General features: G+C 48.0%; 3 protein-coding genes, 2 long non-coding RNA genes, 3 other non-coding genes and 2 pseudogenes across 15 annotated transcripts; 3 read left to right on the forward strand and 7 right to left on the reverse strand.

Annotated features, from left to right (window-relative positions):
* Window positions 1–511: 511 nt before the first annotated feature.
* On the reverse strand, window positions 512–1,147 carry LOC128311891 (40S ribosomal protein S20-like; annotated as a pseudogene).
* A 5,095-nt stretch (window positions 1,148–6,242) lies between these two features.
* On the reverse strand, window positions 6,243–18,150 carry LOC113596112 (uncharacterized). The gene is made up of 3 exons (XR_008295608.1): window positions 17,472–18,150; window positions 8,025–8,156; window positions 6,243–7,457 (listed from the first exon to the last, which is right to left on the reverse strand). It is a non-coding gene; the product is annotated as an uncharacterized LOC113596112 (long non-coding RNA).
* ARMC9 (armadillo repeat containing 9) lies at window positions 18,149–165,819 on the forward strand. 8 transcript variants are annotated; one of them, XM_027048067.2, is made up of 25 exons: window positions 18,149–18,287; window positions 25,277–25,367; window positions 27,015–27,140; window positions 32,368–32,538; window positions 34,329–34,484; window positions 40,358–40,450; window positions 42,136–42,160; window positions 49,390–49,547; window positions 56,277–56,375; window positions 67,200–67,234; window positions 70,701–70,815; window positions 73,638–73,730; window positions 76,921–77,011; window positions 78,264–78,387; window positions 81,054–81,193; window positions 82,640–82,716; window positions 85,383–85,457; window positions 89,227–89,317; window positions 93,658–93,713; window positions 133,982–134,086; window positions 145,465–145,580; window positions 150,103–150,227; window positions 154,828–154,942; window positions 163,631–163,803; window positions 165,196–165,819. In XM_027048067.2, the coding sequence occupies exons 2-25, from the start codon at window positions 25,317–25,319 to the stop codon at window positions 165,216–165,218; spliced, it is 2,433 nt and encodes an 810-aa protein (XP_026903868.1). In that variant the 5' UTR covers window positions 18,149–18,287; window positions 25,277–25,316; the 3' UTR covers window positions 165,219–165,819. The 8 variants fall into 8 exon arrangements, with proteins under 8 accessions (XP_026903868.1, XP_026903851.1, XP_026903860.1 ...); XM_027048050.2 differs by lacking the exon at window positions 165,196–165,819 and having other exon boundaries at window positions 163,631–163,832; XM_027048059.2 differs by lacking the exon at window positions 165,196–165,819 and having other exon boundaries at window positions 70,704–70,815; window positions 163,631–163,832.
* LOC128314146 (uncharacterized) lies at window positions 105,526–110,214 on the reverse strand. The gene is made up of 3 exons (XR_008295609.1): window positions 109,854–110,214; window positions 107,232–107,449; window positions 105,526–106,222 (listed from the first exon to the last, which is right to left on the reverse strand). It is a non-coding gene; the product is annotated as an uncharacterized LOC128314146 (long non-coding RNA).
* A 23,697-nt stretch (window positions 165,820–189,516) lies between the features above and the next one.
* Window positions 189,517–193,572, forward strand: B3GNT7 (UDP-GlcNAc:betaGal beta-1,3-N-acetylglucosaminyltransferase 7). Its single transcript, XM_027048030.2, has 2 exons — window positions 189,517–189,654; window positions 191,745–193,572. The coding sequence occupies exons 1-2, from the start codon at window positions 189,644–189,646 to the stop codon at window positions 192,937–192,939; spliced, it is 1,206 nt and encodes a 401-aa protein (XP_026903831.1). The 5' UTR covers window positions 189,517–189,643; the 3' UTR covers window positions 192,940–193,572.
* Window positions 193,573–201,703: 8,131 nt separating this feature from the next.
* On the forward strand, window positions 201,704–215,348 carry LOC128311894 (protein SET-like; annotated as a pseudogene).
* Window positions 215,349–223,088: 7,740 nt separating this feature from the next.
* NCL (nucleolin) lies at window positions 223,089–232,440 on the reverse strand. Its single transcript, XM_015079090.3, has 14 exons — window positions 232,236–232,440; window positions 231,068–231,184; window positions 229,285–229,771; window positions 228,694–228,903; window positions 228,484–228,570; window positions 228,147–228,288; window positions 227,317–227,441; window positions 226,589–226,712; window positions 225,941–226,098; window positions 225,341–225,464; window positions 225,030–225,163; window positions 224,339–224,465; window positions 223,750–223,973; window positions 223,089–223,570 (listed from the first exon to the last, which is right to left on the reverse strand). The coding sequence occupies exons 1-14, from the start codon at window positions 232,251–232,253 to the stop codon at window positions 223,494–223,496; spliced, it is 2,154 nt and encodes a 717-aa protein (XP_014934576.1). The 5' UTR covers window positions 232,254–232,440; the 3' UTR covers window positions 223,089–223,493.
* On the reverse strand, window positions 224,155–224,286 carry LOC113598362 (small nucleolar RNA SNORA75). Its single transcript, XR_003419028.1, has one exon. It is a non-coding gene; the product is annotated as a small nucleolar RNA SNORA75 (small nucleolar RNA).
* LOC113598369 (small nucleolar RNA SNORD20) lies at window positions 224,830–224,910 on the reverse strand. Its single transcript, XR_003419032.1, has one exon. It is a non-coding gene; the product is annotated as a small nucleolar RNA SNORD20 (small nucleolar RNA).
* LOC113598368 (small nucleolar RNA SNORD82) lies at window positions 228,371–228,439 on the reverse strand. The gene has a single exon (XR_003419031.1). It is a non-coding gene; the product is annotated as a small nucleolar RNA SNORD82 (small nucleolar RNA).
* Window positions 232,441–249,389: the final 16,949 nt, after the last annotated feature.

Below are 249,389 nucleotides of genomic sequence, written 5' to 3' on the forward strand. Positions count from 1 at the left end.
TCTCTGAAATCTATAATTGGCATGAGATGAGAAGAAATGAGCTTGGGCAAAGAAGCTTTTGTGGCTTTGTCCCATACCCCTCCCCAACCTCCTTATCTTCATTATTAATGAGACAACACTTCCACTTTCCACGAAAAATTCCTTAGAAGGTGGTTAGCTTGATTGTTTCTAAAGTTCAAATTCCTTTTCTACCCTTTCCTTTTTTACGATTAAAAGCCACAGGGGCCCTTCCAAGCCAAACTACGTAATGGGAAAATCGTGGACTCTGGCCTCAGACTGGTTCATATCCTGATCTTGTCCCTTGGTGGTTTTCTCATTTGTACAAAAGAAATAATGTTCACCTCAAGGTTGTTACAGGGATTAAATGATAATGGCTAATTATTACATCCTTAGTATGTGCCCGACACTACTGGGAATCACATGTGTTTCATATACTCATTCCTCATGACCCCCTAGGATATAGACGCATTTACCTTGAGATCTTTTTTTTTTTCAAACTGATAATCAATTTATTAAAAAGGCTGACTTAAGCATCTGCAGTGGTAACCTCAACGTTAACTCCTGGCTCAATACTGATGCAAGTAATCTGTTTAACAATCTCAGAAGGATGGTGCAAATCAATGACTCGCTAATGGATCCTCATCTGAAAACGATCCCAAGTCTTAGAACCTTCACCGCAAGGAGTTTTTCTTGTAGTGATTCTCAGAGTCTTGGTAGGCATCTGAACTGGTCCTTTCACTTTGAGATTCTTTTCCTTGGTGCCTCTGATCAGGTCAGCACATACCTTCTCCAAAGATTGTACGTTGCGGCTGGTTAGAGTAATTCTAATTTGCTGAATCGCCACCTCCGGTTCCACAGGTGTCTTCCCGGTGGCTTTAAAAGCCACGGCTGCCTCGCGGCTTCCTGACCGACTTGTTCCTCGGCGACAGCCAACAGCAGTGAGACAGGAGCAGGAGCCGGGCCTCCAAAGCTCCGCTGTGGCTGCGAGCACGTTTTCCTCAAAAAGCAAGATCTTCTTTATTAAAGAGCCTAGTACTTAAGTAGGCCTTAACTAAATTTTAGCTGAATAACGGTATGGTCTCACCCTTCATTTTACACATGAGGACGCTCATAACAGTGACGGGACCTGTTCAACATCAAGAGCCATTTGTACAGTTGTGTCTCCAGTTCATCTTTCCATTAAGCTGGTCGGTCTCTGGCCTGTTAATTTTCTGGCCTTGTTTGATCCAAAGGGGCAACAGACAAATGGCAAATAGCTACTTCTTTGCTTATCCTATGTCCAGACTCTGCTCCTAGTTTGTGTCTGCCACACTCCTAAGCCAGGACACCTTTCTAGAAAGGGGTTGTCAACAAAAGCAGTATTTTATTTCATTGTTCTCTCTTTCTTTAAGTTTTTATTTAAATTCCAGTTAACATACAGTGTAATATTAGTTTCAGGTGTACAATGTAGTGATTCAACACTTCCCTACAACATCCGGTAATGATCACAAGTGCCCTCCTAATCCCCATTCCCCCACCCACCTCCCCTCTAGTAAGCATCAGTTTGTTTTCTATAGTTAAGAGTCTGTTTCTTGGTCTGCCCCTCTCTTTTCTCCCTTTGCTTGTTTGTTTTGTTTCTGAAATTCTACATATAAGTGAAATCATGGTATTTGATGGTATCTTTGACGGACTTATTTCGCTTAGCACAATACTCTCTAGCCCCATCTACATCGTCGCAAATGGCAAGATTTCATTCTTTTTAATGGCTGTGATATTCCATTATATATATACATATATATAATGTGTGTGTGTGTGTTTGTGTGTGTGTGTGTGTGTGTGTGTGTGTGTCTATCTTACATCATTTCATCAGTCAGTGAACACTTGGGCTGTTTCCGTAATTTGGCTATGGTAGATAACGCTGCCCTAAACATCAGCGTGCATATATCCCTTTGAATCAGTATTTCTGTATCCTTTGGTTAAATAGTAGTGCATTTGCTGGATTGTAGGGTAGTTCTATTTTTAACTTTTTGAGGAAACTCCATACTATTTCTCTGGAGTGGCTGCAACAGTTCGCACTCCCACCAGTGCACGAGGGTTCCCCTTTCACATCCTTGCCAACACCTGTTGTTTCTTGCGTTGATTTTAGCCATTCTGACACGTGGGAGGTGATAGCTCACTGTAGTTTTGATTGTATTTCCTCGGTGATCAGTGATGTTGAGCATCTTTTCGTGTGTCTGTTGGCCATCTGTGGGTCTTCCAAAAGTAGTATTTTTCTAATCCCCAGAGCCTCTACAACACAGCCCACTACTGATGGGCATTTCCCATCTGTTTGCTGGGGTCTGGGCAGCTCCTTTGGTGCATGCACTCAGTGTTTTCCAAATCAGTGGGTTATTTATTTGCATCCGGGAGATAATTACTTTCCAAGATCTCAGGCATTACATACAGCTGGGACTTGGCGAAGAGTTGAAGAGACAGAGTTTCCCATTAAGTCATATTCCCAGGACCTGGTGTGAGCAGCCTCTGACTCCTGTGCCATGATCTCTCAGAAGCCCTGATTCATGTTCTAAAGATTAAGAGGTTCGCAAGCATCAAAGGCTTTCGCTTATGAGGGGTATAAACTAGCCTGTCCAAAATAAGGGGGGCGGAGGGGGGGGTGACGGGTCCCTAAGCAAATTCCTTTCTTTGTTCTTAGATTAGAAGCCTTCAGGGTGAGAGGAAGGGCTATTCACTTACCTCACTGCCAGCCCCAGGAATCAGTCTCTCCTCCAAGCCCCTCTCGGGCATGTACGACACACGGTTAGCAAGGCGATTCATTGTTCTTCCATGGTTTCCTGTGTAGGATGTCTGTTAACAAGCCAGTCTATAAATAAGCTCCTGAAGGGCAAGCATCAAAGTATCCCCCAAAGTCCCTGTCACAATGTTTGATAAATAAAGCCTATTGGTTTCAGATTAAATAATTGCGTTAGCTTGGGGAGTCTGGTGATTCTGACTTACACGTGATTAGCATATAAACTTCATGAGGACAAGGAGCTTGTTTGAGATGGTTTTGCCGTATTCTTGGCGCCTAGAGCGGTTCCTGGTTCACTGCAGACACTCAGTAAGTATTACATAGAGGAACGGATGGACAGACGGATGGAGGGACAGATAGCGACAAGCCTGTATTTTGCTCCCGTGTGTGCTTATTTATTTTGAGAGAGAGCATGCAGGAGTGAGAAAGGAGCAGAGAGAGAAGGAGAGAGAGAGAATCCCAAGCGAGCTCTGTGCTGTCGGTGCAGACCCCGACTTGGGGCTTGATCTCACAAACCATGAGATCATGACCTGAACATCAGGAGTCAGACACTGAGCCACCCAGGTGCCCCTCGCATTGACATTTTTAATCCTCCCAATTCTATCGTGAGGTAAATAGTTCTACCCCAGGAAACGGGGCTCAGAGAGGGTAAGGGCGCGTCGTAAGTTGTGAGACGGGAGCTCAGAGCCAGATCTGTGTGACTACAAAATCTTTTTTATTGCTTTTGCTTTTGCGTATATTTTAGTCACGATGGCAGTGACTCAGCATATCTGGAGTCCAACTCGGAAATCCAGCAAGTTTAGCTCCCGCTCAGATGATCGTGACGCAGATGGACCCGAGGCCACGCCGGGAAACGCCGTCCTATACAAAACCGCCTCCACAAGACCAGTGTCCCCTTGCCACCTCGATGGGGTGTGGATCTGGGGAGAGCGGGGAGCCCTCCAACAGCGTGGCCTTCAGCAAAGGCCCACCCGAGGAGAGGGGTGTCTCCGGGGGTAATGCAGGACCTCACGACTGAGACAGTGTGAGCGCACCTGGAGACAGGATGTCCTCACCAAAGGAAAGGTCCTCAGAAACCAAACTGACGGCCAAGCGGCAGGAGTGGGAGTGCCGTCCTGCAGCGGTCCCTTGGAGGAGTCTGTCTTTGTGGTACAAGCGATACGCGGCCCGGGCCCACCGGCCTCCGTCTCCAGGCTCTCCTAGACACGCCCCTGCGATTGCGACTCGCCATCAAAAAGGACTTGGGATTTGTCTAACTCTGGCAGCACCCCACTTTACGAGATGCCTCTTTGCCGTCTTTCCTAGCGCCCTGTGATGGGCATGCTGAGGAGCCCAGAGGCCACGATGCCCACTTTCCCTGGGAGGTGCCCCGCTGTGGCCCCAGCCTGAGACTGCGGCTCGTCGTGACGCGGCATTCCCCGATGGCGCCCGGGAGTAGACGCCATCCGGGGGGTCCTGGCCCCGGATTCCCCAGGCCTCGGGCCGGCCCCACAGTGGCCTGAACACAGCCTCCCCTCTCTCGAGTGCTCTAAAAGGAACCGTGAGCAGTCAGCGCGGTCACACCTCGGCCAGCAGCCAGGGGAAGGCAAGAGGGTCACGCTCAGGGGCGGGGGAGGACGGCAGCACCAGATCTGCCATCAGCAGGCCACACGCATGCTGGAGCCAGCATCGCAGGGCCCAGGACGAAATAATTCCATTCTTCTGAAAATAATTTGATCAACATATATTTGTAGTCGAAACGGTCTTGATGGGAAAAATTAACAAGTTGCTAGACTTCCTTACATTTATTTTGTGCCTTAGAAATGTTTTATTTTGGGGCGCCTGGGTGGCTCAGTCGGTTGGGCGTCCGACTCCGGCTCAGGTCACGATCTCGCAGTTGGTGGGTTCGAGCCCCGCGTCGGGCCCTGTGCCGACAGCTCGGAGCCCGGAGCCCGCTTCGGATTCTGTGTCTCCTCCTCTGTCTGCCCCTCCCCTGCTCGTGCTCTGTCTCGCTCTGTCTCTCAATAATAAATAAACATTAAAAAATTTAAGAAAAGAAATGTGTTTATTTTTAATGGGAGCAAGGAAGGGCGTTAAGTGGAAGCACCATCATCTTTTTAGTGCCTGGAGTCTTCAAGGGCCCTGATCTAGGCCCGCATGGGGACAGGTAAGCCATGCCGGGTCCCTTCGTATTCCCAAGCCTCTGCTTCAACACAGCCAGGCTGTGGTGGTGGAGCCGCCACAAACAAGGAATATGGAAGAGCACTGCGTCTGAGCAGAAGCTAGCGGGAACAAACCAAACTGCGGAGGTCAGGTCCATAAACGACTGGGTTCAGCCCCTACTTCTGTACCACTTTGGAGAGGACCCAGGAAGCTCATTCACTCACACATCGCCCTTTCTCCAGAGAACTGCTATAACCTGTGCAGTCCAGCCACCAGGTCCATTCCCTCTGCTAACTGGCATCTGTATCTTCATTTCTCCCCGAGGAAAGGGGCCGCTTGCTGGCTCCGCTCAGGCACCGGTCAGCACCCTCCAGCCACAGGTCTTGGGTATTGCATCAGCGAGGAACCAACGACTCCCGTCAGGCCGACCCCGGCCGATAAGCCCCCACCCCGGGACACCTGTTCCGGCTACTGGGAACCACCCCCTCTCTTCCGTTTCCGATGTGGCCTGGATGTGATGCCAACCCAGAGGACGCCGAGCCAAGAGGCAGCTCTGTGCCTCGACTTCCAGACTTTGAAACGCCGTGAGCAGCAAAATGCTGCGCTTAAGCAAAACGCCAGCCGCTTGGAGTTGAATTGGGGGCATCTGATACCAAAAGAGTACTTCCAGAGGCGACTTGCTCTTGCCACGGCCATGTCTTTAGCTGGACTTGGTCAATTCACATTCCTATGCCCACCACTCCCAGGGCCCGAAGCAGTGGTTTTCAGACAAGGGGCGCAGCTGCCCCGAGGAGGGAGGCATTTCACACATTGGTGGGGGCATTTTGGGGTGACTGGGGGCATTTCCACGATGTCTGGGGAACGCAAGCGGCACGCCTGGGGGGGAGCCTGGCACACCGGACTGTTGAAGAGCGTGGCTGCGGTGACACTGGTCTTGGTTCGCTTCAGACCTTTACCGAGAGCTGCTCATCATGTTGAAAACTCGCGTCGAAAATGGCCACAGCACCGGGGACCCAAGTTGCTACCACGGCACATGTGCGCCAGCCACAGGGCGCTGGCTGCCTGAAGGCCACAAGCATCAGACTGGTGTAACCGGCCCAAGTGCTTACATGCGGAAATAGGTTTGGTTTTTACAAATCGCTTTCCTTTGATTTCTTCTTTTTATTACAGTTAGGGCATTATAATGATTATTTTAAAGCCATGTGGGCAAACAGGTTAAATTACCTGGGAATTTCAGGGCACCTGGGTGGCTCAGTCGGTTGAATGTCCGACTTCAGCTCAGGTCACAATCTCACGGTCCGTGAGTTCCAGCCCCGCGTCGGGCTCGGGGCTGATGGCCCAGAGCCTGGAGCCTGCTTCCGATTCTGTGTCTCCCTCTCTCTCTGCTCCTCCCCCGTTCATGCTCTGTCTCTCTCTGTCTCAAAAATAAATAAACGTTAAAAAAAAAATTTAAAAAAAAACTACCTGGGAATTTCATTTTAGGATAGGAAGGAGGACGTTACAAAACTTGAGGCTAACAAGGACGTCTGGGAAGTTGGAGACTCACCACCCAGGGCAGCTAGGCATCCTCCGTGGGGAGCCCCTCTGAGGCCTCCCCGTCTGTTCCTCCCAGCAGCCTGGCCTCCGCTGGCTGCGTCGTCGGCAGGCTCTACCCTAAAAGGACATGTGAAGGCTGAGCAGGCAGAGAAAATGAATGGGCTCTTCTGGCTGGCGCCCGTGGCTCTCACAGCTTCCCGGAGGGAGGGAGTGGGGGCTATGGAGGGCCGGGGGCCAGGCAGCCTCCCAGGACAGGGCCTCACCCGGAGCTTGGGCTCCACTGTGGTTCCGGCCCCAGGAGCCCCCGATTAGAGAATCCAGAGCAAGGCAGACCTCCAAGTGCAAGTAAAGAACATTGCCAGAGAGGCGCACACACATTTCTATGACACAGATGTTCTAGAAAATGTGAGTCAGGACAGACCAGAATCCTGAGGGCTCTTGGGGCCAAGATGGTGGGGGGGGGTGGGGGTGGGGGTTGGGGGGAAGGAAATCTGTCCCCATCTTGGCTCCTTCCCCGGACCTGTGTTCTGGGTTTGGTGCCGTGAGTGGACATGGCAAAAGGCCTGCTCAGGAAGTTGTGTGGTCGCAGCTGGCCTGGCCTGAGACCTGGCCTCCCAAAGGCCTGGACAGCATAGACTCGAGGGGCTTTGGGGTCCAGACCAAGGCCTAGACACTGCAGGGCAGTGACACCATACTACACCGCCATTCCAGAGTACCCCTGGATTCAGTGGTGGGTCAGCCAGCACCCCCGCCTTCCCAGAGGGAGGGCCACCCCCCCAGACCCCAGCCCCCCCCTCGGCACTTCCAGGCTCGCTCCAGGGAGAAGGCTGAGAAGGAGCTACCCTTGCACCTCCCTCCCCAGCTGTTCTTGGAACCAAAAATGTTTATTTACCAGCCTTTTGGTAGGTTCCTCCAGGAAGGGATCTCGTGGGAAGGCTCAAGGGGGAGACAGAGGCACAGGACAGGGTGATGATTCATCGCAGCTCATTCTGTGCCTCCCTGCCCAGTCCTACTGTGTGTGGAAGCCCAAGTCCAGATCATGTCAAAGTGAGTCTCTGTTCCAGCAGTCAGCCGGGCCACCCTTCCCTCCACCTCCTGCTAAGCTCCCCCAAAGATGCTGCCCTAAGCCTAGTCCTGTGGCCACCAGAGATATAGGGATCTGTGGGTCTTTGCTGGACCACCTCTAGGTATGCCTTGACCTTAGGTCAAGACAGACAAGACAGGCAGGGTCAGAGTTCCATTCTTCTAGCTCAGGTACAGAGCTGGCCCGGGACAATGCTCTGGCACCTGCTCGAGGTAGAGTGCAGTGGATGGGCTGCGTGGGCCCACTCACGTCCAGGCAAGCTGGTCTGTGCGACCAGACAGGCAGGGAAGCACCAGCTGCCCACTGGCTCTCAGGACAGGGCCTTGAATCTATGTCTCCCCCAGGGTTACGTATGGAGAAGGTCAAGGAACATTGTGGGGCCGTGTGGACTGGGGTGGGCAGCAGAGACAGAGCTGGGTCCTTGAGCAGTGACAGCCTCCTGATGCTCCCAGCTCCCAAGACAACCCCTCCCCAGATGCCACCCCCTGGACCTACCCCCTGGATGCTTGTCTCCCTCCTCAGTGCTCCCAAATCAGAGTGCTCAGCGCAGGAAGTGCTTCTCGGTAGACACATCATCCGGGCGGATGTCAGCTGCCTCTCCTCCTCAGGCTGTCTCGGGTTTTCACCCTGTGCCCAATTATAAAGAGAACTCAGCTTCCTTTCAAGCGCCCCACTCATGAATGCCCCCAAGAGAAATGTGTAGATGGCATGAGGGGTTCTGAGGGGCTATATTCGCATGAGTTAGAAGTGACCACAGATCTCCCTGGACAATCAAAGTGATAGCAGCTTAAATAAGGTAGAGGTTTGCTTCCCTCTGTTCATCACGTCTGTAGGCATTTAGAGCAGCCTGGCCTGGTGTGCCTCAGTGTCAGGGATGCAAGCGCCCTCCACCTTGTGGTGCTGTGTACTGGGCAGAATAGAGTCCCCACAGGGTTCACGTCCACCCAGAACCTCAGAATGTAACCTTATTTGCAAATACGATCCTTGCAGGTAACCAGGAGGAAGTCAGACAGGAATAGGGGGAGGCCTTCAACCCAGCGGCGTCCTTATGGGAAGAGAGGAGGACACACAGAGACACAGAAGCAGAGGGAAGGCCACGTGATGAGACGCAGCCAGGGAAGCATCTACAAGCGGAGGATGGCCCACAACCACCAAAGGCTGGGAGAAAGTTTCCAGAAGGAACCGACCCCGCCTGCACCTTGATTTCAGACTTCTGGCTTCCGGAACTGTGAGAGAACACGCTTCCGAGAGAAAGAATATGCTTCCGTCGCTTTAAGCCGCCCAGTTTGCGATCATTTGTTCTGGTGGCCCCACCAAACCAATAGGGCTACCATGTATGGACTCCTTCCCCAAGGTCACCTTGAGGTCCCACGTGGTACCTGCACTTCAAACAACCCATCTGCGTTTCCAGCGGCAGGAAGGAGAAAGGAGGAAGAAAACAAAGAAGACACAACTTTCCCCTGACGGACGCATCCCGGATGTTGGATGCAGTCTCTGCTTTCATCCCCTTGGCCACCGTTGAATCACCCAGCAGCATGTGGCCGGTTAAAAATGGTTGCTTTTATTACTGTGGAGAAAGGGGAGAAGGGTAATTGGGCCCAATATTGCTCATGCTACTCCCTCCATTAGATGTTTCTGGCCCCCAAACCCCCTGCTGACGGATCTAGCCCCACCGTGGTTTCCCAGAGTGGCTCCCCACTGGCTCTACCCCCCCCCATCCCCCCCCCAGCTCCAATCCCCTTCTTTGTCAGGGCACTTCAGGTCAGTGCCAGCTCCCCCTCGTCTGGCACAGCCCACAGCCACCTCAGCGCTCAGAGGCAAAGGCCCTGGGGCCAGCACCCGGACTCCTGGGAAGGCGGAACACGAAGACCCCGGACTCCCGTCTGCTCCTCACCCCACCCTCAGCCCGAAGGACTTAGCCAAGTATTTCTTCCAAACAAGTCCAGGGCGCAGCCTATCAGAATATCTGGAGAAATTTCCTGCCTCTCCATACAAACGAGACTGTGTCATCTTTCCAGCCTGGCCGTGGTTGGTCGGAAGTCACCACTTCACGGCCCAGCAAGGGAAGCGTCCAGACTCAGAGCATCCCCCCCCCCCCCCCCCGCCCCATCACCAGCCAGTAGGCCACGGGGAAGGAAGCAGCTGCGTCCAAGGGGCACAGCCTTCCCCAGCCCATCCGGGTGTACAAAGGCGATGGATTGCAGGGTCCCTTGGCAGCAGGAGGTCCCCCCACCCCCACCATGGACTTCTTTCACTCTCTGTGTGTTTTTCATGTGGTCCTGTTGACTCCAGAGCCCCTGTTCAGCAGTCCCAGAGAGCTCTGGGACTCTGCTTTAACAGCACCTGTCGGAGCTGGGGCCCACCGTATCCTGCAGCTGGTGGAACTGGAAGGCGGCCGCCAAGTGTCACCAAGCGGGGAGCACAGTCTTGACGTGTTAGTGTCGACGGCTGGGACGCCGAGGGGCCCAGAGAGCGGCCGTCCAGGCCTCAGGCTGTTGCAGTATTTGACGACGACGCCCCTTCTGTTTGCACCAGTGTCCCTGGAGCTTCCCCTGTTGGCTCTGCCCAGGCCCTCAGTTGGGCCATATTTGCCTGAGCCCGAAGGGATGGACACAGTTCCTATCACTTTTCCTGGACAGCTATTTCGCCCCTAGAGGCTGCAAATACTCAGGGCAAGGGGTGACTTAACTCTGTTTAGCAGAAACCTCTGAGCCCAGACAAGATGCTGCTACCAAGCTCGTTACTCCAAATCTCTGCCGACTTTGGCACCTCCCCCCAGGATCTTGGCAGGTCCTCCTGGAACCTGGTCCAGCCTGGAGTCAGAGAACCAGGCCGCTGCCCTGACTTACAGTAAGAGGGGGGAGGGGGTCCCAGAGCTGGAGGCCGGGGCATGTGTCTGTGCCCCCCAACCCCACCTCTCCTCCTTGATGGGGATTTCCAAGGCCCCAGGGATGGAGCCACCACTGCCCAGCCTGTGTGAGCCTGTGTGAGCCCAGAGTCGTCCTTGCAAGTCAAGCGATCAGCATGAACACGCTCAGCAAAGGAGCCCTTACCCGATACACACAGAGATGTTTTAGAAAGCCAAGGGCCGCGCGTAGCCACCCTGGAAGGACTGGAATCAGACACTCAGGGCCCCCAGACTCCAGGGAGAGCCCTGCCCTGGGGCTTAGCTCTGTGCAGGCCACCCATTTGGGGCCTAGCCATAGACAGAACTGACTTCCAGTCACTCCCACGCAGAGCCAAAGGCAGAGTCCAGAGAAGAGCGTCAAGCGCAGAGCTAAAGGCGGGGCGGGAGTCCTCCTTCCAGCTTTGAGCGAGGGGGGCTCCTCCTCTGACTTCCCGCTGACGGGAGCCAGCAAAGATCCTTTGGCTTAAGCTGGGTTTATACATATATATATATATATATATATTTTTTTTTTTTTAACTTATTTTTTAAAGTAAGGCCACCCAACATGGGGCTCAAACTCATGACCCCAAGAAGTGTCGCATTGCTCTACCGACTGCGCCAGCCTGGTGCCGCTGGCTTAAGCTGTTTTGAGAGGGGTTCCTCAAGTTGAGGCAGGAGGGAAAGCGAGGCGGTCCCGCCAAAGGGGGAGAGCTTGCAGCGAGCGGGGAGCCCGCATGGGGGCCCGGGGCCGGGGCGGGGGAGGGGGCGGCGACGGGAGGGCGGCCCGGGCGACTGATGGGAGGAAAGCAGCGATGCCCGGGCGGCCCGGTCCCCACTCCAGAGCGCGCGCGATTTCTGGGAACCTCTGCGCGCCCGACCGCTGCGCTGGCACAGCCGGAGTCCGGGTTCCTGGAAGTGACCGCCCGAGGGTGGGGCGGAGGGGCTGCGCCTGGGGCCTGGCAGGAGCCAGATTTCCGCCCCGCCCAGGCCCAGGTCGGGGTGGGACGGCCGCTGCCCTGCTGCTCTACCCCAGGGCCCCGGCTGACCCCATCCTTCCCTGAGCTGACCGTCGGCTGGGGGTCTACCCCCCGCAGCCCCGGCTCCCGCACCCCCCCCCCCAGCCCGCTCTGTCCGCGGGGCTGGCCTCGCGCGCTCTCCCCGCTGCCCCTGCGCTCCAGCGCCGTCCCAGCCCCTTCGCGGCGCCCACCGCCCGCAGCTCCGCAGTCAGCAGGTGTGGGTGGGGCCAGAGAAGGTGCACGTCCAACAGGTTCCCAGGTGACGCTGCTGAGGCCACTCTGGGGACCGCGCTTCGAAAGCCAGTGGCCAGTCCATACACATTCTCCCCTCACCGCCCGTAGTTTCACTTTTGGCTTCGTATGTCTGTTAGCAGCGAAAGGCTTTTGGTCCCAGGGCCAGACAGAAGTTCTACCTCCTGCCCTTGACCTCAGGTTCAGCTGAGCTCATGGATCATTCGCTAATGATGAGGAGAAGGGTAAAAAGGGAGATTTAATGTGACTGTGTGCACTTTCCATCATCAGGAATTATGCCTTTTATGAAGATGAATCAACTATTTTTTCTTGTAGCTCAGTTATCGCCGTCTCACACTCCTTTCTGGTCTGTATGGAGGTCTCACCAGGAGAGCAACAGTCACAAGGGAAAGCACTGGTGTTTAGGCTAAGGCAAGAGGAGGTCAGGGCGTGCTTAGTGGCTCACAAGAACTCCTGCACATCCCATCCAAACGCCAGGGACAGCCACAAGACTAAAGACATTCTGTGTGTGCCTTGTCTTGCTGGTTCTCGAGATGTGTCAACAGCCGGGAAACCACCCAGATGCGGTCACTTTAGCATTTACTGCTCTGTGCTCACATCACATGCCGTGCAGCGTGCATTTTTAAGCTTGCTTAGAAGCTGGCGATATTCCTGAGAACCTTAAGCGTCTGTATCTATGAACACCAGCTGCTGTGAGTCCCACCAGCCTCTTGCAGATGTACACTTGCTTTGAAAAGATCTTGCTTCCATGGGGCACCTGACTGGCTCAGTTGGTAGAGCATATGACTCTTGATCTCGGGGTTGTGAGTTCAAGACCCGTGTTGGGTATAGAGCCTACTCAAAAAAAAAAAAAAAAAAAAAGATCTTGTCCCAGATTTGCTCTTCTGCAAGTCCATTAAAAAAAATTTTTTTTATGTTTATTTTTGACAAAGAGAGACAGAGTGTGAGTGGGCAAGGGGTAGAGAAGAGAGGGAGACATAGAATCCAAAGCAGGCCCCAGGCTCCAAGCCGTCAGCACAGAGCCCAATGCGGGGCTCGAACCCACCAACCATGACGTCGTGACCTGAGCCAAAGTGGGACGCTTCACCAACTGAGCCACCCAGATGCCCCTCTGGAAGTCCAAATAGCCTGCGTCTTTTTGCCAGCTTCATCAAGTCCACATGACAGTTGGGGACTATGATGTAACTCACACCTCTGGGATAGGGCAAGGAAACCTGGCACTCGGGACTCCAAGACTCCGGCCTCACCCACTGTCAGGACTCCCCTGCTTTCCTGCTCACTGATAACTCCCTTAGGGGATGGGGATGTGTATTCCCACTTGGGTATGCTCTCTTTCCACGAAATCAAGCAACCCTTGCGGACCAAAATCCAGTGCCTCCACCTCTGCATGGACTCTGAGCTAGGAAGACAGATGTATCTGAATCCCCCATACATCATGACTTTTGGACAGTGACAAAACCCAACTTTCCTGGAAGGACTTTTTTTTTTTTTTTTTTTTTTTTTTTTTTTTTTTTTGCCCAGGCAGTGGGTTGGCAGTAGTCCATCTTTTGATTTGCGCTTGGTATTTCAGTACGTTCCTCCTCCAACCTGCTGATTAGATCCAGGCCCTGTGCTTTCTCAGAAACATGCTCTTGGTCTGAACTCCCCCTGTTGGAGCTCCGAGATAAACTCAATCCAGCTGATTGCCAGGTTTGTCTGAGTGGGTCAGCCTGAAGGGCTTAATTTAGGTGGCTTCACCCTCTCATCCAATTCATTCTCTTCGGGGGTTTTGACACAGTTCCTCTGTGTGTGGTTTCAGCTATTTGCCCTTCAGTAGAGAGAGAGGCCAGGAAGTTGCCTGCGACAGCTGCAAAGATGACTTCATTTTAGAGCTGTGTCACTTTTGGATCTGCTTTCTCCAGCAACGGCAACAAAAGAAAAAGAAAATAAACAAATGGGACTACATCAAGCTAAAAAGCTTTTGCACAGCAAAAGAAAATACTAATAAAACCAAAAAGCAACTTACTGAATGGGAGAAGATACTTACAAACTTGATAAGGGGTGGATATCCAAGATATGTAAAGGACTCAGACAACGGAATAACAAAAAGGCAAACCCTATTAAAAAATGGGCAGAGGACCTGAAGAGGCATTTTTCCAAAGAAGACATACAAGATGGTCAACAGGCACGGGAAAAGATGCTCCACATCACTAAACATCAGGGAAATGCGAATCAAAACCGCAATGAGATACCACCTCACACCTATCAGAATGGTTATTATCAAAGAGATAAGAAATAACAAGTGTTGGCAAGGAAAAAAGGGAACCCAAGTGCACTGTTGGTGGGAATGTACATTCGTGCAGCCATCATGGAAAACCATATGTTGGAGGTTCCCCCCAAAATTGGAAACAGAACTATCATGTGATTCAGCAATTCTACTTTTGGGTATCTATCTGAAGAAATGAAAACACTAATTCAAAAAGATATATGTACCCGTACGTAATTGCCAAGATATGGGAGCAACCTAAGTGTTCACAGACAAATGAATGGATAAGATGTGGTATATACATATATTCAATGGAATATTACTCAGCTATAAAAAGGAATGAAATCTTGACATTTGCGACAACATGGATGGACCTGGAGGGTATTATGCAAAATAAAATAAGTCAGACAAAGGAAGACAAATGCCACATGATTTCACTTATATGTGAAATCTAAAAAGCAAAAACAAATGAAGAAACAGAACAAAACAGAAACAAACTCAGAGATACAGAGAACAAACTGGTGGTTTCCAGAGGGGAGGGAAGTGGGGGGATGGGCCAAATAAATGAAGGGAATTAAGAGGTGCAAACTTCCAGTTATAAAATAAATAACAGGGATGCAATGTACATCATAGAGAATATAATCAATAATATTGTAATAATTTGGGGGCTCTTGGCTGGTTCAGTTGGTAGAACATGCAACTGTTTATCTCAGCGTCGTGAGTTCAAGCCCCATGTTGGATATAGAGAGTACTTAAAAAAATTTTTTTTAATATTGTGATAACTTTGTATAATGACAGATGGTAACTAGACCTATTGTGATGAGCATTTTGTAATGTATAAAAATATCGAATCACTCTCTTGTGCACTGAAACTAATATAATATTGTATGCCAATTATAATTCAATAAAAAATTAAAATGTTTGAAACTGGAAAAAAAAAAGAACTGTGTAGCATGGCACAGAGATGCATGGCCTCCCACCCCCAAGGTGTTCAAGGGCTAAGGTCCATAGAAGGGCTGCAGATGGCTCAGATTTGTCCCTTGAATGCAGAACTCAGCCAGTCCCTTTTATTTTCAGGGAAAGCTTGGTTAGCTCCCCTGAAGTATTGTGCATATTCCAAGAATTGAATTTGGGGTTGAGTTTTTCCCAGCAGCAACATTTTGATAATCCTAGAATTGGAGTGATGGGTTTATACAGATTCATTTCATTTCATTTCATTTCATTTATTTTGAAAGAGAGCATGAGCAGGGGAGAGGCAGAGAGATAGGGAGAGAGGGAATCCCAAGCAGGCTCCATACTGTCAGCACAGAGCCCAACGTAGGGCTCAGTCCTACGAACTGTGAGATCATAACTGGAGCCAAGATCAAGAGTCAGACACTTAGTCAACTGAGCCATCCAGGCACCAGAAAGTCATTGTGGGATGTATTGGTAGGCCTAAGAACTGGGAAGGGGAGGCACTGGTTTACTGTACTGCTCTGAACTCATGGATATACAGAGTCAACATGGGCACTGCCCAGATGACACTTCAGATGGAAGCAGTTTGCCTTTGTGACAAAAATATCCTTTGTACTCATACCAGGACATATCACATTGACATTTTTTTTTCCAATTTAGTGCTTGTATCACACAAGTGTTCAAGGGATTGAAGGAATTCTTAAAGTATAAAGAATGATAGCAATTTATCTACTGTTTCAAGTCATATCTGCTTGTTCTGGTATCACCCACAATCACAAAGGTACAAGTCAGAAACCAACCTAGATCCTTGACAACTTGAGATGATGGTAAGAAGCTACCTCTGGTTTTATTGTAAGAAAATTAACCTGACATTTTTAATTAATAACAAATCCCCTTGTTGAAGGCACTTTGAGTTGATATGACATATACAGAAATTATGTCTACAATAGGATTCTTTGGGTTGCAAGTGACAGAAACCCAACTTGAATCCGTCTGAATAGAAGACTATTTGGTTGACTGGAGGGCTGCTGGAGCTGCTGTAAGAACGAGAACAGCTCTATGGAACTCAGAGTCTGGACCCAGGGATTTGACAACCCCAGCATCTTCTCTTTGCATCTCTCTGGGTGACAGCTTCATTTTCTCAGACTTTTTTATGTGACAAAGGACATGGTTATAAGGCTACCCTGGAATCTCATTTTACAATAACCTGAACACAATTCAACAGAAAAATGCCTCGGAAAGACTCTCATTGGCTTAGCTTGAATCACATGCCCATCCTGGGCCAATCACCATGGTCAGAGATGCAGGGTAAGATTAGTCCATTCCCAGCTGTGTGACCAACCCCGTGGTCAGGTGTATTACCAGGAGGGACAGAGGTGATGGGCAGACAGAGATAATAGCCACCACAATGACCATAATCCTGAAGTCAGGCAAATGCACCCAGAAGGCAAATGCAAAACAGGAGTGGTATTTATTGTAGCTAAGAGCCGAGGGTTCAAAGGCACAAGGACCTAGATTTGGTCCGGTTCCACCACTCCCCTGCTGTGCGAACTCTGAGTTCTTAACCTCTCTGTACCTCCTGTTATTTATCTTGTCAAAGACAAAACTTGGACAAAGAGACTGATATGATTTAGCTTACTGCAATAGAAAGCACCCCAGATCAGACATCGTTAACTTAGGTATAAGTACAACATTAATCTATAAAATTCTGAAAATATCCATCTCATGGATGTGGTGTGAATTAATTTATGTAATTCACTTAGCACAATGCTGGGCACACATGGGGTTGTCATATTTAGCAAATAAAAATACAGGCCAATATAATGTCCTGTATATACAATAAAATAAACCAACAGTTGGGATATACTTATATTAAAAACTTACCTGAAATCCAAATTTAAAATTTAAGTGTTCTAGGGGCGCCTGGGTGGGTCGGTCAGTTGAGTGTCCAACTTTGGCTCAGGTCATGATCTCACAGTTCGTGAGTTCGAGCCCCGCGTCGGGCTCTGTGCTGACAGCTCAGAGCCTGGAGCCTGCCTCAGATTCTGTCCCCCTCTCTCTCTGCCCCTCCCCTGCTCATGCTCTGCCTCTCTCTGTCTCAAAAATAAAAATAAAAATAAAAATAAAAAACGTCTAAAAAAATTTTAAGTGTTCCGTATTTTGTCTGACGACCTTTGGCACACAGTGAACTGACAAATGTTAACTTATTGTGAATGGGAGATTTTTTTTTTTCATTAAAAAAAATTTTTTTTAATGTTTATTGAGAGACAGAGACAGCATGAGCAAGGGAGAGGCACAGAGAGAGGGAGACACAGAATCCGAAGCAAACTCCAGGCTCTGAGCTGTCAGCACAGCCCAACTCAGCTGGAACTTACAAGCCGTGAGATCATGACCTGAGCCGATGTCAGAAGCTTAACCCACTGAACCACCCAGGCATCCTGACATTTATTTTCAATACATACTACATGGACAGGATTTTTCTTCCTGCCAAATATAGCTTTTCTTTGAAGGCAATCTCAGATCCCAGAAGAGCAGATCCCAGAGCCACAGACCATCTTAGGGCTTCTTTAAAATAAAGCTCACCTAACCTTCTCCATGACTCTTCCCTGACTCTGGCCTTGACCGTCTTTTTGGAAGCATGAGGTGGAAACACGAAGACTCCCACTACAGAGCCTCAGTGCCTGGAAGGTCATGTCTCCAGCCACCTCCCCACCCTCCAGCTGAGCTGGAGACTGGCAGGTGCTCTTTCAGTGCTGTTTAACTTGAGCTCCGAAGCACCACGTGCAAGGAGAGGGAGGATTTGCGCTGTTCTATTTTTGAAAACCAAAATTTCACACGGGGCGGGGGAAGTTTCTTAAAATTCCCAGAAAGTGCTGCAGCGGGGTGGAAGGGTGAAGCGTAGGCAGATTTGGGGCGACATTTTTGGTTCCAAGGTAACTCTGAGTCGCTCCTGCGAACGGGAGTAACACCTGTTTTTCCACGAACACCACTCTGTATTGTATTCTCTGGCCGGTTTTGTTTTTCCCGGGATACAACGAGCTCCTTGAAGTTAGGTATTGAGCCCAGTCGGTTCATCCCCAGAGCCGGGCAGAGCGCCAAGCATCGTGGACATGAACGAACGGGAAGTCGTGGAGAGGAGGACAGGGGAAGCCACCCCACAGCGAGCCTCACGCAGCGGCCACCGCGCCGCGAAATCCCGCTTCACTTCCGCTGCCGGGAGGCCTCAGAGCCCCAGCTCCCGAATCGCCCGCCTTTCCTCCCAGGATGCTCCGCGCCGGCTGCGTCCCGTGATTGGCTGCACCGTCCCCACGTGACGTCGAACTGGCGGCGCCGGTTGCCTGGGCGACAGCTGGAGAAGTGGCGGCGGAGCGGGTTTGGCGCGGGCGGCAGCGGCCGTGCAGCAGGTAAGCGCCTCCTCCGACGCGGCCGGGCCGCCCTGGAGGCTGCCATCCCCGGGCGGAAAGGAGCAGTGGCGGGGCCCGAGGGCCGAAGCTCTGCGGAGCCCTCGCCCCAGAGGAAAGCCAGCTTGGCAGCCGCTGCCGAACGCCCCCACTTCTGGTCGGCCGTCCTGGGCTCTTACTCTGGCGTGGGCCCGAGGCGGCCTCCTGGACAAACCGAGGACGGGCCCAGCCGCTTCCCGCAAGTAGTCTCTGATCTGTGCTGCAGTGGACCGAACTTGGAAGGGGCCGCCAGTCGTCCAGCTGGGTAGTGGCGGCACGAGCGGGTAGCCTGGGGCTTTTAGATCCATCCGCTCTGTTATCTGCCTCAGCTAACCTCCTCTCCAGACTTCATCCAGTCTAAGCCAAACTAGGATGCTAACACTGCAATTTCGTCTTCCAGACAAATCCCATAGCCTTCCCCTTATTCGATCAGCTTGTAGGTCCTAGAGCCCTATTCTATGGAAATTAAGAAGCAATCCTCAAGAATGGCTGAAGTTTTGTCTAGTTTCTGCATAAAGTAGAGCAGTGGTTCTTAAACTCGAGTGTGCATAAAAGTCATCCGGGGAGTTTGTTTAAATCAGTTTCTGGGCATCGTGCTGCCATGGTGTTCAGTAAGATCAGGGTGGCGCTAGGAATTTTCATTTCCAGAAGCATCCCAGGCGATCCTGATTGAGGTGGTCCCAGCGTTTTGGGTAGTACTTGTGTAGTGGTTAATATCGGTCTGGACTTAAATTCGTACTTTTGTCACTTACTGGCTGGATTATTGGGAGCATCTCAACCTGTTTGAGCCTCAGTTACCTCATCTGTAAAATAATATAAATTATATTCATCTCTCAGTTTTGTTGTGACAATTAAATGTGAAGCATCTTGCATGTTGCCTGGCATACAGTAAACCCTTAAAGTGAACTTTTTTTTTTTAATTTTTTTAACGTTTGTTTATTTTTGAGACAGAGAGAGACAGAGCATGAACGAGGGAGGGTCAAAAAGAGGGAGACACAGAATCTGAAACAGGCTCCAGGCTCTGAGCTGTCAGCACAGAGCCCGACGCGGGGCTCGAACTCACGGTCTGTGAGATCATGACCTGAGCCGAAGTCGGCCACCCAACCGACTGAGCCACCCAGGTGCCCCTAAAGTGAACTTTTTATGATATAAAGGTTTAGATGAAATTCTCATTTCCAAGATGTCAGAGTAATAGAATATCCAACAGTGGCTCACATTCACTGAGAGATCATCACAGCAGAATCCCATTCAAATAGTGGTCTTGAAGAACTTCTCTAAGTGATGTTTATAAGCACAGGGATTAGCCAGGTGAAGAAAGAGGAGGAAAGTGTTGTAAGCAGCGAGAAGAGGATGTGCAAAGGCCCTGAGGTAGGAAGAGCTTGCGTTCTCAAAAACAACAACGTTCTCTTGTTCTCTGGTCTTCAAAATTCTGTTCTCTCTGCTTGGACATCATTTGTTTGTAAATATCTTGGGTGTCTGTGATGCCTACCAGGCTCTGTTAGGTTCTGGAGACATCAAATTTAAATCCACCTCCCTGCCTTTGTAGACAGGGTGATAAGTATAGCAGTAGAGGTAAATGTAGAGTTCAGAGGAGAGAGCATTTCCTTGATAGGGAAGGAAGGGGAGGGGTTCATGGCAGACCTCCTGAAAGAGGTCAGTTCTGGGTTAAGTTACCCTGATGAGTCAGGTTTGTGGTGGGGCGAGTGCATCAGACAGACGGTTTGGAGTTGTGGAAGAGCATGTGGTGTGGGGGATATCGGAGGTTTGCCGCTGGTGGGCCTGCTGTGGGGCAGAGGTGGTGGGGGTCCAGAGAAGGGCTGAGGACGTGGTGGTCCTCAAACCGTAGCAGTCTTTCCTCAGGTCCCTGGCAGGCCTGCAGGTGCCAGGAAGGATAGGTGCGCTCCCTGCTACATCCACGTCACTGTCCCCCTTCGTCAAAACCCCCAGCTCCTTCGAAGCACGTGCCAGCCTTTCCTCCCTGCCACCAACCTACTGGGGGCGCAGCTGCCCCTCAAAGGCTGTAGCGCCTGGCTCACTGTCTGCCCCTCCACCTCCTCTCCTTCTGTTTTGGAGATTTCCCCATTCTGGCCACTCACTCCACTTTCTCCATCTTTTTTTTTTTTCTTTTTAATGTTTATTTATTTGTTTTGAGAGAGAGAGAGAGACAGACAGACAGACACTCCCAAGCAGGCTCTGCACTGTCAGTGCAGAGCCCGACTCGGGCTCGGTCTCACAGTGAGATCGTGACCTGAGCCGGATTCAAGAGTCAAATGCTTAACTGATTGAGCCAGCCAAGTGCCCCTCTGCTTTCTTCGTCTTTCAGGCGTCTTCTTCCTCCGTTCCCTCTCTCCACTCCCTGCTGTGGCCACGAATGTCCTAATATGGCATCGCCTCCCAGATCAAGCACCTGTTCCATTCTGGTCACACTTTTTCTCTTTCAAGCTCACGTGAATGTGTCTCTGCCGCTGATCTCAGGCCCCGGGCCTCTTAAGCAGGTGTTTGACCCTGTTATGTTCTCACTGCTCTACGATCCCCTGTGCACCTCCCCCCTCCTCCAGCCTCAGTGCTCCATCACTGTTACACTGGCTTTCTCTTTTCCCTCTCTTCCAGAAAAAAACTCACCCTGGCTCACCTAACTCAGACGGCTGAAAGTGGCTGAAAAAACTGCAAAATTGTGCAGACTGGTTCCAGGTTTCGGATTCAAGTCCATGTGTCTTTTTTTTTTTTTTAAATATTTATTTTTGAGAGAAAGAGCCCTTGTGCATGAGAGTGTGAGTGGGGAGGGGAAGAGAGAGAGGGGGACAGAAGATCCGAAGCAGGCTCTGTGCTGACAGCAGAGAGCCTGACGTGGGGCTGGAACCCATGAACCTCGAGATCGTGACCTGAGCTAAACTCAGACACTTAACTGACTGAGCCACCAGGCGCCCCTCAAGTCCATGTGTCTTAAGCGGATTCTCAGCACTGGAAATCCTGCCACATTTCCATAGTCTGCTTGGTTCCCACCTTCTCTTCCAGCCGTCAATGAGTTTCTTTACCTTAAAACACCTCCCATCTCTTTGAGACACCACTCCCTCCCTCCTTTCTGTGACAGATCTCCCTGTCTCTCCTTTGTGACTTCTCTCTTTAAGCCTTTCCTTTCAGGTGCCTGTCCTCACTGTTCTTGTCCACGTCACTGTCAAACCCGTGTTGTCAAATCCAAGGATTGAGTCTTCTCCCCACGTGTTCCTCGACCGTGCAGAGTGGCAGTTGACGTGGGGAACACCTTCCCTGGCTCCCAGGTGCCACAGTCTCCCGCTTGTGTCGCACCAACAAGTCACTGCTTTGGCCGCTTCTGTCTCCCTGAGCCCCTGGTACCCGAGTGCTCCAGGGTTCAGGCATGGGCCTGAGCTCTTCTCTGCTATGCCTCCTCCCTAGGAGTCCCATCCGTGTAGGACCCTTGTCTCCTGAGATGCCATCTTTATGCTGACAGTTTCCACATGCTGATCTCCAGCTCCCACCTTCCCCTTTACTCGGGCTCCCACACACCCACCTTCTCCACACCCCGCCGGGATGCCTCGTGGGCCTGCGAGACTATGGCCGGAACAGAACTCTTGATGACCTGTCAGACGGCCCCTGTCCCCTTCCTCCCCACTTCGGCAGATGGCATCTGCTCAGGCCCGCGTGTCTTCCTTCCCTTCTTACCCTCACCCCCGACCTCCAGCCCATCAGCAGGTTGTGCACCTCTCGCTTTCACGTCTGGAACCCGAACACTTCACGAGGTTCCCCTCGGCTCGTCCAGACTTCCCTCGTCACTAGCTTGGGCTCGGCCATGACCCCCTTTCCGCCCACGGTCCGCTCAGCCTCTCCCCACGCAGCAGACACTGCTGTTGGGAGACGTAAATCGGGGTTGGCAGTCCCTCCTCAGGGCCCTCTCGGGGCTTCCCATCACGCTCAGGCCGCTCGCCCACACGAGGCCTGTCTGACCTGGCCCGCGCCTCGAGGCCTCCTGTGTCTGCCTCGCTTCTCCCCACCCCGGTCCTCAGCGCTCTGTGGCCTCCACGCTTGCAGACCCCTCTCCCCGGATCCGGGAGTGCTCACGTCCTCGCGTCTCCACCCAGACGTTCCCAGGGAGGCCTTCTCTGCCCACACTGTCTAAAAGAGCCCCACACCCCTCTTCTCCAGGCTCTGTCCCCTTCTTGCTGTCTTTTCTTCATATCTGAAATTACTTCCATTCGTTGTTTTTGAGCAACTACAGCGTGCCAGGCAGTGCCTGGGCCCCAGGCACGCCGAGGGATGCAGCTCCTGAATCCACAGCGAGCGGTACTTAAGCAGATGGGTGTTCGAGTCAGATGGTGGTTAGTGCTGTTGAGAAAAATAAAGCAGGATGGAAGACTTAGAAGTGATGGGGCTCACCCCTTAGAAAGGGTAGTCAGGGCAAGCTCTCTGAGGAGGTGACATTTCGAAGAGACCTGAATGAGATGGGGGTGCCTGGAGGGTGTCTGCGGGAAGTGCATAGAGAAGGCAGGCGTGGGCTGTGGACGTCCGGTGGGTGCGGCCACTCGGTGGCCCTTGTACCTCACGTTCACAGAGCAAAGGGGAGTGTGGGAGGCCAAGCTGTGTAGCCTTTGAGAGGTGGGCGTAAGGAGCATGGCCTTGGTCCAGAGGGTGGTGGAACCCCAGGAGGGGTTCCTCTCCTCTAAGCAGGAGAGGAAAGATCACTTGTCAATAGGCTAGCAACTGAAGTAGGGAGAGAGGGAACGGGAGATTGCGTCCCCATACATTGGGAAAGATGGGGCCACAAGATGATGGTGAGACAGAGGATGAAAACGGGGCAAGTTACTAAATTTAATCTACCCGACTTACGCTCAAATAATTCAAATCAAATGCACTGTAATGGGCAGATGTAATGTTACAGAATTGTGTGTTCTTAGTATTAGAAGAGATCTGGTCAATTCCCCACTTTATTTCACAGATGAAAGAGGCTCCGAGTTTCGGTGATTGCCCCAGATCAGGTGCCAGTGAGTGGGTAGTTAGTATTAGTGCACACGCTTTTTCATTCCCCTGGTTATGGGCACCCAGTGTGGGTGAAGAGCCTGGGGGTGCGGTTCAGGGAGTGGCTGCTTTGGGCACACCTGGGGACAGAAAAAGTAGAAAGTACTTCTTCAAAACGTTTGCAGTGTTTTGTTTATTTAAACATTTGGACATGTACGTAGGCATTGTGCATCCTTACATGTAACTAAAAGAAAACAAAAACCAAAAACAAACTGACCTAATAAATTCTCTAGTGCGTGAACCTTAACACTTGTGAAAATATGTATCACTTCCTCCTCCATTACTGTGAGGCTAAATGATTATGGTCTTCCGGAAACATTACAGATTTCTTTCTTTCTTTCTTTCTTTCTTTCTTTCTTCCTTCCTTCCTTCCTTCCTTCCTTCCTTCCTTCCTTCCTTCCTTTCCTTTCCTTCCTTCCTTCCTTCCTTCCTTCCTTCCTTTTTTCCTTTCTTTCTTTCTTTCTTTCTTTCTTTCTTCCTTCCTTCCTTCCTTCCTTCCTTCCTTCCTTCCTTCCTTCCTTCCTTCCTTTCTTTCTTTCTAAGAGAATGGGTGTGCATGTGCAGTGGGGGGGCAGAGGGAGAGGGAGAGAAAAGGAGAGGGATCATCTTGAGCAGGCTTCTTCACACCCAGCATGGAGCCCAATGCAAGGCTCGATCGATCTCACAACCACGAGCTCATGACTTGAGCCGAAATCAAGAATTGGACACCTAGGGGCGCCTGGGTGGCTCAGTCGGTTGAGCGTCCGACTTCGGCTCAGGTCATGATCTTGCAGTCCGTCCCGCGTCAGGCTCTGCGCTGACAGCTCGGAGCCTGGAGCCTGCTTCGGATTCTGTGTCTCTCTCTCTTTCTCTGCCTCTCCTCTACTCATGCTCTGTCTCTCTCTGTCTCAAAAATAAATAAAAAAATTAAAAAAAAAAAAAAGAATTGGACACCTAACCAACTAAGCCACCCAGGTGCCCCCGATTACTATTTTTTACTTGGAGGCTGTGTGAGGAATTGGTGACTCTGTGTTTATTTATATTAGATTAATTTTAATGCATGTCCTTCTTAAGTGAATGAATCTTATCAAATTTTGTTTTGTTCTAAAATGTACTTTGTGGTCTTGATCGTTTGAATTACATATACCACACTATGGCACATTAGAAAAATAATCGTCCCCAATCCCATTAGCAAGCCTTGATCCTCATTTACACTGCCTTCTAGCCCATGTTCACACTCATTTTAAGTAGTTGTCATAGAAGAAGGAATTACGTCGGACTTTAGCCTCTGTATTTCCTAGTGCTGCTGTAATAAGTTACCATAAAATTAGTGACCTGGAGGTCAGAAGCCCAAAATGGGTCTCCCTGGGCTAGAATCCAGGTGTTCACAGGGCTTGTTCATTTTTTTTTTTTTTAATGTTTATTTTTGAGAGAGGGAGACAGAGGATCTAAAGCGGGTTCCGTGCTAACGGCACAGAGCCCGATGTGGGGCTTGAACTTGCAAACTGGGAGTTCGTGACCGGAGCCCAAGTCGGACGCTCGAGTGACTGAGCCACTGGGCGGCCCAGGGCTTGTTCATTTCTGAAGGCTCCGGAGGAGAGTCTGTTCCTTGCCTTTTCGAGCTTCTAGAGGCTGCCTGCACTCACTCCTTGGTGTGGGGTCCCTTCTCCATCTTCAGGGCCAGCAGTGCATCACTCTGACATTGACCCTCTTGTCTCCTTATAAGGATCATGGTGCTTACACTGGGCCCACCAGGTAATCATAGATACTCTCCTTATTTTAAGGTCAGCTGATTAGCAACCTTAATTCCATGTGCAACTCGACATAGTCAGGGGCTCTGGGGGTTAGGATGGGGGACCATTATTCTGCCCACCACAGCCACCTTTTTATGACTTCACAGATGATTGTAGTGAAAGCTTTTATCTTCTGCTTTTGCCTTGTAGAGATTTTTGCTGCCGTGAGAATTAACAGTAACCGTTCAATATGGGGGATGTTCTGGCTCACGAATCAGAATTACTTGCACTAGTGAAAGAGGTATGTTTTACCACACACAGGTCACAGAAAAAAAGATCTTGAAAACTCATGTTTTATAATGCAACACATTTTATAGTGTCTTATAATAAATGTGTTTTCTATCCTTACATTAGAGTTATCTGTTTTCCATTATATATGTATTTTTTGTTTTCATAACTAAATTGAAATCTTAAAGTCACTTGAAAAGATTTCTTTAAAGAAAATTATAATAGTAACGTGCTCATGGTAAAGATGCAAACAATGTGGAAATATAAAAAGTTCATTACCCTGTTCCACTCCTGCAGCGACCACTGTTAATGGGTTAGTATATTTTTCCAGACTTTTTTTCAGTGAATATGCAAAACACATGTACATGTCTATAGTTTGCTTTACAAAATGGAATATGCTGTCGTACATGTTGTTCTGAAGCTTGGCTTTTCTCCACCCACAGTAGTGTAGTGTGACTGCCTTCCTGTGATCTGCCTCATACTTTTTAATGCTGTCGAATATTTCAAATTGAGTGGCCGCGTCTACTTAACTTGTTACCTATGAATGGACATTTAGGTTTCCTACAATGAAAGCTTTTGAAGGACAGGACCCACACCCTGTGCTTTTATATATTCTCTACTGCTTTTAGCACGGGGCTAGCACGTCGATGGTGCTAAAGAAACCGCAGCTGCTGTTTTATTCTGTGATTAACTGTCCAGTAGGCACCGCGAGCCACGGCAGGGGAGCAAGGCATCTCTCCCGGAAATGAAGCTTAGTCATTTTTTGGTGTGCTCGTGAATAAATTATTTTTTCAAAAAATTTTTTATTATTAAAAAAAATTTTTTTAACATTTATTTGTGAGACAGAGACCGAGTATGAGCGGGGGGAGGGGCAGAGAGAGAGGGAGACACAGAATCCGAAGCAGGCTCCAGGCTCTGAGCTGTCTGCACAGAGCCCGACGCGGGGCTTGAACCCGTGAATCGTGAGATCATGACCTGAGCCGAAGTCAGACGCTCAACCGACTGAGCCATCCAGGCGCCCCATCTCATGAATAAATTCTTAAAGCCATCACAGCAATGGGTTGTGGACAGGGCCTGGGGCAGTAGCCTACCCCGAGGAGGTGGCAGGAGGTGACCGCCACAAACTGAGAAGGAGGGCAGAGGGGTGTGGAGAAAGACGGTAGAGTACATGGTGGGGAAGGCGTCTCTAGACAGGCAGTGAGCTTTAGTGCCGTGCTCCAAGGTCACTGCCGACATTGCCCATCTTTTATCTTCTGTTCTTAAGGACAGGCATTTCTAGTGCCTGTTTCAAGTAGCAGATTCCCAGAGACCTACTAGACCCAGAGCCATCAGGCCTTCTGAAGATCACCTTTGCCTTTTTCAGGCTGCTGCACACATCATTTTGTTTCTATTAATAATGGTAATGAATCATGCAGCTCACTTTTTTTTCCCTGAAAACAAATTTATTTTCTGTAAATAAGCATGTTCTGTGATACTATCTTTCTAGGCTCTTGGCACGTGTGTCAACCAAGTAAATTGTAAGCTGGATCCCAAATTCTCCCAAAGATTAGCCCCGTTATGAATTGGTGATAACACGGAGCTGGTACAGTTACTTCAAAGGCAGTTACTTTGTTGATGTTAAAATAGAGAAATGTATATACACTTATGTTCTTTTTTATAGTATTTAGATTTTGCTGAATTTGAAGACACCTTGAAAACATTTTCAAAAGAATGCAAAATAAAAGGAAAGCCATTATCTAAAACAGAAGGTGGCTCTTTAAGGGATTCCAAATCACTGGTCATCCAGGTAACATTTTGCTTTTCTTTGATCTCTGTCAATAATCAAGATGCTCCCTACTTGTAAAACATGCCATTATTAGAGAATATTGGCATTGTTCTGGGAACTTGGTCTGAGTGACTTTTAGTTTGTTTGTTTATTTGTTGATTGATTGGTTGATTGTTTGGAGTAAGCTCTATGCCCAACGCGGGGCTTGAATTCACAACTTGGAGATCAAGAGTTGCATGCTTTAGGGGTGCCTGGGTGGTTCAGTTGGTTAAGTGTCCAACTCTTGATTTTGGCTCGGATCATGATCTCATGTATCATGGGATTGAGCCCTGTGTTGGACTCTGTGCTGATAGTGCAAAGCCTGCTTGGGATATTCTCTCTCTCTCTTTCTCTCCCCCCCCCCCCCCGCAATAAATAAATAAACTTTATTTTAAAAAAAGAGTTGCATGCTCTACTGACTGAGCCAGCCAGATGCCCCCAAGCGACCCCAGAGTGACTTTTAGATGCTTAGGTGTTTTCATATGAATTAGTAATGTCATCTTTAAATCTGTATACCTTCTCTAGGAAGTGGGTTGTGATGTAATATCTTTCACATAAGTACATTTCTTGGGAAGAAGAAAAAGAAGAAACCATGCAATGCTTAGGAACAGAAACAAATGTGATCTCCATCCTGAGCAGCATAGGTTGTGAATTTTAGGCTCTGGGGACACGGTGGTGAACCAGACCAAAACAAACCTCAGCCCTCCAGGTGCTCTCATTCTCTCTTGGGGAGATTGGAGGGGGCAGGGAACGAGAGTCATACTGAAAGGCAGTGTCCTGAAAGGAAGGCCAAGCAGTTCTGTGAATGCCAGGGGCTGTGGAGGACAGACGTTATACAGGCTTCAGCTCTCAGGATTAGAAGGGACCTTAAAGGTCCTCGTTCAATCTGTTATTCGATGCCTCCATCTCATTTGTAACATTCCAAGTAAGTGATTGGTTCACCTTGAATCCTTCAGTGTCAGGAGAGCATGCTGCTTCCTGAGACGGTGTATTTCAGCTTTGCATGATTTTATTATTTTAATAACTTTATTTGTTCTGATACGCCTACTTCCAGGAAAAAATTGACACTTAATTTGAGAGTCCTATCGACAAGCTGGAAGTAAGGCTGCAGCCACGATCCCTTTGTTCCTGATCCCCAACTCCCTTGGATGGGGCACTGTTGAAGTGGCCCTTGGGGCTGTGCCCTCTGCCCAGTGTCCCTCCAGACCTGAGGCACCTGGACACTGAGCTGCCGCCATGTCAAACACAGACTCTTCTGTTGATGCTGCTACAGTGGGCGGCCTGGCGGGGCACCTCCCATCCCCAGAGCACATTTTTCAGAACGTGAAACCAGAATCGAGCCATTGTTAGACTTGGACACAGAGGCTGTACCTAACCAGAGTGGAGCTTCTTCCTCAAAATCTCAGCCTCAGTCCTGGGCGCTCAGCACCTAGTTTCCCCACGTTCCTTCAGAAGGAAGAAGGGCCACCCACCGTTACCCCCGCAAGTTGGAAAACTATGTGCACATCTCTTAATTGAAGGTACCGTTGAGAGGAATCTAACAAATCCTTGATAGCTAACTAGCAAAATGCTCAGAATCTTCTGTGAAACTCACACATAAGCAGGATAAGCTCTGTGTCTGGAAACTTCTCTGTGTAGCTGGTATCTCCAGAAATGGCTGCTGTGCACTTTTTGCAACCGGTTTGACATCACACGCAGCGCCAGCCGCACACACTTCAGTGTTTCCGGGGCCTTTTTTTAAAATTGTGATTTAAAAAGCACATGACATAAATTTACCGTCTTACCTATTTTTAAGTATACAGTTCAGTAGTGTTAAATATATTTATGTTGTGCTGAAACAGATGTCCAGAACTTTTTCATCTTGCAAATCTGAAACTCTGTCCGTTGAACAATACTACCCACATTCCCTCCCCCCAGCCCCTAATAACCATCATTCTACTTCTGTTTCTATGACTTTCGCTGCTTAAAGATACCTCATATAAGTAGAATCATACTGTATTTTTCTTTTTGTGGCTGGCTTATTTCACGTAACATAATGTCCTCAAGGTTCACCCATGTTGTAGCATGTGACAGTATTTCCTTCCTTTTTAAAGCCGAAGGATATTCTGTTACGTGTCTGTACCACATTTTGTTTATCCATTCATACATCAGCGGGCGCTTGAGTTGCTTCCTCCTCTTGGCTGTTGTGAATAGTGCTGCTACGAATATAGGTGTGCTTTCAGTTATTTTGAATTTATACCCGAAGTAGGTTACTGATCACATGGTTGTTCGTTTTTTAATTTTTTGAGGAACCTTCATACAGTTTTCCATTGTAATTGCATCATACATTCCCATCAAGAGTACACAGGGGTTATAATTTCTCCACATCCTCACCAACACCTGTTTTATTTTTTGTTTTGTTTTGTTTTTGATAGTAGTCATCCTGATGGATGTGAAGTGATATCTTGTGGTTTTGGTTTGTATCTCTCAGATGCATTCAGGTCCATTTTTCTGTAACTTGAAAAACCTTCAAACTTTCTGATTGCCACAAGCATATCTTTTCTGCTCCTCCAATGTACAGCCATACCCACCATGATGGCTATCCCAAACAAAAGTAAACAGCAAAGATATTGCACAATTTCAGTGACACTCAATAAATGGAGAATTTCCCTAAGCACTGTTCTTTAAGCAGTGCGCGCGCGCGTGCGTGTGTGTGTGTGTGTGTGTGTGTGTGTTGTGTTTAAAAGTTACTATTGATGGTGTGTAAATATTCTGATCTTGGTGGTTCTGGCTGGGATCATGGTTTATATAAGAGAAGATCATTAATATTTGTGACTCTATGAGTTATAACACTGGATTGCTTTGTATGTAGATATTATTTTAAATGCAGGGACTGTTTCCAGGTACAGATCTATAAATCTGGTCACAGGTCTACAAATGTAGAATTAAAAAATTTTTTTAATGTTTATTTTTGAGAGAGAGAGAGAGTATGAGCAGGGGAGGGGCAGAGAAAGAAGGGGAGACAGAATCCAAAGCAGTCTGCAGGCTCTGAGCTGTCAGCACAGAGCCCGACGTGGGGCTCGAACTCATGAACTGTGAGATCATGATCTGAGCTGAAGTCGGACATTTAACTAACGGGCCCACCCAGGCGCCCCTACAAATGTAGAATTTAGAACAGACTATACATGGCCCATTTGACATGTGGACTCTGCCAAGGCACCTGACAAAATACCTTGACTCAAAGCCTTCAACGTTTATTTTTATTTTTGGGAACTCAAAGCCTTAAAATACTCCCAAATCTACAGTAAACTCATTCACATGAAGAGCTCTCGGTCACTAGACCTGTCATGGGAGAATGCTTCCTCCAGAGCAGCTCGCAGGGATGGCAGGGTTTGCTTAGAGCTCAACAGAGGCGAGCCTGGCGTGGGGTCGGGCCCCCACAGCACTGCCACTTGGGAAGATCCCCTCCACCCCTGCGGCGGCCAGTAATGGGCTTCCTCGTTCTTTCAGAGGAGGCAGAGCTCGGCTGCTCCCATTTTGTTGGGCACCGCTCTTCCTCTGGTTGCTGACAGGCTGTCCTTCGCTGTTACCAAGGCTGAGTAACAGCAAGAGGATGGTTCTGAGGAGGCAGACACTTCTTATAGGACTTACTTTGAAAAATTCTGAGTTTCATTCAAATATATGCCAAGACCTTCCAGAGTAAGGTAATACTCAGATGTTCTTTTTTTTTTTTAAACAGCATTTCTCTGATTTTTTTTTTTAAGTTTATTTTTGAGAGAGAGAGAGAGAGAGAGAGAGAGAGCGCGCAAGCAAGGGAGGGGCAGAGAGCGAGAGGGAGACACAGAATCCCAAGCAGGCTTCCCTCTGTCAGCACAGAGCTACTAGGCGGGGCTGAAACCCACGAACCGTGAGATCATGATCTCAGCCAAAATCAAGAGTCAGACGCTAAACCGACTGAGCCACCCAGGCGCCCCAATATTCAGATGTTCTTGATCACATGACATAGAGAACATTTCTATACTAATTGTAGTTGAAGATTCTTTACTAATGAATATCTTCAAGTATAACCAGACACTGCAACATTGTTCAGTCTATTTCCATTTTATGATATTAACAAGCTCATTTATAAACAACCTTAACCAAAGAGGCAGTTATAGAGGAATACTATAAAGCCATTTTTCAAAAGTGTGAAAGAAAAAACAAAGTATAAAAATACAATGACCAAATAATAGTGATGAATAATGGTGTTGGGTGGGGGGACCTGGAGTTTCCACAGAAAATCCAATCCAAGAAAAACTTTTGTAAATGAGCACAAAATGTAGGTCTGAGTATCTTGGGCATTTGATATCATAAGGAAAATAATATGAATCACATTCACTTCACAGAATGGAAGTTCTTTCCATTCTGCCTTATACTTAAATCCACAAAATTATGCAGCAGGTATTTGCGATGGGACACTTAACATTCTTCTTGTGAGGCAGGCGGCGTGATAATCGCCACCTCCTTTCTCCAGAATTCTCTATCTCAGCTATTGCACTGTAAGTCCAGAAACCGTCTGCCCTGCATAGTCAGACTCGCACAGCCCCGAGGTCGGAATGGTACCAGGCCTGTGCCCCCTCCTCTAGCTGTAGCCTGTGCTTCCCTGCTTCTGTAATCGGTGGACACTGTATGGATGTGTTGGGATCTGTAGTCACTTCCCGAGTGCCATCTCAGTGGGACATGCGTTAGCATCCCAGGCCTGGGATTGAACGGGTCAGCGTAGATGAGCTCTGGTTCACAGCTGTGCTGTTGGCAAGCTGCTTTGTGGGCGGGGTGAGCCCCGCTGAGGCCTGACTGGGCTCTGGGTCTGGCCTGGTTTTTATCGATTGCGCGCTGCGGGTCAGCGAGTCCACAGGGTATGTGTGTGCCTGTGAGTTTTCTGGCCTCAAGTCCTTGGCCTGGGAGTGGTTCCTCCCCCTTCAGGGACTTCACTGTTCCAACTGATCCTTTCAAAGCCCAGACTTGATATCGCAACCAGGGTTGGTTTGCAGAAATCTCAGCCTCAGATGCTTGAAACCTTCTAGCTCTCTATCTTTCTGTCCTTTATCTTGGAAAGGAGACTGAGTTTTATCACGTTGAAACCCTGGAGCATGTGGAGTATCCGGGGTATTGGGTGGGTTGGGATAATCTGGGGTGTTGGGAGAATGGCCATCCCTTGTGACTGGGGTTCGGTCTCCTGTCTTCTCCACAGAAGGACCTCATTGCTGCATTTGACAGCGGAGACCAGAAGGTGTTCTTCGATCTGTGGGAGGAGCACGTTCCCAGTTCCATCCGTGATGGTGACCCCCTTGCCCAGAAGTTGGAATTCTATCTTCACATCCATTTTGCCATCTATCTTCTGAAACACTCCGTGGGGAGACCTGTAGGTTCCTCTTGTGACTTGCGTGGGTCTGAGTGCTGTGTTCAAGGAGGATGTGCGCTGTTTGTTTTGCAGTTGAGCATTAATTTAGTTTTTGTAGCCGTTTTATCGTATTGCTTCCAAGGAGTAGGTGTCTTGTGTCCTGTGAATGATTTTCTTTCTTTCTTTTTTTTTTTAAACGTTTATTTATTTTTGAGAAGGAGAGAGAGAGACAGAGTATGAGCAGGAGAGGGACAAAGAGAGAGGGAGACACAGAATCCGAAGCAGGTTCTAGGCTCTGAGCTGTCAGCACAGAGCCCGACGCGGGGCCCAAACTCACAAACTGTGAGATCATGACCTGAGCCAAAGTCTGACCATTAACCGGCTGAGCCACCCAGGCACCCCTGTGAATGATTTTCTGATTCCCAGCAGTTTATTTTCTAGTTTACATGGAGAGTTAATAATTTCTGTCTTACAAGCTGCGTGGTTTTCCCCAATGCCTCAAATTTTTGAAAACTCAGCAAAATAAAGTTTCCTTATTTGGCAATTTGAAATATATACATGTATGTCTAAGAAAACAGCTACTGAGACCACATATTAGACTGTCATAAGAGAAGTTTAAGTTTAAGCCGCGGAAAGACGCCAGTTGACGAAGGTCCATTTGAGCACTGGCTGAATGGCCGCCGCAGGCCATGCGCAGGTGTGCGGAGGGCAGGGCCCGAGTGTCTCCGAGTGTAGAATGCGTGACACAAGGGAGCAGGGCCATGCTGACATTTGACCGCGTGCATTTCTTTAGTGGCTTCTCCTTGTATTAGCTACTGCCCCAGCACCTGTGTTCACTCATTAAAATGTCAGGGGGGCCAGAGGAGGGGTGAGTGGTGGAGGGAGCAGCTCCACAGTACATCGTGGTAGCTTTAGAGTACATCAGGACAGTGCTCACGGGGGGTGAGATCATGGGAGATTTTCACTTTCTTTATACTTATTCCTGTTCTATAAAGAAAATCAATCAATGTTGCATCTTCTTTTAAGCCCGGTGGCCAGAAGAGGGCTTCACAGTGGAGCTGCTACACTTGATCTTAGCCAAAAGGCCGAGAAGCGATTCACGGTGTAGACGAAATGAGATGCATTGATTGGAAACAGACACACACAGGGCACACGTAACTGGGGCGGCCAGGTGGTCAGGGAAGGAGAGCACCCAGTTCCAGGCTGAGCGGCTCAAAGAGGCGCAGGAGGAAATCGAAGCCTGAGGGGGACTTGAGTTGCCTTGGATCTCACAGAACCGGCGAAGCCCGCAGGATCAGTCCTTAGCTTCAAAAGGAAAGGAGGAATGCTGTGGAAGCTTCTGTTTCAAAAAACTGTAAAGGTCCACCTGTTCACCTTTAGACGTCTCACCTGAGGGAATCCTGGGGATGCAGACAAATGTTTATGATAATCTGAAGAGGGAAAACAGTGCAGATACCTAATAATGGGGGACTTGGTTAAGGAAGTTGTAATAGACCCACAAAGTGAGGTTTTGTCCTGCCAGTAGAAATGATGTCTAGAATTTTAAGGACATGAGAAAATAGCAATAATAAAGTAAAAGGGCCATATATTGAACTAGATACCTAGTTCTCTTTAATCCCTGACAAAGTTTGATCAAGGAGTGAAATTGGGGGTGGTGTTAGAATGGCTGGAGAGAGCCCGCTTCCTGGGCCTCGTGGGGAGGATGCCACCAACATGGCTGGAACTGAAGGAGCCTCGGAGAAAGGGTGGGATGAACAGGGGGCTGGATGTCCAGCAGGAGACCCCGGGCGAGCATCTTCCCTTCTTTGCAGGACAAAGAGGACCTGGATGAGAGGATTTCTTATTTCAAAACCTACCTGGAGACCAAAGGGGCAGCGCTGAGCCAGACCACAGAGTTTCTCCCTTTCTATGCTCTGCCTTTTGTTCCCAACCCCATGGTACACCCCTCGTTTAAAGAGCTCTTCCAGGTGAGTGACAGCCTCTGAATCTTGAATCAGATCCCAGGCCACATTGTGGTTTCATCTTGTATATGCTAGTGGTTTCTGAATGATGCTGTAAAAACACTCTAAAACTTGCTTGTTTTCAGATCATTTCTTTGACAAACTTCCCTTATGCCATAGAGTGTGATTTTTGGTTGTACTGAGACTTGTTAACCCAGCCTGACATAAATATTCTTAAGTGTACGCACTTCCTAAATCATTCTGTGCATCCTTTTTTTGGTATTGAAAGGACAAGTCTTCCAATTACATTGAAAAATAGTAGCGTGAAAAGAACTAGGTTATTTTACATAACTGCCGGCCATGTATGTTTTAATTTGTATTCAGAGTCTCACTTGCTTGGCGTATGTCCGATTACCTGGCTGTTACTATTATTTCCTTCAGACTACTTGCCTGTAGCTGTTTTAGTTGTTATATTTCACATTAGTTGACATTTCAGCATACTACTTACTATCAGTGTTTGTTTATCCATTGTAGTAATTTTTATTGACCTAATAAAATTAAGATGTCCCCTGAGAGACTTATTAAAGTGTGTTTAAGAGACAGAAACAATAGTGATGCAGTTTGCTTTTCCTAAAGAAAGATCTCACAGTGTTTCCAAGAATCTCTTTGGAGAGTCCTCTGTGCCACTGAACAACCAGATACATTTCTCTTTCCAAAGCCAGCATATCTCCGTTTCCTATCCTGTTATAATTTAGTCGCACGACTTCCATCACTCCTAAAAAGTAGCTGCTAAATTTAGAAGGCCAGGTAGCTGACTGATTCCATCAAAGCCGGCTCGTTGTAGAGTAGCCGAAGTTGAATTCTGTGTTTGTGTTTCTTTGTCTGTCCAAATTTAGTTTTACCCCCTTCCTCTCCCAGGAGGTTGAAGATATAAAATGGTCAGGAAGGTGATGGAACTTGAAAAGAAATGTTAGATTTTCTCAGAGTGAAGACTTCGGTTTATGAAAATGATGGTGCGGTAATGTGGCCCCAGCTTAGGTCCAGGCAGGGGTGCAGCTGGCAGTCAGGGACAGGTCCAGCTGAGGCTGCCGTGGGCACCTGGCCTGCTCTCGCATGGCATTCTGAGGCAGAGTTCAGTATTCACGGGGAGTCATTTTATTCCATTGTTTTTACTTTTGTTACTCTCTACATGTTCTTTCAATGGCCATCCTACATGCTTTAGTATGTTTCTGTAATAAAATCTAAAGCTAATATCTGCGTCCTCTTCCTGCAAGGACCTTGGGATGCATTAGCCTCATTCACCCCTTTCCCAGTTTACTTGCTCTTGTTGTCCAGTATTTGAGTTATATATTTTAACCCCACACGTTACAGGTATTACTATTTTATTCCATCTGTGTGTGTATAGATTTGCCCTTATATTTGCCAGCATTTGTTCCGTCTTGCATGAAGGACCTTCCATCAGAAATCATTTTCTCGTCTGCCTTATGTACATTCCTTTAGAATCAACTGTACTTGAAGATCTCTTTCAGTTCTCATTTGTCTGAAATGTCTTGGTCGCTTTCTCAGATGGGGTGCAGACTGGTAGGTTTACAACTGGTTTCCTTTATTACAGTGAAGGTATGATTGTCCCCTCTCCTCGCCCCATTGCTGCTGTTGGAAGTTGGCCATCAGTCTACTTGCTGCTCCTGTGTGGGCGCTCTGTCTCGCTTCTCTGGCCGTTAAGATTGTGTAATTTCACTATGATGTGTCTGGGGATAGATTTCTATTTTTACTTGGGCTTTGTTGGGCTTCCTGGATGTGATGTTTTGTGTCTTTCAACAACTCTGGAAAATCGTTTTCTCTTCATACATTGCCTCTTCCCCGTTCTCTTTATGATCTTCTTCTGGGTATCTGATTAATCTACATTTAATCTACAGATCTGATGAAATCTGCATTAGACTTGCTCATTCTGTCTTCTGTGTCTATTTTTTCTTCATTAAAAAAATTGTGACAGAATACACATAAAATTTGTCATCTCTGCCATCGTGAAGTGTACAGTTCAGTAAGTGTCAAGTACGTTCACATGTTGTGCCCTCCTTGTCCCTTAACATCTCATATGTCCCATCTTGTGATCTCTATCTGGGCTGTATTCTGGGTGATTTATTCACACCTATTTTCTCGTTCCCAGATTTACCCATCAAACTGTGTCCAATCTGTTCTTAATCTCTTCATTGAATTTGTAATTTCAATTATTTTTAGAGTCTTTTATTCTTTGCTCATATTTTCAAGTCTCTCTCATTTCTTTACCATATTAAACATTTGTTTTATATTCTTTATCTGTTAATTTTAATATCAGGAGCCTTTGTAGATTTGATCCTGCTGTGTTTTGTGTCTTCTGGTTCTCATTCATGGGTCTTATTTCTTTTAAAAAAAAAATTTTTTTTTAGGTTTATTTATTCTCAGAGAGAAAGAGAGCACGAACAGGGGAGGGGCAGAGAGAGAGAGAGAATCCCAAGCAGGCCCTGCACTGTCAGCATGGAGCCCAATGTAGGACTTGATCTCAGGAACCACGAGATCATGACCCAAGCCAAAATCAAGAGTCGGGTGCTTAACCGACCAAACCACCCAGGTGCCCATCCTTGTTTAAAAAAAAAAAAAAATCAGTTATTTTGAGTTTTGATAATGAGTTTATTTTATGTGGGACTTGTAGGGATTTTTTTTGAGGCCTGAGTGCAGTTTGATTCTTTCAGAGAAGATCTGTGTTTGCATCTCAATCATCTAGGGCATTACCAACCCAGAATCATTTTAAATCAAATTCTTTGTTCAAGGCTTTGGGAACCACACAGACAGTGTCAGTTTAGGCTGCAATTTTTAATGGGACTGGTTTGGGTTATGAACTTTCACATGAAGTTTTTCCTCCCTTCTACCTAATGTCAAGGTCAAGACAGGTAGACTTCCTTGCTGTCCCCTTCTAGGCAGTGGATTGATTCATCCTTGAATTTTTCCTGATGGCATAGCCCTTTGGGATCCCAATTAAAAAAATTTTTTTAACATTTATTTATTTTTGAGAGACAGAGACAGAGCACAAGTGGGGGAGGAGCAGAGAAAGAGAGACACACACACAGAATCCGAAGCAGGCTCCAGGCTCTGAGCTGTCAGCACAGAGCCCAACGCGGGGCTTGAACTCACAAACTGTAAGATCATGAACTGCACTGAAGTTGGACGCTTAACCAGCTGAGCCATCCAGGTGCCCTGGGATCCCAATTTTATGCAAGGGTCTTTTAGATTGTTTACTGTGAGCATCTGGATCCTATTGTCTTCCGTCTTGTGACAGCTCTTAGAACTGAAGTTTAAGGTCTTCAAGACTCTGGGTTATCCTTACAGTGAAAACTCATTTTTAGCCTCTGCCTTTCCTTTCATGCCACTTAGGGATGCATTTTATAAGATGGTTTATTTATCCAACTTTTTTAGTTGTTTTCATTGCTTTTTCAGGTTATCATTTCTGCTGAGCTGCCAGAAAAGGAAATTCCTTTGTAGCGATTGTAGTGAGCTCTTTTCAGCAAACTCAGTTTGTCAGTGAGCATCTCCATGCAGAAATACTTGGGTATTCCTCTAATGATTACTTCCAGAAAAACTTTTGGGTGCTTATATAGCAAGAGCCAAGTTAAGCTTAATTAGTGAAGACCGAAAGAAATGGAAGGAATTCTTGTGCGCCCTGCGAGGGGGGAGAAGGCAGCGGGTAAGCAGGGAGAGTCCAGCATTGAGCTCTGCCCCCTGCCCCCCAGGAATAGCCCCACTCTTACTCATTTCATATATTAGGGTTCTGGGCAAGATTTTGAGTGATCAGATGGCTTTGCTGTTGGGAAAAAACAAGTCAGACAATCACTCTAGTGTAAAGTCCACATTCTACAAGTGAAGAAACTATGACACGAAGAGGGTGAGTGGCTTTGTGCAGGTGGTACAGCAGAACCAGCCCCGTGCTTCCCTCGTCCCATGGGAGCTGGGGAGGCAGGTGCCCACTGGACTTGGGAAACGTCCTTGTTCTCAAACAGAAGAATAAGAGCAGTCAAGAAAAAAAAAATAAGGGATTTATTGCCCAAAGAGGTTCTATCGCAATGTTATTTATCCCTGTCATTAGCAGAGCATCATAAGGTCAGTAGTTAAGTTGGAAATACAGATTTGTTGGTTATGCAAAATAGTAGTCAGCAACAGAGCAATTTAGCTGCAAGTCTACATGTCCCAAAGGTTTTGTTTTGTTTTGTTTTTTAAGATGTCTTGATTTATGTTGACCAACATAGCAGTCCTTTCCCGCGATTCTCTCCTGTGCATTGAACACAGAAACCTCGAGCTGAGGCACGCTCTGTCAGCTTCCCGCGGCTGCTGTGACAAAGGGCCACAGAGTGGGGGCTTCAATGGCAGAAACTTCCTGTCACAGGTCAGGAGGCCAGAGGTCTGAAATCAAGGTGTTGGCAGGGTCGCGCTCCCTGTGAAGCCTGTAGGGGGGAGGCGCCTTCCTTGCCTCTTCTGGCTTCTAGTAGCTTCTAGTAGTTTCAGGTGTCCCTTGGCTCATGGCAGCATACTCCAGTCCCCAGTCTTTGCAGGCCCATCTTCTCTCTGTGTCTGTGTCTAAATTTCCTTCTTGTAAGGACACTGGTTATGTTGGATGAAGGACCACCCTAGTCCAGTACAACTCATCTTAGCTAATTACATCTACAGCAGCCCTGTCAGTGACCTCACATTCTGAGGAGGTTGGGACTTAAGCGTATCTTTTTAAGGGGATGCAATTCAACCCATAACACACATTATAAATAAAGAGATTGTGCCATGTCAGGGATTTACACAATCTTAATTTTTAATTTTTATTTATTTATTTTTAATGTTTATTTGTTTTTGAGAGAGAGAGAGAGACAGAGCGTAACAGGGGAGGGACAGAGAGAGAGGGAGACACAGAACTCGAAGTGGGCTCCACGCTCCGTGCTGTCAGCACAAAGCCTGATTCGGGGCTTGAACTCAAGAACTGTGATTATGACCTGAGCCGAAGTCGGATGCTCAACCTACTGAGCCACCCAGGTGCCCCTACACAATCTTTTTAAAATATAAGACAGTATTTTTTCAAAAAGCCAGATGATGTCCTGGGTAGAATGGGTGGGGTGGGAGGTGTGGACAAGGACGATGAGCTGGGGGTGGGGCAGGACCTAAGAGGTAAGTAAATACGAAGTTTTAAAGATATTGCTTCTTTTTTGTGGAGCTTCTTGGTTTGGGTGGTAGGTATTCTTGCATAAAGGTTGTAAGGAAAATTGTCCTGAGAAAGATAATTGCTTGTCACACTTTTACTACTTAAGTCCTTTCCTTTTCAGTGAGCATTATTTGAGATAAATAATTAAGGGACAAGTCAAACTAAAAGTATATCATAATTCTTGACGTGATGCGGTATTTAAGGCAGATAACAGCTTCTGTCCTTTTTTTTTCTTATCTAGATGAAATTTATGGAAATGAGTCTTTTTCTTTGGGAAACTTTTAGTAACTTAGTGATAACTGGGTGTGCCTGCCAGCGCCTTATACACTTAAACTATACTGAATTCTTCTTGGCATTCAACCTAATAAGGTTATTTGTCATGCCTGTGTTTAAATCACATGAAATATTCAAATCATGTACAGGGTTCTTTTTTCCTTGTTTATGAAAGAACTCTGTTCTTTCTTCCTGCTGTGGGTATTTGAATCTTTTATAAAGAATTGGTCAGATGTCCTAAAACCTATTTTTCGCAGCATCACACAACAGCCAAGGCATCTGCTTTTGATTTCAGTAACTGTGTTGGGTAGGGTTATTTAAACCAAAGGCCACACACAATTTGACAACACTGTTGGCATTTAATGATGTAGTACTTTATTATTTTTCTTTGTGTGTGTTTTTTTTTCTTCAGGATTCTTGGACTCCAGAATTAAAGTTGAAGTTGGAAAAGTTTCTGGCCTTAATTTTTAAAGCCAGTAACACGCCAAAGCTTTTAACATTATACGTATCCTTTTGAAGCAGATGGAGACCCCCCCCACCCCCCACCCAGGGCCCTGGAGTAGCGCACTGGCTTAGGTTGCCTCATGAATAGGGATAATTGATACTGTTGCTTTCATATTTATGAGTTGTGTGAAGCATTAATGGGAGAGTGTGTCAAGGCACATAAAGGGAATTCCAGGTAGAGGGAACAGCACGTGCAAAAGGACTGAGAGTATATTTAGGAAACGACACAGAATTCAGTATTGCTGGAACGGGAGGGAGAAAGACACTAGGCAGGGCCGGCACAGAGATTTGCATGAGGTCTTGTAAGTAATGAGGAGCCTTTGAAGCATTTTAAGCAGGAGGATACCATGCTCATACTCACATTAAAAAAAAAAAAAATCAATCCTTGTATTCCTGATTATAAAATTGACCATAATTTTTATAGAAAATTTGGAAAGCACAGAAATGCATTTGTATACATACATATACCCAGAAGTACGTAATGTTTAAGCATACATACCTGTCACGTGTGTATTCTTAAATATTTTTATCAAACGAAGAGAGCATTTCCGCATTTCATTAAATATCCTTCGAAAACAGGTTGTTTCCTCAAAAGTTTAAACACAGAGTTACTATATGACCCAGCAATTCCACTCCTAGCTGTGTACCCCAGGGAGCTGAAAACATGTCTACACGGCACCTTGTATACTAATGTTCACAGCAGCGTTATTCAGAACAGCCAAGAAGTGAAGACAACCCAAGTGTCCATCAAGGGAAGAATGGATAAATAAGATGAATGGATAGTATTCAGGCTTGTAACAGAATGAAGTACTGACGTGCTGCAACGTGGACAGACCTCGAAAACATTCTGCTGAATGAGCGAAGCCACACATGACAGGTTGCATGTTATATGATTCTATCTGTATGAAGGGTCCAGAAAGGGCAAAGCAATAGAGACAGCAGATGAGCGGTTGCCTGGGGCCAGGGAGGGTAGGTAAACTGGGGATGACTCCTCATGGGTACAGGGTTTCTTTTGGGGGGTGATGAGAATTTTCTAGAATTGATTGCGTTGATGGTCGCACAACTCTATGAATAGACTGAAAACCATTGAAATATATACTTGAAATGAGTGAGTTATACATGGATTATGTCTCAGTGAAGCTGTTACCAAAAAAATTAAGAAAACCCAAACCAAACAAATACTTTGCCCTCAGTCATGTGGCCGGGTGTGTGTGAGCTGAGATTTGAACTCAGGCAGTCTGGCTTCAGAATCTGTGATCTCAGCTACTATGCTCTGTGGCTGTCTTCCCAGTCTCAGTGTCCTTAGGGTAAAGCTTTAGAATGAAGGGGCAGAGTTGAAGGGTACGAGTTCAGTTTCCTTTTTAGTAGAATGGTCAGTAGCAGTGGGGAACGTCTTTTGAAGGGGGTCAGGAGGCCACTTAGGGGGCTACCGAATAGGGTAAGACTTGCATGCATGCAGCAGTAATTGAGCTGGAAAAAGGTGATTCACTTGAGAGTGAGCCTCCAAGTACTGAGAAGTTAGTACCTGTCTCAGCTATATATATAGCAACATTAGGAAACGGCCTTTACTCTCCTGAGAATTGCTTTTCACCTTGCTAAGGCTTTCTCAGCTTGGCCACGCAACGTGAAATACCGTGAGTACTTTATCTTCATTGCTTGTTTTCCTCAACTTCTTTCTCATCCCAGAAGGAAAATGGACAGAGTAACAAAGGTAAATCATGTAGATTAACATTTTTTTAATATTAACATTTTTAATGTTTATTTTTAAGAGAAAGGCAGAGACAGCATGAGCTGGGCAGGGGCAGAGAGAGGGAGACACAGAATCCGAAGCAGGCTCCAGGCTCTGAGCTGTCAGCACAGAGCCCAACACAGGGCTCGAACTCACAGGCTGCAAGATCATGACCTGAGCCAAAGTCGGACGCTCAACCGACTGAGCCACCCAGGCGCCCCTAGATTAACATTTTTTAAAGAACAACTTGGCCAACTCAAGTTTTGAGCAGTAGGCTAGGGACAGAGATGGTGAGAATTTGTGCATTTGGCAAACATGGGCTTTAAAAGTCTACATTATTTTTTAATTTAAAAGATGAAAGTCTAAATATCTAGGAAGTATTTTGTGATCAAGTTTGTGATTCCTTGAGGCCCACTTTGCAGGACGGCTGGCCTTAGCTACGTCTTGTGTATCAGGTGACTAAGACCCAGAGAGATGAAGAGAAGAGAACCCAAGCAATATCCCGAAGGAATGGGGCTGCAGCCCAGCCAGAGACCCAGTGCAGCATGGGTGCCAGAAGTATCATTTTAGGAACTTCCACTTTTACCTGGAACTAGTCTAGTGGGGTCTTATTTACGTAGCAATGGAACACCCATCTTAGAAGCATTTCCATTTTTTTGCATTCAGTTTAGGAATTCCAGGCTTAAGGTTTTAGCATAAAAAGATGATTTTCCATTATTAGTCTTTTTTTTTTTTTTTGCTAGAACTATCCCATTTTTCAGTAAGGCAAGAAAAATTCAGTTAATATGAAGTCAGTGGCCACAATTGTGGTGCTTTGCCTAAGTTTTGTCTTTGATCGTACGTTACAAAAAGTGCTTAAATTAACATTGGGAAGGGTGGATGATGATGTGTTTCATGCCTTTGTGAGTTTTGGTGGCATAGTCCTCAGTCCCCAGCAGGTGGAGTGTTACCACAGGAAACAGCACATTTGCCCTTCTCACAGCAGGGCAATGTTAGAGAGGATCTCAGAACTTCCTGTCTTTGTTTTTCCACGGTCTTTTTTAAAGTTTTGTAAAACAAAAAAAGCTGGGGGTGGGGTGGGGTGTAGGGTTAGTAAATTATTTATCTCTTTGCTTTCCAACACAAGGAAGGCGGGTTCAGCTTCAGATGAGGAAAGTCTGAGTGCTTCCTTTTGCCTTGTACAGCCTTGCATCTCCCCCACCCAGCAGTCCTGCTCAGGTGAATGGTCCTGCCAGCTGCCCCCTCCCACTCCTCCCACCCCCCCCCCACCCCCCCCCGGTAGCTCAGAGGGACAAGCCCCACGATCCTTCACTGGGAAGCATCAGTCTATGCCTGAGCACAGAAGAGCTGGGCCACAGATGTGGCCTCATCGGGTCAACATGGAATCCTCTAAGGGTCACCAGGCTGTGGCCTTGGAGCTCGCTGAGGCTGCTCTGTCCCCAGTAAAGTTGTGCCCGAGTCTGAGTTCCAGCAGCTCTCTTCAGGTCCTCAGGCCTGCTCCCTGAAGAGTTAGTATGGTTCCCAGGCCAGTTTTCTCATGTTCAGAACAGTGGGTATTCTTTTTTTTTTTTTTAATGTTTATTTATTTTGAGAGAGGGAGCAGGAGAAGGGCTGAGAGAGAGAGAATCCCAAGCAGGGTCCACATGGAGCCCGACATTGGACTCGATCCCATGAGCTGTGAGGTCATGACCTGAGCTGAAACAGAGAGTCAGACACTCAACCGACTGAGCCACTCAGGCAGGTGCCCCAGAACAGTGGGAATTCTTAAATTGTGCCGGGCATTGGGCCCCGCCCTGCAACTCCTGGAAATGTACCCTTGCCCCCCCTGTTTCTGTTTCTGTTTCGACCTAGCAAACCATCTCAGGCTTAGTGGCATAAAACAACAATGTCCCCTTATTATCAGCATCACCTTGCCTGGCCTGGAACCGTGTGCTTAGGCATTTCTCCCTGGCTGTCTCATGGGTTCAGGGGAGCCATCCTCAAGGCTTCCTCACCCATGTGCACCTGGTGGCCAGTGCTGAGGTGCCCGACTGGAACACCTCTGTGACCTGGGCTTTCTGGTGGCATGGTGGCTGGGTTCCCAGGATGAATGTCCCCAGAGAGAGCCCGTAGAAGCTGTGTCACCTTTTCTAAACCAACCTCTCGAGGAACTCTGTGTCATTTCTGCTGCAGTCTCTTCATCAGAAGCAAATTCCTAAAGCCAACTCACATTCAAAGGAAGGAGAATGACGTTCCACCTCTTGATGGGAAGGAGTGTCAAAGATGTGGCCATCATATTTTAAAACCACTACCCCACCGGCATCCTTTGAGTTTCAGAAAATCGCCCTAGTTCTCCAGTAATCCTCGTTCAGACTCGGTCTTTGGACCCCTAGGCACTGGTGGAGGGAAAGTGGTGGGAAACCTCCCTCATTCCTGAGTCTCAGCCAGCCCTTGTCACCCCAACGTACCCCGAAGCTTTTGAGGACAACTTTCTGCCAGGAACCAGTCCTGTCTTTCAGAAGTGGCCCAGTTTTATGGATAAAATAAACCTGGGAGGGAGGGGGAGTGTAAAGGGAAGAGCCTGTGTTTTTCTACAGATCTTCCCTTCGGATTTCAGCAAGGAGACCAGGGTGTGTGAGCCCTCTTTAGGTTTGATTTTAATTGAGTTTTCTGAGGCTAGCCAAGCAGAATGTCGGTGGAATTGAGCCTGGCAGGCGCAGCGTGTGTCCGTGGCTGAATAAGCCCCATGATGCAGTATTGCCATGGAGATCAGAGGTGAGCTCCACAGGGCACTGGTACCAGGGGCTCAGACCCAGGCCCCATGTCGTGACAGCCCCTTGTCACCAGTTTGTCCCCTCCTCCCACAGTTACTGCTGCAGTGACCACAAGGCGCAGGCATGCTCCCAGTTTATTTGAATTCTAGACTTAGGTGTTGTTTTTTACATTGAATGGTTGGCTAATATCATTATTCTGCGTATCTTGAGAGGAAGGTTTCATGAGTAAGATTTCCACAAGCTTTTGAAGAAGGCAAGAAGAGTGCTTGGAGTAGAAAATTCTCTCAAAAGGAATTACATTTTAAAATGGTACTTAGAATAAAAACTCAGGTTGGAAATACAGCATATTGTCTTACTATTTTACCTAGCCATCCAAAAAAGATACAGAGGGGTGCCTGGGTGGCTCAGTCAGTTAAGCATCTGACTCCTGGTTTCAGCTCAGGTCGTGATCACCAGGTCCATGGGTTTGAGTCCCTCGGTGGGCTCTATGCTGATGGCACAGAGCCTGCTTGGGATTCTCTTTCCCTCTCTCTCTGCCCTTCCCCTGCTCGCATGCGCTCTCTCTCAATAAATAAATAAATAAATAAATAAATAAATAAATAAAATAAAAAAATAATAAAAAGGTATAGAAATGGTATCTTTTAGCATTTCTGCCATCCATTGATCTGACCTCTTCAGAAAATGAGCAACTGACTGTTTTTCTAGAGTTTAGAGCCCTAAATGGTATTTTTAAAATGATGATCTATATTCACAGTACTCGTGGATTAGCAAAATAGCAAAGCTGATTTATATCTGAATACAAAGAAGAAAGAGTATGTCATATTATAAAGTTAGAGTGATTGATTTCAGATTTTTAGATGTTAGAAAAATAGTTCCATGTATTTAAAATATATCATTTTGTCTTGAGCAACAAAGGGGTCTCTAAAGTTAAATCTCATCCACTCTTTAAAAAAAAAAAAAAAAGGCAACGTATTTAAAGTAGAAGTGTTGAGAGACAACTTGATGGCTTGGCCATGGAGGGAGAACTCTATCACTTTTGTTAGTGTTTCATCGGATGCTGGAATTACCAGAAAACTTTCTTTGACCTTAACTGACATTCTTTTAATTGTATATATCTCTTTGTTTAAAACTAGGGAAGTACTTCTTTGGACTTTTGTACAAATTATGTAAGTAGTTGTGAAATATGAAATAACTCAGACAGTTTCATTAATATAAGCTGGGATTTCTAGTAACACCTCTCCACTCAAAGTTGAGCTCTTGCACGGCAAGGGATCTTGGCTTAGTGGTCCTTGTCTCATGAAACTTTTGAGAAGGAAAAAAGAGTGAAAGTTCTTTTTACCCTCAGACATAAAGTTGAGATCTTGGAGCTGGAGCCGAATCGCTTAACAGTAATGGCCAGGTCCTGTTTGTAGCCAGTTAAGGTGTCCTCTGGGTGACATCTCTGTACCACAGGCTGTTCTGTCCAATGGTGTATTTGAACTGGTCACAGATATTTCAGCCCAACTGCCCACTTCTCTCCTTTCTGTGGCTGCTGGCAGTTAGGTATTTTTCCTCAGGTGTGCCATATTTTGACACTGTCATAAATTCCAATTCTGAGTTCCTAAGGCAAAAGTGCCACAAGTAGTCCCTTACGTTTAGTTAATTGCACAGTGACTTTCTGAGGAGAATTCCTTTGTGCAGTCCTCTTTTGAGGGGACAACTTTGGATACTTTTTTTCTTTCTTTCTCTTTCTTTCTTTTTTCTCTTTCTTTCTTTCTTTCGAGAGCACAGCAGGGGAGAGTGGGAGGAGGCAGAAGGGGGAGAGACAGAATTTTAAGCAGGCTCCGTGCTTAGTGCCGAGCCTGACGTGGGGCTCGATCCCACGACCCTGGGATCACAACCCAAGCCAAAATCAGAAGTTGGATGCCCAGCTGACTGCACCACCCAGGTGCCCCAGTTTGGGGACTTTTACATTGATGATTTGTGAGGTTATTTGCCCCGGTTAATGGGTTTTGGTACTTCATCATCTGCTACTTGGTACATGTTAAGAAAGATTGCACAGGTACTCTAATAGTCATTGCCATGAAGTAGAATTATGACTATCCTGTAGAATTTTTATAGTTGGATGTTCCGGTTTATGTAATTTGGAATTTTGTACGTATGAAAAAGCCTTAATACTATTTAGCATAGGAAGATGGTAGTGACTCCTTCCTTCTCCCTAATAACATTTAAGAAAAAACTTGACAAATGATTTCCATAGATGTTTTCCAAAGTTTCAAGTGCTAGATGTAAACTCATGCCAGATGACTTTTTTTTTTTTTTGAGAGAGCAGACGGGGTGGGGGGGCCATGATTGAGTAAGGGGCAGAGTGAGAAGGAGACAGAGAATCCCACACAGGCTCCATACTGTCAGCACGGAGTGCCCCCCGAAGTGGGGTTCAAGCTCACCCAGTGCGGGCCTTGAACTCATGAACCATGAGATCATGACCTGAGCCAAAGTCAGATGCTTAACCAACTGAGCCACCTAGGCACCCCATGGCCTGAGAACTTTTTAAAGTTATCTTTTAATACTGAGATTTGAAGGATGCTAAATAATAGTAGTAATATTAGTTCATTTTTATGTGATATTTGAGGTTTTAATAGTTAAAATATTTGACTTCTACACATAATTGTAATTGAGATACAGTTCACGCGTGATCCTCATAGCTATTTAGAACACAAATTAAGAGGAATAGATAATTTAGGACAGTGGGGCTCAAACTTGTGATATGCATCAGAGCCATTTGGAGAGTTTGTTGACAATATAGTTTCTCAATCCCCACCCCGTATCCATAAAATCAGTCTCTGAAGGTGAGGCTTGATTATCTTTACTTTTGGATGATTCTGACATGTTTCAAATTTTGCATACTGCGGCTTTAGGGTTTAACCCCTGGTTTTTTCAAGTTGTCTACTTGTATGGAAACATATTTAGGAAATCTTTGACCCCTTTCCATAATAGCTATTACTTATTGATTGCCTCTTGTGGGCCAGAATTGTGCTAGGCACTTTGAGTATATCTGTTTGTTTAATTCTCATACTAACTTGTTTTTTGTATGTATGCTTTTTTCTTAAGTTGAAGTATAGTTGAAATACAGTGTTGTATTAGTTTCAGTAGTGATTCGACAGTTCTGTACATTACTCAGTGCTCGTCAGGATAAGTGTAGTCCCCATCTGTCACCATATAATGTTATCACAGTATTATTGATTGTTTCCCCTATGCTGTACAATCCTCACAATAACTCTTCAGGGTCATTATCATCATCCCCGTTTTATAGGTTAAGAAATGAGATGAGAGAAGTTAAGCGTCTTGCACAAGATTATCCAGCAGAAAGTGGTAGAGTAGCCACTTGAGCCCAGGTCTTTAGGGTTTTCAAATCTCTCAGTGCATGGATGAAATGTGTTCTAAAATGATGACAGTGCCCAATTAGGACAAGAGTAGTTAACTTGGGTTTGGGGGCATCATCATTTCCTTCCATCCAAACTTAGCCTTCTGGGAGAGGGAAAAGGAAGATGGGCCAAAGGAGTGCTGACACTGGATAAGATTTGCTATTCTGGCTGTGTCCAGGGTGGCTTGGCCTTCAAGTGCTGTCCCTGGTGCAGAGTCCCAGAAGAGAACCCTGGAACCTTCCAAGGCTGCCTGCTCTAGGGCCCAGTGGGGTGGTTTGTGCTTTATCAAGCTGGCAGACCGAGCACCTTGAATCTTGCCTAATTCTGGATTCTAGCTTCCTCAGCATTAGGCAAGTAGCCTAACCTTTACCGAAAATGAAGAGCTGGCCTGCAGATACAGATTACCTCCAGACAACCTCACGGGGCAAACACAGAGGAAAAGCTGTAGGTTTGCTTCACCCAGTGTGTGAGCTGGAAGAAATACTGAGTTTGTGTCTTTTACACAGAGAGAGCAACTACAAGAAATTGCATGGGGCTCAGTCAAGGAAATAGATTGTGTGAGGAAAACCAGTGACGATTCAGTTGAACTACCAGAGACCAGAAATTGAAAATCAGTGGTCACAAAGCACTTTGTAATTAAATGTGTCAGGAAATAGAAGTAAAGTGTTGTGTTTTTTTTAATATTTATTTATTTTTGAAGGAGAGAGAGACAGAGAGTGAGCAGGAGAGGGGCAGAGAGAGAGGGAGACACAGAATCCGAAGCAGGCTCCAGGCTCTGAGCTGCCAGCACAGAGCCCGATGTGGGGCTCGAACTCACAGCCGTGAGATCATGACCTGGGTCGAAGTCAGATACCCAACTGATGGAGCCACCCAAGTGCCCCAGAAGGAAAGTGTTAAACACGAATAATATCAAGTTCATTGTGACTGCAGAACATTCTGAAAGCAGGCACAATACTGCCTTGAGAAGAGTATATTTTTTATTTTGTGGGTTTTTTTTGTTTTGTTTTTACTGTTGTTTTGGTTTGTTTTGCTTTAATGTAAATCGTCTTCCTAGAAATGTCGCAGCAGCTCCACCAGCAGCTGATAGAAGCCGAGCGTAGGTCAATGACGTACCTGAAGCGGTACAATAAGATCCAGGCAGACTACCACAATCTCATCGGGGTCACGGCAGAGCTGGTGGATTCCCTGGAGGCCACGGTCAGTGGCAAGATGGTAAGGAAGATCCGCACCTGCTTGCGTGTCTGTTTGGAGCTAAAGCAGTGTTGAGGGCCTGGGCTGTGTTAATGGGATTCCTGGCCTCTTCCGGCCAGTGACACCTGCCCCCGTGCTTCACAAAGCCAGACGTACAAAGGAGACCACGCCAACGTTCCATGCCCATGATTGTGCTGCCCATAGTATTTTGTCCGTCTTTCCTGACATCTTTATTTCTCTACCTTACTCTTCACGTTGGCAAACGGTAAATTGTCTGGCAACAGAAAAAAATAATACGGAGTGGCATAAAAACGAGGGGGAAATATACTGCTGCTATAAAAGAAAGTTACAGATTTTCACATATTGATTTTATATCTAGCCACCTTTCTGAACTCTATTAATCTGATAGATTCTGTTGATTGATACCTCTGTATTCTAGACTGGCAGTCATATCATCTTCAGATACTGATTGTTTTGTTTTATATTATGTTTTCATTATTTGTAATGACTTTTTTTCCTTCGCATAGTGGCATTGTTGACTACGGGACATTATCGAATAATGGGCCTCCTTGTCTTATTCCTGACTTTAATAGGAATGACTCTAGTGTTTCACTTACTAAAAAATTAGAAGTGTAATAAAATCCCTTTGTAGAAATGTACATTTTCTTTAAAAGTGGAATAATTTGGGGCACCTGGGTGGCTCAGTCGGTTAAGCGTCCGACTTCTGCTCAGGTCATGATCTCGCGGTCCGTGACTTCGAGCCCCACGTCGGGCTCTGTGCTGACAGCTCAGAGCCTGGAGCCTGTTTCGGATTCTGTGTCTCCCTCTCTCTCTGACCCTCCCCCATTCATGCTGTCTCTCCCTGTCTCAAAAATAAATAAACATTAAAAAAAATTAAAAAAAAAATAAAAGTGGAATAATTAGCACATGCAATTTTAAGAAATAATGCAGAGAGGCTTGGCACGCTTTGCCCAGTTTCCCCCAAGAGTAACATTTTGCATAACTAGGTTGCAGTACCACAACCAGAACATTGACATTGATCCAGTCTATTGATCTTATTCTGATTTCTCCAGTTTTGTGCTCTTGTGTGTATGTTAGGTTCTGTATAATTTTATTGCCGGTGTAAGGTCGTGTATTAAAAGGACACCTGGCTGGCTCAGTTGGTAGAGCATGTGACTCTTGATCTCAGGGTCATGAGTTTAAGCCCCAGGTTCAGTGTAGACATTACTTAAAAAATAAAATAAAAATTTTTTAGTGACTTAGAAATATGACTATAAAATAATATGTATTATAGAAAATTTTAAAAACAGAGAACTGTGCAAAAATACGATTAAAATTACCTGCAATCGTGTCACTTAGTAACAACACTTGTTAACATTCCACATTTGTCGCAGTGCTTGGCTGCACTAGACGGACTCTGGTTCAGGCAAAGTTTTCTATTTTCCTTAATACCGCATCGTGCATTCTTGAAGACATGAGGTGTTCGACAAGCCTCACCGTTAGCGGCTCAAGTCCATCGTGTAGCAGTGCTGCGCTTCGTATTAATGTCCAGGTTGGACATCGAGGTTGTTTCCAGCTTTTCACTTTCATAAATTATAAACATAGTGGGAGGAGGTGAGCCTCTGCTATGTTTTATATTTTTAAATTTTATTTATTTATTTATTTTTTAAGATTTCATTTTAAGTAATCTCTACACCCAACATGGGCTGAAACTCACAACTCCAGGATCAAGAGTCATATGCTCCACTGACTGAGCCAGCCAGATGCCCCTGTTATATTTTTTTAAAGTTGATTTTCGAGGTTGCAATCTGTGCTAAGGTGCTCCAGGAAGGTTTTGCTGGTCTGGTTCCACTGGGAGTCCTTATCTTTATATCCTTGCCAGTCCTGTCTTTGTGTATTAAAAGGACACCTGTATTTGTTGCAACATTTGTATTTGTATTTGTAAATTTGTCCTTGAGAAGTAGTGTCTCAGGATTGAAATGTACCTCACATTGTTTCCACATGACAGTGAACGTTTTTTATATGCTTCTCTCATTCATTGAATGCAGATTTATTGCAAGCTTACTATGTGCCAGGCCTTCCCCGTTCTAGGCCTGTGGGATACATCAGACAACAAAACAAAGATCCCTGACCTCAGGGAGCATACGTTCCAGTAGGGGCGAGAATAATAAGTAGTAAATATAAGCAGTAGATAATAAATGACATCGTCGTGTGTTAGAAAATGACAAGCGTTGTGAGGAAAAAAAGGAACGGGGCGGAGGGGATCAGAGTACGTATGTCTATGGACAGGGGACAATTTTAACTAGGCAGGCAGGGGGAGCTGCACTGGAAGAGGTAAGGGAATTCGTTTCGCAGCCCTCTGGGATTCTCCCAGAATTCTAGGCCAAAGGAAGAGGATGCAAAGGACCAAAAGCAGAAGTGTGCCTCTCGTGTGCCTCTCCCAGTGAAGGACAGGGAGCGGCACCCAGCAGGTCAGGGCCCCGAGGACCATCGTTAGGATGTGGCTCTACTATGAGTAAACTGGGGAGCGGAATAGGGGGGTGGCGTGGTCTGGCATGCTGTGGAAGGATTACCTGCCTTTGTTTTACAACGGTCCTCGGAGGCCTGGAGGAACCAGGGAGACCGGCAGGAGGGGCTTGCGGTCACTAGGGGAGACCTGGTGGTGGTGGTGGTGATGGCAGCCAGAGCCAGAGAGGTGCCCCTCTGGGTGTGTTATGAGATAGAGCCGATAGTGTTTTGTGCTGGATTGGACCTGGGCGGGGGTTTGGGGGTCAAGCATGACTCCAGGTTTTTGGCCTAAGCTGTGGGAGGGCAGTGGTGCCTCCGGCCACGATGGGGAAGGCCTGGGGTAGAACAGGTTTGGGGGAAATCAGGACTACAGCTGTGGGCATCCCTGTTAAGACACAGGCCATTCAGAATTCATCTTTGGTAAATGTTTTCCTTAGTTTGCTTTTTGGTTTTTAAATTAGTGTTTCTTAAGTTAGTAAAATTGACATGTTTATATCGTCAAATCATTTTATCAGTTTTTCCCTTCGTTCATCCTGCCTTTTCAAAGTGTTAATAAAGGAGCTTTTCCCACTAAAGGAGCTGGAATATTCACATTAATTTTTTTCTGTTGGTTGTTTTGTTTTGTTTTGTTTTAATTTTACTTTTAAATCTTTAATCCACAAGGAATTTATTTTGATAGATGATTTAAGAAAGAAATTTATCCCCCCCACCAGAAAAAAAGATAACCATTTGAGCCAGAACTATTTACTTCTTTCCTCACTAATTTGAATGGCTACCTTTATCATGTAATGGGATTTTAATTTTTTCCATTGATCTGGCTATTCTTAAGCTACTAATGCATTGTGTTTTTTACTATAGTAGCTTTTTAGTATGTTTTAGTATCCTGCGCTGAAAACCTCTCTGTTCGTGTGAAATCATAGCCCGCACACTGCTGAAAGTTGCCTGGTACGGCCATTAGCTGGGGTGGTGGCCACATGCTGAAAGAGGATGCAGAGAGGATAGGCCAGTAAAGATCATGGGGAGGTTTGTAGATCATGCTTAGGAGCCCTTGATTTGTCCTGTAGTTAGTGAGGGGCTTTTGAAATATATACCTTAAAAAATGGACTTTTTAAATTAACTGGTTTTTTTTCAGGTTTAATAATAGCATGTGTTGACATTAATACAGAAAAGTATCAGAAAGAAAACAAACATGGCTTCTATAACCTCTGTTGACAAAGACATGCCCGTGATTAGGAGGTTCAAACAATACAGAAATAAATAAAAAGAAAAGTATTTGCCTTCCTTTGCCTTCTCTCCTATTAAAACATAGCTACCAGAATCCTGGTGTGCCTCTTACAGCCAGAGTTGATGTGACATCAGGGGTGGCATGGTGACCAGAGATGGGCACGTGAGCTCCTGCTGGAGTGCGCGAGAGGCCCGCAGACCACCAGGCAGGGAGAGATGGGGCGGGGCGGCAGGGGCGGGGACTAGACTTGTAACTGGCTTGTTTTTGTTTGTTTGTTTGTTTTTAATGTTTATTTTTGAGAGAGAGAAAGAGAGAGAGACAGAACGTGAGCAGGGGAGGGGCAGAGAGGGAGGGAGACACAGAATCGGAAGCAGGAAGCAGGCTCCAGGCTCCCAGCTGTCAGCACAGAGCCTGACGCGGGTCTCGAACCCATGAACCGCAAGATCATGACCTGAGTGGAAGTCAGATGCATAGCCAACTGAGCCACCCAGGCCCCCCTATAACTGGCTTGTTTTTAATGTAAAAAAAAATACACGTTTGTGGTAACAAATTGGAACAAGTCAGAGTAGTCTATAGTAAGGAGCAAAAGCCCCCTCCCACACGGTTTCTTAGTGTCACTTCTTTATTGGTATTCAAGATTAACATTTGCTTGTGTCTTATTTTAGAACATTTCTAGGCATAGGCGTGTGTGTGTGTGCATGTCTGCATGCGGCCTACGTATACTTGGGATCATATGACCCATTATTCTTCTGAAACTCGCTATTTTACTTTCGGTATATCTTGGAGATCTTTCCACATGGCCACATAGCCCTCATTCCTTTCTAGGCTTGTACATTATGCCATTGTAAGAGTGAATTATAATCCGTCAGATATCTGATGGTGAACGTATAGATTTTGTTTGCTATAACAAAAAAATGTGCCAATGAACATTCTTCTATATACTGTATACCTTTGAAAACAGGTAAGGTAAGATCCTAAGTGTGGAATAGTTAGGTCAAAGGTTATGGGCATTAACATTTTGATAAATGTTGCCAAATGATTTCTCCTGAGACTTCAGCGACGTCTACCCAAATCCCTGGGGGTTTATCTGTATCTGTGTTTATGTCTCCACACACTTGCCAACACTAGACATGATTATACTTTGAACTCTTTCCCAGTTTGGGAAGTAAAACTTGGTGTTCTGAATGTTTCAATTTGCGTTTCTTTAATTATGCATGAGGCTGAATATATTTTCATATATTTGTTGGCCCTTTATACTTAGTCTACTGTCTATTTGTGTCCTTTCCTCATTCACCTGTTTTAAGCAAGAAAGTGACATAGTCAAATTTGCTTGTTAAAGAATTGGTTCTGGTAGCAATTCCAGAAGTCAAAGGAGAAAACAGTTTCAGGAGTAAAGAGTTTATGCAAAGTCTCGGAAGCCACCGAATACTTTAGAAGACTAGAACTGAAAAGTGCCCAATGATTTTGACATAATAGAAGGTCAGTGGTGATGGCCTTTGCCACGTAAGTTTCCACAGAATGATGCGTCTAGAAGCCTAATTGCAGCGTTTTGGGAGGGCCAGGGGAAGTGAGACAGGAAATGTGGGCTGTTCTCTCGAGCACCTTGGCTGTGAAGGAAGAATACTGGGAGGGTGGTTGATAGGTGGAGACCTAGGGTGGAGGAAGGGGAAGGTACTTTTTAAATATGAAATATATTTGGATGTGTTTTTAGGTTGTAGATAATGAAAAGTCGTAAAAGGAAAGGTTAAAAATACAGGATGAAAAAGGAACCTTTACTTTTCGATACTGTGGACATTCAGAGGAAACGGACGTGGGCTGATGGGGGATGTGCCCCCTGGAGATGGGGTGCTGCTTTGTCTGAGTCGCTTCGCACAGAGCTGAGTGTCAAGGGATGAGCAGAGACATCTGCCATGGATGGACAGGGCCTTTGGTGTGTCTGAAGCAGACCAGAAGTTTCCAGTGGGTAGACGGAGTCCCCCAAGGAGAGGAGAGGATGCGGTCCACGTTCCCGGTGCTTTCTAACCCATGAATGGGTGGAGGGGGCCTCACGTGGGGACAGAGTAAGGGTGGGGTAGCGGCCAGTCACGTGACCGTGTGGGGGGTCACCACTCGGCATCAGGAGGCTGAGGAAAGGGAGGTTTCCCTCCCACTGTCAGGCATAGAAAAAAGCCTGGAAGAGAGCAAAGCGGTTAATAGTTACCTCCAGGGATTGGTTTGTAGGGAAGGATGGGACTGGGGAGAGGTTGGGACACTTGTGCATTTGGAAGGTGCATTCTTTTTATAAAAAGAAAAGATGTAAAATGAAAAAGAACAGATCCTGAGATTACTACCTGAGAGGCTGTAAGCCAGTCCTGAGTCACAGTAGCTAATGAGCCGGTGAGAGAAGCAGCCAGAAAGGCCAGAATAGAGTGGCATTGACGGGACGGCAGCAGACTCCCGCCCACAGGCACTCGATACAAGTGCCTCCGTCATTCATTCAGTAAGCACGTACCCAGCCACCTGGCATGTGCCAGGCATACGTGTCATCTCGTTCACCCTGTCACCATGACCCACAGAGGCAGACATAGTTCATTTCACTCGACAGGTCACAAGGCAAGGGGCGGAGCTGCTGGTTTTCCCAAGTCCGGGACTTGAGCCCAGATCTTTAGATTTGAAGGCTAGCATTCTTTCTACCACCCTGTTGGCCCCCTGATTGACTTGATTGCTTGAATTCATACACGCCCGCACAAACGGTTTAAAGTCCGTTCCTTTTGCGTGACAGTGGGAGTACCTCTACTGGAATTAGGTAATTTAAAATATGACAGGCCGTGATCATACCTGTAGCACGTTAGCAGTTTTTTTCTGTCAGGCTCAGGGCTTTAGTGCCCAAGAACCCCTGGGTTAACGCAAAATTCCATCTCTGTACCTTCCAGAAAGCCCAACAAGGGACAGCTCTGATCATTGCTGGGGCCCCTGCTGTCCCTGGGGGAGGGGGGAGTTCGTGCCTCTCACCAGCCGCCCTCCTGTCCTCTTTGCAGATCACGCCGGAGTACCTGCAGAGCGTATGCGTCCGCCTCTTCAGTAACCAGATGCGACAGAGCCTGGCCCACAGCGTGGACTTCACGCGGCCTGGGACGGTAAGGCTCTGTGCCCCGGGTCTGCGCCCCGAATTTAAAACTAGCCTAGGCGCGCCTGGGTGGCTCAGTCGTTGGGCATCCAACTTCAGCTCAGATCATGATCTAATAGACTTTAGCCTAACAAAAACAACAACAAAAAATGAAAGGGCGACGGAAAATAACATTCAGGAATCTGCATTTCAGCTGGCTTCAGGGATCCGTAAACTCCCAGAAGGAAAAGGACGCTGTGTTTGAAGAGGGAGCAGCTGGGAGCTGGCCTCCTAGGCGTGGTGGGAGAGAGGCACGGTCTGCTCTTCCATTTGGAGCCCTTTGGTGCCAAGGGCTGGTAACAGTTATCAAATCAATAGGAAAGGAAGGAAACGTCTTTCTTTTTTTAAGAAATTACTGCCATATTGGAAGCTATACAGTCGAAGCAGGCACTCTCTTCTTTTTCTCATTTAACTTTTTCCTTGGAATAACTACAAACTTAGAGGAAATCGCAAAAATAGCACAAAGGACGCTCGTATACCCTTTACCCAGATTCGGTGACTGTTGGCATTTTACCCATTTGTCTACTTTCTCTACACACACACGGACACACACAGGCACACTCACACACACACACACACACACACACACACACACACACACACAGTTTGCTTTCTGAGCCATTTGAGAATAAATTACATATACCATGGCCTTTTACTCCTAAATACTTCAGTGTAGAGTTAATTTCTTACTAGAAGTATTCTCATGTACAAGGATCCACTTCAGTAAGTTTAATATTTTATGATACTCTTACCTAATCTGTGCATTTTCCAATTTTGTCAGTTGTTCCCCCGTTTAAAAAAACAGGACATTTCTCTTTTAGTGTTTCATATTTTCTCACTATTCGATTCAGGGTTTGCATCCCAAGGCAAAATATTACATAGGTGATATCATGTCCTTAAGATATAGCTCATCTGGAGGCAGATGGTGTTGAGTTGGGGTTCTTAACCATGAGTATACCCATGTCTCCTCAGGATGTTTTCAAAGGTCTCGAACCCGTGTTCCTGGGGCTCACCCCAGCCTGTTGCCTGGGCCCCAGGCTGAATGGTAGAGCCAGATCTGTACAATTGGGAAGAAAGCACCAGGGGATCCTGAGCCGCCTCCCCCCCCCCCCCCCCCCCGGCCACCATGGGTCAGAGCCACAGCTTTTAATTAAGGGGAAGAAGGGTCTGCACATTAATATTAGGGTCTTCATAAACAGAGACATTTTTTAGTTATTAAGAAAAAATTTCTAAGCTACCTCATTCTCAAGTCGGTTTGAAGCAGCCTATTGAGAAAACACAAATATGAGAAATTGGAAAGAAATAAATTGTGGTTAGAACTCACGGAAACAGAAAGTAAAGTAGTGGTTGCCAGGGGCTGGGAGGTGGGGGAGGTGGGAGATGTTGGTCAAAGGGTGTAACTTTTGGTTATCAGATGAATAAGTTCTGGGGATGTAATGGATAGCATGGTGGCTATAGTTAACAGTGTTATATACTGGAAAGTTACTAAGAAAGTAGATCTTAACATTCTCACCACACACAAAAAAGTATGTGAAATGATGGATGTGTTAACTAACCTTGTTGTGGAAATCATTTCACAATGTATACATGTATCAATTCATCACTTTGTACACCTTAAAAGTACACAGTATTATATGTCAACTACATCTCAGTAATGCTGGGGTCGGGGTGGCAGGGAGAGGGGCAGAAATGGTGGTTAAGAGAAAATGAGGGTAGGACAACACAAGTAAGCCATGGCTACGGCTAGTACAAAACAGAAGCTGCTGTATGGCCGCAGAAGCAGGCACACACCCAGCTCTGAGCTTCCTAGCGGCCCGTGCAACAGGGGCATGTGAGCAGTTACATGATATACTTAGGAGGAAAGAGAGATGCTTATGTAATGTTTATTGCATATATTTGTGTATTTCACTGCATCTAAGACAACATACGGCCTGCACACGCAACCTAGGAAGCCCAGCAGTGAAGTGAGTCCCCGCGAGTCATGTTCCCCAAACAGACCATTCCTGTGCCACTGATGCGCTCTCTGTGCCCTTTAGACTGTCAGCTTTGTTGTGGATCTTCACAGAAAGGACACAGTAACATGGTGGAGAGCGAGTGTCCTTGATCCCATCGCCCAGCTGCTCACAGAAGTCTTGTAGAGCTGTTGGTTGTGGTGGCTGCACCACACATGGGCACGTGGTTATAGAAGCTGCACAGTCTGTGCTTTAGGATGCGGCCCCGGGGATTGTAGCCTGCAGAGAACTTCGGGAACCAGCCATTTGTGAGTGTGTGGCGGTGGGGAATCCACCATTTTTAAATGTCAGTAAAGCACGCAGAGACATCGGAGTTTCAGAAAATTAACTGCCCCGGGTGCCTGGGTGGCTCCGCTGGTTAAAGGTCCAACTTTGGCTCAGGTCATGATCTCACGGTTCATGAGTTCGAGCCCCGCCTAGGGCTGTCTGCTTTCGGCACAGAGCCCACTTCGGATCCTCTGTCCCCCCTCTCTCTCTACCTCTCCCCCACTCACACACACATATACACAGAGTCTCTCTCTCTCTCTCAAAAATAAATAACCATTTAAAAAATTTTACTTCCCTTAGGGCCCTCCAGGATGAGGAGCTTCAAGCCACATCCCTGAGGACTGGCTGAGTTGACCCTGTGTGTACCCTGTATGCTTAGCTGTAAGTCAGCTAAGAGCAGAGCTTACCAAAAATGATGGCTTTCTGGCAGTAATTAGCATAGCAGGGTCTGTGTCTAATAGAGCCATTCCTTTCCTCCCTGCCTTACACTTATTAGTTCAGCAAATACTTTGTGTTTTTCAGGTCTGTGTTATAAAATCCCATCCTATCTACACATACAGGTATCCTTATATTTCCATTTTCTGTTGTCAGAGTGATGCATCCGGCTTATTTAAAATGGATATCATGTTAATAAGGAGCAGTTTAAAAAAGGGAGGGAGGCACACCATAGCTGATATTTTGTCCCATGAGACATTAATTTTTTGTCAACAGACTACTGCTACCGTCCTTCCTGCTTACAGTTGTATTAAGGTAGAGATTCCAGGCCTTAGAAACCAGAGGAGAGATCATGAGCTCTGCTTGTCTTACTTCCTAACCATTTTTTTCCTCTGAGTCACTGACTTAGGAACAGACAATAAAAGCTACAAACAGTCTTTTATTATTCCCATAGATTTCTCTAGACGATAAAGAGTGGATATGAGTCATTGCAAAAGTAGAACATTGTTGGAAAAGTATAACAGTGGTGGACTAAGATGTCTGCAGTCCATACATAATATCAGATTTATAAGGGATGGAGAGGAAATGAGGGTGCAGTTTAGAGGGGTGCCTCGTGGTCGAACAGTAGGATTGAGAAGAGACGCATTGCTTTCTTACTTGCCAGGACCATAAGTTCTATGCTAGGTCCGAACAGAATGCCATCAGTTTCAAGATAAAGAGGTAGGCATGAATCAGCTTCCTTTTTAGCGTGATCCTTGATCAGCTCCTCCTCAGTGTCGGTCGACCTTGAGTGTTTGAATTCACTGTCCTCTGTAAAGGAGCTGGGCCAGGCCCATCACAGCACTGCTGGTATCCATAAAGTTTAGTACATTTGATACTGGTTTTTAAATCTGGCTGTTAAGAATCTGGCCTCTGCAACCTGTCTCGCTGTTGAAAGTTCAGGACTCAGTAAATAACACTCTTCTGACCCCTGAGTTCTGAACCACTTGAAAAGTAGGACAAAAGAACAAAGGAAAGAGGAGCTGACAATATTGCCGTCAACTCTGATGAAGCTTATACGGGAGAATGTGGATTTTATTTGTAGACAGATGGGCGTCCTGCATTTAAATCCTGGAATTCGAGAAATGTGACTACCCAGTCACGTCCAGCTCTGGCCAAGCCCCTCTCCTCCACCAGCACCACAGGCGGCGGGGACCTGCAGGACTGACCTCTGCTCCCTGGGGGGATGGGGGGCGCTTATTCCCTCTGGGGAAGCAGGGAGCAGGTCGGTGCATGCCCAGTCCACTCCCAAACCCACCAATCCAGGAAGTCAGCCCTGCAGCAGGGGGATTATGCTGGTGCAGGACCCTGCAGAGGAGATGCCGAGAGTGGGGCCTAGTTCATGCCCAGAGAACTGTGTCTGAACCTCCACTCACATTAGCGGAGCTGGCGGTCAAATCCAGATGTTCCCAGGACTAATAATGACGGGATTGATTTTTTGGAAAGAGAACTCTCCCAGGTGACCTCTTCTAGCTTGATTGCCTGTCGCCACCCCAACCCCAGGTGCGTCATTCTTCAGTCCTCACCAACTCCGGCTCCAAACTATGGGGCTGAGTATCCGCCGGGATACAAGATAAATCTGATTCTATATTCTCAGTCATCTGATAATCGCAAGAAGAGAAGCTTCTCCCTCAGGGCACAAGTGGTAGGGATTTTTTGTTTTCTTTTTTTTCTTTTTTAGTGTATTTATTTTTTGAGAGAGAGAAAGAGAGCAGGGGAGGGGCAGAGAGAGAGAGAGAGAGAGAGCGGGCGAACCTCAAGCAGGCTCTGCACTGTTAGCACAGAGCCAACGCAGGGCTCGAACTCAAACCACGAGATCATGACCTGAGCTGAAATCAAGAGCCGGATGCTTAACCGACTTAGCCACCCAGGTGCCCCTGTTTTCTAAGACTGCACAACCGATACACAAATGTGTTCACTGGAAAATACATAACAATCTAATAGTAAAGTAAACATAAACCCCACGTCTCCCTCACACTCACCCCATCTCCTCTCCCTCCATAGGTAACCCTGTTGACTGCTTCCTCTTCTTCCTTCCAGACCTTTAAAAGTTCTGTAGAATTAAGGTGTTTATTTTACAGTTCACTCTGCAACTGTCTCTTTGAACTTGGTACATTTTAAAGAATTTTCTGCGTCCTTCTGGGTTTACTCATCTTTTCCTTATCTTTTAGAGTTTTAACACGATACATTTGACCGTTCCTCTGGTAAACCTCAAAGTGGCTTTTCCATTTTTTGCTGCTTCCAGTAGTGAGGCAGCACACGCCTTTGTATGGCACAGAACAGCCTGTGAAAGCGCCATGGTTTGTCTCTCTCCTTACTCCTCTGTGTGTGCTGGGCAGGCATGAATGCAGAGACACCCCAGGAAAGGAGCACCGGGGCTGATGCGGGAGAGGCAGCGTCCAGCCCAGGGCAAGAGTGGGGCTGGGGATGAGCTGACCATGATACAGAGTCCGGGGCATAGCCCCGTGAGCGAATCCCAAGCCCCTCCTAGTGGTACCTGTGCATTTTGGGGTTCATTGGCTGGGGAGGTTTCCCTTTAAATGCATCCTTATTTGGAAAAACGGCCCACTTGGGAATTAACCCTTTTCTCAAAACTCCCAAGGAAACCGCATTGGGAGAATAAGTTAAAATACCACCAGGTGTGATTGCATTCTATATATTCAAGACCCCAGACACGTGAATCTTAGAAAGCATTTACTTCAAAATCAGCCATCTTTCTTAGTGCTAAAACCCTACAAGGCGCCGGGACGTGGCGGTGACCCTTTCTCGGGGTGGCCTCGTGCAGTTGCTCAGGAAACGTTGCCGTGGCATGCTCCTGCCGAGGAGGGTGCTTCCTACAGCTTCCTGTCGTGCGGACGATGGCTCTGGCTTGAAGTTCGGCACCTTCAGCCCTTACGTTCTCCATTCCATAGCTTTCTGAAGTCTTGGCGAGATGCCTGCCCTTTGTCGGCGTCGCCACTGCATCTCAGGCAGGCTTTCTGGGTCTAGTGCTCACTGTCTTGAGGAGGAGTTGCCGTCCTCGCTCACCTCTCCCTGCCACACCTCGTGCCCAGTGCCCATCGTGTACCTGAACTGACCCTGGTGATGTGAGGATGGACCACCTCTGATCTCAGCCACTTGCTGGGACCATGATTGGCAGAGAACGTACCGTTAGCTCAGATTTTTCTTCTGACTTCCAGACCCAGACTCACGAGCCTTTTCTCTGTGAATGTGTGACCAGCACATCATTTCCGTGTCCAAAAGCAGGCTCGTCCTTTCCTCCAAACAGGTGGTCTCCCCTCCTGTGCTTCCTGTCTCGGTGAATGACACTCCAGAGAACACCTGGGAATCATCGAAACCTCTTCCCTCTCTTTTGCCCCATGGTCAGGCTGTCCTTGGGATCTGAGTGGCTTCCTCCCTCCTGCCCCACCTCTTCGTTGATTTGGGTTTGTTGAGGCTCTTCCTCTTTCTGTCCTGGCTAAAGCAACGTTTCCTAACCGGTCTCAGTCTCTGAGCTCTTGCCTGGCTGATACTCCACACAAGTGCAGGGGTGACCTTTCTGGTTGTGTTTTATTTATTTATGCCCTCAAGTTTCGGGAAGGATTTAGGTACATCCAGTCATCGATCATGTTACTGTCTTGCTTAATACCTGTCATTGACCCAGGTCCCAAGTGCTCAGCGTGGGGTGCACAGCCTTCTGTGACCCAAGGCCCATCCCTCTCCATGTTCAGCTGTGCTCACAGAAAGCCCAAGAGGCCCCAGCACCGTCCCCGGCACCTCCCCACGGGGGCGTGTTGCCGTGCACCTTGCCTAGCCACCCCGCCCCCCCCCCCCCCACCTCAGATGCCCACAGGCTACAGGGTGCTGAGGCAGGGCCAAGGATGAGGCCCTCAGTGGCCCGGAGAGGCTCCTGCCCGAGAAGTTTTGGAGGACGTGACTGGCACTTTCAGAAACCGGGGCACTCCCACTCCACATACATACCTAGCACCATTCCCAAATGGGCACTGTGTTCCAGCTCAGCCTCCCCTCCTGCGTTTCCCCCTGCAGTCCCGTGTTGTGCAAGCACCCCTTCCTGTTCCACAGCTGGTTGTGGCGGCCTCCCGCCTCCTGTGGCCTCTTCTGTCCCGTGGCTAAGGCGTTTCCTCATGCCTCCCACTGTGGTTGTTTGACCTCTTCCAGGTCACCTCTCCCTGAGGCCGCTCGCCAGAGGGGCCTGCCTTCACCATTCAGCTGTCCAGCTGTCCGGCTGTTGTCCCAGGGCCTGGGAGGGAGGCTGGGGGCAAGTGGGCCTGGCCTTAGGTTTCCAGCCCCAAACGGTGCCTTCCACGAAGTCAGGGCTCGGCGGCTGCTGTGGGCTTCAAGCCACGGCCCCTTCTCTCCCACCCTCCGGGGCTGCACGCGCCTGCCTGTGGAACAGCCTTTTCCAGAGCAAGTGCCTAGAAGCACTAATCCCACAGCCTTTCCCCGTCCCCAGAGCCAGCCGCTGATGTATTAAGTTTGAGATGTGCTGTGTTCTGAGACGCTGAAGACCCTTGAAGAGTCCGGCCGGCACGTCTGCAGACGCTTTTGACCAAGGGACGCTTCGTCACGTTACACCTCATACTGCATTCTCGAAACACTGTCTGACGTCACATGTCCTGGCAGAGCTCCTCATCCTGCTGTTGTACGTCCTCGCCCCCACCGCGTGACCCCTGGCTTCGAGAGCAGTCACAGCTGAGAGGTCCGGGCGCAGGTGCCTCGCCCGCAGCGGAGCAGCGATGGAGGCATGACGCTGCCGTGTTATCTCTGCGTGGGCAGAAATTCCTTTCTCGCATATTCAGGGAGTCCCGAGAGCCTTGCCCTGAGCCTGGCACAATGTAGGTGCTCAGTGAAGAATTGATGGCTCAGGATATTCGTTCTGCGGGCTTACACCTGCACTTTGAAGGGTTCATACTGTGCTTCCTCAGATGGGAGACCACCCCCTGTCCATTCACCTGTCTGCCATGGAGCACATGGCTTCCCTCTGGTGCTCCCCGCCCACAGAGGCCTTTCCGGAAGCTCCCAACAGAAGGTCTGGAAATCACACAGTGCCCAGTGGGGCTGCATCAGGGCCTCTTTGGCAACTCCTTGGCAAGGGGATCCATTCTGGCGCTTGTCCATCGATGTCCACAATCCATTGTTAGCTCGTGAGAGAAATTATTATTATTCCGACTGTGACTGATGACCCTGGAGCTTCTCCCGTCTTTCTCCTCCTGAGTTTTTCTTTGCCGTCCACACTGGCTACACACAGAGCAGCACCCACGGTTGGTGGCAATGACTTTTAGAAATCTAGTCCAAAGTAAGGTTTGGTCAGAAGATTGGAGCACAGCCCCTTTGGTGCTTGAGTGTTACTATTAATACCTCCGTACAGCGGGTAGGAAGCAGCAGCTATATATAGATAGATCTATATAGGTAGATATATATATCTATATAGAGATAGATATATCCTATTGTGAGTTCTCCATTCCCTGGGCAAGTTTATCCTCAGGTATCACTGTTAAGGTCAATACCAACTTCATAACTTAAAACAGAGCTCAGTACTTCCCAGCTCTGCCAGCCCTGTGGGGGGGGGGGGGGGGAGGGGAGGGTCTGCATCGATAGGCAGAAAGGAAGGGGGAGCAGTGCTCTTTCTGTGTGCTCTCTTGGGGGTCCACATCCAATGGGGCCGTTACTGCCACCACTTGCCAATAAGGCACTGAGAATTATTGATCATTGACTCTCCCCATTGGATTGTAAGCTCTCTGAGAAGGGGGCTTTGCTTTTTTCACTGGGGTATCTCTGTGCCTCACCGAGACCCAGCAGGTGGGAGGGAATCAGTAAGGACTCACTGAATGAATGAAATAGCACAAAGTCCTCTCTCTTTAAGAGCATGCAGGGCCTTTCTTCCCCCAGCTCATCTTTTCGGGGTTTTTTTGTTTTTTGTTTTTACTTGATTGGATAATAAAATCTCAGTAATGTTTAACACACTGCCTTTTTAGTTATTAGTGTTTTTCAATTAATTTCTTCACAGGGCAAATAGAATGCTACAGAGTTTAGCAAAAGAGAAACGCTGTTTTAAAAGATAGAAAGGGGGTGCCTAGCTGGCTCAGTCAGAAAAGCATGTGACGCTTGATCTCGGGGTTGTTTGTTTGAGTCCCATGTTGGGTGTAGAGATTACTTAAAATCTTTTTAAAATAAATGATAGAAAACATTTTCTTAACTGAAGAAAGGGGTGGTGTTGATGAATTTTATTTGTGGATATATGATTAGTCGACAACACTGATTTAAAAATATCTTTATTTTGTGTATACATTAGCCTGATATTTTAACATGGTTATGCCCTTATTTGACTCACTGTTTTGGCTTCTTAGTCTTCTTAATGTGTTGGATGAGTAATTTAGATGACATTTCAAACTTATTTTCTGAGCTACTTGCTATTTAAGCCAATGACAGAAATAGGCATTTCCGTTAATTACCAAAAAAAGTCAAGGGTTAAAAAATATAAAACATGGTCATGAGCCATTTAAAAATGAGGTTTGCTGTCTCCAAGATGGGGATCTGTGTGGCCTGTAAATACTACACAGTAGAAGCAGTAGAGACCGGAGTTCTCAGCCAGGGCCAGTTTATTAAATTTATTAAATTAGTCAAGGATTCTGGAGAGCCCATTTGGGGAGATCAGTCTTCATTCATTCATTCATTAAATTTGATCACGTGCCTCTGTATGTCCAGGCACTGTAGCAGGTGCTGGGTACATATATTGAGGGTTACAGAACTCCATGTCTACTGAAGGAGAAAGGCACAGAAATAATTGTAAAATTGTCACAGTTCAGTGTGCTAAGTGTGGATAATGACCATTTGAGAGCTGTTGTGACACAGAGAGGATTGAGTGCCACCACCTGCCCCTTCAAGAATGGCTCTATGGAGGGCTGAGATTTCTTGTCTTCTCCTCTACTTAACTTTTTTTCCTGGAGTTCCTTAAAACCTAGTCCAGGGGCGCATGGGTGGCTCAGTTGGTTGAGCGTCCGACTTTGGTTCAGGTCATGATCTCACGGTTCATAGGTTCAAGCCCCTCATCAGACTCTGTGCTCTGAGCCTGCTTCGGATTTTGTGTCCCTTTGTCTTTCGGCCACTCCCCAGCTCACGCTCTGACTCTCTCTCTCTCTCTCTCTCTCTCTCTCTCTCTCAAAAATAAACACTAAAAAAACAAAACAAAACAAACCTAGTCCAAACGTTATGTCACTTTACCTGCAAATAATTCAATGTATATATCCAACGGCTAAGGGCTTCACAAAACAAAAACCAAACATAATTATGATGCCAAATACAATTGGCACTAATTCTTCAGTATCACACAGTATCAGCGAGTCCATATTCATATTGCCCTTATTTGCTCAAAATGTTTTTTTACAGTTGGTTTGAGTTGGTCCAAGTAAACGCCACACACAGCATTTGGTTTTTTGTTTCTCAAGTCTGTTTCAGTACATGTTTAATACAGCATTGTTTGTAGTGGCAAAAACAAAACAAAACAAGCCATGAATGGAACAATGTTGAATGTCCATAAAGTAGGCAGTGATCTGGCCTATAAATGAGACGAAAGGGGAATGGAGTGGGAGGGGGATTTTTCTATAAACACCTCTATAGTGTTTGACTTGGTACAAAGTGCATGTTATTTTTATACTCAAAGAGAAAACCTTAGTAAAGAAAAAATCAGGATAATAAAATGACTTTCATTGCTTTTGTTCTCTATGATATCCGACTAGGCAGCTTTAAGTGCCTCTTGAATTTGGTCCGGGGGGACCCACTCATGTTTTTATGGAGTATTCCTTGGAGCAGAGCCACAATGAACCAAGTGTTGTAGGCGGCTTGGGAAATACATCAGTAGTGTGTTGCTTAACTTCAGTTTGGGCTAATTTTTAAATCATGTATGATTATGGCTGGAGAATCCTCAGGGATCAAAAACTTTGCAAATCTGTTGATTTTATGTGAGTAAAGTGATTTAGGATTAATGCATTGCTCTCCCTGTTTAACACAGCCTCTCTTCTTTTGTTTCCACACCCCACCCCCAGGCTTCAACCATGTTAAGAGCCTCCTTGGCACCAGGGTAAGTCATTGCCCTTAGGAGCTGTTATTATGGAGAACAGCCCTGGGTAAAACTAGAATTCAAAGTAACTTTAGTAAACATTCATCTTAACAGCGTAGCTTAGAGGAGTGCCTTTGATTAGCTAGACCTCCAGTCTAGCTGGATATTAAAGGAAGTGCCAGTAATTATAAGCAAGATTATTAAACTAGAGGTATTTTTTAGTATTAATTCTACTTATTTTGGAGAGGTAGCATCAAATGGAAAAATTCATTGAATTGTTCCCATGATATTGTATAGAATCTTCTGTCATAGGGCAGTCAGCAGAGTGGTGCAATGTCTGAATTTCATGATCTCTGCTGGCTCACACTATGACCAGGGCCACAGGATAGCTTTGTCTAGGCCTGAGCATTCCTACCCACATCAGTTAGGTTGTCACCCGTGTGGGGGTCGGATGCAAGGGAGCTTCACCGGGCATGTATGTTGCAGTAAAAGGAAGTTGAGAACCTTTAGCAAAGGCGCGAGGAGTAAAGTGGCTTCTGTTGGCCCCCTGAGCCCCCCTCGTTATGGGAGTTCGGGGGATACTCTCAGATGACTCAAACACCTGAGAGAGACACAGCCTGCCTCCTCCCTCAGTCCTGCCTGAGTCTGACACTGACCCTGCACTTTGTTCCCTTCAGGTGGTGGCTGTATAATGTGATGCTTATGAGCACAGACTGCCGGGGCTAAAATCCCACCTCTGCCACTGGCTCTGTGACCTTGGACCACTTATGTAACTTCCCCATGCCTCAGTCTCCTCACTTGTAAAATGACACTAATAATAACTTTCTTATAGGATTATTGTGAGGATAAAAATGAGTCAATATGTATAAAGCACTTAGTACAGTGCTGGGGATTTAATAAACTCCTTGGGTGTTTGTTAATGTTATTCCCAACGGTATAAGAAGCAAGGTCACCTGCAGAGAGTAAAGGGGGGTGGTTGGTGGAGGGGCTTAAGAGGACAAAGGAGAAGGTAGGACACAGTTTTCTTGGACAGTGGGAGAGTGGCTGGACTGTAGAAATGTGGGGTTTCTCAGCAACTTAGTTGGCAATAAATTCAGCCGGTAATATTGCCGTGATGGGCGAGTAACTGTGGCCCGCATGTGACAGGGAAGTGCTATTTCCAGCCATAGGAAGTACCCCAGCTATAGGACAATTTCAGACTTGGCTTTACAGATGGCACTTTTTTGTCTAGAACAAGTTCTGGTTTAAATTTCAAATTAAAAAATCTTTTTTTCATTTTGAAATAATTTCAAGAGCTACAGATATTGTACAAAGAATTCTCCTATACCCTTCACCCAGATTCCCCATGTTAATATTTGACACAAGCCCAGGGCAGTTATCAAAATCAGAGAATTAACGCTGGTACCATACCATCTAATCTACAGGCTTCGCTCACGTTTTACCAGTTGTTCCGTTATGTCCTCTGTCTGGTCCAGCATTCAGTCCAGGATCATATGTTGATGTGGTTGTTGTGTCTGATTCCTTTACTGGAAATCATTCCTTAGTCTCTGTTTTTCATGGCCTTGACACTTTTGAAGAATACTGGCCAGTCATTTGTCATCGAAATTTTTAAAGTAGTCTGTGTTCATTTTTAAACACAGTAGTATCTGTCTCAGGAAAATAAGTGTCAAAATAGTGTGAACATGTGCGTGGCTCAACTGTTTGATGTACAAAATAGGACACACTCCTCCCAGGAGTGTTTACTGAGATCTCATTTGTGGCCCTGTTTTCTGGCCTTTTTCCCTGGGCCCTTGAAGAGGATTCCATTTTGGCTTTAAAAATTTTACATTTAAAAAAACTAGCACGGGGGCACTTTGGTGACTCAGTCGGTTAAGTGTCCGACTTCGGCTCAGGTCATCATCTCGAGGTTTGTGAGTTCGAACCCCGCATCAGGGTCTGTGCTGACATCTCGGAGCCTGGAGCCCGCTTTGGATTCTGTGTCTCCTCCTCTCTCTGCCCCTCCCCTGCTCATGCTCTGTCTCTCAATAATAAATAAACATTAAAAAAAAAAATTTTTTTTTAAACTAGCAGTTAGGGGTGCCCGACTGGCTCAGTCAGTAGAGCATGAAGAAAACTGACAGGGTCCTGAACACTGTCTCCCAGAGGTATTCCCTCAGTTTCTATCCCACCCTTCCAAACTAAGGAAACGAGTGAAATAGGTGAAGGAGACCGAGAGATACAAACTTCCACTTACAAAATAAAAAGTCCTGGGATGTAATGGACGGCACAGGAACTATAGTCAATAATATTGTATTGCCAATTTACAAGTTGCTAAGTAACTTCAAAGTTCTCATCACAAGAAAAGGCGTGGGAACTTGGTATGGTGACAGAGGGCAGAGAGACTCAGTGCGGTGACCATCTCGCACTGTGCGTGAGTCATCATGCTGTTTACCTGCAAGTAATATAACGTGTCCCCGTTACACTTCAGTGAAAAGCAAAAAGAACTCTTCGTTTTTGCGTCTTTTCACCCAAGTCCTCCTGAGCCCCCAGTCAGTGTTGTGCAGTTAGTGTTGATAATAGTATTAATGTTCCGTGCACAGGATCGGGAGAACCATATTTTTGTTTTGCTTTTGGTTTTTACTTGTTTTATGGTAAACTAATTATAACTCCCCAGGGAGTTGAATCCCCAGGCCCCCAGTGGTGGCCTCTGTGACGAGTGTGAGATGAAAGCGAGGAGGTGAATGTTGCTCCAGTCCCGTAAACCAGACCATAAGCCTCGCTCCCTTGTCACTCGTCCTCCCTTCTGTCTAGTCCCCTCCTGTTCAGCCAGGCAGACAGTCAAGACCCTGGGAAACCTGGCTTCCCCCCGGGGCTTGCCTGGAGTGCTCTCAGCCAGGGTCTGCCAACTGTCCTGCTTGCTGCCCGTCTCACAGGCGGGAACCCGCGCTACCTCCTGGCACACCCCTGCGCCTGCTCAGGGGTCAACCATGACTCTTCACAGGTGTTTCTGAACCCCGGTCCGTCCTTCCCCCGGTTCGGTTCCTCGGGTTCGAGAGGCACAGTGACCTCGGGTTTTTAGGAAGAACGCTCGGCCCTGCTGACGCTAATAGTTTTTGGGCTTTGCTCCAGATTCTAAGGAGGACATTGAGCGCTGCAGCAAGTGCTGGGGCCTCCGAGGAGATTTCATCCCTGTCGGTTGGAGCCCAGGCCTAAAGGGAATGTAGTGGTTTCTAAACCTGGTTAGGCAGGGACTCCTCGTTTTGGGGAAGATGTTAAAACCCCAGTACGTACCACAGGAGAGACAGAGCCGGGCTCGTTGACGCCGGGGGGGGGGGGTCGGAGCCTAGAACCAGCCCTGTCTGTGGAAGCCTGGACCTAGTTCCGGGAGCACAGAAAACAGCCGGGCCACCGCTAGCCTGTGCAGCTCGAGACGGGGTCCCGATACTCAGGAGGTATAATGAACATGCCCTTTTGCCCTTTTCTTTCTCTTTGAACTTGTGTTGCCCAGTAGGAAGCTGAAGGATGTCCCATTGCTGCCCTCCTTGGATTATGAGAAACTGAAGAAGGATTTGATTTGGGGGAGTGACCGCTTGAAAGCCTTCTTGTTGCAGGCTCTGCGCTGGGTACGTACCTTAAGGGGGAAAAAGGCCATGCTAGTTTTCTTGGCTGGCTAGCTAGCTCAGGTGTATCTTGTAACCCATCTACTAAAAATCTGTCTTCACGCTGCCTGCTGCCACCAACAACCTCTCAGGATCACCTTGCCTCTTTGTAAAACCCCTGTGTTGACATCACAGTTGCCATTGCCTTCCCTCGGTCATTTGACATAGGAACCGTCTTTCTTTTTCTTTCTTTCTTTCTTTCTTTCTTTCTTTCTTTCTTTCTTTCTTTCTTTCTTTCTTTCTTTCTTTCTTTCTCTTTCTTTTTAATGTTTATTTATTTATTTTGAGAGAGAGAGAGAGCCCCCAAAATATGCAGTTTCAAGACTGCCCCTGCTGCCTGGTCTCGAGCCACACTCCTGGCCAGCGCGGTCGGCGTGTGAGCGCCCAGAGTCATTCTGACGTGACAGCTTCACCAAGACTTCTGCATTCAGGCATTGCCGCGTGGCCATTGGGGCAGACAGCAAGGGTGGATGCTGATGAACCAGTCTTTAAGGGAAGCAAAGCCCAGTCTTCACACTGGTCCCAGTTAAGCCAGTGGTTCGGGCTTTTTGGTCTCAGACCCCTTTACGCTCTCAGAAATTACTGAGGACCTAAAAGCCTTCAGTTTATGTGAACTTTATCTACAAACATTTATAATATTAGAAATGAAAACTGAAAATGTTAAATATTACTCCATTTAAGATGAACAATGAACCCAGAACATAACATAAATGACACCTTTTTTATAAAAAACTATTTTCCGAGCAAAAAAATTAATAGGAAAAGCAGCATCCTTATACATTTTTGCAAATTTCTTTAACGTCTGGTCTGATGGAGGACAGCTGGATTCTTACATCTGCTCCCCCATTCGATTTGTCACAGTGTCACCCTTCATACAGCCTCTGAGACATTTACTATGAAAAAGATAAACCGTATGTTAGTATTATGAAAACAATCATGACCTTGTAAGCTCCCTGAAAGGGCTTTGAGGACCCGTAGGGTTCCCAAGATGACACTTTGAGAACTACAGGTCTAGGCCAGTGCTGGTTGGCTCTTTAAATGATCCGTTCTAACTTATCCTGTAATCGTGTCGGACTCCTCATGGATCCCTGAATCTCAGGTTATGTTGCCATCAAAATGCCTTTGAGCAATTTCCCGGTCTCTGGGTGGAAAAAGGCCGCCTCACTTGCTCTTCTGATGGTTGGTGGTGCTTCCTGGAATGTGGTCTCGAGGCGTGCTCTGAGGATGACTCTAGCCTCAGCGGGAAGAGTCCTGCGATCAGTGGTGATGCCTGCCTCAGCTGACGAGGTGGGCAGCGGGAGTAATCTCGGGGGGCCATCCGTGCCCCAGATGTCGCCTCTCTCTGCTCAAGTCAGCAAGCCCTTTCCTTGGCTGCTAGATTGTCTGCCCGGCACGTCCTCACAGTTCGTGCTGCTGGGCTCTTGGTGAGACAGGGTAGTCCTTGGCTGAATGAATGACGTTGTCACAGAATAGTCAGGAAAAGTAAACCTGTGTCTTATGATTTTGTCTGTGTCCCACTCCAGCCCAGCAGCCCTGCATGTGACACTCTTGGCACACCCGCCTTTAATAGAGTGCCCTCTCCCCTCAGGGCCTCCTGCTTGGCCACAGTGGGTCCAGCCTGTCAGCGACACCTGCCTCCGGAGGCCTCCACCTTTCGGTTCTGGGGGGGGTCTGCCGCTCTTGTCTCCTCACCATGTGGTCCTTTACACACCCAGCGCCTCCTCGGCCAGAAGTAAGGCCTGCGGTCTCAGGGATTGTTAGGAGGATCTTCCTGGAAAAGCAAGGACATTTGCTCACTTTAGTTATGTGATGTTCTCGTGTTGTAATTCATACCTGTACACACCCATATGTGCACACGCACACACATTGCACACATGACATTTTCTTTCCTTCTTTCTTTCTTTCTCTTTAATGTTTATTTATTTTTGAGAGAGAGAGAGAGAGAGAGAGACGCAGTGTGAGCAGGGGAGGGGCAGAGAGAGAGGGAGACACAGAATCCGAAGTAGGCTCCAGGCTCTGAGCTGTCAGCCCAGAGCCCGACGCGGGGGCTCGAACTCACCGCAAAATCATGACCCGAGTCGAAGTCAGAGGCTTAACTGACTGAGCCACCCAGGTGCCCCACAACATTTTTTTTCTAGCCCTATGGACATGAAGTAAATTCCTCCTTAACCCGAGACTTACGGCTCTCAAGATATACAAAATTCTACGCATCTACACCCTACACACACGCACACACACACAATATTGCTGCAGTGGTCTGTATAGTAGAAAGTCTAATTTGTTGGCAACACATTTGCTCCAAGCCCTCTTCCACCCGCCCTTTGTCCACCCCCCCATCACTGAGCTCCACTCACCTGCACCCTGCATTTTCACGCCTCCCTGACCTTTACCACACTTCCTCCCCCATCCGCCATGCTCACATTCCCATGTGGTGGCTAATGGTCTGCTCATCCTTTATGGGCCAGCTCTTGAGGCCCTTCCTGGCAAAACCCTCTCTAGATATTGGTGAGCTCTCCCTTATCTGTACACTTGCAGTCCGGGCATTTTACCACTTCACTTCTCTGGAGATTCCACGTGTGCAGGCTGATGCCTACGTCACCCATGAGGAAATACGACATTGTAACTCGTTAGTTGACTGGTTGGCTGGGTAACTAACCCTCCCCACCCAGATATTATTTACTTTGGTTAAATGTGTGGTTACCGGTACTGCCATTTAAAAGATGCCCGGTATGGGAACATTTTTCTCCATATTAAGACTTAGATCTGTTACTTTTTCTTTATTCTAGCGCTTGACCACATCCCATCCTGGAGAGCAGAGGGAGACCGTCCTGGAAGCCTACATTGGCAACGACCTCCTGGACTGTCACAGCCACGGCCAGGTCTCTAAGGGGAGGGCCAGAGCCCAGCCAGGGCCTTTATTTCGAGGGGATGATCTTAGCAAAAGGAGGAGGCTTTACTTTTTATGAGATTTTCAGTCTAGTGACTGTATGTCAGCCTTGAGCTCCTGTTAGCTGGTGAGATCTGCTATTCACCCCACACATTGGCCCACTTTTCACCTCTGGTAGAGTCCTAGACAGGTTGAACTGCCTGATTCAACTCTGGAGCTCTTGCCTGTCATTTTTCCTTTTCCCCAAATCCCAACTCTTTTCGTGACCCTGCCGCTTAACCGTGAGTCCTGCAAGCCCAGCATGATTTACGGCCGGCAAGGCGGGTAAGCCAAGCCAGTTGTTTTCATCTGGGCCCGACTTGAAATGTGTTAACACTATGTTTGTATATAGCTTCGGACCAGACAGGTCTGACGATGCAGTGGGGAAAGTATGGGATTCAGAATGAGATTAACTGGTTTCAGACTTCTGCCCTGCTGCCTCTGAGCCAGATTAGCTTAAGTACATTACTCTTAACCACCTCTGAGAAGGAGCCTCACCTGCCTTGTGAGGTTGGGAGGATGATTGCGTTTGGTCACGTGTGGGAAGTACTTGACCCGGTGGCCAGCCCAGAGTAGCCAAGGCATGGCAGTTCCCCTCCCCACTCCTCACCCCCTTACCTTTTGCCAGCACCCGGCTTCGCTGGACAGGAGGAAGAACGAGCTCTTGAACATGGCATATATAAAGACGCCGCATTTCATTGTCCCACTGAATGTTTATCTAAAATGACGTAAATACTTTATCTTCCTATTGTTAAGCTCACAGCGTGTGCGCTGAGTGGAATATTGATACCCCTTAGGCTCGCCGATGAGACGGCACCCTGCAGAAACTAATCATGTTAGTTGTGCCTGTTGTGCACATAGGCGGTAGCGTTTGAGAATTCTGAGTTGCCAGTTTATTCTTTGAATGTAGTTTTCTTACTGCTCCCATGAAAGAGTTATGTTAAGTTTAAAAATAGTCTCTCAGATTCGTGACTTATTTTATTTTTATTTCTTTAAAAAATTTTTTTTAATGTTTATTTACTCCCTTTTGAGAGAGAGAGAGCGCGCGTGCCAGTGGGGGAGGGGCAGAGAGAGAGGGAGACGCAGAATCCAAAGCAGGCTCCAGGCTCCGAGCTGCCACTGCAGAGCCCAGAGCGGGGCTCGAACTCACAAACCGCGAGATCATGACCTGCGCTCAAGTCCGACACTGGACGCTTAACTGATTGAGCCACCCACGTGCCCCTTTTTACTTCTGCTTATATTTAGAATGGCATTGAAACCAACTTATCAGACATGAAGCAGTTGAAAAATACACTGTTGTGACTTTATAAACTCAAATGCAAAGAGTAAATTCAGTTGGATCTTTCTGAAACTATCTTATTTCATTGAATCTGAGATGCATTTTCCCCCCATGTTAGCATCTGGGAAATTGGAATGTATCTAATACTTGATGGCCTGTTGTAGTTTAATTGGCTGCTTTTCTTTCTTGGTTGTACATATAAAAAAAACAATGTATCCTCTAATGAAAGATGCCTTAGGTTTTCCTCTCTCTGTTTTCTCTGTTCTTTTTCTGAATGTGGCACCTCTTGAACTGCTTCTCTAATTTTACCTTGTCTCTCATGTTTTCCATATTTTTCTTTTTGCTTTACTTTCCGGGAGATCTCCTCATCTTTATTTTCTAACCTTTTAGTTGAGTTTTTCATTCTCCCTTTTTGCGACATTCTGTTTTTTCATGGACATAATACAACTTCTTGTATCTCTGAGGGCATTAGTGACACATTCGCGCTTATTTCTAGTTTTCTTCTCCCTTCACCGTCTCGTTTCCTTCAGGTTGTTCCCCCATCTGTTTTGACCTTATCTATCGCCCATATTGGAAACTTATCTTGAGTTTCTGATAGACCTTGTTTAACTCATAATGTTTTGAGTGGGGGGAGTGAAAGCCGATTGGAAGTTGTGAATGCGAGGGTAGGACCTGTAGACACAGTGCTCCACTGGAGGGTGAGCCAGGTGGGCTCTCTATTAGGAACCTCTGATTTTAGGATCTCTGGTTCTTTTCTCTTGGGCTGGTCATTTTCTTCTAGGAAGAGTCTTCTGTTCTTCTGCCTAGAGGGTGAGGATCTGGGTGCAGTGTTCCGGGACTCAGGTAGGAGAAGAGGACAGGGTGCTCCCTGTTCAGCATTCTTTCTGCATTTAGGCACTGCCCCTTACCCCCTTCTGGTGTAGAAGTCCTGCTTACCTGGGCCAGGTGCCCCCCCCCCACTGAGACCCTTTGTGCTACCCTTGCAAGAGACCAATGGGGGGAAGTATGCGGTAGGACAGTAGTGTGGGAGCAGCAAAGTGGGATCTAGCTCCTGCTTTAACAGCTTTCATCCATTCTTCTTTATTTTTTTCCCTTTTGAGGGTTAAGTGCTGTAAATTGGGTAATTCCTCATTGTCCATTGCTGCCTTTGAGACTTGACATTCTTGGGTCTGCTAAGTCTGTTACTGCCCTGCATTCCTGATTCTGAAATTGTGTTACATTTCTTGTGCTGTCTCCCTGTCCTTCAGAATTTATGTCTTTAAAAAAAAAAAAAATTCCGTTCACTGTAGTTTTACTGTGGTTTGCAGGGAGCAAAAATAATGATGTGTGCGTTGGAGCTATCATTAACCTGGAAAAACATTAGCAACAGCAATAGCCAACAGTATTGCCTCCCTTGTGCCAGTCACTGTCTAAGTGCTCTGTATAATTGGTTCTTTTTTTTTTTTTAATGTTTATTTATTTTTGAGAAGGGTGGGGAGAGAGGCAGAGAGAGAAGGAGACACAATCCAAAGCAGGCTCCAGGCCCTGAGCTGTCAGCACAGAGCCCAACACGGGGCTCGAACCCACGAACTGCGAGATCGTGATCTGAGCTGAAGTGGACGGTTAAGCGATAGAGCCACCCAGGCGCCCGTATAATTCGTTCTTTTAATTTAGAAGGCTGAATAACTTATTTTTTGTCAACTCTCATAAAAAATCAGTTGGAAATGGAGATTTCCAGATGAAGCGTTGGCTTCAGTCCCTTTCTTAAACCTCTAATAAATTGACACGGAGGAAGAGAAGAGCAGACCCAGAGAAGGGACGTGTGTTTACCTGTCACTTTTCCTTAACCTCATCATTTTCCTCTTTTGCTGTGTTTCCCCCACAGAGGAGTGTGCTTCAGCTGCTGCACTCCAAGAGCGAGGTGGTGCGACAGTACATGGCCCGGCTCATCAATGCCTTCGCGTCCCTGGCGGAAGGTAGAGCGTCAACTTTTCCTCCCAGAGAGCAGCTAGGTCTTATTAATGCTTTTTATTCCTTTGAAAATCGACGTTCTTCTTCACGTTTCTTAAAGATGCTGTACGTCCCCTCCATTTATTCCTGTTTAGTGCATCTAAGGTGTTTTGTGCAAATTGACTGTTGTCCTTTTGCTTAGTTTATGTCAGAGCAAATTTTGATGGTTTTAGAGTTTACTTTATAAGCCTTCTGGTTTTATTTTGTGAGATTTCTGGTTTCGTAACCATAGTATTTCACTAGCTTTCAAGTATATAACAGGTAATGCATTTTCTATAGTTTTCTGCAAAATAAGGTTAGTGAAATAATCAAAGCTGATTCCAATAAGCACTGCACCATTTCCTTCAAAGGAATGTAACCTCTAGGGGCTCCCGGCTGGCTCAGTCGGTGGAGCGTGTAACTCTTGATCTTGGGGTTGTGAGTCTGAGCCCTATGTTGGGTGTAGAGATTACTTAAAAATAAACTCTTTTTTTTTTAAGCCTATAATCTCTTAAACCAAGAGGATTTGAAAATTCCAAAGATACTACATACCAAAGCTGAATTCAAGATGATTTTACAGGGTGCCATTATCTTCCATTAAGTTCTACTTTGTTTCAGCTTTTTAAAATGTGAATAAAGGGAGTTTTCAAATGATGACTAGATGATACTCCAAAAGCTGGGTCAGTCATTCATTCGCTTGTTCTTCCGTCTGTTCTTACAAGGGAGGGTACATGCATTAATGTCATCTGTATCAAGACACAAGTCTACAACAGGCTAGTGGTAGCTCAAGGCTTATTGTAGGGTGCCAGGTATGGTTCCCATCTCCTTCCCCAGGCCACGGGTGTGTCTCAAAGGAGCAAGGAATATGCCAGAAATCATTACTGCTTGGTTGCCCCTATTATAAAGACTAGGGGCCCCATAACATATAGATTCCTTACCCTCTTTGTCCTTGTAGATCTGACTTTTGGGTTCAAGATTACAGGTAAATAAAAGAGCTCCCCACAAAAACATAGTGATGACTTAATTATGTTTAGATTACAAAAGGAGTCGTTTTTTCTTCATTAGTTGATTGGATAAAACCAACTTTGCAGAAAAAATATGTTTTAAGTTTTTTAGAACCTAAAATTACCCAAACTCTACATAACGTTACGTGCAAAGTGTTCATCGAAAGTGGTTTTGGAGCATGAACTTAGCACAAGATAAATTCTTCTGCTTGTGCATCTCTGGTTATATTATTAGGTCGTCTCTACCTGGCCCAGACCACAAGGGTGCTGCGGATGCTGGAGGAAAGGCTGAAGGAGGAAGACGAGGATGTTGTCACCCGGGAGAACATTCTCGGGGCCTTGCAGAAGTTCAGCCTCAGGTGCTGACCGCGCAGTAGGTCATGGTAGCTCCTAACAGTAAGGTTTAGCCACTGTTTAGTCCCAATAGCAGCCCAAGGGGCACGTGATATTTTCAGTTAACATTTAGGAGAGGTTGGGTGACTTTCCAAGATAGGGCTGGAAAGCCTATCTCTAATCCTCGAGACCATCCAGCTCAGGAAGTGCCGTTGTGGTGTCCTCATGAGCGCCACAGCTGGGGCCGGCCAGGGGCTGGATTGTGTCTCAGGCCACGTGCTGGGGGTAGAGATGCACACGTGACTAAAACCTGATGGAGCTCAGCTCAGCAAGTCGCTCGCAGCCTCTGTGGGAGATGTGCACGTGGATGAGGAGTCACAGTGGGTGTGGTGGGATTTCCATGGAAGGTGGGCGGAGCCTCCCGCTCCCCAGTCCCTATGTCCCAGCGGCCCACCCTGACGTCTCCATCTGGACCCTGTTATGACTTGGATCTTGTAGCCACCTAGAGCTTTTGTTTGTTTTTCGTTGACAGCTTTATTAAGGTATACTTTCATAGCACAAAATTCACCCCTTTTAAATGCACCATTCAGTGAGTCTTAGTAGATTTACAGAGTTGTACAGCCACCACCACAAGCTAATTTTAGAACACTTCCATCACCACACAAAGAAACCTCATGCCCACCTCCAAGCCTCATTCTTACCCCCGGCCCCTGGTAACCACTAATTTGCTTTCTGTAGAGTTACCCATGCTAGACATTTTAGATAAATGGAATCCTATAATGTGTGTTCTGTCGTGACCGGCTTCATTCACTCAGCATCATGGTTTTAAGTTCCTCAGTGGTGTAACGTGTCAGGACTTGGTTCGTTCGTCATGCTGAGTAACGTGTCGTTTTATGGACACAACACATTTTGCTTATCTATTCAGCAGTTGACAGATACCTGGATTGTTTCTACTATTTGTCTGTTATGCATAAGCCTCTTAGGAACATCTGCATACAAGTCTTTGTGTGGACACATGTCTTCCTGTCTCCTGACTCGGTGTCTAAGAGTGGAATCGCTGAGTCGTTCAGAATTCTTGCAGCATGGCGTTCCCTCCTGACCACCTCACTTTCTCTCGGCCTTAGTAAGAAATCTCAGCTCTTTCTGACCATCAGCCCCCTTCTGGACATGCTTTCTTCCTGTCAAATGTGGTTAACTTTTTTTTTTTTATTTTTATTAGAAAGAGTGGGGGGGGAGGGGCGGAGGGAGAGAGAGAGAGAAATGTGGTTAACATTTGATTGATACGCTCTCGCTAGTAGCCCAAAGCCTGCAAAGTGACTTATTCTTTTTCTTTTTCTTTTTTTCCCCCAAGGTGACTCATTCTAAGTGTGTATGTTTCATGAGGGAAAGTGGTAGGTAGTTAGCTCCTACTATTTGTCAGGTCCCTGCCAATGCTTCTTGTTCTAACTATGTGAATTGAGAAGATCTGTAAGTGGTAATATCCAGTTATTATATTCCTCAGATCATATGAACACTTTGTCTCTGTTTGTTTATAAATTTAGCCTAGTGTCGACTGCATTTGGAAAATTTTTAGAAATTCAGTGACTATAGTTAAGTAACAGAGATAAGATACAAGGAAGAAATACTTCTTTCTGGGAATACAGATATTTATTGCCAGTTTTTTCTTGCCCTGCAAACAGTAATTTAAGTTTCTCTGTTCTGGAAATATGCTTCATGTTTTTGCAGTTTTCTGGAGTCTGTACAGTGAATGTAGAGAGTTAGGATTACCAAAAGAGTGTAGCCTTCATTGTATTCCAGTAAATTTCACCGAGGTGGTGAGTGTGGTGTGTAAGACTAGCACAGATGGGCACCCGGCTGGCTCAGTTGGTAGAGCGTGTGAATCTTGTTCTTGAGGTTGTGAGTTCGAGCCTTACATTGGGTGTAGAGTTTACTTAAAAATAAAACCTTGAAGAACAGCGCAAGTAGATACTGTCCAGGTAGGAGTTTTACCATAACCTGTTCATTAGGAGATGTGCAGTGGTGGTTCCTCCGTGGTGTTTTGATTTTCAAAGAATTTACGTGACTTCATAGTGATACCATTATGCCTGATCTCATCAGTTCTTAAGGCCGGCATGAAGACATTCACCATAACACATTTTGATGAGGTGTTGGATTTTGTAAGGTTTTATACCTAGACTCTGGGTGGAAAACAATTCTGTATCAATTATACGACCCACATCATTCAACTACCCTTAGTTTCTAGAGACCTGACTCAAAATGGGATTGGGCTGGTTGTTTGCTTTTCTTGTTTTTCACACAGCTCAAGTGCCTAGCTGGACTAGAGTTTACTAAAAACCCATTTATTGGTGTTGAACTATTCCTATGGCTATCTCCCGGGTCAAGTAGACCAAAAGCTATCAATAAATATTTATGAAATATTGGAAGTAATACTCTGCTAATTGTAAATGTTGAAAAAGAAACTTTCAAAGTAGGAGGCCTCCTGACTGCCTTCTCTCTGTCTGAACCCTTAGTAGTACCCTCGAAAGGTAAAGGCATCTGTTGTTTCAGCTGTGCAGGTCTAACAACAAAATATCCTTCAGAGTCTGTATCTCCTGCACAGTTTGCCTATTCTGACAGGTGTGCACATCACCCCGTAGTCTTGCAGGAAGGTTTCTCGACAGCTTTAGTTGACCTATAGGCTTTTGCATCCTAGGCGCCCGCTGCAGACAGCGATGATTCGAGACGGCCTCATCTTCTGGCTGATTGATATTCTGAAGGACCCCGACTGCCTGTCTGACTATACGCTGGAGTACTCGGTGGCTTTGCTCATGAACCTCTGCCTCCGGAGCGCAGGTCCGATGCACCCCTCCCCCACCCTGTCCCTTAGCCCTCTGGCTCCCCCAACAACCTGTCCTCCATCTCCCCCCCCCCCCCCCCCCCGCCTCCCGGCCCCTAACTACCCCCCCTACACCATCCCCCAGCCCTCTGGCTCCCCCCCACCCTGTCCCCCATCCCCCCCATCCCCCAGCCCTCTGGCTCCCCCCCCACCCTGCCCCCCATCCCCCCTATCCCCCAGCCCTCTGATTCCCCCCCACCCTGTCCCCCATCACCCCTATCCCCCAGCCCTCTGGCTCGGGTGTGAACCCGGACCACCACCCAGCCTGCTGTGGTTTGCCTTTAGTCTCCCTCATAGAGAACTGAAACAGAAGTAGGGTGTAAAACATTTCCAGCTAATTATACAGTTGGTGAATCCCTGAAGCCAAATACCTTGCTGCCCTTGGAAATACCATTTTATGTGGTTACAGCACCTGCAGTAAGAGGAAATTAAAATACTTTATATTTTTCTTCATCTTCATTGCACTATTCAAAGGCAGGAAGTTAAGAATTCTGATCCATTCTGTCCCAAGACAGAGAACTATGTTTCCAGGATTCTACAGGGTTAAGTCGGTGGCAGAGCAAGGATACCCGACCAGGCTCCCTGCTCCTCACCACAGCAGTCTGCCCACTTCACACACCGCCCCCCCGGAGAGGGGATTTTCACGCGCACATCTCAGCTCATCTGATCAGTAAAGGCAGTGATCGCAGCTTTTCTGCAGGTTCCATCCATGAAATGATCCGTTATGGGGATAGAAGAAGCTTCTTTAGAAGAAGTGCCAAGTCCGACCTGTGGCTGCCCTCAGTCTGAGCAGCCCCAGTTTGTGGAGAAGAAGTTACGTGGCTAAATAGCTCCGGGGTATTCGTTAGAAGCTTCTTTGCCCTCGGATGCTTTGTAATCTGCACGGCCTGTGTCTTGTTGACTGACTAAATGACTGTTACTTCAGTCTTCTCTTAAAAAACAACGTATGCAGATATCCCAGCTTTAAAGCATTCGTCAGATTCTAATCAGCTTCTCTTACTATCATCAGTTTATTTGCAGTGATTGTTACAATGCTATTTGGACTTGCTAAAGCACCTGTGTGAGTTTTGTGACGCTGGCGTGTGCACTTGGGAGGTAGAACGTTGCCCTGTAATGTATCGTGTGTTCACTGACACGACTAGCTCTGTGCCACCGTCTCCTGAGCACTCGGAGTGCACGGCCTATACCGAGTTCCTTCATTCTGCATCACCCTTCGGTAGATGTTAATAATCGCTAGGGAACCCCAGGAGGAAGAAACCGAGGCCCGGATTGCTTAAGTGACTCACCCAGGGTCACACGGTTCATTAGCAGAGGGCCCAAGATTTGTGCTCAAGTTTGCCTGACTTGAAACTGTACTTCTGAGTTTAGACACGTCATGTTTTGTTCCGTTGTCTTTTCTGAAGGGAAGAACATGTGTGCCAAGGTGGCAGGCCTGGTGCTGAAAGTTCTTTCGGATCTGCTCGGCCATGAGAACCACGAGGTACGGGGCAGCGCCGCTAGCCTGGGCTTGGGGGAGGGCTGGCCGGGTTAGTGCATGCGCTCTGCCCCCCCACATTCTGCAACCGGGAAGCCGGAAATCGATCCCCCACTCCTCGTTTCCTGTCGCCCTGCCATCACTGGTCCTTGCCAGGTCCCCCTCGGGACTTAATCTCCTCCTTGTCACCCGCCCTGCTTCATTCCACCCCACGCTGATTCTCCCCGGGGTGTGTTTATTTAACATACGTCTGTGGACACGTACGTGGCCTGAAAATGTAGTTAATGTTATGTGTTGCGTGCGTCATCGTGTAAATCGTATTGTGCTCTAGATCTCACTCTTTTCAGACTTTTTCACTGTGTTTTGAGGACTTCACTGTGTTGCTTTGTATACATCTCATTCCTTAACTCCCGCTACTGCAAAACAGCCCCTGTTTGCAGCGCCCCCATCCAGTCCCCCGGGCTTGTCGGCCTCCATTACCTCCAGTTCTCAGCCGCCACAGGGTCCTCAGTGCCATCGCCACACTCACCCCCCCCGGGGCCCCTGGGGTGCAGACACTTCGTCACTGCTGGCTCGCCCCACATGGCAGCCTCGGGTCAGAGTCCCGCCATGCTGTCCCACAGAATGGCCTTACCAGCTCCTGCTCTCCCCCGTGGCCTCCCCAATACTGGGGTGATTTTCTGTCGTCCAACCTGTGTGCCACAAGCCCTTTTTAAATAAAGTGGAGGTCTCGATAAACTAATTAACAGAAACTTATAAACAGTATGAGGATTCTCTCTCCTGCTTTCTACAGATGCCTGTGCAGAAACCACGACATCACTCTGCCCCTGAGGCCAAAGCCTCAGCAAAAACCTGGCCTCTTTAGCCAGATCAAGTACAGGGGTGTCTTAGCAGGACAGGACAGAGTACCGTTGGGTCAGAGTGAGGCACTTGGTTTCCCTGTCTCCATTCCCGTTGCAGACAGCTCCCCTCTGTTCATTTCTCTCATACCCTAGGTCCCCTGGCCCACCAGCTGAGCGACCCCGCTGCCTCAGCTAGCGAGGGTTCCATGGTGGTGACAGTGCTTGCTGTGCTTGAGGGCTTCAGATCAGGAGCCCTCAACTCCTTCTAGACTCTGTTCTCCATTTTATTCAACTACGGCGGTTGAAGCCTGTGGGAAATTTGTCTCTGATAGTAAATGTTGGTTTCAGGTGTTGGCACCAGTATGCTTGCTACCTCCGAGAACAGAATAGACCGACAGATGTAAATCTTGTAATTGTCACAAATGCATTTGCCTTGAAGATGAACTGGAAAGTCTCCCTGTACACATGTTAGAGCCTAGAAGTGTGTTTGCCACACAAATAAATGCTCCGTGCATGGGTCCTGTGTGAGGCAGTCATAGTCTTGGAAGACGAAACCCAAAAGCCATGAAGAAAAAGATACGCATGTTTGACTTTGTAAATAGTAGACTTTTTGGATATGGAAAAAGATGCCATGATAAGAGTCCTACCCGGAGGAAAAATTGGCCTCACATAGGACAAAAGCTCCCTTATACATGAAGATCTCCTATGAATTGATAAATACAAGTCAGAAGAAGAAGATAAAGTACACACGGGGGCAAGTTACAGAACAGGAAATCTTGATGACCAGTTTGGCCAGTGGTCAGGAAAATGAAAGAACAGCCATAGGACGCCTTTTATTATTTTTTTTACCCATTAGATTGGCAAAGATTAAGGGACAATAAAGTCCAGCGCCAGAAAAGACGGGTGGGACATGAGCCCTTCTCCACTGCTGTGGAGAGTGTAGCACAAAATCTGCTCAGAAGGGAGCTGCCATTTATCAAGCACCTGCCATGTACCATGTCCTGTGTGGCTTGATGTTGGGGTTACCTGTGTGAGTAAAACATGAGTCCTGTCCTCGAAGAGCTCACAATAGGGGAGACAGAAGTATAAATATGAACCCAGTATGGTAGTGGGGGGATGTGCAGGAAACAGAGCTGGGGGGGGGGGAGGGGCCCGTAAGTAACGTGGGATGTGTGCAGGAAGGGAGGGGCAGGGGGACACGATATTGAGGCCACACCTCGAAGGCTCCTGTGTGCCGTACTGAGGAGTGAGGACTTTCCAGGTAGGCTCTAGAGAAGGTTTACGAGGTAGGAAGAGGGACGATTTGGCCCACGTTGTAGAATTTTGGCAATGATGGGATTATTGGGCTAACGTGTGAACATCAAAGGCAGAGACCTTTTGGGAGGATCGATGTCGCCTAGGTCATGGAGGATGTCCGAACAAGGACCGTGGTAGTGTGTGTGGAAAAGAAGGGTTCCTATCAAAGGCAGCTTGGAGACTCAACACTGAAGAGCAGAAGCGAGAGCATTCGATGATGACTCCAGCGGTTCTAGCCTGAATGAGCAGGCCGACAGTTAAGCAATGGCATATGGCAGGAGTGAGCTTTGGGAGCCAGTAATGAACTTGGGTTTGAACTCTTCGTTGTAGCTGTCACTGGGACATGCAAATATGGAGATATCTCCATATTTGGACATGGAGATATCTGTCCTTTGGAAACATGTGTCCTGGAGCTGAAGAAGGTGGTAGTGCTCTCTCTCCTCATGAGCCACACTGTTCACAAGCGGGGTGTTTGATCACTGGGTTGTACGGTATGTGACAACTTGTAAATGGCTGTTTTTTCTCCCCTTAAAGATACAGCCGTATGTGAACGGAGCTCTGTACAGCATCCTTTCTATTCCGTCCATTCGTGAGGAAGCAAGGGCAATGGTAAGACAATGTGCTTGAGGGACACCCGGGTGGCTCAGTTGGTGAAGCGTCTGACTCTTGACTACGACCCGGGTCATGATCTCATAGGTTTGTGAGTTTGAGCCCCACATCGGGCTCTGCGCTGACAGCACGGAGCCTGCTTAGGATTCCCTGCCCCACTCTCTCTCTGTCCCCCCCCCTGCTCGTGCTGTCTCTGTCTCTCTCAAAAATAAATAAACATTTACAAAAAAAAAAAAAAAAAAGAAAGCAAATATGCTTGAGAAATTCGTAAGCTTCAATCAGTGCCACGGTTCAGAAGCTGTTAGAGCAAGGAGATCTGAGACTGGGCCCCGTGGCTTGCACGTAGCTTATGAACTCCCTGGAATTGTATGCCAGATATGTATTTGCAGTTTTCTGGAGAGAGAATCTGGAGCTTTTATCATATTCTCGAGGGATCCCTAACTCCTAAGAACTACCATGTTAGAAAGTTCCCAACAGGCTTATTTTTGGAAAGTTAGTAGACTTTTTTTTAAATGATTCATTTTAATTTGGGGCGTTGGGAATGCCTATGGATTTCATAGTAGAAGCTTAGCAGGAAAACAGTGAAATGGAGAAAGTATCACTGAAATTCACCTGCAGGAGTCCTAGGGGACTTGCGGCAGGAGTGAGCAGTGGTGTGGTCCAAACACTCGGAGGCTGCAGACGTCCTCACAGCAACCAAGTGGGACAGACACTCTGGTAAAGACGATAAAGCTGTCTGGTTCCTGGTGTGGTTGGTAAATAGTGAATTCAATACTTGATGTGTTTCCATTAGTGCTTCTGTTGGATTAAGTATAAAACAAGCTTCAGGTGATTAGCATCGTATGCGATGACAAGTGTTTCTGGATCTAATCAGCAAAACCACTGGAGTTTTGTCCCTTTTCTCATAACATGCGGAACCAGCTCAACTGTGTGCATATTAAATGCTATGATGAAGGGATTAAATATATTTCCACAGTCAAAAGACAGGCCAAATTCAGTTTGAGACCAGTGAAACATGTTCTTCCACTTGATTTTGCTTACTTAGAAGAATTGCTAAATCTCCTAATTAGTCATCTAAAATTACATCAACAGTTATGCCAGAGATAAAAACTCAGTTAGGAACTATTCTGTGTGGTCACACTGAACAATGGAACTTAATTGCCTATCGCTTTGGGGAGAGGGGAATCATTTCAGTACGGAACAAGGGAAAATGGACTTGGTTAAATTCTGCATTATGGTCCTTCTGGTGAGAGGAATTCTCAACCAAAGGAGAGACCAAGGAAGAAAACACGTAGGCTAAGAAAAAAAGAAGGGAGGTGATATGGATCAGACAGTAGGAAAGGCAGCTTGGAGGAAGGACATCCAGGGCAAGGGGCAGGGAAGGCAGGACAAAACAGAAGTAAAGGGACAGGGACCAAGTGGGGAGGAGAGATTCGTGTTATAGGACATTAGAGCATGACCCTTAGAGATCAGCCAGGCCAGAGAGAAAAAGTGTGGAGGAAAGGGACAGTGTCTCAGAGACCTGGGGGACAATACCCAGAGGTCTCACACATGTGTAACTGGACTCCCAAAAGGAGAGGAGAATATGACATCATAAGAACTCTGTTTTTGCAACCAGGTAAAACATTCGTATGCTTGTGGAAAACGACAAAGAAAACATAGAAATTATATCAGTACCAAATGCTATGATGGTTGGTGGTCTTAAAATAATACCCCCCACCCCCCAAACAGAGAAGAAGATAAACGAGTGCACTGAGGCCATTTGAACTTTAAGAGACTGCCAAGGTCTGGGACGGGAGAGCGGTTCAGATCAATAGGGCTGCGCCGATGCCTGCTCCAAAGCCTCCCGCCCCCGGTGCTGGTGCAGTTGTCGGCCATGAAGCTCTTCCCCAGGATTGAAATCCCAGCCAGACAGTCTGGCCTGGGCTGGAGCAGATTCCTGCCCGCTTGATACCCTCTTCCCTTGACTCAAAGACTATCCAGAGTTGTTCCTCCCTTCCAGACCACTCCTTCATGCTCTCCTCTGTGCGCTTGCCTGTCTCTGCCTGCCTCTCTGCTAAATGTTTCCTTTCTCAAAGGTGCTGTCCTAAGCCTCTCACTCTGCTGTCACCCGGAACCTTGTTTATTCCCTTGGCCTCGGCTGCCAGATCTCTCTTCTGAGCCACAAATCCCTTCCAAACACAGCAGGAACGATCTTAACCATTTCAGTAGGCTTTACACCCAGCATGGAACCCCACTCAGGGCTTGAACTCACAACCCTGAGATCAAGACCTGAGCTGAGATTAAGAGTTGGACCCTTAACCAACTGAGCCACCCCGACTCCCCTTAACCATTTATTGAGCATCTATTATGTACCAGCACTTGGACTGGATGCTGTTTTTTTAGGTATAATTTATATAGTTCAATGCAGTGGACAAACATATGTATCTACCTAACCAACACCCAATTACATGCTTTACCTTTTAAAGATTTCATGTTAACCAGCGTTGCCATCCTTATTTTATAGTTGAGGACACAGGTTGGGAGGAACTAAGTAATTTGATCAAGGTCACACTGTTAATTCATGAGGGAACTCAGATTCTAATCCAGACTTAGCCTTCTGGAAGGTAATGCTCTTCTCTACACGATGGGAATTCACCATGTTCAAAACTGCACTTGACATTTCTTTGATTCACTTACAGCCATTGACTCCAAACAGGCCTGCATTAAAAGAGGGAAATATTGGCTCATTTAACTGAAAAGTCCAGGCGTAAGCATCAGGCAGACCTTGATCAGGGTTCATGTGTTACTGGATCCATTTCTCTCCTGGGACCTCTGGAGTCTGCTTCCTCTATTTTAGGGTCATTATTAGATACACTTTCCTCTTGTGGCAAGAAGGTCTCATCAGCTCCAGCCACACGTGCTCATTCAGATCCCTCAAGGAAAGAGGAAGGCGGGGAAACAGATACCTGTGGTTAAGTTAGTATCTTACATTCCCTGCAATTCTGTTAGCTAGTATTGAGAGTTCTGATGTCAGTGTTTTGTAACAAAGTAAATATTATGCAATATGGTGCCTTTATAATTCTTTTGGTAGAAGAAGAACAATAGCTGTTTAAAAAGAGGTTCTGTTTGTTCATTTATTTCTCTAAACATATGGCTTTACTCTTCATTTTGTTTCTAAAATCCAGAAGGAAGTGTATAAACGTAAAGAAATCACAGGACAGAAATTACCTCCCAAAACAACATATTGCCCAAACTAAAGGGAATACTTATGCAGTTAAATTTTACAATAGTTTTTTTTCACTTTTTATGAGAATATAGTTGATATACAGTGTTCTTTTAGTTTCAGATGTACATCCATTGCTCATCAAGACAAGCACAGTCACCATCTGTCACCATACATTACAGCATTATTGACTGTAGTCCTGATGTACTTTTTATCTCTGTGACGACTTATTGACTTTATAACAGGAAGTTTGTGTCTCTTAATCCCCTTCACCTATTTCACCTATCACCCCACCTCCCTCTGGCAACCCCCAGTTCTCTGTACAATAGGTTTTTGTTGTTGTCTGCCAAACGTTTTATAATTAGGTCAGATAGCCAACCAAGAAGAAAGCAGTTTCACTGTGAGTTGTGAAAAATAACAAGAAGAATGTTTAGTACTGAGCAGAGGTATCTTTATTGTGTATATCCCTACTCTCCTGCCAAAGGTTTTTTTTTTAATTGGGTAGAGCTGTTCTCCCCCACAAAACAACTAAAATACTAACTCTTACTCTGTCTACTGCCCCAGGGAATGGAGTACGTCCTCCGCTGCTTCATCAAAGAAGGCAATGCTGAAATGGTTCGCCAGATCGAATTCATCATCAAGCAGCTTAATTCAGGTCCGTTCAAAGCAGGAAGCTATAATCTGTCTGTGCATCTTTCATGTGTGCTGGAAGGATACACAGGCTTTCTTAGGAAGGCTTGTCATATCTTGGAATCCATTCAGGGGCTTTAAGGGAGGTGGGGAGACCCAACTGAACCCACCAACAAGGCGGTCCAGATTGTCCCAGGATCAACGATCTTTCACCACACTTCAGGCTTAGAGTCAACAAAAAGAATTCAAAAGCAACCGCAGAAACTCTGCTCTACCCTTACGTTCTCTTTATGTGGACCTCCCCCTCCTCGTTCTCTCCCCGCTTCACAGGGCTTCTCTGGGGGTCCCAGGGCCAGATAAGGAAAACAATGCCGACCTCCGTGGCACCACCACAGAAAATGTCACTCTCCCGCGTGCATTCACGCTTTCAAAACAAACTTATGTTGCCCGCTGGTGCCATGGAGGAGATGATCCTCGTTCTCTCGGGCTTTCTCCGTTACCGTGACAATCGACATCCCATAGTAAGCAGGAAAGGAAGGTGCAGGAAGCCTTGGATGGGACCAGGATGGAGGGGAAGCTCTAGCTCTTTCTGTGGACTCCTGACATCTTGATCCTGACTCGTACCCGTGCCAGAGGCACCCAGCAGCCCACATCACTCAAAGTCCAAGTGCACAGATCCTACTTAGCACGTGAGCGAAGGTGAAAAAATGAATCTCCTGATCTCTACTCCTGAGTCAGCAGCTTGACCAAGGCCAAGAAACAGTTGCCCGAAGCCATTCACTGGAGGAAGCCCATAGGTGGCTCATGGTTTGCGGCCTGAGCTGCACATGGCAGTCACCTGAGGAGATTTAAAGTCCCCAAAGCAGCACCCCATGCTAGTGAAATCAGAAGCTCCAGGGGGGCCCAGGTGTGAATAGTGTTTACATTTATTTCTTTTTGAGAGACAGAGCACAAGTTGGGGAGGGGGGTAGTGTTTAAAGCTCCCAGGTGATCCCCACATGCAGCCGGGGTGGTGGGTCCCTGCCTCGGACGAGCACAGAAATGGAGAGGCTGAAAGAGGACGTTAGAGGCTCCTGATCAACAGGAAGCAGCAGGGAGAGCAGCTAGTGAAACCTTCACTCCCTCAGGCTGGGGCACATTTCCATGTGAACATCCTCCCCTTGGCTATTCATCCCAGATTCAGGTGAGCAAGGAATAGAATTTTGCTTTCTGCAACAGCTGCATTTCTGATCTGGAACCCCCACTCTGCTGGGCGGATGGATCGACAAAACACAGCGAAATAAAATGCGGCTGTTCCATGACAGCAGTCGGGACTCAGCTCGCTCCCTCACCGGCTGTGGGTAGAAGAGAGGCCACTGCTGGGGAAGGAGGGAGATGCAGGGAACAGCTGAGAACTCCGTCCCTAGCGAGTGGGGGTCCTCTGTGACTTTGGGGTCACGTTTGGGCCCGGAATCTTCTTCAAGGCTGGCTTTGTGTTCCAGTCTATCAAGACCCATGCGCCTCCATTTTCTTGTCGGTCTCTCCTCCTTCCTGGCAGCCAAGCCACAGGGGCGGTCCCCCTTGCGCTCTGGCCCCAAACCGTCTCTTTGTCGTCTGTAAAACTGGCCCTTAAGCTAACATGCTGAAGAATGTGAAGAGGGAGGGTCAGTTAGACATTTCCGTGAGGGATGTGCTTTGTCAGGAAATTATCGTGGGTGGAGTTCTGGTATATTCAGAAGGGGCTTGACATACACCTGCTTTGCTCAGTAAGTTCCAGTTTCAATAATGAGTGTCAAAAGTATTTCTTTTTTTTAGGAAGCACTTCAGTTATTCTGTATCCATGGGACAGTGGCAGGTCCCCAGAGACCCTATTACTTAGGAGTCTGATCCTTTGAAACAAAATGAGGAAGTCATTGAACGTTTGAATGGAGGACGAGGCACACACACACAGCTGCCTTAGGATATGTGTCGTGAGCATGGAGTCAGAATGAATGGGTGTACCAGCATCACTGTGAAAGCCACAGAGGGGAGAGCTGGAGTTTCCACCCCGTTTGGGCTTCATCCTCAAGTAGACATTAACAGTAGAGTATGAATTAGTAGTAGCTTACTAGTTTAAGATAAGTCGGATGGCATTGCCACAATCTCTATTTAGCGTATTGGCTTTATTGTTCTATTTTAGTAAACATGTGAAACGTGCGTATGGGTTTTCATACATTCGGGCCCATCTCAGTTCTCTAGTACTGTTTTTCCTATAAAGTTTTAAGGTTTCCAAGTATAGAAATTCCAGAGTATTTTAGGAACCTAACCCCACAGGTAGGGAAGGACTGCCCTGGGGAAGCTTAAGGGACGTGGCAGACAGAGGTGACCGCCACCAGCAGCAGCAGAGAGGTTCATCTATGACTCCAGCCCTCAAGGGGGGGGCCTGGCAGGTACTGGCCAGTCCCTGAGGAGAGGACGGGAGCAGGGCAGAGCCAGCATCGCCAGCTGGGCCGCAGGAAAGGAAGGACACTGATGGCTCCGAGCACTACTCACTGTTAGTTACTGGAGTGAGGGCAGCTGGCCGTGCCACAACCCAGGAGACAGTGCGGGAAGCAGGGCTGATGTCCCTGTCACCCCCAAGAGGAGGAACTGACATTTATAAGGTACTTAATTAAGTTCACAGGACTGGATTGTTCTGGGGAATAGGATGAGTCTGAGCCAACAGGTTCAGGGGAGGGGTTGTGGCTGGACCAGCCTGTGGCTTCACGAAACGTCTAAGATTCTTTTTTAAAAAGTGGGAGGGGGCATTTGCATATTGGAAAAAGAAATGTCCACAGCTGATGAATACAGCAGCACCCCCATTTCGAAAGCCACCTGCTTGATAGGCATTTACCTACAGGTGGTGCGGAGCAGAGCTCTACGTGCGCTGGGAGGGCACAGAAGTTAGGTGAGGGAGCTTCAGCTCAAGTGCAGAATGGCGTAATTTCCCCATCTGCAAGGTAGTTTTCTTGACGTAAACAGCGTTCCGTGACAGGGGTGGGGCCGTGATGGGCGTGGAGCTGTGCAAGCCCCCTGAGGTGGGGACAGAAGTTGGTGTCCTACAGGCCTTGGTCTAGCCAAGTCAGTGAGAGTCCTTCCCTTTAGAATGAGGGTTGTGTCAAGGACAGTGGGTGTCCTGGGGCTTCTACATATTCCTTCTATGAAATGGTTTTGGGGTTTAAGTTTAATCTGCCCCCTTTCTAAGTATGCTGAGCAGTCTCTTCAAGAATAGCCTTTGGCTCCTTGCCTCCTACTTCCTACTTGACTTCCTCTCCTCTCAGGCTCTCTTTACTTTCATGTCATCTGTTCAAGAAACAAATGATCATTAAGGAAGATGCATTAGGGATAGAGGGATGAGTAAGCCTGGTGCTCTGTTCTCAGGGACTCACAATTCAGTACAATGGGTGAGGAAGATGCCCAGACAAGTCCATAGCCATTCATACATGAGTAAACTGATCCTCCCAAAGTGGCAAGTACTATCAGACTGCTGTCCAGTATGGTACTGTCTAGTACTACTCTCCAGGACAATGCTGTCTAGAGAAAATGCTGAGTGTTCAGCAGACTGAGGGGTGACTGCCCAGTGAGGGGTCAGGGAAGGCTTCGTGGAGGAGAAAGTAACCAAACTTCTCTAATAGCCACTGTGTACCTGGCCCTGGGCCAGGTGGCTTAGTTTGGTATACTGTGAAGTTCCCCCCACCTACCCACCCACCCAACAACCCTAGGAAGTAAGTGGTCTGATCCCCATTTCACAGATGAAAACACAGAGGCTCGTCCTTTCTCAGATTCCATTTTGCTATTATCCCTCCTTTATATATAAACTCTTAAGATCTAGCAGTGAACCATGGGAGCCTTCAGGAACCCTACCTGCCACGGCTGCTACCCCAGCCTCTGTGGGAAAATCATGGGATTTAAAAAACAGGCTTGAGTTGAATCTCAGCTCTGTCACTTACGGGAGTGTGACCATAGACAAATCTCTTATCCTCTGTATGCCTCCTTTTGCTGTTTGCTATAAAGTGGGGAGAAGAGTCAACCAAATCTTTGTACGGAGGAAATAACACGTGTACAGCATCTAGCTCGATGCCTAGCAACACTAGTTTAATTTCTTTTTTTCTAAATTCCTCTCAAATTGTATGCTGGCTTTTAACTTTGCTCGCGCCACCACCAATGTGTTCTGGTCAAACTGGGGGAGAGATTTAATTTGCTGAGGATGATCGCAACCTGTGGCCACAATGGCCCCAGAAACCAAATTGTTCCGAGATGACCCGATTCTCATTAGTGCATTTACACGCCTCTACAGCCGCTGAATGATTTTGTTGGCCAAGACTCCCAACTGTGTTTGCAGTTATTCATTTATTTTTTTCTTTATAGAGGAGCTACAGGATGGTGTTCTTGAATCTGATGATGATGAAGAGGAAGATGATGAAGTAAGTTGGTGGCCCTTGACACCACCTAGAAAACTCATGCCAAATTTTTGAGTCTCTTTCTTGCCTCGAAGAGTTAGTCCAGAAATGGAGGTTTGATCCCTGCAGCATTATTCCTCACAGTGCTGGAGCTTGGCTAAGCTCAGCTGCGGGGGGTCTTGCTCATCTCAGTTGAGGTGTCGTGTGGCTGCTTTCCGCGTCCAAGCTGGCCTCCCACCCTCCCCGGCCCCTCCGCGTGGCCTCCGATCGCCCAGCGGTCAGGCTTACGGTTCCTCACCGGTTGGTGGCTGGGCTCCAAGAGGGAGGAAGTGAAAGCTTCCAGTCCTCTTCCAGGCTCAGCAGTCTAGAACATCCCTTCTGCTGTGTTCTGCTCGGGGCACATCACAAGAGAGGCCCAGACTGGGGAACGGAGGTTAGACATAACCGACCGGAGGGTTCGAGGCAGGAGGATTGGGGGTGGCCATGTCTGAAGGACACGTGCCGCCCCTGGGATGGGTTTTCTGCAGCCACAGCACACAGGTGTCACACTCCACAGCACTCGGGGCTTATGGGAGGTTGAAAGGCAGCACTTCTGCGACATGAGTCTTTTGCTTTGAAGGGGCCCGAGCCTGCCCTGGTCTTCCTCATGTTTGGGGGCGTCAGGCCTGGAGGCTCCCGTGAGACTCTCTAGGCTGAGAGGCTGGGTTCAGAGCGGGCGGAACCAACCACCTTGCTCTTTTATTTGCGCTGTTTCAATATGGGTTTCCTCGGCTCTGCAAAATCTGCTTACCTGGTTTTTTAAAACCAGAAGGTTCAGAACTAACGTCGGTGAGTCTCATGAAGCGCAGATAGAGAATGGCGACTCGTGGGCGGGAGATGGGTTTTTCAGACGACGAGCTTTTTCCTCGTTCTTCCTCCAGGCCTAGAAAACCCATACACGTTACTCTCTCCACTTCTCGGTACTAATTCCTGGTTTGCATTCCTTCTATTTTGTGGGGAGCAAGTACTCCTGAAGTGAATGCTGGAGGAGAGGTTTCCCCTTGGAGTTGTGGTCTCTCGGGTTAAAAGGTCTGTAAAGTCAGGGTTTTGTCCACTGATGGCACCAGCTGGGGGAGATCTTCCAGCGAGTTCATTTAAGAGCCTTCATTTAAGAGCCTTCCGGCGAAGAAGGCTGTGCTGAGGTCGCCCAGTGATTGTCCTTCCCACAGGCCGCCTCCCGCCTGCCGTTTTCTTCCTGAGCTGTAGGTGGCGCTAGAGGGTGCAGACCGCTCGGCCTTGTCCGACAAGCGCAGTTCTGGACCTCGGCTGGGGATCCTGGCCCCTTCCTTTGCAAAGGTGGATCCAGAGAGGGGAGGAGACCAGCCTAAGGTCACACAAAGTCGATGGCAGTAAAATCTGGTTTAGAACAGGGATTGGCAGGCTTTTTCTGTAAAGAGAAAAGTAGTAAATATTTTAGGCTTTGGAGGCAATGTGGTCTCTGTTTCAACTACTCAAATCTGCCGTTGTGAGGCAAAGTAGCTATCAGCAATACATAAAAGGATGAATGCGGCTCTGTTCCCATAAAATTGTATTTATGGACACTAAAATTTGGATTTCATTTGATTTTTGTGGGTCACTAAACTTTTTTTTTTTTTCAAATATTTAAAGATGTAAAATCATTCTCAGCTTGCTGGCCTTTCAAAAGCAGGCATCTTGTCCTGTAGGCTATTGTTGGCCAGCCACAGGAGAGAACCCAGCTCCCTGACCCAGTCTTCTCAGGACTGTGATAAGAGACCATCTTTGTTCCCTGTCCCATCAGTATTGTTTTAAATTATATTTTGAATTAATATCTTAATTAATTAATTCCATTGAGTTTTTGTCATTATATCCAGAAGTTCTCCTCAGCAACTATGTGTCCTCTTCCTGAGTTATCTCTTTGGAATTTTTTTGTTTGCTTTGAATTTTTTGTTTTGTTACTGTCAACCCCTTTGTCTTTGAATTGCAAGGGAAAATTCATTTGGCTCAACTGTTCTGTTAATGATGGGAATTCAACTTTGGAAAATATCCCTATGGAAGCAATTATAGTCTACTAAAAATTAAGGAATATACAGATCTTTTATTTTATTTTTTTAAGATTTTATTTTTAAGTAATCTCTATACCCAATGTGGAGCTCATCCACAACCCGAGATCAAGAGTCACATGCTCCACCAACTGAGCCAGCCAGGCGCCCCTATAGAGATCTTTTAATTTTCTGGACTTTTGGCTACCCTGATTTTTATTTTAAGAGGGTAGGGTTTGAAAATATTTGTTGTGATAACTAGAATTTTCAGAAGACTCCTAGAAGGTGTTTAGTTGGGAAATTGTAAGGAAAGGATCTGGCCTTTGGGGCCGGAACATGGCTCTGCGATGCACTCCAGTCACAGATCCTGGACTTTCCCTCTCTCTTCACCCCTACAGCACACCACAGAGTGTTAGCAAGGGCGACCCAGGGAGGGCCCCAGCTATCTGTGTTTTACTCAGCTGGTAAACCAAGAGTGGGTGTTACTTTTTAAATTCGAAAGAAAAAGGAAAGTGAAAGGTGCTTAGACTCAAGGAAAATTTCCACAGAGCATTTGAGCATGTGGCACTGTCATTGGAACATAGCTACTACCTCCCAAGGTGACAGCTTTGAAGGAGACAGCACAAGTGTTTTCAGGACCTTTGAGTCAAATGTCATCTTGCTTAGCATTGTAAAAAAAATTTTTAATTTCCTATTGAAACCCAAAACACAGATAATGGAGCCAGTGTTTTCACAGAGCTACTCAATGCTTCTAAAGATAACATGGCTCTATCGGGGTGGGGCTGGAAGCCAAGGGGAATTAGGCTCCGTTTACCTTACATCCAGTTAAAATCTGTGCACTTGCAACTGTGGCCACTGGTCCTGCTGCCCAGGAAGCTCAAGAAAACCCCCAGGTGCACAATCTGATCTAATTTTTAAGAATGTAATGACTTGTCCTGGTGTGCTAAAAGTTCTGTCTGATATACACACATTTATATGCCAAAATAAAAAGATGTAAAGGTAGCGTTAGGGATGTTTTTTTCTGACTTACAGGCTGTCTAGTGTATAACGTCAAATAGGAGAAGGAAATCACAAAGCGATGTGAACACTATGATTCAATTTCAGAAAGAAAACAAACATAAATACACAGCCTGATGAATGATGTATGTACTTCTGTGTACGCGCAGCAGAAAGGCGTGGCAAGTTACGCCCTCTTTGTTGACCCTGGAAACTACCTGGAGACCAGGAGGAGGAAATGGGGGGAGGCAGCGAGGTCTTGGTCAGCGGGGAGGGCCGCAGAGTCACCTGTGTAGTGAGAAGTGAGAGAGAGCGTGCACCAGATTCAGTGGGCGGAGGGCGGAGGGCGGGTGCTGAGCACCTTGAAGACTAATGGGGCAAAAAGTCAAACCGAGTTGGGGAGCAGGTGGGAAGTAAGAGAGTGGAGCCGGTAAGATATGCAGCTCTTCCCACGAATCTGGCTGTGAGCGAGAGAGCAAGTGCGAGAGCCCGCAAGCAGGGCAGTTGTGTTCGGTTCTAATTTGGGAGACACCGAAGCTTATTAAAATGCTGCTGGGAAGGATCCAGCTGAGAGGGAGAGGTGGAGCATTCAGGGCAGGAGGAGAGAGGAAGGATGGCCTCGGAAAGACAGGTGTTTTCATCATTTTCTAAATTGCTTCTGATGCTCTCTTGGCCCACAAGCCCCCAGACCCATTTAAACCTCCAGAGAAATAAAACCTTCATTAGATGGGCTTGGCCAGCGCACACACAGGAACGGGCAGGTAACGGCTACAGTTTGTAAGGGCGCGAACGCATCTCACCAGGTGGTTCAAAGAAATGTATCATCTAATACAATTTAGTCTTGTTTCTAACATTTATTCATTTTTGAGAGACAGAGCATGAGCGGAGAAGGGGCAGAGAGAGAGAGGGAGACACAGAATCCAAAGCAGGTTCCAGGCTCTGAGCTGTCAGCACAGGGCCTGATGTGGGGCTGGAACTCACTAGCTATGAGATCATGATCTGACCCAAAGTCTGTCGCTTAACCAACCGAGCCACCCAGGTGCCCCTAGTACAATTTAGTTTTATGTTAAACATTTGTCTTATGTTCCCAGAAAGCTGATGGTAAATCACAGGGCTCAGGAACCCTGATTCCAGTGTTCCCACCACAAATGGCTCATTTCCTGATTACAGTTTAAGGTGAGGTGTCTAGCTCATAAGTGGAGAAGAAAAGCCTTCTTGTGCTATTTGAGAAGACTGATTTTAAGACAAATATTCTCCCCTCTTAACAAAACAGGCTTAAGTGCCAGGTGAGATCAGCATGGACATTGACTTGCTGGTTGCCATGGAAGTGACAGTCCTATGCTTAGCAATCTCCTTCTCTAGAGATTTCTCGAGGCTAAGAGTCATTTATTTATTCAACAAATATTTGAGCGCCTTGACATAACATCATTCTAGGAAATAATGAGGAAGGGATACAAAACAAATCTGAAAGAGTATCTGGGCTTAAAATACCTCCAAGTAAGATTTGGATAAGTGAGAGAATAATGATGCTGATCATCGCCACTCACGGTTGTGGCATCACCAGGTGCCGGGCGCTGTTTAGGCACCGTGCATGCATTCGCTCATCTCCTCACAACAACCCTGCGACGGGTGCCATCGTTGTGCCCGTTTCACAGATGAGAAAACAGAAAATACGGCACTTACCGAGTTCACACAACCACAGTGACGGAGCTTGGAATCAAACCCAGGGGGTCTGACTCGCAAGTCCACGCCGTTAACCACTACACGATTTTGTCTCTTGTGAGACGTGTGAACACGTGTAGACAAAAAGTAATAGAAAATAAATATATAATAATAGGTTCATGAATGTGATAGAAACAAGAAATGCTGTAGAAATTCCAAAGGCTGCAAAAGTACTGGAACATGGCCGTCCCGACAGGACTTCCCTAGCCTAGGTTGACAGATAAGAGGAATGGATTGAGGACGAGAAAAATGTGGTCAGGAAAGCAGGAGAGGCATCTTCCACGGGAGACAGCATAAGCTTATCCCTTGCTGCCCCTGTGACCCACATCAGTATGTGTTTGTGCTTTCATATTGTTCTTGTAAGATACACACATACAGTATTAGACATACACATATCCATGTATGTTTTCATCAATACTGGTTTTACAAAATGAGATGGCATAGATTATAGATACAAGCACACACATACACTGTGTTGTCTTTGCTCTTGTTAATATTTCCTGGCAGTCCCTCTAGGTCAGCCAGCAGGGCAAATTGATTCTGTTTAATGCCATAGATGTACAGTTTTCCGGATCTTTGCTTTGTCAAACAATGCCGCAGTAAATATATGCTTTGTAAATATATGCTTATTTACTGGTACTTTTATTTACGTGGGCTTTTGTTGCTGGGTTGAAGTGTATGTGTGTTTTTAATTGTAATAGACTTCTCCAGATTGTTTTTCAAAAAGGCGGTGGCAATTCGGATTTCACTGGCAGAGCAGGAGAGTAGACTTCCCTCCATCTCCACCAGCGTTAGGCGCAATCATTATTTTTGCCAATCTCATATTGATAAAGTGCTATCTTGTTGTTATCTTAATTTGCATCCCCATTGTATAGTGTGAGCGTCTTTTATGTTTATTTTATTGGATATTTGGGTTTGCCGTGCTGTAATTTCCTATTCGTGTCCTTTCCTCATTTTTAACATTGTTTGTCTTTCCGTGTCACTTCATTTGAATTCTCAGTATGTTACAGATAGTGCCCCTTTTTCACCTTCAATGCACAACATTCAAAGATACATCTTTTATTCATTGACTTATTTTTATAAATTTGCCACAACTCTTTTAAAATTTTTAAGAAGATACATATATTGACTTTTCTTTTACAGCTTCTGTGTTTCTGTCCCAATTAAGGTCCCCTGAACCATAAATTTTACATTAGTCTCCTAGGTTTTCTCTTCAGACTTTATTTTTTTCATTTAAATTTTAATTATTAAATATATATTTTTTAAGAGTGAGCAAGAGAGCATGTGCACACATGGGGGAGGGGCAGAGAGAAGGGGAGAGAGAATATCCCAAGAAATCTCCACACAGAGCATGAGGCTCAATCTCACAAACCACAAGATCATGACCTGAGCTGAAATCAAGAGTTGGGTAGGCGCTTAACTGACTGAGCCACTCAGGTGCCCTTGTTTTGTTTTTTAAGTAAACTAACTCGACCTCGAACGTGAGGCTCGAGCTCTTGACCCTGAGATCAAGAATGGCATGTTCCTCCGACTGAGCCAGCCAGGTGCCCCAATTCTTACATATACATAGAAAAATACATATCATATTTATATAAGGTTTGAAGTAACTTCTCAGATTTTTGGTTTCAGGATATTTTTTCACTCCTAAAAATTATTGAAGATTCCAAAGAGCTTTTGTTTATGTGTATTTGGCCTATCAATATTTGCTAAATTAGGAAGAATTTAAAACTGATAGAATGTGTTTATTACCTTTTATTTTTATTCTTTTTAAGTTTATTTCTTTTGAGAAAGAGAGAGAATGGGGGAGGGAGGGAGGGAGGGAGAGAGAGAGAGAGAGAGAGAGAGAGAGAATCCCAAGCAGGTTCTGTGCCATGAGCACAGAGCCAGAAGCAGGGCTGACCTGAGCCAAAATCAAGACTCAGATGCTTAACCAACTGAACCACCCAGGTGCCCCAAGCGTCCAACTCTTGATTTTGGCTCAGGTCATGATCCCAAGGTTGTGGCATTGAGGCCTGCATTGGGTTCCACGCTGAGTGTGGAGCCTGCTTAAGATTCTCTCTCTCTCTCTCTCTCTCTCTCTCTCTCTCTCTCTCTCCCCCCCAACCCCCCACTCATGTTCTCTCCTTAAATAAACAAAACAAAACAAAACATTAAAAGCAAAACAAAAAAAGGTTAGTTGCAACATAAATTCAAACACCATACCAACAAATCTTTTTTATTCTGTTAAAATCTGCTAGTCTCTTTTGCATTCTGTTAATCTTACTTTCTGATTGTTCATTGCTAGTGTATAGAAATACAACTGTTTTTAGTGTATTGATCTTGTATCCTGAAACCTTACTGAACTTGTTTATTAGCTGTAAGAGTTTTTGTTTCTTTGTTTTGTTTTGTGATGGGTTCCTTAGGATTTTCTGTACACAATGCCATATCCTCTGTAAATATAGATAATTTTTCCTCTCTAGTTTAGATGTCTTTTATATTCTTTTCTTGCCTAAATTGCCCTGGCTACAACTTCCAGTACAACATTGAATAGAAGTGGCTAGCTGGACATGTTTGTCATTTTCCTGATCTTAGGGGGAAAGATTTCTGTCTTTTACTGTCCGTTGTGATGTTGGCTGTGGGTTCCTTATAAAGGCTCATTATCAGGTTGAACTTCCCTTCTTTTCAGAGGTTGTTAAGTATTGGATTTTGCTGAATGCTTTTTCCACATTAATGAAGATGATCATGTGAAATTTTTTCCCTTCATTCTGTTCATAGTGTATTACATTGATTGATGTATGTTAAACCACCCAATAACCACCCAATAACATATAAAAGGGATTTGTAATCCCTTTTATATGTTACTGGATTTGGTTTGCTGGTATTTTGTTGAGGATTTTTGTATGTATATTTATAATAGATATCACAGTGTAGTTTGACTTCTCTTATGATGTCTTTTTCTAGTTTTTCAAAAATTTTCACTTCAAGTCTGGTTGACATACAAGATTATATTAGTTTCAGGTGTATAACATAGTGATCAACAATTATATACACCTCTTTTTCTAGTTTTGTACCAGGGTGAGCTGGAATATGTTCCCCCTTCTGTTTTTGGGAGAGTTTGTGAAGAGTTGATGTTGTTAATTCTTCTGTAAATGTTTGTTGGCCTTCGCCAGTGCAGCCTTCTGGACCTGCGTTTTTCTTTGCAGGAAGTTTTTATTTTTTATTTTTTATTTTCTGGTTTGATCTATTTACTTGTTATAGGTCTATCTGTTCAGAGTTTTGATTTCTTCTTGAGCCAGTTTCTATAATTTGTGTCTTTCTGAGAATTTGTCCATTCTATCCAAGACATCTAATTTGTTGATTTGTGTGCAGTTTTTTGTAGTATCGCCTTATGATCTTTCCTTCTATAAGGTCAGTAGTGTCCCACCTTTCATTCCTGATTTTAGTAACTTGAGTCTTATCTCTTTTTCTTGGACAGTGCTATGGACTGAATTGTGCCCTCTCACATTCATATGTTGAAGCCCTGACCCCCCGTGTGGGTGTATTTGGAGACAGGGCCTCTAAGGAAGTAATTAAGATTAAAGGAAGTCATAGGGGTGGGGCCCTAATCTGGTGGGATTAGTACCCTTAAGAAAAGAGACACTACAAGATACTCTCACCACCATGGGGGAGGGCACAGAGAAGGTGGCTCTCTGCATCCAGAGAGCTCTCATCAGGAAGTGAAACAGCCCACACATCTTGGCGTTGGACTTCCCAGCCTCCAGAACTGTGAGAAATACATTTCTGTTGGTTAAGCCCCCCCCGGTCTGTGGTATTTTACTATAGCAGCCCGAGCTGACTAAGACAGTCAATCTAGCTAAAGATTCATCAATTCTGTAGATCTTTCCAAAAACCAACTTTTCATTTTATTGATTTTCTCTATTGTTTTTCTGTTCTCTATTTCACTTATCTCTACTCTAATCTTTATTATTCCCTTCCTTCTGCTTTTCTTTTTCTGTTTCTTTAAGGTGTAAACTTAGGTTACTGATTTGAAAGCCTTTTTTTCTAATGTAGGCATTAAATGCATACATTAAATATATATCACTATAGTTTGCAAGGATATGGTGGATTTGCCCTGTTGGTGGAAAATAGTATGGAGTTCCCTCAAAAAATTAAAAATAGAACTACCCTACAATCCAGCAATCACAGTACTGGGTATTTACCCAAAGAATACAAAAACACTCATTCAGAGGAATACATGTACCCCTGTTTATGTTTATTGCAGCATTATTTACTATAGCCAAACGATGGAAGCAGCCCAAATGTCCATCAATGGATTAATGGATAAAGAAGATGTGGAACACACACACACACACACACACACACACACACACACACAGGAATATTATTCAGCCATAAAAAGAGTGAAATCTTGGGGTGTCTGGGTGGCCCCGTCGGTTAAGCATCTGACTCTTGGTTTTGGCTCAGGTCCTGATCTCACGGTTTGTGGGTTCGAGCCCCATGTTGGGTTCCATGCTGATAGTGCGGAGCCTGCTTGAGATTCTCTCTTTGCCCCTCCCCCTCTCACTTTCTCTGTCTCTCAAAAATAAATAAACTTAAAAAAACTTATTAAAAAAAGGTGATATCTTGCCATTTGCAATGACATGGATGAAGCTAGAGAGTATTATGCTAAGCGAAATAAGTCAGAGAATTCAAGAAACAAACAAGCAAAGGGGGAAAGAAGAGAGAGAGGCAAACCAAGAAACAGACTTGGGTCGCCTGGCTGGCTCAGTTGGAAGAGCATGTGACTCTTGATCTTAGGGTTGTGAGTTTAAGCCCCATGTTGGGTGTATAGATTACTTACAAATAAAATCTTTTTAAAAAATAAAGTAAAGTCTTAAAAAACTAAAAAAAAAAAAAAACCAGACTCAGGTATAGAGAACAAACTAACGGTACTAGAAGGGAAGGGTGGGGGATGGGTGAAATAGCTGATGGGAATTTAGGAGGGCACTTGTGATGAGCACCAGGTGATGTATGGAAGTGTTGAATCACTATATTGTACACCTGAAGCTAATATTACACTGTATGTTCACTAACTAGAATTTAAATTAAAACCGAGAGAGAGAGAGAGACATCTGACAGAGGTACATACCCAGCTCACCTAGCATGGGATGTCTGTCACACCCTCAACCAATGTAAAGTGTATATGTATATACATTTATGTGTGTGTGTGTGTGTATATGTATGTATATACATATGTATATATGTATATATGTGTATATATGTGTGTGTATATATGTATATATATGTGTACATATGTGTGTACATATATATATGTGTGTATATATGTGTGTGTGTGTGTATATATATATATATATATATATATATATATATATATATATTCCCACTATAAATTTCCCTCAGAGTACTGATTTTGCTATATCCCATAAGTTTTGGAAAGTTCTGTTTCCATTTCCACTTACCTCGAAATATTTTCTACTTTTCCTTGTGATTTCTTCTTTGGCCCATTGGCCATTTGTGAGTGTGTTTTCAACGAGCCCTTGAGACAAGGCTGTTGACACTAAACAGGCTCTCAGATCAAATAAAGATAAGCCCTGGGAGGTGTTCCCAAGGACTTGCCTGACAGGTCAAATAATGATGGTTCTCTTGGAACGGGGCTTTTGGGAAGCTCAAAGCCCACCTGCTCCTCCCAGTGACCGCTTGGTTGCTGGTTTTCACTTTGATTGCAGGGCTGGGGGTTTTCAAGGAGATGGGGAGAGAGAGGAATACCACAACATTTGCTATTCTTACTGACAATTAGCCCTTTTTTTTTTCCTTGAATAAGCACCCTCAGATGACAGTTTTTGCCAGTGTTTTCCTTGCTTTTGTGGAGGAGTGGATTTTTGGAAGTTCTTACATCACAATTCCTGCTGGCATCCTGCCCAGTTTATACCCATGCATGATTTTGTATTTTCATGCATTGATCATTTGGGAAATAACGCTTTCTCATTTTTGCAGTTTTTCCAAATGTGGCCGTACTTCATTACAAAACATCCAGAAACTGCATTAGTTAATATTGCCTCTGATCTCATCAGAAAAGTCTTTAGAAGGGCGCCTGGGTGGCTCAGTCGGTTAAGTGTCTGACTTCGGCTCAGGTCATGATCTCACGGTTTGTGAGTTTGAGCCCTGCGTCGGGCTCTGTGCTGATAGCTCAGAACGTGGATCCTGCTTCAGATTCTGTGTCTCCCTTTCTCTCTGCCCCTCCCCTGCTTGTGCTCCATCTCTCTCTGAAAAATAAATAAATGTAAAAAACAAAAAATTAAAGAAAAGAAAGGTCCTTAGGTACTGGGAAGCTATTAAGTTTGCAGTGGCAGGAGCAAGTGTTTTCAAATGTTAGTTTTCTCTGGAGAGTTCAAATTTCATCATTGATAATAGATCCTACCCGTTGTTTTCCTTGATGTGAGGGGCTCACCTCATTAACCTCTGAGAAAATGTCTGTCTGACACCTAAGTCTGAAACAACATAGTTTGTCTATCATTCTTTCAAGTAAAAACGGTGTTCCTTAAAAAAAAAAAAACTGCCTAGTTAGGCTCGCAGCTCAGATAATCTCACAAATGTTTTTCGAGATAACCATCACGTACATCCCATTTTGTTACACAGAATGTTAGAAAGACGGTCCACTGGAGTCGAGACTTCGTCAAACTCCTGCTGCTTCATCAAGGACATTCTTCAGTGAAACTCTAACAGCTTTCTGTCACTGATCTATAATTTTTCTGTCTGTCCATGTGCTCATCCATCTATCTGTCCATCTGTCTATTAACCTGTGGTGGCAGTGGCGACGGCTACTCGAGTTTGGTGGCCCCGCCTGATGAAGGCACCGGTGGTTTTACCCTCTGTTGCGTCTGTTCCATCAGCACAAATGTCAGCACAGTTGTCCAGGGATAAACCATGCAAGTCAATACATTAAATATTTCTTCTGGCAACACTTGTGTTTGTTGTCAAGCAACAAAAAAGATCTCTATGCAAAAGTCTTTGGTGGCTAGTTACTGTTGATACTGGATGAGTATAAGCGAAATAGCAAGTCCAGGCATACTTCTGCAGCTGAGATATAAATTAACACAGCGTTCATGTTTGCAGCTTAATCTTTGATTCGACGAGCTACTGTTTCATTGGAAAGTAGCATACTGTAATTTCTTTTGTTAACTGCCCATTCAGCAGTGTAAGCTCTACAAGGCTATTGGGTATGTTTCTTCAACAAAGACAATAATTACCCTTCATTGTTCTTCAGTGGTTTTGTTGTTTCTTTTTGAAAATAATTGGGGGTGGGGGGTGGTTTTAGATGCACAGAAAAAAACAATACAGAGTGCCCATATACCCATCACACAGCTTCGGTGGCTTTTTAATTTCTAGTTTGAAAAAAAATGAAAATGAAAACAAATTTTCAATTATTGACTTTTAAAGAAGTCATCACATCTATGTTTAAAATATTCAAATCCATTTTCTTTAAACTCTCAATGATTTGTCTCAAAATGATACTTCAATTATACTTATCTGTCATTATAATATTATCCAAATATGTTTTGTTACATAAGACACAATAAGGCATCTGTTGACATCTACAAAATTGAGGGAAAGATAGCTTCCGTGTAATTCCGTTTTTTATTTGAAGTCTGTCCAGCTTCTTTGGAAGACATCCTTCCCTTCCATGAGTCAGAGAACTTCCTGATAAGTATTTTTCTCGGCATCTTTTCATATAAATGGTGCAGCTGTGGGTTGAGAAAGTGGGGCCTCCGGTCTCCCTTTTTAAGCCAATGATCCATCCTTAAATATAAGAAAATATAAGAAAAAATACTGTATAAATACGTTTTCTTTTATTTTAGAATAAATGATTCTTAAATTTTAAAATAACAGTTTTAGTGAAAATCTTACAAATTAGAAAATTTCTTGAAAAAATTATAAAAATACTATTCCAAAAGAAAACAATAAGTCTACTTATAGTCTGTTTCCACATAAGAGCAAGGAAAGATTTGATTTTGAAATAATGACATATTGAATGATAATGAAGTTATATCATTTATAGTAGATGTGACCAAGATAGCTAGTGAAGACACAAGGGAAGAACTGAGCACATGTTTATAGCCCGAACCTTAGAAGCTTGTAGAAAGTACAAGAATACTCAAACATACATTCTGTTAGCTATCAGAGTGATATCATCACATGTCATGTAGCTCTAGAAAACTTCAGTGTATCATAAGAGAATGAAAGTAAAAAAGGCAAGTATTATTACTATTAAAATAATTATATATTATTTTATATTTTATAAATTATAATATAGAAGTGTATTTTAGCTGTGAACATAGTTTAGACTTCATGGACCCCCTGAGATCTTAAGGGCTCCAAAGTTTCCCCAGACCACACTTTGAGAACCACTGGTTTACCGTTTTGTTTTGTACAATCTTTATGAGTTTGAGTATTACAATTTAATGAAAAGGGGCGTCTGGGTGGCTCAGTCAGTTAAGAGTCCGACTTTGGCTCAGGTCATGATCTCACGGTTCGTGGGTTCGAGTCCCGTGTCAGGCTCTGTGCTGACAGCTTGGAGCCTGGAGCCTTCCAATTCTGTGTCTCCCTCTCTCTGCCCCTCCCCTGCTGACACTCTGTCTGTCTGTCTCGAAAATAAATAAACATTAAAAAAAAAATTTACAGTTTACACTGACTTTGTAAAGTGGATAATAGGGTTTCTTCATCTTTTCCTAAGGACTGGAATTAGTCTTGTTTTATTTTGCCCTCTCAGTTCTTCTGCCCCCACCCCATCCACCTGGCCCAGTGATACCTGCGCGGTCTCTCCTGAGGAAATGAATCTGGTCAGGTACAAGTAGGAAGATGGCCGGTGGGTGGGTCTGCGGCTGACCTCCCCAGGTGGCTGCAGTGAACTCAGACCCAGTGACCATTTCCTGTGGTTGACTGTGACACAGAAGGGCTAGATTTTTTTTTTTTTAAATCTTATTCCCTGCAGCATCAGTGCAGAAGGCAGAAAACCGGGTCTTATTCCTTTAAAATACAAATTCATGTCATTTTCAACATACAACTCAGCATGATACTCTCTTAGATGTATTTCACCAAAACAAGGCCCTGCGTGGAAAGGCGGCAGGTAGTAGAGCCGCATCGGTAGCTTTCATAACATCCCCGTGGGTTCTGGCATCGCTAAGGGATAACTAGCATCAAATCACTTTTTGCGGTTTCCGGGACATTGTCAGCCCTTGCTGAATGTTAGCTCTCGTTACTATTGGCGTGACGATGATGATTGTCATGATCATCAATATCCCCTCCGGCGTCAGCTCCAGGCCCACCGTGCCCGGCTATGGAGAACCACGTATGCTGGTGTTTCCGCACTTGGCATTCCGTCGCTGGCTCTGGTGGCAGCGTGGGTGCCACAGAGGAGCCCTCGATAAGAACGTGGCCTCAGGTGTTTTAAAATACAGTGTATTTGTAGAAAATTTGAGGCTCAGTAAGGCTAAGAGATCAGAAGACAAGTGCCTTTGAAAAGATAGTTTGTTACAGTTCCCAAAAGTCAGGGGCATGCTGCATCCGGGGGGGGGGGGGGGGGTGGGCGGGGGCGATGCCGGGAAGCCCCAGGGTCAGTCACGAGGCAGAGGGAGAGAAGGGACATGTAGCCAAGAGCTTGATTGTGGTTTGTGCAGGAAGGAGTGAGGGAGGCAGGGTAAGCAGGTTCAGGATCCGCTAGTTTGAATAGTTTCAGTGGGCTCTGGCCTGAGGGGCTGCCCCTGGTTGTCTCGCACGTGGCCCTGGGGTCATTAGGGCAGGTGGATAATGGCCAAGAGTGTGAGAGCCTGATAACAGGACGTAGTTGGGGTGCGGGCCCTGGATCGGTCGGCTTGCCCTTGAAAGGTGCGCTCCCGACTGAGTTTTCCACCGTCTCTGGGAACTGGCTTCTAGCCTCATCTCCCTCGAGAAGAAATGGACTCTCCCAAGTGTGAAGGAGCTCCAGGGACCTTACGTGGTCTCAAACCTTGCCTCCAAGTTAACCACTTCCTTCAGCCCACCATTGCTGCCACCCGCACTCCAGGGCCGGGATAGTTACTGCCATCATCCTGCCCGGTTGTAAGATTCACACGGACCCCCTTGGTATTGACGAACGGATAAAGGCCAGAGCCTTTTGAAAGGAGCTTTTGTTTAAAAACCAGAGGAAGGAACTTAGCAAATGAGAGAGCTGCTAGAGCCGTTCGGGTCCAGAGCTGTGTCGCAGAGAGGTGGGCCTCAGGCCGAGGAGCGGCATGAGCCCAGAGCACAGGTCCGACCCAGCCAAGGATGCTTCACTGTGGCCTGGGCATGGGCTGTGCAAAGCGGGAGGCGGGACACAGCTGCAGCAGTGTCGGAGCCAGACTGCAGAGAACGGAGAGCCACTGAACTGTTGTGTGCCCGGGAGGGGTGTGAACAGAGCTGGGTCCTAGGAAGATTACTCTGGCACGAGCGTTCACGTTAACTGGAGATCCATAACGCTTAGAATTACCTGACGGGCAGTATTTTCTGAGCAGTTACTACGTGTGGGACTGGGCCAAGAGCTCTACAAGCTGTTTTCCGTTTATTCTTCGTACGCCTGCTGTCAAGAAGGTTCTGTTACCAGCACTATGTACTGGACGAGAAAACCGAAGTTTAGAGAGATTCAGGCACGTGCTCGCAGTTACACGGGCAGTAACTAGCTGAAGCGAGGTTTGAACCCAAGCCCACGGACCGCCCCACGCCCCACGCCCCACCTCCCCGCGGCTGTGCACTTTGAGCTTGGGTGGGGAGTGACGCTAAGCTGGCCGACGGCAGGGAGACGTTGCGCAGGGAGTCCCCGTGGACAGAACCCTCAGGAGTGCCGGCTACCGCGGTGTGCTATTAGGAGCCGAAGGCTGGGGTGACCTTGGGAGGATGATGGTGCCTTGAACAAAAGTGGGGCACACAGGCGGGAGGTGCATATCACGTGCAGGGTAAAGCTGGATTTTAGACGGGGAGGTCCAGGGGCGCCTGGGTGCCTCAGTCCATTAAATGTCCAACTCGGTATCTGCTCAGGTTGTGATCTTGTGGTCATGAGATCGAGCCCCGCGTCAGGCCCTATGCCGAGCGTGGAGCCTGGTTGGAATTCTCTCTATCCCCTCTCTCTCTCTCTCTCTCTCTCCCCTGCCCCTCCCCTGCTTGTGCGCGTGCTCTCTCTCTCTCTCTCTCTCTCTCTCTGAAAATAAATAAACATTTTTTTAATAGATAAATGGGGAAGTGCCTACCATGATCTGGCTAGAACAGAAAGCAGAGGGGCGTAGAACCAGTCAGTTTCTACCCAGGCTTCCCTCATGACCTTGCATTCCACAGACAAAGACATACTGTGGAGTGCTTGGGCCATGACCTCCTTTTCTTCTGCCACCCTCGTATATAACCTGTAAGACGGCTGACCCACCTGAAGCTGTACATGTCCAAAGAGCCAACGGCAGGCTGCTCTCCATGAATCATCTCTGATGGGTCGCCCGCTGTGGTCAGCATGGTTGGCATGGTGCAGATAGGCTTGTGATTCCCTGTTACCTAATTAGCAAAGAAATGTCTGTCTGTGTCTGTATTACTTGCAGGACCTTTCCATTATTTAACCAAGTCAATAAAGAAACCAGTGTTTCCCAATTAAGGCTTTCGCTTTTTTCTGGTTCTAAATCCGTTTATTTCTATAACGGCCCCTGTGCTCCCAGACCTTGGCTGGGATGAACCACCCGTCAGGCTGACTCACGGCTGCTGCCCTCATTTCCACTCTGGTTTCTATGGAAATAGACATCAGAAGCCTCAAAACAAGGTGAGGGCTCTGAGACACCTCATGATTCTGAGGCTTTTGCAAACCCTATTTGTCCGACATCTGTTTCCATGGAAACAGATGCAGAAAAGGTCAACCAGTGCTCTACAATAAGCTTCTCTTTCTCTTATCTAGTTTTGTTTTTTTTCAAATAATGAAACAGTGCATGTCTTTTTCACATTATCACAGAGGTTTTTATTTTTATTTATCTTGAGAGAGATAGAGACATCAAGGTAGGGAGGGGCAGAGAGAGAGAGAGAGAGAGAGAGAGAGAGAGAGAGAATAGCAAGCAGGCTCCGCACTGTCAGCACAGAGCCTAATGCAGGGCTCAGTCTCACAGTTCATGAGATCATGACCTGAGTGGAAATCGAAGGCCCCTAGAAATAGTGCCTTAGGGATGCCTGGCTGATTCAGTTGGTAGAACATGTGACTCTTGAACTCAGGGTTGTGAGTTCAAGCCCCACGTTGGGTGTAGAGCCTACTTTAAAAAAGACAAAAAAAAAAAAAAAAAAAAGAAAAAACGCTTAGTGTCTTAGGTCTGGGAATATGGAGAAAAATTGGTACATGACCCACCATTGCTTCCAGCTTCAGAATTCAATTCAGGTGGTGACTGAGCCCCCCTCACGTGCATCACTGTGGCTTGGCTGTAAGGGCCCAGGGTCTATTTGACTCCAGTTTGAGCCCATTTGTATCTAAATTCTATCTACCACCTATGGTATATAAAGTACTGAACTGTCGACTGACTAGAACTTAAATAAAAACTTGGAATCAAAAAAAGTAGTGAATACATCTGCTCTAGCGGGAAAAGCTGAGCAAGCTTACTGGAAATAGAAAAAAGCGAAAAATAGTGAAAGTCATCATTGTTCTGTGGGAGCCACACTACAGAGCATGAGTTACGCAATTCACTTAGCAGCAATTTTTTTTTTTTTTAAGACTTTATTTTTAGGTAATCTCTACACCCAGTGTGGGGCTCGAACTCACCTGAGATCAAGAGTCACAGGCTCCACTGACTGGCCAGCCGGGCACCCCAGTGTTCTACTTTGTGGCATTTATTTTGATGCTATCTTTCATGATTGATTCATCTTTTTTTTTTTTTTTAAGTTTATTTATTTTGAGACAGAGAGCGCGAGAGAGACAAGCACACAAGCCAGGGAGGAGCAAAGAGGGAGAGAATCCCAAGCAGCCTCTGCACTGTCAGCACAGATCCCAGCGCAGGGCTGGAACTCACAAACCATGAGATCATGACCTGAGCTGAGACCAGAGAGTCAGACACTTAACCAACTGAGCCACCCAGGTGCCCTTTTTTTTTTTTTCTTTTGATTCGTCTCTTTTTAGCTGCTGTTTATTTGCACTGCCTTTTATCTCCCAGTAATGAATTAACTGTAAGTGCCACCAGGGCAGGGACAGTGTTAGCTTAGCTTTGTTCTCCAGGGCACCCCTACCACCTAGCACGACACATGGCCCACAACATGTTGGTGGACAGGGATCCACTGGGGGAGTAAGTGCTCACAGCAGACAGTTGTGCACGAATGCTGGTGGTTTTCTCTCTGCAGGGAGGTCCTCCAGGGCAGGCAGAGGCTTCTGCTTCAGGCCTTGGAGAATTTTCACAAAGTGCATATGCCTTTTAGAACCACCCAGCTCATTAGAACCCACATCTTAGCAGCCCTCCCTTCCCTCTGCTTCTGACTCTGGTTTTGAAATATATCTCAGTGGAATCACACAGTATGATATACTCTGAGTCTGGCCCATTTACTCAATGTTGTGTTTGTGGGTGCAGAAGTTAGGCTTTGCTGACTGATACAAAGCACCCCAAATCTTAGTGGCTTAAGAAAGCAACAGCCTTTCGCTCCCGATCCTGTGTCGGCTGGGCAGGTCCTGGGCTGCTTTCACTGGGCTCACTCCCCATGGCTTTTTCTGGCCGGAGGTCAGCTGGGCGGGAAGGTCCTCGGTGGTCTCACAGTCTGGCAGTCGGTGCTGGCAGAAGGGCGTGTCCTCCTCGTGGCCTCCCCTCCCATGAGCTCGCTGGGCATGTTCACAGCACAGTGTCGCCAACTTCCAAGAGGCTGAAGGCAAAGCCGCCAGGCCTCATGAGGCCTTGGAACTGTCTGGGCCTCACTTTGGCCACACCCTTCTGGTTAGAGTCACAGCCAGCCCCACCTGGGGGGGTTGGGGATGCACACCCACCTCCGCCACGGAGGGCTCGCAAGGCACTGTTGCAAAGGGGAGCTTGCTGGAGTTGGGGGGTGCTGTGTGCTCAACAGTCCACCTCGGTGAGAGTCACCTCAGAAGATACCAGTAGCCTCTGTGTACTAAGCAAAATAACCTTCTATAACGAAAGGAAAAAAGACACAATAAACCAAGGAGTTGTGTCCAATTGAAGTTAAGAGTTTTAGCCACCTAAATTCACTTGTATTACCATCTAAACCTTACCCAACATGGGAAAATCCAACTGCCCGTTGCAATCTGAATCTCCTACTCTGAGTTTTTAATTTCAGAAACTGAAGTTTTTCCTAACAACCAGAGAGCAGTGTTGCAAGGACTAAATGGGTACCTGTGTGTGTGAGCAGCGTGCTTGGCCCATATCGTCAGCGGTAGCCCTCTGTTTTCTCCTGCGTCCTCCAAGTTGATCACGCTCTGGGAACCACACAGAAACAGACTTAGCGAGAATTCATCCGCTTAACACATGTTTGTCGAGTGCCTTTTGTGTGCCTGGGCCTATTCTAGATCCTTACTGATTTTTCTCTCCGTCCTAACAGAGAGAGAGGAATATAGAAATCTCGGATGATAATTCTAGATTTGCCTATGTGTCCTTTCAATTCCATCATTTTTGTGTCATCTGTTTTAGAGTTCTTACGTTTTAGGCATATATGTTTGTGATTATTATGTCATCCCACAGGGTTCACCCCTTTATCGTTGTGAAATATCTTCTTTGTCTCTCTGAATGTCCCTAGACTGTCTTGTCTGTCTGATATTAATATAGCCACACCAGTTCTCTCCTGCTCACTGCTTGCATGGTGTCTAGCTTTTTCCATTCTTCGGCCTCCAGCTGTGTCTTTGAATTTAAAGCACTTCTCATAAGTCATAGGAATGAAAAGTACAGCATAGGGATATTGTCCATAATACTGTAATGCAGTTACCATGGCGGGCATTTCATAATGTGCATAATTGTTGAGTTACTGTGCTGCACACCTAAAACGAATTTAATATTAATACATCAATTAAAAATCTTTAGGGGCGCCTAGAGCATGTGGCTCTTGATCTCAGGGTCGTGAGTTCAAGCCCCACATTGGGTGTAGGGATTACTTAAATATATGTTTAAAAAAAATGTTTAGGGGCGCCTGGGTGGCTCAGTCAGTTAAGCATCCAACTCTTGGTTTTGGCTCGGGTCATGAGCTCATGGTTCGTGGGTTTGAGTTCCACCTTGGGCTCCACACTGACAGTATAGAGCCTGCTTGGATTCTCTCTCTCTCTCCTCTCTGCCCCTCCCCCCCTCTCAGAATGGATGAATAAATTAAAAAAAAAAACCTGTTTTAATGTTTATTTAAGAGCATGAGGGAGGGAGGGGCAGAGAGAGAGGGAGGCACAGAATCTGAAGCAGGCTCCAGGCTCTAAGCTTGCCAGCAAAGAGCCTGACGTGGGGCTCAAACTCACAAACTGTGAGATCGGGAGGGACCTGAGCCAAAGTCAGATGCTTAACCAGCTGAGCCACCCAGGTGCCCTTAAACTTTAAAAAACGTTTACTAAAAATTTTTTTCTTTAATAATAAAGTGCTTCCCTGTAGACAGGATATAGCTGTATTCTGCTTCTTTATCCAGTCTGACAATCTGCTTTGGATTGGATTGTTTATTTAGCGCATCCATGAACACTTAAAACAGTTTTATTGAGGTATAATTTACGTACCATAAAATTCATCTTGGGGCGCCTGGGTGGCACAGTCAGTTGACTCTTGATTTTGTCAAGAGATCAGGTCATGATCTCACATTTTCTGAGTTTGAGCCCCACATCAGGCTCTGCACTGACAGCACAGTGCCTGCTTAGGATTCTCTCTCTCCTTCTCTCTCTGCCCCTCCCCTGCTCATTCACGCACGTGCCCCCCCCCCCATCTCTGTCTCTCTCTCTCAAAATAAACTTTAAAAAATCCATCTCTTCTAAGTGTACAACTGAATGATTTTTAGTAAATTTACAGAGTTGCACTACTGTCACCACAATTCAATTCTAGAACGTTTCCATCACCCCCAAAGGAATTCCTGTCCACCTTCCCCTTCCCCCCAAGCCCCAAGTAATTACTGATCTGCTTTCTGTCTGTATAGATTTGCCTTTTCTTTTCCTTTCTTTTTTTTTTTTTTTTTGAGAGAGAGAGAGAGAGAGCGAACTGGGGAGGGGCAGAAGGAGAGAAGAAGAGAATCTTAAGCAGGCTTCATGCCCAGCATAGAGCCTGACATGGGGCTCAATCCCATGACCCTGGTATTATGACCCAAAGTCAAGAGTTGGACACTCAACCAACTGAGCCCCCAGACACCCCTAGATTTGCCTTTTCTGGACATTTCAATAGCAGGTCGTCTTTTGCATCTGGTGGCCTTCATGGAAAATGCTTTTGAGGTTTAACCCTGGTATAGAGCACAGCGGCACCTCACTCCTTTCTGTGGCTGACTAGAATTCCATCAGATGGAGACACCACCTTTGTCGTTTGTCCATTCACTGGTTGATAGACATTTGCATTGTCTCCACTTTTTTAGCTCTGGTAAGTAACGTCGCAACGGACATTCGTGTACCAGTCTTCGTGTGGGCTGATGTTTTCACTTCTCATGGGTAACCACTCAGGAGTGGAATCCCTGCGTCATATGGCAAATTTATGTTCACCCTTTGAGGCAATGGACAGACTGGCTTTCCAAAGTGGCTGTACCCACTGTTACGTTCCCCCCACCCCCCGCCCCCCAGCGGTGTTCAGGGTTCCAGTCTCTCCGCATCCTGCCCGATAGCATTGTCTGTTGTTTTAGTCATGGCCATCCTACTGGCTGTGAACTGATATTACAGTGTGTTTTTAATGTGTGTTTTCCTAACAACGAATGACGTTGAGCATCTTTGCGTGTCCTTGCCAGCTACATTAGTTGGCTAGGGCTACTGTAACAAAGTACCACTAACTAGGTGATATGTATTGTCTCATAGTTCTGGAGCCTGGGAGTCCCGAGCTAAGGTGTCAGCAGGGCTGTGCTCCCTCAGGGCTCTAGGGGAGATTCTGTTCCGTGCCTTTGTCTCGGCTCCTGGTGCTTCTGGAAGTCCTGGGCGGTCCTCGGCTTGAAGCTGCGCACCTCCAATCACTGCTCCCCTTGTCGTGTGGCCTTCGTATCTACTGTGTCTCTTAGTATCTACTGTGTCTCTGCATCATCATATAGGATTAAGGGCCCACCCTACTCCAGTATGACGTCATCTTGACTAATTACATCTGCAGCCACCCTATTTCGAATTAAGATCACCTTCCGAGTGTCTTGAGAAGCCGGAACTGGTGTACTGAATGAAGGATCTACAGACTGGCCTTCTGAATGAGGGGACACGAGCCACACACAGGTAGCTCCCTCAGCATCCGAGCTCCCACTTTGGGGAGGTGAGACCACAGGGTTGTTTTGCTTGAAGGCACAGTTTTTTGTTTGTTTGTTTGTTTGTTTGTTTTAATTTTTTTTTCAACGTTTATTTATTTTTGGGACAGAGAGAGACAGAGCATGAACGGGGGAGGGGCAGAGAGAGAGGGAGACACAGAATCGGAAACAGGCTCCAGGCTCTGAGCCATCAGCCCAGAGCCCCACGCGGGGCTCAAACTCACGGACCGCGAGATCGTGACCTGGCTGAAGTTCGACGCTTAACCGACTGCGCCACCCAGGCGCCCCAAGGCACAGTTTTAATACACCCACACCAAGGAAGTAGAGTGACAAGATTTATTCCTTACAGATCCCAGAAATTGAGGGGGTTGGACAGTGAGCCAGGGGAACAGCTCCCCTTCCCAGGTTGTAAGCAGACGGGATAGAGAGCAGGCTGGTCAGCACCTGCTACTTGCAAGGTGGTTGGAGCAGAGGTCACTAACTTTCCTCCGACTTCACTCTCAGTGGTTGAGTGGTCATTTTAAAAGGTTCCTGGGAGGGGTGCCTGGGTGGTTCAGTAGGTTAAGTGTCTGACTTAGGCTCAGGTCACGATCTCACAGCTCATGGACCCGAGCCCCGTGTCAGGCTCTGTGCTGACAGCTCAATCTGCTTCAGATTCTGTCTCCCTCTCTCTCTGCCCCTTCTCCACTCACGCACTTTCTCTCTCTCTCTCTCTCTCTCTCTCTCTCTCAAATATAAATAAACATTTAAAAAAAATTTTTAAAGTACCTGGTAAAAGCGAAGCAGGAATTTATGGCAAGAATCCTAAACTCGAGTCCTTAACTAAATGTCCAGACTCTGGGTGTGAGTAAGGTTATTATACTATAAGATGTTCAGGCAACAGCTCACTAAAACAAACGTTTTTCTCATCACACTGAGGTAGTGGGGGTTAGGACTTCCACATATCTTTTGGGGATACGCAATTCAACCCGTAATAGTAGACATTTGTATGTTATCATAAGTGAAGTATCTATTCAAATATTTTGCCCATTTTTAAAAACTGGGTCGTTTGTCTTATTATTGAGCTGTGAGATTCTTTATATATTCTAGATACAAGTCCTTTTTCTGATACATGATTTACAAATATTTTCTCCCAACACGTGGCTTGTCTTTTCATTTTATTAAGTTTTTTATTTTAATTCCAGTATTGTTAACATACAGTGTTCTGTTAAGACCGGTGTCCTGTCTTTTCTTTTTATCTTAATAAAGTTGAATTTATCTTTTTTTTTTTTTTTTTTTTTTTTTTTTTTATGGTCTGTGCTTTTATAGTTGCATCTAGGGCCTCTGCCCCACCCAGAGTTTATCAACCTTGGTACTATTGACATAGGGAGAGGTAGCTTTGTTGTGGAGACCATCCTGTGTTATGTGGGACATTTCACAGCATCCCTGGCCTCTACCCCTTGGATGCCAGTATTATCTACCCCACTCCAGAGTTACGACAACCAAGAATGTTTCCAGACATTGCTAAATGTCCCCTGGGAGGGAACAAGCTCACACCTAGGTGAAAACCATTGGCCTAAACCAACACTGTAAAGATTTTCTCCTGTGTTTCCCTCTAAGAGTTTTGTAACTTTAGCTCAGCTCGTACATTTATTTTTTTTAAATTTTTTTTTTTAACGTTTATTTATTTTTGAGACAGAGAGAGACAGAGCATGAATGGGGGAGGGTCAGAGAGAGGGAGACACAGAATCCGAAACAGGCTCCAGGCTCTGAGCTGTCAGCACAGAGCCCGACGCGGGGCTCGAACTCACGGACCGTGAGATCATGACCTGAGCCGAAGTCGGCCGCCTAACCGACTGAGCCACCCAGGCACCCCTAGCTCGTACATTTAGACCCAGGACCGTTCTTGGTTCATTGTTATGTTTGGTGTGAGGTAAAGATCTAAATTTCTCTTTTTGCCCATGAGTACTCAGTTGGCCCAGTACCATTTGTTGAAAAGGCTATGCTTTGACCCATTGAAGTACTTTGTCAAAATTGTACCTCTGTAAAAAAGAATTGATTGGCATAAATGTAAGCAATTTATTTCTGGACTCCCGTTTCTGTTGGCTTGATGTATATGTCTGTCTCTGTTGCTGGTACCACATGATTTTAGTTGCTGGGGCTTTATAGTAGGTTTTGAAATATGAGTCCTCCAACTTTGTTCATTTTCAAAAAAAACTTTTAAATAAATTTGTTTGGTGTTCATTCATATTTCATGTAATTATCTAATTGGGTTTAATCCTGCTATCTGCAGTTTTCTATTTATGTCATCCTTTTATTCCTCTGTTCTCACTTTCTTTACATGCATTGCCTTTTTTTTTTAATTTTTTCTAATGTGTTTATTTATTTTTGAGACAGAGAGAGACAGAGCATGAGCGGGGAAGGGGCAGAGAGAGAGAGGGAGACACAGAATCTGAAGCAGGCTCCAGGCTCTGAGCCATCAGCACAGAGCCTGATGCGGGGCTTGAACTCACAGACTATGAGATCATGACCTGAGCTGAAGTCGGACGCTTAACCAACTGAGCCACCCAGGCGCCCCTGCATTGCCTTTTGTACTAAACAAATATTTGGGGGGCACCTGGGTGGCTCGGTTGAGCGTCTGACTTCGGCTCAGGTCATGATCTCATGGTTCGTGGGTTCCAGCCCCGCGTCAGACTCTGTGCTGACAGCTCGGAGCCTGGAGCCTGCTTCGGATTCCGGGTCTCCCCTCTCTCTGCCCCTCCCCTGGTCATGCTCTGTCTCTCTCACTCTCAAAAATAAAGAAACATTAAAAAAATTTTTTTTAAACAGGTATTTCTTAGTATACCATTTTAATGACTCTCTTGGCTTTTCGGCTGTATTTGCCTTTTTCCTTTTAAGTTGGTTCTAGGAATTGCAGTGTGCATATGTTACTTACCACAGTTGACTTCTGGTCAATACTGATCTGTTTCTGGTAAAAGAGGAGAATTCGCACTAGTATGGCTCCATTTCTGTTCCTCTTTTGTGCTCTGTTGCCATATATACTACATCTATATTTATTATTGACCCTGTGTTGTAACTCTTCGCTTTAAATAGTCATACGTCTTTGAAAGAAATACGGGGAAAGAATGTATCTGTGTCTCCACCCACATGTTTACCATTTCCAGAGCTCTTCATTTTCTCCTGTGTGAAGTTACCATCTCATGTTAGTTCCCTTTCGCGGGAAGCACTGCCTTTAAGCGTTTCCGGTAATTCAGGCCTGTGGACGACAAATTCTCTGTTTTTTAATATCTGGAATTGTCTTTATGTCACCTTCATCTTTGAAGGCCCATTTCCCTGGATATAGATCTCTTGGCCAACAGGCTTTTCTCTGTCACTTGGAATATGCCAGTGCTTTGTCTTCCGCCTTCCAGTGTCGCTGAGGAAAAGCCGGCTGTTTTTTCATCTTGTCACTTTTCATCGTTTCCCTCCACCTGATGAGTTCTTTTTTCCCCTGTTCCTTGAGATTTTGTTTTCAATTTTGGCTCCCGGCAATTTGATTGTGATGTGTCTAGGTGTGCTTTTCCTTGCACATATCCTTGTTCGGGTCCACTGAGCTTCTTGGGTCCATAAATCATCGCCTTCCGCCAAATTTGGGGAGTGTTCGGCCATTATTTATTCAAGTATTTTTTCTGCCCCTTTCTCTCCTCTCCTTCTGGAAATCCGATTACACATACAGTGGAATATGTGATATTATCTGACAGATCCCTGAGGCTTTCTTCATTTTTCTTCAGTGTCTTTTCTCTCTGTTCTTTGAGCCAGATAGTTCTATTGATCCATCTTCCAGTTAAGGGATTTTTCTGCCGTCTCCTATCTGATGCTGAGCCCATCCACTGCGTTTTTCATTTCAGTTACCGTATTTTCAATTCTAGGATTCTATTTGGTCCATTCCCCAGTCAAGATTTTCTGGGTTTTTTCACTCATTTTCAGTATATTTGCCTTTTTACTCTTGGGCATGTTTTTCTTTAATTCTTTAAACGTTTTCATGATAGCTGCTTTAGAGTCCTTGTCCGCAAAGTCCAACATCTGAGCCTACTCAAAGTTAGTTCTGTTGGCTACTTTATTTGTCCTGAGAACTGGCCACACTTTCCTCTCTCTTCACCATGTCTAGTAATGCCCTTGGCTGAAAACGAGACATTCTAGATAATATGTGCTGGTGATTGCAGATTATGTTTTGTTCTCCTGAGTATTGTTGTCTTGCTTGTTTTAGTAAACAGTTAACCTGCCTGGTCTCTGGCTGTGCAGTCTCTCTGCCCGGTGGTCTGCAACCAGTGGCCTCTCCGTGTATTATGTCCCCACTCTGGAGGGCTCCCTGCGTAGTCTGTCAGCCAGTCAGAGATGATGTTTATGTGCCTGAAGTCAGGAGGATTTCCACCTGCTGCCACTTGAACTATGTATAGGTTGAGGAACACATTTAAAAGCGCAGAAAATTTGTAACTTCACCCAAGCTTTTAATTTTCACTGCCCCGCTGCCCCTGGGGCTTTCTGCCTGTATTTGTAGTTTAGCAGTGAGTCGGAGATGCATGGAGATTTTATTATCTCAGTCTTTCTGCAGCTTCCTTGCTTCGAGATATCCCCCCTTAGCTTCTTGGCTGCTCTGTTACTTGTTACCGAGTCCACACCTTCAGCTGGTAAAGCTGTGGGTTTTCACTGCCTGAAATAGATGGGAACTCCCCAGGCCAGTGGACCATAGATGCGCCTTTCTCGCCGGGCTGCAGGAGTGCCTCCCCAAGGAGCAAACACTTCTCGGGTTGCTGTCTGCCACTGGTCATCTTCCAGAGTTCTGAAATGAGGGCTTTTAATAAATTTGTCACATTTTGCACTTGGTTTCTGTAGAGGGGAGTTGCCTGGCCTACTCGCTCCTATTACCAGATGCCGTCAGGCACTATTGTGGGCCCTGGGGATACAGCAGTGAGCAAAATAGATACTCCGTCGGGAGAAAGCAGACCTTCAACAGATGAGCAGCCAGAACTATAATATGTCGCATGACAGTGCCTTGAAGAACAGTCAAGTGGAAGGGCACCAGGGAGCAAGCCCCATGACCGTAGGGACAGCAGAGGTCAAGGTCCTGAGATAGAAGCATACTTGGGTGTTCTAGGAACCAGGAGAAACGGAGAGGGAATAGGCTTTGGGGCAGAGAAGATAGCAGTGGTCCGATCACCACGGGCTTTGAGAAGGACATAAGCTTAATTTATTCTGAGAGGAAGGAAGCTGTTGGAAGATATTTTGTGAGAAGTCCCATTATCACTCCTCTTGCATTAAGTGCAAAGAGTGCCCATTTACTGCTTCGAAGTGAGAAATAAAACTGCCGAGTGAATTCAGTAAGTCATTGATGGGGCTTGACTTTCGTGCACTTGGACTCAGCTTTGAGGCACTGAGTTCTGGGCCGAGGAGGCATTCTGGCTTAAAAAATCATCACCCGTCTTGGAACCAGGGACCCTTGTTGGGTCCTGACTCCGCCACGTACGAGAGTCGGTTTCTCTAAGTGGGCCAGTTGCTGGCTGTCCTAAACAAGAGCCGCGCTCAAGCCAGGGTCTAACCCATGTGACACATAGTCGGTAAGACGGTCTACGTCGTATGTGAGCGCTGACAAACCGTGAGGGTAGCAAACCGCCTGCTTGTCCAGGCACCCAGACTCTTCGAACTGCGAGGTGACCTGTGGTTGCTCCTTTTCACTCATACTCTGTCATCATCTTCCAGAAACTGTAGCTCATCGTTCTGAAAGTCACTTTCATCTTCCTGTTCATTTCCTCTTGTCCACATCCTTGCTTAAACCTCATCCCTGTGCCTTGCTGATTGCTCAGCCCCGTCTCTTTCCTTCCCAGCCTGCATGTGGCCGCCAGACCATCTTCCTACAGCAGGGCTTGGGGCATGCAGGGACACGAGCACTTGATTTCAAATCGGGGAACATTTTAATCTTTCCAGAAAGTACAGAAAATAATATAACAGACAGCTGTGGCTCTATCCCTTCATCCGGCCCCACCCCCACCCTGCCCTCCCTTTCTCCCAAGAATCAACCACTGGCCTGAAGTTGGCGTATACAATTCCACGGAGGATTCTGTGCTTTTATAATATTGTTCTGTTTCCGTAAACAAATACGCCGTTGTTTCACGGGTTTTAATTTCACGTAAATGGCTTGGTACTCTATGAATCATTTACCAACTTGCTTTTTCCACGTAATGTTATGTGTTAAGAGATTTATCCGTCCCAATACGTGCTGCCCTGGTTCATCGATTTAACTGCTGGGTGGCATTCCATTGGATGCTTTTATCCATTCTTTTCTGAGAGACAGCACGTTGTTCCTGTGTTTTCCACAGTGCAGCGAGGAGCTTCTTCACACATGCCAATGCTTCTCTGAAGCACGCACCTGGGCCTCGGCTTGCTGCGTCACAGGGTGTAAGAGTCTCACCTTCACCAGACCCCACCACACTGCTCTCCAGAATGGCTGAACCCATTTACACGTTTACATGCTCCCTTTTAAAAAATACTTCTGGGGGCGCCTGGCTGGCTTGGTCAGTGGAGCATGTGACTCTTGACCTCTGGGTTGTAAGTTTGAGCCCCATGTTGAGTATAAAGATGATCTTAAAAAAATAAAATCTTGGGGCACCTGGGTGGCCCAGTTGGTTAAGTGTCTGACTCTTAATATTGGCTCAGGTCATGATCTCATGGTTCGTGGGTTCAAGCCCTGCTGTCAGCGTGGAACCTGCTTGAGATTCTCTGTCTCCCCCTCTCTCTGTGCCTCTCCCACACATGCACACTGTGCTGTCTCTCTCTCTCTATCTCTCTCCCTCTCTCTCTCAATAAATAAACTTAAAAAATTTAATAAAATCTTAAAAAAAAAAAACCATTTCTATGTTCCCCATTACCTAATAAAATGCTAACAGTGGCATTCAAAGCCCTACTCAATGAGACCCCAGTCTACCTTTATCTTTTCTTTCACTACTAGGTTTATTTCTTCACCTATAAAAATAAGGATAAATCGTCATTATGGAACTGTTGTGAGATTAATGAGTTAATCTGTGGCACATAATGGACACACACAAAACTGATAGTGTCCTTTTCTTCTTTTCTGTCCAGACAGAATCCTCGTGTTCCTCCTTCTGGAGCTATGCAGAGTAAATCTAATCCAGAAAAGCCGGGGGGCGGCAGGTGGGGGTTGTTAACGTCAAGGCTAGGACACCATCTTGCTCCCTGATAGATAGCTCTTTGGCAGGTCACTTTATTGTTGCAGCTCACTGGGGTCTTGGGTCAGATTCTTGTCTCGTGTCATTGTGCTACCCGTATCCTCATTGCAAGTCCAAGGTGACAGGGAACTGGCAGGGCCAGGCACAGAAGCCTCTCCGTACTCCCCCAGACGCCCTAGGAAATGACAGATGCTTACTGACTATGGGACAGTGACTGGCTAAATCTGAATAAGAAGGAAGTGGTTCAAGAATCAGACTGCCTGGGTTTGAGTCCTACCCCACCACTTACCAGCTGTGTGGCCTTGGGCAAGTTGGTTAACCTCTCTAGGCTTGGGGCACCTGGGCGGCTCAGTCGGGTTATGATCTCTCTCTCAGCTTATCTCACAGCTCATTGTCCTTATCTATAAAGTAGGAATATAAATACCCACTTCATCAGGTGGTTGCAAGGATCCAATGACATAATCCCAGCAAGACGCTAGTACAGACTCGATGCGTGTTAGCTGGTTTTAACATTAACATCGTAATCCAGAGGCAGGCTGGATTGGAGCGGTCCAGAATCTTCCAGGGCAGGGGCTCCTCACATGTAGCCCGGCCAGAGCTAGAACTGAGGCCACTGAATGGGTGGCCCCGGGTGGAGCTGGGGGTGGAGAGCAAGGAGGAGAGAAGTTGGGCCCCCTCGGTGGGTAGACAGGGGAAGGAGCCTGTTGCCAGTGCAGACTTCCAGTAACAGCGGGCCTGGGAGGTTTTTCCTGAAAAACGGAATGAGTTCAGATTCCTACCTTGCCCTCTGTCCCCACCCCACCCTGGGCACTTGAGAAACACTGACGGAGTCTTCTTTTCAAATCTCCTTCGTCTAGATTCTACGAGGACTTTGAGGTTCATCTAAATGTCCAGAACATGTGTAGTTTCTTGAATAATAGTTTTTCCTTTTGACATTCTTGCTGACACATGAGAAAATATCTTCATTATGTCAGGGGCGTGGTTTTCACTTCTGGGGTGGGGGTGTCTTGTTGCTGAGCCCTACCCCTGCTCACTCCCATTCGGGGGCACACCCAGGCTTGGTCCCAGGGTCTGTTGCTCCCCTGAGCCCCCCACCTCCTGAGCATACTCATGGAACCCCTGTTCAGAAGGAACTACGATTCGGGTTGCCCGAGTCCACTTGTCTGTATAAGGCATGGTCTCTGGACCCTGCTGTGCTGTCGGCTCCTGTCTTTGACTTCCAGGCCTGCGAAGCCTCCCAGTCTGTTCCGATGCTGCGTGCTACGTATTGTAATAAGCTCCCTTTTCACAGAGCAGCTATGCCCCCTTCTCCGTGTATCTTGCTATTTTCACTTAGACTTCAGAGAAAGTTTAAGCAAGCAACTTGAGCAGCTAAAGCAATGGATTAAAAGAATCAGGGAGGGGCACCTGGTGGCTCAGTGGGTTGAGCATCCGATTCTTGGTTTCGGCTCAGGTCATGATCTCGCTTGGGAGATCAAGCTCCACATTGGGCTCTGTGCTAACAATGCAGAGCCTGCTTGGGATTCTTTCTGTCTGTTCCCCCCCTCCCTCTCTCAAAATAAATAAACTTCAAAAAAAAAATATATATATATATATGTGTATATGTATATGTATATACATGAATCAGGGAAGTAAAGGGTGTTGGGTTTTCTCTGGTTTCTATCATGTGGTCACTTGTGAACTGAGCTGGTGGTTAGACCAGCTGTCTGCACCCCGGGATGCGTTCATTCTGTGAATGAGGAAGTTGCTTCTAGAACAACTTCTCAGCATCACGATGAGTCCTCCAGGATCCAGGGCCCACCTGCATCCACAGTCCCGGGCACACACTCAGAGCTGCAGAAATGGGAAGGATCCATGGCGTTGGGGAAAATATGTTCATTATACTGCCCGCCAGCTCACCTCGATCCACCCTTTCTCTCCCACGTGGAGTGATTTTCCCTTATTTTCACAAAGAATGAGATTTGCAATTCAGTGTTTTGAGAAGGTGTCTCAAATTTAAACTGCTGGTAGAAGTCTTGTAATTATTTCAAGTGGAAAACACACTTGATACTTTCACTTGTCATACATAAAACCACTTGAATACATTCTGCTCTCCGCATTATATCTGGAAGAATCTGAGTTTTCAAATGCATTTAGTGGTCCACCTTAGTTTTGTTTTCAGGCCAGTTGCTCAGAATCTGGTTTGTCTGGAGTATTATGTATCAAAAGCCTCCAGTTAAGAATCTGGTAGTGTCATAAGATCACCAAGCTGCTACGGGGAAGCTTCGTATTAGAACATCTAAATTCATCTCAGCTCAAGTGCCTTTTTTATGAGGCATTCTTCATTTCTGGAAGTAATCAGTTATCCCTGATCTGCACCTTTAGTAATCTGATGCATTCCGCTCAAGTACATAAAGACCAGTAATTTTAGTAAAATTCCTCCCAACAATGGTATTTAAAACCCATCCTCATGAGGCATCTATTCTTGAAGCATTTCCTTATCCATCAGCTCCTTGCTTCGCAAAGTAGATTTCAAAATATGTTTAATTTGGAATTCACAAGCAGCTGGGAAAAGTTAGCAGCGCGGCTGGTGCCGTTTTCACGGGGTGCCTTCCGGCCCCGGGGCGCCGCCACGCTCAGCCCCTCGCGCCGGATCGCGGAGAATAAAATTCTTCCCATCTAAACTGGGGGAAGCTAATGGAAAGGAGTTGCTTCCCTCCCCGGTAGACCACATACACTCTAATTATCACGGAACGTCTCCCGGGTTTGTCCGTTGCAGAAAGTGCTTAGACATCCTCAGTGGTTCCAATCTGCTTGGCACCCACTGAGAAAGTAGAGCAAGGGCCCCGCTATCAGCAAGCATCGTTTCTGGCAGGCTCTCTGCTTACATTTCCCACCGCATCCAGTGCTTCCCTCTGCCTCCCCAAATCTCCCTCTGCACATAGTTTCCCAAGTGCTGCCACAAACGGATTGAATAGCACTGAATTAAGCTCTTGCTTCTCTTTGTTAACTTGCATTTTCCAACCCAACTGGTACAGCTCATTTTACGTGCGCTCTTTACATTTCAGAAGTCCTAACGTGCCTCTGCTTCCTTTTCACTGATGGTAGTGTTTCTTAGGAAAACCAGGGCTGTTACTTGTCTCTATCTGTACAGTACATGGCTTTTCAAAACCGGAGAACTTAAGAAATGTCCTCAGTCTGTAAGTCGTGATTTTCAGGGAGGCAGCCAGATGATCTCATCTGACGAATGGAGAAACAGACACGCCGACAAGAATCGTGTCTTTACGAATTACAGCCTCAGTACGCTTTCTTAACCAAGAACTATCAATTTAGTCATGATTGCCATGTCCGTTTTCCTGCCTTTGTGCATTTTACACTAACCTAATATTCTTGGTGCTTCCCTACCACATGCACCGAGGAAGCAAATTCTCCAGGCCGACTCTGGAGCCCAGGTTCTCTCTCTGGCCCCGCACTCACATATCACACTGTGGTTCGAGTTAACTTCTATTGAACAGTTTTATATATTAGAGACCAAATGCAGAAATTGCCCTGTGTTTCTAGAGATTGGGGAGGGCCTATCAGTTGTCAATGAATTTAACTATAAAGTAGTTGTGATGAAAAAAAATAATAATAACCCAGCTTCAACTTGTTTTAACTAAAAAAAGAAAATTGAATACATATTTCAATGTATTTTTTTTAAGTTTTTTAAATTTATTTCTGACAGAGACAGTGTGCAAGCATGAGCTGAGGAGGGTCAGAGAGAGGGGGAGACACAGAATCTGAAACAGGCTCCAGACTCCAGGCTCCATGCTGTCAGCACAGAGCCTGATGCAGGGCTCGAACTCATGAACTGTGAGATCATGACCTGGGCCGAAGTCGGACGCTCCACCGACTGAGCCACCCAGGCACCCTTTGGTGACTCTCTTACTAGCAAGTTTAACTTGTGCTGAGAGTGTGTGTGCTCGTGTGTGTGTGTGTGTGTGTGTGTGTGCGCGTGCGCGCGCGTGCGCGCATGGCGCACGCAGGTTGATTTGCAAGGGAGTGTCTTACATAGGTACTTGTCCAGGGGAAAGAAACACCCTTGCTTGCACGGGCTGAGGTTAGCCATCGACCACTGATTTTTCATCGAAATGGAATGTGGACGTTTGTGTTGTTTCCTAACGTTTCATATTCCGCCCTGGCAGGGGAGCAGTGTATCACCCGTACCTCCGTGAAACTGTGATTCATATGACCTCTTCCAGCCAGTGCCTGCAAGGCTTCGGTCCCTGGAAACGGGATGAAATACTACTCCACTGCCCGGAGCTCCCTGCCACTCGACCCTGACCACAGGGCCATTTTCCTGAAATAATCCTGTAATGTACACACTGTTCGATCGCTAAGATGTTGGCATTTTAGTAAACCAAACTCTAAGCCACGGCGGCACTGTAACTCTCACCTCGCTGTCCCAGAGCTGACCTCAGGCAGGGCCTCACAGATAGCATTTCCTTTAAGGACGCCGAGTGAAATTTCAGGATAGTGGGTGTACTAGCGCTGGGCCGAGGTGCCAACTCAGGCGAGGCAGCAGGAGGAGCAGGCAGTTGCCCCATGGAGAGGAGTCGGGACTGGGGGTGAGGTTGCTCTTGAAGGTGGTGGTTCTAGGGAGGACAGGAGTGCACTTTCTGTTTGGGATTAGACGGGACAGGAAGGAGAAGGATGGGACCGAGGGCTCCGGAATGCCGCTGCGCCCTGCCCTTCGCTCTCTGCCCCGTTGAGCTCCCTTTCAGCCAGGCGTGGGGACCCTCGGGCCTCAGAAGACCCGGGCAATCCAGCCTCAGCTTCCTCAGAAACAGGCTTCTCTGCAGGGCCCCAGGGGGCGGAGTCCCAAAGATCTGGGCAGAAAGGGGCTGCCCCCAGCTTAAAGTTGAGACTCCTGGCCTCCAGGCCAGCCTGTCACTGCGGACTGGTCACTTCTCTCAGGCTCAGGGTCCACACTAGACACAATAGGTGTAGTAAAAGTAATCCAGACAGAGTCACTGTGAGAGCTTCAGATGTGAAGTGCCATGGAAATAAATGCAAGGTGGGTTCTTCAATGGTGCTGCGGTACGAGGGCATCACAGAGATGCTGTCGTATGTAAGCTGGCGGGGGAGTGTCTGCTCAGCTGCCCAGGCCACAAGTAAGACAATGCTGATTGTTAGAGAAGGCTCTGTGTCTTTAGGGACCACCTAGAATAAGTCAAACCCCCTTTTCTTAAGACAGCCTGCCCTAGGTGACGTTATCTAGTGATGGCAGACGGCCCTGTCCATCTGTGTGCTAAAGAGAACTGAGAGAGATGGCCTATCCCCCCAGCAACAGCCCTGCCTGGAGGCTGCCCTCACAGGAAGGTGAGCCCTCAGATCCCTTGAAACCTGACTCAGATAAATCAAATTCACAAGAGACCAGGGCACCCAGAATGACCAGATATTGGTTTGAAAATAAGGACCGGCCACACATGTTTGCAGAATGGAGCTCTTTCTTCTTATTGGCAAGTTCAGAGGAGCCAAATTACAGGTTGTTGAGTGGGCAAGGAATCGGGGGAAGGATTGATTAGAGATGATCTCAGGGACCGTTGTCACCAGGCCTGGGGCATCCCTACGCCCCAAGGCTGGACCAGCACTTGACTGCCAGCTTCCTCAGGGTCCCATCCTCCCTTTTCTCACTTCCATCGCCACCCAGCCCCCTTCATAGACACATTCCTTCCTTAGTCCCTGCCAGGTGAAGGTCTGGTCTGTTTTGGGTTGATCTCATTGCTGGTCCCCCCACTACCCAGTTCCATCCAGTGGTAACATCTGGCAAAACCATAGTATATCACCACAGCCAGGATTTTACCACTGAGACACTCAAGACCCAGAGGATCTCCATGACCACCAAGGTCCCTTTTACAGCCACCCCTACTTCCCTCCCACCCCCTGTCCTCCATGACCCCTGGCAACCAGTAATCTGTTCTCCAGTCCCACAGTTTTGTCATTTCAAGAATGTCACATAGACGGAGTCATATAGTTTATAACCACGAGGACTGGTTTGTTTCACACGACGTAGCTCACTGGAGAGTCATCCAGGTTTGTGTGTGTCAGTAATTCCTGGTGTGGGTGTGCTGTGGTTTGTCTCATCGTCCTCCTATGGGGACATCTGTCATTCTGTTCTGAGTTATTACAAGAAAGCTGTTACGCGCATTCATGTAGAGTATTGTATGACCATGAGTTTCCCTTTCTCTGGGATAAATGCCCGAGAGCGTAATTGCTTGGTCGTATGTAGTTGTGTGTTTAGCTTTTAAAGAGATCTTCCCAGAGTGGCTGGACAAGTTTGTGTTCCCACCAGCAGTGTATGAGGGATCCAGTTTCTCTGCATCCTCTCCAGCATTTTTTTTTTAATACGTTTATTTATTTCGAGAGAGAAAGAGAGCAGGGGAGGGGCGGAGAGAGGGAGAGAGAATCCCAAGCAGGCTCCACGCTCTTAGTGCAGAGCCAGAAGCGGAGATCCAACCCATAAACCATGAGATCATGACCTGAGCCGAAATTAAGAGTCAGAAGCTTAACCGACTGAGCCGCCCAGGCGCCCCCTCACCAGCATTTCTCATGTTAGCCATTCTGACAGATGAAGAGTGCCATCTCATTGAGGTTTTAATTTACGTTTTCCTGATGCCTAATGATGTTGAATATTTGTAGGTGCTTATCTGCCACCCATAGATCCTCTTTGGTCTCTTCATGTCTTTTGCCCATTTTCTAATTGGATTGTTTGGGTTTTTCCTGTTGAGTGTTGGGAGTTTCTGGTATGTTCTATAATCAGATACTAGTCCTTTATCAGATATGTGGTTTCCAAATCTCTTCTCCCAGTCTGTAGCTTTTTATTCTCTTCGCAGGGTCTTGCAGCAAAAGATTTTTTAACTTTGAATTAAACCCAGTTGATCAAATGTTTCCTTTTATGGAATGTGCTTTTGGTGTCAGGTACCAGAACTCTTTGCCTCATGGATCTTTAAGACTTCCTTCTATGTTTTTCTAACAATTGGATAGTATTACATTTAAGTCCATGATCCATTTTAAAATAATTTTTAGATAAGTCACGAGAGTTCGATTGAGGTCCATTTTTTTCCTATGCATGTCTAGTTGTTCCAGCGCTATTTATTGGAAAGGCAGTCCTTCCTCCATTGAACTGCTTTTACACCTTTGTCAAAAATCAGTTGGGCAGGGGTGCCCGGGTGGCTCAGTCAGTTAAGCGCCTGACTCTTGATTTTGGCTCAGGCTGTGATCTCATGGTTCGTGAGTTTGAGCCCTGCGTCCGGCTCTGCAGAGCCTGCTTGAGATTCTCTGTCTCCCTCTCTCCCTGCCCCTCTCCTGTTCGTGCTCTCTCTCTCAAAAATAAATAAATATTTTCAAAACATCAGTTGTACATGTTTGTGTACATCTGTTTTAAGGTTCTCTATTCTGCTCTGTTGATCTCTATGTCTGTCCCTCTACCGCATAGTCTTGAAACCTGTACCTATAGAAGTCTTGACACTGGGTATACTGATTCTTCCCACCTTATTCTTATTTTTCAAAATTTTCTTAGCTGTTCTAGTCCCTTTGCCCTTTCCATATAAATTTTAGAATAATTTTGTATATATCTGCAGAAAAATCCTTCTGGGATTTTGATAGAAATTACATTAAATTTATGTACCAATTTGGGCAGAACTAACAACTATGTTGAGTCTTTCAGTTCGTGAACAAGGTAGGTCTTTCCATTTATTTAGATCTTCAGTTTCTTTCATTAGCACTTTATAATTCTCAGCCTACAAGTCCTATACATGTTTTGCTGGATTTACACCTAAGAATTTTTATTTTGTGTGAATTATAAATGATACTGTATCTTTAACTTCAGTGTTTTAAGTTCATCACTAGTATATAGAAATTGATTTTCATATATTTATCTTGTATCCTGTGACCTTCCTGAACTCACTTATTAGTTCTAGGATTTTTGAGGGGTTGATTCCTTGGGATTTTCTACATAGACAATCATGGCATCTCCAAGTAGAGACAGTTTTGTTTTTTTTTTTTTAATGTTCATTTATTTATTTTGAGAGAGAGTGAGTGAGCAGGGGAGGGGCAAATAGAGGCAGTTCTGTTTCTTCCTCTCTGATCTATATGTTTTTTATTTCCTTTTTTTTTTTTTTCTTGCCTTATTGCTCTGGCTAGAACTTCTAGCACTAAGAATGAATAAGAATGAATAGAAGCAGGAATCCTTGCCTTGTCCCCAGTCTTAAGGGGGAAAGCCTCCAGTCTTTGATCATTAAGTGTAATGTCAGCTATACATTATTTATCGAGTACTCCTCTTTTCCTATTTTTCTGAGAATTTTTGTCATGTTGAGTTTTTTCATGCCTTTTTTCCATCCATTACTATGATCATATGATTTTTTTTCTTCACAAACCCCTCAATATTATGGATTACAATGTTTAAATTTTAAATATTGAACCGGACTCGCACTGCTGGAACAAATTGCACTTGGTCATGGCGTATAATTCTTTTAACATAATTGATCTGTTGCTCCATTCTGTTTGTTAAGATTTTGCTGTTTGTTAAATTTTAAATATTGAACCGGACTCGCACTGCTGGAACAAATTGCACTTGGTCATGGCATATAATTCTTTTAACATAATTGATCTGTTGCTCCATTCTGTTTGTTAAGATTTTGCTGAGGATTTTTTTTACCTTTCTCTTAGCTTGGTTGTTAAGGATTTTTGCATTTTTATTGATGAAGGACTTTGGTTTATATTTTTCTTTTTATGGTACTGGCTTTCTCTGGCTTTGGTAACACAAAACCTTCATGAAATGAAATAAGAAGTATTCCTTCCTGTTTTGTTTTCTTGAAAACATATAGAATTGGTGGTATTTTTTTAAAAGTTTGATAGAATTCTCCAGTGAGACCATGTAGGCCTAGAGATTTCTTTCAGGGGAATTTTTAAACTATGAAGGAATTTCCTTAGTAGTAATAGGACTTTTCAAGTTATTTTAAAATTATATCAAAATTTCATATTGAGAGGCTTGTGATAGTTTGTGTTTTTATCTGTGTTGTCAACCCCATGTGTGCAGAATTACTCATAGTGATCCCTCTTCCTTTTGATATCTCCCGGATCTGTAGTAATATCTTCTGTTTCATTCCTGACATTGGTCAGGATAATTTTATTAATCTTTTCCAAGAACAGCTTTTTTCTTTGACTCATTTTCTCCCTTGTTATTCTCTCTTCCTTTTCATTGATATCTGTTCTTTATATTATTTTCTTGCTCGTGCTTGCTTTGGGTTTATTTTATTCTTTTTCTATGTTCTTGAGACTTCCTAATTTTTCATTTGTCTCAAGAATGTAATTGCTCACTGAAGCATTTTTGTGATAACTGCTTTAAAATCTATGTCAGATCATTCTAGTAGCATCTCCGTTACCTTGATTTTGGCATCTATTGATCGTCTCTTTTTGTTCAGTTTGAGAGAGCTTCCTGGTTCCCGGTATGATGAGTGATTTTTTATTTAAGCCCAGATATTTTGAGGATTATAAGACTTTTGATCTAATTGAAACCTTCTGTTTTAGCTGGCTGCTTCTGATACTGCTCTGGCGGGGGGTGGGGGGGTGGTGGGGGGCACGGTGAGTCTCCTCCTCATTGCCGCCAGGTGTGAATAGAAGACCAGGATTTACACTCAGCCTCTGTTGACACCCAGGGGTGGTAGGGGATGGGAGGAGACTCCTTGTTACTGCAAGACAGGGGTGGGAGTTCCGGATCCCTACACAGCCTCGACTAGTATCTCTCTAACTAGAACAGGAAGGAGTGCCTCATTAGTGCTGCCCACAGAGCCTCCCCTGGCACCACAGAAACATGTGGGCAGTGGTAAAAGCATGAATCTCCACCAGGCCTCCTCCGACGGCATCAGCATGGAGAGGGGGTAGCTCGTCACTGTCGGCTGGAAGGCTGGGCTCTCCACGTGGTCTCCACTCTCTCCTGGGGATGGGGGAACCTCATTACTGCCCAGAAGGGATGAAATTCCCCCTCCCTACTCGTGTCACCCCAGCTGAGGATGTGGGGGTGCCTGATGACAGCCCAGTGAGGGCAGAAGCCTGGACTCCCGAAGGCCCTGGCAGGTGTGGTTGGGACGGGGCCACAATATTTTCTGTGGTGTTTGGTTATTTTCTAAAACTTCTGTCATTGCTAGGCCCTCCCTTTCCCGGTACTTCAGCTAGAGGAGCAGGCTCTGGGGAGACTTTTTTGTCTTCGCCACTCAAACGTTGCTGGGCTGCTGGCTTCTTCAGCTCCCGAGTGTGGAATCTGTAAGGAACCAAGGAACCCCGGGGAACTCAGCACTTTCGCTCCTTGTGTCTTTGGGGACCCAGCCAGTCTGCCTCCTTCTCTCTGTCTTTCAGGGCCTCTTGTGTTTATTTTATGTTTAACGTCCAGTGTTTTGAGGCTGTGTTTGGTGGGAGGAATAGGGAAAAGTATATCCACTCCATCTTCCCAAAAGCAAAACAGCTCTTCTCTTTTTGATGAGTCTTCTTACTTATTGACTGTAAACTGCTTGAGAACAACAAGCCTATAACGTACCGTTGCTGAAGGCCTGTGCCTGTGAAGGTGCTTCATAGTTCTTGGTGGACTGGCCTGGCTATTCATATGGTCCCTTGACCTCCCAGAGAAATTCTGAGAGCTGTGACTGAGGGAGACTGTTAAGTGTCTCATTGAACCTCTTCACACCTGTGGCCGTGGAGGTGTCCATAGGTGCCCAGCTTCCGAAAGAGGTGGGCTGGTATTTTCCCTTTTGGCTTCATGGTTCAGGTTATGAGCAGAGGACAGACTGCCCCTGAAGCCGTTTGAAATGCAAACCCACCAGTTGCTGTGGTTGGGCAGACGCCTTCTCGTTCCGTTGGCAGGTGCCCACTTGGGGACCCAGCTGTCTGGGAATGTGCAGCAGGGGGATCCAGAGCACTGACCCCCGTGTGTCCTTTGAAACAGGAGGACTATGACACTATGGAAGCTGATCTGGACAAAGACGAGCTGATCCAGCCCCAGCTTGGAGAGCTCTCGGGCGAGAAGCTTCTGACCACGGAGTACTTGGGAGTAAGTACCACATGAGGGGGTGGGGGAGAAGTAGAAAGGAGAGATGGGCCATTGATGCATTTAGCCTTTGCAATGACACATGACTGTGTGGTTTGGTCGATACTACGATACTATGTTTATGAGAGTGTTGGCCAGTCTGCTTCCAGCGGTCCTGAAGAGCACTGTGGCCCTAGCTACCTGTCACAGATAGAGCTGTCGGTGAACAGAAAAGAGATCAGGATATAACACAAGGGCACATGTCAGGAGCCTTCCTAACATCCAAAGGTGTGCCCGCCTCAGTAGTAATCACCCACCTGTCCAGCTTCTTAATTTTCGTGTGCCTTATCTAGTAGAAGGGAAGACTGGCGGGTTTGCAAGTCATCGGCACACCGGTGATGGCTGAAACCATCAGAGCAGGTGAAGAGATGCCTAACAAAGCAAAGGGTGGAAAGAGAGAGAGAGAGAGTGAGGGGCTGAGGACAGAGGGGCAGACCAGCATGTCAGGAGTGGGAGCAAGAAGCGGGGCCTCTGAGAAGGACAGAAAGTGACCAGAGAGGCTTGAGGAGAACCAGGATAATGTAGCGCCATGGGAATCGGAACGGAGGAGTATTTCAGGATGGATTGGGTGGCCAGTCCAGGCATCCAAGAGGCCTGTGGAGTCACACATCTGAGATGGGGCCGTCATCTGAGCTCAGAGAGCTCCCCGCTGACTCTGATGCCCATCCAGCTCTAGGAGCCCCTGGTTACCACCCGCCAGTTAAACAGGGGAGGGCGTGAGGAGGGAGCTGCCGATTGGCCAGGAGAGGATGGCAGTGTCGGGGGCCCGCCCGCAGGTGTCTCACGAAACCTTGATCAGAAAGCACATCAATGAACAGGTGGAATGTTGGAGTGTGAGGTTTCTGAAGGGAGGAACAAGAGATGGGGGCCTGTCCGCTCTCCTGGGACAGACAGCAGAGCACACAGGAGTGAAGGCCATTGGCATTAAAAGGAGCTCCTGGAATTTTGAAGCTGCTGTTTGACTGGGTCAGTCCTGTGGACTGTGACATCTCGCATTAGTCAAGTAATTGCTGGAGCAGGAGGCCAGGAGCCAGTCTTTCAACAATCCTTGAACAACTTGCTCAACAAACAAGTCAGGGACAGTGACTTGAGAAGGAAAAGAATGTGGGTGCAGGTGGCATGAGCCTTGTAGGAGTAGACAGAAGCAGAAAGTGCCTTCCCATCACTGCCCCCATCCTGGCCCTCCTCATCTCACCCTGGGTACTGTTCTCCCTGGACACCTGCCCCAGTTTTCCTCACCTGTCAAGGAATTTCCGGGGCCCCAGGCTGGGGTACAGAATCTGCTGGTGGAACTTGACGTTAGAGGACAGCCAGAAGCCCATCTGTGGGAGCTTTGTAGGCAAGGGTTTTGGATTTTCTCCCAGCCTGAGCTGGGAGAGTACTGGAGCAGGGGAGTGACTCAGTTTGACTTGTTTTAATGTATGAACTTGTATTTTCATTCTGGTTGCATGATGGAAAATGGACTATAGGGGGCAGGAGTGAATGGAGATGACCCGAGGAGGCTCGGCCGGGGTTCCACCCTTACCCCCCCGTACCACCACCACCCACCACCTTGGCTCTGGTCATGGTCAAGGCCTATAGCCCATCACAGCCCTTTGAATGTCTCAAGGATCAAAGGAATCTAACTGACTGTGGAGGCTCTGTTTACTTTCAGTCAAGTGGGGAGGTGCTCCAGAAACGTTGGAAATGAGGCAGGTGGGTTCCAAGTTGTTGATGGAAGTCTGAAGCCCTAACTAGGCTTTGTTTCCCTTTGGAAGAGCACTGACTTTGGCAGGGAGGGACTGGGCTCCATTTGATAAGATGTGCGTTTTTGAAAGCAAGGCTCTCCTGGAGCACCCGGGTGGCTCAGTCGGTTAAGGGTCTGACTTTGGCTCAGGTCATGATCTCATGGTTCCTGGATTTGAGCCCCACATCGGGCTCTGTGCTGACAGCTCGGAGCTTGGAACCTACTTTGGATTCTGTGTCTCCTCTTTCTGCCCCTCCCCTGCTCACGCACTCGCCCTGTCTCTCTCTCTCTCTCTCTCTCTCAAAAATAAATAAAATATTGAATGAACGAATGCAAGACTCTTTTGCTACATAGGCAGAAATTGAGAATGGAACAGGCAAGTGGGTGGGGCATCTTCAGAGGTGGAAGCCACGGCCGGGAACCCAGCCCTGCAGTGTTGGGACTTTCCCACAGACACAACCACGCAGGCATGTGATGGTCAGCAAGGACAGTCACAGAACTTGGCGAACCGAAACCAAGTGTGAATGCAGAGCGATTTACAGCCCCTCTCCCAGGTGAAGTAAATGCTTATGCGATCTTAGGTTGAGGATGGTGAAGGTTTTTAAACAGCAACAAAAACCAAGGCACAGAACGTCTGGGACTCCCAGCTTAACCCTGCCGCTTGTTGGGGCACAAAGGGCAGAGCTCTCAGACCAACCAGTAACCCGGTAACCCAGGGCAATGGCATCTGGAAATGGCGTCATTTTACCCTAGTGTGCAGTTCTAAATCTCCCTCACGTATCTTCACTATCCTTTTACCAGGAGGACATCTTTGAATCCAGCAGGAAAGTTCCCTGCACGTTTGTCACTTTTTGGTGAAGATATGAGTAACACGAGTACAAAGTACAGAAAGAATTCATTATATAAACGTGAAGACCCAGTGTCTTAGCTTCCTGGTGCCGGAGGGACAAAGTAGTATAAAACACCGGAAGTTTATCCTCTCACAGTTCTGGAGGCCAGAAGTCCAAAATCAAGAGGCCCACACAGCCACACCCCCTCTGAAGGCCCTGGGGGAGAGGCTCCCATGCTCCTCCAGCTTCCGGTGGCTCCAGGGGTTCCCTGGCTGGTGGCTGCACCCCTCCAGACTCCGCCTCTATCTCCACAGGGCCTTCTCCCCTTCTCTCTTTTGTGTCTCATAGGGACACTTGTCGTGAATCTAGGATAATCTAGGATGACGGCTTCATCTCGAGATCACTAACTTAATTACATCTGCAGAGACTGCTTTTTGCCAAATGTCACATTCACCACATCCACAGGTTCGTGGGGTTAGAACATGAGCGTATCTACTTGGGGCCACCTTTCAACCCTCCACACCAGGTCACCGTAGGATCTCGTCATGGAAGCAATTTTAAAGTTAGAAAACAATGTGGGGCAGCCGCTGGTTACTGGACACTCCCAGTTTTGCCGTCTCTGCCCATCAATCTTGCTAAGCTGCCCTCAGTCCCCCGATCTTGATTTGAAATCAACAGCCCGCCAGCCTCTGTGTGGGGCTCATTGATTTCAAAGAGCCGTGCCTTTGGCTCCGGTACCCACAAGGCTTTGAGTTCGTATCTCCGCAACTGCTCGTGCCCAACGAGGGAACCCGCTAAAAACAGAAGACATTTCACCAGGGACTGTGTGCCCAAAAGCATTCACGCCTCTTCTTCTGATGTACGAGGTAGACTGTAGATTTTTCAAGATGACTTGAAAGATACTGACTTTTTGAAACATTGTATCAGAATATTATATTCAAAAAGTTTTCACCGAATTCATGCCATTTGCCTAACACATAGCAGAATGCCAAAAAGTTTAAGACCTAGCTGTCACCTTTGAGAAGTTTATGAAAGACACAGAGCAGACGAAACTGTGCTCTTGGTAGGGATGCAGGTAACAGCAAGGAGCGGCAAGTGGGGCAGCAGATACTGTCGTGCAGGACAGAACTAGCCCAGGCTCTCTCAAAGCCCCAGACCCTCAATGTGGCTTAACGATAGAGCCTAGGACCCTCCTCAGGCCTCCTTACCATAATCCCAGGAACTGGGTATGGGACACACCAATGATTTAGAAACTACTGGCTTGGGGGTGAGGGTGGAGGTATGGCAGGGGCAGCCCATCGGTATTGGGGGATGGAAGGAAACCATTCCCAGGATTCCTGGACCCAGTGGCTCACCCCCTCCTAGGCATTTGGAGCCACGCCCTTCCCAGAAGGGTCCCACTGCCATCCTGACCCTCCCGAGTGCAAGCAAACAGCTCCTGTGCACAGCAGAGCCCAGGCCACAAACAGTGCCGCCAACCACTGAGAACTCAGAAAGCTGGGACGAGAGAACAAGTCACTTCCTAAGCTTGCCTGAGCGTGGCCATGGTCACGAGAAATGTGCTGCTTACTCGTAATTCTGGTAGAAAGCAGCACGCCTTGTTTCTTCTTTAGGCCGTGACTGTCAGCAGGTCAAGACTGATGATTTGCCAACTTCTCCTTGCTTATTTCTGAATTTTTTTTTTTTTTTTGTATCATCCATACTATGCTGAACAATCATTTAATCCTTCCTGAAAAGAATGCCCTGATCTAAATAGCTTTGTCACCTCGGTTAAAAGGGGTGTGGATACGTATCACAGAATCTCAGCTTTTTGTTTTTATTTCACAGTTTAAACCTATTATGAATTACCTTTAACAACAGTAATGGGCACATCTTAAATCAGTTCAGCACACGTCATGAGCCAAGCCCTGTGCAGACCACTTCGTACATCTGACTCCATTTAATTTGGTCCACAAACTACGGGGGAAATCCTGCTAGTGTCGCATTTTCTAGAAAGGAGAGCTGAGGCTGAGAAAGGGTAAGGGACACTCTCAGGTTTATTTGAAGCTGCTTGCCCTTGCCCTTTCCCGCTAAGCTGTGCCACCTTCTGGAAGAGCTGTCGATTTTCCAGTTAATTGCCTGCTGCGTCTGAAAATTCAGAGAACTCCAGCTGTGGCATATTCACAGTTTTCTGTCTGGTCTAAGTTTCCTGCATAAACTCATTTTGCGGGGGATGCCTGCTGTAAAAGCTGATCACTCCCTTCCCACCGTTTCCTCCCTCTGTCAAATGGAGACCCAAATTCGTTTAGTTTTCCAGAGATTGCCTGAAGGACGGGTTAGCCCTGCCTCTGAAGAATGTGTGTATGGAGGCGGGCCTGGGAATCCGCATCTTTATTACTGCCACCCCCCACCCCGCCCCAGTGGTCCTGAAGCCCGAGTCTGGGCCACGGAAACTTTGCCACTTGGGCGGCGGGCGCAGCTGGCCAGGGTGCAGGGCCGAGCCCGTCGGAGACAGGGCAGGGCCCCGGGCCCCTGCCATCCCACTGCCCGCCGTGGAAGCACACGGAAGGGCCTCGGTTTGCAGTTTTTGCTTTTAGATTTCTTTTTTCAAATGTGTCTCCACTTTGGAGCTTATTCTGATCACTTTCCAGTTATTCCTGCCCTGCCTGACTGATAGTTGAAGTCTCAGTGCTCTCTACACATTGGGAGATGAGTTGGAACCAAAAGTCCATATTCTTGTGTGTGAAAACACAACCAAACAAGCAGGCGAGAAAATCCCAAGCCGCAAATATTCCAAATCCATTTCTTTTTCAGTTTGTTTCTTGTATTTTTTTTTAAGTTTGTTTGTTTGTTTTTAACTAATCCCTATACCAAATGTGGGTCCTGAACTCACAACCCCAAGATTAAGAGTCGCATGCTCCTGCTACTGAGCCAGCCAGGTGTCCTGTGTATGCTTCCATCTAATTATAAAAGAAATAGGGGTGCCTGGATGGCTCAGTTGAGGCTCCGACTTCAGCTCAGGTCACAATCTCGCGGTTCGTGAGTTCAAGCCCCACATCGGGCTCGCTGCTGTCGGCACACAGCCTGCTTCGGATCCTTTGTCCCTCTCTCTTCCCCTTCCCTGCTTGTACTCTCTCAAAAATAAATAACACGTTGAAAAGAATAAATTAAAAACATTAAAAAAAAAAGATGGGGGGGTGGGAGGGAGGGGAGGATGGGTGATGGGCATTGAGAAGGGCACCTGTTGGGATGAGCACTGGGTGTTATATGGAAACCAATTTGACAATAAATTTCATATTAAAAAAAAAAGTCCCTCTAAAGCCTTTTCCAAAATAAAAAATGAATAAAATAAAACAATAAAAAAGAAAGAAATACATGCTTATTATGGGAAAGTCCAAATAAACAGTCTAAACAACCATAATAAAACTCCACCCATCCAGAGGTAATACCACTGTTCCTTCTGTTATTCTTCCATTTCTCTCTGCACCTTCTCTTTCCTTTATTAGTTAGGACTGGCCCAGCTGCCAAACGTGGAGAACCTATCCATCCCGCTGATAATACTGAAGGATGTGGACTCCAGGCTCTTTGCATGTCTTTCTACACTCTGCCTGTCAGTATGAAGGGAAGACCCAGGTTTTGTGGGACCTCTGGTTTACAGGGCTTGGGAAGCCTTCTTTCAATAAAGGAATACAGAGTTAGTTATGAAGTGGATACTTAATCCGAATGGGAATGAGAAAATAAATCACAGTAAAATTCAAATTTTAAGAATTGACAGAAAAGTGATGTTTTTATTAATTAGCTGCCTTGCATACCTTATGGGGGTTTTTGTTTGTTGGTTTTTGTTTTATGCCTTTTAATTGCCTCTACCTATATAATAATGAGTCTGTAATGTTTTCCACGGAGAGAAAAGGAAATTTGTCCTTCCTGTAACATATTTGATCAAATTTTGTTTCTCATTATTGATAGACTGGAAAAATCTTTTGGCCTCACATTTAGTTTTTGGTAATGCTGTTGTATATATTTTTAGGATTGTCGCTAAATTTGAGAACTCCCTCCTCAAATGTCTTCCACAAATAAGCTGTAAGATTTGGGGATATTTCAAGTTTTCTTGCACACTGATTATTCATAAATACCCTGACAACGCAGGGAATTTCTAGAAGCCATTCCTACCCCAGGACAGCTAGCGAAGGTTTGACTGTGCACCATGATTGGGAATCATATGAATCTATTCGAAACCTGAATTAAATGTCATCGAGACTCAGCGCCCCCTTAGCTAAGTCCCAAATTGTCCCCCCTTAGCCAAATCCCAACACCACACCACCAACGTGAAGGGAAGTATGACAAGGGAAGTCAGAGGAGGAAGAAACAGCAGAAGGGAAGTCAGAGTAGAAAGAAACAGCAGTATTAAGTGCTTGCAGTTAAAATATCCTACTTTTGCAAATGTTACAAAAACATTGGACCATGTGAACACATTGCTAGGGCTTCTTCTGGGTCTTGAAGCTTCAGCTTCATCCACTCCATGGTAGTTCTGCCTCAGTGAGGGAGCCCCTCATTCACACGCTTGTGGCCTCTTGGTCACGAGATGGCAGAGGGAGCTCCCGGCACAAACCCATGATAAAGTCAGGAAGAAGGCCCAACAGGCAGACCAGCCAAATCTACCCCTTCTGTGGTGCTCCTTCCCAGGGTTCCAGCTGGCGACCTCCACTGGATTCTTACTGGTCAGAACTGGGTCACGTGACCCCTAGCTGCAAGGGAGTCTGCAAAAGGGGGTATGTTTTTATTTAAAAAAAATTTTTTTTTGATGTTCATTTATTTTTGAGAGAAAGAGTGTGAACGAGGGGAGAGTCAGAGAGAGAGGGAGACACAGAATCGGGAGCAGGCTCCAGGCTCTGAGCTGTCAGCACAGAGCTTGACATGGGGCTCCGACTCCCAAACCGGGAGATCGTGACCTGAGCCGGAGTCGAGCACTCGACCGACCGAGCCACCCAGGCGCCCCAGGGGGGAGTATTTTTAAGTAGAAGCATTTGCGTGCCAGTAGAATCAGAGTACTGTTGGTCAGGAGAGAATGAATACTGGGTGGACCGCAAAGAGTGTCTGCTTCAGCCTCCATGTCATCTTCTGCGCGGTGGGTGGATTGATGGGTGGATAGAGAGAGAGAGAGAGAACTTGTGTTTCCTTACAAAAATTCGTACTGCTTTATTAACATGTCACAACTTACGTGATTCGCCGATTCTCGAAAATTAGTCAATGGGAAATAACATTTTTTACCTCGATTGACATGTGTTGACCATCTTTTGCTATTAAATAAATTACATTCGGCTGAATCATATGCGGCACTTTTTTATTGTGGCTCAATAAGCTGCATTTTTTTAGGAGCAGAACCTTCTTTCAAGTGAAATCTCCATCTGTCACACAGATGAAGGCTGAGTCCTCTGGACGAATAAGGTGGCTGCCAGGGACCTGTTCCATTCTCTCTCCCAACAGCCGCCGGAGCATTTCTGCAGAACTCGGTATCGTCCACAGGTTGTTGGACTAGGTATCGTTTCAGATCTTCCCGGCCTAAAAGGGCCGCACTGAAAGTGAGGGGCCCAGAGAGGGGCCTGGGGACCTGTGGGCTACCGTGTGGCTCACGCTACAAGCACAGCACGTTGTCGGGTGAGAAGGAAACGGACCCTTCTGCAAGGCAGCTGCTCTGACACGCTGGGTCCTGCACACTTAACCCTCTTCCCCAAGGGCCTTTCCTCAGGCATTTGAGTAACAGCCCAGACAGTTCTGGCCCACAGGCCAGACTCCGTTTCTTCATCCCCTGGAAACCAAGACAGATACCATCCACCTCAAGTTATTTCTTAGGCCTGTGTGCCTTTGAAGAGATGGTATGGCTGGGGAGCCTGGCTGGCGCAGTCCGTAGAGCGAGCGACTCTTGATCTCAGGGTTGTGAGTTTGAGGCCCCCTGTTGGGTGTAGAGATTAGTTGAAAATAAAATCTTAAAAAAAAGGGTGGGGGGAGATGGTGTGGCCGACGGTTTTCCAAAGGCTGAAACACTCTCCAATGTACGTGATACGTTCCCTCTCCTCTAGGAAGGAGTTGGGAGGGTGAGCCCAGAAGGACCGTGGAGTGGAGGGGCCGGGGGAGGGTGGGGCTGGAAGGCACCTATTCACCATCTCCCCTTTTCCAGTAGCTAAGGACTTCACCTTCTGAGCCTTCTTTGGAAAGACCCAGGCGTTCTGTCGGGAAGTATGGAGAGGGAAAGAGAAACACGAGTGTTCCTGGGGTGCCTTTGAGAATCGGACCTGAGGGGCCTGCTTCCCTGATGGGTCGTGCAGCCTGTAAAGTTACCCCGCCTACTAGATGGGGCAGCACGACCGTGAGCCGAAGGGAAGTCCGAGTAAAAGCAGCCGGCAGAGTGAAGTGATTGCGGTTAAAATAGCCTCTTTTTGCAGATCACACAGGAGATACAAAGGGTACTGCCTGCTAGTTCTTACTTGGAAAGCTTAATTATGTTCCGTTTCCGGGGTGCCTGGTGGCTCAGGTCATGATCTCGCGGTTTGTGAGTTCAAGCCCCACATCAGGCTCTGTCCTGACAGCTCCGAGCCTGGAGCCTGCTTCCAATTCTGTGTCTCCCTCTCTCTGCCCCTCCCCCACTTATACTTGCTCTCTCTCTCTCTCTGTCTCTCAAAAATAAACATTTAAAAAAAAACTAATTATGTTCCATTTCCTCCCCAGAAGCTCACACTTTCTCTTTCCTCTTGTCCTGCTCCCCTTTACACTCCCACCTGTCCGGCCCTATCTTCACCAGCCCAGGTGCGGCCCACCCTGCCCACCCTCCCTCGCTGGTGCTGGCCCCACAGCACAGTGAGGCCCTTTTTTTCTCCCTACCTCAAACACCAGATAGACCCTAATAACTTCTCAGCAAAAATCAAGAAATCAAAGATGTAATTCCAATTTTTAAAAAAGTGTCTGCTTTGTTGTTGTTGTTGTTTTTACTTTTTATTTTCAAATAATTCTAGGTTCACAGGAATTTGAAAAAGTGTAGAGAGGTCCCATGTGCCCTTCCCCCCAGTTTTCCCAGGGATCCCATCTTATAGGACTGTAGCATCATATCATGCGGGCAATCCACACTGGCACAATCCACAGACTTTATTCAGATTTCACTAGCTCTACAGTAATTTCTCTTTTAAACAAATTTTCTGAAGTGTTAATATAATCATATTAGAGAACACTTGGAAAGTAAAGAGGAGAAACATTCCTCTTGGTTCTACTATCCTATCTATCACTGTATTCATTTCAGTGTATATTTCCTTCCAGCCTTTTGTGTAATTTTAGCATAATTGAAGGCATCATTTATGTACAGCTTTATAATCTTTTAGTAAATGTTTTAAATAAGCATATTTTTCATAACCTAGTCTTTATCATTGTAAAAGGCCACTTACTATTTCGGATGAATATGTTGTATTTCACTTAATTCTTCCCCTATTACTGGACACCTAGATTATTCCAGTTTTACTCTATGACAGTTTTGTAGCAAACAACCTTGTTTATTTGATGTTTCCCGTATTTGGGGTTCTTCCACTAGGGTTTACACCCAAAGATGTGAACATCGTTACGACTACTTAAAACACCAGATTACTTCCCAAAGTAATTGAACATTACTCAGCTTTCCCTGCCACTGAGGCTTTTGATTCCTGCCAGCAGCGGGTGGGATCCTTTCTTTAATTGTCACTCATTTAAGAGTTGAAAAATGATACTTTTTTGTGTGAAATTGTATTTCTAATTACTTGTAAAGTTGATCATTTTTTTCCTTCCTTTACTGGCGATCTATTCTATTTTGTGACTTGACTATTTGAATTCTTTGATCACTAATGGACTGTTTCACCTACTGATTTGTACGAGCTACTTACCTAATGAAAGTCTTAACCTTTCATCTGTTAAATATGTGCAAATATTTCTTCCCAGTGTGTTGTTTACCCGTTCATTTGGCTTATCTCTAATATATAGGCGGAAAGGTTACTTTTTTTTAATTAAAAAAAAAATTTTTAAGGGCACCTGGGTGGCTCAGTCAGTTAAGCGTCCAACTTCGGCTCAGGTCAGGATCTCACGGTTTGTGGGTTCGAACGCCACGTCAGGCTCTGTGCTGACAGCTCAGAGCCTGGAACCTGCTTTGGATTCTGTGTCCCCCTCTCTCACTACCCCTCCCCCACTTGTGTGCTCTATCTCTCTATTGCTCTCTCTCTCAAAAATAAAACATTAAAAAAAATATAATTGTTTTAAAGCTTTTTCATTTCTTGAGAGAGACAGTGTGAGCAGGGGAGGGGCAGAGAGAGAGGGGGAGACAGAATCCCGAGCCGGCTCCACACTATGAGTGCAAAGCCCGACACGAACCATGAGATTATGACCTGAGCCAGGATCAAGAATTGGATATTTAATGGACTGAGCCACCCAGGCACCACTGGAAAGTTCACCTTTTTATGAAACCAAATCTGCCCATCTTTTTTTTCTTCTCACTTTCAAAACTCAGTCTTCCCAGAGATGTAATTGTTACTGTATTCAACTGCTTTCTTTCCTTTTCCATGGTCTGGGTTTTTTTTTTGTTTGTTTTTTTAATTTATACTGCTAAATGGCATAACACGCAAACCTAAAGGAATTTTTCCCCAAATTTCTGTGTATCTGAATACTGTGTGATCCTTCCTCGCTTATTTGCGAAGCCTCTTACTCCTATAGGTTACTTTATTGCGTGTAGTATCTGCTACCTCTAGGTCAGCTTTCAAGTAGGTGATTTCTCCAGCCCATCTCCCCTTTCCTTCCACCAGATCATGACCAACGCGGGGAAGATGAGGCGGAAGGGCCTGGCCGGTGTGCAACGCGGTGCCGACGAGCCCCTGTGCCGGCCCGTCACCCCTGGCGGCCACAGGACGGGGTACCCAGTGTAAGTCCGGGCTAAAGGAGGCGGGGATTTCTTAAGCTTTGTTTTACCTGCAGTGTAAGATGTGTGTATTGAAAACTCCGAAATAAAACGCTCACGTTGGAAAGCATTTATCTCTTCATTATCTATCTCTTGGGTACTTTCGAGGGGAAAGATGTTACCTCCTTCACTTGAGGCTTCTTCTTCCAGAAAATGAGTGGTGGGGTTGCAGGATCCGCAGGCACTTTGCCCTGAAGAGGCCAGGTGTTGGCCAAACGTAATTTCAAAGGAAAGGACCAGAAGGAGCAGCGGGTCCACCCAGACGCGACTCTAGTCCTTCTTTTCTCAGCCGCCACCCCAGGCCTTTTGCTCTTTTGTTCGGGTGGAGCATCACAGGCTCAGACACCAGATCAACTTGGCTTAAATAAACACACTCACTTCTTAAAGCAACCCTATGTGTGCTTAGCGGCCCAGCTTTCTTCATTCTTCAGAGCCTTGCTCCTACCCCGCTTATGTCAACGAAACTACAGTGTGGTCACCCAAGAGCCTCTGATCTCCCTGGGAACCCCGTGGGCTCTGGGGGAACCCCAGCCCAAGCAGTCCAGCTGTCTAGAGAAACGGGCGCAAACCAGGGGGTTACAGAGAGCAGGCAGAAAACTGGCATTTCTTGATTCCTTCAACAAACACCGGCCATAAAATAGTTCAAGGGAACATGACACATTTTACTTAGTTATTCCCCGCAGCTGGGCAGTTTGGCTGTTTCCAGCTTTACTCTGTAGTAATTTGTAACCAACCACCAGGCCCTGGGGATGCAGCCACAGGCACAATGCGGAAAGGCCTGCCCTCTCGGAGCTCGGTGGGTAGATGCTGGCATGCCGGAGCCCCGCAGCCAGACCCCGCTCGTGCGGGACTCAGCCTAGAATTTCCAGGCCCACCCTGTGGATCGGTGATCCGTGTGATTTGGTCTCAAAACTAGCCGCCATGCGCTTCACATTTCAGGGTTATTTTAAGTTACTAGCACCATGGTTTTTTTTTTCTTAAACTTACTATCAGTGTTTTTTAACTCAGCTTCCAACTATTAACATATCACCACCTTGACATCTTCTCTCGGGCTCCTTCCGTGTGCATAGCATATAACTTACACACGCATACTCGCTTGGCTGAACTGTTTGAAAGAAGGCTGCAGACTTGCAACACGTCCCCTAAGAATAAGAGCATCCCTGTGCTTAACCACATTATCTATCATACCTAAGAAAGCCCACATTCGCATGATATTGTGTAGTGTATCAGTATTCCCTGATGGTCCCAAGAATGTCACTGATATCTAAGAGCTCTGGTGTTTGCTTTTTGGATCTGGAATACAGCCAAGTGTCAGCTACTAGTAAATCTGGCTTATATTTTTGAACGGAAGTGGTGGTGGGAACTAAGAAAATTTCATCGTGCTTTTAACGTGGGAGAGAGGACACCAAATGACCATCTTTAAAATTTTTAAGATTATCTTTGGGGCACCTGGGTGGCTCCGTCAGTTGAGCATCCGACTCTTGATTTCAGCTCAAGGTCGTGATCCCGGGGTCCCAATGTACATAATCCCGATGTACTGGGTCCGTCGGTGGTGGCAGATGCAGGGTGCTCCCCTCTGGTCAACGCTCAGGATCTTTAGTCAAAGGTTACGTGACTCCGTTCAGCCAGTCGGCTCTGATAACCTAGTATGGCCAAGAGCGTATATCGAGAATCTCAGTGATCTTGGGGACCCTTGACAATATGTATTGCTCGCTTTGGGGATACGCTCCCCAAATATGTATGTACATGTACATATACGCTCCCCAAATATATACGTACATATACAATATGTATTGCACGTTCTGGAGTCAGTAATCGCACTGCTAGGATTTTATGCTGAGAAGTAATCAGCTATTCACAGCTCTGTGTACCAGGTATTTATTGCAGTGTTATTCATGAGGAAAAATCTAAATGCCCAAAGCGGGAGGCTGTTTACATAAATTATATATCCACACAAAATGGTATTGAGAATAATGTTTTAGCAGAGTATTTAATACCTGGGGAGAGCCTCACAATATATTGCTAAGTGAAAAAGCAAATCATAAAACTGGGTGGATCCAGCCTGCCAGCCACTTACAGTGATCACAGGTTGTATTTTTTAAAGTATATATTTGCAATTTGTTTTTATTCATTTTGAGAGAGAGTGTGTGTGTGCGTGTGTGCGCGCACACACACGCGCACACACACACACACGCACAAGTGGGGCTGAGGCGGAGAGAGAGAAAAAATCCCAAGCGACACAGAGCTCAATCTCACGAACCGTGAGATCATGAGCTGAGCCAAAATCAAGAGTTGGCCCCGACTGAGCCACCCAGGTGCCCCTATCTTTGAATTTAAGATATCAAATGTTAATAGTGGTTGTGTCTAGGTACTGGGAGGGCAAACCATGATTAACTGGCTTTTTAATCAAGAAAAGAAAGACTGAAAACAAAAAGACAGTCACCCTGCACAATTCAAGACCCTCTGTCACCCCAGCATCAGATGTGTGCCCCCCAGCCCTCCCTCAGCACCCCCGCCCCCAGCCTCACCCCTCCATGGATTATGGATCCCTCTCCTCCTGTCACTGTCCAAACTCAGCGTCATCCTTTAACACCTCCTTTGCTCCACCTTCAACCTCCCTTCCTGCTGCTTTCCTTCCCCCAGGCCTTTCTGGTCCCCAAGTGCCCTCCCCCAGGTCCTCTCTGGCTGCCTCCCCGCCCCCTCCCCTCCTTTCATAGTCCGCAGGATCTGGCAGTGACTTCAGGTTACTGCTGCCACAGCCACCGGTGACCTTGCAGTTTCCAGCCTCAGGGGACACTCAGCATCTCTCGAGGTTGCCGCTGCTGACCACATTCCTGGTCACTCACCCACCCCCACATCCCACTGCCTTGTCGGCTTGGTCCCCAAATCACCCCTCTTCCTCCTAAAATGCCCCGTTTCCGGTCCCCACCCATCCTGCTTGTGCTGGGGTCTCCATTACATACTGCAGACACAAAATCCCATTCCATTGTAGACTTGCCCCAGCTGCTAGGTATGTGCCCGCAGCACCCTGAGTCTGCGCTTCCTAGGGGAACACCACCGTCCCCTCAGCCCCCTGCTTCAGGGAATGGCATTAACACCCCCAAACACCTGAGCCAGCCTTCCCTCTCCCAGCCCTGGCCCTTCCCCTCTGCCCTCCTGAGCCATCTCTTCCCCCCCCCCCCCCCCCAGTGGTTCTCCCTGCCACGGTTCACCGTCCGTCACCCCAGAATGAGGTTTCTAGCACGTCATCATAGGATGTCATTTCTGTGACTCCTGTGTCCCTTAGAGATCAAATCTAATCAAACCCTGGCTGATAGGGTCCTTCTCGGTTGACCCCCCACCTTGACCCTGGGCCTTGAAGCTCTTCCCCAGGACACCCTGTCCCCTCCAGCCTGCATTTTTCCCCCTTTGGTGGTGCCTTAAATATTTCTGTAACAATGCAGCATAAGTATATACTTTTTTTTTTTTTTTTTTTTTTTTTTTGCCTCTCCATCTGCCTCCTGGTGTTACTTCCCTGGTGGAAAAATTTCCCCCCTTTGGCCCCAGGCAGTCCTGACTCAGAGTTCAGGACTGGCTGAATGCCACACACACACACACACACACACACACACACAGCCTTTCCTGCCCCTCCGGGCGGCTTAACGTCTACTTGTCTTTGCTACTGGAACTGACGACATTCGAGAACAGCCATCTCACAGGGCCCACCCCTAGGAAAAGCACCCTGTACTTGCCATGGTGTGCCTCCCACCAAGCCCTTGCTGGGCAGGTGGCTAGCGGCTCCTTGTTGAGGACCGTGCCCACCTGGAGAGCCTCCCCTGGGATCTGTTGTCAAGTCTGAACGGAGAGCCGGCCTACTTCCCACCACCTCTCTGGCGGGGGGATCCCTGGCACCCACGCCTGGCTGGGGGTCCCGAACGATGAGGCACCCGACAGGTGTCTGCCGGGTAAATGCGTCTGCCTGGGCCGGCTCCACCGCTCCGGGTGCCGTCAGGCGATGTAGGCACACTTAGGTGTTGACATAGAGCGAGCTCTCCCCGGTCCCGGGCCTGTCCAGCTCTTGTCATGGCTGACGTGACACATCATGTCTCTTCTGATGGCATTCGTCCGTTTGCTGATCTGCTTCATCCTCTGAGGAAAAACCAGAAGCCGGGTGCCTTCAACGGTTTGGTTGAAATGCCGTGCTCCCACGTCCCCCAAAGCCAAAAGATGCAACTGTGTGTCGGACAGATACTATTTATCACCGTGCGTTTACAGGAGCTAAGAGGGTACATCCTAGTTTCTGCCAATACCTTAAAAAAAACCTCATATCTGCTTCACTATGTGTTAAGCATATCATATCTGATAGCTACCATATGTATTAGATATCCATTTAACAAAAGAACTTCGGGGGCTCCCGCTCCCTGTCTTTGTTTCTGGCGTCTCACGGTAGGCAGCAAATTCCTCCTGGCTACCTGTATTTACTGCTGTGTTTCATTCTTCCCTCCAGGCCGGAAGACCATCCCGTTCCTCCCCAGATGGCCCAACGTGCGGGAAACGGCGGCCTCCCGTCCCTGACAAGCGCCCCCCGTCCAGTGCACCAGGGGGGTGAGGCTGGTGCTTCGGGGCCTTCACGTAAGAATGGAACGCCGGTGGCGTGGGGACCGGGCAGCAGCAGCCACACACCCGGAGAGGCCTCGTGCTCACACCCTGGTCTCGGCCACTGCCCCGCGTTCCCGAGGCCCGATGACCCGCAGCCACGCGGCCACACCTGCCCGTGGCCTGTTCCTCCAGACCCCCTTCTATCGCAGCATAGTGAGCACTGCCCACGTCTGCAAGCGAGTAGCGCACTTGTGCTGAGGAAAGCTGCGTTTGATGTGAGCTTTCCGAGTAGTCACGTCTCAGAAGGCGATGTCGATTTATGACCGAGGCTTTGGCACCTCAGACTTTGGACGAGGCGCGCGGCCGCGTGTTCGAAGGCTGGCCTGAGACAGAAATGTGTGAGCAGGGGCACCCGCGTGGATAAAAAGTATTTTTTTTTTAGATGCCAGAAAAAATATATATGCTTTGAATAATCGGATATGTACGAAAGGTTTTGTTTTGTTTTGTTTTTTTAATTTTCAAGAGGAAATTAAAAGGATATGAGCAGGCCAGATAAGACTGTAATCTCCATTCAAACGGGAAAAACAACAGAGGAGCAGGTCAGATTCCAGTATGAGAAACATCTGAGAACTTTTATAATCTGCTCACAATTGGATTCGAACGCTGCTAAGCCCCGGTTCAGAGCGGTAGGCTGGTCACAGAGCCAGAGGAGAGCCAGGTTGTTGGAGAGTCTGGGGGAGGGTCTCCTGGTTAGGGACAGTTTTAGAGGTTTTGCCACCTTAGATCATGTGTTATTTTACATGTTTTGTTAGAGCTGTAAACGTTAATATGCCCTCGCTGAAAGCTGATTAGCTCCACCATTTGTCCAGAGATTTCTGTGCCAGGGTGGAGGTCTTAGGTGGTCTAACCACTTTTGCCAATTTCACCTAATGCCCTTTGAGTTAAAAACGATTTGAAGTTCAGCCTGGACTTCTGAAAAGTTGCATTTAGGGCCGTTTATTTATCTGGTACGTCCTTGTTTTACCAAAGTGACCACCAGGGTGGCCCTCTGTCTTGCACTGATTATCAGTATGGTCCTGGATTTTGGAAGGATTTAGCATGTGTTCCGTGTAGGATGGAGGCGTTCGAGGCCGCCGTGGATGGAGTAGCTGCGTGGCCGCTGATGATACTGCTGGAGACGTTGATGTCATTGTGATTTTCAAACACAATTGCTTTTAGCCCCGACAAAGTCGAGGCCCTGGCAAATCCCGGTTCCTCCCATGAAAACAGTGGGCAGCCACCAGGGGACCCAGCCTGGGTGATCAGCACGGTCCCCAGTGCCTCCCCCTGGGGAAGCGGCAGCCCCTCCACATGGGGCCACCTGGAGCCAGGACAGCCGCTTGGCCAGAGTTAGCTCTGATTGCTGAGACCCTGTCCCCCATGTTCCACGTGCCCCCTTCTCCTACCTGCTCCTCTCTGCTTAGGCCTGGCTGGGACCCAGGACCCCCACCCTACTCATCAACTCCCCTCCCGCCTCAGTGGGCTCCAGAACTAACCACCCTCACTCCATGGGCCAGAAACCGGCCACAGGAACCATTCTCCCCTGCCCTGCGCGGCCTGCTGTCAGCCTCAGGGCAGCACCCCTAAATCTCTCTTACAATCCTTTTCCTTGACCGAGGGTCTCCCGTGGGAAGCCAAGCCTCCGCGGGGTTAGTGGCTCTCCCTGGGTCATTTAGGGAGCCTTTAGGGAGCATTTGTGGTGTAGATTCTGTTCTTCCTTCTGCCGTCTTCCGGGCTTGCCCAGCAGCAGCCACACCAGGACCGATGTCCCGGGACCCCTGGTCCGCTCCCTTGGTTGGTCTTGTCGCCACCGTCCCTCCCTCTTCTCACCCAGCCTCTGTGTGAGGACGACTGGCAAGCAGCCTTGGGTTTCTGTGCTTAGAATGCACATAACCAGGGGCCCCTGGGTGGCTCGGTCACATAAGCATCTGACTCTGATCTCAGTGCAGGTCTTGATCTCAGGGTTGTGAGTTCAAGCCCCAAGTTGGGCTCCACACTGAGCATGAAGCCTGCTTAAGTAAAAACAAAAACAAAAGCCAAAAGCAAGAACGCGCATAAGCAGTGTTGAGACTGGTTCTGAGGCTGCATCTGGGTCAGCAGATCAGAGGGCTAGAGAGGGAGACAACACTGGTGGGCTGGGTGGCCACCCTGGCCCTCCTTGTCTTCTGTGTAACTCCTTTCCTGTCAGGAGCCTGATTTGACTTCCTCTGGACCCCTCCGTCCATATAGTCCTGCTTCTCCGGCCCTTTCTCCTGCTTCCGTGCTCTGGCTCACTTTGTCCACCCCCCCCCCAACGCCCCCAGCCTGATCTGGCCTCGCCCAGCTACTCCTCAGAGGCCCCTCACACATGACCTGCTGCTAAGCCTGGCCTCCTGGCCTTCACTCATACTGGGAATTCATGCCACACCTCAGACCCAGCGGGAACCCGCCACGGTGGCCTCGAGCGCGTTAGCCCAGGAAGCCCCTTCACACCTCTGCATTCAGTCGATGCTAAAGGTGAAAACTCATGATGGGGAACCTGTGGAATCCTCCAACCGCTTGATCAGCTGACCGCAGGGCCAGAAAGTACATTCTTTTTAGGCAAAGGGACTGGCTCCACAGAGCCAACAGGAAATAGTTCCCAAAGGAAAAAGCCAAGAATGTGACTTAGAATTTTGTTATGACATTGGCCTGGGGGGAATTTATTCTCATCCCCCCTCAACCAAGGCTATCTCAGATATCAAAGTCACATACCTTGTCAGTGGCCTCAAGTGAAAATGCCCAGCCTGGTCTGAAATGGATCCACAGGTGGGAAAACAGTACTTCATCCCAGGAAGCCTCTGGTGCACGCACACAGCTGCTGGTGTCCCCCAGTCGCCAGCTTGCAGTGGATCTGTCCTTCTGTGGTGGGAGCTCTGAACGCCTACGTGGTGACATTCAGTGGAGGGAGTGGGAAGGGGTGTAGGGGATGACTACTATTTGGTGACAGGACCAAAAAGACCTCAGAGGGTCTCAGGACAGCTCAGCTTAGTTCTTCCTCCCTCCTGCCAGGGGGCTTTCCCACCCAACCTGCAACCTGTCCCTCCACCCACTCCCACCTGGGAAAGCTCCTGATCCTGGAGGACTACCCACCCTTGGACGCCATCTTGGTGGCACCATTAACTGGGATGGGATTTTCTGTGTAGCCCAGCACACAGCTGTATGTGGTTCCACTCAATTATTTCTTCATACACCTAAATTCTGTGTCCCGGGCTATATTAGAAGCTTGTAGAGCAGAGAGCACAGACAGGCCAGTTGTCCACTGGAGAACAGATCAGAGAAGGCTGAATTTCCGGGTCCAGTCCCAGCTTTAAGTGGAGACTGTCCTGGTGGGCTGTAAATAATGCCACGCATTGGGCTCCACACCAGAAACAGATTCCCTGTTTGGGTCAAAAGATAGTTACCTGGAAGTCAAAGCTGTGTCCCTTGCTATGCGTTTGAGGAAACCTGCAAAGATTGTTCATACTGAAGATAAAGTAGAGGCCACGTTGCAAAGGTACCAGGGACATTTTTAAACGAAAGGGCTTGGGGCTCCTGGGTGGCTCAGTCGGTTAGGCATCCAGCTCTTGATCTCGGCTCAGGTCATGATCTCACAGTTCGTGAGTTCGGTCTCCACCTGGGGCTCCGTGCTGATGGTGCAGAGGCTGCTTGGGATTCTGTTTTTCCTTCTCTCTGCCCCTCCCCCACTCGTGTGTGCTCACTTTCGCTCGCTCTCTCTGTGTCTCTCTCAAAATGGATAAAATTTTAAATGAAAGGGCCGGAAGGAGCTTGGACTAAGGACATAGCAAATCTGGGCTCTGTCACAGAATTGCTTTGACGGTGGCGTGAAGCCCTTTGGCTGTAGAACAAGAAGAAAAGTGGGGCCGGAGAAGAAGGGGTTCATATCATTTGAAACACAGAATAGGTCCCTCCCCGGGCCCTCAGGAGAGCTCCCTGGCAGTGTCGTCTGGGACTTCTCGGTCATTTCCCTGTGAAGGTCTCCAGGGGGGTGACCCAGGTAGCCTGCTCCTGGTCCGTGATGTCAGCACGAACACTGCTGGCTGGGAATTAGGGCAGTGCCTGCCCCTGTGGGTGGACTGGGGGATTCGGGCCTGAAGGGTCCTGGGGTAGCTCAGGGGGAAGAGGGCCCCACCTCTGGGGTTGCCGAATCCAGCAAATAAAAGTACAGGACGCCCAGCTGAATTGGAATTTCAGACAAACAACAAATAGTTTTTTACCGTGCCTCCATGCTCCTCTGCATTGGCACCAAGCAGCGACCGAGGGAGACAGTTCCACGTTTGTCGGCTTTTCCCTGAGAGACAGAGGGGGGGCCAGGAGAAGCAAAGGGGCCAAAGGTCTGTGGTTCCCTGTGCTGTGTGTGTATCCAGCCAGAGCGCTCGCGCTGCGCCCCCAGGTTGTAAGCGCACCGAGCGGCCGCCTGGAGACTTCTCGGGCTGCACACAAGCGAACAAGTCCTCCCCGGTGGGCTCCAGGGAGCTGTCAGGGGCTCGCGTGGGCATGTGCTGTTCTTGGCTTTGGGGCCCAGCCCAGTAAGGAGCATCCTCAAAGAGTCCACTGAACTCTCTCTCCTCCCCAGCCTCCACGGTGGACATCAAACCGGGAGAATGGTTGCCAGCGGGACATCAGGGAGAGGTTCGTCTGCCCTCGGCGGGGGACCCCAGCCAGGCCCTAGACGGTGGAGACACCACCAGGTAGGGACGGGGAGGTGTCCTGGGAGGGCTCCTCTGTGGTCCAGGCTCTGACTCCGACAGCACAGGAGCATTTCACTGGGGCCCGAAGCACCCTACGGAGATACCCAGGGGCTGTGGCCACCACACCTGTTAACCTCAGAGCCCACGGGGAGGCACCTGCCACCTGAGAATTATCGGTTGTCAGACGGGGAGGAAAGGAAACTCATAAACCTACCCAAGGGACTAGTTTTAAGAACTGCAAGCTGAACGTGTTTGTGAGGATGTGTGATTTGGGGTAACTTGTGAACAGTGTCCTATCTTAGCGGTTTGCTTTTGGAGAAGATAGGGTGGATGGGAGAAAGGTGGAGAACGAGGTTAGTGAAATGGTTTGGCTCAGATGTCGCCTTCCTACAAAGTTTTTTTTTTAATGTTTATTTTTGAGAGACAGAGAGAGAGCACGAGCAGGGGAGGGGCAGAGAGAGAGGGAGACACAGAATCCAAAGCAGGCTTCAGGCTCCGAGCTGTCAGCACAGAGCCTGACGCGGGGCTCGAACCCACGAACCGTGAGATCATGACCTGAGCCAAAGTCGGACGCTTAACCGACGGAGCCTCCCAGGTGCCCTCCGGACCTTCCTAAAATAGACACAGGATCCCACACGGAATACAAAGGTGTTTTCTCTTCCTCTGCACCAAAGGAGTACAGACTGGCCTTTGATGCGTCACTTGGGGTTCTTTAGAATGGAGAAAGTCTGGGGCTCTAGGCCCCTTCTTTCAGATCTCAGGGAGCTTGCTCAGGGAAAGGGGCCTAGCCCTGGTGTCAGCCTATCCGCCCGGCACCCCGGCTGCCCCCACCGCGTCCGCCCGGCCACGCGGTGCCCTGCAGCCTGTGTAATTTCAGGATGGAGAAGCCAGCCTTCTGCACTAAAACACTGGCCTAGAACCGTGTTTAACATGACTACACCCTTGGAGTCTCTGATTTAGAGGAACTTTGCCATGGTGACCAGTCAGGCCTTCTGTGCCCCCACCTTTCTATAGAATTGGGAAGTATTTCCACGACTGCGTCAGCAGCGGGCAGGCCTGCACCCCAGCTGTGGTCACGGCTGACCTTGGCCCGGTCTGGAGTTCCTTGAGCGGCAGAGCCTTGCGGAGCCACAGACTCCAGACCCCTGAGGCGCGAAGCCTCCCCCACGCCCTGCAGACGCTTCCCCCTGGCAGTGTAGAGGGTCAGAGGAATCAGCCTGCTGGCTGCCCTCCCCATACCCAGGCCCCCGCTGCCCTTCCTGCAGGCTCCCGCAGATGGAAGTCACACACACAGGAGTCCCCGCTGAGCTCTCGAAGCTGCAGGGACACCTGGAGCGGCCTCTGCCCCAGAGCAGGCAGACGGCCTAGCAGAACCATGCACACGGTCTGAGCAGGCGGGCATCGAGAGGGTGCTGCGGCCCATCCCCCTTTCTGGGTAGGCGGCACCCCGGCACCTTCCTTTCCCACCACTGCGGCAGAGCTTGCGGCCAGGCACGGGGTAGAAGGGAAGTCAGGGTTTCCAGAGGCAACAGGGCTGCATGGGGTGGAGCCAGAGGAGTTTGGGGCCTGCACTGGGGTGGGGGCCAGTCCTGTCAAAGGCTGTAAAAGATGGCAGAGGCTGGGGGCGGCGGGGGGCCTTGGGGGCCAAGCATCTGGTCTCCTCCAGCTCAGCCCATGACCAGCCGGGGACCCAGGGACCCACCTCCCCAATCTGGGGCTCCTCCCCTCTCTCAGAGTGGCTGAAGGTGTGCTCCCACAGGCTGGTCCACAGCTCAGGGATTCTCTGACTCTTGGCACCTCCGCGAGGTGGGGGCCCCAGAATGAGAAAGCTCACAGGGGTAAGCCAGAGGCTGGCGGGGCCCCCTGCCATGCCAGCCCCCTGCTCTCAGTCCCGGACCAGATCCCACATCTCGGCCAGACCAAACCTGCTCTCCGGGGGCTAGAGCCATTTCTTCTCTCTCTCCAGAATAAGTGTTTTCTTTTTTTCTTTTTAATGTTTATTTATTTATTTTGAGAGAGAGAGCGCACGCACAAGTGGGGGGAGGGGGAGAGAGAGAATCCCAAGCAGGTTCCATGCTGTCAGCGCAGAGCCCAACATGGGGCTCGAACCCATGCACCCTGAGATCAGGACCTGAGCTGAAATCAAGAGTCTGACGCTTAACCGACTGAGCCACCCAGGCACGCCCAGAGTAAGTGTTTTCATAGTTGGCAGGGGACCCCACAGGCTCTCCTAAGACACCTTCCCCCTGGTTACACTAAGTGGGCTGACCCAGTTGGCCCTCCAGCTCCTCTTGGGCACAAATGCCCCGTTGGGGTTAAATCCATGGGTGCTCCCACCTTAACGTGAATCCTGCTCTTAGTTTAAGCCCGGGGAAAGGGAGTATTCTGTCTGAGGAAGAGGAGGAAGGAAAGAGGGAGAAGGATACAGTTGGGCCACCCACCTCCCTCTCCACTGGCTATGTGACCCCGGCCAGCAACATTCTCCCCCCACCCCTGGCCTCCGCTTCACCGGCTGCCCCAGGTCTCAGCTAAGCACCCCATCCTCCTTCCTGACCCCAAAGTCCAGTCACGCAGCGGTGTTCCCTTGCACAGGGGCACAGAGCACTGCGGTCACTTGGTCCATGGCTCTAGGGAGTCTGCCCCTGTGTTTGCACCTCGCCTGGAGCAGGCTCTCAAAATATTTGTTGGATGAATCAGCTAAAAGGGAGAGCGAGTGGCTCTCTGCATGGCTTGATGGGGGACATTTGTCCCTCTGCTTCCCCCAGCCCCTTTCTCTTACTCCTTAGAGTGAGGACAGCCCCTTGCCCAGAAGACAGGCCGCGGGGTGGGCCCCGCTTGGCTGCTGGTATCCCTGGAAAGCTCTGGAGCTGCGGTTTGGGGCAAACGGTAGATTAAACCATACTCTCATGGCTTAGCCCCAGATTGGAGGCAGTTTAAAGATCATTGAGGCTCCAGTTCCATTCTAGTGGCTTCCAGCCACTAGTCTGACCATGAAACTGGCTTCCTGGAAGCCAGGGAGTCAACGGTTCAGACCTTGTGATCTGTCTCCCTCCCCCTCCCCCATGCCAAGGGGTTCCTGTTCTGTTTTCTGTCTGCTCCATAGAATCCCTAGTATTGAGTAGTTGGGGAAGATACTGTTAACCAAGCCGGCATATGGTCCATGCAGAGAGGAGCCCAGCTGGACCGACCGGGAAGCATTTGCCTGGACGGTGCCTCCCTGTGGCCCAATGATGGGCGGAGGGAACAGGCTCCTCAGGTCGGAGCGCTCGCTCCTGCACAGATGCCCGCTACCCCCCGCCCAGGCCAAGATCCAAAGACAACGGTGTCAAAGTTCCCGTCCCGCCACAGACAGGAAATGACTCTTCTGCAAGTATTATGGCTTTTAGAAAAGAAAGAAGAAAGAAATTCTGCGTCTGTTTACATACATGCTTTATCCCCCTCACGTGTGTCCCCAAATGTGGCATATGGGGTAGCTCATGACAGCACTACGATGCATCCAGCTAAAAGAAACTAGAAACTAGGAACCAGGAAGTCAGGGGAATGGGGACAGGAGCCCCGCGTGTCCGTGTGCAGACATGGTGGGCGACCTTCTGGATCTGCCTTCATCTGCTGTGTCCTCCCCCCGTCACCCACCCCGCACCCCTCTCTGGGTTCTGTTAGCGCACAGATGAAATATCCTGAATCCTGATGGGCAGAGTCCGCTAAGGGGACCCCCAAGCACTGTCGTTTGTGCCTTAATGGCCTCTTGAATAATTGCCTGTCTTGCAGGACACCTGCCAATTTACATATGTAGTGAGGTTTTCCTTTTCCCTCTACTACCCAGCACCATTATCCCTGCGGCAACTTACTTTTCCTAAGTCATAGGCGACTGCCGTCCTGAATTTCCTTTCCGCGTGCTTTTCCCGCTCTACCCTAATCTGGCCTCCTCTCCTACCAAACCATCACCATTTCCCGGCTCTGGCTCCTCGCTGCTCAGAGTGCTCAGGTCACCGTTCAGGGGTGCTGGGGGCCTGGAGGCCAAGCTGACCTCTACCTCTGCCTCCCTCGGTGTCCTTCCCAGAGGGCCTTGATGCCATCCCCCATGCCGAGGTCGGGGACGGTGGCCAGCATCCTCAGTCAACACCACCACCCCCTGCAGCAGCCCGCACCGTGGTTTGGGCTCTGCTGAGGGCCACCTTCTCCAATGCTGGAGAAGGAGCCAGAAGGAGCCCCTTGTCTGCGGGTGCTCTTTTCCCAAACAACAACACTACCGTGGCCAAACAAAGGTTGTGTCCTAGGTCAGAGAGGAGGGCTGGCTTTGACGGTGTATTAGTCAGGGTTTTCCAGAGAAAGAGAACCAACAGGATGTGTGTGTGGGGTGGGGGGTCAGTTATTTTAAGGAGTTGGCTCGCATGATTGCAGAGGCTTGGCAAATCCAAAATCCACAGGGTAGGCCAGCAGGCTGAACACCCAGGGAAGAGTTGCAGTTGGAGTGCAAAGTCAGTCTGCCGGCACAGTTCCTTCCTGCTCAGGGGAGCTCAGACTTTGTCTATTTGTGCCTTCAACTGATTGGATGAGGCCCACTCCCCACTAGGGAGAGCAATCTGCTCAAAGTCTGCCTATTTAAGTGTTAATCTCACCCAAAAAAAACACCCGCACAGAAATATCCAGAATAATGTTTGGCCAAATATTTAGGCACCATGGCCCAGCAAAGTTGGCACATAAAGTCAACCTATACATAAGAGTTTTTTCATACACATCGCCAAATTGTTCTCCAAAGGGACAGGACCCTTTTCTGGTTGCTCTGGGGTTGGGAGGTTATATATAGACCTCTAGCCCTATTACTCAGACCTTTCTCTCCCTTCACTTCTTGCCAACTCATCTCAGCGTCCCCCCATCCCTGCCACCTGACCTTGCCGCCCATTGGCTCTGAGGCCCCATGCAGTGAAGCTGGCCAGCCCTCCTGGGCTTCCACAGCTCGCTCCTTCAAATCTGGCCTCCCTGTCCCATGACCACATGATGGACATCCCCAGGTAACCCACAGCTAACCCTGTGCCAGGAAGAGCTGCCAGTGTTCACCGAGTCAGTTTTACTAGTTTCTCTTAGTCACTCCTTCTTAAAACGTAGTAGGGCTACAGTTTTAAATGGTCAAGATGGTCATTTTTATGTTATGTATATGTTATCACAATTTAAAAATAATTAACTGCTATAACAGTACCAAAGATATCAAAATTAGAATAGCAAAACAGGAAAAAAATCATTTGAACCAAATAATATTTTCAAAAAACAACAAACACACACCTCAGGGTACCAGGGTAGCTTAGTCAGTAGAATGCGCGACTCGTGATCTCAGAGTCATGGGTTCAAGCCCCACGTTGGGCATAGAGCTCACTTAAAAAAAAAACAACAAAAAACAAAAAGTAAGCCACCTCATTAAACCACATAAAAATCGTCTTTATATGTGCAAGAAAAGCATCATCAGTGTGACTCATTTCATTATTTTATCTTTGTGCTCTGGTCAAACTGCCCTACTTCTCTGTGAACTTTCTAAGAGCAGAAATTTGGTTTCGTTGACCTTTGATCTCCAGGGCCTGGAACACTTTTTTGCACATGTGTGCATTATCAATGAATGAAAGAAAAGCAAAATGTTAGGGAAAGGCATGATATATTCCAGTAGATCCATCGGATGAAATATATATATATATATATATATATATATATATATATATATATATTATAAACATATAATATTTATATAAAAACCCTCCATTATAAATAATAGTGGAGGCTACTCAGAAGTCTAGAGAGCAGGTGGAATGAGGGTCATAAGAACAGGGAAGTATCAGGGCCCTGGGTGTCGGTAAACTTCCATTTCTTAATTTCAGCTCAGATCATGATCTCGTAGTTTATGAGATCGAGCTTCACATCGGGCTCCGTGCCAACAGCTGGGAGCCTGGAGCCTGCTTGGGATTCTCTCCCTCCCTCTCTCTGCCCCTCCCCCACTCATGCATGTTCTCTCCCTCAAAATAAATAAAAATAAACATTTTTAAAAATTAGAAGAATAGGGGCACCTGGGTGGCTCAGTCAGTTAAGCGTCCGACTTCAGCTCAGGTCACGATCTCGAGGTCCGTGAGTCCAAGCCCCGCGTCGGGCTCTGGGCTGACAGCTCAGAGCCTGGAGCCTGCTTCGGATTCTGTGTCTCCCTCTCTCTCTGCCCCTCCCCCGTTCATGCTCTGTCTCTCTCTGTCTCAAAAATAAATAAACGTTAAAAAAAAAATTAGAAGAACATAGAGCAGCATGTAAGTATGACTACAAGTATGTGAAAACGCACATGCGTGTAAAAGGTACAACGTGGAAAATATTCAGGGAAATACTATTATAAATGATATAAAAATATAATTTTTTCTTAAGGAAAAAAAAGTCACGGGGGCACATGGCTGGCTCAGTCAGTAGAACACGTGACTCTTCGTCTCAGGGTCGGGAGTTCCAGCCCCGTGCTGGGGCATGGAGCTTACTTCACGGACGTATGTACACACATACATATACATACATTTTTTTAAACAAAGAAAAAATCATTTTAAACTTTAATAAAATACTGTAGGGCTAAACCTCCCTATCCTTTCCAATCTGGTATCAGAGATGTATTGCCCAAAGTATGGGCAGTTTTTATGCCAGACTTGTCTTAAATTTGAATTTGGAAATTTTCCAGATGTTTAAGTTTTCTTTTTCTAATGATTAGAGTAAAATAGTCTCAATGTAGAAAAACAAAAAAAATGAAAGAAAAAAGAAAGAAAAAAAAGAGGGGCATATAGAAATATAGAAGTGAATCCAAAAATTCCAGTTTCCTCCCAAGGCCCACTCCCCAAGAGCCAGAACCCCAAGTTATGGGGCCCACGATGGGGCTCAGGACACAACGTCCCTTGCAGAATCATCACAGCTGCCCTCCATGTTACAGGTGGGGAAACTGAGGCTCCCCAGATGTCAGCAAACTTGCTTACATTGCAATGCACAGCAAACTGTGCACCAACTCTGTGAAGCCCGTAGACTAAGGCACCCACTTAGGGAAGGAACACGGACCTGCCATTTACGGAGCATGCGCCAGGCTGGCAGCTGGGCTGATGCTCACATTAGCCCGTTCGGTGGCTATGACAACCCTGGGTAACAGCCTGGGACTCCGGTCTTCAGAGTTATAGTCAGGAAAATGGGCACATAGGCAGCAAGGGCCCCAGAAGCCAAGGAGGGAGCAGTGTGGATCCAGCTCAGTGACAGCCAGACAGCAAAGCACTGGGCGGGGGAGTCCCCAACTCCAGCTGGGTGACTGGGAGGTCACAGAGCCACGATCTCACTCCCAGGATTTCTCGTCCAACACCACTGAGTTTCAGTGGCTGCAGGTGCTGGAGGAAAGGAAGGCCCTGGTTCCAAGTCGGGTCCACCGTCTCTGTGAGGCTGCTCCCTGGGGCTGGGAGGCAGATAGCATCTGGAGAACAGCTGGCTGTAAGATCCCACTGGGCTCAAATCTTGGCCTCACAACCTGCTTGTTACGTGTGTGACCTTGGAAAGTTCACAAACCTGGGCCTCAGTTTCTACATCTGAAAACCGGGGCAGGACTGCCTGCCCCACAGGATCATTTGGGGGCTCAATGTCACCTTCCCAGAACGGCCTTCCCTGGCCACCACGTCTAAAATTAGCTTCCTATTGCTGCTGTCACAGGTGACCACAGAGTTAGTGACCTGAACACCACAAATGTACCACCTTACAGTTCAGTGGGTTAGAAGTCCGACAGGGCTCTCACGGGGCTGGAATCAAGGCATACACAGGATACACTGTTTCCCCGAGTTCTATGGGAGAATCTCTTTTCTGCCTTTTCTGGCTTCTAGAGCCCTCCTGCCCTCCTTGGCTGGCGGCCCCTTCCGCCATCTTCAAAGCCAGCAGCCTTGCATCTCTGTCTTTCTTCCGTGGTCATACCTATTTCTCTGTGTTCTTCTGCCTCCCTCTCCCACTTTTAAGGATGCTGCGGTTTCCCGGGGCTCGCCCTGATAATCTAGGATAATCTCCCTAGTTTAAAGTCAGCAGATTAGCAACCTCGATTCCACTGCAGCCTTAATTCCCCTTTGTCAGAAAAGGCTCCAGGGAGGAGGATGTGGACAGAATGGGGGGCCATTACCCTGCTGGCCACACCTTCCCTGGCCACCCTCTCACTTCAACACTCTCAAGCTCCCTGTCCCCCTTCTCTGCTTCATCCCCTCCTTAGCGTTTATTCCTTTTTTTTTTTAATTTTTTTAACGTTTATTTATTTTTGAGAGTGAGAGAGAGACAAAGTGTGAGAGGGGGAGGGGCAGAAAGAGAGGGAGACACGGAATGGGAAGCAGGCTCCAGGCTCTGATCGGTCAGCACAGAGCCCGACGCACGGCTCGAACTCACGGATCGTGAGATCATGACCTGAGCTGAAGACAGATGACCAACCGACTGAGCCACCCAGGCGCCCCAGCATTTATTCCTTTTTTTTATTATCTCCCTCCTCCCCTAGAATATGAGCTCCATGGGGGCAGGGATGTATGCCTCCGGGTGCCCGGCTCTACCCCACCCCTACCCCATGCCCAGGACAGTGCCTGCCTGGCATCTTTGTGCTCACAATGGCAAGTCCTCCCTTCCTCCTGTGACTCCTAGCCATGCAGTGGCTGTGACTCTAGAGTACACATTTTGTTCCAGGGAATTTACATCGGCCTTCACCTGCAAGCCCCGGACCCCCCGGACCCCTGAGATCCTGGACCTGAACCCACCCAAGGCCAAGGCATCCACTCTGGCCCCTCAGTTCTCCTCGTGTGGCCCCCAGCAGGCCAGCCGCCCCAGCTCCATGACCTCCTCCACGAGCGGGCCACAGAGTAAGTCAGACTGGAGGGAAGGGCACTGAGCTCCTCTGTGCCCAGCAGGCACAGGACCAGGACCCCAGGCAGTGGCTTCTTGTGCCCTAGGGACAGATCCGTTCTTCACTAGCCTATTTATGAAATTGCCATTGGCCCTGGTGCCTCATACACAAGCTGGTAAACTGAGACTGTCCAGGCAGTGCCTCTCGGAGTTAACATCCCCCCACCCCCACCCCCGTCTGTGGGACTTGTGTGATCGGCCCTGAAAACCTGGACCTGCTTCCTAGCGGGAAGCAGGCAGCCTCAAAATCCAACAGAAGCAGGTGCCTTGGCGGGAGGGCCACCAGAGGGACTGAGGGTGCGGTGGGCCCAAGGGGTCTCCTTCCTGCCCTGTTGCCCACCGTGAAGACCACTTCCTCTCTCCCCTCCCCTCCTAGCCTCAGCCGGTTGACCACACCAGAGCCTGGACCTTTCCAAAGAGTCTAAAGATAAGGGAAGGTCGCCTGGCTGGAGTGTGTGACTCTCGATCTCAGGGCTGTAGCTTTGAGCCCATGTTGGTTGTAGAGGTCGCTTCGAAATTTAAAAAAAAGTAAAAAAAAAAAATGATAATAATTTTTTAAGTACATAAATAAATTAAATAAAAATAAAGGAAAACAAAAGAGAAGCCAGACAAAAGAATGTCAATCAGCAGAAGGTCTGTCACACTCAGGATATATGCATTTTGCAGCTGTGCTGTCCCCTACTGCCCCAATCGCTTCCTGCCAGAGCCCCGGGCGCCCCGGCCAACGGGGACCCGCTGGGCTGGCCGGGTGGCTAATGGGCCGTGGCTGGAAAGCAGGGCCGCCCTCCCTCTTCGCCAGCGCCCATCTGCTGGGAAACACACGGTGAAGCCCCAGCCCCGTGTCCCCACCAGCGGTGCAGGCCAAGCTGCTTCCTCACACGGGCCCAAAGGAAGCCCCGGCAAATACCAGGAACACTGGCCCGAGAGAAGCAGACAGACCCGTTTGACCCCTGCCGGGCTCCAGGCCACACCGGGCAGCACCGGGCCGGAGCCCCCACGGGTCATAATCGAGGCAGCAACGGCCAGTACCAGACGGGCTCCACGGGGCCCTGCCTGCACATAGATTGCTCAGCTAGCAGCAGATTCATGTCCTGTGGCCTCGACAAACAGCAAAACTATTGCCAGCAAAATTCACTGGGAGCCCCACGCCAAGCAGCCTGCTTCCTGAGAGGAAAGAGCGTGGCCACATGAGTCACGCCCCGGCCGCGGAGCAGGTGACCTGGGGGAAGGGAAGGTTTCAGTATTCGATTTGCACAGAGCCGGTTGAAAGAAGGCTTGTATGGGACAGAGGGGACTCTGTGCAGTTACCGCCTTGGTGCTGGCAGCTTGCTCTCGCCTTTCTTCTCCAGGCGGCCAATCTTACAGGAAGTGAGGATGGTCTCTTCGCCGGTGTCACCGTCCCGTTGCCCGAGGACCAGCCAGCTTCCCTTCCTCGGCCGGCCAGCAGCTGCAGGTGACAGATGTGGAGGAGACCGTTGTCTGCCAGCGGCCAGGCGAGGCTAGCTCTCCGGGCAGCCCAGGAGCAGCCCCCCCACAGCCCCCGGGACACCGGGTCCTGTCCCTGCCCGTCCCCGGCCGCCCCTCACACACAGGAACAGACCTGGGTAGACGGTGCGAGCTGCTCACGTCAGGAGCCTGTGGGGGGGCACAGGGACTGGAGACTCGGCCCGAGACGGGGCCTTGGCCTCAGTGGAAACCGTCGCTCCTCTCGGTCCAGCCAGAAGGAGACTGAAGGGATTTAGAATAAGGGAGACGCATCCTGAAGCCATATTCCTGAGCAGCAGATTTGATATTCTTCCTTTTTTAAAATCTGGGATGAATATGATATATTCCCGTACGTAGCTTGGACTATGTCGCTGTTTCCGATCTTCTGCACGCGTGTTTTAAAGGCCTCGTAGGGTTGACGCCATTTCCCCCTCCCCTGCCTCCTTTAAGACCGTAAACACAAACAGCTCCCCTGGCAAAATGAGCGGGGGAGGCTCGCCCCTTGCAGTGGGTGACGTCAGAACTCACACCTTAGGATAAAGGAAAGAGCTTTGCCCGCCGAGCCAGCGAGGTCCCCCAAACTAGTAGCAGAATCTGACCTCTCCTCAAGTATAAATACTGAAATAAACTGAATATTTAGACGGTCCTTGCGTGTGGTAGGGCGTGTGTGTGCGTGTGCGTGCGTGTGTGTGAAGTTATGTACTCTACCCTAAGCCCTCCATCTGCCATGGCTATGCCCTTTAGAGAAGACATCCCTGTGGTCCCGCTGGATGTAAACAGAGAAGATTTCATTTTTCGACAGCCTCCTAGCTCCTCAAGAGAGCGAGCAGAGGAGGGAAGCAGAAGAGTGGTAGAGCAGGCCAGTCACCAGGTTGTCCCCACGACATCTGTAAACTTGTCACGGGCCAGGATCCTGGGTTAATCTTGTTTTTGGCAGTGGCACAAGGCCGGGCACGGTAGAACTCTGTGGTCACGTGACTGGCCCGGAAGCCGCATCTGGATTCTCTGGAAACGTGTGAGCCCCTCTGTTCCTGGGCAAGAAAGCTGTGGAGAACAAGGCCCTACCTTCTTCTTGGGAAGGCACTCCAGGCGCTCGGCGACTCCTGACATGGAGGTATGAAGAGAAAACACCCACACTTATCACAGGTACTATCGATGTGGACAGAGACCGGGTCCCTGAAATGGGATCACTCCACGGTGACACTTTGAAAAGTGGTTGCGGAGGAACGTAATGGCAAAGTCTCTCCTGTTCTCCCCAGTAAATCCACTCCCTTCAGATTCCTCGGATGCCGCTGACTGGCGCGGCCTTTCCCCTGCCTTCGTGTGGGAGCAGCCCCGTCTCCAGAAATCCAGAGGGAATGGAAGAGTCCTCAGTTTCCCCCCCTTCTCCATGGTGAAAAGGCAACTGCTGTTTTTCCCTCAAACCTGCAGATGAGCTAAAGTCTGGTTTGTAAACGTCTAGTGACTTTAAGGGGGAAAAAAAGACAATCTTTTAGCGATTCAGGGAGTATCCGTTCTGGATCAAACTGCACTGAAGTCATCAGGTGTGGTTGGGGTGGTTCTTTGGGGAAAGTAAATACTGTCCAGCCTCTGCACCACGCCCTGGGAGACGCCTCTCGCTGCAACACATGTCCACATGCCACGGCTGATGGCTAGCAAGAGGCTTGGTAAAATACCAGCAACCTCTTCCCAAATATCCCAGCTATCTGCTAGCCTCACTGAGTTTGCCGGGGTCCGACATGAACGTGACCGACCTATGGGGGAAAGAATCGAGTAGATGAATGAACCCAAATGGTTTCAAAGGTCATCTGGACATTTAGTCGTAGTGCCACTAGGATTGGCCCATGACACCTACCCAGGGAGCCATGGCGGAGAGCCTGTGGAAATTTCGAGAATGGTAGGCCTGCAGAAAGATCACTTCTTCCCCTGGAAGCTGACCCCACCTCTCCAGTTACCTGGCCTCCTAATTTCTCCTGGGCAGAAATTAAAATTTTTTTTAATGTTGATTTATTTTTGAGAGAAACAGAGACAGAATACGAATGGGTTGGGGCAGAGAGAGAGGGAGACCCAGAATCCAAAGCAGGCTGCAGGCTCTGAGCTGTCGGCACAGAGCCCGACGCGGGGCTCGAACCCATGGGCCGCGAGATCACGACCTGAGCCGAAGTCAGACGCTCAACTGACTGAGCCACCCGGGCGCCCCATCTCCTGAGCAGAGCTTGATCTCATTTTGTTTCATTCACAGTAAGGTGCAACTATCTGACAACAGCTTAAATTTTGACCTTGGGTGGGAATATAATAGGTAGAAGTTTGAGATCCAGTCAGATACCAGCAGTCAGTAGGTTGGGAAGGACTTAGCCCAAATCTAAAGAACTAAATAAAAAACAAATACACAAATAAGACTAATGCAAAAATTCCATGACCAAAAAAGCCAAACTTTGTAATAAAAACAAGATCTGACCCTGTGTTTACTAAATCCTGATCCCGGCCCCAATTCCAATAAAGCTTTTTTTAGCAAAAAGGGCAGCCAGCCCATGAGCCAGAGTTTGCTGATTTGATTTTTTTAAATACTGCATTAAAAATATTATTTATCTTGGGGCGCCTGGGTGGCGCAGTCGGTTAAGCGTCCGACTTCAGCCGGGTCACGATCTTGTGGTCCGGGAGTTCGAGCCCCGCGTCGGGCTCTGAGCTGATGGCTGAGAGCCTGGAGCCTGTTTCCGATTCTGTGTCTCCCTCTCTCTCTGCCCCTCCCCCGTTCATGCTCTGTCTCTCTCTGTCCCAAAAATAAATAAACGTTGGAAAAAAAATAATAAAAAAAATATATATATATATATATATTATTTATCTTGATTACTAAGTTTTGGGCTACCGCCTTACATCTTGTGTGTGAAGCAAATGCCTCACTGCCTCCCCCTTACCCTGGCCCGAGATCTGGGGGATCCTCCTGGGCCCTCCCAGTGTGCCAGTAGCACAGCTTCATAGCTGGACGGCCGGCCTTCCTGCCTGCCTGCCTGTCTTCATCTCTCCAGACGCTGTTTGTGGTACCTTGTGCTAAGGAGTGGTTCCCTTTGCTTTGCGCATAACAAACTACGCACCCCCCACCCCGGAGTGACTTAAAACCAACAGTTTGTCAACTTTACAATTCTGTGGCTCATTGACGGGGGCTGGGCCGCAACTGGGCAGTTCTGTTGCACTTGGCTGGACCCAGGTGTGTGTGTCTGTGGCCAGAGGGCAGTCAAGGGCCTCGCTCGTGTCCGACAGCTGGCCGTTGGCTGGGTCCTGAGTTCTCCTCCATGAGGCCTGTCCTCCTGCAGCAAGCTAGCCCTGGGCTCGTTCACGGGCGGTCTCAGGGCTCGAACTGCCGTAAGATGAGGCCCACCTGCTGCTCAGGTTTCTACCTGCCTCGTGCTTACTCTTCGCCCGTTGGCCAAAGCAGGCCGCACAGCCATGGCCAGAAGGTCGCGTGGACAGATGGGAATGCGGGGAAAGTGAACAGACCCAGGGCATGGCCGGAACAATCAGCCACATTGAAGGCGTTCGGAACTTACCTCCCTCCTCAGGGCCAAATCTTTCAAGGTTGTTTTTCCTCTGGGGAGTAACATTTAGATTCAGTGCAACAAACATCCTGGGGCGCTACTCTGTGTCCGGACGTGGAATGTGGTGATTTTGTTAACATTTGTTGGGGCGCCTGGGTGGCTCAGCCTGGCGTCTGACTCTTGATTTCGGCTCAGGTCATGATCCCAGGGTCGTGGGATCAAGCCCCACTTGGGCTCTGCACTGAGCATAGAGCCTGCTGAAGATTCTCTCTCTGTCTCTCTCTCCCTCTGTCCCATCCCCCCCCCCCCCCCGCTCACACTCTCTCCCTTTCTCTAAAATAAAAATTTTTAAAAAGTTTTTAAAAAACTGTTAAATGGGGCAACAGCAAGAGAAAGTGAAATAGAGAAGGTTGTTACTCACAGGTCCTGACCCTGGGGAGGTCAGGCAGGGAGGTCATGGTGGGGTGCCAGCAGAAAGAGAGAGCAAGCCCGGGACGTGTGCCTTTCCTACGGTTGGGCGGGCGGAGTGTCTCTAGGGTTCCTGGATTAAGGCCTGGCTGGTCAATCCAAACAAGAGGAGCAGGGGTTCTAGTAAGCGCTACAGCGGTCTTGTCTAAGGGGAACATGGGGGAAGGAGCTGAGAGGCAGGGGAGACAGTCACTAGGGGCCGCGGGGAGGTCCTGTCTTACTTCCGCCTCTGCCGGCTATGACCTCAGGTGTGCACTCGAGGAAGGCCTAGTGTCATCTCCAGGCCCCGCAGGCCGCATGGATACCGCGGGGGCAACACTATTGAGACCCGGCTCCACTGCCCCCCGAGTCGCTGCCCATCTTCTACGGAGAATTCCCAACCTTTGCCACAGTCCAGGGCGGAGCACCAGCGCCGCAGGGAAGCGAGGGGCAGACTTTCTGGAGGAGGCTGTGGGGCTGAAAGAAAGTGCCCCCTCGAGCGACCTACACAGAGTCCCCAGTCTAAGGGGACAGTTGAGGGCCCGGAGCGGACGGGCTTTCAGAGGAGGGGACTAGAGAAATAAGAAACTGAGGGCAGAAGGGGGGTTGAGAGAAAGAAGAGGGGCTGGTGCAGGAGACGCCCTCAGGGGAGGAGGACAGGGACCCTGGAGGAAAGCAGGGCACGCTGGGCAGTTGTCGCTGGCAGGACAGGGCTGCCAAGGCCACCTTCCGGGGAACAGGAGCCCCAGAGCAATGGGCTGGAGGAGGTCGGCCTGGCAGCAAGAAAGGCTGCCGAAGGCACTGAGGTCAGCGGGGGACGTCCTGGAGAGGGAAGAGGGGGCAGGGCGCAGCATGAGCTCAGAGAGGGGAGACAGAGCGAAGGCCTCGGGGCAGTGATCTTGAGGGGCACCGGGGGGGGGGGGGCAGGGGGTCCACCAGGCCCTCCTCTGGCACCCGGGCCCGCAGCAGCCTGTGTCAGCTCACAGGAGCTGCTCCCTAAATTTTCATGGGTTCTATGAGCTGCTGTCAAACGTAACGGCTAACAGAAAATTTTAAATTATCCAAACTTACAATTCAATAAATTCTATTTGATAAACGATAAGGGGCGCCTGGGTGGCTCGGTCGGTTAAGCGCCCAACTCTTGATTTCAGCTCAGGTCATGATCCCAGAGTCTTGGGATCCGGCCCTGAGTCGGGCTCCGCATTGAACATGGAGACTGCTTGAGATTCTCTCTCTCTCTCTCTCTCTCTCTCTCTCTCTCTCTCTCTCTCTTTCTCTCGCCCCCCCTTTCTCCCTCTTTCTTTCTCTGCCCCTCTCCCTGGCTGACGCTTGCTTTCTCTCTCTCAAATTAAATAAAGTAACAAATACTCAAAACTCATCCCTTCCTAATTGTTTTACTGTATTTACCATCGTCTATGTCCTGGCGGTTACTTACATCTGTTGTATCCGTTTGGGGGAAATAGGACATGACAGCTGCTATGCGTCTCTCCCTGACTGTTCACGGATATCGTTTCCACAGCCTGGAATTGGCCGTGTTGGGAACAAACACACCGCAGAAGCTGGGAAACCCTACAGACCGGGGCTTCTCCCCTCCCCACCCCGCCCCCCTGCTTGTGAAAGACGGCCGGCAGGGGTGTGCAAAGAAGGGCAGTCGGAGGCAGAGTGTCAGGTGCAGGGCGGGTGCCCCCGACAAAGACAAGCCCGAATGGCAGCATGCGTGCTGGGCGAGCAGCAGCCGCTCCGAAAGCCTCTGTCCACACCCACGTCTACACCACCTCAGGTCTCTGGCGTCGGCTCAAAGTGCCAACATCACCTCGCACCCAGGCCTTCGCCTTACGGGTGCCAGCCCGGAGCCTTTGCTCCTGGATTACGCGCTGAGGGACGACACCGGGTTACCCTGGGTGTGTGCCTTGCCTGGACCTTGCCGCTTGGCACACTCCTGCCGCTCACACTTTCAATACCTACGCTGCCCAGAGACGCACCTGCCCCACCTGTTTAACGACAGGGCACTGCTCTGCCTGCCAGTGACGGGTAGCAGTCACCACTCCCCGGGAGTGAGAACTCACTAGATACACAGTCGGACTCCTAGGACTTGGTGTTGTGGTCAGGGCGGGGCGCCGACAGGTCTGAGAAGAGATAAGGGGGCCCTCGTCACACTGGCAGGTCCCTGGGTGCTGCCCAGGCCAGGCTTGAACTCGGGCAGCAGCATCTTCTAGGGAGAAGCCAGGCAGAGGGCCTCAGGGACTTTATAGGTCCGGAGGGGCCGCACCCAGGGTTTCCTGGGGACACTGGGCTTACGGGCAGAAGGCAGGGCATAGAGCCTAGATTCAGGCTGGGGTGTGAGGTGAGGAACACTAGCACCATTCCCAACGCCAGTCCTCAACAGCCCACCCGGGGAGCAGTGTGATCAGAGGGCTTGCAGGGCCTCAGGGGAGCCCCCTGGCCCTGCGGCTTGAGGGTCCATTAATGACCTGGTGTGGGGACCCAGCTGGAGCCGCCATTGAGAGTCTCCTGCTGGGCCACTTTGGGGGACGCCTGTTTCTGTGCCCAGAGCATCACAGACAGGACGCCAGGGGGCCCAAGGCAGTGGGGCCAGGGGACTGTGGGGAGCAAACCCTGGACAAGGAAGGCATCAGTGGCCAGAAACCCCCTTCTACTAAAGGTGTGGAGCGGCCGGCAGGCGGAAAAACACAAAAACCAGGCAAAAGAGGAGGAGATTTCTGAGATTTTGTGGGATCCCCAAAGGAGCACATGGAAACAGCGAGGGAAAGGAGGCTGAGCCGGGCTGGGCCAGCCCCTCCTCTGAGCGGCAGAGTGAGGCAGCACCCAGGCAAATGGATGATGTTCAGGCGGCTGTGGAGAGCACCCCCTGACCCTCCCTACCCACCCCCCCAGAAGAAATGGCGGGAGTGGCATTTTCATCACAAGGCTTCGGGGAAAATCAACTACTAAGAATGTGCAGGGCCGCAGCTGGTCCGAGGGCGCGACCCAGGGGCTCTGGGGGCTGCATGGCAGGACACCCGACACCCACACCCGGAGATGGGCTTGAAGGCACCGCGGCACCCTGCAGGCCCCGTCTGTGGGGGCCTCTGATTCCAGGCCATCCCTGGGGTGCTGCCCTGGAAGGCCTGGGATGACTCCCTCCCAGCGGGAGGCGGGTCCCCCCCCCCCCCCCACATGGTCCGAAGGGCAACTCCCATTCGCTGCCCGGACCCGCCTCTCCAGGTTCTTGCAGGGTGGGAGATGGACTGACGCGCCACTCAGAGCCCCGAACCCCTATCTGGTGAGGCCGCAAAGCTGATGCCAGTGGCCATGTCCCCATCTGCAGGACGAGAGAAGTACGCACCACAGGAAGGGGCCGAGGTGACGCTGGCCAGGCGGGCTCCCTGGTAGCAGTTGTCTCCAGACACACCCTGACCTTTTCCGCTTATCTGGCCCAATAAATCCTGCCTTTTCTTTTCCCCCTAATGACTCTCAAGGTTGAGGGTGTCACTAGCAACCAAAAGATTTGAGAGTGAAACAGTGGCCCTCGTCGCTTCCACTTTGGCTGGTCTGCCACACGGTCCCCAGTATTCCTTCCAAACCCACCTTCGGTTAGTGGCTGAGCAACTCTGAAAGCGTGTGTGGTGCAGTCACCCCCCCACACACACGCACACATGCTGCTTACCCTGGCTGCCGGCAGGAAGTGTCTCAACGCCAGCGGCTCTGCCTCTGGTCCTTCTAGGGAAACGTCATGTAGCTGGGTCCCTTCTGATTCTTTAGCAGCAAAGCTCCAGACCCTTCCATCCGTCACTCTTGTGAGAACAAGTTTCCACCTTCATTGTTACTTCAACATGGTGAGAGTCCCCTCTGTGATATGTGTAACTATAAGCCTCGGAAGGGGCAAGTGAGGTGACCTTGAGGCCAGGTGGAGGGGAAATCAGCAATGGGAGTAAAGGCGGGACAGACGGCGACGTCACAGTGCCAAACTGGTGGTCAGATCAGCCCTGGGCTCTGCTGGGGGACTAGACTCACCCCACAGCCTCTGTCATGAGGGTCAGGGTTCCCGCCAGGATTCTGAGGTCACCATAAGGCAGGAGTACCTGCAGACCAAACCGGACCAAAAAGTTCAAGGTCATAGTTAACCGTTAAATGCAACTCCTCAGACATTGGCCCGGGCATGAAACATACCTCCATCTTTTTCCTGCACGATGGTGTGGCTGATAAAAAAGTTTACCGGCAGGATGTGAGGTTCTGTGACTGCTGGCTAGGGTGGGGACAGGCAGGCACTGAAATATGCCCTGCCTGGAACAACTCTGGCCTCTCCCCTCTGTGCCCTGGAGCAGGTGGCTCGGGGCTCACTCTGCCCTCACTCAAGCTCCATTTGGTCGACTTCTGCAGCATCAAACCCACGACTGGGTTTTCTTTTCTCCGTTGTTGGTTCTCTGACGTCAGAACCAGTGACTCCTCACACCTGACATGGAGGTCCCATGTTAAAGATCCCGGGTCCCAGCCTCCAGGATCATGGGTCCCCTGGCTCTGAAAATGCCCTTTTCTGTTCCCGCCTCTCATCCCATCCACTCACTGACCCGCTTCCTTCTGGGCCTTCCTCTCTCATCACCCAGGGCTCTGCTCCAGTCTGGTGACAGTTTGGGAAAGGAGGGCACCGGGGACTCCACACCGAGACGGGAGGATCCAAGTAGAGGGGAGGGGTGGGTGCCTCCTGGCCTGTACTCTTCCTTCTCCCCGGGTGTCTCTGGCTCCATGAAGTCTTGGAAGACAGATGTCATCCTGTGTCTAAACCCAGCCTGAGACCAAGCTGAGATTCAGAACTATAGTCCACGATTGGGCAAAAAGTGGCCTGAGCCACAGATCCAGAGAGAAGCTTCCGGTCAAAGGAAAAATGATTCCATCAGGGTATCCTTTCCTCGTTTTGATGGGGAGGGCAGGAGGGGGCAGGAGGACCCCTGAAGATGTGGCCTCCCTGGGCCCTGGAATAGACCGGCTCGGTCTCCTGCAGGGAACCCAAGGCTGTTCAGAGGGAGGTCCACCCGTGAGGATGGGGTGAAAAGCCCTCCCTACCCTGCTGACGGCGCCCTGGGTCAAGCAGGTGTGGATGTGGGGTGTCACCTTCCCAAGCAGGCTTACCTCAGAGGGGTCCAGGGAAGTCAGCACCACACTCTCGGTGGCCTGTTCCACAGAGGCTGCCCTTACGGCCTCGTCCCTTCCAATGTTCGAAGCTTGCACCCCGAAGACGGCCAAGGGAGGCAGTTGTCCAGAGCCCAGACACCTGTCGGGTGTGTGGCACTCCTGTGTCTGCACCCAGCTCTCTTGGCGACGCCAGAGTGGTGGAGAGGCCCCCCAGGGTCCATCTCGCCCACTCTTTCCTCACTGCCTGTCACCTGGTGCCGTTCAACCGTCCACACTTCTCACCTCCCGGCCGCGGACAGGATCATACCAGTCCCTTGTCCCTGGCTGAGGGATGGCCTTCCACAGTGACCAGAGCGGCCTGGGGCCTCTGGTGAGGCAGGGGCACAGCCCTCGAGATGTGCATCCCACCTATCTGCGTTACCCCTTTCCGGGCAGAGCCCTGGGTTCTGAGACCCCGCCCTGAGGGGGGCGGGGTGAAGTGAGACCGGCAGCCAGGCACTGAAGGGGGTGGGGGCCGCGCAGGCTGCGCAGACCCCAGGCTGAGATCCGGGAGGGCCCACGCCTTCAAGGAAGGAAGACTCTGCCGGCCCCTGGGGAGAAGGTCACCCCCAGGGGACACGGGGTCAGGTTTCTGCCTGACCTTTCTGCTCCAGCCTCCGCCTCCCTTACCTGCCTAGGCCCCAGGAGGACTTTCCTGACCCCTCTCTGTCCCTGCTTCCCAAGATCCTTTGACGCCCCGTCATCTCACAGGCACACTGTGGGGTCCCTGCCCGTGAACTCCGCGGGGGTAGGGAGGGCCCGGGCTGCTCCCCGGAGTGTCCTGTCTGGGCCAGGTGGGGGTCAAACCTGAATTGCGGGAGTCTCCTGGGTACCAGGGCTGTACGTCTCAATTCAGGGCCCCGTCCTGAGCTCCCCACACTCTGAGGTTACTCCCGGCTGTGGCCGCCGCTGGGTGTCCACTGCCTGCCTTCCCCGCAAACTACAGGTTCCCTCAGGGAGAGCCTGTGCGTAGCTGGTCTCTGGTTCCTTTTAACAGCTCTACTGAGGAATCTCTCAGGGCTCCTGGCTGATTCAGTCGGTAGAGCATGCGACTCTTGATCTCCGGGTCATGAGTTCAAGCCCCACATTGGGCATGGAGCCTACTTAAAAATAAATAAATAAACAGGGGTGCCTGGGTGGCTCAGTTGGTTGAGTGTCCAACTCTTGATTTCGGCTCTGGTGTTGAATTCGAACCCCTCCTCAGGCTTGGTGCTGCACAAAGCCTACTTGGAATTCTCTCCCTCTCTCTCTGCCCCTCCCCCACTCTCATTCTCTCTCTCCCTCTCTCTGCCCCTCCCCCCCCTCTCATTCTCTCTCTCCCTCTCTCTCTCTCTCTCACTCTCTTTCATGCACGCTTTCTGCCTCTCCCCTGCTGGCACTCTCTCTCTAAAATAAAATAAAATAATTTTTTAATTAAAGAAATAAATAGCAGCTTTACTGAGGTATCACTGACGTACAATCAACTGTATGTGTCTAAAGCGTACATGGTGATAAACTCTGATAGATGGGAGCATCCATGAAACCATCACCATGAGCAAGAGAGTGAGAAACCATCACCTTCAACAATTTCCTCGTGCTGTCTTGTAATCTCTCCCCCCAACCTCTCCCCCATCATTAGGCAACTTATTTTTCTGTCACGGTAGATTTGTTTGTATTTTCTAGAATTTTTTACTTATAATCATACAGTATGTATTCTTTTCTGTCTGGCTTCTTTCAGTCGGCATAATGAGTTTGAAATTATCCCTGCTATGGCATGTGCTGGTAATTCAGTTCTTTTTATTATGGAGAATTGCATTGTCCAGATATACCACCTTTGGTATATTTAGCTACTAAAAATAAAGCTGCTGTGAGCATTCATGTACAAGTCTTGGTATGGACATGTTTCTCTTTGGTAAATACTTAGGAGTGGAATGGCCGGGTTATGGGTAGGTATGTTTAACTGATTAAGAAACTGTCCAACTGTTGTCCAAAGTTGACACACCAATGTACATTCCCACCACGATCGCACGAGAGTTCTAGGTGCTCCGTGTCCTCATCAACACTTGACATGGTCAGTCTTGCTAACTAACACATTCTGATAGATCTGTCTCTCATTGTGATCTTAATTCACACTCCCCTAATGACTAATGGTGTTGAACGTCTTTCATGTGATTCCTTGCCATCTGTAGATCTCCTCTGGTGAGAAGTCCATTCAAATCTTTCATTTTTTTTTTCATTGAGTTGTTTGTTTTCTAATTTTCCATTTGAGAGTACTTTCCGTACTCACCACGCAAGTTCTTTATCAGAAACTTGCTTTGCAAATAATTTCTCCGAGTCTCTGTCTTGTCTGCTGATTCTTTTCCAAATGTCTTTCAAGGAGCAAAAATTAGGTTGATGAAGTATGGTTTATCAATTTTTTTCTTTTATGAATCATGCTTTTGGTGTTGTATCTAAGAAATGTTCATTCCCGTTCCAGCACCTGGCAGCCTGTGTGCCCTCATTGCTCAATCAATGTTTGTGAGCGGGGGGGGGGGGGGGGGGGGGCAGGGCAGGTCAGGGCAAGGTGAACAGCACATTGAGGAACTTTGGCCCTAGATGTAGGTTCTGGAAAACATGGCTCCAGAGAGCTGCTTAAAGACCCACTGGGAACAACAAAAAATGCTGATGGTGCCTTGAGATTTTCCAGAAGAAACTGAGGGGGACCAGGTTACAGCTGCAGGAGGGCAGTCTGGGATGGGGAGGTGGGCAACTTAGGAGCTCAGATGCCATTATCTCCAGGCATTTTCAAGAGAAAATGGCATTTCTCTCCCTTCCTTCCTTCTCCTTCCTTCCTTCCTTCCTTCCTTCCTTCCTCCCTCCTTACTTCCTTTCTTCCTTCCCTCTTTCCCTCCCTCTTTCCTTCCTTCCCACCTTCCCTCCTTCTCTCCTTTCTTCTCTCCTTTCTTCTCTCCTTCCTTCCTTCCTCCCTTCCTCCCTTCCTTCCTCCCTTCCGTCCTTCCTTCCCTCCTTCCCTCCTTCTTCTTTTCCTCCTTCCTCCCTTCTTTCCTTCTACCTCCTCTTTATTTCTTTCCCATCTGTGAGTTAGCTTTATATCTCCTTTGAGAATGGCTTCCTCATTCCCTTTGCGTCATTTCTTTCCTTGGGCCTTCCTGTTTTTTCTATCTGGGTGATCTCTGCATATGGTAAAACACCAGCCTTTCCTGTCCTGTTGCTACAAATCTTCCTCTGAATCATGATTTCCCATGGTTTGTTTTTTTTTTCCAGCTGTATTAAGGTATAATTGACAATATAAAATTGGAAGATATTTAAAGTATACATCACGGCGATTTCATATAGTAGACATTGTGAAAGGCTGCCCTCCATCTAGTTAATTAGCATATCCATCACCTCACATATTTATCTTTTTTTTTTTTTTTTTTTGGTGAGAACATTTAAGTTCTACTGTCTTGGTAAATTTCAATTATACAATACAGTGTTTTCTACTATCCTCGCCATTAGATCCTCAGAACTTATTCATCTTATAGCTGCAAGTTTGTACCCTTTCACCAACCCCCCCCTACTTCCTCTGCTCCATGGAGCCCCTGGCTCTGTTTTCTATCTGTTTCTGAGTTGGACTTTTTCTTTTTTTAAGAATCCACATGTAAGTGGGGTGCCTGGGTGGCTCAGTCAGTTAAGCGTCTGACGTTGGCTCAGGTCATGATCTCACGGTTCATGGGTTTGAGCCCCGCATCGGGCTCTGTGCTGACGGCTCAGAGCCTGGAGCCTGCTTCGGATTCTGTGTCTCCCTCTCTCTCTGTCCCTCCCCCACTCATGCTCTCTCTCTCTCTCTTTCTCAAAAACAAACATTTAAAAAAAAATTTTTTAAAGAATCCACATATAAGTGATACCATGTAGTATTTGTCTTTCTCTGGCTTGTTTCACTTAGTGTCATGCCCTCAAGTTCCATCCATGCTGTCACAATGGCACAATTTCTTTCTCATGTCTGAATAATATTCCTGTGTGTGTGTGTGTGTATACACATATACGTGTGTGTATATATGTATATATAGAACATATTTCTTGTCCACCTATCCATTGATGGACACTTAGGTTGTTTCCATAACTTGGCTATTGTGAACAATGCTGCAAAGAACATGGGCGTGCATCTATCTCTTTGGTATCCTGTTTTCATTTCCTCTGAATATATAACCAGAAGTGGGAATGCTAAATCATATGGTAGTTTCACTTTTTTTTTAAACCTCCATTTTCTTTTTTCTTTCTTTCTTTCTTTCTTTCTTTCTTCTTTCTTTCTTTCTTTCTTTCTTAACCTCTGCGGCCTATGTGGGGCTCAAACTCACAGCCCCTAGATCAAGAGTCACATCCTCTACCAATTGAGCCAGCCAGGTGCCCCGTATTATTTTTATAGCAGGTATGCCAATTCCTGTCAAACATGCACAAGGAAAGGTTCCCTTCTCTCCAAATCTTCACCAATACTTGTTATCTCTTGTCTTTTGTGGCTTTGCTTTTCCCTTCCCTGATGATTAGTAATGTTGACCACCCTTTCACATACCTGTTGGCCATTTGGATGTCTTCTTTGAGAATATGTCTATTCAGTTCCTTTGCCTACTTTCTAATCAGATTTTTTGCTATTGAGTGGTATGAGTTCTTTATATATTTTGGGTGTTAACCTCTCATCAGATGCATGATTTGCAAGTACTTTCTCCAATTCTGTAGGTTGCCTTTTCAATTTTTGATGGTTTCCTTTGCTCTGCAGAAGCTTTTTGGTTTGATGTAGCCCGACTTTGTTTAATTTTTTGTTGTTGCCTTTCCTGTGGTGTTAAATTCAAAAAAATTCCAAAAAATTGCCAAGACTAACATTGAGGAACTTACTTCCGATGTTTTCTTCTAGAAGTTTTATGGTTTCAGGTTGCACTTCATTCAAGCCTTTAATCCATTTTGAGTTGACTTTGGATGTAGTGTAAGATGAGGGTCAAGTTTCATTCTTTTGCATGTGGATATTCAGTTTCCCCAGCACCATTTATTGACAAGGTTATCCTTTCCCCATTGTATATTCTTGGTTCTTTTATTGTAAGTTAATTCACCATACATATGTGGGTTTATTTCTGGGCTCTCTGTTCTGTTCCATTGATGTAGGTGTCGGTCTTTATGCCAATACCACACTGTTTTGATTACTATCACTTTGTAGTATAGTTTGAGATCAGGAAGGGTGATGCCTCCATCTTTGTTCTTTCTCGAGATTACTTTGACATTTCAGGGTCTTTTATAGTTCCATACAAATTTTGGTGTTGTTTTTTCCTATTTCTTTGAAAAATGCCACTGGAATTTTGATAGTAGAGCCCTTGGGGTGGGGGGGATGGGTAACCAGTTAAGAACTCTTTCTTTGTTTGCTCTAGTCTGGTCGGTCTCAGGGACACAAGCCCTGTGTAGGCTTTCAGAGCCAGGTGTCTGGGGGGCCCATCCTTTAGGTGGAAGTCTTAAAAGTCAGGGTGCTGGATGTTGGATCAACACTTGGCTCCTTGGGGAGAAGGTGGAGTTGTGAATCCTTCGCAATTGCATGTCACTGTGCCAGGAGTGATGTACGTAATGAGAGTGTATCTCAGACTTTTCAATGTAGATATTTTGTCGTTCTCCTGATGTGTAGTTGTTGCCCAGCTAGTTTCTGAACTTCCTTCAGAGGCAATTGCTCGTGTGTAGCTTTAGAGTCAGGGTGTCCGTGGGAGAAGGTGAGTTCAGGAGTGCCTTCGTTGCCATCTTGGACCAGAACCCCTATGTCTTTTGACCCTGCCAGCCTTTACAAGCTTTGACCAGGCCATCATAGAAAGTTTTCACAAGTCATTCCTCCCTGGCTCGCACGCACTGGCTTTCTCCCCATTGACCTCAGCCTTGCTGTGGGGAAGGGAAGGATCCAGCTTGGTGAGGAAGGGGCAGAGCCCGGCCACCTGCGCCTTCTGGAAGAACTGCCTCAAGCCTGTAAAGACTGTGAGATCTGAGAGGACCTGTCCCTCCCACACTCTTGGCTCTCCTCAAGCTTGTGCGTTCGTCTCAAGTTCTAGGTGCCCTGTCTCCTGCATGCCTGTGACGGCAGGCTGTGGGGGGAAGCTTTGAAGGAGATAACAATAATGGCATGAGTTAAAAGTCTTTAGTTGGGGGTGACAAAAAAACGGCAACAAAAAATTATTGGCACCTGTAACCAAATTAGGGAAGGCAGTGTCACACCAGTATTATATATATTAATAATAATACAATATAATATAACATAATATAATATAATATAATGTAATGTAATATAATATGCACTTAGGGTGTATATTATCTTCCTAATGCTGCTGTAACAAAGTACCACGAACTTAGTGACTTAAAACAACTCGAATTTATTCTCTCACTCTGTAGATCAGAAGTGTGGATTGGCTCAGCTAGTTTCTCTGCTCAGCATCTTACAAGGTCAAAATCAAGGTGTTGGCCAGCTGGGCTCTTATTCGGAGGCTCTGGGGCAATCTGCTTCCAAGCTCATTCAGACCGTGGGCAGAACGCAGTTCCTTGTGGTTGCAGGACCGAGGTCCTCGTATTCTTGCTGGCTGTCAGCTGGGGCTCACAGAGACCTCTCTCCGGTCTCGGGGCTGCAGGCGGCTCCCTATATTTCAGAACCAGTAAAGGCACACCAAATCCCCCTCACTCCTGGAATCTTCCTGATTTTCCTTTCTGCTGCACTTCCTCGGCTTTGGGACAGGGAAGGTTCTCTACTTCCACGGGCTCTTGTGATTAGATTGGGCCCCCCTGGGTAACACAGACTAGCCACCCTATTTCAAGGTCTGTAACCTTAGTTACATTTGCATCCTTTTTGCCTATAACCCAACATAGGCACAGGTTCTGGGGACTAGGGCATAGATATCTTCGAGCGAGGGACTCTGTTTTGCTGACCACAAGGCCTCTAGAACCATGATGCTGGCCCCATGCAGACTCTGCTGTTTTGCTCTGTGTTGTTCTGTTCTCTCCCACTGCTGAGGGAAGGGGGCGTGGGGTGCATGTGACACACTTTCTCCCCCAATATGTTGAGTCACACCCTCAAAACCCCCATGATCAGAGAGAAAAGGGGTGTCCCTCTCCTAGTTTACTTTGAAACTCCCGAGGGCAGAGCCCTAACTGGCCCAGTGCAGGTCACAGGCCTCTCCCCTGGACTGAGAACACTCTTGAGGCAAGAGAAGGTGTAAGGGACTGTGACTGGCCCGCCCTGGTTGAGAGCCCAGCCGCAAACCAGAGGGGGAGGTCTGTTATCAAAAAAAGGAAGGGGTGCTAAATATAAAACCTACAACTGCTTTCGTGACCATCATAATGCGGTGGCAATTTGAGGAACCCTCAGGGTGCCTGGCCTGGCCACCTCATCACGTTCAGCGCAATCCCGCGACGTGCATTGTGTTATTAACCCTTCTGTACCAGGACTGGGTCCCAGCTCCACCACTCACCAGCAGGTTGACCTTTCTCTGGGCCTCAGTTGTCCCCTAAGTAAAACGGGAATGATAATAATAATCTGTGCCTGGCCAGACTATTTAGGCCTGGTGAGGACACAGATGGGAAGGTGTGTGTGAAGCGTCTGTAGGCGTGAGGAGGCCTTTGACCAGAGCCTGGGAGGGATCTCCAAAGCTGAGTCTCACCGGCCCCTCTGGCTCTCGCGCCTCAGTGGTAGCAGCACCAGGGCCGACAGCTTCCTGGCAGACACTGGCGGGAGCAGGGCTGCCCAGAATGCACCTGGCCAGGCTCTGAGCCATGAAAAGGCAGCCATTCAAGGCTGGCTTGGACAGGAGCCGGGTGACGAGAGACAGGGAGCCCTGTGCTCTGGAGAGGAAGGAGGCCTCTGCATGGCCTCCCCGTGGGGCTCAGCTGCCAGGCTGGGAGGGCAGGCCGGCTCTGGGGAAGAAGAGGCGCCGGGGAGGGAAGAGTAAGCTAGTGTTTGAGGCTGAGGGGCTGAAAGGAGGCTGTGTGTGCCCAAGCAGACCGTGGCGGGTGGGGATGTGAGTCATTGGTGGCCTGGGGGGAGGGGCAGCCCAGCTGCCCAGGACGAGGGGGCACAATGCCCACCCGCGTGTGAATGCGCGTCAGTGTGAATTTGAACGTGTGTGCTGGGGGTGGGACTGGGCCATGCAAAACTGTCTGGGCCGCCCAAGCCTCCCCGGGCTAGGCACACCCCATCATCCCCTGAATGTGCCCAAGGCAAGACGGGGCTTCTCCCTGCCAGGGTGTCCTCCGGGTGGCCGGTGCTGGCAATCCATTCCCTGGCTGTTCAACCGATAGGCATCCGTGCCTCCCCTCCGCTCCCCGGTACTCCCCTGTGTCCGGTTTGGTGCGATCGATGGAGGAGGGACAGACAGACGTGATGCCGGCCAAGGGAGCAAGCATCCACCCCAAGGGAGGGGACATTTGAGCTGGGGTTTGAAAGATGAACAGGAATTCGCTCGGTTCAGAAGTGGGGAATGCATTTGAGCAGAAGAAAGCTGGGATCTTGGTAAATGGGAGAAGGCCAGGGTGGCTGGAAGAGGGGCTGGGGGTAGATGTGGGTGGTATTAAGGGCCTGTGGGCAGTGCCCAGAGGTTCCTGGAGGCAGGGATGGGCACAGACTCGAGGACCTGGGGGCAGATCAAAAGAGACCATTACTCGTGGATACAGTAGGGACCGGCCTCATCCTGAGGTGGTGCCCGTGGGCCTGCCAGGTGGGGTTTCACCGGTAGCAGGTGAGGTGGTGAGGCAAGGCCCCTCCCTCCCGGGAAAAACCTTGGGTGTGTGAGTGTACGTGTGTGAAGGTACGTGTCTCTCTAGGCGTGTCCCTGTGTGATGAGTCTCTGTGTATGTGTGTCTGCGGTTATGTCCAGGTGTGTGTGTATGTGTGCATCTCTCCAGAAATGTGCATCCCCGTGTAGGGGGTGTCTATGTGTCTTTCTCACTACGCGTCTCCTGTGGGTACGAATACGAGCGTTATGCGTGCGTCTCTCCGAATGCGCGTGCTTGTGTGTGAACGTGTCCGTGCGTCTGTCTGGCCGCGTGTAGGAGCGCTTCCTCCGTTCCTGTGCAGCCGCTCCACCCCTCTTCTCCCAAGCCTGCCCAGATCCCGGTTCGGGGTCGAGCCTTTGTGAACCCTGGCTTCTCTTGCGGCTGCCCAGACCCGCCCTCAACTGACTGGCTCCCACCCATCCCCCACCCCCGAGCCCCGGGTGGCCTTGGCTGACCCCCAGACCAGCCAGTGGGGGCGCAGGCAAGGGAAAAGGGCCAGAGAGCGGCCAGCCCTCCAAGGAGCTGCGTCCACCCTCCACCGGCCAGCCTGGGAGCTCCTCCCTCCCAGGAGAGAAGGATTTGTCAGGAAGCCGCGTGGGAGCATTGCCCACACAGCCACCCACCCCTCTCTTCTTCCTCCTGGGGCCCCCAGTCTTACAGGTGTGTTTTGGAGGGCGATTTGAGAGTCCAAGGGGATTCGGCACGAGTGAGAAGACTGGCCGGCACCTCTGCCCCTGCTTTCTTGATAACAGCAGCTTCCTTTGAGGGACCTGCCCCTCCAGGTTGTTCCTGTGGGGCTGCTGGTCCCAAGGCCCTGCCCCAACGACCACAGGGGACACATGAGCCAGGTCTAGCCGGTGACAGTATCCAGGCCCCCAGACACGATCGCTGACCCAGGTTTGGGCATGTGACTGAGGCCAAACCAACGAGAGTCCTTCCCTGGAATTTTATACATGGAGGTTGGGAGGGGAAAAAAACAAAAAACAAAAAACAAAAAAAACACCTCTTTCCTCTGGGATCATCAAGATAGAGCGATAGAGGCCTGAGGCCATCTGCACACCTACCTCTCTCCTACTCCTCATGGAAGGAGCCTGCGGATGCAGAAGAGCCAGGAGATGGGCGGACTATCCAGGGGTGTGGGTTGTGAGGAGACAACAAGAGAGAGCAAGAGAGAGTGGTTTCCCCCCATAGGAGTAAATACATTCCTTTTGCTTGAGCTAGTTTGAGTTGGGCTTCTGTCTCTCACACCCAGAGGAGCCCTAAATGATCTATGTCTCAGCCATGGGCCTGGGTATCCTGGTGAACAGTAACACCCTTGCCTGGCATGAACACTCCTTGCTGTCTCTCCCTGGCTCCCTCAGACCCCACACAGAGGCCGAGGCCACCCTTTCCCACTCTCCTCCAGCTCACAAAACAACCCGAGCTTCCTTAACTGCCACCTGCTGGGCTGGGAAAAGTGAATTCCTCAGCTCTCCCCACCTCTACCCCCATTTTCCTCAACAGCTGCCTCCCCATCCTGGCCTCCTTCTTTTTTTTTTAATTTGTTTTTTCCAACGTTTTTATTTTATTTTTGGGGACAGAGAGAGACAGAGCATGAACGGGGGAGGGGCAGAGAGAGAGGGAGACCCAGAATCGGAAACAGGCTCCAGGCTCTGAGCCATCAGCCCAGAGCCTGATGCGGGGCTCAAACTCATGGACCGCGAGATCGTGACCTGGCTGAAGTCGGACGCTTAACCGACTGCACCACCCAGGCGCCCGATCCTGGCCTCCTTCTATTCAGGGTCACAGGAGACAGTGTCCCTCCTCTGCCCCTGCTCACACCTGACCAAGAGAGCTGGAACTGGAGGGCTCAATGCCAGTGGATCCCAAACCTGCCTGTACCTCAGAATCATCTGGGAAACTGAAAAAAAAAATACAATTTCCCAGGTTCCACCAGATTCTCTGCAGGCAGGCCCTGAACTTATAATTTAAAAACATCTTCACTGGTCATGGCCATGTTACCTTCTTGGTTGTTCATTCAGTCTTGGCTTGAGCAGCATTTGGCCATCGAAGGACATCTGGGGGTCCCCAGGAACAGGATGTTGTTCATTGTGTTGCTCAGATGGAGCCCCTTTTAACTCCCCCGCCCATCTTCTCTGAAGGCCTTGTGATCTGAGCTTCTCTCTGGCCCGATCTTCCTTTGGGTGCGGGGACTTCCCAGACTCCAGACCAGATCCCCCATTCTTTGAAAACCTTGTCCTCCCTGCCCCCCTGAACTCTTCCTCCCTTCCTCCACCTCCCCACCCCTCTGCCAGCTTCTTCTCGGTCTTTCTCTTCCTCCTCTGTGCTATGTCCTCCTGACTGGGCAGTTCTTCCCAGGATGCCCTGCAGGGTGGTCATCCTCTACAGTAGATGTGGGTGGCCACCAGGGACAGAGGCAGGTGAAGGTGGTAGGCCTCACCCCACACCTCCTCACAGGACGGTAAGTTACAATGAAGTCAGTGCCACCCCATCCCTGCCTGGGAGCCTGGGGGAGCCCCACTCTCCATCCTGTGCAGGAAAGCTTCTCTCTGGGTAGATTCAAGGCCATGATGGCCGAAGGTTGGCTAACACTCCAGTGAGATCATTGTGTGGGGCACCCAGGACCAATTAGAGAAAGTTCTGGACCCAGGGCACTGCTCTGCTGGGTTGCTGGACTCGTTCAGTCATGGGGAGAGGGGTCTGTGCTGTATTTGTTGCCGAGCACACATCTTCAGGGACACTCTTTTCACTACAGAGGGATGACTTCTAATTCTGATACACCACTGCTAATCAGCAGGCCTTCTGCAAAGTGTAGACGGCCACACTCGAAGCACTGGCCATGGCTGCCAGTGTAGGGTAGCTCCTCAGAGTCTTTGACCACGAAAATGGATTCCATCACACACTCACACACATCCCACTGCCGCACTGATGTGATTAAAGCCAGGGCAACGCAGCCTCTGTTCACGGCAGTCTATGTAAGGAGCCCAGGGCTCCCTACACCCGGCATTCATGTTCTCTGGGGCCCAAGTCAGCCCCACTTTGTCCAGTCAAAGGCTGACCCAGGACAACCTCTGGCCTTTCAGATGTCTCCCCACACCAGAATGTCTGCAGGTCCTTAGCCTCCCCTCCACCCCCCACCCCTTCCCCCGTCAACGGCCACAATGCTCTTGCGTCAAACCAGCAGGATCTGGATTCCAACCAATTCTAGAGTGTTGGTGGAGCAGATACAACAGAAAGTGGGAATAGGGATGGAGAAAGGGAAATGGCAGAGGAAAAAGGAGCAGGGATGGGGAGGAAAGGAGAGGGAAGGTACACAGGAGATGTGGGGAAGGAAGAGGGACTGAGGGAAGGGGAGTTTCTCCCACATCAGGGGCTCTCTGAGCTCCCTCTTCCAGGGCAGCGCCTCAGCCTGGAAGAGGGGACGGTGACAGGGACATCTAACCCACCGCCGCTGCATGGGACTCCCTCTGCCTACCCAGCTACCTTTCCCATTCCCCCACCATCCCTCCAGGCTACAGACAGACCACCTCCCCATGCCCAGCCCCACCCCACCTCCTGGGACCTGGGTTCTGCAGCTTCCATAGCCTTTGGCCAGGGCTGTGGGCCCCAGAGAAGATTCCATCTGCAGACTGACCTCCCCCTCCTCAGGGCCTTGCTCAACCACCTCAACTGTGGTTTGAGATAATCAGCAGGAATCCGCTGGGGTTCTGCCCACAGGGGCTGGGGCAGGTGGAATGAGCCAGACTGGGTGAGCCTCCGAGCGCTTCCTGATAGGGACAGGCCCAAGCAGCCTGCAGGGTGAGAACTGACCAGGGGCTGGCCTGGCTCCCACATCCCCATCCCCCCACCCCACCCCGGGCAGTCAGGGACTATTTAACTTTCATCCGTTTCCCCCCATCCTAGTTCCATGTAGGTACGCACAGATCAAATGAATCCACGATGACAAACTGTTCCTCTCAATGAACCAAATTCCACTGGCAAACACTCAGTTGGCCTTTAGCGTCTCCAGCCATCACCACCCCCTTGAGCCCCGGTGGGTTCTGGGGCCTTTGGGTCAGGCCAAATATTAACAATACTATCAACAGCAGCCAACCTGTCATAATGCCACCGTGTAGGAGACACTAATCTACGCACTTTGCATGCGTCATCTCGCGTAACCCTGTGCTGGCAGGAAATTGAGGTCTCAAGGGGATAAGCCACCTGCCCCTACTGACAGCCCGGAAGTGTAGAGCCCTGACCCCACCCCCACCCCTCCAGTCTCAGAACCTGGGCTCCAAGCCCCTTCCCAGGGGCGGCTGTGTCTGCCCCTCCCAGGCACCTGAGGAAACCCCATAGCTTCTGGGTGAGAGGTCAGTGCTGACCCTGGATGGGATGTCCTTGGCCAGGCTTCCCTGGCCCTCCCTCCAGGCCACACTTGCAAGGTGAAGGGGCAGAACCCAGAAGCCTGGGCAGTGGAGTGCAGCGCCGGGTGACCTGTGGGACAGGTGGCCAGTGGGGCAGGGGCAGGCAGCCAAGCCAAGGAGGGGCTCCGGGCTGCAGGTCAGACCCTCCTCTGCTCCTTCCCTACTTGGGAGGGGCCATTAGAAACAGCACTGGCCCCAGGGTTCTTGACTGGAATTTTGCCTGGAAGGCCCTTCACATTCCCTGATTGGAACTTGCAACATGCCGGCAAATTCTATCAAATCTTGGGTTTTTCCTCCTCCTCCAAGGGCCTCTGGAGCCTTAAAGAAAGAGCTGGGGGCTCCTGGCTGGTTCTGTCAGTAGAGCATGTGATTCTGGATCTCAGGGTTGTGAGTTTGAGCCCCATGTTGAGTGTAGCGATTACTTAAAAATAAAATCTTAAAAAATAAATAAAGAGGCTCCTCACCCCAGGCTCAGGGTCCTAGGTTTAGGGCCCAGCTTGGCAGGCACGGCCTTATCAGAGTTCCTACCTTCCAGCCTCTATACTCAGGGACTTCCCGGCCTCCCTAGGGAACCCCTTGGCAGGAAAACAACTCCCTGCCACTGCTGTCCCCTGGAGAAGGGCTCAGGGGCCTGCTTCTCGGGCCAGCCAAGCCTTCTGGCTTTGTTTGCTATGAGACCTGACCCACTGGGTTTTCCCCCCTCTGGGCACCTGTATTTCCTCCTTTGTAACTGGGAATAAAATAGTACATGCCTCTAGGATTAAGTGATTCATGTGTGAGCCTAGAATCATGCTTGGCATATTGTAACTGCTTGATGAATGTTAGCTACTATTTATTGCACTGTCAAATGCCTCCATTTCAATTCTATGGGCATTTTCTGAGGTCCTGCTGTCAGCTCAGCCATGGGACCTCATCACAGAGAAAGACTAGAACAGACCGGTGTGCAACGGCCAAACCAGCAGAGGTTTTTACCTGCTAGACGATTCTGGAAGTCACCCGGATGGAAACACCCATCTCCCCAGACCCTGCTGAGCCAAGAATTCCCTTCTGTGTCTTCTGTCACTTGAGCCCACTCCCTAGGAATCGCTGGGTCTGGCACACACACAAGCAGATTAATAAAGGCTGGGGACAAAAAAGGGGTTTGAGTGAAATATTTGTTGATGGATGAAAAGAGAGATGGTTGGGGCCAGGCAAGTAGGCCTTCCCTTGGTAGTGAGGGGAGCCCTCTGAGGCAGGAGGGACCCCAGAGGGGGAGAGGGCCTCCACTTTGGGGCACAGAAAAAGGTTTCCGGAGCGGTGGCCCCTGACACGGCCCAGCCTAGCCTCCTGGGGCGTCTTATCTCACAGACATTGCCCCCCCCCCTGCAGCCCCTCTCCCTTGCAGACAAGCCCTAGGCGGCTGGCCCAGGGGCCCCAACAGCAGGGTGCAGGGAGGCCTGCCTGGGAAAGGGGAATGGGGAGAAGGCAGAGGGAATGGGGAGGGGGAAAAGGAAGCTTTGTCTTCCTCTGCCTCCCCTACCACGGAAAAAAAGTCCTAATAGGGCCAGAGGGAGCCGGTGGGGACCGCGGGGCGCCAGGAAGGTTGCAGGTGGGTGGTGTCCTGGTTCACAGTCTTCCAGAAGGGCCGACGACTCCATGGAAGCTCCGCGGGGGAAACCGAGTACCCGGGGACAGAGGTGACGGGAGCGATCCTCGTGGGCTCCGAGGTCCCCACTCCCGGTCGGGCCTCGGGTTCCGCCTCTAGGAAATGGGCCACGGGCGCTCGCCGCAGTGCGGAGGGCTGGTCCGGCGGCCGAGGGGCTGGAGGGCCGGGGGCGCCGAAGGGGTTAACGCACCTGGGCCGCCGCCGCCCCTCCCGGTCCCTCCTCCGGCCGCGGGGAAGTGGAAAGTCGCGGCGGGGGCGCGGCCCGGCCTTCGCTCCCGCCCGCCCCGTCCTCGTCCCCGCCCGCCGTCCCCGAGCCGCGGCGCCCAGAGCTGCGACCCGCGCGCCCCGCTCCGCCGCCGCCCCGGCCCGGGCCGCCATGTCTCTGTGGTGAGTGGGGGACCCGGCCGGGCCGTCGGGCGGGGGGCCGGGCCGAGGGGTGCGGGGACCCTGGGCTCCCTCCCGCGAGGTCCGGGATGCACGGGGGTGGGGGGGAGCCGGGCGGCTCTCGGGGATGGGAGGATGCCGCGCCGGGTGCCCCGGGGCTGGCCTCAGTTTCCCGGGACGGACGGGCTCGGCGGCGGTGGCGGCGGCGGCCGGGATGCCCGGGGGTGAGCGGCGCCCGCACCAGCCGGACGCGGGCGGGCTCCGCGGAGCCCGTGCGCGCTGCCCTCGCCGGCGGCCCCTCGGCTCTGCCCGGCCCGGGCCCCGCGGCACCCTGAGCCCACCTCGGGACCCCGGGCTTTGGGGACTCAAGGGCTCTGCGGCAGCCCGGTCGCGTCCCCCGTTCTGAGGGCCTCCTGCGTCCTGGGCGACCGCCGTCCTCTCCCCGCTTCCCCCCCCCCCCCCCCCCCGCCCCAGGGGCTTTCCTTCCTCCCGGGGAGCTCGGGCCTCCAGCCCCACTCCCCCTGTCCCCTTCTCTTTACTCCCCTGAGGGACTTTAGTCCTACAAATGGAGTGGGGCGGTGCAGGTGGATAGGCCTGGGCAGAGGGGCCTCGCCCGCATCCCCTTCCCCTGGGGTGACCCCCGCCGGACTTCCTCCAGTCCCGACCTCCCTGATTCAGGAGAAGGGGTGTTTCGCTGAAACGCTTGGGGCAAGAGACCCTGACCCAGAACATTCTGCTGTCGCCCGTGGGAGGGTCGAGTCTTGGGTCACACCCCCCACTCCAGCACCTGGGGTGACCCAGTCTTCCTCCCACCCCATAAACGGGAACCCTTGGGACTCCATGGGAAAACATCGCTCCAGGGGGCTCAGCATTTACCAGCCCTGGGTGCCTGAACCTTCAACTAGCCAGGCATGAGGGCCACCCCAACTTCTCCAGCGTCCCTGTAATGCCACATTGCAGTCTATTTCTTCCATTTGCCCCGCGGCTCCCCCTCTGGAGGTTGGGGCTGTCTCCCTCTTGGCCTGGCCCCGTGACGCCACGCTTCTGGACTGCCTGTGTCCCCAAAGCCCCCAGCCCCTGTGTCTCCACAAGAGAGACCAGGCCAGGAGGCCTAGCCACCTCCAGAGTGTGAGCTGAGGAGAGAGGGTCCTGGGGCCCCAGGGCTCAGGCCCCCTGCCTTGGGCCTGCCAGCACCTCTAGCAAAAAGCTCTAATTTCTGCTTCCGAAAGGGGTGTGGTAGGAGCTCTGTGGACAAAGAGGGTCCCTGGAGGTCTGAATGTGTTCCCTTCCCCGGGGAGGCAGAGCTGGGGAACGCCCTCTCTCCTAGCGGGAGAGTGGGGCCCAAGCTGAGCAGAGCCGGTAAGAGGGCAGGAGACCCCTGTCCCATTCTCGGGCCTCGCTCAGCCATGAGGGCAGCTATTGTGCGTTGGATCAGATGGATAGGGTGGAAGGGGAAGGGACAGGCTTCTTCAGGTCCCACGTTAGAGACTCTCCCTGGTGTCCCCCCAGAGGTTCCTGAGCTCCCAAGCTGTAGAGCGGGTGCTGTCTCTGCCCCCCAGGATGGTTCACCCCAATGGGTCATGAGGTTTGCACAGAGAAATGAAAGCAAACCGGGTGCCTTGCCGGGGTCGGGGAATAGGCAGAAGTCTCCACCAGAGGTCGTCCTTGTAGACGCACAGCATCCCCGGACTGCATACCCACTGTGTGCCAGGCACATTAGATAGCACTCCAATTCCTTGTTGTTATCCTCATGCCGGGGAAAAAGAAATGACAGTTTGGAGAGGTTAAGGGGACCCACTCAGAGTCACTAAGCTTATAAGTGGCAGAGCCAAGATTTAAACCCCTGCAGCCTGACTCCACAGTGCTTGTACTTAAACTTCGTGCAGCGAGGTTGCCCTGGTCCTGGAAGAGGGAAGTCAGGGTGGGGGAGAAGGCAGGACCCTCCTCTGACCACTTGGGCCGCAGGACCTGAGTCTGTGTCCAGGCTCCACACGCCCATCTGGGACTGCAGCTCCGAACAAGGCTGCTGGAGAGTCACAGGGGACTCACCCCTTCCTCTCTCCTCTGAACCACCCTCCATCCCCTCACCCCAGGAAGAAAACCGTCTACAAGAGTGTGTGCCTGTCCCTGGCCCTGCTGGTGGCCGTAACGGTATTCCAGCGCAGTCTGACTCCCAACCAGTTTCTGCAGGCACCCCCGCCCCCCACTCTAGAGCCACAAAAGGCTCAGAAGCCAAGCGGACACCTGGTGAACCCCAACAGTTTCTGGAAGAACCCGAAGGATGCGGTAGCCCCCACGCCCATGGCCTCACGAGGGCCCCAGACTTGGGACATCAACATCACTAACTGCTCGGTCAATGTCAACTTGACCCACCAGCCCTGGTTCCAGGGCCTGGAGCCACACTTCCGGCAGTTTCTGTCCTATCGCCACTGCCGATACTTCCCCATGCTGCTGAACCACCCGGAGAAGTGCCACGGTGACGTCTACCTGCTGGTGGTGGTCAAGTCGGTCATCACGCAGCACGACCGCCGCGAGGCCATCCGCCAGACCTGGGGCCGTGAGCAGGAGACGGTGGGCAGGGGCCGCGGCGCCGTGCGCACCCTCTTCCTGCTGGGAACGGCCTCCAAGCAGGAGGAGCGGGCCCACTACCAGCAGCTGCTGGCCTACGAAGACCGCCTCTACGGCGACATCCTGCAGTGGGACTTTCTCGACAGCTTCTTCAACCTGACCCTCAAGGAGATCCACTTCCTCAAGTGGTTTGACATCTACTGCCCCAAAGTTCACTTCATCTTCAAGGGCGACGACGATGTCTTCGTCAATCCCCCCAACCTGCTCGAATTTCTGGCGGACCGGCAGCCACAGGAAGACCTGTTTGTGGGCGACGTCCTGCAGCACGCCAGGCCGATCCGCAAGAAGGACAACAAATACTACATCCCGGGGGTTCTGTACAGCAAGGCCAGCTACCCGCCGTACGCGGGCGGAGGGGGCTTCCTCATGGCCGGCAGCCTGGCCCGGCGCCTGCATCACGCCTGCGACACCCTGGAGCTGTACCCCATCGACGACGTCTTCCTGGGCATGTGTCTGGAGGTGCTGGGCGTGCAGCCCACGGCCCACGAGGGCTTCAAGACTTTCGGCATCTCTCGGAACCGCAACAGCCGCATGAACAAGGAACCCTGCTTTTTCCGCTCCATGCTTGTGGTGCACAAGTTGCTGCCCGCCGAGCTGCTGGCTATGTGGGGGCTGGTGCACGGCAACCTCACCTGCTCCCGCAAGCTGCAGGTGCTCTGACCCCGGCCCGACCACCGGGCCGGGCGAGGGCAGGTGTTCCTGAGCCCCAGAAATCATGGGGCCGGAGCCGCAAAGCCAGGACGTGGTCTGTGGTCCCCTGCAGGGAGCTGGAGGGTTTGGGCCGTGTGCGCCCCTGGGTGTGATGGGGTGCAGTTAGCCGGAAGGAGGCCTCCCTGCGCAGACACTCCCCAGAAAGTGGAGCTGAGGCCCAGGACCGTTGGGAACTGCCCGGACCGCGGGAGGATCATCTTGGGAACCAGGCCACCGGCCGCTGGTCGCCCTCCTAACCTGGGTGCCCTGCTTGGCTCCCTGTGACCTGGTGGAGGCCCTGGCGGTCTCTGAAGGAAGCTGGTGCTCAGGTACCCGGGTTAGGCCTGACCCCGGATGGGTCTGTGGCGGCCCTCTCTTCTTCACAGAGAAGATTCTCGTTCTCCCATGAAATGCCTCAGTCTCCCCCCGCTGGGCCCAAGCAGCCCTTTCAGGAGAAGCTCAGCCCTGTGCAGGCTCACAGGCCCCCCTTCCCCCACAGTCCCTGCCCCTGGGTCTCCAGGAGACGGAACCTCAGAAGGCCCTCAGCGCCGCCCCTGCCCCCCAGACCCGCCTGGAGTTGCTGCTCAGTGTCTGCTCCCAGGTGGCCTGTGATGCTCCATCCGCCCCTGTCTGGACGCGCGGCTGGCCGCTCCGACTACCTCAGCGATCCTCAGAACCTCCGGGCGGGCCGCAGCCCCCCCACCCCCCGCCCCTGACACAGGGCCAGAGAGCAGTGCTCCAGCCCCCCGCGGTCACGGTGCTGCCCCACCGGCCCAGGGCCCTCGTGCGGTCCCACTGAGGCCTGGCTCCCCGGCCGGAAACCAGCTGGTTTGGCCCCGGAGATGGACGTTCCTCTATTACTGTGAAGTTTTATTTATGAAGAATCTGGAAGGAAAGAGTGCCAGGCCTCAGGAGATGGTGGTATTCTTCCCTCCCCTTCCCTCATTCCAGCAAGAGTCCACCTCCCTCGGCCACTCGCCTCCCCCCAGAGCACCTCCGTGCCCATCACAGCGCCCCCCACCCCTGCCCCCCGCCCAGAACCCTGCCCTCCCTGCACGCCTACTTCTCCAGGGCCTGAGCAGACCAGCGTGTGCCCCTGGGAGGGGATGGAGGGACCCCTGTGTTCCACCTCGCCCGGGGCCGGGGGTCCTTGTGGATGGGTGCAGAAGGATGCCACCTCATTTCTCAGGGTGGAGTCACCTGGGAAGCGACTGCGGGATCAACTCTGTTTTCTCAATAAAAGGAGGTGGTTGTTTTCTGGTGTGAAACTTCCTGTCACCATTTCCATCAGAGAGTGTCCGGGGCCCAGGTTGCCAGAGATTTCTGAAGACACGGCTTGTTCCTCCCTCTTGCTGGTGGGTACACAGGACCACTTGAAGGGCTTTAGAGGGATGTGGGTGCCGGGATTAAAGCAGAGACCACAGAGAGACGCCCCCTGGACGGGGCGCCGGAGGGGAGAAGCATGCCGGCTAATGGTGCATTCCCGTGGAGGCTGATGCGCCCGTGAGCGGGGTCGGGTGGGGGTGTGCACGAGCTCGCGGGCTCCCTGATGTCCCTTGGGTCAACCTGGAAGCATTGATACGGTTGACGAGAAGCACTGAAACAGTGGCTCCGTGGGGTCCGGGGTTGGTGGTACAGGGGACTGCAGGGTATGGGGAATCTTGGCCTAAGTTGCTTACCTCTAGGTTGGGGAGAGCAGCTGTCCCCAGAAGAGTCGCTGGGGCCCTAGTGAGCAAACCAGCCGCTCCCTGCCTGGGCCCAGCTCCAGGCATCACGGAGTAGGTCAGATGCCCCCGGCTGTCTACACTGGGCCTCTCCTCCAGGGAAGTGGAAGGAATGGCTGGGTCCTAACGTAACACAACATCTAGGAGTGCAGAAGGGGGCACGGGACTAAACGGCTGTCCCTCGCGGCCCCGGCTGCCTGGGTCCAAGCCCCCAGAGGGAAAAGGGACACGGCAGCTCTTCCTCCTCTGCCCAGATTTTCCCATGTCTCAGACGACCAGCTGCATAATTTGAAGGGCCCAGTGCAAAATGAAAATGCAGGGCCCCTGGTTTTAAAAGTTAAGAATTTCCAGTTTGCCACAACAGAGGGTTAAACCAAGCACACAGCCTGCTGAGCACAGGTCACACCCCCAAGTTGTCAGCCCCCTGTGTCCCTCATACCCTGTGAAGCCAGGGGCTCCAGAAAGCAGAGGGGGGCAGTAGGTCCTCTGTCTAACCCGAGCTCAGTCCACAGAGGACAGGGGCATCAGGGAGGGACACCCAGGAGACTGGGAGATGGAAGGTGGAAGCGACGAGCCCTGGGCGGGGTTCCAGGGACAGCACTGTGTTCGGCTAGGACCTGAAGAATGAAGTTTAGAGCTAGAGGAGGCCGTTGTACCTGAAGCAGAAAAGAGCTCCTCTCCGGGGGTGCTAGGGTGGGGTGTGAGAAGGGACAGGAGGGGCGCCTGGCTGGCTCAGTCAGTTTAAGTGACCAGACTCTTGGTTTTGGCTCAGGTCATGATCTCACAGTTCGTGGGTTCGAGCCCCAAGTCAGGCTTCGCCCTGACAGCGCAGAACCTGCTTGGGATTCTTTCTCTCCTTATCTTTCTGCCCCTCCCCCACTCACACTTTGTCTCAAAATAAATAAACTTTAAAAAACAAAGAAAAGAAAAACGGACAGGAGCCTGCGAGGGAGGTAGGGCCTAGTCTCAGGCCTGCATTGCAGGAAGATGTTCAGACTTGATCTTGAGAGCAAAGGGACAAGGTGCAGGGGCCCTGGGTGTGCACCCCCTTCCTGTGGGCCCCGTGGACCTGAGGCTTTAAGTGGAGACTGTACTTCCCAGCATGGGAATTTGCTCAGCCGTGGGCCCCCAGGGCGGCCTTGCTGCTGACCCCATTTCAGACTTCAGGGGCCCAGGCCTGAGCTGGCAGAACTGGCAAAGGAGTGGGGCTTCTGTGCTGCATGGCAGGAGGAAGGGAGGAAGGTCAGGTTGCCCACCGAAGGGGGCCACTATGTCAGGACCCCGCCCGACACAGGATGGGGAGCAGCCTTCAGCCCTGGGGGTGACAGTGCCTCTGCGTCCTGAAGGAGGGGTGGCATTCCTGCGCAAGAAGGGGAAGGAGGTCAGTCCTGGCTGGGAACATGCAGGGCATCAGGGACAGCGGCCAGTGGCCTGGCGGACAGGGCTGGAGATGGGAGAGACGGGGGGGTGGCAGTGTCCTGGTGAGAAAGGCGCATCTGCTGGGGGTGAGGTTGTTTTCCGCAGGCATGGAGGTTCCGCAGGCACCTTCCAGAGCCGGGAACAAACAAGATCGGTGGAACCCTCGAAACATGTCCATGACCCCGGTCCCGTTTGGGGCATGGAGAGGCAGCCAGTCCCAGGTCCCAAGAACATCAGGCTGACACGGCCCCAAGGCCTCCCCACCACTGTCCCTGGCTCCTCTGTCCCCTCAGCAGGAACAGGACTCCAGGAAAGAAGGAGTTGGTGACTGGGGACATTGCTGAGACCATGCCCACCCTACGCCGGCTGCCCAGAAGCATGGCTCCAGCCCAGAGGGCACCCCAGCTGACCAGCCCTCAGCCAGCTCTTGGCCTGGCTCTGCCCCTTCCACTCAGCCGGCCCTGGTTTCCTCGGTCTGCCTGGGAGTGTGACCTTGGTCTGATGCTGATCACTTGGGGAAACAGGCACAAAGGCCACTCGGGGAAGCTTTGCAGGTAACAGTGACGACAACTGCCATTTTATGGGGCTTAGTCAACATGCCTGGCATTTCACAGGTATAATGGGTATGACCTTAACTCAGGGTACAAATACGGATACACTTCAGCGTTTCTCGTTGAGGGATGGAGTGCCAGCTCCTCCTGTGCCCCCACTGGCAGAAAACTGAAGCAGAGGAGGACATTCCAAAATCGCCCCTTTGGCGTAAGAATTATCTGGAGCTGGATATTCTTCAGAAACAGCAACACAGGAGCAGCTCTGAAGAATGAGTGGATGTTACTCTTTTGTAAGGGGACGTTTCATCTTGTGAAAGAAATCGGCACTTCGGTCTCCCTCTCTGTACCAGGGAGAGGAAGATGGATGGAAAGGGCTAGCATTACCAGTGCAGAGGGCGGGGGCTTAAATCTGCCTGACAACCTGCCCCTTGTTTGCTGTGCTTTTCCGGGCAACTTCTCACAACTCACCACGCCCCCTCCCCCTCCACCCCCACACACCACCTGTCCCGACATCTTTCTCTAATCTTGGGCTGAAGATGGTATTTAGAGTGGCGGCTTCAGCCATTTCGTAGAGTTTCAACTCAGTTTTCCTAGGTTATCTCCCATGCATACAGGAGGCACCCATGGTGCTCAACTTCTGTTTATCTGTCTTTTATTACCGGAAGTCTAAGAAAAATTATTTTGGGGGGCGCCTGGGTGGCTCAGTTGGTTAGGCCTCTGGCTTCGGCTCAGGTCATGATCCCACAGTTTGTGAGTTCGAGCCCCATGTGGGGCTCTGTGCTGACAGCTCAGAGCCTGGAGCCTGCTTCAGATTCTGTGTCTCCCTCTCTCTCTGCCCCTCCCCTACTCGTGCTCGCTCTCTCTCTCTCAAAAATAAATAAATAAACATTAAAAATTTAAAAAAAAAAGAAAAATTATTTTTTCTCCCTCTCGGAGCCCACTTACTCCCAAATTGTACAGAACTCCAAAGTCTTCCTCAGTGGAAAGTCCAAAGACTTTGGAAAGTCTGTTGCCTGCCCCTCCACACGGTCGGTCGTGCTGTGGGGTGCAGCCTGCCCCGGGGCACAAGCTGTAGCAAGGCCCATGCTTCACACAAAGTGATTCTCCTCTCTTTTTTTAAAAAATTTTTATGTACTTTTGAGAGAGACAGACAGAGTACAAGCAGGGGGAGGGGCAGAGAGAGAGGGAAACACAGATTCTGAGGCAGGCTCCAGGCTCTTGAGCTGTCAGCACAGAGCCCGATGCGGGGGCTCGAACTCACAAACCACGAGATCATGACCTGAGCCAAAGTCGGACGCTTAATCGACTGAGCCACCCAGGCACCCCAAAGTGATCCTTCTCTTAATCACCCTCACTAGTGCAGCCCTCCTTCCCCAAAGAGCAGTAGCAAGTTAGGGGTACTGAGTCCTGTGGCTCTCAGTCCCTTACACAATCTGCTCTCAGGCTCTCTGTCCCTGGCAAGCAAATTTCCAGGCCTCTCCTGACAATAGATTTTAGTCCTCAACCTGATCCTGGAGCAGGCTGACAGGGGGATGGGTCTCAAATTCTTTCCTCCCCAAAGGCCCTGGGCTTGAATACAACCTGCTTCCTTCCCTCCCATGCTGTCAGCTTCAAGGCCGCTTGAAAAGGGGTCCCCACGGCCACTCAGCCATGTTTACAGAACTATAGGAGATCCCTGAAAGAACCCCAGCCTTAACAAAGAAAACCTGTTCCCACAAGACTTATGCTGTCCACTTAGACTGAGAAGGAGCGGGGAGGGAAGCTTCTGGAGCCCCATTACACACTACAGTCAAGTGAAGAAACCACTCCCAGGAGAAGGGGCCCAGAGCTACTGTGTGACAGGACACAACTTGAATTTAGGTCTGTGCCCCTAAAGCCCTCAATCTGCTGTCTCCCAAGACCTTCATTCAACCCTTCCTTTTTCCCTTAGTGGTAACTTCCAGGTGTATTTGTGGATTTTTGTCCCAAAGCCCAGAGAGTAGAAAAATGTTATAGCCAATGACTAGTTTGAAATCTGATATTTTGATGTGTGGAGGAGGCCAGGAGTATTAGCACTATAAGAAAAAAAAAAATCCAGATAGTTACTTAAAATACTGTGAAGAAAATCTTGTTTCAAAAATACATTATGCTTGGGGCACCTGGGTGGTTCAGTCGGGTAAGCCTTCAACTCTTGATTTTTGACTCAGGTCATGATCTCACGGGGCGTGGGTTCGAGCCCTGAGTCCGTGCGCTGTAAGTGCGGAGCCTGCTGGGGATTCTCTCTCTCACTCTCCATCTGCCCTTCCCCTGCTCTCACCCTCCCTCTCTCTCTTTCTCAAGATAAATAAATCAACTTAAAAATATATATATGCTTTAAAGCACAACCCCAAGCTATCTCCTTCTAGCCCAGTTCATTGTCCTTGAGCTATCTTGCACCCTTTTAAAAATTGCAGGTACTGATGGCTATGGAAACACTTGTCCGGAAGAGCTTCCATTGACTTCTATCCCCCCTGTGGAAAAACCAGTTTTGCCTCCATTTGCAGTTCAATTCTGTGACTCCATATAAATTTGTGCTTGTCAATGTCTCCTGTGTGCCGGCTGTTAGCATCTGATTGTTCTCATGTGAATAAAATAAAACTTTACCCCCGGGGGGTCATTTTTATATCTGTACGAATTATAAATTTATCTTTTTTCAGAAAATTCTCTTAAGTTTTTATATTAAAACGAACACAAACTCGGGGCGCCTGGGTGGCTCAGGTCACCATCTCTTGGTTCATGAGTTGGAGGCGGTGGCCAGCCCTGTGCTGACAGTTCAGAGCCTGGAGCCTGCTTCAGATTCTGTGACTCCCTCCCTCTCTCTCTCCCTCTGCCCCTCTCCCGCTCACTGTCTCTCAAAAACAAACACTGAAAAACGATTTTGTTAATAAAAAAAATAAAACGACACATATTGTGGAGCGGAATGCAATTTTTGCATGCACTTCTAGTACAAAATTTACATCTTGGAACAAATTTTACACCACCCAGGTGAACCCAGGCACACAGCTCAATCCTTTTCGACAGGACTCAAGCCCCCAGGCTTGTCTGAAAAGCTCCCCAGGGAGCTTTGAAAAATGCTGGCGTCCAGGCCCCAACCCAAGCGGTTCCTTGCGAACCTCGAGAGTGGACGAGAGTCTAGGTGTTTTAAACAGCTGCCCAGGTCACTCGGACAAGCACCCCAGGGGCAACTAGTGGCCGGACGAGCATTTACTGACCCTGCAGTGCAGCAGGTGACCTGTTAGGAATTTATTTTAATCCGGTGCGGCCGAATCTACCAGGAATGCCCAGAATTCTTGCCCCCGCCCCTAGGCTGGGCAGCCGTCCCCCCCCCCCCACCTCCCCCCGCCCCGGGGCTTGTAATCGCGGTGCAGAAAAGCGGTGCTGGAGGGCGCGGGCGTCCCAGGGCGGTCAGGCCATTCGGCGACCCAGAGGCCATCCCAGAACCGCCCCGGGCTTTAGTGGGGACAATCGCGCTTTGCCATCGGGCTGCGGGCGGAGAGGAGGGCGGTGAATGGTAGTGGAAGCCGCAGAATCCCGGGGGTCCGGGCAGAGGACGGAGAGCGCGGCGCTCCGCTCCCCCAGAGAGGCGTATCCGGGCGGGACGCACCTGCCGGCCCGCGGCTCCGCGGTGGGGACGGCGCTCTTACCCCCGGAGCCGGCTCGGCAGCGTAGGACCGGGCGCGGGGCCCCGCGAGGACCGAGGGCGCGGTGCGGCGGGAGGACAGCGGAGTCCTCGGCTCCCGGGCAATCCCAGGAGAGGGCGGGGAGCGCCCCCAACTGCCCACGTAAGGTATCGTGACCAAGGGACGGGAGGGACGATTTGCGCCGGTTTTGTGAAATCTGTAATTTGCGTTATTTGTACCCCAAATCCCCGGCGTTACCTGAGGGCATGTGTGCCCCACAAACGCTGGAAAGCCCCACACTAAACTGTGTAACAGTTGTTTCGAGGTTTCATCCTTTTCCTTTGGCTTCTCTGTGTGAGGCTTTCTAGCACGTAGCACTGAGTTGAGAGGTAAAGTTTAGGAGGTAGAAACGTGCCAACATCCGGACGGACATGGTGGCTTTGGAGGGAGTGAGATGGCTGTGAGGTCTTCTGGGCCACCTTAGGGTCGCTATTTCAGGGGAAGGAGGACTTATTTTACCCACCAAGGAGATGAATTGCAGCCCCATACAGTTGACAGAAATCACAGGCCAGGGCGCCTGGCTGGCTCCGTGGTAGCAGGCGACTCTTGACCTCTGGGTTGTGAGTTTCAGCCCCACGTTGGGCATAGAGCCTACTTTAAAAAATAAAATAGGGGCTCCTGGGTGGCTCAGTGGGTTAAGCATCTGACTTCAGCTCAGGTCATGATCTCTCAGTTCGTGAGTTCCAGCCACACGTCCGGCTCTGTGCTGACAGCTCAGAGCCTGGGGACCGCTTCGGATTCTGTGTCTCCTCTCTCTCTGTTCCTCCCCTGCTCACTCTCTGTCTCTCTCTCAAAAATAAATAAACATTAAAAAAAATTTTAATAAAAAAATAAGATGAAAAGGGGCGCCTGGGTGGCTCAGTAGGTTGAGCATCTATCTGGCTCAGATGGTCTCTGGGATGGAGACCCGAGTAGGGCTCCGCTTTGAGCATGGAGCTTGCTTGGAATCCTCTCTCTCTCTCTCTCTCTCTCTCGATCAGCCCCTCTAGCCAACTTGCCCTCTCTCTCCAGCCTGCCGGGAGAAAGCACCAGCCACTAGCCCGCCCACCCTGCCAGGCCTTCTGACGTCAGAATGAAGGCCTTAGATATCAGGGAATAGTTTGCTATCACTGTAATTGTTTAGTGTCTGAGCTCTCAGACACATGATGCAATGCTCTAATTTTTATATAAAGCTAACATTGGATATAGCCAACATTGGTTAGGATATGTTTGGTTGCAAGTGACATAAAACTCAGCTCAAGACCAAGGGCCACCTGCAGCATGATTGGTCTGAGTCCACTAATCATCCAGGAGAGACACATAGGTCAGTGGTCCCACCTGCTGAAGCAGGCTGCCCTAAGCGATGGAGATCCGTGCTCAGGCAGCTGGGGCGCAGAAGCTGAAAATTACCCACCACGCTGAAGGCATGCACGTGGTCTGGAAGGCTTTGAGGCAGGTCCAGAAGGAGCGGAGCATCCCCCAGAGCTGCCTGCAGTTAGCTAAAACCAGCTGCCAGTGGAAAGGCAGGACTCACATCAGCCCAGCTCATCCAGATGCCATCAAACGTTTCTTGCTAGATTTGTTTTATGTGATCTACAGCTGTGCTGTTTGGCACTTTAAAAAACAGAAAGTTCCCGGGGTGCCTGGGTGGCTTAATCAGTTAAGCATCCAACTTCAGCTCAGGTCATGATCTCACAGTTTGTGAGTTCGAGCCCCGCATTGGGCTCTGTGCTGACAGCTCGGAGCCTGGAGCCTGCTTCAGGATCTGCGTCTCCCTCTCTCTCTGCCCCTCCCCTGCTCAAGCTCTGTCTCTGTCTCTCAAAAATGAATAAATGTTAAAAAAAATTGTTTTAATAAACAAACATTTTTTAAAAAGTTTTTTAAATAGAAAGTTCCTTGGGGCGCTTGGGTGGCTCAGTCAGTTAAGTGTCTGATTCTTGCTTTCGGCTCAGGTCATGATCCCACAGTTTGTGAGTTCGAGCCCTGCATTAGGTGGCTCAGTTGGTGTCCGCTTCAGCTCAGGTCATGACCTCGTGGTTCATGAGTTTGAGCCCTGCATCGGGCTCTGTGTTGACAGATCAGAGCCTGGAGCTGTTTCGGATTCTGTGTCTCCCTCTCTCTCTGACCCTCCCCTGCTCATGCTGTCTCTCTCTTAAAAATAAAATTCAAAACACATTAAATTATAAAAAAAAAAAAATCCATGGCAAACTCTGTGCCACACACAGCTTATACTTCCTTTTGCACACGAAACGTTTACGACATGTGTGTATTAAGAAGAAAGAAAACATCAAGTATCCTCCAAAGCAGAAATCTGACAGGCCAAACACTATGTCCAGGATACAATAAACCAGAGATTAGTCACAAAAGTAAAGCAAACAACAATCCTAGCCTCCTTCTTAAGTAACTGTCGAGTCAAAGAGAAAATAGAAACTATAATGGTTGATTGTTTTGAATTAGGAATACCACATAATTATGAGATAATGCCAATTTACGTCATTATGACTTCAAAGGTGTTCTATGTCAGGCCTGAGCCCTAAAGTCGTGACTATTTGAACATTGTAAAATTTACCAACTTTAAATGCATTCATTTTTTGTAAGAAAAATTACTATAAATAACTGACCTAATATTTCAACTCAAAATTTCAGGGAAAGAACTTTAAAACGAAGCCAGGAAAAAGAAATAAGAAATAATAAAGAGGAAAGTTAACTTTAATAAATGTGAAAGCAGTCGAATTGATAAAGAAATTCAAAAGTCGATTTTTTTTAAGATTTTATTTTTTTAATATCTTAAAAAAATTTTTTTTGTTTGTTTCCATTTGAGAGAGAAAGAGAGAGACAGTGCACGAGCAGGGGAGGGGCAGACAGAGAGACTGAGACAGAATCTGAAGCAGGCTCCAGGCTCTGAGCTGTCAGCACAGAGCCCGACGTGGGGCTCGAACTCATGAGCCATGAGATGATGACAGCCAAAGTCGGACGCTCAACTGACTGAGCCAGTCAGGTACTCCTTAAGATTTTATTTTTATGTAATCTCTACACTCAACATGGAGCTTGAACCCACAGTTCTGAGATCAAGTCTCATGCTCCACCGACTGAGCCAGCCAGGCACCCCCAAAAGTAGATTCTTAAACAAAAAATTAAGCACTTCAATAGTTACAGTTTCTGCCAAATTGAATAAAAGGAGAGAAAAGACAAATGCAATTAGCAAGTTGATGTAATTAACACAGTTTATAATGTAAAATTATAAGAATGACAATTCCCACATGAACATGTGAATAGGTTTTTAAATCTTATTGGAAAGTATGGTTCAAATTAATACAAGAAACAGACTCACAAAGAAAAGAAAATCCTTATGTTCCCCTAAGTGAGGAAGAACCTCAAAGTATTATCAGGGGATCATCTTCCCAGGGGCGCCTTTGTGGCTCAGTTGGTGGAGCAGCCAACTCTTGATTTTGGCTCAGGTCATGATCTCATCGTGTGTGGGATCAAGCCCTGTGTCGAGCTCTCTCTCTCTCTCTCTCTCTCTCAAGATAAATAAGCTTAAAAAAAAAATCACCTTCCCAGAGTCCCTGTAGATCATTTGGTCAGTAAGTTCTTTCAGATTCCAAAGAAACAACTCACTCCAGCCTATGTAAGCCATTGCTGATGTGGAAAAGGATAAACTGTCCAACCCCTTGTATGAAGTCAGTACAACCCGGATGCGAAACCCAGCAGAGCGAGCCCAGCTGCACGATGCCAGACTCCTGACACATCCAGAACCCCCTTCCATTTCCTGGTCTTGAGCTCCCGGGTTCTTGCCCTCCCATTTGTCCCTAAATCCTTTTGATCAATAGTCCCCCTTTTCCAGGGCAGACCCAGCCTTCACTTTAATCCCCCCAAGGGGCTTGCATGCTGGATCATTCTCACCAAAGCTGGGTTTTGCTCGCTGCCTTCCTCATCACACTTAGTGACTTAGACCCGGTTAACCTACTCACCCAACACCCTGTGCCCACACTGCCGCTGAATGACTCTGACCCTCTAGCAACCCATGGGCATTGCTGACCAGCTGCAGAGCAGAAGGCCCCCTTGGGGGCCTTTTGCATGCCAAGGCTGCCTCTGTTAGGTCTCTGCTAGAGACAGCAGACTAGACAGTGACCATCCTCCCCTCCTGGACATTGCCGATGCCCTCCCCACCCCCCACCTCTGTATCCACCCCACAGCTGTCTCACCAGCACCTCTGCATCTGCACCTCCCTGAGACACATCTCCCCTTCTCATGCCTTGTTCTCTTACAAGGGATGTGGGTCCCACAGTAAAATGGCTCAAGTCCCTGGGGGAAACATGGTTCTTTCAGTTTTGCCACAAAGCTTTCCCCTATTCTGGCTGCAGTCACTGGTAACTGACAGAAACCCAACTCCAAACTTGGTCAAGAAAAAAAGAACTTTTAAGTGGATGTAACAAATCTCTAGGGCTTCGGGTATGGCTGGATCCAGGTGCCTAAATGATTGCTTTTCATCTGTTAGCTCTTTTTTTCTCTGAGTTGACTTGATTCTCTAGCAGGCAGCTTCAGACTTAGGTGGTCTTTACAGATCACACTCCCAAAAGAAAAAAAAAGTAAGCAGAGTTAGAAGAAAAAAAAAAAAGGAGATACAGCTTTTGTGATACCAGAGAAGTCATTTCAGACCTCCAGCTACTTATGCCCTACTGTGATTTATGCCCTACTTGCCCATGCCCATTGCCCTACTTGCCCATGCACACTTCTTGCAGAACTTTCTAGGAGGTGTCAGAACGGGGGAAAAAATGCAAAGACCTCGATAGTTAAGGATTTAAAGGGAATGCAAAGATGAATAGTCTCTACCAGGCCAGGAAATAGTCTAACCATAACAGAGACAATAAATCGGTGGTCAAACTCCCAGTGCTGTTTCAAAGGTAAGCAAGGCCCTGCATTCCTTACCCAGGATAAGGAGACCGCATCCAGTTTATTCCAGCTCTAGGCTCTTGGAGCATCCCATGACCCTTCTCCTTGTCCAATTATCTCTGCCTCTTTATAATTTAAAACCTCTACCCAAGAAGGAGCACAAACCTCATTAACATAACATACAATGTGTAGGAATGTTTCCTTAAGACACAGGCATGACCTTATGCCCGTCTCTACGTACGATGACAAAGATCTCCTTTCTGAATGTTCATCCTAAGCCTAAAGAAAAGAAACCCACTCACCCCTGCTCAGGGAGTCACATGGCTTTGGAATTTATTCCCCCCTCATCTCCTTATTCGCTGCAAATAAATTTTCCTTTCTGTGTAACAGCTCCGCCCAATGTAATCTCTATCTGTACCTCACCAAGGAGCAAACTCGCATTCATTCAGTTCTGAAATGAGTATCTTTCCGATATTTCTGGCAAAAACTCAAGGAGAGATTCTCATTAGGCCGGCGTGTATCATATATCCAAGCCGGACCAGTGTTTATGGCGAGGAGAACGGAGTCCACTAACCAGGATATCACTGAGGCCCGGGACAGGGTTAGGCCCATCCAATCCACATGGCCCAAGCAGGATTACAATAAAAGGGGGCTGTCAAGGAAGGATGGATTCCCCAAGGAAGGGGTTAAGAGGAAACAAAAATGACAAACTCAGTCTGCAGCACCCCAGGCTGGGACAGATTACAGTTGACCCTCACACTCTGCTCAGGATCTGATGCTTCACACCCTTGGCCCCCAGATGAGCCTGGACCCTCCACCAAACCCTTTTCTCAAGAGATTGTTTTCCTCTTGGGCACTTTTTTTTTTTAAAGTAATCTCTGTGCCCAAGGTGGGGCTTGAACTCATGATCCCGAGATCAACAGTCACGTGCTCCACAGACTGAGCCAGCCAGGTGTCCCTCTCTTGGGCATCACTGATCCTTCTTACAATCTGGCTTCCATTCTCTGCCCACCAAAGCCCATCAGGATTGTTCATTTGTGACTGACCTCCAATTTAAACAGGTTCATGGATCTCCCCATGGGGCTTTCAGGTCTATGCAAATCTGGAATTGCAGCTTGGACATCAGATTCTGAGTGAAGGAAAGAGGAACCCAGAGCAGAAAGAACAGGAATTTCCATTCTCTTTGCACAAGAAGGGGGCCTGCTTTCCAGAACTGAACCTGGGTAGTGAGCTATTGGTACCTAACAAATTATACCAAACTTTAACAACCCAAAACAACAAAAAACATCTCTGGAACTTGGGAGCAAATTAAGTGGATTCACCAAACACAAAAGTTCTAAATGAAAGATTATACAATACAGTTTAGTAGCATATTAAAAGTTCAACAGGGCAAAGGATCTGAATAGATATTTCTCAAAGAAGATAAACAGCCAATAAGCACATGAAAAGATATTTAACATCACTAGTCATTAGGGAAGCAAATCAAACCCACAATGAGGTATCACTTAGGTATCTCATTAGGATGGCTCTTATCCATGAGGATGGCTAATAAAAAAAGAAAGGGGGGTGGGCCTGGCTGGCTCAGTTGGTAGAACATGTGACTCTTGATCTCAGGGTCATGAGTTCAAGCCCCGCATTGGTCACGGAGTCCATTTGTGGGGAAAAAAAGGGAGGGGGAGGGAATAACAAGTGTCGGCAAGGATACGGAGCACTTGGAACCCTCGTGCATTGATTGGTGGGAATGTAAAACGATGTAGCCACTACGGAAAACAGTTTGGTGGTTCCTCAGAAACCACTTGATGCAACAATTTTAATTCTAGGTATATACCCAAAAGAACTGAAAGCAGGGACTCGAACAGATACTTGTACATCGGTGCTCATGCAGTATTATTCACAATAACCAAAAGGTGGAAGCAGGCCCCAAAGTCCATCAGTAGATGAATTGATAAAGAAAACGTGGTCTATCCATACAGTGGAATAACTGAATGAAATTGCCACAACGTGGTACATACACGCTGCAACACGGATGAAAACATCATGCTAAGTGAAATAGAACAGACACAAAAAGACAAATACCGTATGATTCCACTTACATGAGGTACCTAGAGTAGCCAAATTCATAGAGACAGAGAGTGGAGTCAAGGTTACCAAGGGAAGTGAGGAGAGGAGGGAGGGAGTGTTTAAAGGGCAAAGAATTTATGTTGGGGATGATGAAAAAGTTCTGAAGTTGGATGCTGGTGATGGTTGCACAGCTCTGTAAGTGTATTTTACGCCACTGAACTGTACGCTTTAAAAAGATTAAAATGACAAATTTTGTGTAATGTATATTTTACCACAATAGTAGATAGATGACAGATAATTTAAAAAAATATTTTTTTTATGTTTATTTATTTTTGAGGGACAGAGACAGAGCGTGAGCCGGGGAGGGGCAGAGAGAGAAGGAGACACAGAATTCCAAGCAGGCTCCAGGCTCTGAACTGTCAGCACAGAGCCCAGTGCTGGGTCCCTTCCTGGAGGCTGGCCACAGGTTGTACACCTGCCGCCCCAGAGACAGGCCAATGAGAGGGTACAAAAGCCCTACCCCTGCCTCCATCCGGAACAATCTGAGGGATAGTCCCAGCTCCAGAGCTCCCATGGGAACTGAGACCTCCATTTCAGCTGCATCCCAGCCCAGCTGTTCCTGTCCCCCATCTCCCTCTCTCCCCCCTCCTCCCCCCTCTCCCCTCCTCCTCCCACCCCTCCTCCCCCCACCCCCAGGCGCTGAGCCTGAGAGCCCTGCCCAGTAAACCTCCTTTTGCAAATTTCCCTCTCAGAGTCTGGGTCCCGCAGACCTGCCCAGTGACACCACCTATACTTGCTCCAAAAAACTGAACCTCAATCTGATCTATTGTCTAGAAATACGAGGGGGCAGAGAACATGGTAAACACCACCCACAGGGACGTAATCAGCAAAACCAAGAGGAGGCCCATTCTGCAGGGCAAATTACTTGATGTCATCGATGAACAAACAGCAAGAAAAATGAAAAGAGGGAAGGAAAATTCACAGACTGAAAGAGACTCCAGGGGCTCCTGGGTGGCTCAGTCAGTTGAGCGTCTGATTCTTGATTTCAGCTCAGATCATGGTCTCACAGTTCATGGGATCGAGCCCCAAGATGGGCTCTGAGCTGACAACACAGAGTCTGCTTGGGATTCTCTCTCTGCCCCTCCTCCGTTCTCTCTCTCTCAAAACAAATAAATAAACTCGAAAAGAAAGAAAGAAAGAAAGAAAGAAACTCCAAAGCCATGTGTGCCTCCTTTGAATGCAGGTTTGATAAGGGAAGTGAAAAAAAAATAAAAAATGATGAGCTAATCAAGGAAATCTGAACACTGAATATTTGATGACAGCAAGGAATTAATGCTTAACTTGTAAGATGTGATAATGGAATTATTGTTTTATTAAAAGAATCATTAACCTTTAAAGATACATATTGAAATATCTTAAACAAATTAATATAATGTTGGAAATATGTGGACAAAATATTGGGAAAATTGGAAATACGGATGAAATTATATAATATTGAAAATATATTTCAAAAATTTCTGAGGGTTGTGGGAAGGATGAGGGACAAATGAAACAAATTTGGACAAAGCTGGGGGCCGTCGGGTAGCAGGTTCTTTTTTCTGGTCTTTCTACTTTAATATGTGCTTGACAATGTCTCTAATAAATTTATTTTTATTTTTTGAATTTCTTGAGAGAGATCATGCAGGTAAGCAAGCAGGGGAGAGGCAGGAGAGAGAGAGAGAGATTGAGAGAGAGAATCTCAAGCAGACTCCATGCCTGGCTTATGGCCCAACTCAGGGCTGGATCTCATGACGGTGAGATCATGACCCGAGCAAAATCAAGATTCGCACACTTAACCGACTGAACCACCCAGGCGCCCCAAAAGTTTTTTTAAAACATCAATTTGAACATAAAAGTTGGCATCCTATGTAATGGTAAAACACTTGGGTGGTTCTCAGCATGATCAAACGTATTCCCTCGAGGCCACAATCATGAGCTAACTAGGTCTGGAAGTCACAAAGCAAAAAGACGTGAAACAAGAAAACGGACACAAAAAATTGGACTAGTGAAAAGGAAGTTATGTGATTTGCAGATGACACAGTTGACTACTACAGAAAAACCAAATCAAGTGAAATACGTCACACTTATGACAGTGTAGCAAAGAGACTAAATGCGAGAAGAATAGACATGTGGGGTTTTTTTGTTCTTTTTAAATGTTTATTTATTTTTGAGAGAGCACAAGCAGGGAGGGACAAAGGGAGAGGGAGACACAGAATCCGAAGCAGACTCCAGGCTCTCAGGTGTCAGCACAGAGCCCAACGTGGGGCTCGAACCCACCAACTTCAAGACCATGACCTGAGTGGAAACCAAGAGTCAGACACTTAACCACTGAGCCACCAGGTGCCCTAAGACATGTTTTCTTATATGTTAATAACATTCAATTAGATTACATAATGGTGGGAAAGACTCTATCAAAATAACCAGGAAAAAAAATTACTAGGGGGCGCCTGGGTGGCTCAGTTGGTTAAGTGTCTATTGATTTCGGCTCAGATCATGATCTCGTGGTTTGAGTTCGAGCCCTGAGTTGAGCTCTGTGCTGACAGTGCAGAACCTGCCTGGGATTTTCTCTCTCTCCCTCTCTCTTTGCCCCTCCCCCGCTATCTCACACACTCTCTCAAAAGAAATAAACTTAAAAAAATGTTTGTTAATAAAATAAGAGGAGAAACATGCAATTCTTCTTTAAAAAATTATTAGGATAAAAAAAAACATTATTTGGAGTAGCCTTAATAATAAATGTAAGAGATGTGTGAAGAAAGGTAAATTTTTTTCTTAGTGATATAAGTCACCTGTTCCAGGATGGAAAACTGACGGTTGTAAGAATGTCGGTCTTTCCAAATTAATGTTAGTGTTTTAATACAATTCTAACCAAAATGTGGGGAGTCTTTTATGCTGTTATTGAAATATACGGACATACAATAATTTCACGTATTGAAAGTGGATAACGTAATAAGTCTGACATGCATACTCATGTCAAACTGTGACCACAGTCAAGAGAGCAGGCCACCCATCACTTGTGCCCCTAGGCACTCTCTCCCTTCTTTCCTTCTTTGCCTCCCCCTCTCCCTTCCCTGGTCTTCAGGCAACCACTGATCTGCTTCCTACCATCATGGATCAGTTTGCATTTTCTGGAATTTTATAGATGTGCAGTCATCTATATAGCACCTACTCTTTTTCATCGAACTGCTTTTACCTAGCATAATTATTTACAAATCCACCCACCCTGTTGTGTGTATCAATACCTCCTTTTCAGTCTTGTGTTTTTTTTTTTTTTTTTCTAAGTAAGCGCTACATTGAATGTGGGGCTTGAACTCACAACCAAGATATCAAGAGTCGTATGCTGTATGGACTGAGCCAGCCAGGCGCCCCTCAACAGCTCCTTTTCATTGTTGAGTGGTATTTCATTGTATGGATATACTAAATTTTATATCTTTTTTATTTTTTATTAATCTTTGAGAGAGAGAGAAAGAGGACAAGTGGGGAGGGGTAGAGAGAGAGGGAGACACAGAATCTGAAGCAGGCTCCAGGCTCTGAGCTGTCAGCACAGAGCCCAACCCGGGACCTGAACCCACGAATCATGAGATCATGACTGGAGCCAAAGTCGGATGCTTTAACCGACTGAGCCACCCAGGCGCCCCATGGATATACTAAATTGTAATCAGTAGTTGAACTTGCAAATATTAAATCTAAGAATAATGAAGGTCAGCTGTATGTACTGAAATGTATTACAAGGAACCGCCTTTCACGACTGTGGGGGCTGACAGAGGGGCTGGCAAGCCCAGAATCCACAAGGGCAACCCGTCAGGAAGGGCTGGCTAGAACTCCATGCCCACAAGAGTTGAACTACACAGGCAGAATTTCTTCTTTCGGGAATCTTCCACCCTGCTCTTTAAAGCCTTTCAACTGTTTGAATTAGGCCCCCTTAGATTATGTAGGATAATCTCTCTTAACATCAATTGCCTATAAACTTTCATCACCTCACAAAACACCTTCCTGGCAACACCTAGGCTAGTTCTGACTCCAGAACTGGGGGCTGTGGCCTAGCCAGGTTGAGACATCAAAAGACCATCACAGTCACTGGACGAAACCACGCTGTAGCTGCAATACTGAAGACAGAGGAGTATGATAAAAGCTACGTATTATCCCGCTTCACGTTTAATAATGAACATGACAGAACACAAGAGCCAGTGTTTTTGTGCTGGAAAAATCTCGCGAATGAATGGGAGAATAAAACCGGCGACACTGAAAGGGCATGGCACGTCTGGCCCTCCAAAAAAATGCATTTAAAGATGCAGGGGGTTTTGTTTAAGGAGAGCTCAATTCGGGAAAAGTTGGAACACTCCCGACACTGGATGGACTATCTCACAATAAGCTTTTACTGCCGCGGGCTCTGAAACTGCTCAGCCAAAGACAAATCTCCCACACTGTTGGAGAGACGTGTGGAAGGCAAGGGCATGCGCGAGGAAATTAACGAGCTACTTTTTGGGTTGGATCAGAGGACAACAGTGGAAGCAGTTCCTTGTCGAACGGTGTGATATGTTCTAGAATAGATGACCTTTCTTTTACCAGTGAAAGCAGGTCGTTGAGGAAACAGCCTGGCTTTCCCCTCCAGCAGGCAAATGGACGAAACCGCAGACCCCTCTCAACGGGAGGGGGTGGGGGGTGGCATCTCCTTGCTTTTGGTCACGAGGGACGCGCTGCCACTTTCTTAATTTGTGAGTCGCCCCGTGCAAACTACAAAGGCTGTCGACGTTTTGGAAGCGCTAAACACGTTTTTTGCCAAATCGGTTGCGCCTGGAAAGAAACGCTTCATTCTCTGGCCAGATGGACCTCCCGCAAAGCTTATTTTGCAAACTCGAGTGATAAAGAGAGCTCTGCACGTCGTCATCCCTCGATGCTTTTTACGCAGACCGGCACAGGCAGTAGAGACTTGCCCAATATCTCTGCGAGATGTCTTGTCAACATTCATCAAAGTCATCAACTCTGTCGGAAGCAGGTCCCTCCATCACTGCATTTGAAAAAGTTTACGAGGAAATGGGAAAACAGTTTATAGAGGGCTTCTCACTGGCTTTTAAAGGACAAGTTCTTTTTTATTTTTTAATGTTTTTAAATATTTATTTTTGAGAGAGAGAGAGAGAGACAGAGTGAGCAGGGGAGGGGCAGAGAGAGAGAGAACAGAATCCCAAGCAGGCTTCAGGCTCTGAGCTGTCGGCACAGAGCTCGATGTAGGGCTCAAACCCATGAACTATGAGATCAGGACCTGAGCTGAAGTCGGGGGCTTAACCGACTGAGCCACCCAGGCACCCCAGAATGTTACTATTCTTTGAGAAAACCCTGTCTTCACCTAGTAAAGCAAGCCCTGGACGCTTAGATATATATCTATGCAAATCAAGATTTTCTGGACTTATACCAGAAAAAAAGAAAGCTGTTACAAACATTTTCATACAATTTTTGTGTGTGTGGACACGTTTTAATTTCTCCTGAGTAAATACTTAGAAACAGAACTGGAGTCATAGCATAGGTATATGTTTAACTTTACAGTATTATAAACTGTCGGTGTAGCTGTATGTTGAATTTTATAATAAACGGCCACTTTCCAAAATGGCTGTACCATTTGACATTTTACTGGCAATGAGTAAGAGATTTGGCTCTATAGCCTTGACAACGTTTGCCCTGTCAGTTTTAACTTTAGCCATGCTGGGGGGTAGACAGTGGTATCTCTTCGTGGTTTTGATTTGTATTTCTCTGACGGCTAATGATGTTGAGCACTTTTTCATGTGCTTTTTTTTTTTTGCAAATTCAGATGTCTTCTTTTATAAAGTGTCTGCTTAAGACTAGTCTTTTTACTGGGTTATCTTTTTCTTGAGGACTTGTCATCCTTTATAGTTTATGGGTACAAATCCTTTATCGGGAATTCATTTGTGAATATTTTCTCCCAACTTATGGTTGTCTTTTCATTTTCTTAACAGTGTCTCCCAAGGAGGGGCACCTGGCTGACTCAGTCAGTGGAGCGTATGACTCTTGATCTCTGGGTTGTGAGTTAGAATCCCACAATGGGTGTAGAGATTGCTTTAAAAAATAAAATCTTAAAAATAAATAAAACACAAAACAAACAAAAAGTGTCTTCCGATGAGCAGACATTTTAATTTTGATGAAGTCCCATTTCACATTTTTCCCCATTTATAGTTAATGCCTTTTGTATCCTAAGAAATCTTTCCCTACCCTAAGCCATAAAGATATTCTCCTTTGTTTTCTTCTAGAAGTTTTATAGTTCTATGTTTTGTATTCAGGTCTGTGATCCACCGTGCATTAATTTTTATATATAGGGTGCAGTAAAAGTTGAGGTTCATTTTTTTTAAATATAAATAACCTAGTTTTCTAAACACTATTTGTTGAGAAGACTGTCTTTTCCCCCATTGAATGCCATAATGCCATTTTAAAAAACCAATCAAATCAATATATGAGGAATTACTTCCAGAATACCTTCTCTATTTCATTGATATATTTATCCTCACAACAATAAGGCACTGCCTTGGTTTCTGCAGCTTTCTAATAAATCTTGAAATCATTTAGTGTGAGTCCTCCAGCTTTCTTTTTTTTTTTATTTCTTTTTTCTTTTATTTTTGAAGGCCATTTTAGCTATTCTAGTCCTTTGCATTTCCATATAAGTTTTTAAGTCATCTTGTCAACGTCCACTAAAAAGGTTGCCGAGACTATGATGATTGGATTGAAACTATAAATAAATTTGGAGAGGATGACGTCTTAACAATATTGTGTCTTCTCATCCACAAACGGGGTATATCTCTCCAGTTCCCTAGTTATTTCAGTTCTCGCAATGTCTTCTCATCTTTTGCTGCATTTATTTTGGCGGTGAGGAAGATGCTTGGGAGGAGGCTCCCGCAGGGACAGCAGCCGCGCGTGCGGCGAGGGAGGGAGCGGCGAGTAGCGGCCGCCAGGGCGGCGCCCGAGAGCGGGGTGGTGCGGGGACTGGAGAGCCGAGTGGGCCCCCCTCTGCCTGCCCTTCTCTTCCGGTCCGCATGCGAGACCCCGAGCAGCACCTTGGGACAAAATCCATGAAAGGGCGCCCGACACTAACCACAAGGGGGCGCACGAGCCCTCAGAAAAAGAACAGCAAGAAGCAACTGAACATATGGATGAAGTACAAAATGCAATGGTCAGACTTAATGGCCAAGCCAGTAAGGAGACTTTGCAAAGACAACAGAAACATAACAAACCCCACCAACCATTTTTTCAGGAGGGGTCGGAGCTGGTGGCCCAAATTCCACATCTGGGGGGAACGACATTTGTCAGCCATCCTCAAGTATCTGCACCGCTTGGGGAGGGGGATGAAGATGTGAACATTGTTCGCCAAGAGTGGAAGCGACAGAACTTCAAGGTATTAAATCAGGTGACAGAATAGATTTTTATCTTGGTGAAAAACCTCACTTCGAAAACAAAGTGCTTTCCAAAGAAGTTCATCGGAGTGTTGATCCACCCCCAGGGCTCACGGAAGTCAAGTGGAAATCTGGAAAGGATTTGGCAAAACGTTCAAGCCAGACTCAGAATCAAGCCAGCAGGAGGAGAGAGCGTGGGAGCCAGAGGGTGTCCTCCTCTGGTTTACTGACCAGTCCGCGCGGGTGCGGGTGAGTGGGGCGGGGCGATCAGAGATGACAGGTGGCAAATCCATGGCAGCACTCCTTGGCTCCGGACATGGATGATGAAGAAGAGGAAGGAGAAGATGATGATGGAGGAGGAGGAATGGAAGATATTGACAAAGTGAGGATGAAGATGATGTTGAGCGGGAGGAAGGAGAAGGACGAAGAGGGAGAAGCCGACTCATGGAACAGGGATGGATTCCAGCCTTCCTTCCTAAATCGTCTCCAGTTCCTGGGAGCAAGTTGCAGCCCTTTTTTTTCCCCCCTCTCCTCTTGTGCTCTGTCGCCCTGTTTTTTGAGGTCCCGTTTCTCTCTTTTACACCAGCAAAGGCTCTCAACTATCTGGGGAGGAAAAAACCTTGAGCAGAATACATTGGGGGGGAAAATCTCTACTCCTTTCTGTTCCAAATTCATTTTCATCCCTTCCTGTCTCAACAAAAACTTTATGGAATCAACACCACCGGGGACCGGGGAACAAAACCAAACCACCTTCTGCTCCCTTAATTCGCTAACCGCTGGAGGGCGCTAGGCCCCTGTGTAGAAGGGCATAGAAGTCTAGCTTTTCCCCTTCTATCTCCGTCTGTGGGCTAAGAGATTACACCGCGTCTCCATGTGCGTATAGACGGTTGGCATTTACCAACGTATATCAGTCCACCTTCTCTTGTGTAAGAAAAATTTTTTTTAGGGGCACCCTGGTGGCTCGGTTAGTTAAGAGCGTCTGACTCGATTTCAGCTCAGGTCATGATCTCACAGCTCGTGAGATTGAGCCCCCCATTGGGCCCTGCACCGACAGCACGGAGCCCGCTTGGGATTCTCTCTCTCTCTCCCTCTGTGCCCCTCCCGCCCCCTCAAAATAAAATAAACATGAAAGTTTTTTTTAAACTTTAAAAAATGGGGTTATGAAAGGTCAGCAAAGGGTGGATTTGAGATGTTTGGGTGGATTAAGGAGGCATTTTGACATTTGGCTTCTCCTTTGGCACGTTTAATTGTGATGTGTTTTACTTTTACAGGTTTTGACTTTAAATTTGTTCGTTCACATACAGTATCAAATTAGTTTCAGGTGTAGAATTTAGTGATTCAAAATGCACGTACAACAGCCAGTGGCCGTCACAAGTGCACTTTTTAATCCCCATCACTTATTTAACCCATCTCCCCCCCCCCCCCGCCCCACCTCCTCCCTGGTATGATCGTGATGTTTAGTAGATATCTCTGCATGTAAAATGACACTTTAGAAATAAAATTTTCTCCTAATAATGACTTGAGCCCTGCCTCTTGGTGAGACAATCAGCAGAACCTGTAGGATTTTATCTGGAATTGACCTGCTCCATTGTGGAGTGTTTATTTAAAATTTGTATTTTGTGTCCCTGGAAAGCTGATGCTCAGTTTTAAAAGTGAAAATCGCACAGGGGCGCCTGGGTGGCTTAGTTGGTTAAGTGTCCAACTTCAGCTCAGGTCATGATCTCACTGTTTGTGAGTTCAAGCCCCGCATCCGGCTCTGTGCTGATGGTGCAGAGCCTGCTTGGGATTCTCTCTCTCCTTCTCTCTGTCCCTCCCATGTTTGTGCACTCTCTCTCTCTCTCTCTCTCTCTCTCAAAATAAATAAACTTAAAAGTTTTTAAAGATATCATCCACTGTCTCATATTTTTCTGATAAGAATGTAGACATTATTCTTACCCGTGTTCCTTTGCAGGTAATAGGTCTTTATTGAGTGGCTGTTTTAGTCTTTGTTTTTGAACAATTCGGTTATGATGTGCAGAGGTGTGGCTTTCTTCTTGGCTCTGGGGGTTGTTTCTCATCAAATTTAGAAAATTCCAATCATTATTTTTCAAAGAGAGATTTTTCAGCTCCATTCATTCTCTCCTGTCCTCCGTGGACTCAATTACACATACATGAGGCAATTTGATATGGTCACTGAGGCTCTCTTCAGTTTTTTCCCCAATCTTTTTTCTCTTTGAGCTTCAGTTTGGATAGTGTAGGGGAAGTTCTGGGCTTGGAGCCCCTGTAAAAACAGATAAGTTAACAAGAGAAAAATCACACAAATTTCTTTAATGTAAGCTTTACGTGCCATGGGAGCCTTCACAAGGAAATGAAGACCTAAGCAATGAAGCCTAACTGTCGTTAAGTTTGACAAAGAGTGGAGAGCTGTGGGCACGCCTGGTATCCAACTCTTGCTTTCTGCTGGGGTCATGATCTCACGGTTCGTGGGTTCAAGCCCCACATCGGGCTCTGTGCTGACAGGGCAGAGCCTGCTTGGAATTCTCTCTGTCCCTCTCTGTCTGCCCCTCCCCTGCTCATTCTCTCTCAAAAAATAAAAAAAAAAAAGAAAGAGTGGAGGGTTGTGGGAACATGTGACAGGACCAAAGAAAGAGAAGGTATGACCTGAGTTCATGCAACGGGGGCAAATCCCATTCCTTCATCTCCTCTTGGTGTCTCTGTCTTCAGAGATAAGGGTGCTCCTTTCACCGAAGGGCCTAAGACCCGCCTCAGGGAAGGTCACAGAGTCCTTCCGGAATCTGCTCTCACATTCCTTCCGCTTGAAATACTCAATATGCCAAGCTGCTGCTGTATTTCGGGGTAGCGTGTCCCAAACTCTGTCAATAATTTCTATTGAACTGTCCTCTGGTTAACTGATCCTTTCTTCTGCTGTTAAGCCCTTCTAGTGAATTTTTTGAGATATTTTGTTTTTCGGTTCTAGGCTTTCCATTTGGTTCCCTTCTTAGAGTTTTCATAGCTCTCCAGAAACACCTCCATTTCTTTATTATATATACTCCTCTTCTGCAAATTATTTAACATATTTATGATTGAAGTCTTTGCCTTCATATTTCAATATGTGAGTTATGTGTTTATCGACTTTATGATTGCGGACTACATTTTCATACTTCATTGCGTGTCTAGTAATTTTTAATTTTTTTTTAATGTTTGAGAGAGAGAGACAGAGAGTGGGTGAGGGGCAGAGAGAGAGAGGGAGACACAGAATCTGAAGCAGGCTCCAGACTCAGAGCCATCAGCACAGAGCTCAATGCGGGGCTTGAACTCATGAGCTGAGATCATGACCCGGGCCGAAGTCAGACGCTTAACTGACCAAACCACCCAGGCGCCCCTGTAGTAATTTTTTTTAAAAAGTCAGCTCTATGCCCAAGGTGGGGCTCATCCTCATGACTCCAAGATGAAGAGTCACATGCCCTACAGACTGAGCCAGCCAGGTGCCCCTAGCAATTTTTTGCTTACTGGACATTGTGGATGATGCACTGTAGAGAGTCTGATTTCTATTATCCTTCTCTGAACACTGTTGAGTTTTGTAGGCAATTAAATTCCCAACACGTCATCTTGAGCATGGGGGGGGGGGGGGCGGCTCAGTTTCAGGCTTGAGGCTTTGTTAGGGTGAGCCTATTTTGGTTTTGCGTTTTGCCCCGCGTCCTAGGCTCAGTCCTTAGGTGTGGGATGTGGCTGTTACTTCTGAAATATGGCCTTTCTAAGTCTCAGAGAAAAGCTTGAAGTGCTTATTAAAAGCCTCTAACTGGGCAGAATTTGAACTCCAAACTCTGCCTCCCCAGCACTCGGCAGCTGCTGGCATCTATAGCCAGCTCTGTTAACTTTCCAGTTGTTTTCCCCTGGGCTCGTTAGAATCTTGCCCTGTGCATACACAATGTAGGACTTGGCTGAGAATTTGAAGGCAGTTAAGTGTGCAGATCTTATGGCTCAGTGTCTCTTATTTTCAGGAAAATTTCCAGACTTAAACTCCAAACAGACTCCTCAGCGCAATAAGACAGGCCCCCTTTCTGATTAAACTCTGTATCTGGGGATCCATGCTAACTCATGGGTACCCAACAGGAGAAAACTGGTTAAACATGGATCTCACCCAGTACCCTTATCTTCTTTTAAGGGTGATAGACATCTGTTTCAGTTTCTATCTGGTATTATCTGTCCAACAACTTTAAAAGCTGATTTATATTTTGTACAGTTTATAATTGTTAACAGAACGGTCTGTTTTCAGACACTCCATTACCAGAACCAAACTCCCTAACTTAACTGTATTTTAAATGTAAATACATCTTATCTAATGCATTAGTGAACACATAATTCTATCACAAAAGTTGTGCATAAATACTTTAATAAATTTACTTCAATTGGTTTCCCTTGTAATCCTTTCTTTTAAAGCAAATAATCTTGAGAACGTTATTCTGAGAGGTTCAAAGTCTTTACCAGGACCCCCTACGTGCAAATGTTAAGAACTCCTGGCCTAGATTCTCTCCTGCTGCTATCACAGCTTTCCCTGCATTTGGGGGAAGGACTTCCTCTGGGGTTCCTTCGTTCATCACTTACTGAGTACCTACTGCATGTCAGGCACTGTCCTAGGCCCACGGGACAGAACAATGACATCAAGCCCCTCTACTCAGAGGTTAGCAGGGATACATGTGTGCTTTTCATGTTTCCACGTGGAGGGCCCAGCAGTAGAGGAACTCTCCAAGCCTTTTCCCGGCGCCGCTGGGTTACCTGATCTGCGGGAGATAGCCACTGGCTCCTATCTAGAAATTGGGAGAGAATGAGCCTGCTGAAAGGCTCTAAGCCGAGGGCTGCTTGCTCTTCCCCTCTCCACCTCGGCTGAGGGTCACAGCGCACACCGCTCTACTGTCTGCCCAGGTTTTCTAAGGGCGGGGAAGGGAGTTTCAGGCAGGAAGGAGGGCTCATCTGTTAAATGCTGCAAGGAAGCAAGGGGACATAAGTCACAATGCTAGGGACAAGGAGTGGGACTCAGGAGTGTGGTCCTTGTCAAAGTTTGGCAATGAAGGCAAGTGGCAACAGCTGGGTGGGGAGGTTGGGTCAGGGAACAATTCTTTTGACGAGAAAACTTTTGGCACTTTTTTAGGCTGAGGGGAAACAGATTGAGATACAAAGAGACAGTGAACCAAGCATACAAAAATGGGATACCTCTGGGAAAGGGCACAGGCCAACCATTCCATGAAATTGAGTTCTCTATGCATTCCACAGCATCTCTTAGCATGCTGAGTGGACTTCCTGCAGACTCCCAAGCCCCATCACTTAATCCAAGTGTAAATTTGAAGTTAAAGACACATTGGCCTGGGAGCACCTGGGTGGCTCAGTTAAGTGTCCAACTCTTGATCTCAGCTCAGGTCATAATCTTCCAGTTCGTGGGCAGACAGCACAGCACAGAGCCTGCTTGGGATTTTTTTCTCTCTGCCCTTCCCTCGCTTGTGTGCTCTCTTTAATGTCTTAAATAAACATTAAAAAAACAAAACAAAAAAACACCACGGGGCAAAACAAAAAAGCACCACCAAAGGCTCCGTCAACTTTGGCTCAGGTCATGATCTCACTGCTGGTGAGTTCGAGCCCCACTTCAGGCTCTGCATTGACAGCTCGGAGCCTGGAGCGTGCTTCAGAGTCTCTAATATAAAATGAAACAGAAGAAAAAAACAAACTAAAAGAAAAAAAACACATTGCCCTGAAACGCAGCCTTAGGTTTCCACATCCTCGTGGATGTGCTGCCACCTGCTGGAAGAATGACAGAAGTGGTGACAACCATTTGCCAACGGGAGCTGCTTTTCTAAAATGGCTGCAAAACCTTCACCCAGCCCACCAAGTCCGGGAGGCAAGAATTAAGACGTTTGCAGGATTCTAGTCCCTAAAGGTAAGGGTTAATGCTCCTCCTTGGCCTTCCAGGGTGACGGACTACCCTCCAACCTCCTCTCCATTCCACACAAGTCAGCACACCACCCCTGGAACAACCAGTAATAACAGGACTGGACTGTCCCCAATTTAATGGTGAGGAACCGAACAGCAGAAAGGGAGAACGAACCTTACTTTTCCGCCCACATCAGGCATATGGAGGGGCTGAGGGAAGGCACACCATCAGCAGCATTCGCTTATTAAAGTACATGTGTACAGTGATTCTAGATTTTTATGTTTATTTTTGAGACAGGAAAGGAGGGGCAGAGAGGGGAACAGAAGATCCGAAGTGGGCTCAGGACTGACAGCAGAGCCCGATTTGGGGCTTGAACTCACAAACCAGATCATGACCTGAGCCAAAGTCCGATGCTTAACTGACAGCACCAGCCAGACCCCCCAAGAGCAAATCTAATGGTGGAATACATTTCCCTTCCCTTCAACAAGGGAACCCACAGACACCCCACACCTCTAGGGCTGTAAAGTCCTATTTAGTAACAGGTACTTAAGCCCTGGCTGTGCTGGGCCTGGACTCATAGCAACCCTGGTCTCTGTTCCTAACGGCCAAATAACTTTTCAGGTTTATTTAAACCTCTAGGCCTGCCAGGTAGAGTAGCCAACCAGGGCAAGCACCTACACGAGAGAAGGCTGTAGGGTCACGACAGCCCTAGAATCCTCCTTTGCTAGGTCTCAGGAGATGCAAACACCAACCTCACAGGCCTTGCTAGCCCAGTTTTGGGACACTGTTTTGCCCGGATGCAAATTTTGACATTAGGCAGTCTGAACTCCACTGAGTGAACAGCAGAATCCAGAGAATCCAGAGAAACACAGGCTGCCAAGCTTTTTTTTAAGTTTATCCAAGAACATCTGCTTTCTGGCTTGACCTTCATAGCAGCAACAAGCTTCCACTGGTGCGTTCACCCTCAAAGCAGGCCATCATAGCTATCCCCCATATCCACAAGACTAGCTTAAGCTGCAAAAAATATGCATACAGCAGAGATTTCCTTCACCCACAGTGAAACTCAACCAGGCCTAAAACAAACATTTACTTACAAGAACACTTTTTTGATGTTTATTTTTAAGAGAGAACATGAGCAGGGGAGGGGCAGAAAGAGAGCTCCAGGCTCTGAGCGGTCAGCAGAGCCTGACGTGGGGCTTGAACTCATGAACCCTGTGATCATGACCGGAGCAGAAGTCGAATACTTAACTGAACCCCCCTGGAGCCCCTTTTCTTTGTACGCTCACATTAAAAATGTATTGTAAGAGACACCTGGGTGACTCCATTGGTTACGCGTCACAAGCGGTCTGCAGAGGCCACTTCCATCCTGTCCTCCTCTCTCTGCCCCTCCCCTGCTCTCAAAAATATTTTATTTTGCTAAAATGCAAAAGAGTTGGTTTTTTAGATATTTGAGAGCAAGCACAAGCAGGGGAGAGACAGAGAGGACCGAGAACCTCAAGCAGGCAATCCCACAAACCCTGGAGATCATGACCTGAGCCAAATCAAGATTTTTTTTTTTTTTTAAATGGTTTTTAATGGGGCACCTGGGTGGCTCTCTCAGTTGAGCATCCCACTCAATTTCAGTTCAGGTCATGATCTCACAGTTTGTGGGATCAAGTCCCAGGTCAGGCTCTGCGCTGACAGCTCAGAAGCTGCTTGGGGTTCTTGCACTCTCAAAATAAGTGTTGAAACTACAAAGTCACATGCTCTACCAGCCAGACACCCACCTACATTTTGATTTGGCACTTTGACTAGTCTAAAACAGGTGGTTAGAGTCCATGGGCTTTTTGGATGGCTGTTTTAACATCTCTGCTCCACAGCATCTAGGGCATCATTCAGTAATCCTGTTAATCTGCTGGCATAGACCTTGGGGCCCTTGATTATTAGTAGTGCTAGAGGGAATAAGGAGTAAATTAGTGAATACTGAATCTCGTGTAATACCAAAGCCCTTACTTGGTTGGTTGAACCAGAGGTTGTTGGAAGATTTACAAAACACAAGGGTCCACCTACTGGACTTGGTTTTCTTCCCCAGGCTCACCATAATCCCTAAGCCCCCACTGGTCCATTCATCTAGCACAAATTCTATTGAATTATCGCCAATTCCAGAATCCATGCTCTCAGCTGCAGGTTTCAGGAGGCCTGACCAATGTGCTCCTAGCCCCTCTCCAGAGTACTTCTTCAGAACACCTGATCCTCAGGCCTGCAACAAACAGGATAAGCCACAGCAGATTTCCAATAAGCCTTTCAAGTCACTTTACCAACCATCTCACCAAAACTTGTAGCCAGGATACTTGAACCCAATGTAACAAGCATTTCCATGGCAGGGGGTGGGGTGGGGTGATCTGGAGCCACAGAGCTGGCTCTGCCACGCTCCACCTGCAGTGGTATTCCAGGAGACACTCTAGGAAGTACAAGTCTGGCACCAGAGTTTAGGACTTTTAATTTGTCCCAAAGTTGCTGAAGCAAAAATCATGATAAAACATTCTGCTTTCCTTTACACCCCCCCCAACGCAAAAAAACAAAAACAAAACTATTCGTAGGAAAAAAATGGTTTTGTACATGGGAAGAAACAATATAAATTCAAAACTTACAGATAAGGATTAGCTCTATCACTCATCTCTTTAAAAAGTTTATATGAATATCCAGTCAAAACCAACAGGGTATCTCCCTTGAAATGTTATCTATACGAACTTCCAAGTAGACCACAGGACTGTATACTGTCTTGGAATGTCCTCAGAAGGCTCTGTCATTGATCAGGTAACAGAGTAAAAACCCCAGAGTCCTTTTCTTTCAAACAGAAGAGGGTAAAGACAGAGGGATGGAAGAAACTATTCAAACTTCGTCTTCTTTCCTTGTGGCTTGTGGTCTCCCCCTCCTCCTCTGCCTCCTCGGAAGCCTCCTCGCCCTATAGGAAGCCAAGACATTGAAGAATGAGTACAAAGCAGCCAGGAGTCCTCCCCTCCCCACAGTGATCAGTGACAACCTGGAGGCTGATGCAAGAACCCTGCCCTGGGCTCTGGACACATTGTGAAGGACACATGCCAGTGTCCAGTGCACACAGAGAGGAAGCCCCAGCCTCCTTACCTCCAAAGCCTCCCCGGCCTCTGCCACCAAATCCACCTCGGCCTCCTCTGCCACCACCTCGGCCTCCAAAGCCACCTCGGCCTCCACCGCGACCTCCAAAGCCACCTTCACCCTTCGGTTTGGCCCAGTCCAAAGTAACTTTGTTTCCATCAATTTCACCATCTTCCATGGCCTCCTTGGCAGCTTTGGCATCTTCCTCACTGTTGAAGTCTACAAAACCAAACCTGAAATGCCAAATGAGATTACTCGTTATAGAAAGAACACATACTGCAAGTGCCAAGATTAACCTCACATGTTGGGACAGTGATTCCACAGGAAGTAGATTTGCTCAGTGGAGGAAAGACCCAAGTGACAGAGTGAAAGGCTTCCTTGTGGAAGGCTGAAACTCATTTTATCGACCCCCAGAAATGTCTCACAGATCAGAATATACCTCTGTGAAGACAGAGGGCAAAATAATGCTAACTGTGAATTGTCTCTTCTTCTCGTGCGAATCCATAAACTGCCACCAATCGACAGAAAGGAGCTCAGTGAGAAGGTATACTAGAAAGGAGGTCTCCGCTGCGTGGACAAGTATTTCCTTTCATCTTACCCTTTGGAGGACCCAGTCTCCCGGTCAGTGACTATCCTTGCCCGAACAGAGCCATCGAACGATTCCTTTAATGTTTCTTCTGTGGTATCCTCAGACAGACCTTTGACAAACAAGGTTTTGGACGGCTCTACGGAAGAAAAATTACACATTTTACCTAAAGCCACAATAACCAGATGGTAGCTTTTAATAACGTCCAGTATGGGACTACTGGCCAAGAATGCTCAGCTTAGCAGAAGCTAGCCTTTCACTTAAAAATCTCTGGAAAAAAGGCACATAAAAGCAACTTAGCAAACTAGTGCTCAGTTAAAGCAAAAGGCATAAATCAATCATCTCAAGTTTATACTGATCACCAGAGCAGCTGAGGTCCTGTCTCAGATCCTTTATGGAAAGGAGAAGCAATGCAAAGACAGCAATCCCTAAACAAGCTGGCAGCTGTTACAATCACCACATAGGGCAGTAACTGTGGGAGAATGTGCTGCTAGAAGACCTCACTGGATCAGAACTTGACTATCTAGAGGAATTTTCTTGGGATTTCATCAGTTATGTTCTCAGATAATCAATCATCATATCCAGTATCCTTCACTCAGCAGCAACAGGAAACACAAACGTTCACCTCTAAACTGGACAATGATGCAGCATAGCACCGAGGAGTGCCGACCCTCAACATAACACCATGTTAAACGTAACTTACGGCTTCTTGCATTAGGTGATCCCCTGGGTCCTTGCAACTCCAGCCTGATTGCTCTGCCCTCAATTTCCCTTTTATTACAGGAATTTAAAGCTTCTTTAGCATCTTCAAATGAAGCAAATTCTATAAATGCATACCTGAGAATAATCATCAATACTTAGAGTTAGTTACCAAGCACATAGTTGCTGGGCTGCAGACATCTAATGCCACCAAAGAGATACTTAAATGATGCTCTTTATGCCCAATTTGTGAGCTAAAATGATTCAGCCTCTTAAAGCCCATAATTAATATCCTAACCATACTAATTATTTTACCCTTTAGATTTGCCATTTTGGTTCTGGGGCACTTTAATAAAAGTCGCCTTCTCAAATACTTCTTGAAGAGTTTCTTCTGTTGCATTGTAGGAGAGATTGCTTAAAACCAGAGTTTTTGATTCACCTACAAAGAAAAAAAAAGCCAAATGAAGACTCTGAAACAATGGTTCCTAAGTTCAGTCACAGCTATACCTTATTCGAGAACTTCTATGACTGGGAAGAATTAGCATGTCAATGGACATGCAGGTGGACTTCCACTTGTTACTCATACTGAGTACTTACCATGCACTATTATATTCCTATTACCTAAATATGTAAAAGCTATTTGTTTATATGTTCCTAGAACAAATATTCTAATTTAAAGGCGCACATCATCGAAGTCCTTTAAAGGGTCAAACACAGGGAGATCTATGTTCCAATGCAAAACGACTTCATACACCTCACTCAAGACACTGAATTACTATCAGAGAGGTACTGAACTTGACCGATCTAGAGCTACATCTAATTTACTAGTGAACTTAAAAAAAAAAAAAAAAAAAAAAAAACAGTAAAAATGCAAAGATGTCCCTCCATCAATCCTGGAATTCTGTAAATTCTTACCACTCCAAGTGCTATTCTTTCCACCTCTATAGTCTTGATTTTGACCCTTCTCTCCAGTATAGTACAGGGAAATAGATCGCCCATCTATCTCTGTTCCCTGCTTTTCTTCCAAGGTTTTTTCTGCATCAGCTTCTGTCTTAAATTCAATATAAGCAATCCTGCAACAGTAGAAAAAAAAAAGACATTAAGAACTTTAAAAAACACTGATTTTTAAAAAACAACCATGTTAACACAAATGTTCTAATCTCACCAACAGAATCTTGTTTCAAATGAGTACAATAAAAATGCTCTTAAAGAACTGAAATGTTCTGGTTTCCTGCCATGTTTCACTTGCATTAAAATTTTCCTTCCACTACAGAAGGTTGCCAAGCACACCTAGAAAACTTGTTCATGGTAACCCCATCTCACTGCACAACTGCTATTACTTACAAAGCTAGGTACATTTCACAATACTTTGTATATATTTGGAGTCTTTTACAATGACCCTAAAGTATGTTTTCCCACTGCCCAGGTAGGAAGTTAAGGCACTGGTTAAAGATTAGTTTGCACCAATCACACACCCAGGAAAGTGAGATCAAAATTTCTTTTATAAAATCAGAAGTACATTAATTTTAATGGATGTCGACATTCCTTACACACAAAACATACCCTTTACTCTTTCCATCCTTGCTGACTAATCTGATTTCCACAGCATCTTCAAATACTTCTTTTAATTCATCCTGAGTAACTTTGTAAGGCAGATTTTTAGCCAAAAGTGTTCTTGCGTCTCGATCTAGGTTAAAAAAAAACAAAACAAATGAAGTGTATTGCTTGAAAGACATACTCTCCCCTCCCCGAAGAACTAACGGAAAAGTTCTGTTCAACAAATAATTTGAGATCCTACAATATACAAAGCATGTACATATATATACGTACACCCACTTATACATGGCACGGAAGTATAGAGATGCAGCAAATGGCAAAAACACAAGCTGCTGTCACCAGTGAAATCAAATTGCGTGTTGGATACTCACAGCAGTGCTCAAACTAAAACAGGTGCTAAATACTTTTTGAATTAAGATTACGAACATACATTTTGAAACATGACAAACAAAGAGAGAAAAGATAAAGAATACTAAAAGAGTGGTTAGGATCTAATATAGTTCTATGGAGGAAAGACCTCTATTAACTAATTCTTTTTTAAAGAAGTGTATTCTTGCTCGGGAATTTAGAAAACCAGCAAGCAGTACATTTATCACTTGAACTCATTTAAACCCTCACATTATAAGGAAACCAATAAAAGTTAAACTATTTACCCTGGCCAACTAGCTCCCGACTAGATATATAACCATTAAGAAGTTAGAGGTCAGTTATCACAATTACCCAGTCTTACATACCTTTCTTACTGTCTTTTCCCTTTGGTTTTTCTAGTTTAATTTCATTGCCAAAGACTTTTAAACCAGTGAGTTCCAAAGCTTTTTCCAGATCTTCAGCAGATTCAAAATCCACATAGCCAAACTTCCTTTAAGACAGTAAGATGAAAAATGCAAAATTACGAATGGGGGGAAAAAAACCCATGAAAACATGACTACACAATCCCTTCCGGGCAAGCAAAATGTGACGATGTGATGATGCAAACAAGAATTAAGCAAAGAAAAACCTATGGTCTTAACAGAAGTCAAGGCTCTATTAAACTGCTGCTATAGAGCAAGGTATCAGGGAACTGATGCAAGTTCACCTTTGAGGTATTAGCCATACTGCTCCTAACAACTGATACTAACAGCAATCAAAAGAACCTGGTTTAGGGGCTCCTGGGTGGCTCAGTTGGTTAAGCGTCTGACTCTTGGTTTCGGGTCAGGCCATGATCTCACAGTTTCCTGTGCCCAAACCCCACACTGGGCTCTGTGCTGGCAGCTCGGAGCCTGCTTGGGATTCTCTCTCTCTCCCTCTCTTGCTGCCCCTCCCCCACTTGTGCTCTCTCTCAAAATAAATGGAAGTTAGAACCATTATATCTCTTCAAATCCACTAGTTTCAGATCTTTCTAGAAACCTAAGATTCAAATCTTATAACTTACTAAAAATTAACGCTGTAACAAAATGTAAGGGAGATTTTAGAAACTTCAATTTGGGATTTTACGTTTTGCTAATCTAGTAACTTAACTCATTAATGTCTACTATTTGAAAACTTGCAAATCCAGGAGTAATGTGCAGAATTCCTCCATACTCACCTAGACACACCAATTCTGACATCCACAACAGCAAGATCATTTTTAGCAAAAATATCACTAATGCCTGTTTTTAATTCAGGAGCAGATTTGCTGAAATTCAGGTTTCCAACAAAAAGATTGAATGATGTAGTTGGTTCTGTACCTGTATAAAACAGGAATTCAAATTAGTCTATTTATAAAGTATGGGATGAACTTAAATTTCCAGTGTGGAATTTCTACACAGAGCACATCAGACATCACAATATCACATCAGGCTTCAGTATTAAGTCCCTCTGCTGTTCATCACTTGTGCGATCAGGTGCCACACCCTTCCCCTACCCCCCATTCTGCAAGTTACCTTCTACTTTCTGTTTCTTGGCTTCAGGAGCCGCTTTCTGTTTGGCCATTTCCTTCTTTCGCTTTCCAGGTGCTTCTTTAACAGGCTCTGTACACAAGATTTTCAACACTCTGTTACCAGTGAGTAGTCACACATATTGAAGTGCCTTTTCTTCCCCCCAAGTAACCTCTATAATTTTTATCACTGTACTTCAGAATTTAACTTGATTACCTTCTTCTTCTTCTTCTTCCTCCTCCTCCTCCTCCTCCTCTTCTTCCTCATCATCATCCTCCTCTTCCTCATCATCCTCCTCATCTTCATCCTCATCATCCTCCTCCTCATCTTCATCTTCAGCTGCACTCTTGGCCTTCACAGGAACGGCTTTTGCAGGGATTTTCTTTCCTTTGGCTGGTGTGGTCTCCATAGCTTCTTCTTCAGAGTCTGAAAGAGATGCAACTTACTCAAAACCTCCAGAGAATTCTCCCCAAACCAACTTCAGTTCTTGGAAAATCTAAAGGAAAAGAAATGCGATCCTATCAACGCCACCGTGCTTAGCAGTTACAGAAAGGAGTAAACAGATCTGTTGGAAGCAAATCCCACCTTATGAAAAATACTCACAAAATAGGCCATTTTAAACATTTTCTCAGGGGCAGGCAATCGTTTTGGGTGACTTAAGACTTCTGTACCACAGACACCCCAGAAAATCCCTGGGAGGATTTTCATCTAACTCCTAGACCATCCTGGAATGTGTAGCATTACTGCCAAAACCTCACCTCTAACGAACCTTCTAAAAACTAGTCCGGAAACAAAAGAACTCCTTACCATCGTCATCCTCATCCTCATCCTCTTCCTCATCCTCATCATCTTCCTCCTCATCGTCGTCGTCCTCATCATCTGAGGCAGGGGCAGCAGCGGCGGCTTTCATCACTGCCGGCTCGAATTCATCCTCCTCCTCTTCATCCTCCTCTTCCTCATCCTCCTCTTCACTGTCCTCGTCATCCTCCTCATCACTGTCTTCCTTCTTGGCATTCTTCCCATTCTTTGCTCCCTTGGCTGGGGTGGCTGCTCCTTTCTTACCAGGAGTTGCTACCAATGCCTTGCCCGGGGTGGCTCCCTTCTTGCCAGGTGTTGCTACTGCTTTGGCTGGTGCAACGGTTTTTTTGGCTGGTGTGGCTGCTGCCTTTTTGCCAGGGGTGACAACTGCTTTCTTGGCTGGTGTGGCGACTGCAACCTTTTTTGTTGGGGAAACCATCACCTTCTTTGCTGGAGTTGCGGCAGCCTTCTTGCCTTTTTTCTGAGGAATGATAACCTGAAGAATAAATAAAACCAAACATAAATCTGTTTCCAATCCCAAAGAGTGCCTTGGTCCCATGAGCAAGTACTAAATTCTCACACTGGTTCTGGCTCAAGACCACACGCATTAGATATATGTTAGTGTGTTAAACTACAGGGCCATGACAGTGGGTCCTCCCATGTGCCTGAAGTCACAGCCTTCTTCTTCAGATAAAATACAATACTGAAGCATAAGAAACTGCTCTTAACAGTTAAAATACCTCTGAATTCCTGTACTTCATACATTCTAACTGCATTTAAAGTGGCACAGCTTAATATGGACTCTGACAAGTCAGTTTGGATCCTACCTGCCACTTTAACAGCCTTAGGAAAAGCTTAAAATAACTTTTAAGCCTCAACTTTTTTTTCCTCATCTGTAAAGGATAATAACATCAACCTCTCATACTGTTAGAAAGATTATGAGTTGGCATATCTATTAGAAGTCTTGCACACAGAAAGCTCTACTTGTTAAGTACTACTTAATCATTTAGGATTCTTACAGTGGGTGCTGGTATAAAAAGCTCATTCTTAGAACTAGAAAATAAAATGAGTAACAAATAGACTGGACAGTCAACCCTTGCAAAATTAATAAAGAGTGAGCATCTTAAGCTTGATAAAAACTTCCATTCGTCTACCTTAATTTTACACTCAAAGCCACTTTTTGCTGCTAGTTTCATCAGGTAATGAATTAACAGTAAAACCTTTATCAAATCCTCAACAAATCTAGGCAAAAATATAGGGATTAGTGGTCTTTACAGTGAGCAAACAGTAGCCAGGCATGTTACCAGGTTAACACAGAGAGGGTGGCCACCCTCAACCCACACCAAGAGGTTAACAGTAACTAGTATCACACAGCTCATAATCAATCCTCCTTGGAGGCTAGGAAAGGATCTGGTAAGGCTAACCGAGACCTGAAAACAATGCTCAGCAATGCCACTTACTAGACACTTAACAGTCCAGGCTGTTTATTCATCTAGTGTGTTGACCTAACATACTAAAACTAGAAAAATGTCACGATTTAATACAACATATGGCACCAAGCCCTACAGAGAGCACAGGAAAAGGAGACTCTAAATCTTTTCTGTCAAATTCATTCAAATACTTACCCTGTATCTCAACATGCCAATGAAGAGCTTGGGAAACAATCTCCGCAGACCATGGATGAATGAACATAATCTTATTTTTGCCAGTATTTTCAGACATTTGATACCACCTGTTTTAACTCTCCGTTTCGTAGTTTAACACAACTCGGCATGAAGCTATATATAATTACCTCTTCTCCACTGCTATCATCATCTTCATCTTCTGACATTTCCTCATCTTCACTGTCTTCTTCTACCTCCTTAGGGGGAGGAGCCATTTTCTTGGGGTCACTTTGATTTTTACCAGCCTAAAACAAACAATTAGCACATCACACCTCCAACATCTCAGACCATTCATATTTTCCCATCATTCTTAAGCGTAGTAAGCCACCTCCTTTTTTTAAATCCGCTTTTCAGACTGCTGGATAAAAATACTGACACGTGAACTACTAGGTAAACTAGTACTGAGGTCAACGTTAAAGCGGTAAGACTCTTGAGCCCCGCTCCCCCATTTTCCCTGTGATTTACAAACTTCACGAATGGTTTTAACAGTACAGACAACTGGCCCATTTTAACGGCCAACAACCCATAGCTCTTTACCGCGTGGGGGGAACTACCTTAAAAAAGCCTTTGGTTAATTCTGGCACCACAACCTACACTCTCGCCTGAATCCAAATTCGGGGTGGTGAGGGTCTTTAAGACAAGTTTTCAAAAAACCACGCTAGCCCTTACAACCTTCGCTCTTCCGAAGTTCTTTTCCGTGGAAACCCCGCCCCTTCCAGACCCGGCGGAGCCACGTGAAGATACCGCGCAGGTCACCATGTGCGCGCAGCACAGCATAAAAAGCACGAGGCAGGGCCTCCCCCTGGAGCCCACCTCGTGCCCGCCCGTCTGGCCGGAGCCGACATCCCGTAGGCCGCAGGCCCTCCGTTTAAAGCAGTCCCGCCTCTCCCCAACTCACGGCCAGGTCCCCTCCGCAGACGCCGGGACCCAAGCGGCGCGGCCCACGTGGCGGGCCGCGCGCTGGGGCACGTGCGTCAGGAGGCGGGGCCCCGCTTCGGCCCGTCGCAGGAGTTTGGCATCATCCCTCCACCCCAAGGCCCGGCGCCCCCTCCCCACTCAGTCTCGAAGTCTTTCCGCCCCACCACAACCACCCGCGGAACCTGCCGAAGCCCTTCACCTCGCCACCGATTAGCCAAAAAACGCGAGACCTCCCCGCTAACCGCGCGAGATTTCCCGCAGCATGGCGCCCTCGAACGCGCCCGGGACGGCGCGCAGGCCCTCCTCCTCGCGGCGCCGCGCGCGCCCTCCTCAGAAAGCAGGCCTCGACGTCCATGCTTGCGCAAGCAGGCTTCTTACTTTTGCGAGCTTCACCATGATGGCGGCGTATGCCGGCGGAGTGTGTGGCGGGCGAGTGGCGCAGACGAGTCCAGAGGAACCCAAGCGACGGCGATGGCGGCCGCTGGTACAGAATATCCCGGAGCACGTATGCTTGGCTGCCAGCTAGAGCTCGAGACTGAGGCGAAAGACTGAGCCTGCCCAGTAATCGCCTCTGGAAAGGCGACGACGGCGTCCTCGTGACTCCGTCTCGGCCAACCAGAGGTTGCGTCCATCCTATGGACCAATCGCGAGCCTCTACCCAAGAACGGCGCGAGGCGGGGCGCAGGCAGGAGTGGGCGGGCCGAGGCGGGCACGGGAGGGGGAGGGGATTTGGTGGCGGCGCCCTGGGGGCGGGATTCGCTTTGTGCAAGGCCGGCTCTGATTGGGTGGTAGGCGCGCGGTTCCTGAAGAGCCTCTTCGCGGCCCGCGCTCGCGGCGCTTGCGCCGTGGGACTGACGCTTTTGGCGCCGCTAGTTCCCGAGACGCGGGCGGCTGCATATGGGTAGTCTCAGGTATCTGAACGTGTCGGTGTCCTGTCTACTCGGGGGAGGGAGGGGTCCGTGGAGATCTTGGGCGGCCCCACGAGCGGCTGCAGCCCGCTCTCCACGCTGAGCCGCCCGGCGGCCGTGGAGAGAGTAGTTCGTCCCCATTTCCCTGCTGATGAGCCAGAGACCTCCCGAAATAAAGGGACCGCCAGGTTCACAGCGCCCGCGTAGGAGGCGCACTTCAGCCTGGCCCGCCAATGAATCCGAGCCAGAAAATCCCCGTCTGCAGGTGATTCTTTCCCAGGCCACGTGCCTGAAGCTGCCTCCTAAGAGCTGTTAATAAAAGACTGTCGCCTATGTCTGTGAACAGTGCACAAACATTACATTTATTGTCAAGTAGCCTCATGAGCTGGGTATTTCTCCCAACGAGGAACAAGACCGGAGAGATAACTTTCTGGTGGTCACCGGGCATTATAACTGGGGTGGGGAGAGGAACTTGGTGAGGCCAACCACAGGCCAACCCTTTGACCACTCACAAGTTCCCCTTTTTGTTATTTGGGACTAAAACATAAAATGTGACTTAGAAGTCAGTCTCACCAAATGGTCCAGGAGTTAGTCAAAAGAGGCAAGGAAAGGTTTCCTCAATGGCAGAGGCACAGGAGGTTCTTTGGGTGGTGCTTTTGCCAGTTCTGATGGGTCACTGCGGGCAAATTTAGTTGGTGCCAAACTTGACCCAGAGCACTTCCTTCAGTATAGAGCCTGCCTAGGATATATACTGGGCATCTGGTATCTAAATGTCTCTGCAGGGTTGCCTGGGTGGCTCATTCGGTTAAACTTCCAACTTCTGCTCAGGCTCAGGTCATGATCTCACGGTTCATGGGTTCTAGCCCCGCATCGGGTTCTGTGCTGACACCTCCGATCCTGGATCCTGCTTCAGATTCTGTCTCTCTGTCTCTCTCTCTCCGCCCTTCCCCCCTCAAATAAATAAACACTAAAAAAAATTTTTTTAATAAAAATAAATAAACGTTTCTGCAAAACCAGGATACCTTCAGCTATGATGACATTTCCACAATTGAACTGATGCCCAGAGTTGCCTCTGGAGATCCTAATTAAAGAGGTTTGAATTGGGGACCAGGATTTTGTATTTTAACAAGGGCCCATGGGGATTCTTAGGGAGCAATCAAGTTATTTTGCAATGCTTAACTAGCATACTCCTGGGACTGAGTGTGTAGGAAACCCATAGCTAGCCACTGGGGCTCTGATTAGGGAGGAGGTTGGGGCCAGTTCTGGGGTCAGCACCCTGCTTTTCTGACCTATGGAGACCCCCTGAGGAAGTTCATATTTTGAGCTCTGGGATGGGGACCAAGGGGACACTTACTGGGTTATGGGGGACAAAAAGAACAGCATGGGCCCAGACATGGTGGAATAAGAAGACTCTGGTGTTTTCAAGCAGTTTGGCACAGAGCAAGATTAGGGTACTCATAGGAAGAGCCTTGAGAGATGAGAGGTGGGCATGATCAAGTGACAATATTCTACAACTATTTGTGTGGCTGGCTTCTTGTCATTCAGATCTCAGTTTATATCACCTCTTAAGAGGTGATCATCCTTGACCCTCCAATGAAAGGTATCACTTGGGGACTCCCTATCACATCCCCCTAATTGAGTCATCTGCAAGTACTTATTACTGGCATTTTTCTTGGCCGTTAATTGTCTGTTTGCTCCCTCCCTGGCCATGAGAACATAGACTTTGTTGTCTGCTGTATTCCTGGCACCTAAAGCATTGCCAGACACAGTAGAGGTGGAAATTATTTGCTAAGTGAATGAGTGAATGATTCAGGTAAAAGAAGTAATGGGACGATTCAGTGTTGTTTAGTGTTCAAGTGCCTTGCTTTGGAATCAGTCTGGGATAGAAAAATAGTAATGCTTAGTATTTACATAATGTTCCCCGAGCTCCAAACACTATTCCAGTTCTTTGTATATTGATTCATTTACTTTTACAAGAAAGGTATCTCTGTTTTACAGAACTAGGGCATAGAGAGGTAAATTAACTTGTCCAGGGTCACACAGCTAGTAAGTAGAGCAGCTGGGACCCTACTCTGTCATCCTAGGTGCTTTATCTATGAAATGGGGATAATAATAGTACCAGGCTCTTGCGTCATAATGTGTATTAAGTGAGATGCTGCGTGTCCTTTTCGAGAGCACATACTAAGCCCTCAGCCCCCTCAACTAATATTAGCTATTGTTATTATGGACAGATTTGGTGACCCAAATAGAGGAAGAGAAGATAATTTACCCATTATCTGTTGAATGTGTGTGTGTGTAAGTGGAGTGATACAAACAGGGCCATAGGTTTTGGAGGAAGCTAATGAGTTCAGTGTGGGACATGTTGCGTGCATGAGGGATCCCCGTTGTTTCAGACAACTGGCTCTGCAGGAATGGTCACATAGCCACAGACACAGGTGGTATGAGGAACATGCCCAGAATAGCAGCTAGAACAAGGAGAGGAGAAGGCTGGGCAGCCCAGGCCCGGTGATGAGAGACATCTCGGAGTGGGAGAAGGCCCAGAGGCAGAAGCAGAGCTAAGAAGGGAGTTTTAGAAGCCAAGGGATCAGCGGGTTTTAAGAAGAAAGAAAGAACAGTGCCCAGTGCCATAAAAGGGTCAAATGAGGTGAGGTCTGAAGGAGTCTGTTGGATTTGGGACTGAGAAATGATGGAGATCTTGGCAAGACTTGTTTCAGTGTGCTGGCAGCGCTAAGTGCAGGGTGCCTGTGTAGGAAACACTCGCGGGGGAGAGGAAGTGTTCCCTCTACTGATGCTGCTGGAAGAGGAAAATGAACGTATCTGTACAGCCTGTGGGGAAGAGCCGGTAGAGGGAGAGATGATAGGTCAGAAAGGAAATGAGAGGACAAGATTCAGTGAGGAAGAATTCTTGAATAAAGGGGCTGGTCACCCCTTGATATAGACCAGTTTGAGAATAAAGGTAAGAGCACCTATGTAGCTACCCAGTAAGTGTAAACCAGAATGTAGGCTGAGGGGCGGGGGCAGCAAGGCTTAACTGTCCGTCTGGTGCAGTGAGTGCCTCCTGAGTGCCCAGACAGTGCCTGGTGCATAAAAGGTGCTTAGTAAAGGGGCATCTGGGTGGCTCAGTCGTCCAAGCATCCTCCTTCCGGCTCAGGTCATAATCTTGCAGTTTGTGAGTTTGGGCCCCCTGTCGGGCTCTGTGCTGACAGCTCAGAGCCTGGAGCCTGCTTCGGATTCTGTGTCTCTCTTTCTCTCTGTCCCTCCCCTGCTCGCACTCTGTCTCTCTCTTTCTCAAAAATAAACAAATGCTAACAAAAATAAATTTTTTTTTAAAAAAGGTGCTTAGTAAATATCCACTCAATGAATGGGGTGTGGATGTGAGAATCATGGTAGCTCGCGTCTGTTGTCTTCAACATTTATTTATTTTTGGGACAGAGAGAGACAGAGCATGAACGGGGGAGAGGGAGACACAGAATCGGAAACAGGCTCCAAGCCATCAGCCCAGAGCCTGACGCGGGGCTCGAACTCACGGACCATGAGATCGTGACCTGGCTGAAGTCTGACGCTTAACCAACTGCGCCACCCAGGTGCCCCTAGTGTCTGTTGTCTTCTAAAGGAGAGGGAGGGGATGGGATGGGAGTTTATAGAGCAGAGAGTAGTAGGAGAAAAGGAGCCACCCAGGTGCCCCAAAAATAAAATCTTTAAAAACAAAAGATATGCAAGTGAATGTAAATTGGTGCAGCCACTATGGAAAACAATATAGAGGCTTCTCAAAAAATTAAAAAGTAGAACTACTGGGGTGCCCGGGTGGCTCAGTTAAACGTCCGACTCTTGATTTTCACTCAGGTTGTGATCTCACAGTTTGTGAGATCAAGCCCTGCGTGGGCTCTACGCTGACAGTGTGGAGCCTGCCTGGGATTCTGTCTCCACGCCCCCTCTCAAAATAAATAAACATTAAAAAAAATAGAACTATCATATGATCTAGCAAACCCATTTCTGGGTATATTTCCAAAGGAAATGAAAACAGGATCTCAAAGAAATGTCTGCACACCCATGTTCATTGCAGCATTATTCATAATAGCCAAGATATGGAAACAACCTAAGTGTCTGTCAATGGATGAATGGATAAAGAAGATGCGATATATATATGTATGTATATATATGCATACATATATATATATACAATGGAATATTATTCAGCCATAGGAAACAAGGAAATCCTGCCATTTAGGACAACATGGATGGACCCTGAGGTCATTATGCTAAGTAAAGTAAACCAGACAAAAACAAATAGTGCATGTTATCATTTGTATGTGGAATCTACAAAAGACAAACAAACAAAAACAAAAACAAAAAAACCCTCCTAGAAACAGAGTAGAAAAGTGGTTGCCAGGGGGTGGGGGTTTGAGGAAAATAGGGAGAGGTTGGTAAAAGGGTGTACACTTTCAGCTAGAAGATGAAGGTCTGAGGATCTAATGTAAAACATAGTGACTATAGTTGGTAATACTGTATTGATAATATTGTATTGTATAACTGAAATTTGCTAAGAACAGAATTTTCATGTTCTCACCAAAACAGGAAAGACAAGTACATGAGATGACGCATGTCGTCAATTAACCAATTGGGGGAATCCTTTCACAACGTCTATGTACATGGAATCACCACAATGCATACACTTTAAATATCTTACAATTTTAAATGTCAACACTGAAATTAAAAAGAAACACAGAGCATCTGAAAATAAATTAAAAAATAAAAGGTGAGTAAACGCCATGTGAAATAAATTGCTTATAGCCAGCACGAGGCAGAGCAGACCATTGCTTTGAACACAGGATGATGCCCTTCAGGGTGGACCTCCCTAGCAAGGCCCAAATACATTGGACCTTGGATGAGGGGAAACTGTAGTCTGAACCTGCAACCTGAACCTGGTGGCAGATATGAAATATGAAATATTGCCTCTTCACTCTGATCTTCTGCCTCTGTGTTTTTCATCTATTAAATGAAGGCAGGGATTATTTTTCCCTTTTCCAAGGATACGGCTAAGTATGTTTTTAATGTTTATTTATTTTTGAGAGCGAGAGCACGCGCGAGCATGAGCGGGGGTGCGGCAGAGAGGAAGTCACAGAATCTGAAGCAGGCTCCAGGTTCTGAGCTATTAGCACAGAGCCCGATGTGGGGCTCGAACTCACAAACCACGAAATGGTGACCTGAGCCTAAGTCGGACGCTTGACCGACTGAGTCACCCAGGCACCCCAATATGGCTAATTATTAAAAGTAAAGCAAAGGCAGCTCGGATCCACGTCCTTGGGGGTTCTAAATCTGAAATTCTGGAAAGGAAACCTTAGCTACCCAAATACCCAGAAACTTAAGTAAGGCTAACTCCAGTTTTATTCTCTTGCTGCTGGAATCCCAATGCTCCCTAACCTCTCCATCTATCCCTAACCTGTAACTGGGACCACAGGACCTACCCAGAGTAGAGTAACAGCAGCACGGGAGTTTTGTTTCCAAGTGCTGCCTTTTTTTTTTTTTTTTTTTTTTTTTTTTTAGTTTTCTAAAAATGACTACTTTATTTGTTGTATTGCAAAGCACACACATGGTATAAAGTTCAAAAAGATACACAGTAAATGGTCTCCTCCCTCCCTGTCCCCCAGCCACCCTGTTCCAACACAAGTGCCAGCAGTAGCCTCTTGCATATCCTTCCAGATTCGACCAATGCATTTACAAATAGACATGTATTTATTATATTTCACACAAATGCTATGTGCATACTATACACTCATCTGAACTTGGCCTTCTTTTTTATTAACCAGCCCTCTCGTAATTCGCATCAGTGCACGCAGAGCGGCCTCATTCTTTTCAAGAGCTACAGGGTGTGCCTCCTGTGGGAGGATCCTTTATTTAACCATTTGTCCTTATTGCTGGACATTTGGGGTTGTTTGCTGTATGTTTCCACAACAAGGCCGCCACAGTAAATAAACTTTTTACATACTTTATTTTGCACATATACAGTTGTATCTGTAGAATAATTAAATGTAGAACAGTGGGGTCAAAGAGGACAGCCTTTCACATTTTGGTAGGTGCTCTCCCAAGTGTGGCCTTTGGTTGGAGTTCTTGGAGGCAGCTCCAGCCAGGGGTGATCCCCCTGTCTGGCTGGCTGGGGTTATCTGCTGCCCCCGGAGCTCCAGGGCTGAGACAGTGCCACTGTACATTTTTGCAGAGGAGGGATGAGATGGGAGAGAGGTGTGAGGTCACCACTTCCACTGGGGTATCACTCTAATTCTTTACCTTGAATTTTCTTTTTTTAAATATTTTCTTTTTTTAAATGTTTATTTATTATTGAGGGGGAGTGGGATAGAGGATCCGAAGCTGGCTCTGCGGTGAGAGCTCGCTCCAACAGAGAGCTGGATGCGGGGCTCGAACTCACAAACTTTGAGATCATGACCTAAGCAGAAGTTGGAACACTTAACTGACTGAGACACCCAGGCACCCCTCCTTGAATTTTAATACTAGGCATCTGACCAACTTCTGACAACAGCCTAGGGCCTGGGGTACTGCCTTGAACAGTCCGTGGCCACCTCTTCTACCCACTGCCTGGCACAGCCCCGTTACCAACCCCCACTCCCACTGCACCTGTCTGCACTGAGGTGCCCACTCTGAGCATCCACGGGCACTTCTGCACCCCGAGGCCCAGTCGGCCACAGTGAGCCTCACATCAGCACAGGGGTCCCACAGCGCAGCGGAGGAAGTCTATGCATCTTCAGAAGGATAAACTCCAATTCCCAGATGCGGCCTCCAGGAACCCAATGCCTCAGTCAGGTTCCAACCAGCAAAGAAAAATTGCCTCAGATATTTAAAACAGAGGGAGGTGTGTGTGTGTGTGTGTGTATGTGTGTGTGTGTGGTGTGTTTTAAAACAGAGTTTAAAGCAGGGAACTGGTTGACTGAATTGCCGAGAAGGCAAATGGGGGTGTGAGGCCCAAGCAGGAAACTACTGCCACCCTCAGCCCAGGGGCCCGTGGACGGCTAGTCCACTGAAGGGAAGGCCACAGTGGAGTGATCATGGCAGATGCCCAAACCAGAGGGTCAGCGCTCTGAGTAGGGGTGGGGAGGGAAGGGTGCAAGACAGCAGAGGGCGCCCTACTGGCCTTGAAAGGAATTCGCAGCCTCAACTCCAGGGCTCCAAGCTTGCTGTGAAGAGGGGAAGACGAGCAGAGCCAACTTCCCTTTACCAACCCAAACCCTGCTTCTGCCTTTTTCTGTTTCGTGGGGCCTTCAGATGCTGTCCAGAACTCTTCCTTCCTCGCTAGGCCTTGCATGGTGTTTAGGCCAGTGTCCCCATGTGTGAGGCGACCTGTGCAAGGAAGCCACCTAGTCTTTGTCTTCTCTCACAGCCCGGAGCCAGCCCTCAGCTCCCACTTCACCGGTGGCCAGCCCGCCCCCAGGAGGGATCCTGTATGACAACCATCCTGTTCCCAGCAGGGCCCAGAAAGTCTTCCTGGAGCTCCCAGGGCTCATGGGCTCTCATTCCCACCTCCCTAGCACCTACCCATGCCTCGTCTCTCCAGGGCCCCCCACCTCCCTCCTCTCACTCTGGACTGTTACCCTACCCTCCACTTCACAGAGAAAAACAGACCTCCCCAGGGCACTCCCACAGCCTGATTTACATCCAGCCAAGTCCTTAGCTCCCCTCCAAGGCTCCAGGGACCGGAATCTTTTCTAAAACAACATCCTTTCTCCCAAGTCCCTCCCGGCCTTCCTCCTGGGGGCCGCTGAGGTGATCTCCTCAGCCACACCTTCCATTTCAACACCTCCTCTCCTCTGCGCTGCTGTCCTTCACTGGAGCAAGCCTCTGGAATCATTGAGAAAAGATGCTGCCAGGCCCTTTCAGACTCCGCAGGGGCCTCCAGCCCCGTGCTCTGGGGGGACCCCACACATCCTCTTGCTTGCTAGCCCAAAGGACACTTTAGACCTTAACTTTCTGAACCTTTCTGTGGCTTCTTTCTCTTGCCCACAAGTTCCTCTGGCCTCCTGCCTCCATTCCATTCTCTCCCGGGATCACCTCCATGTCCGCATGTGTATAGCCCCCACCTCCGGCCCCTCTGCTTGGGGCACCTTCTCTGGTGGCAGCAGCCGAATCCCGGTGGAGGACTGTCACCCAACGTGCAAATGGGGGGAGGGTGCTCTTCAGAAGCAACTTCCTCCTGGGCTCCAGGCTCATTAACCCTTTGCCTGCCAGACATCTCCCTTTGGTGTCCTATAAATCTCAAAAAGCAGAGCACCACAAACTGAACTCAGCTTCTTCCTTCATGCTGGACTGCCATCTTTCAAACCTCAGTAAATGAAACACTGCCAGCAGCCCTCCTAACCCTCCCAGCCAAGAGCCAGATGTGTGGTAAATCCTACTCTCTCCCTCAGCTCCAGCAGCCAAGGCTTCCCAAGGCCTGGCCTTCCAGTGACTTAGGAATCGTCCATACCCTTCCCACAGCCTCTCTCTCTTCAAGTCTTCATCATTTCCTGCCTGGATTAACACCTCCCCGACACCAGTCTTGCCCTGTATCTTGATCTACCCATACAGTAGCCACCTTGGTTTTAAAAAAATTTTTTTTCGGGGCACCTGGGTGGCTCAGTCGGTTAAGCGTCCAACTTCAGCTCAGGTCATGATCTCATGGTTTATGAATTCGAGCCCCGCATCAGGCTCTGTGCTGACAGCTCAGAGCCTGGAGCCTGCTTCAGATTCTGTGTCTCCTCTCACTCTCTGCCCCTCCCCTGCTTGTGCTCTGTCTCTCAAAAATAAATAAACGTTATCAAAAATAAATAAACGTTAAAAAAATTAAAAAAATTTTTTTCTAACGTTTATTTATTTTTGAGAGACAGAGAACATGCACATGCAAGCTGAGAAGGGGCAGAGAGAGAGTGAGAGAGAATCCTAAGCAGGCTCCACGCGGACAGTGCAGAGCCCAAGTGAGGCTCGATCTCACAAACCGTGAGATTATGACCTCAGCTGAAATCAAGAGTTGGAGGCTTAACTTACTGAGCCACCCAGGAGCCCCACACCTCGGTTTTTAAATCAACAGATACAAGCAATGACTTCTGGGGCACCTGGGTGGCTCAGTTGGTTAAGCATCTGACTCTTGATTCCAGCTCAGGTCATGATCTCATGGTTCCTGAGATTGAGCCCAGAGTCAGGCTTGCACTGACAGCACAGAGCCTGCCTGGGATTCTCTCTTTCCCTCTCCCTCTCTGACCTCCCCCCTCAAATAATAAATAAATAAGCTTAAAAAAAAAAAAGATTCCAATGACTTCTCATAGCGAGTGGGCAGGATAAAATCGACTGCCTTAGCCCACGACTGAAAACACAGGATCAGTAATACTGGGGTTACTTTTGCCTTAGGCTCCATTGTGACTGGTGTAACACGTTACTGATCCTGTCTTTACTTAAAATTTAACGTTTTGTTCATCATGTATTTTCTTGCATTAATTTTGGTTTTTATTTTTATTTTTTAAAAGTGTTTATTTTTGAGAAAGAGAGAGTGCAAGCAGGGGAGGGCAGCGAGAGAGGGAGACAGAGGACCACAAGCAGGCTCTGCACTGTTAGCACAGAGCTGGACACAGGGCTCCAACACATGACCCCGTGAGACATGACCTGAGCCAAAATCAAGAGTGGGACTCTCAACTGACTGAGCCACCCAGGCGCCCCTAGTTTTGGTTCTTATTTATTTACTTATTTATTTATATAAAACCTTTAAATGTTTTATTTAGGATTTTTTTGGAGAGAGAGAGAGAGCGCGAGGGTGCGCGCGCGAGTGGGGGAGGGGCAGGGAAGGGGACAGCGGATCTGAAGCGGGCTGTGCCGCTGACAGGGTGACAGCAGCGAGCCCAATGCGGGGGCTCAAACTCACCAACTGTGAGACCATGACCTGAGCCAAAGTCGGATGTTGAACTGACTGACCACCCAGGCACCCCTAATTTTGGTTTTTATTTTATTTATTTTTATTTTATTATTAGTTTTTTAAATGCTTATTTATTTTTGAGAGAAAATGAGACACTGCATGAGTGGGAGAGGGACAGAGTGAGGGAGACACAGAATCTAAAACAGGCTCCAGGCTCTGGGCTGTCAGCACAGAGCCCAACTCGGGGCTGAAACCCATGGACTATGAGATCATGACCTGAACCAAAGTCGGATGCTTAACTGACTGAGACACCCGGGTGCTCCTAATTTTGGTTTTTAAGTCTTGCATTACAATATCATATTGGAGGTGCCTGGGTGGCTCAGTCAGTTAAGCGTCCAACTCTTTTTTTTTGTTTTTAAGCATCCAACTCTTGATTTCGGCTCACATCATGTTCCCAGGGTTGTGGGATCGAGCCCCGCACCCGGCTCTTCACTGAGCATGGAGCCTGCTTAAGATTCTCTCTCTCTCCCTCTGCCCCCTCCCCTGCTCACATTCTCTCTTTTTTTTAAAATAAAAAATAAAAATATCATATTGATTACTGAGGTTTCAGCCTTAAATTTTGCACCCAACTCCCTCACTTGTTTCAACCTAGTCCTGGTCCTGTGCCTTGCTATGGCCTCCAGGATTCAGCCAACTGGACTACTGTCCTTTTCTTAGTGGGCCCTCTGGTCTCTGTCCCATTAGCACCTTCTCCTGTGCCCCTCCCCCACCTAAAATGACCTGCCCTATGTCCAGCCTCCTGGTCAGCTCTCAGGATTCGACCATTTCTTCCAGGAGTCCTCCTGTTACCCCCAGACTGAGCTGAGGGCTCCTCTTAGCCCCCAAAACCCCAGCTGTCACAACACATATGGGTGAGTATGCTTGCATTTCTGTCCCTCCACTCAGCAATGAGTTTTTGAGGTTATGTAGAATTCATCCTAAAAGGATTCATCCTTTTATTGGTGCTCAATAACTGCTGATTCCATGGACGATGCCCACGTGCCTTAGAGCCACCGGAGGAACTTCAGGATTACTGATGAAGATCCCCAGAATTCCAACAGGTATCCCAGGAGACTGTGGAGATCCCAGGAACTCCAGAGAATAAGGCAGCTGCCTCCAGGTCCCACAGCCTAACCCCAGCCCACGGCCACCTCATCGGACCTGGGGCACCCTTCCCAGACAGGTACTGTCTTTCCCGAATCTCCAGCCCCCACCTGGCCTCAGCCTCTGTTCCCACCCAGTCCTCCGGTTGTCCTCCCAGGTCTAGGGCACTGTGCCCTGTGCAAAGGACTGAAAGAAGGTGAGGTTGAAAATAGATGAGGGTCTGGACCTTAGCTTTGTAGGTTCAGAAACCTGAACTTGAAAAAGATAATTTATCCCTCACACTTAAAAAACAAAAAGTGCTAGTAAGGTTGTGGCGAAAGTGGACCCCTTGTACACCGTTGGTGGAAATGTAAAATGGTGCAGCTGCTATGGACACCAGCGTGAGATTCCTCAAAAACTTGAAGATGGAATTACCATTTGAGCCGGCGATCCCACTTCTGTGTATATATCCAAAAGAATTGAAAGCAGGGCCTCGGAGACATTTGCACACTCATATTCAATAGCCACGTCTGGCTATTATTCACAACAGCCAAAAGGTCACAAATGTGCATCAGTAAGTGAATAGATAAATAAAATGTGGGTAAACAAACAAAAGACAAAGAAATATATACATGCACCACATTTGTATACGTGGACATACCCATTCACACAATGGAAAATTACTGAGGCTTGAAGAAGAAAGGAAATTCTGACACGTGCTACACCATGATGAGCTGCGGAGACATTATGGTAAGTGAAATACGAGAGTCACAAAGAGAGTATGCTTTCACTTACACGAGCCAGCCAGAGTAAAATCACAGAAACAGAAAACAGGATGGTAGTTTCCAGAGGCTGGGGGGCAGAGGGAATGAAGGGTTATTGATTAATGAGTGTGGAGTTTCAGTTTTGCAAGATAAAAAGAGTTCCAGGGGGGCCTGGCTGGCTCGGTCAGTGGAGCATGTGACTCCAATCTCAGGGTTGTAAGTCCAAGCCCCATGTTGGGTGTAGAGATTACTTAAAAATAAAATCTCTGATGGGGCGCCTGGGTGGCTTGGTTGGTTGAGCACTCAACTTCGGCTCAGGTCATGATCTCACGGCTCGTGAGCTCGAGCCCTGCGTCGGGCTCTGTACTAACAGCTCAGAGCCTGGAGCCTGCTTCGGATTCTGTCTCCCTCTCTCTCTCTCTCCGCCCCTCACCTGCTCATGCTCTGTCTCTCTCCCAAAAATAAATAAACATCAGAAAAAAATAAAAATAAATAAAAAATAAAATAAAATAAAATCTTTGGAAAAAAACAGAAAAAAAAGAAAAAGTTCTGGAGCTTGGTTGTACAACAATGTGAATATACTTAACGCAGCTGAACTTTTTTTTAAGACTTTGCTTTTTTTTTTAAGGGTTTATTCATTTTTGAGAGAGAGAAAGAGAGAGAGGGTGCAAGCAGAGGAGGGGCAGAGAGAGAAAGACAGAGGATCCAAGCGGGCTCAGCTGCTGAAGGCACAGACCCCAATGTGGGGCTCAGACTCACAGACCAGGAGATCATGGCCTGAGTGGAAGTCGGACGCTCAATGGACTGAGCCCCCAGGCGCCCCTGAACTGTAACTTAATATTAAAATGGTAAATTCTATTTTATGTTTATTTTACCATGATTTTTAAAAAGATAATTTAAATTTTTGATAAGAAATACATTCAAGAAACCAGACAATATAAAAGGATAGACAGTAGGAAGTGTCTCTCGCCCTCCCGTCTCCCATTTTCTTTGTTCCTATTCCTCTACCCTGCACAGGCAACTGCTTTTTAAAAAGTGTCAACCATAAAGAACAAAAACCACATACGCATCTCAACAGATGCAGAAAATGCATTTTACAAAATCCAACACTCTTTCATGATAAAAGCACTCAACAAAGAAGTAGAAGGCTACTTCCCCAATCTGCTAAAGGGCACCGACAAAATAGCTAACAACACACTCGATGGTGAACGACTGAAAGCTTTTCCCCTTAAGATCAGAAACGAGGGGCGCCTGGGTGGCTCAGTCGGTTGGGTGGCCGACTTCGGCTCAGGTCATGATCTCGCGGTCCGTGAGTTCGAGCCCCGCGTCGGGCTCTGTGCGGGCTCTGTGCGGGCTCTGTGCTGACAGCTCAGAGCCTCGAGGCTGTTTCGGATTCTGTGTCTCCCTCCCTCTGACCCTCCCCCGCTCATGCTCTGTCTCTCTCTGTCTCAAAAAATAAAAATAAACGTTAAAAAAAATTAAAAAAAAAAAAAGATCAGAAACGAGACAAAGATGTCTACTCTTACCACTTCTGTCCAACATTGGATTGGAGGTTCTATCCAGGGCGATGGGGGTGGGGAAGGCATCTGGTTTGAAAAGGAAGAAGTAAAACTATCTCTACTTGCAGATGAGATTATTTTATATGTAGGAAATCCACCAGGATTCCCCCCCCCCAAAAAAAAAACCTGTTAGAGATAATGAAAAGTTCAGCAAGACTGTATAAGATCAGTGGGCAAAAATCAATTTTATTTCTATAAAATAGCAGTAAACAATCAAAAATGGGATTAGGGGTGCCTGGGTGGCTCAGTGGGTTAAGTGTCTGACTTCGGCTCAGGTCACAGTCTCACAGTTCATGGGTTCAAGACCCGCGTCGGGCTCTGTGCTGACAGCTCAGAGCCTGGAGCCTGCTTCGGATTCTGTGTCTCCCTTTCTCTATGCCCCTTCCCCGCTTGTGCTCTGTCTCTCTCGCTCTCTCTGTCTCAAAAATAAATAAACATTGAAAAAAACGTTTAAAAAAAAGGGATTAAGAAATCAATTCTGTTTACGCTGGAATCAAAGAAAATAAAACACTTAGGAATAAGTTTAACAAAAGATTGTACACTGAAAACCACAAAGCACCATTAAAGGAAATCCTGGGTTCATGGATTAGAAGACTTAATTTCATTAAGATGGCAATACTTCCCAAATTGATATACAGATTCAATACAATCCCAGTAAAAATTCCAACAATTTTTGCAGAAATTGATAAGCTGATCCCAAAATACATGTGAACATGCAAGAGACCCAGAATAGCCACAAAAGTTTTGGAAAAGAACAAAGTTGGAGGACACACTCTTTGACCTCAAAACTTACCCCAAAGCTGTGGTAACCAAGGCTGTGTGGTACTGACATCAAGATAGACATATAGATCAGGGGCGCCTGGGTGGCTCAGTCGGTTGAGTGTCTGACTTTTGCTCAGGTCATGATCTTGTGGTCTGTTGAGTTTGAGCCCCGTGTCGGGCTCTGTGCTGGCGGCCCAGAGCCTGGAGCCTGCTTCGGATTCTGGGTCTCCCTCTCTCTCTGCTCCTCCCCCACTCATGCTCTGTCTCTCTCTCTCTCTCTCTCTCTCAAAAATAAATAAACATTAAAAAACATTTTTAAAGATAGACATATAGATCAATGGAATAGATTGGAAAGTCCAGAAATAAACCCATACATTTATGGTCAATTGATCTTGACAAAGGTGCCAAGACAACTCAGCAGAGAAATAGTCTCTTCGACAAATGGTGCAGGGACAGCTGGATAACCACATGCAAAAGAGTGAGACTGGACCCCTGTCTCACACTGTTTATAAAAATTAACTCAGAATGGATCAATGACCTAAATGAGCTAAAATGCCAAACTTTTAGAAGAAAACATAGGTGTGTGTCTTCCTGATCTTAGAGGAAGCGATGGTTTCCTAGATAGAACACCAAAAGGATAAGCAACGAAAGAAGAAGTGGATACACTGGACTTCAGGGGAAGAAAAAAAAAAAAGAATACAAACCACTGCTGCACAACTTTTGTGTTGCAAAGGGCATGATCAAGAAAGTTGAAGACAATCCACACAATGGGAGAAAATATTTGCTAATCATATATCTGATCAGGGTTAATATCCAGAATATATAAAGAATTCCTGCAATTTAATGATAACAACAAAAGTGGCAAAGGCAGAGTGCTTGGGTGACTCAGGCAGTGAAGCGTCTGACTCTTGATTTCGGCTCAGGTCATGATCTCATGGTTCCTGAGATCAAGCCCCAAGTCAGGTTCTGTGAGTTCTACGCTGACAGGATGGAGTCTGCTTGGGATTCTCCCTCTCTCTCTCTCTCTCTCTCTCTTTTTCTCTGTCCCTCCCTCACTTGCACTCTGTCTCTGCCTCTCTCAAAAATAAATAAACATTTTTTAAAAATTAAAAAAATGAAATAAAATCTTTAAAAAAAATGGCAAAGGATGGGGGGGGGTGCAGAAGGCAAAGGATTTGAATAGACATTTCTCCAAAGATATATAAATAGTGAATGAGCACATGAAAAGATGCTCAACATCATTAACCACCAGGGAAACACAAATTGAAACCACGAAGAGATACATCTTCATACCCACTAGGACAGCTACAATCAAAAAGTCAGATCCTGCGACGCCTGGGTGGCTCAGTCGGTTGGGCGTCTGACTTCGGCTCAGGTCATGATCTCACGGTTTGTGAGTTCGAGCCCCACGTCGGGCTCTGTGCTGACAGCTCAGAGCCTGGAGCCCGCTTCAGATTCTGTGTCTCCCCCTCTCTCTGCCCCTCCCCTGCTCATGTTCTGTCTCTATCTCTCAATACTGAATAAACATAAAAAAAAAAAAATTAACGAAAGTCAGATCCTAACAAGTGTTGATGAGGATACAGAGAAACTGGAGCCCTCAAACACTGCTGAGGGGAATGGAAAATAGTGCAGTTGCTTTGGAAAATAGTCTGGCGGCTCCTCAAGTGGCTAAACATAGAGTTACCATATAACACAGCAAATCCACTTCTAGGTATATATGGCCAAGAGAAATGAAAACTACGTCCATGCAAAAACTTGTACATGAACATTCATAGTAGCATTATTTATCACAGACAAAAAGTAAAATAACCTAAATGTCTAACAACTAATGAATGGATACACAAAATATCCATATCACAGAATATTTTTCAGTGATAAAAAAGAAATGAAGTGGGGCGCCTGGCTGGCTCAGTCAGAAGAGCATGTGACTCTTGATCTCTGGGTCATGAGTTCAAGCTCCATGTTGGAAATAGAGATTACTGGAAAAAAAAAAAAAGTACTATGCTTCAATATGGGTGACCTTTGAAAACATTATGGTAAGTCAAAGAACCCTGATGCAAAACACCACATATTTCATGATTCCATTTATATGAAATATCCCAAAATCAGCAAATCTTTAGAGACAGAAAGGGGATTAGTGGTTTCCAAGGACTAGGGGAAGGAGGAAATGGGGAGTAACTGAGTATGGAGTCTCTTTTTGAGGTCATGAAAATGTCCTACAATTGGATAGCTGTGCTGTGAATATACAAAAAACAAACAGTGAATTGTATACTATAAAAGGGGGAATATTAGGGTATGTGAATTATATCATGATAAAAAAATTCCTTCGGGGCGCCTTTGGGTGGCTCAGTTGGTTGAGTGCCCAACTTCAGCTCAGGTCAGGTTCTCACAGTTCATGGGTTGGAGCCCCGCATTGGGCTCTGTGCCGACAGCTCAGAGGCTGGAGCCCGTTTGGGGATTCTGTGTCTCCTTCTCCCTCTGCCCCTCCCCTGCTCGCACTCTGTCTCTCAAAAATAAATAAATGTTAAAAA

The sequence above is a fragment of the Acinonyx jubatus genome, chromosome C1 (genome assembly GCF_027475565.1).
Source record: "Acinonyx jubatus isolate Ajub_Pintada_27869175 chromosome C1, VMU_Ajub_asm_v1.0, whole genome shotgun sequence".
In the NCBI taxonomy this organism is placed as follows: domain Eukaryota; kingdom Metazoa; phylum Chordata; class Mammalia; order Carnivora; family Felidae; genus Acinonyx; species Acinonyx jubatus.

What these genes read in the sequence shown, in the direction of transcription:
- ARMC9 (XM_027048050.2), top strand. Translation starts at nt 25,317, where the DNA reads ATGGGGGATGTTCTGGCTCACGAATCAGAATTACTTGCACTAGTGAAA. An exon ending in TCGGCCATGAGAACCACGAG is followed by an intron (nt 82,717 to 85,382) that starts GTACGGGGCAGC and finishes CTCCCCTTAAAG; the next exon opens with ATACAGCCGTATGTGAACGG. An exon ending in TGGTGCTTCGGGGCCTTCAC is followed by an intron (nt 150,228 to 154,827) that starts GTAAGAATGGAA and finishes TCTCCTCCCCAG; the next exon opens with CCTCCACGGTGGACATCAAA.
- NCL (XM_015079090.3), bottom strand. An exon ending in ATGATAGCAGTGGAGAAGAG is followed by an intron (nt 229,772 to 231,067) that starts GTAATTATATAT and finishes TTTATTCTTCAG; the next exon opens with GTTATCATTCCTCAGAAAAA. An exon ending in GGGAAAAGACAGTAAGAAAG is followed by an intron (nt 226,713 to 227,316) that starts GTATGTAAGACT and finishes TTTTTAACCTAG; the next exon opens with ATCGAGACGCAAGAACACTT.